Below are 288,358 nucleotides of genomic sequence, written 5' to 3' on the forward strand. Positions count from 1 at the left end.
TGCAAGAAGTGGAGGGTGAATGTCCAAAGATGTCAGCAGGAACTCATCCTAGAGTATAAAAAGTTTAGCATAGAATCATTCAGGCATATATCAGGTCCTCATAAATCATTTATTAGTCTTTACATGTGAAACTAAACAATTTGTTTCTTAAAACTTCTTGTCTACTCTTAGGATATTTTTTTTGCCTTTGTGTTTTGGGTGTCTAAAGAGAACCCCCTTTTGGCAAGACAAATGCACCTAGGAAACAGGGACTCTAACCAATAGGGTAACCATAGAGGTTTGCTTTCTATAATTTATCCAATCAGCTTTTTTCTGAAACTGCTTTTTTAATTACAGAGGTCTAGAGGTAATGTTTGTGGGGTCTAATGCAAGACAGGAATCAGTTCAAGAAGGGAAAGAAGTAAATCTGATATCACAAAACACACTTATATTGGTTCAATTTCGAGAATCTAAATTAATAAGATTTGGGGAAGCAGAGGAAATGGAGAAAACTCATATGAACAAAGGGATATTGATAAGATATTAATAGATGGTGCCTTTATCTCATTTTAGTTGGGAGAATTATTATGGTTAAAATACCATAAATATCTTGACACCACCAATTATGGATGGGAATGTCAGTTTTTTCATGTGGCTAGTAAGCTAGTGCCACAATTATAGGAGACTACACCATAGCTTTACAGAAGAATAGCACTTGAAATATACTAGTATAACAGCTCTTTACTATACTAGTAAAATACCAAGCAGTAACAAACACTTAAAAGAAAAAGAATTAAAAAAAACCCCAAATAGGTAGATTGAAAACCAGCATTATAACAACTTTTACAAGCATGAACAGAAACAGTGACATACTATAAAGTATCTAGATTGACCTTGCACATAAAAATTTCACTGCATTTCACTCTACAGTACATATGTCAACATTGACCCTATGAACTTTATTAACTTGTTTAGTGTTCTCAGTGCATGGGAAACTGCATCCCTCTACTAAGGTTTTACTTCATGCATACTAGCTGAGATATCAATTTCACATAACGTTGAAACACATACTTTCAGAAGCAGAGTTTAAAAATTAAAATTTAAATCATTTTAAAGAAATATTACAGTGCCACCCATTCTGAGCACAAATAAATGTCTTAACTTTAAACACCTCTGCCACCGATGTATCATTAAATCAGCTCAGTATATTCATATCTTGCAACATACATATAATCCATGACAGTGTAATGTTCTGTAATAAACTTCATTTTACTCTGTGGTAGGGGAATATATGAAAAAATCCATGCTGCTGTTCATTATTACACATGCCTTACAAAGCTGGACATGAGAGAAGCAGCTTGAATGTATGTGGATGTCTGTGTTTTATACATAATGCTTACAAATGGGATGCTGGCAGGAAACTGGTTCTGTCTAATTTTGAATGGGTAATTAATGGGTATTAAGGGAAATTGGGAGATGAATACCAACTCCTTTTACCAAGCCTGTTAAAACTGTTGCCACAGTCATGTTTTTGTGGAGGGTTTTAAATTGAAGTTGTGTCCCATTAAACAATTATGGAGGGCTTAAATTGAATAATAGGATTAGCATCACTCCAGTTTTCAGTGTAACCCACCACTCCCTCTCCAAATGGCTTTTATTTATTTCCTGCTCTGGGTTACATCTAAATGTGTCTGGTGAAAGGTTTTTTTTTCTGGCACTAAAAAAGGAAATGCTAATCAAGTGCTTGCCAGTTTGCTGTATGCATTTGTGAAAAATGAAGGACAACACATATGGTGAAGTAACATTTTAAGTTGTATTATTCTACAAATGCCACCTAAATTTAACAGATATGTATCCAACCATGTATGAGTGACATGGTCAAAATAGACCAACAGACACAACTTTATTTGAATTGATATATCTTCATCTTATTTCTAAATGTATAAATAGTATATTTTAAAAATCATTTCATAAATTGTTAATAATCTATATATTAAAAATATGAAAAGATGACAAACTGTAGAGAAAAGGCAGCAAATCAGTCATTTGTTTTTACATAATGAGTAACACTTACACTAGTTAAGGTACTGCAAAAATGCCTCTATTACTCTTTTACTTTTATGTAACATTATCTTATCAAAGGCTTCTTTTGGTATTAATTAAAACATCAGTAAAGTGGATATTCATCTCTGTGCAGCATGGCATATTAAAAGCCTGTGATACGCTGGTAAAATTACTAATGAAAATAAAGATTCACAGGTCTGATATTGAAGTATGCAATGTTGAGAGAACTGTCTCACGTAGGCCACTTGTGATTGTTCCAAAGTGACATTATTTTAGCAGGCCACATTGCACAGATGAATAAACACTTTGTTGATGCTTTGTTAGCGTGTTTATCACCAAAAATGCATTTATTTGTGTTTTGTTACATAACAAAATATGAGTAATAGATGCACTTTTGCACTACCTAAAGTGTTATATTACAATGTACACTTTAATCTATTATAATATGGTTGTCATATCTTCCATCGTGATAAAAAGATCAGAGTTTACATATTTGTACTTAATATATGATTAAATACTTTAAAGTGGACACTGGAATCCACATGGTTGGAGTATTCAGTAATGTGTGTTGCAGTTTTGGATCTGCCTCTTGTATTGTTATGAGGATCATTTCACTGCACAACAAAGTTTTTGCTTCTTGAACACTGTTGGGTGTTTCTTATAGATTTTTGGGTGCTGATCACAAATATCACATCAAAATTTACCCACCATTTTAGAGAAATCTTCAGTTTTGTCATGATTTTTTCTTATATTTGTATCCAAACATTTTCGCTCCCGTAAGTGACTTATCAACAACGGTTTGTGCCGCCTGGGTATATCCAGGCATGGAATCAGGCCAGGTTGGAAGCTGTTCTGTGGACGTTGACATCCTGGGCAGGTCTGAACGAGCTTGACGCTGTCTCAGCATGCTATAAAGGTGACTTGCATACACCAATCCTGCTCATTTGGTTAATATAGATAGATAGTCAGTGTGTATACATAGTATCAGTATAGTATCTGTAGGAATATAACAGTAAGTAAGCTTGATGCTATAGACATTTTGGTGTCGGGCGAGATGTCTCGTCAATGTCGTAACAGCTGCGACACATTCTGCTATATCTGTGGCGAATATAGACTTGCACCTCAGAGACGTTGGATGACTGCTCTTTTGAAGAAAGCTTATCATCTGTAGTTCGGCTGCCAAATTGGTGATCAAGACAAGGAATGGGCGCCTCACATTTGCTGTGCAACATGTGCTGTCAGTCTGAGAGCCTGGCTCAGAGGCACTCGAAAGACGATGTCGTTTGCTGTTCCGATGATATGATCAAAGAGGGCATTTTTGTTGGCCCCCAGATCAGACATGTTATGAGTGACAAGCGGTTTGAAGATCTATTAGTTGGGCCGGAAAAAATTGCCTAGAAAGCCTTCAAAGACGCTGTTGACAATTTTCTGGGCAATTACAGAGCCCCAAACTACATTCAGCTGGTAGACAAACTTCTCAAAGCATACAAGACAATGAAGTGCAACATGTCACTCAAAATTCATTTCCTCCACTCACACTTGGACTTCTTCCCCGCAAATCTCGGTGCTGTCAGTGACGAACACGGTGAAAGGTTTCACCAGGACATTGCTACGATGGAGAAACGATACCAGGGCAACTGGAATCCGTCAATGCTTGCTGACTACTGTTGGACACTGCAACGTGATGCACCAGACATTGAATACAAAAGAAAATCAGGAGCAAAACACTTTTAATTCTGTTGAATTTAATAGCTTATGCGAAACATAAACGTGACTAAATACGTTATTGTCAGTAAACATATAAATGTCTATTTCTCAGAGTTCCTACGTAATGCAGTAAAACAAAACTATATTTGTGCATACCCAGTAGGCACCTGTCACAATCAGCAAAAACTTTTCAGGAAGCAAGACTTCAAAAAAATTGTTGTGCAGTGATTGGACCGATTGTATGTATATTAACATGAACTGAATATTGGGTAACACTGCACAGAGATAACCACTTAATTTATGTTTTATAAGCATAATTAACACCAAAGAAGCCTTTGTTAAGGTATTATTACACAAGAGTAAAGGAGTAATAGATGCATTTTTGCACTACCTAAACTAAAGCGCTACCGAACATTCTGATGGATTTCAGCTTTGTTGTAATAGTGTAATGATTATACTTTCTTTAAATGATGCTGAAGAAGAATGCTCCAGATTGTTGTATTCTAGAAGGGCTTGGTTTAGTATCCACATGGAAACCCTTTACTTCCATTGATAGTACCATAATGTATTCATATCTTTGTTTAAGTTAAAATTGAGCCAGTAGAGTAGGGACCCAAATACAGAACACATTATATGTACTTTACTGGTGTGTAATGATAAAAACTTCTTCATGAATTCTTTCAGTACTCATCAAAGCCTTAAGAGGGATTACATTCATTCATATATAGGATTTACTGTAAGAGTGATTATATTGCACATTTTCTTTATTATTTGGTTACTATTCAAAAGAAACAGATTAGTTTGCTTCATTTCACTGAATATTCATGATTTTCAAGTTTGTTTTTAGCCTGTATATGATCTGGATATTATTATTATGATTTGGGTGACATGTGAACACAGTTGATGAAAAGTATAGAGGAGGAGTTTTCACAAGCAAACACAAATAGAGCTTTCCATAGCGTGGTTGACACAAAGTAGATTAAGCATTCAACACAAGCTGTACATTTACACTTCTAGATAAATAGAATGCTGGCTTGGTTGCCAAGAGTTGACGCAGTTTGGAACATTTCAGTTTTAGCATCTTTAATAACAAGTTGTTAAAAGAAATCATATTACATGTACATAGCTTGACTTTTAGCTGTAATACTTTGTGCCATTTACTGTCAATCAGCACACTTTAGTGAATACCACCAATGGGATGTTCATAATGCAAGCCAGAAGATAGCAATGTCTCAACAAAAAAGCATGATTGTCTGAAACCCTTTCATATGAAAAACACCTATAGCAGAAACAACAACATCCTTGGATTCTGATGTAATGAAAATAAACACATGCAATAATCATAAAGGATTAGGGCTTCATGTTAAAACAAAATCTGAGGCAGATGAGGAATATGTTATATATATATATATATATATATATATATATATATATATATATATATATATATATATATATATATATATATATAGTGGGGAACAGCCCGGACACAGACAGGCAGACATCGTTTAAATCACCACACACGTTTATTTATAATATTATTTACAACAAGGTAAACTGCACCAATCACCCTTTATTCCAGGCCTCTTTCCTCAATGCCTCTCCTTCTGACCGCCTCCACTCCACTCCTCTCCTCCAGGCTATGTCCTCTTCCACCCAACTCCAGCTCCTGAATGGAGGGAGGCGGCCCCTTTTATATCCACCCAGATGTGCTCCAGGTGTCTCCCAACGTGCTCCTGCCAGCACTCCCTGGTGTGGCGGAAGTGCCGGCTGTGCACCCAGAAGCACCCTGGGTGTCCCTGGTCTTCTTTCCCCAGGCACTTCCCGGTGTGGCAGAAGTACTGAGGGCCAGGGCTCCTCAGGCATCGGGGCGCTCCCTGGCAGTGACCACGGGCCCCTATAGGGTTGAGCTTCCATGCTCCTTTCCCGTGGACCCCATAGCCACCAGGGCGGTCACCCCCTCGTGGATTACACCTCCTCCGGTCTTTCCAGGTGTCCTAGCTGGGTACCGCCCCCAGCTGCTCGCCACAAAATATAAAAACACTAGTTTTATGGGTTATTATGTTGGCTGAACTGGAAAGGGGGATACTGGATGTGAGGTCACTCACCTTCTTCTGGGCTGGACTTTTGGTGCTGAAGGTGAAAAAGAAGGTGGTAAGACCACCCCCAGTGCACCAATAATATTATTCCCCCTTAGAAGCAGACTTGACCAATGCGATTGACACTGATTTTCAATTTGAATATTCTTGATCTTTTTAATGTTATTTAGGATTTTTTAACAACTCAACAACTTGAAAATCTATGCAGCGGTGCCAAACAAATTATTTCATAAAAATAAATGTACAAGTTTTATAATCTATCAGATTTTGTTTGGAACTAGTCATAAAAAATTATGCACACTCCATTTAACCAGCTTTAGTCACCAAAGAAGTTGCAGATACACATATCACTTGAACTTTTCACTTTTCTTTCTGTAAAATATGCAGCAGAATTGATTGCACAAATGTAGCGGTTCCAGTTTTACTTGTTTGTGTAATTAATTTACTGTTGAACTGATAAAGTAAGCATTTTATTATAACTAAAATTAGAAATAGACTAAAATCGGAATTTCGCTATTTTATTAAATAAATAGCATACTTACCAATGTTCAAACCCTTAAAAGATTTTATGTCAGTCACTTAATGAATAATTCCGGAATACCATGATTTTCCTAAATATAATTATAATATAATATAATTTAGCTATGACAAGAATTTTTTTTTTAGAATTCAGGGTCACTAAAGGCAATGTGGTGCATGTATAGATTTTTTATTACCAAGGTGTGTTCAACAAATATTTGCAACATTGTATTTGTGTATCTTACTATTATTCCTACTCATATTTCTGTTTTTTGTGAATTCACTTAGTACATTGTGTGTGGTTGGACCCTGACCAATACTGGGTAAGACACCAATCTATCATTGAGCACACATATGTACACCTTTACACAGCCATTTTACTGTAACTTTTAAACCACATCTCTATGGCTTTGGAATGTATGTCAGAGACAGAACATACAGATAATATTAATGTAGATATGGGGAGAACATACAGACGCAAGACAAATAGAGAGTCTTGTTTTAAAACGTCTGCTGTCTGTGGAGTTCACACACACTCCCCATAAGCTGTTTGTGCGCTCTCCACATTATTGATATTTTCTCATATTCCAAAAGACAGGTATGTTTGACCGATTTCTGGCATTGTATAAGTGAATGTGTCCAATTATGGACTGATACCACATGCAGGGTTAATTCCTGCATTGCACCTTATGCTGCAATGATACGGTCCAGCTTTTAGTAACCATGTGTATGGAAAATTGAATAAATGACTATACTCTTGAAGTACATTTGAAGATATTTAAATTCAACTATATTTTAGATGTCTTTAAAAATTCATTAGGATCCTTTATGATATAAAACAAATGTATTTTAAGAAATCTTCATTTACAACATCAATAAACACGAAATTAAAAGCTAGGCTGCCAATTTGTGTAAGCAAACTCTTAACTATCAGACTATTGGATTGTTCAGCCACTCCAGTATAGTTTTTAAAACCAAAACGAGTCTACTCTTAATACAAGTTCCACATCACAGCTGCTGAGTCCATTCCTGAATCTCATGCATTTGTTCAGCTATCTTTCATACATACAGACTACACCTTCACTGCTGATTGGTTGACCTGACATTGACTCACTCCTCCAAATAACATCCATGTACATATCTCATAAGTGAACAACAGACTGGTATACAAGTTAGTATTAGATGATACATACTAAAATGCAGGAAAATAAATACTTCTCCCAAGTAACTCCAACATAAAGCTAGCCGCCAAAAGCAGCCTAAAACTGGTTCCTATAATCTGACCCTAACAAGTAGTTCATTTCTGTAATAATATACTGTACTAATAATCTCTGTGAAAAGCTGGACTGCATATACATGTACTCAATAGACTTATTCACACTCCATGTGACTGCTCAGGAAAAAGTAATAAAAATACCTAGAATTCCCAAAGGTACAAAGGTTGAATTTTAATGTTAACCCATGCATTTAATCAGTTAACAATGTCAGCAGTTGGGTGGAATGCGATTACAAGCTGATAAAATGTAGGCAAACTCCTAATGGTTACTAATGTTTTATACCAATATAAATAACTATGGGTCAAGCTACCTATAAAGAGACTATTATTTCATTATTTATTAATTATTTCAAGACTTTGGTTTATACTTCTTTTAAAAAGTCATTCTTTTTATAAAATTTTCTATTTGCCAGATTAAATGGAACAGCTATAGAAAATCCAAGCCTCCAGGTAAAGTTTCTTTTTGACTTTTAAAAGTTGATTTTTAACATGTTATTGTCTCAAACAGATAAGACCTTGGTTCATTTCAAAATGGGAGTGCCGGCACAAGTTTTGACTTGTGAACTGCCTTCTCTGTCTTTGTTGTATATGGTCATTGAAGACTGAAACCTGTCAGAAGTTTTGCTGTGTGTCCAGCATTCCATCTAAGCCTGGTTCTGCTTTTTTTGGGCATTACGGTTACATTAGACTCCTGTTCCTCATTGGATAAGTAGGAATGAAAGTAATTGGATGATGTTTTATTGGATGGCTTCTTGTCCATATTACTAAACGAGAATGGTAAACCGGATATGGACGCAGGGACCTGCCCGTGGACGCAAAAGACATAGTGCGCAAGTGCCACACAAAGCCCCCCCCCCCCCCCCCCCCCACCAGAGCAAAACGGGACAGACTACGAACCGTCAGAGTAGGAAACAAAGTAAAACGTCATAAAGAGGTTAAAGAACAGGGACAAACACATGGAGAGCAGGTTACAGAACAAAGCCCCCCTGCCCAGAGTAAAACAAGAGAGACTACGAACCGTCTGACATGCCGCAAGCAGGATAAAGCGAGGTCAGAAATAAAACACAGAGTAGGAAACAAAGTAAAACTTTATAAAGGGATTAAAGAACGGGGATGAACACATTGAGAGCGGGTTACAGATGATGAAAACTGGAATGCAACAGCTTCAAAAAAACCTAGGCACAAAACACATGCACACCGAGATACAGAATATAAAGGCAGAAACAACGACAGTTAAACGTCCACATCACACAGCGGAGGTACACAGCATGGTAAAAACCGACATAATACGGAAAGCGCAGGCGTCGCCGCCATATTGTGAGTGGCACTAATGCGTGGTGAAAGCGCAGGAGGAGACATAGTAAAACAAGAGGAGTCAACGCCCCCTACGGAGTCCACAAAGGTTCATACATCAAACCCGAGATGGTACGGACACGCGTCTGAAACCGCGGAAACAAAACTGTCTCGGCTCCAAAACCAAACAGCTCAGCAAGTAACACAGCTTCAACACCGAGCCCGCGTGGACAGATCTAATGAACGTGGACGCCTACAACGCACGTCTCAAACTGCGTAGGCAAAGCAGGCACGGATTCAACACGACACAGCTCCAGTGACCAAGATACAAACACGCGCCTGCCTGGATATAATTAATGAACGCAGGCGCCTACAACGTGCGTCTGAAATGCCGCAGACCAGGCAGGCACTGCTCCAAAAAGAAAGAGCTCGACTAAACGAGATATGAAGTGAAACGGGAAACACTACAGAGTCCGCAATGCTCCACAATGCACCGCATAATAGTTCGGAAAGAGCTTCGTAGTAACAGTGGGGAGACCCAGAATGACACGGGTGAACGCTCCGTATTAAACATACGTCATCCTCACACATCTAACCTATACAGCATAGGTGAATCACATTACAGTGATGTATTATTAACAGTATGATAAACATCACAGTATCGCAAACAAATGAAAATTTTTACTCAAAAAAGGGAAATTATATTCACCATGGACCAGGTGTCATTGAAACAAAGGCAGAATAAAGCAAGATCAGAAATGAAAGACAGAGTAGAAAGCAAAGTAAGACGTCATAAACAGGTTAAACGAGGGGGCCAAACACATGGACAGCAGGTTACTGATAATGAAGACTGGAATTCAAAAGCTTCAAAAACCAAAGCTCGACTGACCGAGATACAAACTGAAATGGGAAACACTACGGGGTCCGCAGTACTCCATAATGCACCGCATAATAGTACGGACGGAGCTCCGTATTAACAGTGGGGGGCCCCAGAGTGACACGGGCGAACGCTCCGTATTAAACGTGCGTCATCCTCACACGTGGCTGCCCAGCGGGCACGGGTTCAAAACGCCGGGGGTAGGTGAGCGAAGCGAGCAGGGGGCGAAGCCCCCTTGTTTTAGTGATCTAAAAGACAGTGTCACACATGCGCGATTAGGAGACAACTAAAGGGCCTGAATAAAAGTAATTTGTATGCCTGACCAGGGGGCGGCTAAGTGCACTGATTCTCTCTCTCAATTCCTTACAGACCATTCTCGGGAAATCCCACCTAGTTCCGGGACATCTGATGACGTCACTACCAGTTCAGGCCCTGATGACATCACTTTCTCTACTTGTATTTAAAGGCTGCCAATTTAAGACAGCAAGTCAGTTCTGTTTTGAACTCATACCTGTGAACATGTCTGTTCAATTTAATCAATTTTGCAGTCAGGAAACATTATATGGGTGGCTGCCCCAAACCTTTTCAATGACTGTTTGTCATTCTTCTGACAACAGTAACTATAAGAAAAGACTAAGATGAACAAATCTTTATATATTTAAAAGCTACAGTAGAATATTGTACTTTGGTGACACAACAAGTGCAGATATGCTGTGTAGGAGGTAGGAAAAATCAGCTTCCCCATATACAATAACTAAACAGGTAGAAGGTTAACTGCTACTATTGATTACAAAGACTCCTTATATAATTTGACAGGCAAAAATGGATTGGTGCCATCAGTAAAGAGGCAACAAGCTGAGGCAAATATGCAATTGCAGAAGTGTTCCTTACACTTTATGACTTCTGCAACTATGTATAAGAAATGAATCCTAACTAAACAATGAGTTCACATTAAGTGCATGTAAGGTTTATATTAAGGCCAAAATTTCAGATTTAAAGAGACATATATTTTATATTTTCAGGCGTGGCTGGAAAACAATAAGCAGCACATTCAACAGCTTCTTTTAAAGTAGCAGACAAGCTACTACATGAACCCACTCACAATATACATAGCAAAGTCATATTAATTTTATTTGGTGTGGTGTTATTTATAGCAGTTGTCTCACACCAATACTACACAATTACAAAGGAGGAAGAAGAAGGAGAAAATGGTATACCAGCTAATACCACTAGAATGGCTACAACACATAGTGGAACATAGATTTAACATCAGAATGGAGCATTTCTTTTATTTGTTTTCCACCTTTGCCAGAGCTGAACATCATGCACAGAGCCATTGCTACAGTACCTAGATGCAGGATCTACATAGTAGATTCACATTACACTGTGTGTTACTAGCAAAATATCACAATAAATAAACACATTTTAAGAAAAGGTGTATTGCTTTCAATGTACATTCAAAAGTATTCATTATTTAAAAGTAAATTGAAAAAAGCCTATCTTAGTGAAAGAGATAATCTTTAATTTAAACTGCAATGTATAAAATAACAAAAAAGGGCCATTAAGAAAAATTAAAATTATTTTTCATTTTCAATATATTCAGTTATATAGGTGTTTTCACAGCTGTTTTAAGTTTTTGTTTTGAGGATGCCAGACATGACTTTATGGGTACAGACCACAACTGTAACAACTTATGTAAAATGAGCTGATAAAGGATGTGATTACCAGTTTCTCTAACAGTCTTATTTACCAACAATCTCAAATCATCTTCATTCATGTAAGGTACAGTACATTCCATACTTCTTAATTTAACATTACCTGAAATTAGGTCTGGTTGTTGCAATGCTGGAAACAATTAAAGCGACAATAAAGGTGAAAATGGGTTAGTCGCTCACTTAAAAAGTAACTTATAATAGACAATATGTATGTAAAAGAAAATAGTAAACAAAGGAAACTTTGAGAGATAATGTTAAGGAAATGGAAAATTTACTAACCTGACTTGAAAAGATTAAATTATAACTCCCAGGTACTGCTTCTTTAAATACTATTATATTACATTTTTCTTATGTCTATTTTTGGCTATTGTAAATGTTAGTTTTTGGACACATTTGATTACAAGACAGCTAAAATGGTTTTAAATTTAAGAACAGATTTGCTCAAATTTGCATTTCTCCCCATTGTCTAAACATGTTTGTACAAAGCCCTCAAGATACAATAAGTAATATAAGATAGCAAAGACTTCAGAAACTAGAAACACTCACGAAATGAAGGAAACTGCCTTAAAGGTGTGGTTTGCTTGGGATGAATTAGGGAGATCTGAATCATCTAAAATTAGCCCAAACCAAAACAAGGTGGTGTCTTATTAAACCTAAAATGGAACTCAGAAAGTAGAAGAGAAAAAAAACTAGCTATAAATTAGCTTCCCAAGTTTACCCTGCTAAAGTTAATCTAAACTGATTATTAGGTGTTCTAACGACGTTGCATATCTGCTTCACTAGTTGGTAATGACTAAACCCTATAGTCCATGAAGTAAAATACAGTATATTACATACACAAACATCTTTAGTGAGGTCTAGGTTGTGTAAAGAAAAACATAACCATAGACTCAAAATCATGTGGTGTTCTCCAGAAATACTGGAATATTTCTTTACTGATGTAATCTGAATTATAGTTACTTTTACCGTTAAGCTAAAGTTCCTTCCATTATCTTCCTCTTATATGCAGTGAGCTATTCATTTACACAATTAAAATGGAAAGATAATTCTTCTTAATAAAGATGCTGTTTTTCTGCTGACTCTGTCCCTATGAAAACCTGAAGGTTAAAGCAGAGAATTGTGAAAAATAAAACATTCACTCTGGTCATCTTATCAGTGCTATGAACATCACTTGTTCTTGTATTTGGATGCCCAGTTCTGAAATTTTTAAAAGTATGTTATAGTAGTTCCATAACCCTACCTCAGAATATGGCGTTTAACTGTTAAGATGAGATTAGTCTCCAGAACACCACAGCATTCAAATTCTGCTTATTTAGCTTAGTTTCTCCTAAGCCTACAAGCCATGCAGCCTCTCTTACCCAAGCCTTTCACTGTCAAAGGTATACTCTCTCTTTTCATCATTCTTGTGATTAATTTGATTCTTTAGAAGCACCATCCTATTCTTAACATCTAGAAGTGCTGCTCTTCAAGTGTGCATCCAGCAGGTTTAATGTAGCTTTCAGATTTCTATTGCCTCTTACTGAGTACACCATTTGCAACTGTTCTGGTACACAATAACGAAACACATATGGTACTAAAAGCAATTTTCATCTCCCCCTTTTTTATTATATTTTAAATGAATGGTAAATAAAAGAAAATAAAATGAGATACTGGCAATCTGAATAAGGTATTTAGAGGCTACCCAATGCTATTATAGCAGACATCTATTTAGAGGCTACTTTTTCTTCCTAGGTCTTAAAACGTTTGTCACATAGTTTGACCTATGCCCTTAGGACGAAACAATCATATAAATCTAGGTACAGGCAACAACATTTTGTTCAGTTTTCTTTTTACTTTCTTGTATACGAAGTATAGGGAAAGTATTGTAATCGTCCAATAATTCGACGTTGAAATTTTGACAAATCTCAACATTTTAGTCCAAAAATACCATTTTTGGAATTATGTTTCACTTGGGTCAACCAAATTTTGCATATAAGTATTAGGTACAAAACATAGATTTGTATCAACTTTTTGGCTATTTCTGCTAACCGGACGTGGTACTTTACCTTTTATTCATGCAGCTGCAAAGTCCGATTTATTCAACTTTTATTTTTATAATTTTATAATAACTGTTCAATATATTAATAATTTGATTTGATGTTGTTGGTTCTTTAATGTACATAATATAAAAATATAATCATTGTCTTGCAGTTTACTCCTCAAGTATTCATCCCCATATCTGAGTATACAAGAAAGTCTCGGGGAGACCACTCCTGATTTTTTTCATTTCTTTCTGTGGCTTTTACAAATTTTGCATCTATCCCTTTGCCAGAAACCTACACAGCCCACTAAGAATCACTTTAGTTCATTGGTAGGTCTGATGGCATTGATTTGAATGTGAAGGGAGACTGAATTACTGCATTATTTTGATTAGGATATATTTTTCTTGGTTTCCTGACTGCACAATATACACATGAGCCCCATTGCACATACAAGTATAGAATAGTATAGGAGTTGAAAGCTTTTTTATTAAAGGAATTCTCCATTTTTTGGTCTACACTGCAAGATGCTTGTGCTGTGAGCTAGCTGCCAAAAATTGACTTTCCACATAATCATGAAAGCGTTTCTCATATTACAATCAATGAGTTAGTACTGTGGCCTTGCACAAATACTTTTTTCACTCAGACACAAGAGTAAATGAAAAATGCTGTAGTTTTAAATGACAGGAATATGCAATGTATAACACTGATTTTGTTATATGGATCCTGTGGTATTTAAGCCAAAATTAAGCATGGTGCTTACTGCCTGAAGCAATGTGTGGTGTTGTTCTGCTTAGACAGAGCAGAATTGATTTTAATGAGGACTAGTGATAAGAGAACCACACAGAGTTCGCCATGAGCTTGTGAAATCACAGAAATGTTTGGGAACTTTGAATAACTCCACATAATGCTTGAAAGTCAAATGAGAAGGAGAAACTGAACTAGTTTTGAGTGGATTATAGTGGTGCAATGGGTTTCTAAGTGTTCCTGGGAACCAGAGAAGCATCTGCCAACTATGCTGGACCTATTATTGTGGCCAAAATTGTGACCTGAGCTATGAGGCAGCACTCCTAACCACTGTGTAACCATGCCTCATACAACAAGAGACGCACACTGGAAGGAATGCCACAAACTAGCAGTTAGTAAATAAAATACAGATCATTGTGTTGACAGAGTTCCAGACTTGGAGCACACTATAGCCCCAGCTATAGACAGCTAATGCCCCCTCAAATAAAAATATTGCCAAGTTTTTGTTTCTTCTTTTCTTAACTCATGCACAGTAGCCATGTGTGAAAGTTCTGCACATGGCTGCTACAACTCTGTGATTTCACACTGACCTTGCAAAACATCATAGGGCTCTGGGAAAAAAATGTAATCTAAGCTGTCCGCAAGGCGTATTTCCAAGAAACTTTTTGACAAACACAGCATATTCACTGTGAAAAATGCTTTGTTGATTTTCACTGATCAACAGCAGGAGCAGAAGAGGATACGTAACCTAACTGCCAGGCTAGTTTTTTATCAGAGGGTCAAGTCAATCCTTCGTCAAAACAAAAGCAAATCCTAATCCTGTCAATAATTAATTTACCAGAAAATAATTTATTTAAAAACACATTAAGACTCTCACAATAAATCCTATCTCGGCCAGGAAATGTTCAATACTAACCATCTTTCAAGTTGTATTTTGCAGCATGCATTTCTGGTCTGATTTATACACTGCACCATGAATTGGTGGCATCCATGACAACCAAAATGGCAATGGTAAAAGATATAAAAAATTTTAAATATTAGACATTGAAACCAAAACAAAAATAATTAGAAATTAATTCAGCAGCTCTCAAAACCATAACAACTGTATACATTTTATAAAAGGACCATTCAGAAAGCCAGTAAAAAATTTATAACAGAGCAAGATCATAACAGGTGTCACCTTTTAGGTTATGTTACCTTTTCTGAGTAACAGGAATTTTTCTTATGATTTTTCATTTTGTTGCTGCATGTCTACCAACACAACACCACAATGTAGCCAAAAAAAAAAAAAATCACTGTGCAGTACTTACGTACTAAATTTTATTTTTTTTATAAGACCTAAAGATCATTAAGTGGGGCCATTAACCCATTATAAACTGAAATAAACTGAATACCATAAAATTACAAATTATTAATTAACATTAGTGCAGTTAAGCGTGTGTTGGCACAAGGATTAACGAGGCTAATTCATTAGAACATTAAAACAACCTAGACGAGAACGGGCCATTCCGCCCAACAAAGCTCGCCAGTCCTATCCACTTAATTCTTCTAAAAAAAATTTCTAGTTTGGAAAGTCCTTAAAATCCTACTGTCTAACACCACTACTTGGTATCTTACTCCAAGTGTCTATGGTTCTCTGTATAAAGAAAAACGTCCTAATGTTTGTGTGTCCCCTTGTTCTTGATGGACTCATTTTCAAATAACAGTCTTGATTCACTGTATAATTCCCTTCATAATTTTAAACACTTCAATCACGTCACTGCTTAATCTTAATAACCTAACATTTTTACTCCTATGTGTAATACATTCCTATGTTTACATTTACTGACAGTAAACTTTATCTGCCACAAATCTGCCCAAGCCTGTATGCTGTCCAAGTCCCTCTGTAATCATTTAACCAATTCCAAATTAACTGCCAATCCACCTGTTTTGGTATCATTTGCAAACTTAACCAGCTTAGTCTTTGCATCCACACTCTTACAAAGCACTGAGAATTGTATTATATTATGGTCACTTGACCCTTGTGGTTCAATCACCTCTGCACCCTCAATTCTATTCTAATTATTAGAAAAAACAAAATCTAGACAGGCTTCACCCTGCGTTGGTGCTTTAACATACTGAGTTCAAAAACAGTCCCTGATTACTTCTAAAAACTCCTGCTCTTGTGCTCTATTTGCAAGGTTATCTCAGTTAATATTTGGAGTTAAAGTCCCCCACGAATACGATATCCTCCATTAAACTTGCCTTTTGAATATTGCTAAAAATGTGTGTTGAAATTACTGTCTGCATTGGGCGGTCTATAACACACTCCTAAAATAAGACCTCTTTCCCTAATGCTTTCCAGGTGAATCCACATGTCCTCACTAAGATGGGGCTCATCTTCCAAATGAAGAGGACTTTCATTTAAATTCTGTTTGGCATAAGCAGCAGCCCCACCTCTTTTTCTGTTCTGGCTACCCTTTCCTAAAAAATGTGTATCCCTCTATGTTATATTCATCCCCATGATTGTTATTTAGCCAAGTTTCTGTTATTGCTATAATATCATAATTATGTTCCACTACATACAACTTCAACTCACTTGTTTTATTTTTGATACTTCCAGCATTAAGGCAAGCTATTTTTAATGTGTTACTCCTTTTAATTTTACATTTAAATGTTGGGTTAGAATTTACATTATGCATTTTTATTTTAACAATATTGTTTGTTCCCCCATGTACAGTTCTAAACCTGGCCTGCCATAAACTCCCTGCCTCCCCCCATTCCCTAGTTTAAAACAATCCTTGACTAACCTACTCATACACCTCCCAAACACATTGTTGCCCCTACAGTTCAGATATTACCCTTCATGGTGGAACAGGTCTCATCCGTTCCAAAATGAGTCCCAATGCCCCATAAATCTATACTCTTCTATCCTGCACTAAAATTTGTGCCACATGTTAAGCCTTCTGATTTCCTCAGTCTTACCTGCACTGGCACGTGGCATAGGCAGAAGTTCAGAGAAGATTAACATGTCTGTTCTGTTCCTCAGCCTGGCACTTAACTTTTTAAATTTGGATCACAGAACTGACAGACTACCCTTATGTATGCCATTTGTTCCAACATGGACAATGACAACTGGAAACACCCCTGCTCTAGCCAAAAGCCTATCCACCCTTCCAGGGAGGTCTCCCACCTGTGCATCCGGAGGACAATAGACCATGTGAAACTCTTGAGCAAAACTGTGCTTCAATCCCCCTAACGACTGAGTCCGCAACAATCACTACCTCTCCCTTTCTGGGAACTGGTTTTGAGGCATCTTGTTGGGGCTCCTCATCCCTTCCTACCACCTCAGAATCTTCAGAGACACCATCCAGCTCCTCAAGGACCTGAAAACGGTTTGACACTTCCAATTATGAGGTTGATGGCCCCAGACAGTGTGCACCCTTTACCTTATGCCTTGTGACTACGACCCACCAATCTCTACCTGTTTGGTCTGGATTCTCACTCTGCGCCACCTTAAGGGGGCACACTCTCTCTCTAAAGGTTACCTGGGCCAAGTCAGCCAATTCTCTACTACAACACAGGCCAGCCAACTCCTCCTTCATTTCAGCAACCCTGAGCTTGAGGTCTGGATCACCAGGCATGTCCTGCAGATGTAGCCCTCAAAGAAGACTGGCTCCTCCAAGCCATCATCTAAAAAGTCCAGCATTCATCAGGCCTTGCATTGCACTGGCCTCATTGTTAAAATTTGATTTAGGATTACAAAAACTGCCTTTTTAAATTAAAATTAATTGATTTAATTTAAATGGTGAACCTAAAAGAATTTAAGACAAAGGAATTAGATTATAGAACTGCAATAGCTATTTTACACCTTCTGCCCCCCTAAGCTCCTGTAATCTTCTCCCTCTTGAATGCCTGCTGTTTGTTCTTCTGCGAGGTTACTTTATTATTCTGTCTGTTCTCCAAACTTAACATTCCTCTTATTCCTTACATAAAAGCTCTCCACTCACACCGTTTGTACTCCTTCGTATTAATCAATCGTTACGCTGCCGCCCTCCTTGACTGCTCTGACAGCTAAGAACTGTTCAATCTAAATAAAAAAAAACTTGCTTACTGAATATACAGGTAGAATCTCAGCTTGAATCCCAGCGGAGTTTCTACATTTTTCTCGTATCTGTAGAGTTTTCTTCAGAGTACTAAAGTTTTCTTTAACATCTCAAAAACATACATGTTCATTTATTTGCCCCAGTATAAATGCACATAAGTGTGTGTTCATTGAAATGTACCCATATGATCTTTTTCATGGTTGATTTCATCTCTCTGTGATTCTAAAATGGAAGAAGACGACATAAAAATTGGATGTAAAGACAAAATAGGTTTAAGATACTGCAAACATTTATGTGAATTTTGATAATTTTATACAAAGAAATTAAAATGTACACAATACTGTATTTTTAACAAGTTGTTGAAAGATGTATTACATATCCAATTATTAATTTATAGCCTTTGCATGGTGTGCCTTTGACCCAATACCAACAAATGTTTTCAAAGAAGTATCGGGCGTGCTTAGTGATAATGTTCTTGACATAGTAAACTCGTCATTAGATACGGGGGTCTTCCCAGACTGTCTTAAGACTGCGGTAGTTAAACCCCTACTCAAGAAAAATAATCTCGATCCCTCTGCTCTTGAAAATTATAGACCCATCTCTAACCTGCCTTTCTTAAGTAAAATTCTAGAGAAGGCAGTCATTATACAGTTAAATGAGCACCTCAATAAACATGCTATTCTTGATAAATTTCAGTCAGGTTTTAGAACAAATCACAGCACAGAAACTGCACTCGTTAAAGTAGTAAATGACTTGCGGGTAAATGCAGACAGAGGCCATTTATCTGTTCTCATCCTCTTAGATCTGAGTGCCGCATTTGACACCATTGATCATAATATTCTTAAGAATCGCCTTAGTCAATGGGTGGGCCTCTCTGGCAGTGTCTTAAATTGGTTTGAATCCTACCTGGCAGGGAGAAAATTCTTTGTTAGTTGTGGTAATTATAACTCAAAGACACATGATATTCTATATGGTGTTCCACAAGGCTCTATCCTGGGTCCACTGCTCTTCTCAATCTACATGCTTCCATTAGGTCAGATTATCTCAGGGCACAACGTGAGCTACCACAGCTATGCTGATGACACACAGCTGTATTTATCAATAGCACCTGATGACCCCAAATCTCTTGATTCGCTAACACAATGTCTAACTTGTATCTCAGAATGGATGAATAGTAACTTTCTCAAATTAAATAAAGAAAAAACCGAAATCTTAGTGATTGGCAATAATGGATACAATGAGGCTATTAGAAATAAACTGGATGCATTAGGATTAAAAGTCAAATCGGAGGTAAAAAGCTTAGGGGTAACCGTTGATTGTAATCTGAATTTTAAATCGCATATTAATCAGATCACTAGGACAGCATTTTTTCACCTAAGAAACATAGCAAAAGTTAGACCTCTTATATCATCGAAAGATGCAGAGAAATTAGTTCATGCGTTTGTTTTCAGTCGGCTAGATTACTGTAACGCACTCCTCTCAGGACTACCCAAAAAAGACATCAATCGTTTGCAACTAGTGCAGAATGCAGCTGCTAGAATCCTTACCAGGAAAAGAAAATACGAGCACATTTCTCCAGTTTTGATGTCACTACACTGGTTACCTGTGTCATTCAGAATTGACTTTAAAATTCTGCTTATGGTTTATAAAGCTTTAAATAATCTCGCCCCAGCTTATATATCGGAATGTCTGACACCTTATATTCCAAATCGTAACCTCAGATCCTCAACTGAGTGTCTCCAAGAGCAAAACTTAAAAGAAGTGGTGAGGCGGCCTTCTGCTGTTATGCACCTAAAATCTGGAATAGCCTGCCAGTAGGAATTCGCCAGGCTAATACAGTGGAGCACTTTAAAAAACTACTGAAAACACATTATTTTAATATGGCCTTCTCATAACTTCACTGTAATTTAATCCTGATACTCTGTATATCTAATTCATTATAATAACTATTCATTCAAAATCTGTACTAACCCCTACTCTCTCTTCTGTTTCCTTTTCCGGTGTCCTGTTGGTGGTGGCGTGTGCCACCACCATCTACCCAAAGCACCATGATGTTCCAACAATGATGGATGGATTAAAAGCCAGAAATCTGTATGACCATCAGCATCAAGTGACTCCGTGAAAAACCCGAACTACAAAGAGGACTATTTCATTTATGTTAGGTAGAATGCCCAAAGGGGACTGGGCGGTCTCGTGGCCTGGAACCCCTACAGATTTTATTTTTTTTTCTCCAGCCTTCTGGAGTTTTTTTTTTGTTTGTTTTTTCTGTCCACCCTGGCCATCGGACCTTACTCCTTTCTATGTTAATTAATGTTGTCTTATTTTAATTTCTTATTTTGTCTTTTATTTTTCTTCTCTCCATTATGTAAAGCACTTTGAGCTACTTTTTGTATGAAAATGTGCTATATAAATAAATGTTGTTGTTGTTGTTAGTCTTTTAGCATTGTTGTTTTTGCTACTGTTCTTATGTGTATGCTGTAATAATATAATGCTGTATAATAATATGCTGTAATAATGTAATCACTTATTTCTTATAAATATACAGTACTTATACAGCACACTATGTTTTCTTATTTATACATGTACATTAAATTTTTAGGTGGTCATTTTTAAACTGTATTGAACATTATCCTACCAAATTTAAATAAATGTCTGTACTCCCAACATTTTCTGTTCCTGACAGAAAATGAATTTTTAAATGAATAAACTGGTTTCCATTATATTTGCTTGCAACCTCACGACTGATGACCACCATGCACATCTGCACATGACAACTTTATTGTACAGTATGTATGTGTACTGTATATTAATGACTTGATAAATAGCTTTGCCAATAACAATGGTGTGTATATATGTGTGTATACTTGCATGTGTAAATCTGGTTGATGTATAGTTCTTTGTGTAAATCCTACACAAATAAAGCCTATCTCTCTCTCTCTCATGCTTTCACATACTCAAACACCCAAACACAGAAGCAATTTTAAATTGCCAATGAACCTAAAGAATGATTTTGAACTATGGAAAGAAGCCAGAGTTCTAGAAAAAAATAATTAATGCAAATTTGGAAAAACATGCAAGCTCTAGTCTGGAATCAAAGGTGGGCCCACACATGTTGTGAAACTTGTGAGGCAACAACACACCTGCAGTTTTGCTAGTACTGCACACTAAACTCAGCCAACAACAGTTTAAAGATTAGTTGTGTCAACAGAAACTAAGATGTCAGTCTTTAACAACAAACTCTTGCTGTATCCTAGCTATCAGTCCAGACCCTGTTAGTAGAATAGGTTTATCTGAATGAAAGGTTTAACATTTTCAAAAGGAAGATAGAAATATTCTTACAATTTATAACACAAAGTGTTCTTCAAATCCTTAACACGGAAAGAAAGATTAGAAACAGGATACTAATTTTAAAGGATGTCACGTCTGGCTGTAACATTATTTTAAAGCTTTTGTTATCATTGCCAGATGTAATGGAGAGGAAGCGGACTTATAGCATGAATAAAGCTTGACAGTTCTTCTTCTGGAAAAAGGGAAGTTCATTATCACATATGTGAAGAATCAACATTATCCCACCACCTGAGAAAGCAAGAGATTACAATAATCCAGAACATCAAGGACACAGTCACAAAAAAGCATAAGAAATAAAAAAAAATGAAGTTGGTGATCAAAACATACAGTAAATGAAAATAGCTGCATCCATCTACTTTCTGAACGTGCTTAATCAAAATTTTGGGGTTGAAGAGGGCCAAAACCTCCCCAGGCAGTATCAGGTGCCAATCCATTACAAAACAAGAAGTAGTGTTGGTTACAGAAAATTAATAGTTTAGAAAAACATGGAAAAAAACAGTTTGCTAACAAAAGTAGGGAACATATTTGACTCACTGATAGAATTTGTGTTTGTGGTTTCAAACATTTTTTTCTCAGCACTATTTCCCATACCAACACACTTCAGTTAAAAAGTAGGTATGTTTTTAGATAATCTATATGAGTGGTATGCAGTAACCCTATTTTGACTAAGGCACAACACAAAGCAGAACTCATCTGACAGTATGCTTGCATTAACAGAATCTGTGAGCCAAATGTGCTATAAAGAATCAGAGCAAACCATAAGAATTTATACATTAATACAAAACTAGCACTTGATTATTTTGCAAATGATGAATTTTCCTGATGTAGTATATTCCACTCATGTTTTCCCTTTTGACAATGTGCAGTATGCAGTTTAACCAATGTGTTGGCAGATATCATTGTATAAATATTCACAATGCCGAATTAATTTCAACAGCTTCTTTGTGGCAACAGAGTTCATAATTAGCAGGGTAGAGGTTTTTGCTCAGGGGAATGCATTCTGGATGATTGCGTACAGATATTACCAGATGTGTTTTACTGAAATTATTGTATAAAATCGTTTAGAAAACCATAGCCAGACACCATTGTTTTTAGAATCAGCCCTTTCTGCCCCCTCCCGAAAAAAATAAAAACAACTTGAGCATATATAACTGATGTGGATACATTTAGGCATGCAGATACATTTATGATGTCTTTATACAAGGATGTGTCCAGGTGGAATTATTAAATTAAAAAAGAGAATGACAGTCCTTTGATAAATGGTTAAACACATCTCCAGCAACCAATACACATTAATTCGGCTCAAAAACAACATGCCCAGGGCAATTTCAATAGCTGAAGGCAAGCAATGTACAGCTCAAACCATGGGTTTCTATGGTATATTTAGCTTAGGATAGCTTGCAAATGTGATGCCAGGGATAATAATTTACATGATTGTATTAATCTAAAATTTTGTAGAAAGGCCTGTGTAAAATCAACCTTGTCCTATTCAGCTGTGAAAGAGAACTGAATGGGAACAGATCAGCAAAGTATGACTGAAGAGCAAAGCAGAATTGCCAGTGTAAAATTTACATATGTGGATACTCTTTTTTTTAATATTTCACACTCACAGAACAAATCTTGTGACTTTGACTACTTATACTATAATTGCTTTGAGCCAGAAGATCTCATTTACATTTTAAACACTGAAGTTCCAAGTTCCTGTTTTTAAAATAATGTGAAAAGAAAAACTGACCAATGTGATTTAATAATTAAATACCACAATTAGATATTTAAGGATTTTTTGCACATTTTGGTACCTGGTCATATGTACCCAAATTTCTGGTCCCACTTTAATTTTTGAGGTAAAACAAGGGCATGTGAAGAATGTACATATTCAGAATGTTTTTCATATTTTAGTATTGAGCTTTAAAACAGTCTGAAAATTAAATCTGGAATAGTCTTCAACATTTGTTTCTAAAAGGTTAAACTCAGAGGAGTATCATATGTAGAATGAGAATGAAAAATTGAGACCACTACATCACACAATTTTCTTAAGCAATGTAAGTAAAAAATAAATGAGCGGCAGCCCGGTGGCGCAGTGGGTAGCGCTACTGCCTCGCAGTTGGGAGACCTGGGGACCTGGGTTCACTTCCCGGGTCCTCCCTGCGTGGAGTTTGCATGTTCTCCCCATGTCTGCGTGGGTTTCCTCCGGGCACTCCGGTTTCCTCCCACAGTCCAAAGACATGCTGGTTAGGTGGATTGGCGATTCTAAATTGGCCCTAGTGTGTGCTTGATGTGTGGGTGTGTTTGTGTGTGTCCTGCGGTTGGTTGGCACCCTGCTCAGGATTGTTTCCTGCCTTGTGCCCTGTGTTGGCTGGGATTGGCTCCAGCAGACCCTCGTGACCCTGTGTTCGGATTCAGCGGGTTGGAAAATGGATGGATGGATCTAACATATGTCACACAGACATGCCAAAGGACCACCTTCCGGGCACAGCTAAGGTATGTGGTACCACTCTGGGGATAATAGGGGGCGCTGTTGATAACAGTCTTGTCTATTTTTTAACTCACAGCCTCGAAAGCACCCCTTGAGGACAAGCAACTGGCTTGTCAATATATTGGCACAGAGTACATATTTTCATTAGAAGCTTTCTTTTTTTCATTTGAATGAAACTGGGCTTTGCCCAGTTGGCACCCCAATTGCTCTGGATTTCCAATGCCTCATCATTTGCCCTGCTACACATGATAGTGACAATCATGCAATTTCATTACAGAGAAACCATGTCTGGTTTGGTTATAAGTGAAGGATACCCAGATAACCATTAAGTTACAGCATTTTAAGGAAATTGTGGGAAAACTTATCAGCTGTAATGAAGTTTGTGAGACAGAATGACAAAGCAATGTCAATCACCAAGACAAAACAAAATTTCACTTAAGAGCTACTTTATGTCCATCAACTAATAATGAAATTGAGAAATATGGTAGATAAACTAAAAATTTCTATTGAAATTGTGCAAGAATCATGTGGATCAGAGATCAAAAGAATTACAAGAAAGTAATAGTGCAGTTTAAAAAGAACACAAGTAAAAGGGGGACACTATTACTTGTCAAGCTGAATATGAACCCAAAAGTCTACTTTATTTACTTATCAAAGTTTAAACTTTACAGACATAGTATGCAGTGGATATTTAAGCAGTCTAAGAAAAATGAAATCATGCAATGTACACTTTAGAAGATTATTAAGACATATTGTAGTTCTTTCAGTATCCAGCTTTTAATGTGAAAACACCATTCATTAAACAAAGGACTGATAACCAGAAATATATTTTTTTATACATAGATTTGTAACGCAACACAACAGAAAAATAAGCAAAAAAGTCACCTCATGTTCAAAGGGCAGTTAACCTCTAACTTAGTTATGTACTATATGTAATATATAAAGCTGAATGTATATGGTTGTCCAGTATGCAAATCTGCACCATTTAACCTATCTTCATCACACACAGCCGTACACCATTGTACAGCGTCACACACGTTGGATTAGGAGACAGCTAAAGAGCTTGAGTAATGATAATACCATATCAGACCAGAATGGTCTTTCTCAGTTCCTTGCAGATCATTCCAAGGAAATCCCACCAGGTTCTGGTGCATGGGATGATGTCACTTCCGGTTTCGAAGCTTTGGATGATGTCACTTCCGGTTCCGGCCATGATGACATCACTTCCTCTCTCACGTCCTTTAAAACTTCCATCTTACCTCCAATCTGGCAGTCCTGTTTTGGATTCAGTCTTGTGAACATATTTTTTCAATTATTTTCAAACTTTTGCAGCCAGGATATAATATATATGGGTGGCTGCCCCAAACCTTTATAATGTCTGGAGAGTATTTCTGCTCATAACAGATTCCCCCTTTGTACAAAGAAACAGCATAGGCTATGTTTAATTCGAAATGTAGTTAGTGCCCCCACCCTGGGCAGCAACAGCTAACCCTGATAGTTGTTTTTAATTTGCCTCAGACAGTATAAAATAGGTATCCAAGACTAGCAAGTTAATTGAAGGTAGAATATTGGGCCCTAACTATAAATAAAAATTAGAAACTTGATTTACTTAGGTTTTAGAATGTTTTGTCAACAATTATGTGTTCAATAAAATCAGGTTTAACATTGGTTTTAAATCAGATATAAAAGATTAATTGTTAAAACTATGCAAAACATGTGCAGCAATAGTAATGTAGGCACCTTAAATGTATTGTGTTAAGTTTTAAGAAAGGTAGTTATATGAGGGTTTAATAGTAAACATACTTAAATCCAAAATCTGTGTGCATTACATGCTGAATAAATTTACAGAACAATTCTGATTTGCAAGCTTTCTCACTATATTATATTTTGACACCACATAACATTTTTAGCCAAGCAAATCATGAAAATGAGCATAACGCAGGCATGCGCAACCTTTCCGCTATTGACGGCCGCACTACAGACTTTTTACTTTAATAACGGCCGCACTACAGACTTTTTACTTTAATAACGGCCGCCAGTAAGTCCAAGTAAACTTAATAATGTGTTATGATTTATGTAAAAATTTACAGATTACACATTAAAACAGAGTATGATATATCTGACAATATTCAATTTACTGGTCTACATATGTAAAAAAATGTCTACGAAACGTCATATAGGACAAAAAACCTTTACAGCAATTGTTTCAGGAAGTTTGGAAAACATCGCCATTAATGGCTTCCTTGCTCTTGCATGTTTGCAGACAGACTTGCAAAGTCAGGGGACTCGCTGGAGACCATTAGCCGTATTCCAGACTCTAGATTGCTGTCTACCAATCGGGTTCGGTACTTGTTTTTCAGATATTTCATTCTGGAAAACGCTGCTTCGCACAAATAAGTGCTTCCGAAAAGAACGAGAATGTTCCTGGCCAGTTCTCGTAGTTGTGGGTATTCTACTGCTGATTTCCACGTATCCAGCAGGTCGCTTTCTTCCGTAAACTTTTTCACAAGCTGCTCATTGTTCTTCAACTCTACTAGCTCCATTTGTAGATGTAACGGTGCACTCTCTGTCTCCACCAGATGAGGAGAAGCAACGAGTCTTATTGTTGCTGAAATCTTTTCGAAATCTTGAAAACGGTTAGCGAATTCCTGCAACAGCCCGTCTAAAGTGCCCGAAAAACGGACGGTAGGAATTTGGTCAGGCGGAGTAAGCTCGAGAGTCCCTAGGCCTCGATGAATATATAAAGGGCAACATTTTGGTCAACATACCGACCCGGCTAAGGAAGGTTCTGCGGTGTTTGAGATTCTACACTTGCAGGAGTCTAGAGACCCCAGAGTCCAAATCGGCTTTCGGCGTCACCATACCGACCCGGCCGACAAAGATTCCGCGGCGTTGAGACCCCTTACTCGCTGGAGTCCAGAGACCCTACACCTGCACGGCCGCCATTACGTACACTTTAATATACACGTCCACGGCCGCCAAAGTCCTTGCCCACGGCCGCAGGTTGCACACAGCTGGCATAACGGCTCACCTCCTTAGACTGCGACCTTGACATAGCAGTGGGGCTTGTGTACCTCAATGATCTGTTGTCTTCAGCCTTGCTCTCCTAGCAAAGCTACCCATGGCATACTGGTTGGTCTAAGGGAAGAAGCCATATGAATGCAAATATTTTACTATCACATTTCATCTAACCACAGCGATGCTGGGATCCATCCTAGAAGCCATACAGGCTCACCACCATGAGGTGAAGAATGGGGGTCAGACACAATGTTAGTCAGGTGACAGGAATGGCAGAACAGATCCAAATATAGCTCTTGGGAATTGGACTGTTAACTTTTGTTAAGGAAAGAAACCAAGCTCATGCAGAAGACTAACAATGCCAGATTAGCCCATATTAACTAGCCTCTAAGCAAAACACAAATTCTAAAGCTGGACTTCTCGATGTAGTATTGTCTCTTTCCTAGTCTGGATTTTTTCTATTGGGGATCCCATTACACTTCAACTCTGAAGGCAGGTTCAGAAAAATTAGTTGATGAATAAATCATTTACATTTATTTTACTGTTTAGCCCTGATTTCAAACTAACTTTGGATATCACAATCCAAGAATATTCCCTGCTGCAGTTACGAATTAAAGAGTATGATCATATTATCCACTGATAAATTTAAATTATGCTAACACTCTTGACTTCTCTTTCAATTCTGCTCCCTTTGACTAGAACCTTGTTACTTGCAACTGTATCTCCAGCTATGCAGTTTCAGAGCTCTGTGCATTTTTGTGCTGATGTGTTGGATGTCACCATGAAAGGATGGGTCTCCCAGCCAGGATGGTTGGTGTTTCCTTTCCAAGGCAGGAAGCTAGTATAATGGGAGACAGTGTTCCCCTAGTACTCAGGGTTTCAGTATCCCTCTGGCATGGCTCATGTTTATATAACTACAATTCTGGAGAGCAGGACTGTTGGGGTCCTTGGGTGCCACTGGAGGAAACTATAGAGAGGAAGCTTCCCTATCGGATGAAAGTTCCTCCTATCCCAAAAATGCATCCTAGTTACCGTGCCGACATGCCAGACGTACTCCTGGGTTTGGTTTAAAAAACAGCTCTGCGCCTCACTCTGGTGAGTTGGAGTCAGAAGTGGAGGAGGACAACGCTCGGCTGGAGAGATGAAGGAGAAATAAAAGGAAGGTTTGTATATTTGTCATTATTTTTAGTGCTATCACCTGTGTAAAAAAAAAAAAAAAATTAATACTATCAGATGTATAATGTGTCCATAGCACCCTGGCTTCAGTTATACATGTTATGAAATATTAAATTCTATTTTCTATAACTGTAATAATTACATGTGAAAAAAGCAAAGGTCACAATAAAAGGTTATAATATGGAATAATAATGAGTTACTACAGCAGATTATTATGTTGTTCTTAACTATGCACGATTTAACATTTAGATCCAACTTAACATTTACTTTATTGCACGTAATAACAACATTACATCTTTTTAGCTTCATGGAATGCTGACAGCATACTTAAAAAGGTTACTATACCTTCACTAGTACATCTAATACAGTGCCAATGAACAGACTACTATTTTTTGACTGTAGCACTGCAATAATCTTGTGAAGTGCACATTAGGAAGGGCAACATGCAGTACATTAAAATAATTCCACCCACCCATAGAATTTCCTGAAGCAGCATGTGCCAATTCAGAGTTTGAAGAGCTGGTCCTCATGTATAAAATTTTGCATAGATTCTACACTAAAATACTACTTACACTCCAAAGGCAAAAAAAGCGTATCCATACAAAAAAAAATGGATTTACAAAACCATGCAGATATCGTGTGCCACACCAAAATCCTTTATAAATCACTGCCAGTCAATAATCATATATAGGGTAAAAATTATTTTGAATATTCACAATCTGATCACCATATAAAATTTGCCCATGTTCCTAAGTGACCTCTTTACTACAAACCATAGAGGAACAGAGGGAAAATGGCAGAAAACGAAACTTAGGTGACTGTGAACTTCAGGCATCACTGAAAGAAGTGGAGAATTGCTAAAACATTATTTCTGCTGATCTCTCTGAGGAAATCGCATATAAAAGAAAAAAAGACTAGAAGCAGCTGTGTAGAAACAGCAATAGTAGAGCATGAATCGAGACAGGCAGAATGCACATAACAGTGAGATATTAAAAACTAGGTACAACATCCTAGGTACAACATCCAAATGTTCTTTAATTGTTATTGCGTTGATGTCCTGCACTACTGCACCAGCCATCACAATGCAGCAAACCTTTGTGGTGCTGTACCACTCAACAAGTCCAAATATCACCATCTACTGTTTAATAAACCAATGGTCCATTTAATTATGTGTGGATGGGCCTTTCATTTTACCTCCCTTGTGATGTACCTACTTACACTTGGAAGAAAAAAAAAGTATACAAGTTGTCTATAATATATATTAAACTTGGTGCAATACTGTCAATTACTGTAGGCTTGTTCATCAAGGACCCAAGCATCATGCAGAGAATGACCCTGAAGCTTGTTTCCCACATTGTTTGATAAACATAAAGCAACCATGGGATGAACCGTAAAATATTAGTCAGACACATTTGAGCATCATATATTAGTTGTTTATTAACTAAATAAAAGCACTTTCTGTTTACAAAAACAAATTTATTCTGTGATGATGTGGGAAGTAATTGGTGATTACTTTAGTAAAAAATCAGCAATTGCTGCAAATTACTTTTTGATCTCAGCTTGCTCACCTGAATGGTAAGGATATTGCATGTAAAGTATCTTAATAACATCTTAAATATTCTATCTCATACAAATGGCATGACGCAACTCTGTGCCCGAGAGATTTCTGATAGTCGAACTTAACGGTAAGCCATTTCACGCTGAATAGTGGCCATCAACAAATACCCTACAGTTGTTAAAACCTGTAGCAGAATTGAGATCACATGATTACTGTTTTTTGGTCTTTGTAATACAGGCAACTCTGAGAGAATGGCTCTAGGAAGTCTAAATCGGCCTATAAGCCAGACATCATCATGAGCCAAAAATTCATTGCGATTCCTGAAACTTGCTTTACACAGTCATTGGTGATATTCTCCAAAAGAGCCAGTGCTGACATTGCCACTTATACTGCAAAACACACACAGCACATCCTTTTTATATACAAAATAGACAGGCAACACACTAAAAGTAATTCACATTAACCATATGTATTAGGTAGTATTACCAACAATAAGGACAGCTGTATTGATAAAACATACCAGTTAACTACAGTATGATAGAATGAGTTCAACAACATTGGTTTGTGACTGATGAGTCACTGAAATATGCAAAGAAAAGAAATTTTCTGTTCACTTCATTGTCCTTCCACATGGAATTACTGAAATGCCAACACCAAAAGAGTATGTGTTAAAATTTACACATAACTTTAATCCAATTTCCATGCCAAGTTCATTTTTTTAAATCCCACCTTTTGCTAAGAAATGGCTTATGTACGTTTCTGAGCTCAAGCAGGTTTTATATACAAGGCCCCAGGACCTTATCTTGGTAGCATCAGGTATAAGACAGAACCCACTGTGGATGGGGCACCAGACCACTGCAGGACTCAATCATTGTTGGCCAAATTACATTAGATTAGATAGAACTTTATTTGTTCCCTGGGGGAAATTTAGCTTTTTACAGAAGTTCTTTAAATAAATAAATATATAAATAGATCAAAACATATGTATACACACACACACACGCACTATGATCTGAGCACACACAAGAATGACTAAAAGGGAATAAAATTGAAGAAGAAAGAAATACTCTGACTCTGTCACAGTGAGACATTATAAATGAGTATTGCTGTTGGTATAAAATAGCCATAGTAGCATTTCTTGACAAACCTCTGCTGAATAATTTGTTGCCTGAAAGTACTTGGTGTTAGTGTGTCTGAGAGTGTATGTAGAGCATTGTTCATAATGGCACTCAGTTTTGTTTTAATTCTCTCCTTTGCTATAACCTCCAGGGGGTCCAGAGTGTGTCCAATACTTGAGCCTGCCCTTTTAATTAGCTAGTTGATTTGGTGGGTCTCTTTTAAAGTGATGTTACCAGTCAAGAACACCACAGCACAGAAAACTGTATGGGCCATCTGAGTTGTGGAGGATGTGAAGAATGTCACTACCCACATTAAAGAAATACAGTCTTTGAAGGAAAAAGCACCTGCTCTGCCCTTTCTCACGTAGTTCCTCTGTGTTCTGAGACCAGTACAACCTGTCATTAATGCGGGCCCCCCCCCCCCCCGAGTACTTGTAGAAGCGTGCCATCTCAACATCCACTCCCTGAATAGTAACAGGGCATACAGACTTCTTTGGTGTGGGGAAAGTCAATAACCAGTTCCATGGTTTTACTGATGTTAACTTGCAGATTTCTTTGCACAAAGAAATAAAAGCCTCCACTTGACTCCTATACTCCGTCTCATCTTCTTTAAATTATACTCACAAACGTATATAACACAGTCTGTTTCAAAAAATGACCACTTTAGGAGGCCAGTTTTCATAATTACCTGTGAAGAGTTGCATTGTTATTTCTGTGCAATGGGACAAAACAATATCAATTAAATTTAGTGGCATACTTTAAAATAAACAGTGAGAGTATGTCCTGAACCAAAGAACCAATACAGAAGTGAGAGAGGGGGGCAGGACGGGGAAGGAGGAGGGAACAAACCTGAGAAATGAAAAGGATTTGAGTTTAGAATGAAGTGAATAGTGGCCCTTTGAAAAGATTAAAGTTATGACTGGAGAGTCATATTCAGTATAGCCTATTGGCGCTCCTTCTAAAACAACGCACATACATCTAATGTGTGATGATAAAATGTGCGGAAAGCCTCCAATAATTTACGGTGGCGTTTACCGATTATTATTATTACTATTTTAATTCTTGACAGCCCGTGTCAATACGTAAAGCTTCTAGGGGTCCGGCCTACTGACAGAACGCACATGTAAGTTGGTTCGCGGTTTGTAGCTGTCCTATTCTGTGGATAGTTATTCTTTCTTTATATCTGTTGGAATTAAAACTTCCAAGAGGTGACAAATGACTGGACGGGCGAATTGCTCAACGATTCCCGCATCCCTGCACTAAAGACACCTCCACGCGACATTCCCCGCGCTCGTGCGCAAACAGTGCAACGTGCTGCTCAGGCGGCAACTCTTCTCTAACTTTTGTCCATAACAAAGAAAAGTGCTTTTCTGTGAATCCCACCCCCTCCTTCTCCATTGTTGACGTCCTGCCCTCACATTCGCTGGGGGTTAAATTCTTGGTGGCTCTCGTTACGCTCTTTACGGGGATCGTATGTAAACAGCACGGCCAGGTCCCGCGATGCTCCTCCTCCTCTTCCCTCAATTCCCTCCACTCCCTCTCCCAAAGAGCCTGAATGATAAGCTCGGGGACAGAAAATGGCGGCGGCGGCGGGGAGCCGGACCTCGTCGTCGGGAGCAAAGGAGTTGAATAACAGTAATCATTCTTCTCAGTGCAATAGTAGCAGTAGCAGCAGCCTCGGGGTGACTCGAGGGGAATCATCCCAGTGGAGGCGGAAGGAGCTGCGCAAAGTCCGGAGTGTAGATCTGGAGAAACCCGAGCAGTTGCTGCTGCTGCTGCCGCTAACGAACGAGTGTGATCCCGGGACGAAAGTATCTTCGTCTGCTACTTCGCCTCGCGCCTTCCAACCCACCTCACCAAGGTCGATCCGACACGATGTGCTTCAGGGCAGTCCGCTAAGCAGCCCCCCTCTCAGTCCTGTCGGTGCTCAGGATCCGTTGCACTGTGGCAAAAGCAGCGTGGATATCAGTGCCGAGAATGGGGCAGCCGGACCTCTGCTGGAAGTGATCTCAGTTCAACACAGGTACGAGCTTCGGAGCACACAGCGCTCATTCGTGGATTCGTATATGTACATCATATATATATATATATATATATATATATATATATATATATGAGTGTGTGTGGTTGAGCCACAATCGTGAATTGTTTTGGAGCCACTTACTTGATCTTGAAATGTTTGTGTTATGCACGTTATTCCATCGCAACCGATCGCTTAAGGAAACACGTTTCTTTTTTGGTTATTGTACTTTGTTTTATGTCAGTCGTTGTGTGTAGACCTGCAATGATCATTGAAAATGTCTTGTTGTGTCAAATTCATATTTGACAGCGAGAAAATTAGTTTGTTTACTTGGGATCGCTACCAGACATAGACCGGATTGCTGGTGAGTTTCTGTGTCAAAAGCTGGGTGATCACTGATGTGGTTTCCGATGTACGGAAGTATTTTATGCCACTCGAGACCATTAAAAAGGAATCTTTGAAGACAGGTTTAGAAAAACAGTTTTTAGATTTCTCTAATCATGCTGGGCGAATGAAAACCTGCTGATCGAACTTTTTGTGGGTATGTGAATTGCTATATCCTTGCAAGAGACGGGTCAGGCTTCTACAAATAACTACATTTAAACCTTTTTTTTGGGTATAGGTTTAGTTTATTTGCCACTGCTATTGTGCATGTACTCTCGGTAAAACTACCAGAGTTTTTTTTTATTTAAACAGAATTTTTTTATATAATATCTATAACAAAGTAGTATCAAATTGCATTTAAAATGTTCTCTTATGCTCGTACAGAAAGTTAAACTGGCGACGGTCTTAAAGGGTCGGTCAATAGGACACTCTATACGTTAAGTCGTGTAAATGGTTTAACGGAAAAACAGTTCAGTTGTCCCGTGATGTCAGTTGTGCAGCGCTTGGATGGGTTTTGCGATCATTAACTTTAAAAGACTTGGAGTGAAGTACTGTGGATGTGATTTCATGTGCGCTCAGCGAAGCAGGAAACCTCTAAAACTTTTCATTATTAATAATAAACTATGGGAAACCCCGGCCCAAGAAATTTTGTGGACATGGTTGTCATGTGATTTTAGTTCTTTCCTGGCTGTTAAGTTACGTGACAAGACCATATGATTTGAGTTACGCTTATTAATAGGGGTACATTTGTCGGGATGACTGGAAAGACGTTAGCGGATCTTGTTCAATAATAACAATTTTATCTTTTTTTGGATCCGTGGAACAACCATAGTTTAAAGTTCAGACTCCAATTTATAGTCATCACCCCCGCCACTGCCCTCGCATCACTTTCTTGTTTAATTTTAAAAATATACATTTACGTGCAGCATATTTCATATTGTGTCCTAATGGGTGTACACGGTAGGGATCAGGAAGAGGATTTTTGCTAAGGCGGGTTGCGATCTGTAGAGTTAATCATTGGAAATCTGATCAGGGATCTCAACTGCTGTAAAGAAGGCTGAGATCCATTATGGTGTTATTTTATCTCCAACACGTATTAGTCACAAAAAGAAGAAGAGAGACAAGAGCCCCGGGGTGAGACGGATATGGTGGCGTAGTCTTGCCGGAGTGCTTAGTTTACCTTTCATTTTTTAGTTACATTAAGGAGCAACAAGACCATTAATAATGGGAAGAAGTGACGGACTTCAGTTAAGTAGACGGTATTGTAAGGTTCGCGCAAAAATGTATAGCAGCGGCACATATTGTATTTTAAGGATGAATACGGGATTTGCCAAACATCAGATTATGGTTTTGGGAGACAGCTACGTGACATGATATGTTTTGTGCGAGGGTGCATGAAAACTTACTCTGATACACTGTGAAATCCATTTAATTTGAAAAATGCCGGAGAAAAATAACCACAAGACGTTCTGCACGGAATTTATGCAATTGACTAAAACAAGACTGTTAGGATTAAAGCCTAATGCCTTAATATATTGGCTGGCTGTAAATTTTCTGATAGAATCAATTTTAAGGCAAACATGATTAATACACACATGCACGAACGTATATCCTGGGTACAGTTTTATGAATTTCCCTAGGATCAGAAACACTGTTGTTTACAATGGCTTTGTACAAGTGCAGTAAAATATGAAGAAGACAGTGGTGTGGTGTAGTTTGTAGTCTTTTAAAAAGAGGGACGAATAGTCAGTGCAGATATTTGTAAGTGCAGTTATTTTTCATGCGCCTATTATCATAACTGATTGACAGGATAAACTCCGGCTACATCTGACCTTTAAATTGGATTCATTCGGTTAAGAAAAAAACACGGATTAGGTCAGTAAATACATACCGTCCACTTATAGAAATATTTATGGACTTGCTACGCTTCACAAAAATTTGGAATAGTATATTTATAAATATTATTGCATTATTAGAAATATATCAAATGTAACGGAGGAAAAAAAAGTAATTTGGATTGGCGAACTAACCTCATGTTTTTTAAACAAGTGCGACAGTTTCTGGCTAGAAACAAATGGTTTGTTTTATGTGTTTAGAATGTTTTGTATCTCAACTGCGCATCCTTGGTGCTCAAAGAATACACGCAGTGGGCGTTTTAGAAAAATAATAAAAACACCGAAAGAAAGAAATGTTACCAAATGCGGCAGGACAGCTTTAGTGATCCTCTTTACTGCTTGTAATTGTCTTCATATGTGGCAAAACTCTCAAACAGTCCTCATTCGGTACCCCACATAGCCATTCTCCCAGGTAATTGCGGCTGTTATTTAAATAGCACTCCGGGGTCACTTCCAGGTCATGGGTCATGTCTGATTCACTATAACCATCAAGGACTATTGCCACCTAGTGGTACCTTGACACCCTAGCAAGTAGTTTACCACCTTCCTCAAAATTGTGCAGAGCACCAATATAGTCCACTCTAAGAATTGTCTGCCAGTGCCATGGAAGGTTTCAGGGACAATCAAGGCGTTTTTTCCCTCCTATAAACCATTCCAGCACCCCACTTTTACACTTTGTGGATGGTAGTTCTAATTTTATAGATTTGTGAAAGGTAGTTAGGCCTACGGGCGGTACGGTGGCGCAGTGGGTAGCGCTGCTGCCTCGCAGTTAGTAGACCTGGGGACCCGGGTTCGCTTCCCGGGTCCTCCCTGCGTGGAGTTTGCATGTTCTCCCCGTGTCTGCGTGGGTTTCCTCCGGGCGCTCCGGTTTCCTCCCACAGTCCAAAGACATGCAGGTTAGGTGGATTGGCGATTCTAAATTGGCCCTAGTGTGTGCTTGGTGTGTGGGTGTGTTTGTGTGTGTCCTGCGGTGGGTTGGCACCCTGCCCGGGATTGGTTCCTGCCTTGTGCCCTGTGTTGGCTGGGATTGGCTCCAGCAGACCCCCGTGACCCTGTGTTCGGATTCAGCGGGTTGGAAAATGGATGGATGGATAGTTAGGCCTACTGTTCTTTTGGTTTTTTGCTCTTCCTGCATACAGAAATCATTATTGTTATTTATATTATCTATCTTGGTGTTCTTTTATTGTTATTATTTTCCAATATTAATGTAAAGAATTACTGGTTGAGATTGTCCATGCTCTTTTATTGCAATTAGTATCTTGATAATTTATTAATGAATCTTGGGAATGTCTCAGTATTACTGTAGAAATTTCAAATGGTGAAACATCTTTAGCTTATCCATTTACTACTTTATATAATAAAACACTATTTTGTGTGTGTGTGTGTGAGAGAGTGAGAGACCGTACCCTCCAAGCAATAAGATTGATCAGTTTGGTTTTGGTTTGATTGGTTAGTTTAGATTTGATTGCTCATTCAAACACAATTGATAGAGGAAGCACTGAGCAAAAAGAGGATGAGACACACGAGGATAATGAGGAAAGTGTAGGATGAATGCTGAGAGGCTCCTTCAAAGACAGAAAGTATTTGCAAGAAGACAAATGATGTTTTAACAGCAGGTAATGGGGGCCTATAAATGAGATAGGATAGGATACAGAGGAAAGGCGTACAAGAAACGCCGAAGGCACACGTAGAAGAAGAGATATCAAATATTTTTTAATTTATTCTATTACCTGTCTTTGACAGGTAATGTACTGTAGCTAGTGGCAAGTAATATAGTATATATGTATATAATTTATATTAACGGGAACATATGACAGTGTCATATTCAGTCTAATTCCTATTTCTTTGAATCTTGCTTAACAACATTGACCTGTTAAAATAGAGGTTTTCTAGAAGTCCATAATAAATTTAGGAATTCTTTGAATACACTGAGAAAATATTTTGATTGTCTTAAAATACTCAAAGAATCAAAGAAGGAGGAAAATATGTAGTGTGTATTTATAGAAGTAGCTTTACAAAAGTCAAATAATTGAACATTCCTCAGACATCCCAGACACCGAGAGGCATAATTTTGTTAAAAAAAATAAGATGACCGGCATTTGTTCTCTGCTGTAAAATGATGAAAATGTGTTTAAGGCTAAATGTGTAGTCAGGATGTCTGGCCTTCTTCTTTCAATCACCACTGGTTGTTCTCCATTAACCAAACTTGCTTTTAGTTAATTCATTCTATTGAAAACTGTAAATTATTTGTGATAGACCAGCTAAATACCCAGCTCTTGGGCTCAAAAGTATGAATTCATTCTGATCAGCTCGGCTATCCACCTTATTTGTAACCTCTGACATTTCATGGAGAAGACTCTATGATTTTATGTTAGAATTTCCTGTGTCAAACAACACAACTTATGTGAGCACATTTCCAGTTATTAAGATTGGATGGAGTAGTGGTCTCAGTTCCACGGTGGCTGACAAACTTGGAGAATGATTTATGCAACTGGTCTCAAGGAAATAGATAGGTATATCTGTAATTGCTTTGTCACTCCATCAGCACTAAAGAATGAAACAACGAGAACAAGAGTACTGAGGCATATCAGTGCCTCCACAGTGGTAGAGTAGGTCAAATACTCCTCCACTGTATTAATATCATGTATATGGTGTTTCCGAAGGTGAAGGTATAGAATTGCCAGATAAATAAAAATGCACTATTCTGTATGGGTGCTTGTTCATTCATTAGGTTCTTTGAAAATAGCAGGATATTCCTAAATTGCTGGCAATTTGTGGATGTTAAAGCCATTTAGGTAATTTTGATACAACACTTCTATGTGTAAGGTGAGTGAGAGAACTAGTAGTTTCCAGAATATTGCGTAAATCTTTGTGGTTGTAACGTTAGTTTCAATAAGAAAATTGATTCCCCTGGGGGAGTGACCAATCTACTGTCCGCCTTCTGTATTGGCATTCACAATTGTGAAACTGTCAAGTTTTGAATAAAATCATTGTGATCTTTGTGGTACTGACATCAAAATACAATTCTAGACATTTAAATAACCTGTATTTTAACCTCATAGCTGCCCACTGCTTAGGACTAGGGGTTAGCTGTGAACTGCCTTAAGGAACACACAGAAGCACCATTGGTGTGTTTTTTCAGATATTACCACATTCAGCCGAACATGGTCCTCCGTGTTTCAGCAGTGAGTGAAGATTGTAAAAATGTTCTCCGTAGCCACATTCTGCATGGCATAAAGTCTTGTGATTGAAGCAGTTCTGGTACAAAGTGTTTCTTTATTTCAAATTATCATAACAACCTTTTACCGGGAATATAGGAAAAAAATGAGAATACAGTGGATAGAGAAGAATGAGCGACCATCTTGGGATTAATAAAGTATCTATCTATCTATCTATCTATCTATCTATCTATCTATCTATCTATCTATCTATCTATCTATCTATCTATCTATCTATCTATCTATCTATCTATCTATCTATCTATCTATCTATCTATCTATCTATCTATGTATCTATCTATCTATCTATCTATCTATCTGCTGAACTAATGGAAAATTCATGTGACCTACGAAGCTTCAGTAACACTTCTTTAGAGCTTTCATCCCTTAACTATGTGATACATTTTTAATACAGTACACTTGTTGAAGTGTTCAGGCCAAGGATGCCCAATAAACCGCCTAACAAGGGGGAATCCCCGATCCTGCAAGCAAGACAAAGCCTTTCCCATTTTGAATTTGGTGTGAAGTCAAGCTTAAAATTGTATTCAGTCATACACAGGTCAAGCAATTCTGCAGGTCAAGGCTGACTCTTCGCAAAACGCCTACTCTTTCACCACGGGGATGTGTTTTGCATTGTTTACAGTGTGGCACATTTTCTCAGTAGAGTATCACAGCAAGAAAAACACCAATCTCATTACTCCATTCTTCTCCCCTCTATGTAAATTACAGACCCACTATCACCAAGAAGATAAACATTTTTAATTTAGACTAATGTAGATGAAAAGTTTCTATATTTCATTTCATTTTGTCAAAAATGCAGCTTCTACTGAACAGTTGAGATACTGGACAAGAATTTGTGTCCATAGTCTCTCTAACTAGAGAACTGAATGCAGTTGTGCAATAAGAAAGCACATTTTTGAAGTGTTACCCTTGCCTTCTGTTTTATAATTTTGTAATCATTATTTTAAGTATGTGTGGAACTGATTTACCATTCACGTTTTGGTTGCTGCCAGGATAGACTCTGGCCACTGTGACCCTGAATTGGACAAAGCAAGTATGCTTGATAAATGAATGGATGTTGTCTGTTTTTGAGAAATAGGGAATGTTGTGCTCTGGGATGAATGGAAAATATATTTGTCAGAAAACAATCTAATTACCAAAGTTGCTAATTCTGTACCATTTTTGGGACTGCTTAGCTGTACGCTACATTCTTAACAGATACACATTCTCATGAATGTGGTGATTAATGTTGTTCTGCATGTTTTGATTGTTAAGATTCATGAGCCGATCCTAACTAACACATGTTACACTTTGTCCTTGCAACATGAATCTTTTGTATATTTGGGTGTTTGTGCTTAGGACTGCAGTCTGTACTTGTGCACTCATCACAAGACAAGAATTGGCCAATGAAAGAGTGCTAGTCCAAAAAGCAAAGCACACCAGCAGCGTAGAGTTACCAGTTAAACTAAAATGTAAGTTGTTGGATTGTAGGAAGAAACCCGAGTGCTGTTTTTTGAGGGTTGGGGTTGTGTGTGAGTTTGTGTTTGACTACAAAGCCACAGAATAATAAATACATTGAAGCTTGATAAATACATTGAATTTCATAATAAAACCATGACTGATCAATTTCACCACATTTTGTAAAAGTCTTTGTACAGGTTTCTGCCAAAGCTGTTTTATTAGAACTATGTGTGTATGGGAAATTGCAGGATTAAAGTATGTTAATGTTTGGATGTATGTGGAAGTTAGAACTTCATACTCTTGGGTTCTGTGAGCATCTTGATTCCTTTGTGAATCTCTTCTTTTTCTTCTTCTCTGGTAGATCCTTTTAAAAATTGAGTGGGCATTTTCACACTTTGTTGAGTAACAACCTAAGTTTTAAAATGTTTGCTGGTACCCATTGGATTGAAAGTGTCAAAAAGTCTAAAGATAAGATTAACAAACTGTATAAGAGCTGTTTTTTTGGCAGATTCAATCATAACTTAAAAATATAAAAGGTGCTTGACTAGCATAGCAGTTTGTGTTAGTATCAGTTTACTAAACCTGTTTTAATTTGTAGGGAGGCAGGGAGAAGTTATTCCCAGTAACGCAATACATATACCAAGAAGCAGCACTGAGCTGGGTGCCACCTGAATGCTGGGCACACAAACAAACACACTCACGCCCACTCATATTAAACCATCTTAGAGTTGCCAGTCAGCTTAACCTTAGTCATTTGAACGTAGGAGGATAAACTTAAGCACCCATAGAGCAACCTTCAAGATTACAGGAAAAATGTACAAGCTCACAGATAGTGATTAAGTGAAGATTCAAACCTAGGTCCTGAAGAAATTTCTCTAAAATGCGTTTCTTAGAGAAACAAAACACATTAACAAGATCCTTTGATGCTACAGGTTACGCCTGTGAAAAGCAAAAATGAATAAATTAGAAACACTGCAAATAAAGAGTTCTATCTACAATATGATTCTCAAAGATATCAAAGTTACAAGTCAGTGTTTAGGTAATTCAAGGTTTCTCTCTCACTATTAGTGGATTGGCAATCCAGTCATCTAGATCAGTGCTCCGCAACCGGTGTGCCACGGCACACTGGTGTGCCTTGAGCCGATACAGGTGTGACGCGGTCAAATGAGACAATTTTCTAACTAAATAATATTTCAACGGTCCTCCTTAGAAACACAATAACGAGAATACGTGCAATGAAATATTCGCGTAAATAGCCTTTTAAAGGTTTCATAATTTTATGTGTCATTTCTCTGAAATAATAAATCCCATCGCCTGGCGCCTAAGACGTAGGCCCTACGTAGTCGCAAGACAACTCCGTAGTACGCTTTGATAGGCAGAGCGCTCCGTACCCTCACATAGATTCAATTCAAGCCGACGTATTAGTCGTGCTACGTCGCATTCACTTATCTTGCGTCAGTAGTTATCATTCATTACTATTAGTTGTGTTGCTGAATTGTGTACGGTTAATGTTCTTCGTGTGATTCATATTTAGTTTTATACCCCTTTAAATATGGATACATTTTTACGTGGAAAAGATTCGTCTTCACGTACAGATGATGAAGAACCCAGCACAAGTGTTGCAAAAAAAAACAAAACAGAAAATTGTGAAAAGGAAGTACAACAAAGACTACATTCGATATGGATTCTCGTGGTGTGGTGACGAAACGGCTGCAAAGCCACAATGCATCATATGCGGCGATCAGCTATCAAACGAGGCAATGGCACCCAGTAAACTAAATCGCCATCTAAATTCAAACCATCCCAGTTACGCCAAAAAAGACAAACAACTCTTGTGTTAATTAAAAATGATAAGCGGTCATGCTTAAAAGATCTTGACCAAGAACTTCGGGTTGCGCTGTCAAATATTGAGCCGAATATAAAACTTTTGTATTCATTGAAACAAGCGCAGGTATCACATTAATCAGTCATTATGTTATAATTATTAAGATTGCATAAAAGTAAATATAGTATAGTTTTTATGTATGTATACTTATAATAAATGTATACATATAATAAAAAATGAAAAATTATTGTAAAATTCGTGTATTAAATTAATATCTATATATCAGTGGCGTAGCTGGAGTTCATGTTGTCCAGGGGGGTGAAAAATTTGACACCCCAACGCTGAAAGAAATTTTTTTTTACGCCTCCTCAAGTACCGTAGTTGGGACGCCCCTAAATAGCTGGAGCTCGGAGCGGATAACCCAGCCCCCCCCCCCCCCCCCCCCCCCCACGCCACTGATATATATTTTGGCTTTTGATGTGCCGTGGAATTCTAGGAAGAACTTTGGTGTGTCGTAGGTGAGAGAAGGTTGCGGAGCACTGATCTAGATCACTCTCCCAGTAATCCATAGGTGTCTACCACTGACTCCTGGGGCTCTTTAAAACACATTATGGTATCCAGTCTTGACGCAAATTGAGTTAATGCATTAAAAGTTGTGGACACTGCAACCAAATTCACTATGGTGTTTGTGTGGTTTCACATAGTACTCTTCCACTTATGCTGCTTTTCTTAATGTCAGTTGGCTGCCAGAATGATGTTCAATTTGCACAACACACAAGGCACAACATACAGCTTGGAATCGGTGTGAAAACACAGAAGAATCTTATACTTAGTCATGCATTACAGTTTACTTAAGGTGACCACTCCAGCAACTGAGGAGTGGTATAATTTTTAGCAACTGCAGTCCTTAAATGGATCTTTTGAAAATCACAAATTAGAAAGAAAATAACAACATGACAATGTTATGATTTGCAATACTCTTTATTTCTTCCTGGGTTTTTATTTATAATTAAAACTCAAAACTGTCTTGTGTTGGGTTTATTTTACGCATGGAATCTAATTGTGCTATTAGTTATTTGAATTTCTGCCTTATTCAAAGTTAATCATTTTAACATAATTTTTAATTCCATCCCATTCCATTAATGGGCGTCTCTATGTTTGAGGTTTTAGTTTGCTTCATTGTAACGGCAATTTCCCATGATCCTTTGGGAAGTGCATGATTGTTGACGTAATGTTGTGTGACGAGATAAAGAATTGCCTTTAGACTTATTCACTATCCAAGATTGCATAAAAACGTTCCATTTCATGTGATTTACTTTCTTACTTTGTTATTGACCCTTGTAGCCCTTTTTCGATTACTATTCCTTCTGTTGGCGTTTTGGCTTTAATCATGTTTTTTTGGTTCTTTTGGTATTGACTTTGCTTTGGTTTTCTGATTATGATTATATCCTTGTCATTTCATAAAAAATACACAAGCATGCTGCTAATAATCTGTGTATCTGTTTTAACTTTGATATTAGTAATACAGGGCTAATGGGGTTTTAGACACTATTGAAGTTGTGGGGCTAAATCATGGTCATTTAGAACATTTGAAATAAATTGAAAATGTTACTTAATTTTATTAAAGTTTGTTTTTATAATATTTGTTATCTGCATTATTATTTTTAGCCATTGGAGCAGTGATGCTTCAAGCTCATGGTAGAACTGTCAAAGTGCAGTGATTGCCAGAATTTATATTTGGATGTCTCAGTGATTGAAGGAATTTATGAAGAGTTCCAAAAGGTATCATATCAGAAAAAAAAATCTGTACTGATAAACAAAGAGAAGCTTAGAAATACAATGTTTTAGATACCAAGTCTTCATGAGGACTATATGCTGAATGCACATTTATGAAATTAATCTTCCTAAGATTAAAAAATGTTGTATAAGTTATGTATAATAATAACATACTTTTGTGAAATATGCTTGGTCCAGAGTTGTGAGAGCCTGGAGCCATTTAGTGCAATGAAAGAAATAGCCTGCTAGTCAATAAAAGGGCCCACTCATGCATATACCTAGAGCTAACTCCCACACTCACGCTGCGTTAATTTGGAATTATCAGTTCACTTAACCTGCATGCCTTTGAGAATGTGGGAGGAAAACCAGAGTAGCCAGACCTATACCCGTGAAGACACTGGGAAAGTATTCAGACTTCACACAGATAGTGTCAGAATTCCAACCCAGAATGCTAAATTCACAAGGTTCTAATGCTACCCACTGTACCATCATTAACAAAGTATATCAAATCAAAATCAAAAATCATGTTGCGCTGCTATTGTTATTGATATTAAACAAGTGTGCAACTGACTGATCTAGGGGTGATTTCTGCCTTGCACCCGGGTTAGTGTCCAATCCTCTGTTGCTGAATTGGATTAAGCAGATTTGAAAATGTTATATTATTATAAATTAGTGCAATGAATTTATTGGGTTAATAAGGAAGGAAATTCAAAAGGGTCAAATGAATGTCAATACAGTAGAGCTTGCCTTTATTTTTCTGCCGACTCCCTTGTCTGTCTCCGGCTCAGTGAGGTCACCATTTCCTCCAAGCCTTGTGCTTATAGAAACAGACTCAAATTTCATTTGAAATTGAAGTAATCTGTTCACGCCAGCATGAACATCCCCAGGATCTTTATCAGTGTTTACTTTGGTATAGGATGTTTTATGTGATGGAAAAGTTTCTATTAAGGATGTATTTACCCTTTAATTGGTGCTAATGAAAGAATGCAATAAAGTTTTGATGTGTCTGTTTTATTGGTCTTCTTAAATGTGACTGAATAGAAAATATGGTTTTCAGATAGCAGGTTTAAGATACAATAACGTGATAGGCTGTGATTGGATGCAATCTTCTTATGTATAATTCATGCTAAAGTATTCCAAGTGTTTTGTTATGATTATTTTGCACACTAATAAACAATGCATAAAGCTAGCCATCTTGTAGATGTCCCAAATCTACTGAACCATCTTCTGGAGGATCATAACTGACATCCCAAATTAACTGCAAGAGCCTCAGATTAGAATGGACTTTCTAATGCTGTAGTCACTGTTTTCGTATTTTCCCTTTCCCCAGTCCTGCTGCCACCCTTTGCACCTTCCCGGGTGTTAATGTATTGAACATTTGTTCAATAAACCTGAAAGTGTTTAACTATACAGGACAATGTCAGTTTAACTGGTATTCCACTCAAAGTTGTGTGGCAGCAAGGCAAACATTAAATTAAAGCTGAACTGAGAGTTAGTGGCACAGAGTGATAAATCAGCTGTCAGAAAGACTTAGAAAGAAATGATTTAAATAGGTTCAGCAGACTTTAAAATGGCAGAGGAAAAAGCATCACAGGAATGTGAAGTGCATGGGTTCATCATGCTTAAAATACCTTGTTATATTTATTTTTTCTTTCTTTTTTTTTAAATGTACAAATCACTGCTACCTCACCATACAGTGCACTGTAAATAGCCGCCTGTGACTTGCTGAAAACAGAACAAAAACTGGCACTGACATTAAAGCAGTTAATAATTCTTCAGTTTCGATGCTTCGTTGTTCAGATTATTTATGAAGTTATGCAATGTCGTCCACAATCTATGTAAGTTTATTTTAAGCCATTTGAAATCTCAGATAAAAAACAGAGTTGCAGTATTTGTACATGTTTGTATATAATTAAAATATCCTCCTTTTTTTAGTTATTAAACTAACACATTTTGATATTACATTTTAATAGACCAATTACACCTTCTTCTTTACAGTCTTCAAAGGAAAAATTAACCCAGCAGCACTGCACTCATTTCCATACATCAATTAATAGCTCAAAGAGACAATCAACAATCTCTTAGTTTACAATAAACAGAATTAAGAAAGTGTGATGTAACAATGAGCATGTATGATGAGAGTGGTGGTTCAGTCCCTGCTTTTGACTTTATTTATTGTATCAGTATGCTGCTGCTGAAGAATGTGAATTTCCCATTGGGATTAATAAAGTATCTATCTATCTATCTATCTATCTATCTATCTATCTATCTATCTATCTATCTATCTATCTATCTATCTATCTATCTATCTATCTATCTATCTATCTATCTATCTATCTATCTATCTATCTATCTATCTATCTATCTATCTATCTATCTATCTATCTATCTATCTATCTATCTATCTATCTATCTATCTATCTATCTATCTATCTATCTATCTATCTAATATACCCGTGACATTGCCTTTAAAATGAAGTAAATACATCCTGTATTTAAATGTAAACCTTTGGAAAGTATTTTGATTTTGTAAGTTGCGTTAGGTGATGTCAACTGTCACATATATAGTAGTAATAATACTAGTTGGTGTCAAACCATGAAAATTCTCCAACACACTGCACTATATTTTATATAGTTTTAAATAAAGTCTTTCCATACAGTATATTACTATTAGCCATAACATTAAAACCAGCTGCCTAATATTACATAGTTTCTCCATGCCATCAAAGCAGCTCAGACCCATCAAGGCATGGACTCCACAAGACCTCTGATGCTGCCACCAAGGCATTAGCAGCAGATACATTTAAGTCCTTTCAAACAAGTTTGATCCATGGAGGCCCCATCTTGCAACTTACAGGAAAGTTGCAAGATGGGGCCTCAATGGATCAAACTTGTTTCAACAATACATCCTATAGATGCTTGATCAGAATGAGATCTAGGGAATTTGGAGGCCAAGTTAACACCTTGAACTCTTTGTAATGTTCTCTCAAAGCATTTGAGAACAATTGTTGCAGTGTGGTAGGGCTCATTAGCCTGCTGAAAGTGATCACTGCCATCAGGGAATACTCTTGATCTGCAACAATCATTAGGTAGGTGGTACGTGTCAAAGTAACATTCACACGAAAGCCAGGAGGCATTCCCCAAGGTTTCCCAGCAGAACTTTATTCAGAGCATCCCACTGCCTCTGTCGGCTTGACTTTTTCCCATAGTGCATCCTGCTACCTTCACTTCGCCAGGTAAACATTGCACCCATACCCAGCTGTCCACATGATCTAAAAGAAAACATGATTCATCAGATCAGGACACCTTCTTCCAAGGCTCGTTGGTCCAGTTCTGATGCTCACATGCCCAATGTACCCTGATACCAGTTTGTGGCTATGCAACCTTGTATGCAGCAAGCTGCTGTGCACTGTGTGTTGTGACACCTTTCTTTTATGGCCAGCATTAAGTTTTTTAGCAGTCTTTGCTACAGTAGCATCTCTGTGAGACTGGACCAAACGGTCTGGACTTCGCTCCCCACACACATCAATCAGCCATGTGCACCCATGACCCTGTCGTTGGTTCACTGGTTGCCCTTCCATGTACTGCGTACCAGGAACACCCCACAAGACGTGCCATTTTGGAGATACTTTGACACACTTGTCTAGGCATTGCAATCTGCCCTTTGTCAAAAAGTCACACAGAACCTTGCGCTTGACCATTTTCCCTGATTCCAACTCATCACCTTCTAGAACTGACTGTTCACTTGCTGCCTAATATGTCCCACCCCATGACAGGTGCCATTGTAATGAGATTATTAATATTATTCACTTCACCTGTCTGTGGTTTTAATGCTATGTCTGATTGGTATATGGCAAACTAATGATGCGGCCAAGGAGTAACTACTTTGAAACATGTAAGCCAAGATTTGATCAATATTGGCAAACGATTAGGCTTTGGGTTGAAAATACACAGAGAATGTGTATAATAAAGTGATTTGTACAGTTCAAATTAGAACATTCGAAAAATTTTGATGAGAACACGCCATTCAGCCCAACAAAGCTTTCCAATCCTATTCTTTTAATTGCTCATAACAAGTCTAGTATTGACAGTCCCAAAAGTCCCATTGTCTGCCACACTACTAAAGCACTACCATATGTTTATGGTTCTCTATATGAAGAAAAACTTTTTCATGTTTATACAAAATTTACCCTTGACAAGTTTCCAGCTATGTCTCTGTATACTTGTTAAACTCATGTTAAAGTAACATTCTGTGTCCACTGTAACAATTCTTTTCATAAAATTGTTGTGTCAGCAAAATTATTCTGATCATCTGGTATGTCTCATTATGGGTTTTGCACCTCAAAGGATTTTTTGGATGATTATTTCATTCATATTGTGGTTCTAGAATTAATTTACTTTTATTTAACATTGTTTTATGTTTACTGGGTCACCTTCTTTTGTTTTCATGGGGCAACACCATCTTGTAGTTTGCCAATATTCTGTGGCCCGTGTTATGACTTGGTTACAATTTACATTTTTTTGGCTTTCCTGTTGTATTTTGATAGATGTTTTCATGTTCATGTCAGATTTTGAAATTCAGAGATTCTGTCTTCTATTTTTTTTTTCATTAAAAATGTATTTATTATCGTTAAATTATATTGGCCATTGTATGCTGTTTAGTTTATGGCACGTGCCCCCATCCTGTGTAGCAGTAGCTACTGAGTTTCTAAGAAAACGCACTAAGAGTGTTTGGTGAATGCTCATATTAGGTTTTGAAACACAAAGATTTTTGCTTGACTTATTTTTTTATTATTAAATGTATTATAGTTAAACAAAATTTTTTACATTTTTAATGCTATTCTGTTTATGGCACATACCACCATTTTGTGGAGCTGTTACTACTGAGTTTCAATGAAAATGTACCGGAAGTGCTTTCTGCACGGCATCACCATCAAGACGGTATAAAGGTCGCACTATCCATCCATCCTTCCATTTTCCAACCCGCTGAATCCGAACACAGGGTCACGGGGGTCTGCCGGAGCCAATCCCAGCCAACACAGGGCACAAGGCAGGGAACCAATCCTGGGCAGGGTGCCAACCCACCGCAGAGGTCGCACTATCCTCTTCCTAATTATCCAAGTTTATGGAAAAAACAAACTGCTTAGTGTACATTTCTTTACATAATGTTCCTGTAAAACTAATCTTGTGCTAATAAATTTTGGCTGCAAGTTTGAATTTTGATTTTTGTTTGACAATCGTGTTTTTTTGACTTCCTGGTTACAAATCTTTGCCTGCTCCCTGATTAATGTCTTATCTTCTGATCCATTCCAAAATCATTTCCTGCCTCACTCAGTCTGACAGAACAGACGGTTGTTAGGAAGCGCTAGCCACACTTGGGCTATAGCAGATGCAACACTGTGTTTGGATTTCTGTTTGTATCTGAGATTGAGGGCAAGTCCTTCAAAAAACCTTTGGGGAAGTTGCAAAGTGTCATTAGTGCTGAACTGTTAAAGCAGTAAGAGCTTCATTGTCGATGACAATTGAGGTTACATATAGGGGTTGGTTACTAGATGCATTTTTAGTTTTAGTTTCAACACCGACTTAGTTTTTGACAATTGTTCTTCTCATCCACCTGCTGATCCTGTCAAAATTATGTTTTCCTCACCCATGTCCGGCATAACACAAAATTTAGACATGTATCTGCAGTTTCACTTACATCCATCCTCTATCAAGCCCACTAAATTCAGTTCCTTTAGTTTTTAGCATTGCTACCATATAGCTTTAGAGATCTGGGCTTGAATCCTGTCATTATGTTGTTTGCTTAAAGAAGTGAAAGAAAGATGTTTAGGCCTTGTTTACATGTCTGTGTTTACCTGCGTTTCCTCAAAGGAATAAAGAATATTGGACGTGACATTCTTAATGAAATACAGTCAGTTTTTACCAAGTCATTTATCTTCTTTTAATTCAATATAACACAAAATTGTGTTGAAAGCTACTATTAGTCCCAGTGACCTTATATTAGATAAGAGGGTTCAGAAAATGGAAGGAAGATATTATTACAACTGCGGTGGGCTGGCGCCTTGCCCGGGGTTTGTTTCCTGCCTTGCGCCCTGTATTGGCTGGGATTGGTTCCAGCAGACCCCCATAACCCTGTAGTTAGGATATAGCAGGTTGGATAATGGATGGATGGATGGATATTATTACAATTCATAACCTGATGTAATATACAATATATTAATTCATGATTATGGATACTGCATGAGCCCAAGTAAAATTTGTTTTTAAGTATCTAATTATTATATTATTAGGATTTTTTTAATTAAAGGATTTTACAGTGGGCGGCACGGTGGCGCAGTGGGTAGCGCTGCTGCCTCGCAGTTGGGAGACCTGGGGACCTGGGTTCGCTTCCCGGGTCCTCCCTGCGTGGAGTTTGCATGTTCTCCCTGTGTCTGTGTGGGTTTCCTCCGGGCGCTCCGGTTTCCTCCCACAGTCCAAAGACATGCTGGTTAGGTGGATTGGCGATTCTAAATTGGCCCTAGTGTGTGCTTGGTGTGTGGGTGTGTTTGTGTGTGTCCTGCGGTGGATTGGCACCCTGCTCGGGATTGGTTCCTGCCTTGTGCCCTGTGTTGGCTGGGATTGGCTCCAGCAGACACCCGTGACCCTGTGTTCGGATTCAGCGGGTTGGAAAATGGATGGATGGTTGGATTTTACAGTGCTTAGTAATGCTGCCTTACAGCTTCTGAGTCCTAGGTTAAAATCCCAATTCCCAATTACTGGCCTTGTGGAATTTGCACTCTACCCATTTTCTTCTGTCACACCAGTTTCAGTCCAACATTCCAAAGACGTGCAGGTTAGGTTGTATGAGTTATGGGTCTGTTCATGTCTTTCTCCTTGTTTCCTGTCTTGTATCCTATGCTTTCCGGATAGGCTTCAGCCCAATGTGCAATTTCATTGCAATTAGAGATTAGTAATTGATTTTCGAAAATGTTTTGTTTGGATGCTGCTCAACACCTTTCACCAAATATACTTTCCATTTATTGGAATGTACAGTACTTTAAAATAGTTTAAATGTAAAGTAGCCTTGTTTGTTTGAGTGGTTCGTTTGATTTTTATGCTGTAAGCTTATAGCTAGAACATTGTGTAGTTTGATCTTGTAACACTACATGCATCAACTCATTTATTTTCATATCTTGCAGGCTTTTGTTTTATTAAGTGCAGCACTGGATTGTCTGAAAAGTTTTGAAATATGCCACTTTATATTCTACTTTCCCTTTTAGACTTCAAGGAGTTGTGGGACTATGGCAACAAGCATAGTATTACATGAAACTAATCTGTTAATGATACCATAGGCACATTTTTACTGAAGAATGAAACCTTTGTTTAATAAGATACCTCATTTTACCACTTCCTGCATTCAAAGAAATCACACCATTTTGGTTTTAGTTTTAACTGAATCTAATGCATACTTTTGTGTTCCTTATGAATAATAGTTGACTGATGCATTCACGATGAACAGCTCCAATTTTGAATTATAATATACCGTATGCCTTATGAGCAATCTTAGTCTTGAGAATCTTAAATGCCTGAGAGCATTACATACTTAATTTAATACATTTTGGAAAAGTGTCTGATGGATTGTTTTGGAAAGGTTAAGGCTAATTAAACATGGCGTTAATTAGCAAATATGTGTTAACTGCAGAAGATGTGACTGACTGTGATGGAAAATGTCAGCTGTAGCACTAAGGTTGCTTAGGCCTGTAAATATAACACATTTCTGCCACATAACTGTGACAAACTTTAGGAGGGCCGTACTTTATTAGTGGACTTTACATCAAAGTGGGAGATAAAACAAACAACCATAATAAGCCCCAGTCTTGCATGGCCCACTATTGCGTACACCTGTGTGCATTCATACCGAATAGCCAGTTAATGTAATCTGCTGATTTTCAAATATTGGGTTGAAGACTGGAGATCTCAGAGCAAAACCCACACAAACCTGTGAAGAATCTGCAAATCCTACACAAGGAGTTACCTTTGGCAACAATCAAATTCTGTTTTCTGGAGCTGTGAGGCAGTGGCACTAATATTAAATGTAAATTTAACTTTGAAACTTAAAAGCCACATAAGATTCATAGTGATCATTCTGTAGGCAACTGCCTATCCACATTTGCATTTGCAAAAAAAAATAGTGGGTTGCTGGCTAAACCGAAGAAAAAAATAAACACTCAAATGTGAGTAGCTGAAGCACAGTTTACTGTATATGGATGTTGCAGCTTTGCAGTTTTTTTCTATCTTTTTTTCTTGTTCTGTTGTATTCTGTTGCTCATTTGTTACATGTTTTTGTTGTATATTTTGGTATGTTTGTTATCTTCTATTATCTAAATACCAAATACATTCAACATGCCCATCAACTTAAGCCTTATGTCTTTGGACTCCCATTCGACCGTCTCTTTCTGTCTGCATGATGCATGTACACAGCCACAGACCAATCGGACTTTTCTATAAACTGAGCTAAACTAACAACATAGTTTATGTAATAATAATAATATGTAAGTGTGTGCAACTTGAGATTTTGTTTTTATGGACATTTTAAGGTTGTTTGTCATTGTTCAATGTTAGCCCCCAATTGAAGCCATCTGGATGTATATACAGTCGACCCTTGATATATGACCGGCCTGACATGCGAACAACTTGCTTTATGACCAAAATTTTTGTTTTGAATTACGACCAACATCTTGCGTTACGACCTGAATGCGGTCACGTGTATCCGCTTGTGCGACTGTAAACAAACAGCCGAGAGCGTTTGTAAGCATCAGTCGGAGCCCAGATACATGTGTTTGTGGACGTAATTTCGGTCAGTGCAGTGATTTATATAATTTATTTCGATAATTGCTAAGGAAGGAAGCAAAGGTAACGAAGGTAATGAAAGCGATCACAATCGAAACGAAGAAGGAAATTGTGTGGAAATATGAGAGTGGCGTTCGTGTGACCGATCTCGCTAATATGTACAGCATGTCGAAATCCACCATCTCGACAATTTTACAAAGAAAAGATTTGTATAAGGAGGCTCCTTCCAAACAATAACCACCTTCCATTTCATTCTCCTCCTCCTTCCTTCCTGCAAGCCAAAGATGTCAACCTAAATGGTGAGTACAGTATGAAATTGTTGTTTCTGGTAGGCTAGGCACTTTTTATAACTTTTTAGTTAGTACATTAGAAAAAGTATTGGTGTTTTTGGTAAATTATGCACATTATACAACCCTTTTCTATTAAAAAAAGTTAAGTAAGTGTTGATGTTGGCTGTTCGGAACGCAATATGGGCATTTCCATTATTTCTTATGGGAAAAATAGTCTTGACTTACAACCAACTTGAGTTACAGCCAGCCCTCGCGAACAAATTGAGTTTGTAAGTCAATGGTCCACTGTATTCATTTTCCATTAAAATGTGACATTCAGTTTTATTTTTCAGCTATCTCTACAAACAACACAAGTAACCGGTAAAAAAAAATGCCAATGTAGTATATTTTTTGGTGGAGTTTTCCTTTAATGTCTCAAGCAATTACAAAAGCTTATTGATTGTCTTTACCAGTGAAGCTACATATGCATGTTCCAAAAAACACATAACAATTAAATATATTCATGGTGTTATTGATATATAATTGAACAACAGATTTTAAAATTAACATTTGCCAGTGCTATTCACATAATTTTTGAGGGAGAATCCCCCAAGGTATTCCTAATATTTCCTGATCGATTTATTTGAAAATAGATGCTACAATAGATTGTAGATGTGTGCTGTTCAGTTTTGCTTTTTAGTCCCTTTTGTTGTGCAATTTGTGTATTTCCTTTCAAAATAAATAACTTGGCTTTTCTCTTGTTAGTCAGTTTGGGAAAATGGGCTGAACTATTACATTTCTTTAGGTTACAATATAACAATGTAGTAATAAGTGAACAAAATACTTTTGCACCCCTGAAGAGTGTAAATCAGATCCTATAGTATAGGATTTATAACATTTACTTGTGTTGACTACAATAGAGATTAAGGCTTAAAGGGGCCGATCACTAGTGATCAAGGGTGCTACTTGTATGGTCAAATGTATCCTCAGCTAAATCTGCACCACATATTATCTTTTTTTTATCAATCAGTCAGCAACAGCATGTTTTTTTTTTTTGCCAAGTTAGACGTTTTCGCACCTAACTTTTGCTGCAAAGTGTTATTTCCTCATGACTAACAGAAATAGCTACACATAAAAAATTACCAGCTCATTTCTCATTCATTGCTGAACCAAGCTAATCCAGTCTAGGATTTCAGTGGGCCTTACCTCGTCTTAGGAGTACATGACACATGAAAGGTGCCAGCCCTGGACAGGAGGCCAATCCTCACAAAGCATGCTTACTCTTAATGGGAATAATTCAGATTTGATAGACAGATAGTACTTTATTTGTCTCAAGGGAAAATGTATCTTTGTACAGAAGCTCACATAATAGTATAACTAACAAAAACAACAAAAACACCCCCTCTAAAATGCACACAAATATTATATCCAAAAAAGAAAAAAATGACTTTGTTAATGTTGAGAGTAGTCACTGTGAAAATGTATTGCTGTAGCTATAAAGGAGCCACAGTAGCGTTTCCTGACACACTTCTTTGGAATAATTGTTTGGCTAACAGTACTTACTGACAATGTGTCATAGAGAGATTATGCAGCTTTGTTCATAATGATCATCAGTTGTATCTTTAATATCTCCTCTGCTGCTACTTCTAGCAAGTTGACAATGTGTCCCATAGCTATAGCTGTCTTCTTAATTTAGTTTGTTGATACCATGGGCCTCACTGTAAACCTAACTTGTATGTCTATGGTGTGTTAAAGAGAAAGGTACAAACTTCACACACAGTTACTAGGTTTGAACCACTGTACTGCATTAGGCAGTGGTGTGGGAATGCAGATTTGCTAATAAGAGGAATGTCTTGTAAGTTTGCTGTGGCAACAATAGGAGAACCAGTAATTGAAAACAGAGTTCAACCAGGGTAGAAGTTTGTAATGTTCCTCCAGGGTGCTAATGGACAGAAAAACAGATTTTTCCTTCTGTCTCTACTTGGATGACTGGAGGCAAACTCTTCATTCAGGGGCAAGCTTGGGGAGGACTTGTAAGAGATCGGTATTCTTCTGATGACCTGCTAGGGGGCAGTAGGGCATTGTCTCTGTAGGGGAATGGATATTTGATGGGCTAATTCAGAGACCTGTCTCTTTGAGGGCAGCAAAAGTCTCAGGAATGCAAGGACACCAAGGGCTTCTTCACTGTGCTCTAGCCTGCTGTTTTTGGAGCAGACATAAGGCTGCCCCTCCATAGTGCAAGATAGGAACTGACACCAGATGGAGTGCTTGACAATCGCAGGTTACACTAGGCAGTAGAAGGTCTTGGCTGGGTTTCTCACTTTTCCATTGCTCCCTTTCTTACGCTTATTTTACTTGTGTTTACGAGAATGTATGCCTTGCAAAGCTGTGAAATAGGGTGTATGTAAGTGGAGAATACATATTTTTCTTTTCATGTCATAATGTGGTTGTATGGGATTGTAAATCTTCAAAAGGTTTGCATGCTTTTGTGGCTAACAAACATTCAGTTTTAAACTGGCTGCATGGTGATAAGCAATGTAGTTGCTCTTCCCCACAGAACTTCTGGAATTGCTGTGACTCTTGGTGAAAAAAGCTGCACAGAGCATTACAGATGTGGTATTGTTAACATAATATTTGGTCATTAGTCAACTTTCCTTGGTTTATAAATTCGAAGGCTCCAACTCTGGATTCATGCTTATTCTGGATTGTGTTGCTTCTGAAATTGGGGCTTGCTACTAGTAATGCTTGTAAAAGGTGAGAGGAATGAGATTCAACTTTAGTTTGTAACTTTATTATGTTTATGAGTTAATGAAAAATGTTTTCTGAGACTTTTTAGGCCAGAATAATATTTTTTCTTGCTAATGTACCTAATTAACTTGTTTCACTGGGAACGGTCTTTGTTTATGAGTGACATCAGGATGAGGTTATTGACCCAAGGGATTTCTCCATTGTGCATGCTCTCACTGGATATTCTAATGATGCACACCTCCATAGCAATTCAAGCAGTTGTTGATGACATATCACTTTAGGTCCTGGATAATACTACTTAGATTTATTCTATGCAACTGCAATAGTAGCTGAAAGTAAAATATCATATTGTGACTATACGTCCAAGAAGCATTTGATACAGTACCAAAGATTAATTGTGAAACAGGAGGCCAAGGTAACTTGCATACATTAACTGGATTTTCAATTGGTTAGTAGGCTGGAGGTAAATAACATGAGAATCCTCCCCATGGAGTGAGGTCAGCTGTGAAGTGCCTCTGTGCTTGGTCTGTTACTCTTTCTAATTTATATTAATGCCAATGATTCTAACATGGTTAGTAAACTTATGCAATTCTCAGATGACAAAAGAATTGGAGTGATAAATACTCTAGGCACAGTAAAAGCAAATTAAGAAGCACTGTCCGATCCTCAAAATGGTCAAACACTTGGAAAGTGTAGTTTAATGTAGAAAACTGTCAAGTGCCACACACAGAGAAAAATATAAAATTAATAATGCTAAATTACCTTAAAAAACCTTAGAAAATGATTAGGGGTTTATGCTAACACACCATTGCCACTGTGTAGGGATGATGCAGAAGAAAAGGAAAATGAAACACTAGATTATAATGTATAAACATTTGAATTTAAATCAAGTGATGTTGCATTCAAACTATGTAATGCAGTAATGACATTATATCTAGAGTACTGTATGCAGTTTGTCGCCACACTACAATAAAAACAGAAACACTAGGTGCTGTACCATGAACAAGCAAACAAAAGCATCCCAGGATTAAAGGGTATGTCCTATACTGACCAGTTCGGAGAATTTTTCCAAGTCTTCAGAATTCTCATAGGCAATCAAAAATGTTGATAAATTAGTTATCAAATTACATACTTACCAATGGCAAATTAGAAGAAGTGCATTTAAGACTGAAGCCAGTAAGCACTTTTCACAAGGTGTCTTGGGAAACTAATTCAAATAACTAGGTTGAAAATGAAGCTTTCACAACATTTAAAAACTTTGGATAATATAATGGGACAACATAGTTATTTCCTAATCAAAAGGGCCTGATGGACAGAGTGGTCTGTTCTCCCCAATAAAATTTCCTATGTTCATATGTCTGGTTTTAATTGGCTTTAAACATTACCTATGGGTAATATGGCAGCCTCTTCCACGCCAAAGCAGTACACTTCAATGTTTTCTGCTTTCCGTATTCCAAAAAGCACGGTGGATGGTATTACATGTGTACCATGCTCTCATACCTTAACCTCATCCAAGCCCTTCACCACTTCCATTACCACAACTACGACATGCTGTTTGTCCCTAGTCACAACTTTCTTACGATCCCCTTATGCTGTTGTTTTTGCTTGTTAACTATCTTTAACCCCCCCCCCCCCCATTTTATCTTGGTGCTCATTCATCACGTCTTTTATTTACTTGCTTCTGGGCTTCATCTTAGTTTTTGGATCTCTTGTGATTTTGACATTGAGCTGTGCTTTACATGTGTATTTTTGTCAGGGTTTTTCCAATGTAGATTTTCACTTGCTCCTATAATCTTAGGATCTGACTTGGTATTATAATTCTCGAGTATATGATGGAGTGCTCTTATTTGTAAATTGTTTTATAAAAATCATTATTTTGTAATTTTGTTATAATGTAACATTCTTAAGTCTACTTAATTCAGTTTAGTGTAAATGGGCCTATCCTGGTAACATTGGGCACAAGGCTGGAATCAGTCCTGGGCATGGCACCAGATCATCATGTGCACACCACACTTGGACTCACGCAGGTTTCAGTTTGGAGACAACAATTAACTTCACATACAATCTTTAATGATGTGAGAGTAAAAACAGAATAACTGAAGGAGAAACCCATGCAGACACAGCAAGAAAGTACAGACTCTTCATGGAAAATATCTGGGCATAGAATTTTAACCTAGAGCACTGAATCCATGAGGCAGCAGTGCTACTCACTGCATGAATCACATGGTGATTAAATCGTTGGAAACTGAACATCGTAAGTTATATAGGGTTTTGTAGTGTGGTTTTTCATCCTGCAATTATCAATTATATTGAAGTTGTCTGCATTTAAACTCTTGACCACATTACACGCTAATAAAGCTTCTGATATACCACATACTTTTAGCCATCTTTGAATGATTTACATCTGTTCACATCAACCCAGCTGTTGGTGGATTGGGAATGACAGAGTGCCTCATTTTCAGGATTGAATTAGTGGTTAGAAAAATGTCAGTGTTATTAGTAGAATTGCTGACTCTAGAGGTTTCTGTTCTGCATATTCAATGTAAGGGAGAACTTAAAATAAATATGTTTATCGTAATACATAAAAAATATATATACACACACACAACTATTACTTTTTGGGATGTTTCCTGTCAGTTGTTTTTGCGTCTCACAGAGTAGTGAAATTGCGCAACTTATTTGCAAGTTTTGTTTATTTGTTGTCATGGATGACATGGATCCTCCTGTTTTTAATAAAAACACAGTGTTGCTATTTTGCATACACTGTCTTAATCTTATTATCTGTATACACACCATGTCTTTATTATCATTTGTTTTTGTTTTGGGTGCAGCTGATGGTGACGGAGATCAATATTCTTACAGTTAAAAAGACATTTGAAAACAAACTAGGACTTTTTGCCTGCATTTATAAGCTTCAAATAATGTTATCAAACAGTTGTGCCCTTCAAGGTACTAGCATCCTATCCAGGGTTGCCCCCTACTTCACGTCTACAACTTTGAAGTGGATTAAGCAGGTCTGATAATTAATAAACCATTTTTTAAAGATATGCTTTGTCCCATAATCCTGAAATGGATAAAAGATGGATGGATGGTTTTTCACCTATAACCACAGCACCAAAAACTTTTTTTTTTTTTAATAAAAAAATGATTTATTGCATCCTATGAACAATTACATTCCAAATTTAACTTTCCAGCTACACATTTCTTTCACTATCTTCAAATTAGAAACTTTGTTAAACAGAACCTGCCCGGTTTTCCTTATCTTGCACCCTCCTCCATGCCGGAAAAAATATTGCTCAATTTCAAGGACTTAAACACCATCTCTGCAACATATTAAATTATTTTAGAGTCCCTCCCTTTTAAAGATCCAAGAGGACAATGGGAAAAAGATCTCTTAATCAATATATCAGAAAAGGAGTGTAAGGTAGCAATGCAGAGAATTCACTCGACCTCCATATGCGCAAAGCATACAATTATTCAACTCAATTATATATCGAGTGCATCTGTCTCATTTAAAATTGTCCAAAATGTTTCCAGGGTAAGATCCAACCTGTGAACGCTGCAATCAAGTCCCAGCCTCACTAGGCCACATGTTTTGGGCCTGCACCAAATTAACATAATTTTGGACCAAAATTTTTAAATGCCTCTCAGACAGCCTTGGTGTCCCAATCCCTCCTAACCCATTAACAGCTGTGTTTGGTGTTCTTCCAGATAGGTTTAAAGTGGAGAAAGACAAATAAACTGTGATTGCATTCATTACACTTTTGGCACACAGACTTATTTTGCTAAACTGGAGGAATCCTAACTCTCCTCTTTTAAGTCAGTGGGTAACTGATGTCTTATATTATTTGAAATTGGAAAAAAATCAAATTCTCAGTTAGAGGATCTGTACAGAACTTTTTCAAAACCTGGCAGGATCTAATCAATAATATATTAGAATAAACTCTTAAAGCACTGAGGAAGTAGATCCTCTCCCCATTTCTTTTTCTTCTCCATTTATCTGTATCCGCCTATTGAACTCTTCAATTTATTTATTTGTACTATTTTTAAGCTTGGGCGGCACGGTGGCGCAGTGGTAGCGCTGCTGCCTCGCAGTAAGGAGACCTGGGTTCACTTCCCAGGTCCTCCCTGTATGGAGTTTGCATGTTCTCCCAGTGTCTGCGTGGGTTTCCTCCAGGCGCTCCGGCCTCCCACAGTCCAAAGACATGCAGGTTAGGTGGATTGGCGATTCTAAATTGGTCCTAGTGTGTGCTTGGTGTGTGGGTGTGTTTGTGTGTGTCCTGCGGTGGGTTGGCACCCTGCCCGGGATTGGTTCCTGCCTTGTGCCCTGTGTTGGCTGGGATTGGCTCCAGCAGACCCCCGTGACCCTGTGTTCGGATTCAGCGGATTGGAAACTGGATGGATGGATTTTTAAGTTTTAGTCCGTTGGCCATGCTTTCTTTCTCAGGGGTGGGGGTCGATCAGTTTTCAATCCTATTTTTTGTAAAAACTGATCTATTTGTATGGAATGATTAAAGTTAATAAAATAGAAAAAAAAAAGATTTTAAACATCAAAAATTAAATCCTTTTTTGATTTGATATGAAACACACCATCAATGTATGTTACATTCTAATTTGCTTTAGGTAGTGTAACACATTTAAACAGATCTGGAACAACAGTTTTTGGATACAACTGTTATAAGTGTACAAGTGGTAGCCGTTTCCTTGTTAAGAGAGAGAGGTTCATGTAATACTTTGTGTTTCAATTAATTTTTATTTGCTATATTTAAACTGATCATAATAACTTTTATAAGAGGTGATAAAATAGCAGGGAAATCTAGAAGCACTTTTTTTTGCTGCTTTTTTTGGGTGCACTTTCCTTTCCCATGTAACCCTGCTTGATCTTTGACTATAGGCAATGCTGTTTTAAAGGTAGTAGGCAGAGGGAGACTGTAAAAGATTTAGGTGGCACTCAATGCAGAATGGTAACACTGGTCAACAAGCATTCTTTCACCTGTACTTTAACAAATTTCACTTGCTGACTCCAAATCTGAAAACCGTTTTCATCTACCACGTCCCATTTTTTAGTTATGATGTTTCAGGTCTTGGACAACTAGGGTGACTGGACAGTAAATGTGATGCATTTCAGCATTTAAGAAATATGTTTGGTCTCAAAGTGAAGCCAGATTTAAGGAAGGTGTTTTTGTTGGCCCTGAAATCCGTGAACTGATGCTTGACGATGAGTTCAAAAGGAAACTGAAGCCAACTGAATCAGCACCCTCATTCATGCAGGTTGTCCAGAATTTTCCTGACAGTCACAGAGAAGAGAATTATGCTGAGCTTGTAGAGAATATGCTGAAAGTATATTAGCTTACGGGAGCCAGAATGTCACTGAAGACGCATTTTTTACATTCTCATCTCGACTTTTTCCACCAAATCTAAGCGATGTCAGAGATGAGCATGGGGAAAGATTTCATCAAGATACAAAGGTGCTGGAAAACTGATATCAGGGAAAATTTACTCCAAGCATGATGGGTGACTACTGTTGGTCCATGCAAAGAGAGACGGATGTGCAGTACAAGCGCAAAAGCTATTGCCTCAGACAATTTTGAGCACACTGACCTCACTTTTATATTGAGGTAAACTGACATAAACATGTTTTAAAGTGTCTGTGGTATCATCTTATGGTTTGTTTTCAGAATAAACACATTCAGACAATTTTGGTGGAACAGACTTCAAACTCTAGATATTGTGTTGATATATTGATATTCAAAAGTATCAAAATGGCAATGATGTGTATCTCAAAAATCTGATGTGCTAGCTTAATTTTGATTTCATATATGAAATCAGTGTTAAAAATAGAGAGCTGGTCTGAAGTTCCCGATAGCAAACAAAAAATATTTTTTTGTAGACCAGTGTAATCGTCATTAAACGTGCCAACATTTATGCTGTAAATTGGGAACAGCAATGTCCAGAACTGGCCACCACCCAACAACCTCCTGCTAGTGGCTATCCCTTTGGTCAGAAACATATCATTAATAAAAAAGCATGCAAGAATGCAGTTGCAAATAAAATATCTCTTGCATTGGTAAGTCGTGGTTCCTGTTATTCATGCTGATAGGAAGACCTACAGTATATTCCATGAATCCATGGAGCCATCCTTTTGTCAGTCACAACTGTTAATTTTGCAGAGTTCTTTGGTAAGTAATTGTACTCTTTGTTCTTTAACATTCATTAAGTTCGGCAGATATACATTGCTCAGTCTAGCGCATAAAGCTTTTTAGTAAATTATAACAATGTATGTATTGTATGCTTGGCAGATAATGTTTTAACACCCCAAAATAACCCTTGTGAGCTTTATTAGATCAGGTAAGGACAGCTGTCAGCAGTGTTAGAGACTGTTTTGCCTGCAGCAGATTAACATTTTAATAAAAAATACACCTACTAGCAAAGTCTGTGCTCTCATATTATGAGGGTAAACACCAGGTCCTTTCAGTTACTGTATGTTCACATCAGAGCTCTGTGACATAATCAACCTAGTGTCTTGTAGAAAATAGTTGTCCATTGTGTCATGTTAATTGTCTTTTTAATCCTGGTGGTTTTAAGCTATACCTTGGCTGAGGGGTTTTGCATTGTGATTAGTTACTTTCACTTTTTCAGCTTAAGCCGATGTCACATTTTGTCGTGGGAATGTCAAATTTGACAGTTGCTGTTGCTGATCTTGTTGGTGCATCATGTCAAATTACACGACTGAAAATAACAGCCAATGTCACATTTGCTAGCTGAGCACCGATCTTCGACCGCAGTTGTATTTGTCCCTTTTTCCTGACAGCCCGTAGCATGTTGTCTGACGAAGCAGTGCTTTACAAAACATTCAGCAGTAATCTCTGCCCTTTTAATTCTTTTTTGTATTCTGTTATGATACATAAAATACGAGATACTAGACTGATGAGTTTCTCTTCTATTTGTGAGGTTCAAAATGTGCGTGTTCCTTATTCCTTGTCGCTACATTCTATGCATTGTACTTCCAGATGAACATTAATTTGTTCATTTGGTTGTCAGCTACCCTGTGTACACAGCCTGCCACTCCGACTAAGAAGAAAATCAGACCATTTGGCTTTTATCCTAGCAAGTTGCAGACTAGTTTGTGTCAGTCTTTGGGTATGTCACATTAGATGTTCAGTTACACCGGACTGTTAAACAATTAACCTTATATTTGGTGATGTGAGAGAAAACTAGAATAACTGGCTAATGTGGCATGGGTTTTTCCTCCAATCAGTTTAACTAGAGTGTGCTGTGAACTGCCTCCAGTTTGCTAAGATTATTAAATGAAGTCTACTACTGAAAACGTCTGGAAAAGTCATCTAATGTAGCATAGCATTAACAATACCAAACACCATCTCGAAGTGCTTTTACAGGAGTTAACCATATTGACACTGTCTGTGCCAAGTTATGTATTGTGCCCAATTTTAGTACAAATGTAGAACATAACAAACACTTCATTGAGTCTCAGGCTAACCATTATCAATGTGGGTTTGTTTTCTACATGTTTGCTTATTTGCATTGTTTGTTTGTACATTGATGTTTCATTTGATGTCTTTTAACTCTAGCTTTTAAGTGCAATATTTAAATGTACCCGTATTACATTTAATTAGAAATCTTTCCAGTTTTCACTATATACCACAAACTGATTCCATACAGGAAGAATTCTGTTAGTTTAAGAAGTGTCCTTCCTATTAATTAACAACATCATCTGAATGAATAGTCTAGGCTCCTTTTGTGGCAGTGCAATATATCTTATCCAATTTTATTAATAGTGCTTGTGTAATCCAAAAGGATTTTTTAAACTGTGGACAGATACTGTACTGGTACAGTATGTAGGGCGGGCTATTCTGGATGCGAGCAAAATTAGCCTGAAAGTGAGATGATCAGTACCGTTTACTTGTAAAGGCTATGGAATGTTAGCTCTCGCAAAATTTGACGAGCTGAATTAGAGAGCAGCAAAGTGATATTTGCTGAGGTCATTCACATTTATTTTAAAACAAGATTTAAAATGATCAACGCCAGTATTCGGTTAATGATGTGTTTTCAGTTTCTTGCACGTAAAATTTAGTGGTAACCTTTGTATTGTGATGACCTGCTTTAGGATTACTGTTATCTTAATCCAGGATCACTGTGTTATATTTGAAGACTAAGTATAGGAATAATCCTAAAACTTATGTAAAGCAATGCTTATGTATATGAGAAGAGCCCTTTTTGATTTCAGCAGGCAGATTTCAGCAGTGGTAATGTGTAATTATAATGGACATCAACTCAGCCAGACGTAATTTGTTTGCTTTTTCCTTACTACCTATTTTGTGGAACCATCTTGACAACAGATGCCAGTCCATCACAGTTTACACTAATAAACACAGTTTCACTCATACCACTTTTAGAGTCTCCAGCTTATTTTACTTTCACATTTTTTAAGGATGTGAGAGAGCAATTAAAAAAAAAGCTTCATTTAGGAAGTGATTCTACAATATTGGAGCTCTTATTGGGTCCCAGTTGGGTCAGAATAAGTTTTCCAGTGGTTGGGACTAGCCTGGTTTTTTCATTTATTTTTTTGGACTGATCTGTTTTTATTCTGTAGCTAATATCGTTTTTGATTAGTAAGTGTGTGAATATATGCGTGCGCGCGGCTTTCTTAGTGGAGGTGCACATTAAATTTTAGTCTAAGAATAACTTTTCAGATCCAATAGCATTTAATGCAGAGTGATTCAATCTAGGCACATCTTAGAGTAAATGCTTTCAGGGGAGCAGTTTTATCCCCCGAATCAACAGACCACACACAGCATGTATGAATTGGCAACATCACATCCTCCACACTTACTCTCAACACAGGCACTGCACGTTTTAGATAGATAGATAGATAGATGATAATAATAATAATAATAATAATAATAATTTATTACATTTATATGGTGCTTTTCTAGATAGATAGATACTTTATTAATCCCAAGGGGAAATTCACATACTCCAGCAGCAGCATACTAATAAAAAACAATATTAAATTAAAAAGTGATAACAATGCAGGTATACAGACAGACAATAACTTTGTATAATGTTAACATTTACTCCCCCGGGTGGAATTGAAGAGTCGCATAGTGTGGGGGAGGAACGATCTCCTCAGTCTGTCAGTGGAGCAGGAAAGTGACAGCAGTCTGTCGCTGAAGCTGCTTCTCTGTCTGGAGATGATACTGTTCATTGGATGCAGTGGATTCTCCATTATTGACATTATTAACATAACAACATTATTATTGTTTTAGTGTGCTGAGCCCCATTCCGTACTCCTTGTTCACCCTGGACTGTGTGGCCAGAAACGGCTCCAACTCCATCATTAAATTGCTGATGACAACGCCATCATAGGCCAGATTACCAACAGTGATGAGAAGGGACAGAGTCAAGGTTTACCTGCTGAATCAGTGTTGCCAGCACAGCAATCTCACTATTATTGTCAGAAAAACCAAGACACTGATGATAAATGAAAGAGTAACCAGCTTTAAATTTCTTGTAGTGACTAACACATTTTGCCTCTTGTCAAAAAGGCTCACCAGCACATTTATTTCCTCAGACGTCTGAAGACAGCTTGCATTTCTCCATCTGTTCTCACAGACCTCCACAGGTACACAGTAGATTCCATCCTTAGTGCCTGCGCCACATCCTAGTGTAGTATACCTTCTCTGCTCAAGATCATGAAAACAGTGCAGAGGGTGATGAAGGCGGCACAGAATATTACTGGCACTGTGCTGCCTTCTGTTCAGAACATATACAACACTTGTTGACTTACCTGTAGAAAGGTAAACAGTAAAATCAAAGCTAATCTGCTCAGTCTTACTTCTCCCTTCTTGAGAAAGGTACATGGCCAATGGGTCTTCCACCAGTAGATTCAGGGACAGTTTCAAACCCTCAAGCTGTAGGGTTGCTAAACCAGAAAAAGGAGGACTGACTTATGAATTAAGAGAAGTCAGTACTTCAAGCACCATTTGTAGATGACTTAACTTGGTGAAGTCTCCTATTGTTTATCCCTATCTGTACTCTTTATTTTTTAGTGCACATTTTTGGTATTCTTTGCTTTGTTCTGGGTTGGAGGATGCCTCAAGGGTTCATATAATGAGCATTCATTCAAAGTTTGTTGGAGTCACCATTTTGAAAAACCAAGCTAGCCACCGTCAATAAGTCTGCACTCAAACTGTCTTTTGAACTGTGCTAAAGCCAAGAATTATATCACAGTAATGCTCCATTGTATGGATGAAGACTGATAAATAAAATGAGTGGCACTATGGACATGCACTGTTCTGATGGCATTTGCCTTTCTGAGTAGGTTACTGCTGCCTTGTGGACATGATTACTCACAAAGTGGTTGCTTTTGTCCATGATAATGCACAATACTTTGTGAGTGCTAATTTACCCACTACTGTGAGCTAGGCTTTGGTATCATTTTCACTCATACTTTTTAGTTCATAGCCAGTGACTGGTTTAAAATTTAACTTGCTCTTAAGAATATCTTACTGTCAGAGTTGCTATTCTTAGCTGCTGGACTGACAGTTTACTGGGTGACACAACTAACTCCTGAGTATTTAAATAGGTTGGTATTTCTAAAGAAAAATAGAAAAATACTAAAAAGTTGTATAGAAGTCACATTTTCATTTAAAGCAAAGTCTTACATGCATGATGCTTCAGTAAATCATTTTCTAGGACATTTAACCTTGTATATTTTCCTGTATTATTAAGCAGGCAGGTTATAATTGGCTGCTATTTCATATCTCATACTTGTAGAATATTTTTCACCATTTAGTATCTGTATTCCCATAATTTTTTGTTTGTTTTTTTCATTACATTCTCTATCACTTGTGACAATAGGGGGCGCTGTCGCACCACCAAACCCGCAGATAACACGTCCAAACACCAGGTAAAATTCCCAATAATGAATTTATTTATAACAAAATGTGCACAAAGCACCTCCACACTATACAATAAACACTAATAAATCAGCAATAAACAATAATCAATACAATAATAAATCCTCCTCTCCACCCAGCAGCTCTGTTGCACTTCCTCCCAACTCCGGCTCGTCTGCTGGGTTTCCCACAGTCGTTTTTATAGTCCTCGACCCGAAAGTGCTTCTGTCCTTCAGTCCATGTGATTCCATAGCACTTCTGGGTCAGATGAAAACTCTTCTTTTTTTCTTCAGCCCGGAAGTACTTTATTTCTTCCGTCCTCGTGACTAGGGAATATTTCTGGGCTATAAAGAAAATATAAATCCGTGTGCCTCCCTGCAGCGGCCCCCATGGTATCCAGCAGGGCTGTGAAGGCAAACTCCATTGTCCATGATGCCCTGCGGGATTTCAGGGCACCTCCATGTTGCAGGGAGGACTCCATCTAGTGGCCTTGGAGTGTTGGCCGGGATAAACTGCCGGCCATCCCTCACATACTTTATAATTGTATGTTAAACACCTGCGGTGGGTTGGCACCCTGCCCGGGATTGGTTCCTGCCTTGTGCCCTGTGATGGCTGGGATTGGCTCCAGCAGACTCCCGTGACCCTGTGTTTGGATTCAGCGGGTTGGAAAATGGATGGATGGATGGATGTTAAACACAGAAACTCACTCAGGTTATCATAATATGTAAACAACAAGATAAAAAACTATATAAAGTTTTATTTATTTATTTATTTTACCCTGTGGGTTTTACACTCTTTTGCATCTAACAGGGGACCTGCATGTTTAAAAGTGCTGGTAAAAAAAGCCTGAGAAACAGGGACTACCTGTTCGACTGTTTGTTTTCTTTTTCTTTTTTTTTTATTTTATTTTATTGATTTTATTAAACTCAAATAACATTCCATACACAACTCAAGTTTTACAAAAAAATAAGGTTCTAAACAAATCAACCCACACCCCTGAGGAAGAGAGCCAGGCCAGCAGTGTAAAGGTTTATGCTAGTAAAGATAAGTGAATGGATACGTTAAAAAATGAATAAAGATAAATGGAGTAAAACAGGGGAGAGAACCTGCTTCCTCAATTTAAATTTTTATTCTAAAATGTTATTGATTAGATCCTGCCAGGATCTGATAAAGTTTTGGGCAGATCCTCTGGGGGCGAATTTGACTTTTTCCAGTTTCAAATAATATATAACATCAGTTACCCACTGACTTAAAAGAGGTGAGTTAGGATTCTTCCAGTTCGGCAAAATGAGTCTACATGCCAATAGTGAAGTAAAGGCAATCATAGTTTGTTTGTCCTTCTCCACTTTAAACCCGTCTGGAAGAACACCAAACACAGCTGTTAATGGGTTAGAAGGGATTGTGACATCCAAGGCTGTCTGAAAGGCATTTAAAGATTTTGGTCCAAAATGATGTTAATTTGGTGCAGGCCCAAAACATGTGGCCTAGTGAGGCTGGAGCTTGATTGCAGCGTTCACAGGTTGGATCTTGCCCTGGAAACATTTTGGACAAATTTAAACGAGACAGATGCACTCGATATAAAATTGAGTTGAATAATTGTATGCTTTGCACATATGGAGCTCAAGTGAATTCTGTGCATTGCTACTTTTTACTCCTTTTCTGAAATGTTGAGTAAGAGATCCTTTTCCCACCGTTCTCTTGGATCTTTGAAAGAGAGGGACTGTAAAATAGTTTTATATATTACGGAATTCCTATAATTTTTTGTTTATTTTTTATTACATTCTTTATCACTCTATAACCTGTGGTCTCTCTCAAAATATAAGCTAGTGTATATTAAACACAGAAACTCACTCAGGTTATCATAATATGTAAACAACAAGATAACAAAGTGTATAATGTTTATTTATTTATTTATTGACGATTATACCCTGTGGGTTTTACACTATTTTGCATCTAAAAGGGGACCTGCATGTTTAAAAGTGCTGGTAAAACAAAGCCTGAGAAACAGGGAATACCTGTTCAACTGTTTGTTTTATATCCTAGAGAAACTACAGTAGAATTCTGTTTTCGCTGCATGCAACAGCTGTACTACTGTTACTATTTTTATTGTATGTTTGGCTGACAGTGACATCTTCATTAAATCTGACATGCAAGATCAGGATACATTACAACTGCTTATCAGTTTTATACAGGTGAAGCATATGTAAGTTAACTGAGTTGTTCAAGGGTGACGCACTGAAGTGAGGGCATTAATTGAACTGACAACCCATAAAGTTCAGTGTCTTAAGCGAATCTCAACATTGCATGACTTCTCATAGAGTATGTCAGTCTTGCTGACTGCAGTTGGTGAATTTGTCACTGGACCATATCAGTTTACACATACCAAATCGCTGGTCAAGTTTAGTGAGTGTTGGATAACTTTCCTGCACATTCTTGCTCTCCCCTTTTTCTGACATAAAGTAGCATGCTTCTAGACAGAACTGGTGCTGTACGAAGTGTTAATGGATATGGCGAAGTCAGCCCCTTTTTTCTTTTCTCCACTGTATTGTGCTATGTAAAACACAAGACATCAGACAGATGAGTGTCTCTTCTGTTTTTGAGGTCCAAAACACCCACATTCTTACTTCATTATATGCATTGTACTTATACAGTAAATTCGCATTCGTTGGTTGTCATCTCTCGTGCACAAAAAGCCCACCTCCACTCACATTACGCGACTAACTTTACACAAGACTGCCACCCACTGCCACCGACTTTCTTAGATTATGTAAATGAAGGCTACGGCTGAAAAATCACTTCAAAAATACTCTAAGGTGGCATGACCTTTTGATGCGACAGCATACTGCCTGACTAAAACAGTTTGCCGTGGTGAATTAATAGAGAAACACCTGCTGAACATTACGCTCATAAAAAGTACAGGTCAAGTAATTGTAAACCTTGAATAACTTCTGTTATGACAAAAGAAAAATATTCAAGAACAAAACAGTCTGATTTGATGTTGAAAATAATCCAATGCACATTAGTAATGCTGAAGTTAAGAGAAGCTCTAAAATACTGCAAAGAATGGATTTGTTCTTCTTTTTAACATGTTATTTTTCTGTGGTATTACTGATATCCCTATTAATAAGGACTCTATGGGGCCGATCTATGCTGGTTTTCAGTATTATGGTTTATTCTGTATGGTACTATATATAAAGCTCCAAAATTAACTCTTCTTGTTGTGAGTCCCCTCTTTAATTATTAAAATAATTATAAAATTTTCCTTTTTTTTTTTAATTTATGAAAGCAGGCTTCAACATGCAGGTTGCAATTTGTAAGCTCAGTTTTAATCGACAGCAGTGATATAATGGAATTGCCAACGTTCAGAGATAGACCACTCAGTGCTGGCTTTCTAAATATACCGATGGTAAAACATAAGAAGAGTTGAAAATCAGCCTGCTGTTTTTAAGCACTGCCTGCTTTTTCTATTAGTGGATCACAGGGAACTAAAATAATCTGTTTTACACGCAACCAAACAAAGGAATTATGAAGCCTGTGAAGGATCAGCTATGACATTATAATTCAGATATCTTTTAATGAAAAAAAAAAACATTTTTTAATGCTGTTATGGTCATAAAGCAATAGTTCCCAACATTAAGTCCATATGTAAATAATTTTATGTTCCCCTTGCCTTTGAGTAGGGTTGTGCAGTATATTGGTACTAGAAAAGTACCAAAACACTCAAATTTTAAAATAGTACAGGATTTTTGGAGCTGGACATATCCTCTTTCCTTTCAATCTCCCCCAACCACAGCCCACCTCCTTTGACATACGCTATTGCATTTGTGGGAAAACAACATCTGTTTTGTAGACTTCTGACACACCTGTCCCCATTGCTTTGACATGATTAGAATTTCACAGTGATCACCCCACCACCTTTGCTTCCACGTGATCAGGACTCCACGGCTATCACGAGGGATGTGGTGTGGTGGCAGAGCACACCAGGGAGATGAGCAATTTTGCACCGCACCAAGAAGGCTGGATTGAGATGATGGGAGTTTGGAGTTATCTGTTATTTGTTTCTGAACTGTCTGGTATCGGTACTATGGTGCAAAAGCTGGTATCAATCCTGAAGTTAAGATTTTAGTACCTCTCCAAAACTACCAGTGAGACACCAATGTGATGTATGCACAGACATCTTTCTTATGGTATCATGGCAGACATAACCTGTAACACTGCTGATGTAATATTGCAGTTGATCAGTACTTCATGTCATGTCGTAGATCGAGATTGTCTTGTGCATCACATTATGCCCCTTATCAAAATAAATAAGGGTCTTGTTCATGTGAAAATAAAATGTTGAAATTTCTTACTGGAAAGGTTCTCCCAGTTTGTTATACAGTATATATACAATTATTAATATTGCTGTCTCATGTATTTAACATTCTAGATTTGAAAGTTATACCTGAGAAAAGCATGTCATCTTATGTGCATGTGAATCAAATTCACTTTATGACAAGAAATCCAAAAGTTCTGTAGGACCAGGCAGGCATTTATTAATGTTGTTCTCAATTAAGTTTCAGAACTTTTGAACACTTCATTATCAATATGACTAATGGCTTTAAATTAGGTCTTTCTTTTCTGAATGGGCAGATGATCTATTTTTTGAATAAGCTTTAGTATTACTATATTAGTATATACTACCTACAACCACACGCTCATTCAGGAAGTGGTCCTCTGAGGCAGAGCAGGCTCTGAGGGACTGCTTTGGAACTACGGACTGGGATATCCTGCAGGGATCATATAGTGAGAACATTGAGGAGGTTGTTGACTGCACTACTGACTACATCAACTTCTGTGTGGACATTGTAGTTCCAGTAAGAACAGTATGCTGCTATGCTAACAACAAGCCATGGATTACAAGTGACATCAAGGGCCTTTTGAACCAGAAGAAAAGGGCTTTTAAAGGCGGTGATCAGCATGAGCTCAAGCGTGTGCAGAAGGAACTCCAGCTTAGGGCAGCGAAGGAGCAGTACAGGAGAAAGCTGGAGCAGAAGTTGCAGAATAACAGCATGAAGGAAGTGTGGGATGGGATGAAGATCATCACTGGCTGCAGCTCGAAGCGGGGTGCCACCATCGAGAGAGACATGAAGAGAGCAAACCAAATGAACAACTTCTTTAACAGGTTTGACCACCCTAACCCACTCTCACCTCTGAGTACTGCACCCTCCACCCATCCTTCTGCTGATACCAGCATAGGAAAGACATCCCCACCCACAATTACAGCAGCGCAGGTGAGCAGAGAGCTGAGGAGACTTTGTGCCAGCAAAGCAGCGGGTCCAGATGGAGTATCGCCACGACTGCTGAAGGTCTGTGCACTGGAGCTGGGGAGTTCTGTACAGCGCATCTTCAACCTGAGCCTGGAACAGGGGAGAGTCCCGAGGCTTTGGAAAACATCTTGTATCACCCAAGTCCCAAAGATATCACGGCCTAGTGAGCTGAACGACTCCCGGCCTGTCGCTCTGACGTCACATGTGATGAAGACCATTGAGCGGCTGCTGCTTTACCACCTGAGGCCATAGGTATGCCACGCCCTCGGCCCTCTGCAGTTCGCATACCAGGAGAAGGTGGCAGCAGAGGATGCCATCATCTATATGCTACACCGATCACTCTCCCACTTGGACAGAGGCAGTGGTGCTGTAAGAATTATGTTTCTGGACTTCTCTAGCACCTTCAACACCATCCAACCTCTGCTCCTTAGGAACAAGCTGACAGAGATGGTAGTGGATTCATACCTAGTGGCATGGATCATGGACTATCTTACAAACAGACCTCAGTATATGCGTCTCGGGAACTGCAGGTCTGACATTGTGGTCAGCAACACAGGAGCATCGCAGGGGACTGTACTTTCTCTGGTCCTGTTCAGCCTATATACATCAGACTTCCAATACAACTTGCAGTCCTGCCACGTGCAAAAGTTCGCTGATGACACTGCTATTGTGGGCTGCATCAGGAGTGGGCAGGAGGAGGAGTATAGGAACCTCATCAAGGACTTTGTTAAATGGTGCGACTCAAACCACCTACACCTGAACACCAGCAAAACCAAGGAGCTGGTGGTGGATTTTAGGAGGCTCAGGCCCCTCCTGGACCCCGTGATTATCAGAGGTGACTGTGTGCAGAGGGTACAGACCTATAAATACCTGGGAGTGCAGCTGGATGATAAATTGGACTGGACTGCCAATAGTGTTTCTCTGTGCAAGAGAGGACAGAGCCGGCTATACTTCCTTAGAAGACTGGCGTCCTTCAACATCTGCAACAAGATGCTGCAGATGTTCTATCAGACGGTTGTGGCGAGCACCCTCTTCTACGCGGTGGTGTGCTGGGGAGGCAGCATTAAGAATAAGGACGCCTCACGCCTGGACAAACTGGTGAGGAAAGCAGGCTCTATTGTAGGCATGGAGCTGAACAGTTTGACATCCGTGGCAGAGCGACGGGCGCTGAGCAGGCTCCTGTCAATTATGGAGAATCCACTGCATCCACTAAACAGTATCATCTCCAGACAGAGGAGCAGCATCAGCGACAGACTGCTGTCACTGTCCTACTCCACTGACAGACTGAGGAGATCATTCCTCCCCCAAACTATGCAACTCTTCAATTCCATCCGGGGGGGTAAACGTTAACATTATTCAAAGTTATTGTCTGTTTTTACCTGCATTTTTATTACTCTTTAATTTAATATTGTTTTTTGTATTAGTATGCTGCTGCTGGAGTATGTGAATTTCCCCTTGGGATTAATAAAGTATCTATCTATCTATCTATCTATCTATCTATCTATCTATCTATCTATCTATCTATCTATCTATCTATCTATCTATCTATCTATCTATCTATCTATCTATCTATCTATCTATCTATCTATCTATCTATCTATCTATCTATCTATCTATCTATCTATCTATCTATCTATCTATCTATTGCTTAGATTACTGACATGACATTTGGCCTTTGCGATGCAATCCTTAAAATGAATGAGTATTAAAAAAATATCGCCCTGCCTGTGAGGCCTTTCCAGCTTTTCCCTGTTTCTGTATTGATGATTTTTTTTTTCTCTTATTAACTCCCTCATCCAAAAAATGTGTTTGTTAAGCAAGTTTGCAATTCTAAATTTACCCTTGTGTACTGCAGTGAGTACTGGGATGTACTAGTGCACCATCCAGGGTTGGTTCCTGCTTTGTGATCGTTGCTTTATTCTGATCTCTGTATTCCCCCACCATACATTTTACTGTTTAACTTTTGAGTAATAATAGTGCTTTACAGTCTTGGAATTCCTTGCCATTTTTAGCCCACATGATTTACTAGCACATTATCAAGATACTAACAAGATTCATCATTTATTTTAATGGTTGCTGTTGGCTTAGCTCAGATTTAAAGGTCAAGATTAGCACCGAGTATAGTGAAAGCTGAAAAGGTGTGATGATCTCTCAGACTGATACTGGATGTGACAAAAGGTTTAATAATGAAGTCAGACATGTGCCAGTACTTCGACAAAGCAGCATATTTTTAGATTGTAATATCCCTTTTCACTGCTGTTGGAAAAGCTATTTTATTTCAACATAAATAAAGTAGTTACTGAAATGTTATGCACTCTGAAGGTCTGGCATCTTATCCCAGGCTATTTTTTGTCAGGAAAGGCTTTCTGCAACAAAGTGGATATGTGGGTCATAAAATAGGTGGCAAAATTAATATGAATTGCTATATATGTGCAGGCCACGTTACACCCTGTCATGGCCAGAGTATTCCGTGAATGCAGTTGCCTCTTTCAGCAGGATACTGCACCCTACCACACTGCAAAAATTATTCAGGAATGGTTTTGAGGAACATGACAAAGAGTGCAGGGTGTTGACTTTGCCTCCAAATTCTCCAGATCTCAATCTGGTCGAGCATCTTCGGGATGTGCTGGAAAAACAAATCTGATCCATGGAGGCCCCACCTCACAATTTACAGGATTGCTGCTAATATTTTGGTTCCAGATACCATAAGACAACTTCAGAGTTCATGTTGAGTTCATGACAAGACGGATCAGAGCTCCTTCATGGCATACAATACAATACAGAATACAATACAGTTTATTTTTGTATAGCCCAAAATCACACAGGAAGTGCTGCAATGGGCTTTAACTGGCCCTGCCTCTTGACAGCCCCCCAGCCTTGACTCTCTAAGAAGACAAGGAAAACTCCCAAAAAAAAAACCTTGTAGGAAAAAATGGAAGAAACCTTGGGAAAGGCAGTTCAAAGAGAGACCCCTTTCCAGGTAGGTTGGGTGTGCAGTGGGTGTCAAAAGAAGGGGGTTAATATAATACAATACACAGAACAGAACAAATCCTCAATACAGTATAAAATAAAAAGTTTTTTTTTTTTTTTTGAAGTAACAAAAAAATAAAAATTTTAGAAGTACGGAGCAGAATTTAACAGTAGATGATATCACATAATAAGATTTGGATATTTTTAGAGTCCTGGAGACCTCATCCATCAAGCTGCCTCCTCCATTTGGCATATAAACATTGTGAGGGACAGTCGGCATTTTTATGTGTTGGGGTGCCAGAAGGATCACACCTATTAATCTATATATATATAAAAGCGAAATACCACTGACTCACTCATCACGAAATCTCCTGAGCCATGAGGACTTAGGACTTGGGACTTGAAATTTGAAATGTAGGTTACCTTTGGCCCATAGGTGCTCGCTAAGAAATGGTTTTAAAAATTTCATGGTCCAAGCCTGAAATTTCTTATAGTTTTTTAGACCCGTTTGTATGTTTGTCTGCTTTTTTACAAGAGAACTACTTAACGGATTTTTTTTCTATAATTTGCTTGAACATTCCATTGATTTTGCGACTTTCTCATTGCACTAAGTATCATAGTTCTCTTTCAGTGCCGATTTATTAGCGCAAATCTAAGACAGACTCATCAGGCTGTGGGGAGGGGGGCAGGGCCCTCCTCACTCACACATCTGCCTCGGGGTGTAACCTTAACTCCGCTTAGTTAGCGAATGAGAGAACTACTTAACGGATTTAGATCTTTTTTTCTATAATTGGTTTGAACATTCCGGTGATTTTGCTACTTCTCTCATTGCGCTATTCACGCTAATCCAAGACAGAGGCTACAGGCCAAGGGGAGAGGGAAGAGTAACATCTGGAGTAGAGAGCTGGGCAAGGCCCTACTCACTGTCGTGTTTCACTAATATGTGGGCGAAGCCACGGGGATGGCTGGTTCCAAATAAATTCAGAACAAAACTAGGTACAAGAGAGCACAAAACAGAAACAAGATTAGTGCTGCCTTCATTGCTTTATTTAAGGATGTTCGCTCTTAAGGGTGGGTCGTTCACAGGGAGCTCCATTCTTTGAGAAGTATGGCTCCTAATGAAACGCTGACATCTGGAGGCATCAGACTTTTATAGTCTGCTGGCTGAAAGGGGTGGGGTCAGTTGTCCTCAAGGGGCATCTTCTCGCTGCTGCAGAGACGAAAAAACATGAAACTGTTAGTGACAGCACCCCCTCTTGCCATGGTGGGGGTATTGCATGCCCATAAGCCCGGAAGGTGTTCCTCCAACCTGCATGTGTGACAATATATATTGAATGTAGTAACCGGTAGGCGGCACTTGGCATACAAAATTATTGGAAACTTTTTTTTTCTCTCTCTCTCTAGCTTCCTCCAACTGTGCAATGAAAATCTTTTCCTGAAAATCCCTTTACAAAGTGCCTGCATAACATGAACATATAATTACCAGTAATTTAAATGGAAAACAATTTTAGGCATGTCCTGGTCTCGAAAATTGCTCCCATTTTAGCTGAAACGACACAGAAATACATAAAAAATGAAAAAATATTTAATAATAACATGAGTCATCAAAACAAACACTAAAAAGATATCATCCCTTATTTATATACACTTTATCACTGAAAGTTTCATATTGAAAGTAATGGCCTTTCGATCTTTCTTGGGATTTTTTCCTACTTTCTCACGATCATTTCTGGAGCCGTAATGCTCAAAATAATGCAGAAGGACACACGAGAATTACATGTAATAAGTCGATTGAATCAAAACATGTGAACACAGTATCATCTGAAAAAATGACTGAGAGATAGCTTGTTACCAAAATCTGTCACCACCCCATTACGAAAACCTTAGTAAGGTGTTCTTAGAGTGATTGTAAAAATTATTTGTTGTTACTTTTACTTAAAAATTGCCCCAGAATGGTATTTGTAACTTTGAAAATTCAGCTTCATTGTGGTTCATAAGATGAATTTCTTTGTTTTCCCAAATTTTTTTCAGGTGGTTATTCATAATTTGGTGAAAGCCTATACCTTAATCAGTTATTTAATTATTATCCATCAAGCAATTAATGGTCAATCATTTGCAACATTTCTCCACTTGGAGCACCTAGATCACCCTCTTGGGCAGTGTTATTACACTTTTGGGGTCTTACAGTAACTATCTATCCACCTTCCTATTCCTCTTTACAAAGCCATGACCAGCAAGGACAGTCTCTCTTAGACCCTCTTACCATCTGTTCGACTTTAGGAGGCATTGGTGACATACTTCTAGCTTTGATCCTTGATGTCACAAGAGCAGGGTCTGAACCATGTTGACCTGTTTTACCCTTGTGTTTTCCTAGGTTATCAGAGAACTATAAATTGCATATAAATAATCTTCAGCATGCCTGGTAGAGGGGGTTAGGAAGCCCAGAATGACATCTGTATGTACAGTATGACACAAATGATACTCCTAGACGCAGTTGATCTGATTAAGAAAATCTTGGATTATAAGAGCATATGGATTGCTTGTATTTCTGTGTTGAATCTTTCCGTATTTACACAAATCATGGTTCACTTTGATTGGTTAGGAAGGTGGATTGATGACACTAGGTTTCCATCTCTTTGAATCATAAATATACATTTTACCAGCAACTTATTTTATATTATGGGGAATCTGATGGCACAGAGGTCCGGCTATTTCCATTTTAATGTATTTTTTACAAATATAAATTATAAAGGTTTGCTAAGTCTGAAGTAGTTTACTACTTGGAATTGGTGAACCTTATAATAGAGATTCAGTTTCAGGGATTGTTTTATGCAATACTTCATGTTAGAGATATAACAAGCTTTTGTTTTGTTTAAATAATTTCATTTTGTTGTGCATTATGATTGCTTTTTTTTTTTGCAAAATAGTAGGATACCTCTCAAATATATGTGGCAAGAAGGTTTTTATTCTTGCTTGACTTTGGTTGGATATAGATCAGTAACATTCAATAAGGCTATGATCAAATCTGCTTCAATCCTGAGCTCGCCACAGAGACTTTGCATCTACTCATTTGCATATAAAGCCTAGGTTTACAAACTCTAGCTCAGTTGTCCCAGTCTGTCATTTAGATATTTCTTAAAGGCTGTCAAGGTTTCTGCTTCAGCTATATGTCTCAGTAGTTTGTTCCAGATTTCCACAACTCTTTCAATAATGAAGTGCTTCCTGGCTTCAGTCCTAAATCCTCTTAGCCTTAATTTCCACCGTTGCCCTTGAGTATGGGATTTGCCATTTAGTTGAAAGAATTCTGCTTAATCTACATTATCAATGCCTTTGAGAATCTGAGACCTGTGATGCACTTGGTTGCTCTCCTCTGAACAGCTTGAAGTGTTGCTAAGGCTTTCTTATAGGGTGGTGATCAGATCTACACACAGGACTGCAGATGCAGTCTTATTAGTGCATTATATAGTCTTAGCATAACGGTGCCAGGATACACCCCCGAGGGACTCCACTGACATCCTCACTCCATTTGGAGCATTCTCCTGTTATCTGAACTCTGAACTTTGTCTGCTGCCTGCTAACTATCTTAAGATCCAGTTTTGCCGATTGCCTCTCATGCCTCCAGCCTCTAGTTTCACTTTACATAAAGCAAAGCTAAGTCTCCTGGGTTAGCTGCAGCTAGTGAAGAATTAAGTACATCTGTAGCCAATAGATTGTGCAATTCAGTTCACAGATGTTAGTACAGTTGATACTTAATAATGTGGTTTCTCGTCTAAGGCACAACTAGCATGACTATTGATCTGCAGGAGCTCTGGGAGTTTATAGGTTATGTTGTAGTGTGATTCTTTAAGGCCTTTAACTACCATATTAAGGCTAAACAAATGTCTTGGCTTCAAGCAGGTCATGATTTGCCCATCTTTTGTAAAAGAAACATTTAATCCAGATTTTGAACATTTACAATATAACCTATAGCATAAAATTGAGGCAGAATTCGCAGTATAAGCTAAATGTTGTGTGTGATTATTGTTGTAAACTTGTTATGCACTGTGTAACCACATCAGAGCAGCATAATGTTAGAAACTTCATATTTGTAGTTGGTGAAATTGGTTGTGTGTTTCAGACTAAGTTGGAATCTATTAATGTGCGTCGTATATTTTGTCTAGTTTCATTTTATGTCTGATAAAAGTTGGTTGATATCACTATCAGAAGATCTTGACATGTATACATTAACTTGTTTATGTAATGCTAATTATCAGACTGCTTCTACAGCAATTCACAGTTAGTCTGTGGACAGTCAACATGCCGTGAGCAATGTTCCATTGCTATACAGCACACTTGACAACACAGAGGAACAGCAAACAAAGTAAGTCCTAGTACTGCAAACAAAAAACTTGAAGTTTATATTTAGTGTATATAGCAACATCTACCGCACATGATGGAAATGTAAACTTTCTATAGTTAAAAAAACATGGGAGGCTGCAAGAGTTAAAATAAAGCTAGCAGTGCAGAAAAGGGGCATCTACAAATGTCAGTTGATTTGTCTGTATTGACAGAATTATAGATAGGAGAAAAGCAGATAAACAAATATACAAAAGCATATTGTAGATACGTGAATGAATGAATAAAGTGTAAAATACGAGATCCAACACTTTTTTAGTGCATAGCTTCCTAAAAATATCTAGTAATGTGACTGGTCATCTCACAGTGTACTGTGGATAGAATTTCCTTTAGCATGTTTTTACTCTTCTAAACACATTAACATCCATCAGTTGTATGACCGGCTTATACATTGAGTGTCCTTTTTGTTCTTTTAAAGAGATATTGAAGTAAACAGGGAAGGCTGAGTTGGCGCTCCAACATTTATTTTGTGAAGTTGGCATTCCTCCGGTGTCCACAGAATCCATAATTTTAAACCTATCCCTAATGTTGATACTGAACAACACTTGATATGTAATTCCATTTTTCACCTGCCTATTTTCGAAACTTTTACTGGATTACAGGGAGACAAGCATTTGGCAAAAGGCAGGGATGCCAGTCCATCACAGTGCAAACTCACGTTATCTCATATTAACTCACATTGTACCTCATTTAATATAACCTAAGTGTCTTAGGGATAAGGGTGGAAATCAGAGTACTTGAAGGAAACCCACATAGCCTCATACGCCAATGGCTAGGTCCCTAGAGCTGAAAGGCAGCATCTGTAAACACTGAGCTGCCATGCCTCCTTGATGGTTACTCTAGTTTAAGCTAATTAGGATTTATATCAGGGCTGTGGTGTTCCTCATCTAAATCATTTGACAACTGATTTGAATATATGCTTAACCAACCAACCAAAATAATTTACTCTTGTGTTTGAACTCCTTATCAGAACATGAGTGTTGCACACTGTTTTTCAAAACTGACTTTTAATATAAACTCTGAGCAGTGGGAACTAAAGTACATAATTATACCAAGGAAGAGGATGGTGCAACTCACTCTCAGTGTTTAAATGTTTACTCATGTGCTTTCTGGTGTGACGAGCAAGATCAACACTCAAGACCAGGAAGTAGCTTAGTTAAATAGTAATATTTTAAACAAGGAGGCCAGGAAAGATTATTTATTTTTGACTGTCACTCTCCACTTCAATCGGTTACTGTTACATTGAAATGTGTACTGTTACTCCATGATTGAGAAGCCCATGAGATTGCCAGATCTTACATTTATTTAAAAAAAAGAAAATCAAGATTAATGTGTTATTTCCTGTGGTTCAGATTCTTTGCCTATGTTTATCTTTTCTAACTATTGGTAGACTACAGTCATTCACTCAGAAGCGTTTCTTTAAATGTACAGTTTGACAGCCATGGCAGTCATAAAACTGGACTCTGTCCTAAGCATTTTGATATTTAATATTCAAACATGAGATATTTAACATTTTCAAAAACTAATCTTTGCTTTCTTTTAAAAGATGCTGGAGACAGTGTAACTGAGACGTATTCTTATATATTTCCTATGATCACCCAGAGTCAACCTTACACAACTGCTTTTTTGATTTATAAATTGAATGATGTTGATTGTTGTTTCATATAAACTTTTCTTTCTTCATCTTGTAAAGCACTTTGAACTGCACCATTTGCATGAAAATGTCCAATATAAATGTTGTTGTTGTTGATACATTTGGGGATGATTTGAATATCATTTAAAATTAGATGAGTACCTACAAAGCATTCTAATTATTTGCACATTCAGTTTCATTCTTCTATATATTTAATAAAGGGCAAGTTGCTAACTGGGCCTTGAGCCTTTTTAAGAATGTTTTGTTGCTAAGCACTCATCAGCGGGAGAAAAAAATGTGTTCATATTGAATTCTTCTTACACAGGTCAAAAGTCAACTTCTTTGTCACTTGGTTCTTCCTATTTAACTAATGAAAAGCCAAAGACTGTAGAGACATTTGGGCTGTAACAGGGCAGCTATTTGTGACTGAAAGCTTTCATTCTTGCTAAAAACACGCTGTATGTTTGTACATTTGAACTGTAATGGCAGGACACTTGCAAACTCCCTGTGAAAAATGACTAAGCCAAAAAAAAGCTTAGTGTTCTTTTTCTTCCTTTTGTGTTTGTGTGCAGGGAAAGGCTTACTTTTCAAATCACAGAAATGTTTGTGTGTGTGTGTATATATATATATATATATATATATATACAGTGGTGTGAAAAACTATTTGCCCCCTTCCTGATTTCTTATTCTTTTGCATGTTTGTCACACAAAATGTTTCTGATCATCAAACACATTTAACCATTAGTCAAATATAACACAAGTAAACACAGAATGCAGTTTGTAAATGGTGGTTTTTATTATTTAGGGAGAAAAAAAAATCCAAACCTACATGGCCCTGTGTGAAAAAGTAATTGCCCCCTGAACCTAATAACTGGTTGGGCCACCCTTAGCAGCAATAACTGCAATCAAGCGTTTGCGATAACTTGCAATGAGTCTTTTACAGCGCTCTGGAGGAATTTTGGCCCACTCATTTTTGCAAAATTGTTGTAATTCAGCTTTATTTGAGGGTTTTCTAGCATGAACCGCCTTTTTAAGGTCATGCCATAGCATCTCAATTGGATTCAGGTCAGGACTTTGACTAGGCCACTCCAAAGTCTTCATTTTGTTTTTCTTCAGCCATTCAGAGGTGGATTTGCTGGTGTGTTTTGGGTCATTGTCCTGTTGCAGCACCCAAGATCGCTTCAGCTTGAGTTGACGAACAGATGGCCGGACATTCTCCTTCAGGATTTTTCGGTAGACAGTAGAATTCATGGTTCCATCTATCACAGCAAGCCTTCCAGGTCCTGAAGCAGCAAAACAACCCCAGACCATCACACTACCACCACCATATTTTACTGTTGGTATGATGTTCTTTTTCTGAAATGCTGTGTTCCTTTTACGCCAGATGTAACGGGACATTTGCCTTCCAAAAAGTTCAACTTTTGACTCATCAGTCCACAAGGTATTTTCCCAAAAGTCTTGGCAATCATTGAGATGTTTCTTAGCAAAATTGAGACGAGCTCTAATGTTCTTTTTGCTTAACAGTGGTTTGCGTCTTGGAAATCTGCCATGCAGGCCGTTTTTGCCCAGTCTCTTTCTTATGGTGGAGTCGTGAACACTGACCTTAATTGAGGCAAGTGAGGCCTGCAGTTCTTTAGACGTTGTCCTGGGGTCTTTTGTGACCTCTCGGATGAGTCGTCTCTGCGCTCTTGGGGTAATTTTGAACGGCTGGCCACTTCTGGGAAGGTTCACCACTGTTCCATGTTTTTGCCATTTGTGGATAATGGCTCTCACTGTGGTTCGCTGGAGTCCCAAAGCTTTAGAAATGGCTTTATAACCTTTACCAGACTGATAGATCTCAATTACTTCTGTTCTCATTTGTTCCTGAATTTCTTTGGATCTTGGCATGATGTCTAGCTTTTGAGGTGCTTTTGGTCTACTTCTCTGTGTCAGGCAGCTCCTATTTAAGTGATTTCTTGATTGAAACAGGTGTGGCAGTAATCAGGCCTGGGGGTGGCTACGGAAATTGAACTCAGGTGTGATACACCACAGTTAGGTTATTTTTTAACAAGGGGGCAATTACTTTTTCACACAGGGCCATGTAGGTTTGGATTTTTTTTCTCCCTAAATAATAAAAACCATCATTTAAAAACTGCATTTTGTGTTTACTTGTGTTATATTTGACTAATGGTTAAATGTGTTTGATGATCAGAAACATTTTGTGTGACAAACATGCAAAAGAATAAGAAATCAGGAAGGGGGCAAATAGTTTTTCACACCACTGTATATATATATATATATATATATATATATATATACTGTATAATTGAAATAGCATTTTCATAATGATTTAGATATACATCTCTGTGTTATAAAAAAAAATCTTGGAAATAGACGAGACATGATTTTCTCAGAAAGACATTTTCACGTCCCGCAAGACTAAATTTAGTACCAAGAGATTTAACCACGCCCGGAGCCGAAAAAAGACAAAAGAGTAGATGACAAAGTAGAACGTCGTAAAGAATTCAAAAACGTTGGCTCGATACACATGCAGAGCAGGTTAGAGATAATGGAAGTAGGAAACTTCGAAAGTCACAAAAAATAATAGTAAAGATCGCATTAGTGCAAACAAACGGAAAATATTACTCGGTGAAATAACAGAACAGTGAAAAGAGATCGAATAGTGTTTGAGGATGTCTGGGGGGGGGGGGGGGGGCAGAGAGACAAGGCAGTGAGTCAAAAGGACAGCTGCTGTACAGGCTTTTAAACGTTCGAAGTGCCGCACAAGATGCCGATCATGTGGCACGGCAACAAGCCAGCAGCTGATTGAGCAAAGAGGAGGTAAAAAAAAAAACTGCATTTGTTTCCCATTGTATCACCATTTAAGAGGGGTTTCTGAGGAGCGACCGCATCTCCTTGGGGTGTGTTGAGCCCCACTCTTCAAAATGGTGCATAGTGCAGGTTTGGGGAAGATTGGGGGGTTGGGTTGGTGAGCAGGGTGCAAAGCCCCCTAGTATTTTACTATTTTTTTCTTTTTTGTGTTCAAGTAACATTAATTGGAAACATTTTAATTGTGATGATACCAATCCCAAACAATGACTGAAATATTAGTTTTAATAGAGCTCTGAGCCCTGTTGTAGTTCTGATAGGTTGGCTTAGAGATGAAAGCCTTATTTGGGTTGGAAACAGAGCTGTTGAGTCAGAGTTGGAAGCAGATATTGGGTTACTGGATTCAGGGTCAGTAAAAGTGTACCAAATGTGTTAAAATTTCCTTCCAATTTCACATATACTGATTTGATTAAACTATTTTTTCTTTTAGACTTTTGATAAAATATAGCTTCTTTTTTTAATTCTATAGGTTCTATAATTCTATAAGTGTTTAATGTTACTCAGTGTTTGTAAGCCACAACAACATTGCTATGGCCTTTAAACCTGAATTTTAACAGATTAGAATGCTAAAAAAGTAGCCTGATGGTTCTTGCTGGCAGTGATTAAATGCCTTGTATCTTGTATGTTCAGTGTTTTCAATCAGCATAGTAAGTATATTATTCTAATTACAAATAGAGAAGTTGGAGTTGGAGTCAAAGGCATGTACCAACTCCATAGCCATGCTAGGAGGATGGGTAAAGTACTGTAGTTATTACCGGAGGACATTTGTAAATTTAGTCCCATCCGAATTGCTCACATCAGTAACAAACTGTGTGTTCATGTCTCAGTAAAGCTTACCAAACCTATTAAAAGTCTTTAAAAAAAAAAAATTGCAGCTCAGGCTTTGTGAGAATAGGTGTGCGGGAAGTAAGCCATATAGCCGCGGAGTGCTTAATGGGTGAATTGGCTTATTGCTTGTTCATATGCAAGAGAGCAGTAAGCATAGCCATCCCTCACTGGGACTTTGCGAATCATTTAATGCACCTACACTCACAAAGAATAACAGGTCTGAGTTGGTCACAAGTAAGGAGGAAAAGACAGAAAAGGCCAAAGATAAAACTGAGGAGCCAAAATAAGATGGAAGACATTTTATTTCATAATAATTAGGTGGCTTTGTTTATTTCATAATTTAATACTCTACTTTTTCATGTGATTATTAGTTTCATAAGTGCCATTTTGTTTCATTTTGGCCTAATAGTGTTTCCATACTTCTAAGGAATTATGAAGTAAAAATGTAATTTTCAATCTTATGAATTTCTTTGTTTGCTAAGAAAATAATACGGCAGTGGTAGCAGAAGGCAGTATCTTACCACCCCAATTAGTCTTTGAAATAGATGGTCATCATGGGAAAATGATGGCATAATTGTAGGCATTTAATAGCTAGAATGATGTTCTTTTATTATTCAGTTCAGCTATGTTAACTTGCACATCCTATGCATTCATTTATATTTTACTAGAAGGAAAAAGGAAACCCAGAACAATGTTCTGTTGTAGTTTAAGATTAATTCTTAATAGATAACTTTGAACATACTGACTGTATAATTCTGGTTTAATAGTATGTCTTGTTGCTAGGTAATGGCTATCTATCTCAAAGTTAACTTTGGTTTAAAATGAAGTATTGACGTAGCAGTCTTTCCTACCTTGAGCCTGAACAGTTCACTTTGTGACGATAAAATGTCACCACTTTGATTCCTTTACTTTCTATTTAGAATAGAAGTATATGTTTGATTGCTTTCCCGTTACTGTCTTACCTTTGTTTAACTGTGTTAGTGCTCAGAGCAAGACAGCTTGTCACTTTGATGCAGTGCATTTCGATATAGTAGAGTCTTGTAGTTTGACATTGTGTTAAGAAAATCTAGAGGGTTTTGTAAGTATGAGAGGCTCAAAAAAGTGCACATTATTTTTACTGTAGGAAGATACTAATGCTGCAAGTAATGATTATTTTGTTAATCATTTAGTTAGTCAGTTATTACTTTGATTAGTCAATTCATCTGGAGTTTTAAAAATGTCTATAAGTCCAGTATTTCGTTTCAAAAATGAAATGTTTTATTCTGCATGTAAAGTTCTCTTTCAAAACAATAGCACAAGTGTGTGGTCTTTGCCAAAAAGTGCATATCTGCATGTCTTGTTACTAATTGTAAGATTTAGCTAAATACTTTCAAGATTATTGTCGACAAAAGTCAACGTCAAGGGAAGGCTGAAACCATTGTTAAGTGGCGACAGACATTGCCTAGAGTTCAACTTTATTGGCAAGAGGCCAGTAAGGATTGTAAGAGTCTCACATAATTCATGCCTTCTTTTTCCCTTTTAGTGTGGCATCATCAAAAGACATAACTGTGCAGAAGATGTTGTACATATTGACATTCACTTACATTCTTCCAGTTTCAGAATTAAGAGTTCTACTGGATTATCCCCAAGTGTGAGTGAGCGACAGAGATCTCCATTACTCCAATGTTTTTTTCTTTTCAGGAGCGCTCACATCACAATTGTGCTGTCATGCCAAGTGAGCTCATTTTCAAAGATCTTGTAAGATGTGGATTTCTTACCAGATGTGTACCTTAAATGATTCCACAACTTTGGGTTCTTTGTTCTTGGAGACCCCCCAACTTATTTATGTCCTCCATCCCTCTCATAATGTGATTAACATTACTCCTGGTAAATGTAGCATGAAAAATAATGTTTAAAAAGGCAACTAATTAATAACCGAATTCAATGGCAATTTTTTTTTATAATCAACGATTATTATCGTTGACATTATCTGCACATTGCACGTATACATTTTGAAATTGCAAACCAAAAAAACGATAATGGAAACGAGTGAGTTTCGAAAAAACTCTCAAAAATCACAAAAAAGCTTATATGTTCGGTTCAGGTGGTTTTTCAGTGATTCGACAAAGCAGTAACTCTCAGAACTGCAATGGAAACACTTTTTTCGAATTTAGGTCACATGAGTCTTGGCAAGAACTCTGTATTCCGCACAGGTAGCCAGTTTATAAAGTGCGATGGCTATGGGCTTTTCGGTCGGGACAAGCTCGCTCGTGTATGTTACGGCAGGGAACACAAGAGGGCCTACTGCACTGCATAATTCCATGAACATTGAGCTGCTCATCCTAAAGATTTGTATCAACAGCTCCTCAGTAAAATCACTGTGGGCAATTTCAAAGAAATTCCTAAAATGTGGCCTCTGCCAGGTATGGGGAGTTCACCTTCCCTTTATTGCATTCACTCGCTCTCATCTTCTCTGATTAAAAACGAATATGGTGATTGTAGACACAATTGAAATACTGTAACAAAACCAACACCCATCACCCATCATCTTCATCATTACCCATATCATTAGCTATTTTTAATTTCATGTGATAAAACAAGCTTAATTTGCTTGAAATCGCTCAATGGAAACACAGACAGTTTACGTTTGTGTTTTGTCATCTTTTCAGAAGTGTTGTTTCTATTTTACACAAAACTACAATGGAAACGCAGCTATTGATTAGTTACAGGTGTGGTCATCCAAGGGAATGACAGATTGTAAAAGAATAAATGTTGGTGTGCCAACCCGGCCATCCCCGTTTACTTCTAAATAAGAAACAAATAAACAAGCGCACGATGCTAACAAAATAAGAACAAAAGATTGCCTCCTGAGAATGTTATGTTATGTAATTCTCTCAGGTAATATAGGAGATCCTTCTTGCCAGCTTCTCAGTCATGAAGTGACACCTGCTTCTGGGTGGTCATGCTTTTTATGGCCCAGGGACCAGAAGGGGTGGAATCAGTTGCTCTCACTGTGCGGTTTCTATGTACTGTGGGAGAAAAGGAAGACCACATAGCAAAATGTGCCAAATGTGGAACTACATACCTGGGAGAAACTCTGAAGGAGGTCCTCTGATGCACATGTATGACACAGCCCTAAACACATCGTCATGTTTTTTGATACTTGGAGGTTGTTTTTTACTTGAGTATGCTGTTCTGCAATTAAAATAAATTTGTGACATGCCATCTTCATGCAAATGGAGCAAACAAAGAAATGTTGTAAGTCACTCTTTCCAAGTTTTTTTTGCCATGCAGAGGCACATTTTGGTTCTTTTATGGAGTACAAACAGATTGAAAAAAGTGATTGTTAGATTCCTTCCTGAAGTTAAACAGGAAACAGTAATTAGCGGGATAATGTTCAGCTATGTCTGACTATTTTGTTTGGTTTTCTTTTTTTTCATTTTGATAAAAGTTAGAAATCACAATAATATAAAAAACAGCTGTCAGATATAGATCCACAGCATATAGTTTTCTCAGGTTCAGTTGTTCATGACAGGTAAGTCCACTTTTCCCATGCAGCGACACCCATTCCTTCCATTCTGTTTAACATGATTAAGAGTACCGTCAATAGTGTTTCAAAGATTGTTTGCTTCTTGCAGCCTGGACACTATAGTTTTATTTGCTTTTGGGCCATTTGGACTAAACATTAAGAGTTCGATTTCCTGCTCAATTTTATTTTTATCTAGTTTGTACCCAGTGTATTTGTTTCTCTTGTTTGGTTTTGTTTTTCCTGAAACATCTGGGTGAGTCACATGTTTTTCCATGTTGTTCAACATTCCTTAAGGACAGTTTTCTTTGTTTTCTTTTTTCTGGATTTTTATGAACTGATTTTTTTAAGTAGACATTCAAGGATTTCTCCTCTGATGCAATGTGGCTTTCTGACAATGGCTCAACCTTCCTCTGCATTAGAAGACATTTCCGTTTTTAGCACATGATATTCTTGCAGGGACTTTGTTTTAGCTTGGAAGTGGAAAGCTTTCAGTGCACTGAGGCATAACTTGCTTTGTCAGCGTACAGTGCTGTGCTGTTTTGCCTTCTAGCTGTTGGGACAGAAATAAAACTGGTAATAAAAGCACTTCAGTGTGAATTGTAGACTTTACAGCAAATGCGTCTGATATAAACTGTAACAAGCCTGTAGCCCAGCTCCATTTCTGAAGGATGGCATTATGAGTAGTATTTTCGAAGACCTCAACTTTCCTCAAGCTTCTGACAGCGTCTTTTGAAAAAAGTGTCTTGGGTGCAAATTTCAGTCTTTAAGGTAATTTGTATACTTGTGTCTGTGTTTGTTTGTGCATATGCATATAGTTATGTTTGTATGGAATACATACTTGCAGGAAAGGTAAATAATAATTCAGTAATGGCCATCTTTATCAGGACCCTGTCATTAACCTTATTAACATTTTTTATATATCACTGGCTGATATTTTAACATCTTGAAGAACAGATGTTAAAGATAAGGTTTATAACAAATGGAATGTTAAATTGCACGTGTGACTGATAACTTATTCCTTGTTCTAGCTGGAAATTTGAATTGGCCTATAAGAATTTCTCCTGTTCCATGGCACAGTGGTGCATTTATGCAGTGCTACATCACAATGTCTGATTCCTGGGTCTGGTTCCCAGCCCAATCACTGTCTGTGTGTGGCTTTACATTCTAGCCATGTTTTGTAGGTTTTCACCTACATGTTAAAGATGTGTGCATGTTAGGGTAATTAATTACACCTAACTGGACTTGATTGTGTGCAAATTAGTGACAACTCTGAAATTTTTCCAGTATTGCATTATTTGCCCCTAGTACTGTACAGCCTTGAGATCTCATTAATTGAAAAAAAGTGAGAAAACAGATAGAAGTATTATTTTTATTACACCGATTTGTGATAGATGAGTAGCATTACCTTTGTTTCCAATACATGACATGCTCACTGTTTTGTGTCAAGCTGTTAATTTTTAGTATTTAGAATAAAGCAACTTTTTGCAGTTTTAGCAAAAAAAAAATTCCTATGTTAAGCATTATTGATGTTACCAATAAAGATTCTCTCTAAACATTACAAATGGTCTGCATGAAATAAAATCATAAAAATAAGAAGCTTTGAATAATAATCACAACTGACTTAACTGTTGGAGCTCAGAGTTAAATAACTATTTATGCTACAATTAATACCTAACTTGTTCTATTATGTCTGATTATTTTTATGTAATGTCTTGATAAAAGTGAACCCATAAATATGAAAGACATGAATTTATGTTAGCAATAATTATGAGAACAGCTGAAAGCTTGTATACATATATTTTTTATCATGTTTAATGTAATCTTTTAAATGATTCTGTTGGGCAGCACGGTGGCGCAGTGGTAGCACTGCTGCCTCGCAGTTAGGAGACCTGGGTTCACTTCCCGGGTCCTCCCTGTGTGGAGTTTGCATGTTCTCCCCATGTCTGCATGGGTTTCCTCCGGGCGCTCCGGTTTCCTCCCACAGTCCAAAGACATGCCGGTTAGGTGGATTGGCGACTCTAAATTGGCCCTAGTGTTTCTTGGCGTGTGGGTGTGTTTGTGTGTGTCCTGCGGTGGGTTGGCACCCTGCCCGGGATTGGTTCCTGCCTTGTGCCCCGTGTTGGCTGGGATTGGCTCCAGCAGACCCCCGTGACCCTGTGTTCAGATTCAGCAGTTTGGAAAATGGATGGATGATTCTGTAAATTGGCCTTACATAAGCAAGCCTATCTATAAGTCTATGTATTTTTGGAATCTACTTCCATACAGAGATTTGTATCCACATCAGTAATGTATGATACTTCTAGATTGCTTCTTTTAAATATCTTCATCTGAAATGCTTTTTCTCTTGTTTTACTGTTGTATGAATAAGTAGGACCTCTGCAGCTGCTTTTTTTGTTTGAATGAAATTTTCAACCCCAACAAATGTGTGAACTCCGTTCATATACTGTACGTTGGGTAAATATACTTCTTTCTTGCTCCATTCATGTGTTTTTAAGCTTTAGCTATGCTAATTGTTTGTTGTTGTGTTGTGTCTGTGTGTAATGTCTAAAATACATTTTTTTGAACACTCAAACTGTTTTGCCATTAGCACAGAGCAGTCTAGTAATTATTTTTCTTCATTTTGAACCTTCTGTGTTTAAGGTATGCATATCTTTGTTTCTAATTGCTTCTAACTGTAAAGCTGAGGAGACTAATATGTAATACCATCTTGACAGTAAATAAGTGCAGACAATTATATATAATTGTGCCTTAGAAACACAGCTGGCTGTTTGTAAATTATAGATTTAGCATATAAACAATGAAACAACATGGTTAATTATACATATTGTTTAATTATGTGAAGTAATTCAAGTCTAAAGTGGGACAGTGACAAAGACCAGTAGGTGCAGGGACCTAACATTATATACGTGAGGTGAAAGCTATTAGTCTTGATGTCATATTGAAAGCAGCTTTTTATTGTCGCCATAAAATCTTTTTCTGAAGGTGACTTATACAATAAGGATGCATAAAATATATTGAACTACTTGATGAGAGCATTCAGTGTGTATTGTCAACTGAGGGTAACTGTTTTGGTAAAGAACTAAGGGTATTGCACTGCTGTCAGTCCACATTCAGATTGTAGAGGAGGAACCTAAAAACAGCAGCACAATAAATTGAGGAATGGTGCTGAGATGATAGAAAGTTTAAGTGGTCCCAAATCATGTTCTGAAGATGGGGATCTTTCAAAGGTGTCTCAAATATGTTACAGTTCTAATGTTGAGACAAAGTTCATTCTACTGACTGGAAGCAAAATTATGTGATTCTTTTTAGCTGTTTTAAAGAGTAGACAGGATGATACAGAATGGATCATTTGGGATGAATATACTGAGAAGCAACTCTAAAAAAGGAGAAGAGTTTTAGTCTGGATCATAGGAGCATTGAGAAGCTAATGTAGGTAGATACTGGTGGTAGTGGTTAAATAGGCTTGGAGTAGTGCAGCTTGTAGAAATTAAATAAGATAGGCATAGTTGCAGGTTTTTCTTTTTTTCTTTTAAGGTGATTATCATTCATCCATTTGGGCATGGTCAAGAGACAGACGGATGTCTGAGAAAAGACCTGGGGATTAAATGAGGACAAATGAAACAAAGATATAGGCATCATCCTCAGTACTTTTGTAATGATAGGAGAAGCCATTAGAGAATGTGAATGTACTTGGGCAAACGGATATAAAGAGAGAATTTATTTGTGAAATTGTGAACCAGTCTTGGCGAGGGAGGTAGTCCATCCCAAGTTATACTCTTACAAACACACACACACAGTCAGTCACTCGTACCGATTCAGTTTAGTGTTCCCAATTAACCTAATAAGCACAGAAAGAGAAAATAAACACAAACAAAAGGAGGCAGCACTTTCAGTGTGTGGTCAGGGAATAATGAGTTGCACAGAGTCTACCAAACAAGCAGGCTTTCTGTTCCCTGGGCCTGAGAATTATAACCAGTGGAGTCAACACAGTTGCAGTTTAAAGAAGGCAAATTAATAAAAATTTAAAAGAAAAAACATTACAATAGCAAGAGAAGTGTAGTACTGTACTTGCAATATATTATGAGTTCAGAACATGTCTGCTGCTTGGTAAGATTATGACAGCCGATGAAAGAAATGTACCTTTTAGTCTGACCTGTCTAGCTCTGTCTTTCTCTTTCATTATTATACACATTGAACACGCGGTGTATGTACAATGTGCTGAAAGCCTCAAAGCAATCATCATTATCTCAGCAAGCAGTGCACCGAACATTTGAAAGAAAAAATTGGAGAACACTACAAATCATTCACTGGGGAATGTTTAATATTCGGGATTGCTTAAAGCAAGTCTGTCGTATGGATCTCCCCTTTAAGTATTTTTGTTTGCAGTTACTAATAACATGCACACTACAGAAGAAGATATCCTTATGCATTCTACAACAATTTAAGTATGGGGAGTTGCTAAGTAAGTTCAATAATTTCAGAGTAAGTATTGGATTTAAGGGCTGGGCTGGATGGACCAGAGAGCCATGCAAGGCTGAACACCCATAGATCATCCAGCTGTGATTGAAGAATTTAATGTGAGTGAAAAGCAGCTGCTCTCCGCTAATGGAGCTCTGACATTCGTGGTGTTTTTCCCAAACTGCAGTGAAAACTATATATACAGTTTTACATCTTAAAGTGCATTTATGTTTGTAATCTGTCTTTTATCCTTTGGGTTTTCACTGTAATGGAATTCATTTCACTAAATGACCAGCTCCCTTTAGTTGCAACCAGAACTGTGCATTTTAGTTAAACACAAGGATGAAGCAACATACTGTACTAATTAGACATGCCACCCCTGCTTTCCTACTGTGCCTAAAAGTCTTAAGAGGTGACGCTGGCAAATGGAGCGTGTCCTAAAATCAGCAAGCCAATCAAAATGGCAGATCTGCATATATTAAGAGAATTAAATGGAATTACCAATAAAAATTCCAATCTGTGCACTTATAGTAATAAATTAGTTAGTCATTGGATGATGTCATCTTAGTAATTGCTCTTTAATTTTACTTTTTAATTACAGCTTTAACTTCAATGCAAATTATTCTCCTTTTACTGGTTTTGAAACCATTGATCTGAGACTGAGAATCTATTTTCAATACAATTCTGGATTTCAAGAAGGTCAGATTGATGATAAAGATATGTAAGAAAAACCTGCTCGTATTTCTAGCAACAAAGCCCCAGGCTTTGTTCACTTTTTGCCCATGACTGTACAGCCTTAAATATAGTAACACTCCCATTATGATCACAGTAATTGGGCTGATCATTAACCACAGAGAAAACCAGTGCAAAAATGAATAGACCGTTCTGACAAAGTAATGCTTTGATAACAGTCTGGCTGCATATGTTACAAAGACAAAAGAACCCATTGTGGACTAAAGGAGATGCACAAGATGAAAAGGACATTCACGCAGTTGTAAATTTTATGTAGCAAATCATTCTCAAACCTGCTTAATCCAATTCAGAGAAACAGGGGACTAGAGTTTTTATCTGCAACATAGGGTGCAAAACCAGAATCTACCATGGAGAGGCTTTCAAGGACTTACTCTTGCACATATCCATACTTGGCACTCAACACAAATCAATTTTAAGTCATCATTTAACCTAATCAGCACGTCTTTGGGGGAAGGCTGGAGGGAAATCCTCCAAGACAAAGAAAGAACATGCAGAATTTATACTGACAGTGACCACTCATAAGAGTGCAATATTACAGTATGTGCAATATGCTCTATCAGTTCTTTGACCACAATTCCGGTTACATGTCCTGATCTTTTTTTATTTAAATTTAGTATTCCCAGTTACAAATCCAGCTTGAGTTCCGACCTGTTCTGTGTCCTATCCTGATTGCATTCTTGTCTCAAAATGGCTGTTGCCCTCTGCAAGCAGTACAAGTTTGAGCACCTATTGTGGCTTTCCAAAATATGTCAGGAACAAGAAATGAACTGAACAATGTCATCAAGTGTCAGATTATTCTGATATAAAACTCTTTGTTCCTTGTCGGACAGTTTTGGGTTCACAATTCCTCAAGTTCCTTTAACAGCATTAATCAGAGTAATCATTCTGTTGAAAAATAACTCTGTGCTGTCATACACTGTGTTGGTCACTCATTCTTTTATTTCATTCATTTAGAAAATCCTAAAGCCTGGTTTATACATCCAGTGTGAAGCCTGCTTGTAGTCCGCACTGCAAAGCATGCATGCAGATAGCAACCAAAACACATTTACTGTATACTTGTTGTAGCCCATTCGATCGACATGTTGATGGACTCCTAGTCAGTAAGTGAAAGTGTTTGGTCAGTGTCACAGAGTTAACAATGTCACAACAGAGGATGTGAGATTCTGCTGATGGAAGAAGTGTCATGCCTGCTATTACTGACTTTAGGAGGAAGAAAAGGAGAAGGTGGAGTGTCAGACCTATTGACCAAAAGCGGTGAAGGAAGGGCTAGTTTAATACTGTCGTGAGAGGGGGACCTATATGATGAGCAGATGAATTTCAAATATTTTTTTCATGGCTTCTTTGCGTTTTAATATCCTGCTGCCTCTTATTCAGCCCTTCGTTCATCATTCTGGTGCCCACATAACCAGCCTCTCCTTGAAATTCACCATTTGTGGATATATAGCTGGTACGTCTGCCGCACTGCATGGTTATGAAAACTTCCATGTGCAGCACACAGCAAAAAAAACATGTGTTGGGGGTCTTCTCTAAATCTGACATCATTTTAGCTGTGCAGCCATCGCACCCAGCGTGGATTCATCAGGTCTAAACTAGGCTTAATCCACAATCCTTAACTCAGTTGGTTAAGTATGTATTATTATATTTAAATTCAAAAAAGTCAACTTTTCATCATGTGTAGCATTTGTTCAGAATTTAGTAAGAATTTTTTAATAATGTTCTAAAATAAGTAATTTAGATTTTCAACATTTTTGAGGGACTACTTCAAAATGGAATTTCTAATCACATACTGCTCAGAGTTGAACAGGGGACAGCAACTGAGGTGGAATAAAGTATTGAATGTATTGCTAAACTGTGACAGTGGTTAGAGCCTGTCCGGACAGCTTTGGGGTCATCTCGCCTCTTGTGCACACATACTCAGCAGGACCAAATAGTGAAACATGCATGCCTTTAGAATAAATAAATATGCACAGACATTCTCAAACCTGATTACAGTACTTTCTTTGAAGGTTGCAGGGGGAGGCACCAGGGCCCAAGAGTCATCCCTCGATAAGTGGAAAAGATGAAGAAAATTAAAGTAGATATAAATAGATTGAGAGACCAGCTAACCTTCTGCTGTAATTGAATGAATGATGTCTGTTTCAATGTGCAAGTGATTTAATGTTGCTAGGAGAGGCTACAGTGTCCGCTCCCTGTGGCCATATAACTAGATTAAGTATTTTCACAAAACTGAAGCATGTACAGACAAATTACATTAATATTGCAAAAGGTTTTTTAATTATTTTATTTTCTCTTTATTTGGTCAGAAAATGGTTCTTTGCGCGGTACTTGGTCATTTTCTTCCCACATGTAGGGCTGGCTGACGTTTTTGCAAGATTCTAAAGTTTGCCATGTGATCAGAGAAATAAGCTGACATTTTGCTTTGAATTGATTTATGCACCACGTGTGCAGTGACTTAGAAGGCACAAGGCATCCTGTGAGTTCTGTGTCCGCCTGTGGTGACTAAGAAGCAAAACCACTAGAGGAGAGAATACAGAAGATACATGTCTGAGGGGCTGAGAGAACACCTGATTAAGAGAAAGGCAGGAGGGAATGATTGTTGTTTCTGAAGTGCTGACAGCATGTGCCGCTTTACTGTAAGAGCCCAGTTCATTTTCAGTACTCTGAGACACCGTCTAAAAGATGATGTGGCTTTTTATGCATTAGATGGGGTTGCTGAGTAGAGGGACTTTCCTTTTGTAAGTGTGCATCAATGCCACCAGTCTTTGATCTGTAGAGTGGAAAAAATAAATTAACATGTACCCTACAGCAAATGCAGCAACACCTCTAGGTTATTTTTCTAGTAAAGCTAATCCCTATGACTCATTCAGTATGCTGACTACAGAAGAGGCTTGTGGGGTATTTTTTTGATTTTTGTTTTACATTTTTTTAATTGGTATCTGGCATAGGGGTTGTCGTGGCTGCTTCACAGTTCCAGGTATGCTGGGATCAAATCCCTTCCCTGTCACCGTGTCTACTGAATTGGCTCCCTCTCCCCTTATATGAGTGGATTTTAATCAGGATACCCACCTTACAAAGATCTGTAGGTTAGCTTAAATGGTGGTGAGTGAGTTTTACTGGGGGTGTGCCCAGTGCTACTATTATCAGGGCCAGATCTACCATCACGGCATTCCGGGTGTGCCCAGGGGCCCGTGACGGCAAGGGGTCTTTTCACTAATCCGCCCCCATCACAATGATACAATTTAGTCTGCTAGGGAAAGATGGAAAAACCAATGTTGTTTGCTATTTCTAATTTCAATCTAAAAACTCATCTGCAATTTTATAATCAGAGGCATGCAAGATTCTATTGAGTGTTTTTTTTTTGGTTGTTTTTCTATATGAATGGCCTATTAAGTGGAAGTACACCGCATGCATTTTAAAACATCACTACAAATGATCAACCCCCTACAACTGAACAGCTTGAGATTGTTATGTTACTAATAGCATATGCTTTAAATTTATTTTTCTTTGCATTCCCTTTAAAACCACTTACTTAAAACTTAACAAGTGTTAAATTTGCAGGGTAAATAGTTAAGTATTTATTTTACGGTGAAGAAGACAAAATTGCTTTTTTTTTTTTTCAATTTTCTGCCTTTTACAGTGATTTTTTTTTCATGGCAGTGACAATCCTGAATAGGGTACAACAGAATCATATGGCACATGCGACCACTTTCTTGTTTTTTTTTAAGCCACAGGTTTGGATTTCGGCTATACTCGAACAGTCATATCTGAGCTCAGTTTCTTCTTGGCTGTCTTTCTTTTGTGGCATGAGTATTATGATCTGTTAGTAAGAAGCTCTGCCTGCTAGTTATGACTGGAAGTGGTGACTCCCCAGAGATTAGTGCACAATGGATGATTTTCTGTTTCATTCTACTACATAATATGCCATTTTCCATAAGAAGATTAGTTGACCACCAAGTCCTTCATTCAAGCTTGTTCCTTGACTATACTCGCCAATATCAATTAAGAGAATGGTCACCTGAGATGAGCCTGAGTGTAATTAGGTTTCTTTATTATAATAACAAGCTCCTTACATTTATTTGTAACACTGTATAAAATTTGGGAGTGGTCTTCCCTAGACTTTCTCGTATACTTGGATATGGGGATGGATATTTGAGGAGTAAACCGCAAGATATTGATTATATTTTTATATTATGTACTTTAAAGAACCATCAACAACGACTCAAATTAAATAATATATTGAACAATTGTTATAAAAGTAAAGTTGAATTAATCAGACTCTGTAGCTGCATGAATAAAAGGTAAAGTACCACTTCCGGTTAACAGAAATAGCCCAAAAGTTGATAGAAATCTGATTTGCACCTAATACTTGTATGCAAAATGTGTTTGACCCAAGTGAAATCGTACTCAAGTTATTGTGTTTACATACACACACACACAGACACAATTCCAAAATTGGTATTTTCTGACTCAGGGAGGTCTAAAATGTTGAGATTCATCAAAATCTTGAAATGGAATTTTTTGGTGGATTCCAATACTTTCCCTACACTTTGTATACAAAGAAGTCAGGGAGGTCTAAAACATTGTGATTCATGAAAATCGCAACATCGAATCTCTGGATGAGTATACTTTGTCTATACTTCGTATATGAGAAAGTAAAAACGAGAAGCAACAAAGTGAAAGAATGTACAATAATGCAACATGCAATAGTTTGTAGAGATGTCTTTCCAGACATGAATTCAAAACAGAACTGAGAACAAGATATCTTGTTCCCGGGATATAATGTCATACAGCAGGTAGGGGCAGGTCCAGGAGGGCAGACATCAAATGTGATGTCAGCGATGGAGTGGCTGTCAGTTCTCCATTCTACATAGGGAGGAAATGAGAAGGCATTAGAACACAGTGCCAAGCCCTGGTTCTGTGTGTAATTACCATCACCAAGGCCCTTAAGCTGTCTCCCATGTGCACATTGGTTATAGCTGTTACTCTGTCACAACTCTGCTTCTTGTTTTTTGTGCAGTTTTTTTGTGCTTTTTGTATTGTTCTCAAAGAATGTTATAATGATCACATTGACCAGGAAGGACAGAAGTAGTCCTTTTCATCAACGTGGATCTCATGTATAGACAGAGTCTTTGTTCTGCCAGCACTGCTTATAGCCTGTTCTCTTCTTTGGTTCACGTAATAAATATATCATGAGATTTTCTTTGCATATTACCTTTGCCTTACAGCATCATGAATTCTCGAAGCAGTGTAATAAGTTGGATTCTTGTCGCACTTAAGTCTGGAGAGTTAGAAATACTCAATAGGGCAAGTTTTATTCTCTAGAAAATAAAGTCAATAAGTGGTTCTCTTAAACATGTTTGCACATATTTTAAAATGGATACTTGAAAACCACAAGCTGTTCTCCATGGAGACACAATATTGTTTGCATCCGTGTCTGTTTATAAGTATTGAGTTGATTTAAAAATTCTCAGGAAAAAAACAAAACCAAAACATTAGGTTAGTTTAATCTGTATAAAAATCCTTAGCATTACTCACTGTTGCTGAAATGTGCATTAACACACATTTTGTACTGTATATTGTTACACTTTTGAAAGCAGGCCAGAAATATACCACCTGTTGTTCCCTGGTTAAGAAATTGGTTTGAGTGAAAAACAGCCGCTACCATTTGTCCCTCTAGACTAGTTTCAGAATTTTCTTGGCCTTTTTCTTTATAACTTATTAAGTTGCCCGTCTTTCACTGTTGGCATACTGCACAAAAAAACGGTGTATTAATGACATTTTAAAATTTTGTAAATGATTTTTAGCCAGATGTAAAACAATCTGCGCCATTGAGTGAATCATCGCTACAGAATTGTACTCCTTCAGAAAAAATAGTTCTAAGCTAGATATAATAATTTATGAATACTGATGTCTTAATGGTTTGCTTAAACTCACTTATAAAAACTTTACTGACCAGCTGTCACATTTTTGTGCTGTTACAATGGTTTACATCATTTTTAAAATCTGTCTGCATTTTCACAAAGTGATGCGAGTGGTATCAGAATACCGGGAGTTGTTTTTGCTTAGTGTCGTCACAGTGGTTAGCCCTTGTAAGAAGAACAACCATAAGACATTGCGAAGGGTTGGGGCAGCCACCCGTATAATTTTTCCTGGCTGGAAAACTGATGCCAAAGCACAGGCATGTTCATACAACAGAGTCCAAAACAGAACTGATTCATTCTACACAAGATGGCAGCTTTAAAGGCCCATAGAGGAAGTGATGTCATCCGGACCGGAACCAGAAGTGACGTCATTGACTGCCCCCGAGCCAGGCGGGATTTCCCTAGAATGGCCTGCAAAAGATCGAGAGGGAGAATTAGTGCACCTTGCCATCCCCTGATTTGGCGTGGAATTATATGTACTCAAGCCCTTTAGTTGTCTCCTAAATACGCTTGTGTGACACCCTGTTCTTCACCATTCTGGAGTCCTGGGTTCAAAACCCAGCCAAGTCGCAAACTGTATGAACATTCGATGTTCTTTCCATGTCTCTACGGCTTTTCTTCAGGTGCTATCCTTTTTTTTTTTTTTCTTTCCCCTCTCACATCCCAAAGATACGCATGTTAGGTTAGTTGACGACTTTACACTGGCCAAGTGTAACTGAGGGTTACTGAGGGTTATACTGGCCAGATGCAGCCACTGTAAGGGTATTTCTGTAAGAAGGAAACACATGGCTTTTTGTAAATAAAAATGCAAAGTCAAAGTATAACATAGAATTTAGGTTGTGCATTTTATAATTCCTCAGTGAATAAAACATATTGGTCCTGTATAACTTAGGGTTTGAACAAGCAATGGAAAAGTTTCATTCGCAAACCTTGTTAATGACGCTTTTTTGTCAATTCTGCTCCATTTCTTGTACAGACAAAAATATAGGAAGGCCCATAGTGCATTCTAATGTTAGGTCCTACCTTATTCTCTGGGGCCTCCACATCCCAGAAGTGGATTAAGCAGGATTGGTATCTGATCAGTTGAGACCTTTCCCTTTGAAGGGAATTCTTCCCATTTTTAAAATCTTTTAATCTCTAGTATTTTGTAAATCGAGTTCAAGACAACCTAAAATGCATTACAGTGTTCATTGTTTTTTTTTAAAGATGTGATCTGTGTAAAAACCAAAAATAAAGATCTATTTCTTGCATCTTTTAATGCCTTAAATATAATATGCTTATATATTAGGTCACACACTAATATGTTGTGATTTCCTGTATTTCGGAATTTTAAAGAATTGAAAATTATGTTTAAGTGTTTGTTAATTCCACTAAGTGTGTTAGATGGATGTTTCTAGTTATGTATGAGGAGGATAAAGGTGTTCCCAATTCTCTATTTACAAAAACGTTTGTTAACACAGAGAGGAACAGGTTGCATTTATAATATATGTAAAGTCATTTATGGGAGAGATTGTATGGTGGGGTGCATCTTAAGATTATTGTAGAACAAGCAAAAAAAAACCTTTTAGGGCGCTAACAGACTTTGTTAAGTGTTGTAGTTAACATTTACTGATTAGTAGGTGCTGACCTATGGCAGTATAAAACCTTTCATCCAAATACTCCCATTACTTGAAAATATGAACCTGACCATTTAGTAAGTGATATTTTGTATTGCACCTTTTTTGAGTCCTCGGTTTTAAACATGTACTGTATGCTGAACATGTATTGTTAGGTATACAGTACTGCACTTGGTTTTAATAGCATGATTAGGACAGAGCAGTACACATTTAGCATCCTTAAACATGAAAAGGGCAAAACACCAAAATGTGCCAATTGAGCCTTTTTTTCATAGCTTTCTGCATGCGTTTGCAGCTTTAGAGCTAGGTTGACAGTTCAGTCTCCAATGGTCTCACTTTGTGGCCCTGGGTGAATTGCTAAACCTTACTATACTATATTCCACTTAAAAACACAGGTAAATGGTTGTACCCTAGCTGTTTATTTGAAAGGTGCCCAGGGATAGTGTTTGGTGTTCAGAAGTTGCTATAGGAAATAGCCAGTGCTTCTTTAAATAGGCAAATATAACTGCAAACACCAAGGGGTGCTCCAGCTCCCCAAACAACGATGATGCGAGGTAGGCAGTTCCTTTTTATTTTAGCTGCCCGGTTCTTTTGCACATGTTGTTTATAAGCACTTCTGGGTGAGGCACAAATCCCATGATGTACAAACTCCCCAGTCCTGCAGCTCCCCCTGATGGCCTCTATGGAACCCAACAGGGCTATCCCCCAGAACTACAATACCCGAAATGCCGTGTAGGCACTCATGTGGGTATCCGAGCCTGGGCTCACTGCCATCCAGCGTCCTAGGGGAGAAAAGCCCTGTGTAAGCAATCCTAACGTCATCCTGACCAGGTAAGGATGCCAGCCGTCCTTCACACAACATGCTTCTCTTATGGAACATCGGTGGCATTATGGGATGCTTAGCTATTGAGTTTGCTCAACATATTAAATTCACATAACACAAGCATTTGTTCATTGTCTGGAATTTCTTATTTAAATACAGGGTCACCGGCCGGATTTTAAGGAAATAGACATTCTCAGTGCTCATCTATTAAACATCTACAGTGTTACCATAGTCAGATTGTTTAAATCATAAATTTAATTTCCCATCTATAATTTGCAATGCATGGTGGATTATGGAGCATTGCATCAGTGCCAGATTGTCTGAGATCTTTCCAGGAAAAGGATGGGGAAATGCAGCTGAGGTTTACTTTGTTCTCTGTCACAGTGACCCTTATGCACGTAAAGCAATACAGTGGATCGTTGCTGCAGCATTTGAAATGGCCCTGGCAGCTGACAGAGACAGCGGTCAATGGTTCACCCTGCTGTGTATATACACAGAGTAACTGGTGTAGTTTATTTTTAGGTTGAATACTGGCTTTCTCAGTTTGTTTTTAAATCTCAAATTTGACTTGTCTGGTAGAATCACAAGAATAAACAGATTAATGAGCTGCAGTGGCCTAAAAGATCTGTCCTTTTCATTAATTTACTTCCACTTAAATGAACATGGACAGTTTAATAAGCAGCGTTATGTGAAATAAAATGGAACTGCTCAGAGAATACTAAAGCTGAGCCCCTGATAATGAAGGTATAAATTCAAATGGTTATACACTGTATGGGACAGTAGCTGATTACAAATGTTTTTTTGCGAGTAAATGAAGAAATGCACTAGACTGAATTTCAAAGGAATATACAAATATGACAATGGTTGTGAAGACGAAACACAAAATCTTACATTCAAATACATGATTTACATATAGTTGTTTTAGCTCTTCAAGCATCTATACAACCAGTCTCCTTCAGATGACCATGAAAACCATATGCACTTAATAAAACTGGATAATTAAAGGATTAGATTACACTGAAAGAAGGCAGTCAGCTTTAAGAACTGCAGAAAAATGTAAATACTTAAGACCTTGCTGTGTTGTGAGCAATGAATTGCTGCCAGCTATATCTCAATTTCTACTAAGCAGAATATTAAAATACAGCAACTTAGAAGTCAGACTCATTTTGATTGATGATAATAGCGGTTGTAGAGTGGTCCTGGATATTGTGCTTAGATCATAGTTGAACAATTGAACTTTGCATGATTCAATAGACCAATACTTTCCAGTGCTGATATAATCTTACTAAACAGGCTTTGATGTTTTCTAATGTCTTCATATATATTTTTCTTTATACGAAACCCTTTTTTCAACTTGTGATGAGTTTTGAATCATTTGTACCCTCTAGATCGTTGAATCATCAGAGAGGTGAGAGCAAGTTAGCTTGTGTCTTCAGGATTTTCTTGTTTGTATGATGTATTCTGTGCTGCTTATTACTGTATATAAACATACCCACTTATTCAGGGGAGAAGAAATGAAAATACTGGTGCCTCTTTTGGTTTTCCTTTTTTTCTCTTGCTGTTTTTTTTCAGTTTTCTGTCATATTTTAAGCAAATTTGGATGTAATGGTTTAACTAATTCTGGATTAAAGAAAACCTGCAGGACACTGCCTGTTATATTTTTCATCTTTCAAACTATATCTTTCAGTAGTCACCTTTAGCATCTGATTGGTGGCCTGTTGTAATCTCACCATATGTAGTTCGTCATTTTACTGCATGCTGTTAGAGACATCTGTGTATATCACAAACACTTAACAGCTCTGTCAACAATAAGAGGCTAGACTGTGATGTATATACAGTACGTGTTGCCGTGCTGTCTGTCTTTGGTCATAGAAAGCATAATTAACTCCTTTTCCAAGCATTTTAGAGAAAATCATGCATGTGTTGTCATACCTCAGTCATATTACCATGCTGTGTTGAATGGGCAAAAAGACTACTGTCATATTTGCACATGAACATATACCAATTAAAGAAAGCTTTGTTAAATGTATTTGTAATGCTGCTATCAGTAATGCCTGACCTATAGTTACCTTCAGAGCCTGGGATCTGGCTCCATGGACAAGCTTTGTGTGTCACCTGTGTGCATAATGTGTATGTTGTATGGGGCAATTTAATGACTTGCTTTGTTAGCTGCTGAAGCATATAGGCCTCTTGACCACACGATGCCTAATCACTGTAAGTTGGATGCATCAAAAAGATGTATGCTATTCAATTACAGCTGTTATTTAAAATGTCAGTTCTATTGGTAGTACTTAACCCAGTATTTACATGCTAGATTTAAATTTACTTGCTTAAATTTAATAGCATATTTTATATTTCAAAAAAATAATACCTCGTCTTAAAGAGTCACTTGATAAAGAGTCTACAAAGGGTTGTGTCAAACTCAGATCATCGATGGCCACAACGGCTGCTGTTTTCATTCCAGTAAGTTCTGTTATTAGTAGCTAATCACTGCTGTTAATGGAACACACTCTTTTTGTCTTACTTTTAAATGACTTGCATTTTATGGTGCAGAATTGTTTGTAGTTTACTTTTCCTTAACCAGCAGCCAAACAGAAATGATATTCTAAGAGAGACAATAATTGCTGTTTATGTATTAAGACACTACACTAAAGGAATTAAACTGACACGAGTTATATAAATATATGAGTACTTCAGTCCACACACCTTCTTATTAACTTAATTGAGAATGCTATTCTGCAAGTTTAGGGAAACCATCATGCTCATTTTGGCAATGTGAAAAGAATGATGCATTAAATGCATAATGTTATTAATATTTTTATTTCTTAGTCAATAAAAATGTTCCAATTTATGGTTTACACATGTTTATCCAAGAAGACATTTTTTACTAATTATATTAATATTGCCACAAAAGCGGTGTCATACCAACTGACTTCATTTTTTGTTCCACCTCTCTGCCTTACAATATCTAAAAATCTCCTTCATCTTCCTCCTTGAAGTGTGCAAATTATTACATTGTTAATGCATGTTTGCATATTTTTCTAGTGGTGGGACAGTGGTTTTCACTCTTGCCTCACAGATCCATTGTACTGAGTTTGAATGCCATGGCCTGTCATAGTTGCATGGAGCTGACACATTCTTAACAGTGTCTGCGTGGGTTTACTTCCTACTTCCCCAAAGACTTGCAAGTTTGTCAGTCTAAATTGACTCTGTGTGTGTGTGTGTGTGTGTGTGAGTGAGCCCACCTAGGGTATGATTACGCCTCTCTTGACTGTGAACTGGGTTAAATAAATTTGTGAAGATTATGTTATGTTACATTTTCAGGTCTAGAGGTTAAAGTCTGTGAGGTGTCATTTCTGATTTGTTATTTAGTAGATGATCATTTTTTTCCCCACAGACCCAAGATATTCTATTATGCTGATTGTGAGTCAAGTTGGTTGTTTGAGTGAGTGTACAGTACTCTATAATGGACTGAGAATTCTCCAGCCCTGTATTGTACTCATTTCTGCCAGGGTAGGTTCCATTTCCTTAACTAGCTTGGGTCTGAAGAAAGCAAGCATTGCAAAGATACTGTATGCGTAAAAATGAAGTAAGAAGGTTTCCATAGGTCTGCAGTGGGTTGGCACCCTGCCCGGGATTGGTTCTTGCCTTGTTCCCTGTGTTGGCTGGGATTGGCTCCAGCAGACCTCTGTGACCCTGTGTTCGGATTCAGCGGGTTGGGAAATGGATGGATGGATGGGTTTCCATAGGTAGAATTTGAAAAAAAAAAGTTTTATTTTTTGAAAATGGGGGAGTTATTATTTTTAAATATTTATTATTGCATATTTTAAACATAATTGTATTTGTTTCAAAGGTCTGGTTTCCCATCTAGGCTTGTTTTTTTCCCCTTGTAATCAATGCAACTGGAACAGACTTGAGCTGTGACTGTTATGGATAAAACTATTTTGAAAAATGGTGTAGGTTTGAATATTTAAATTAAAACTATAAGAATCATATATACGCAAACTATTTTGGTAAGTTTTACTTGGTGCATTTTATAAAATACAGTCTATTTGTATAGAATTAAGAATAGTGAATAAACAGAAAACTGCAATTTTAGTGATCATTTTCACTTCATTTAATATGTGAGAAAATAATGTGCAACTTATAGCATGTGAATGCACCATAAGTCAAAATAGCTAAATAATAACAGAACACTTGTATCCTCAGACTTTGGGGAGACATGTATAAAGCAGAATAACAGAATATTCTGCTAACACCATTATTCAATTCAGAGTCCCAGGAAACCTGAGCCCTTCCAGACAGTGTTGTCCCCAGAGCAGAAATTAGTCTGGGGAATGGCGTCAGTTTATGTTAAGTAAAACATTGAAACAGTGTTTAGCCAGTGCTGAAAGTTAATAATGTGTGAACCTAAGACTTATCACAGTGAGTATTATTTTGGAACAGGCATAGTTTATGGGTTGATACTTACCAAGTATGTCCAGAATAATGGTATTGAACCTTGGGGATCCCTTAGGGTGTCATTTCTAATCAAGCTGTAAAGCACTTACTTCCATCTAGTTACAAATCTTCCTGTAAAAGGAGTTATGATTGGTCATAATAAAAAAAAAAACTGCATTCCCTTTTAATGACTTACGATTTTGGACACATTTTATTAAAACTTGATAATGCATTGTATGAACTAGAGGAAGTATTGGTATTCTTTGGTATCCTCTGTGATTTTCGGTGCACTTCATATCTGATTTGACTTTATTTCCTAGAGACTGTCTGGGGGATTTCTCTTTAACAAATGCATCTCCTTTCTTGAGCGGATTGACGTATCCAAGTATATAAACCGTCTTCCTGAAGGCTGTCATGTGACAGGCACAGTCGGCCCTTCCTTCCTTTTATTTCAATGTTAATGATACCACCCCTTTTCTCTGCCTTTATGTTTTGTCATAATTGCAGAAGATGAACTAGACGACTGAAAGCAGGGAAGAAACAAAAAAGCCGTTGTTGAACTGCAGCTTGTCATTATGACCAAGCTGTCTTCTGGGGCTGAGCAACTCTCCACAGCCACAGAAAACCAAAAAAAAAGCTGGTATTGCTTTTTATTTTGAAGTTTAAGAAATAGACACATTACACCTGCTCGCTTATTTGTCTCCGGTTAACAGGAAACCGTTGCTTCCTTTTAGTTTGTTGCTTCCGTGAGCACATGACAAAAAGTGCACAAATGTCACTCAAATCAATTAGAAAATACTGAATATTTGGCACTGTGGTTGCAAAAAATGTTTTCTTCATCAGCAACTTTACAATTCTATGATGGGACCGTATTTGTGGATAATGCATGTCATCCTTTTGTGTCATTTGCTGCCGAAGAGTGCTTTTGGTAAGAGATTTCTGCTTTTCTGACTCGATTTCAACATTGTGTCATCAAGCATTTTCCTTTCTTATGATGCTGTTGTGGATTTCTTTTTTTATTCTTGATAGTTGTATAATTGTCCACTGCTGCCCACTTTTAAATGTGGCTTGGTTTATTTTTTACAGAATCAACTGTGATTGGAATTATTAAGCTTCTTTTAGTGTATTGTCTTGTTGCTAACTTTGTCAAACTTATTGTAATCAAAAGTTGCGGGTAGCAGAGCCTGTCCTGATAGCAATGGACATTGCCAGTAGGTAGAAGCCAACCCTGGACAGGTTTCTAGTGCACTGCTAGACCTACTCATGCAAACATCCACACCAACTTTCAGGCCAATGTCAAGTTGCCACTTAACCTAAAGTGTATACCTTATGGGATTGTGGGCATCAAACGCACAGGAAAATGTTCAAACTCCACAAAGACAAAGATCTGGTAAGAGATTCAAACCCAGAATGATTAGTCATGAAGCAGCAATACTAAACACTGTGCTATCCTGGTACCCATTGTTGCAAATGGGTATCGACAAAACAATTTTTAATGTACAACTGAGTTTATAGTCATTATGAAAAATGTTGCCAATCACGCTAGTGCAGGAATACACAGAAAGCACATAGTTATGTACAATACTTAAGAGTGAGAATAATTTAACAGTAAAATGACCTCTCTGGTGATGCCTACTTACATTGTCACAGGTCAGATTGGCCAAAATGATTGTGTCAAGATGGACTGTCACAGTGCATGCTTTAAATGTTGCCCAATGAAAAGTTATAAAATGGAATAGCAAAATGGTGCAGCGATGCTGCCTCACAGCTTCTGCATGCTGTTTCACACCTGATCGCTGTCTGTGTGGAGCCTTCATGTTTTCTCCATTTCTGCATGATTTGTTTTTTCTCTGTTTACTCTGGTTGTCCTTCCACTTCCCAAAGACTTGCTGGATGTGATATTTGGCGATTCTAAAGTGGTCAAGTGTTTGTGACTGGAAATTCTGATAGACTGCCGATCCCTTTCAGGATTGGTTCCTTTCTAGGCTGCCTCATTTTTGAATTGTAGTAATGAGATTGTTTTATTATGTTAAGTTGTAAAAATAAATGCCGATCAGCTATGCCTCCTTCATTCATACCCTAATACTGTTCATATAAATCTTTACTAAGCATTTTATCACTGGCATTTTTTAAACAAGCATACAAACATTTCTTATTTTATTTAAAGCCTTTCTATAGTTGACAGCATCCTGAAAACATAGTAATGTTTATTTTACATTTGTAGGACAGCCTGTTTTATATTTATTTGTTTGTTTGGTTGTTTGTTTTTGACTTGTTAAAGGAGAAGCAGGAACTGAACTGGAAGCCAAAATGTATAAAAATCACTGTCTCAGGTCTTAATGATTGTAATGTTGGATTAGTTAAAAACTTTAGAAGTTTTAATTGCTACACAGTATAGTGGGGTTACGTCTTTATCAAGAAACCAGGCTATGCAGATACATTTTATGCTACTACATACAGTACATAATATTGTGAAGGGCATTTCCATTTATGGCCTTGAAGGTTGTTTTGTTGTGATTTTGATGGCCGATTCTTCACACTCATTTCATATTCAGCCTGATTTTTTTTTTTTTTTGTTTCTGAGCAGTCTTTATATTCCTGTTTTAACTCCTGTGGTACGGACAGATGAAGGGCATTCTTATTTTAATGTGAGAATCCAGACAAATATTCAAGTATGGCAGAGTTGAGGAAAGTTCAACTTGGGAAGCAGAGAGTTAACATCTGCTGGTGGGTGGAAAGAGAGCTGTGAAGAATAAATTACAGTATAACTGCAAAAATTATAATGTATCACACCACAGTCAGCTGAGACATTTCTGTTGGCTGGTATATTGCTAGGATTGCAGCACAGCACTTGTTGTGATTGAGATACACAGCTTGGTGATGGATCATTTTTACACTGCTGCGGCAGCATCTCAATTTGACTGTTTGCATCTGGAATTAGGCGTGTCTTTACAATAAATAATTTAACATAACTACAACTGCATGCTGTTTGGTTTCACAGTAAGGGTTAGAAATAAGCAAGTGTCTTAGACTGGGGGCTTTCCTTTTCCATGTTATGGATTGGTACTATAAATTGAAGATTAGTTTATGAAGATTCTTATTAAGAAAAAAAAGGAAGCAGCATCAAAAATGTCACTACAGACCTTATGTATTTCTCTTGCGAAAGAACTGAAAATATGTATAGAGCTCTTTTAAGATTTAACATAGTTACATGAATGAGCAAAAAAAAAAAAAAGTTACCTTTCTAACAGATGGGTCCAAATTGCAAAAAGTAGAACAATTATATTGTGTATTCCACTGTGATAGGCAGGCACCCCATCTAAAGTTGATTCCTGCCTTGCACCCAGTGCTGCTAGGATAGCCATCACCCCCCGTGTAACAATAAATTGGCGTTATTAGATCTGAGAATGTATCAATAGATAGACTTATGAAGTAAATAAAATGGAAATCCGCTATGAAGTCAAGGAATTTAGCAGCTGAATGCAGAATTGTACAGTCTAATGTTAGATCCCTCTTTAGAATTAAGCAGAATGCTTCACACAATCATTAAATTGCATAAATTTTTATTTAGGCCAACAACAAACTGGCAAATATTAACATAGTTTTTCTGTTAGATACGCTACATAAAATTAATCCTGGATTGTTAAATCATTGAGCAGTTAAGGACAATATCCAAGCAAGCAATTTTTTTGATTATGCACAAATTACTGTAATTAAAGCCTGTGATGTTATTTTCTAACTCACATAGTCCAGACCAGGGTCACAGAGAGGTAGGGGCTTGGAGCCTAACGTTGAGATAGGCTCCAGCTCCTGGTCCCTTTGGGCTATTCAGTCCAGCTGAGACATGAACCCTAGTCGCCTTACTGCAAGGCAGCAGTGCTACTACTTTGCCACCCTAATAAAGAGATTCTGCTGTTCACCCGGTTAATGCCAACAAATAGCTATCATTTATCACCTCGTCCCTTTTCTTAAAAGTAAATTAAGTAAGAACATGTGCCATCCATGCAGCAGAAGAAAAGTGTTTTACTCCAGAACATACACTTCTGTCACTCCGACCACACCACACTAGAATGCCACTGAATAGCACAAGATTATCAGACATAGTGTGCTGGAAGGCTCAAAAGTAAATGATTGTAGCTAAAAATGCTTTAGTCTATTAACTATGGAATATTTCTGAAAAAAAAAACCAAATAAATAAAAGTACTGCAAAATGTGACTAATTAAATAATAACAACATAAAATGTGAGAATAAGTAATTAAATGCATCATTAAATATATTTTTATTGCTTTTTTCTTTAAGTATTTCATTAATTATTCATTAATATATTTCAGTGACATGTAACATGAAGTAAGCCCTGAAATAAAAACTGCCACTATCACTCGACAAAGTTCACAGGAAGGGCTCTAACAAGTACTGTTTTTTGATTGGTGAATAGTCAGTAAAACCGCAAACCTTCAGCCATTAAGTGTGGCGTTTGCAGCAGACACTTCAGATGCAAACTCCTAATGATGAATTTGAAGTTTCTTGAATTGAAGTCAACTGTTTCTTGCACTCCAATCCGACATACACAGTCACAACTTGGAGCATGCACTGTGGAGCCACAGGATTCCCAAGTCACTCTTGTGGATGGTTTGCCAATCAAAAAAACAGTACTTGCTAAAGCTCCTCCCCATTGCCTTCCCCCAACCCTTCCCCAAAGAACTTTTATTAGTGATAGTGAGAGTTTTCATTTCTGGGCTTATTTCATGTCGTGAGCACGTCACTGAAATAGCTAGATGAAGAAAAAATTAAATAATACATAATGAAATAAGCAACGAAAACATTCAATTATTTAAACTCACATTTCATGTTGTTAATATTGATTTTTTGTCACATTTGACAGTACTTTTATTTATGTATGTATTTATTTTTGTAGTAAGTATTCCTTAGTAAGTAACAAATGACACAGGTGCCAGATCAGTTTCATTAACTATCATACATTTAGATCAGTTTGCATTCAGGAAGTAAAATCAATACAACTCTTACTTGGACCTGAAAACGACTGCCAGACCACTAGAGGGTGCTAATGGGACATATCATTGTTTTGGAAAAGCCAGATTTGAAGTCTTGTGATCGTCCTGATCTCTGTTAACAGAAATCTTCCAGTTTCATCATCCAGTATTAGGTCAGTTGTACATATCGGTTTCCCTAAGTAGAAATTTTGTAAGCATAAAAAAATTTATTGCCTGAATTTGTATTTGGGGGGGCTTTTTCCTTGCTCTTTTTTTTATACTTCTTGAGGCTAATGTCTCAGGTGATATAATATAAAGTAAGACTGAACAACAAATGCAATTCCATACCTGTATTTATTTACATTTATTTATTTTGTTGGCACCTGTATCCAAAGTGACTTACAATATTTTAGATACAATTGATCACATTTATTTTTCTAATTGGAACACAGGTGGGTGAAGTGACTTGCTCAGGGTCACACAGAGTCAGTAGCAGGATTTGAACCCACAACCTCAGGGTTTGAACTCCAAAGCCTTTTACCACTGTGCCACACTGCCTGCCTATATGATAATAAAATCAGTTTGTTTTTTAATACAGTTGCTTAATAAAATCCTATGTTCATTATTATGTTTTGTCCAGGTATTCTGATTTCCATGAACATTTTGAAAGATATTCATGTTAGTGTGTGTAAATATCTGAGAAAGAGTATATCTTCCAGTCAAGATGCGGGTCCGGTCTTGCACTTTGAAGGACCCAGTGATGGAGGCTGTGATTTTAAAAAATTGAATGCAAAGCTTTACAGCTCTTATGTTGATATCTGAAATGTAATACCAGTAATGTTTTCATGATAGTCATTATAATTAAACATTTTAATCATCACCCTCCTAAAGAAGTGCCTTTTTTTTTTTTATTGGCCACTCCAGATTGGCCTTGTGTGAGTGTGATTGTGGTGTATGCCGTGGGCCATATGATGGATTGGCACTCTGTCAAGGGATAGTTACAAACCTGCATTCACAGCTTTCAACATATGCTCAAGCCCCCAAGATTTTAAACATGATTAAAGAAGTGAGAGAATAATATGTTCTTTTACAACCATGGTAATTCTCTCTTAATTTACCTACACATGGACTTCATGTTGCTACATTGCAGCATCTAGTGGTAACTTTTGAAATTGCACTATTTTTCTAAAATGCTTTAATAAAGAATCTGTGATGGATTACTACCTAGGGCTGATAGCTGCTTTGCATCAGATGCCAGGCTAGGGGCTTTTTACCTTGACCCAACAGCTGGATTAACAGGGCTCGTGAAAGTTAGTTAGATGGGTGAATACAGTAAAAGAAAAGGGAAGATTGCAGTTTATACGGCATGTTATAAAGCAGCTATAGATCACTGGTAGCTATGTGGTGCCGAATGTTGTATTAATGCAGATTTTCATTTTTATTTTACCATTTATAAGGAAAACATACTTAACCTGAAAATTTAACATATATAAGAAACAGTGTGAACATTTGTGTGTGTGGAAGTAGGCAGGCCACATGGCGTAGTGGTTAAGGCTTTGGAATTTGGACTTCAAATCCTGAGGTTGTGGGATGTAATCCTGCTACTGACACTGTGTAACAATAAGCAAGTCACTTCACCTGCCTGTGCTCCAACTGGAAAAACAATTGGTGGCATTTCTTATGTATCTTAAATGTTTTAAGTGTGTCGGCCAAGTAATCTCAGATGTTGTATATTGCTTTGGATAAAGTAGCCAAGTAATAAGTATTATATTTTAGAGAAGAATTTTTGCTTAGGCATTTGTGGCTGAAATTGCACTTGCATGTTAGTTTATATCTCAAAAATCTGTACTAACATTATAAACGTGCTGCATTGTACAGTTTAAAGGCTTATCTAAGCTTTAAATAATATTAGGCATTACTCTTGCTCATGATGCATTATAATTATTTGTTGATTTATCCATGTGTACTGAGTACACTGTACTGCTTCAGAGAAAAATGGTATGGCACAAATTATTTCTCATTACCAACAAACTAGATGAATAACTTGCTGCCTCTTTATGTTGAAGTAATGAAAGTTATTTTTCACTCAGGGGGAAAAAGTTAAAATATTTGGTTTTATTGCAGTTGAGTCTGCTCTGCTAGTAGGGCAGGTGATGCTGTATTTAAAACATCTGCAAGCTTGCGCATAGTCTGTTGTATGTTCTTAGGTGGTGGCTTCTGATCTAGTGAAAATTCTGTTGTCTATAGTATTAGATCATGAAATTGCTTTGAAGAGAAACCAGTGTTGTACGACAGAAAACAAATCAATAAGTCAGAAGTTCACTGTGTTCTGTATGTTCAAGTTAAAGTTGAGGTTAAATAAATATGAAGATGCAGCCAAGGCATGCAGAATATTTTATTCACTTCCTGGGTCCTCCCTGTTTGGAAACACTTTTGAGTAGTGAGAAAAGTGCTATATAAATGTAAAAGAATTTGTTGACCTAAGGCTAGCATTTTCTATTTGGGCATTTATCTGACTGTGATCTCTGGTGTGTACTGAAGCATTTTGCAGGGGAGTGTGAAGTGGTGTGGATGAAAATCAAATTTCCAAATATAAGGTCACAGTCCCCTTTCAGTAAAGTAGTCTTCATTAGTTCATTAGTAGGGTTTTAGGGGACTGACTACCAGATGAGTGCATTAGCAATAATACTTCAGAGATGTTAGTGAAGGCTCTGCTCTATCTGCATGTGGGTCTTGACCAGTTGTTGTTAGCTTTTAGGTACATCCCAGCTCAGACTGTGGTATTGACCACAGACACAAGCCCATATCATACTATTTTTTCCTCTCAGGAAACCTTGATTAATCTTTAAAACTATTCTTAATGCTGAGTTAAATTGTTGTGTTTATATTTAAAAAAAGATACAATTATAATCAGATTACCAGATTCAGATAGTATGAACCTGTTTGATTATAAATTGTCACTCCAACAGATTTTATTTAATCTGAAGTCAAATCAGGTGGAATCCATTTGCTTGCCTTTTCTTTTTGCTAAACAATAAAAAGGTTTCACCCCTCATGAATGCGGTGTATAAAATTAAATATGATTAATTCTTGATTTCATTTTTGTAATGGTCTATTGAATCACAGTGAATCTGTTCATTTTCAGTTTGGTCTGCTGTCGTATGAGTCCAACAGATTTCCATCTATCCATCTCCAGTAGATCTAATGTTTTTGATACATTAAATCTGTAAACATATAAATGATACCTCCCAGAGTCTTTGTTTATGTATGTGTAATGTGTTATTTATGTGGAAAATAAAGTTAATATTCAGATGCCCATTCAGACATAATCTTAAATTAATAGATTCCCAAGAAACAGTATGCCTCAAGCACACTAATAACATATAAATAACAAAAAGGAATTTGAAATAAGTTTATAAATTAATTTTTCTGAAGTATAGTTCTTCTCTGTCTGTTGTTTTTTAAAACTCTGGAGATTATGTAAGTTCTGTCTGCCAAGGTAAAGTGTGCAGTCCAAATTTAATCAGGAGTTTCATAGCTGCCAACTCACACTATAATCTTTACCACTGTCCTTTCTTGGCTCATCACAGTGCTTCATATACTCTTAACGTTTTCCTTATTTCTTTTTGAATTGCATACAACTACAAGCAGTGCAGCTTATGTAATGTGCATTTGTATGAATTTCTAGTTCAAAGTAGTATTAAAATGAGCTGCAGTCCTAGAACATAGTTTACTTCAAAAATACTTTCACTCGGTTTTGTGGTTAATTACTACAGTTTTTTGTGGCTCACTTCTATTAACGATGAGTATCTTTACAGGCAGTTGAGAAGAGAGCAGCTTACTTCATTACATACTTTGTCCTTGTTAAATGTAATTAAGTCACATTTCTGATGTTTCTTTTGTTTTTATCTTTACAGCCGGGACATGGAAAATAAAGAAACACTCCGGGGTTTGCCAAAAATGGATGATCGCCCAGAGGAGCGCATGATCAGGGAAAAACTCAAAGCAACATGTATGCCAGCCTGGAAGCATGAATGGCTAGAGAGGCGAAACCGGAGAGGACCAGTGGTAAGTCCTGACTCACATGTGTATGCATTTCAGTTTGATATAACCCATTTTCTGTTTTTTTAAACATCTTCAAGCACCCAAAGTCCTAATGACACTCTAAATGAATTAGGTTTTCTGAAATGTGGAATTGTCATACCACATTATCATTGTTATTTTTGGATATAACTATAGCTTGTTGATACTTTACTGAATAGGTTGTGAAACCAATTCCTGTGAAGGCTGAGGGTCCTGAAATAAACAAGCAGGACACAGAATGTCAAGGCGATGCTCAGTCAGCAGCCTCCTTTCAGAACCGTGGTCGACGCAGTCCTTCCCCCAACAGTTCTAGTTCATCTATTATTACATCTTCATCATCATCATCAAAAACTTCTGCAAAGTCTGAATCTCCTGGTGTTAGAAGAAAGAGGGCATCTCCAGTGCCAGTAAGTTTTAACATTGATTATATGAATGTTTCTTTTTTTTCTTGTTTTTTTCAATTACCGTAGATACTCGTGTTTAAGTTCTCCCGCGGATAAGTTGGGGCTTGATTTTACTGTATAATTTCCAGTATTTTATAATGTCGGTCACATAAGTCGAACGTGGAAAACTCACGCTGTTGGTCCAAGAGATTATGATATACTAACGCCCACCTGAGAGAGTAACCATGGAGCACACTGCCTTTTTTTTCTATGTATTGTGCCTATGTGACCACATGGTAATACCTAACTATTCTGAAGCAACGTTTGTACTGATTTGTGTTTTTTGTATCTCACACCCTCATACACCTTTATCGTAAGAGCATCCCTTATCTATGATGGAGCGTTCTATCAGAAGAAAATATGAAGCTGGTTTTAAATTAAAAGTCATTGAAGTGGCGAAACAAATTGATAACTGCACTGCTGCAACAAAATTCGATGTGTCTGAGAAACTGGTGCGAGATTGGAGGAAGCAAGAAGATGTAAAAAAAAATAATAATAAGTGTCGCATTTTTGAATGGGGGTATAAGTTGGGGTCTGATTTTATGATTGCTTTTTGAGGTTTCAACTTATATGTGAGTATATACGGTACATAGAAATGTGTTCTTATTGCAGGCTGTTATAGAGGGAACTGATTTGTAGTGTGTACCCAACTCTATAAAGTTCCATTTTGCATTAAGCATCAGTCAGCTTCATATTAGTATAATACTAATTACAGAATAGTGTCAATCACATTTTACTTAAAACATATATTATTATGAAGAGTGAAAAAATTGAATTAACATTAATAAATTATTGATATTATATTAATTTCATTTGAGCTGATTATTTTCACATAAACAAGATCAATCTTTATGCCCCATCTATCAGCTTACAATTCTGATTAATCCATTTTAGGGTCAAAAGGCTTAAGTAACATCAGGGAACAACCTTATGCGAGACAACAGGCCATCATATCAGGCCAAATTAGAGTCGTCGTCACTTTGCATTATGAGCAGAGATGAAAATAACAGACTCCAGGAGACAGTGTCTGAGCTTGGGTTCTTACCCCTGTTGTAAGACAGTAGACTTAAAGGAATACTTCACTCAAAAATGGTATTTTTTTTATGTTCACTTAGCTCCTGTATTTTGTAGTGATGGCCAAAAAATTTTTAATCTCATGTTTTTTTTATGCAGAATGAAGAGAAAAAAATGTTTGTTATAGTAGAACCCAATGGTGACTAATGCTGTACAACACCAAATAATGTTAAAAAACATCCATAGAAGGAAAAGGAAAAAAAAATCTCACATTATTCTGGTTGCATAATTCACATGTCTGTTATGTGTTTGTGTGCTCAAAACATGCAAAACACAAATATTTCTTTCTTCCAGAGTTATGAGTGCACATCATAAACAAGAAAAAGCATGCCCATAATACTGTGCTTTTGAATTTTTGAAGATCTGCCTCTCCTCCTCCCCCTCGTTCACTGGCCAAGAGTCCTGTCTTCAGTTCAAAAGCATAGTATCATGGGAATGTGCTTTCCTGCTTATAATGTACACTGATCATTTTGAAAGTCTCTATTCATCTTAAAAAAAGTCTGTAGTATTAGGGTGCTGTACCGTGTTAGCCATTATGAATATAGAGAAAAGCCAAGCAAAATGACACCTTTTATTGGCTAACTAAAAAGATTACAATATGCAAGCTTTCGAGGCAACTCAGGCCCCTTCTTCATGATTACATCTTGCCTGAAGAAGGGGCCTGAGTTGCCTCGAAAAGCCTCGAAAGCTTGTATATTGTAATCTTTTTAGTTAGCCAATAAAAGGTGTCATTTTGCTTGGCTTTTCTCTACCTTAAAAAAAGGATATTCGTCTATGTATCTGTCCAATCCAGTTGCTATATCTCTGTCACTCCAACCAATGGCACATCACAAAAATTTGTTGTAATAAAATGCATTGAATTTGTCATTCCAACTGATGCTGCATCACAAACAAAGTGTTTGTGATGTGCCATCTGTTAGAGTGACGAATGCAACACATTTTATTAATACTTGCATTACAGAATACATTGCAATAAATAAACTACAGATATTAACACTAAAGTCTACATTGATTACATAGATTTCATCCCATCTTAGACAGGTAGCACAACTAGTTTGACAATATTTTAGCAAAAATATTGTTTGTTTTTTTTTTCCTTTTTTCCATGGACATTTTTCACTCATTCATCATTTGTAAGTATTGGTCACTATTGGGTTGTATTATATCATAAATGTTTTTCTCTTCGTTCCACATGAAAACATAATGTTAAAATTTTCTTTCAGCCATACCTACAAATTATATAGAATATGTAACGTATAAAAAATACAATTTGTGGGTGGAATACTCCTTTAAGCACTCTACCTCTGTCCCACATAGATAAATACAAACACTTACATCTAAAACAGTTAATTTTTGACCAATAAACTAAATAATTGATAATCATTATACTTAAGGATTAGCTTTTTTTGTAGTGCTGGTTTTTCTTCATAGTCATCATAATTAAGCATTAGCCTTTCCTATAATAGTAATTTTCATTGTTTATTTTTATAATGAATATTTAATACTTAATATATTAACATAATAAATACATATCAGGGAAGCTGAGTCCTTTGACTCTATGCCACATAATTTACATCTTGAAACAAGACTTGAAAATGTTTGCATTTTTTGCATTATCAAAGTAAGGAACATCTGGAACTACATAGATGGTAGAGGGTGTGAGTGTTTTCTTTTTTGTGTTAAAAATGTCATTTTTCAAAATTAATGAGCAGCCCAATTACCCGTGTGAAAGGTTATGTGAATCTTATCAATAGAGGTTACTTACTCAGTGGGTCATTCAGACAGAGTGGGCAAATGTGATCTGATAAACTGTTTGCTGTATAGCACTGGCCATTCACAACAGACTGTGTATACTTGCAGCCTGTAGTCTTAATCAGCAGTTCCTCATTTTAGGGCAAGCTGCTCATCCACAATGAAAACACCCCTTTCTGAGTACATGTCAAAATTGCAGTACTGTTGTGATAACCATTCATTGTGCTGAATATACTGAGCCCCTGAAAAGGATTAAGCTTTTCAGAAAGTGGATGAGTGAGAAGAATGTTCCTGTGGTTGTTTAGATAAAAATGTGGTTATACATTATTAATCTGAATGACAATTTTGTCATATGGTTCAATAAAAATAATGAATATCAGCCTGTATTTCAGTTAGCTGAGTTAAACAGTGTATGAAGTGTGTTTATTTAACTAAATAAATGAAGGGGTGAGTGAACTAGAATGTAACTGATAAGCCCTTTCCTGGAATACCCTATCTAAGCCTTCAAGTATTGTTATGATGTTAACATTTACAGTTACCATGTGAACATATATGGTGGGTGTGTGTAAGTGCGTGCATGCGTGTGTGTGTGTATATATATATATATATATATATATATATATATATATATATATATATATATATATATACAGTAGTATTATACAGTATATATATATATATATATATATATATATATATATATATATATATATATTACATGTATGAGTGAGCACTGCATATACAGTATTTTATAAAAATGTAACTTTTAAAAGTTTTGTTAGTACTATGTGTGGTTCTGCTACTTGCTGGACAAAGCATTTAAAGAAGGTATTTTGCAATTGAAAGCATTTTTATTTTTTCAACTACAACCTCTTATTAAAATTTGAAAAAGCATGTATAAAAAAAATGCAGTGGTAATAGAGCACCTTTTTTGTTTTAATATAGTTTCAAAGTGGACGTATAACTCCACCACGAAGAGCACCCTCTCCAGATGGCTTCTCTCCTTATAGCCCAGAAGAAACAAACCGAAGAGTCAACAAAGTGATGAGAGCAAGACTGTATTTGTTGCAGCAAATTGGACCCAACTCCTTTCTTATAGGGGGCGACAGTCCAGATAACAAATACCGGGTATTCATTGGTCCACAGGTAATCATACTTTAAGATCTGCTGAAATTCCTCCATAATTTTGACAGATTTTTACCATCCAGTTAAAAGCAGGAAATCCTAAGTGTCACAAAACCTTATTTACGAGTGTGCAAGAAGCCCTAGCTATGTGGTCCAGTTAAATGCATACCTTTTTGTTTTAATTTCTTGTTAATTTAGATATTTGTCTGGTTTTCAATTCCTTGAATTCAAGCTGGGCATTAATGTTTGAAGTCAAATCAGTTTGTGCTTTGTGTAGCTTGCTGGTATTTTCCAATTGTTTTCCAGAATGTCTTTGTAAAAATGTGAAATTTTCCACGAATAACAATTATTCTGAAAACAGCAATATTTACCTCAGATGTTTCAAGCAGCTTTGACTAGGCAATGCAATTTATTGAAATGTGAAAGCTTTTGCCTGTACTAGAAAAATATTACAATTTGCATGATAACAAATCATAAGTAAACATATTCAATAAGTAATGAATTATTATTATTATTATTAAGAAGTTTTTTTCCATGGTATTTTCTTTAAAAATATTGTTTTTAATATATGATGTATGCATAATCTTCATTTTGTATTAATTTGTTGTTAGGTTATTTATAGATAACATAACTGATAAACTTGCCTAATTCAATTTATTGTTGTGGGGATGCAGAGCCAACCCTTACAGCATCAGATGCAGTGGAGGAACCGACCCTTAACAGGGCATCAGTGAGCTACATGACAAACTCACACATATATTTAAGCCTGCATGTTTTTGGAATGTGGAAGAGAAATGCATGCAGATATAGGGAAAGTTCTATTTCCACACAGACAGCAAACAGGGATCAGATTCAAACATAGAATGCTGTATTTGGAAAGCAGCAGTACAAACCGCTGCACTACTGTACTGGTCAAAATTATTGTACATGTATTTTACTTTTAGATCTTATGAAAAAATGGACTTATGTTATTACAGTTATTACAAAGCTGACCCTTACTTACTAGTCGAGCTGTCCACTTAAAACAAAGTTTTAAAATAAAACTGAGTATAAACATCTTTCAAACTTAATTATACAGTATATAGTATTATTCCCACCTTCAGAAGGCAATTTATAAAGCACACAAGAATACAACTGAAAACAGTAAAATACTGTTGACAGGTATGGTGGTTTTGAAAATCTGCATGATTGTGTATAAAGCAAATATATTGTGGCACTGTGGGAAATGAAAAAATGAGCAATACTAATAAGCTCATCACAAAAAAAATTATACACATACCTAACCACTGTCCTAAACTTTGATTATGTTTGACAATATTATGTTATGTTACCATTTTAAACACAAAATGTATACATAATTTTAAATACATGTATATTATAAAAGTAAAACAAGTAAGATCTGCTACATTTTTTTTAAATACCAGGGCCAATGGTTACAAAAGTGGGACAGCATGTGCATGGCATGCACTCTGTGTTATATATAAAGTTAATATATATGACTTCTTATTAAGGTACTGGCCACACTACCTGTCAAAGACGGGAAATGGAATAAATTAAAAACTATTTGATATCTCTTGTCTTACATGTACCTTCAGTGCCTTTCCTCTGTATTCTCGTGTGTCTGAACCTCTCTTTGACCACACTCCCTTTCTTAAGCATGTTCTCATGAAGCCTGCTTCTCTGACTCCTTGCTTGCCTCCTGCCCGCTTTTATGCTTTTCATCTTTGAATGTGAGCATACCGTCTACACCTTTATTCCACTTTGTGTCTCATTCTCGCACTTACTCTTTTGATCGCGTCACCCAAGCCAAATTGACCAACCAGATTGCTTGGAGGAACTAAACACACACACACCTTAGCTTTATTATATAGTAGATGTATTGCTTTATTAATGCGAGGTTACAGAACATTGTACTTGCTTTCATAATGCACGGTAAAACAAAATTGTTTGCAATAGTAGGAAAGTTTGCATTGTATATTGTTGTCTTAATGTCCTCAGTAATGTATTGCTATAATTCTGTCAATAACTACATTGAATTTCTTAGGAGGCACTGAATCTCTTTATTGCTGATGTGGACATGGGAGAGCAAATTCACATTATCTCAAATCTATCATTAGACATGCATATATTTTTGGTAGAGAGAAAATATATTGTCCTCTAGCAGAAAGCGCTAAAATTGCAAATTGCTTATTTTGAACATTAGATTTTTATTCTAACACAAGAAATTAAATGAATACTGAATGCTTTCAAATATGAAAAAATTACAAAAACAGTCAACACACAACGTAAATTTTTATTTTCAACCAAATTTCAGACTTCAGTGTCATTTCTTGTTGACAGTGGCAATTTAGTTAGTAAAAAAAAAAAAGTCTAAAGCTATAGGAACCAATATCCTTTACTGCAGTGCCAATCCCCAATAAAACAAAAATTAAACTAAAAAATGAACTGGAAGATATGGCATTTAGTCTAGTGGATTCAAACTCCTGAAAACTCAGGCACAATAGCTTTTTCTGAAATACAAACTGTGCTGTACGTTATTCTATTAATTTTCTAAACCCACAATTTTCATTGGGTGCAACACTGAAAGTTGTTCTGAGTAAAATGCCAATTTATTACACTCACACATCCAGACTCGCTTGTACTATGCCAGTTAACCTAGCATGCACATCTTTGGGATAGGAGAAAAAACGTTCCTGAATGTACGGAGAACATAAAAAAATGCACACAAACAACGCTTCAGTCGGGTCCATGGGAGCTCTGTGCTTTTTCACTGCACCACCTTGCCACCCTGCACATTCGAACTTTCAGTGCAAGTTTGCATGAATATGTTGCTTGCACAAGCAAGAAGCAGACTTAGGCAACCAACAAGCATTAACTTCTGATTGGAAGAAAAACTCCTGCCTTCAGGTCTGCACAGCACTCAACCCTGCCAGTAATGGTTTGGTAATTAATTATTTCATTTCTTATTACAGACTTGCAGTTGTGCTCGAGGAACCTTCTGCATCCATGTTCTCTTCGTGATGTTAAGGGTTTTCCAACTGGAACCATCAGACCCAATGCTTTGGAGAAAAACTCTAAAAAACTTTGAGGTATAAAATAACCCTGCATTTAAAGATTGCCATTACAATCTGTGCACAATCTTGCAGTTCAATAAATGTCCCAAATTGTTTTTGATCAATTTTGAGCTTGATTCATGTCAATTCACAGTTGAAGTACAAATTAGAAGTTGCCAAATCTTGTCGATCAACTGATGTAGGTTGTTTCTCTGTTACATTTCATCATATGTTGAATTAGTGATATTTGCCACATTTTCCCCACTCATCCATCTGTCTTCTAATCTATGTAATCCTATTTCTTTGTCACGGAGAATAAATCCAGAACTACTTCTACCAACAAAGAGCAGAAAGTGAAGTGTAATTCTTTTTTAACCAATAGTGGTGAGCTTAGTCTGTTTGTCACAAAGTGATAATATAAATGTTAACCAGATTGGCTAGAAAGTAGAAAAGAAGAAATGAAATTTATATGCAGTGAATAGAAAATTACGTGTTTGCTGTTGTTATCATTATCTAATTATTTAACAGAGATACCTCCCTGACTCAGTCACACATTTCTTTGTAAAAATAAATATATATTGATTTGGGCGGGATGTTTCAGCATGCAGAATTAAATTGTAAAATATACAGAAAATAATCCACATCTTATTCTCAAAGCAGTGACAATTTGTTCTAATTGGACAGGTCGAGAGTCTGTTTCAAAAGTATCATAATCGACGAAGTTCACGGATCAAAGCTCCCTCTCGCAATACAATCCAGAAGTTTGTGTCTCGCATGTCAAATTCCCACACGTCATCTTCATCCAGCACTTCCACATCCAGCAATGAGAACAGGTACATTTTTTTACTGATATCGGGGTGAATTAGCCAATCTCTAATTGCATTTCTATTCTCATACACTTTAAACTGAAAATAACTAATGAATGGAAGAATTAGGTTTTACCTATCATTTTAAATGTGAAACCCCATACTTGATACCACCAATCTTATGTTTTTGTTTTTTGATGGTGTCTGTCAATCCTCACCACTTCTCCATTACTTTATAAAATTAATGTGTCCATCCTTTAATCCACAATGTTTATTTGTCATATTATTAGTTTTTGTCACCTAGATTTGTTCTTACTGACTTAACTGATTTTACCAGTAGACAGTTCAACCTTGTGATCTGATAATATCATCTAATGAGTTTATAAATAAAAACACCAGTACTGAGTTACACTTTTGCACATATACTTTATTATAATTCATATTTTTATAATGTTTCTAATATTTCTCTCTAATTTTCAGCTTGAAGGATGAAGAGGAACAAATGTGTCCAATTTGTTTGCTAGACATGCTTGATGAGGAAAGCCTGACTGTGTGTGAAGAAGGATGCAGGAACAAATTACATCACCACTGCATGTCTATTTGTATGTTGTTTGTAATTCTTTTGTCTTAGGGTTAGATAAAGTAAATTGTTTTAATCTCAAAAATCTTTAATGGATGCTTAAAACCATGCATGAGAAAGGATTGCTTCCCTTCTCAGAGTGTAGCATTCTCTTTCACATTGAACCGTACTAAATTAAAATAGATGCTGAAACAGAACAAATACGTGTTCTGAACCACATAGCAAGATATACTTATAATTTAATGTTGCTTTTAGGGGCAGAAGAATGTAGAAGGAACCGTGAACCACTCATTTGTCCTCTTTGCAGAGCAAAGTGGAAATCTCATGATTTTTACAGGTAGGCTAATTTTTACACTTGGAAAATGCTTATATGTCATTATATTACCTTTACTTTGTGAATTTAGTAAATATAAAATATGATTTCCAAGAATATTGAAAGACTTGTGTAATTTTCCTGTTCCCGGGTGCTGTTTTTTTCATTTAATTACTAACTTTCTAAATTGCATGTTGCATGTTTCTCAACAGATTTCTTTAAAATTGATATTGCTTTTGTCTTACTGCTGAGATTAAGTTAATTAGATGCCAGTTTCTGTCTTGTTCCCTGTTCTTTAAGCCAGAGACTGAACATCAGACAATAAAGTTAATTACAGGACACCAGCTGTGTTAGTTTAAGCTTTTCCTTTATTCAATTCGCAAATATTAGATGCTATGGCACCCTGTTTACCCCCTTAAGATTAGAATGGCATAGACTCAGGAAAATTTATGGTTGACAGTGCATGTTAAAGAAAGCCGTAAAATCAAACTTCTGAAGATAAAAGCTTTTCCCAGGGAGGTGCAGAATGCAGACCATTTAAAAGTATATTTAAAGCATGAAAGTATGATATGGAGAATCCGTGCAGCCCCAGAAACAACATAGATGAAGCATAAACTCTAATCACTATCCCATGCATTGCTTGAACAACTGAACAAATAAATAAAATCCAACTAAGCATAACAATGAGCAGCTCCAAGGTCTAAGGGCACCATCTGTAAAAGCTTTCATCTACCCAGTGACCCTGATCTTTTTCTAACAACTGCAAATTGTGTGTAAATAACAAAAATGTTTTGGGGTTAAAGATTACAGCAGGAACTGCCTTAATGATGCTGAAAAATCTGAATGTACATGAGAAATTAATGTGCACCCAGAAGTAATAATAAGGAACTATACCACATTTTGAACAATTTCAAAGGCCAGCACTTGTACTCATAATCTCTAGGCCACTCATGTTAAGTTGCTTATACATACTATATAAAGGATTCATCATTTACACAAATAAGTTTTATTTTACGTAGCAGATATTAATGATTACCATCGTTCACACTTTTCAAGTATTGAGCTATTTTAAAATTGTTTCCATATTTTCTTGATAGTTTGAACACAAGCAATTTAAATAATTCATGCAGCATCTTGCAGAGTTGAGGGTGGGGTTAAGTAAATGGCCATAGCCACTAAGCCACATGTAAGTACTATATATGTTAATGTAAATACTAAAAAGGTAAAAATCAGAAAAAAGCTCATTTTAGTCCATCATAATTTTCACGTTAAACAGTTAAAAAGTAAACGGCTACAGAGAGCTGAAGGGAGAGCTGAAAGGAGTCATCAAAGTATACTTATCATATGATGCTCAATAATGTATAAGCTCTGTCCATCTTCATTATCAAACATATTTCCGAAGATATCTATTTCCTTTCATTTCTTGCAGCAGATGGCTTGAAGGCATCACTGGGGTTTATCAAAGTTATAACACCTGAATGGCCATTTTATATTTACTATACAAATTAAATAATTCCTTAATATTCACAATGCTGGCAAGTTCAATACTAATTGTTTATATGGAAAATTTGCATTGTTGGCATCAATCATGCTACTCTATATTACAAGCAGTAATAGTATGTTAATTGTTAAAATAATATAATGTAGGGCCAGAAGAGCAACAAATGCAACATCCGTATGATGTGTCATAAAGTCAACAATTATAAGGTGCCCTCAGATGTCATATGAAATTCTCCTGAAGCACAAAGAACCTCCTTAGAAATCCCTTCAAAGAGTGACCTGACTTTTAGTCGTTTTATTGTGATGATCATAGAAAATGTGCCCATCACTACTACCTTTTAACTGCATGGTGCCAATAAATTTCAGAAATTTTCTCTGTGTAATGCTGCAACTGCCAGAATTTTCCTGTTGGACTCTGGACCAGCAGGAAATTTTGTTTTACAGTACATGCTCATTTATCAAGAAAAGGATTCAATTTATTGAAGACACACACTATATATTGTGTGGGGGCTTTTGAAGGCTGTTTCACTACATCTGTCCGCCTTCTTATAGTTGGGAGTTATGCAGAAGTGTCTAGCCATTTGGAAGTAAATCTTTTCACTGTGCTTGCCACATAATGAAAATGATAATACCTTTGCTTTCTTTTCTTATTGTTGTCTTGTCTGTGGTTGAAGCAGACAAAATTCAGTGGGAGTTTGTGTAGCGCACCACTTACAAAAGTTGTTAAGCAATGACAGAAATATCCAAAGAAATTGCTTTATTGGGAAAGATGCAGCATACAGAAAAAATAGGTTTATTTACAGCTACAATGAAATGCATTTTTATCAGCTCTGAAAATGGCCCCCAATTCCTTATTCTGCCTGTGGGATGTCCATCCATCTTGTATAAAATGTGTCCCAGGGCCACTTGCAGAAATGCATGGTAGAAGGACCTTTCATCTTTTATATGCACCAGAATTCCTACACTACAATTGTGATCTTCAAAATAGCTCTTTATATCAGATTAGCAGTCAATGTACAGTACAAAAATTGCTTCTCATACGTGCACAGATGCAAAAGTCTTGTCTTGTACAATGGCAGGTATTGATGAAGGACTTTTTAAAGAGATTTTCATATTTCAAATGCCTGACTTATATAGTATGTATGGTTTCAAAATGCTTCAAATGCTTGCTATATACTGTAGCTTTTGTAACCTGGCCTTTCTTTTTTTTTCTACCCATTTTAGCTTTGAAAGTCTAACTAAAGTGTTCATAATGTTAATAAGATTTTCTTGCAAAATTTGCAGCAGCCATGAAATCCCTATAGATGCCTCTCCAGGTCGAGCTCAACCACAGCTGAATCAGCCACCTCAGATGGATGTACAGAGGCGACAACAGGACAGCGATTTCAACTTGCCACATTATGGTGTGCAGCAAATTCCAGTCACGTATAAAGAGCTAGCAGAGCCTTGGATTAAGGTAAACAGCTTCTATTTGTGTGTCATGTATACGATAAAGAAAGTTTAGGGGGGACATTGGGGCCCAGATTACAATAAAAAAAGAGTTAATGGACTTTAAAATAAAGAGATGTATTTTAAGAAAACACAAGGAAGAAATAAACCTGAACAACTCAAAGTGTTGGACAACCAAACAGCAAAATAAAGTGTGGCCCTTTTGGTTCAAAGGGATCAAACCGAACAGCAAGTATGCCATATACAGTATAAAACCTCTAGCATTGCCCTCTGCCTTTATCCTCTGGCTTAAAGGAAACGTTGACTCTCCTGTCCTGTTTAAACAGGAAACAGATACCAGCTGTCCTAAGTGAGAGTTTTTTGTTTGCCAACTGTCAGGGGAAGCAGTCCTGTTTGGGAATTTTCTTCCAAGGTACTGTTTTCATTTTCAGGATACACTGTGTCTGGCCAACCACCACCTACCTCAATAGCTTGTAGAGGACCTTTTCAATTATTCAATTGGATGTTTCATTTTTCAGTAAATGGTTTCTCCATTGCCAACTTAATGCCATTCTACCTCTACTTATGTAATTGCTGAAACCCAGAGGTGAAAGTATCCTCACAGTGAGGCCATTGTATTGATGGGTCATGCAGTTCCTGCTTTGGGAGGACACCTTATGAGCTGAGACAGTAAAAACACCATTTTTGTGCCACTCTTAAGTTTGTGCCACTCTTATTAGCGCATCTGTAGGAGACAATAGATTTCCTTCCCTTGTTTAGCGCCACTTATTTCCTTTCTTTTATTTTTATCTCCATCAGATATCTTTTACATTTATGTGACTGAGAAAGTGAATTATTAATAATAATAATCTGCACACAAACCTGGGCCGTTAAAATGATAGCAAAGACGCTTTTTTCATCTTTGAGACAGGGCCTCCAAGTCTTCTATGAAATTATTAAAAATAATTTCCCTTCCAATTTCCCTCTGAATAGTTCCTTATAAATTATCCTATCTATCTATCTATCTATCTATCTATCTATCTATCTATCTATCTATCTATCTATCTATCTATCTATCTATCTATCTATCTATCTATCTATCTATCTATCTATCTATCTATCTATCTATCTATCTATCTATCTATCTACTCGCTAACCTAAATAGCTATTGGGGTGCTGCAGATTAGTATACATTATACAAGGTGACACACAAAAATAACCAGACTGGGCTTGGGGCTTTCCTGGAAAACCGCACATGAATCATAGAACTATATCCCCTCCTTCACACCCTCTAAAACCTCCAACCGGCTAGGTGCACAACAATTGCTACATGAGTTGCCACGATAATATCAGGTGAAAAAATCAAACAGAGAATCAACATCAAATTTCTCGCAAATTTTCTCTTTTTCTGTAAAGCAGTATTTGACTGACAAAAACATTCCTGTCCTCAATCATCCTCCCTATTCACCTGATTTAGCTCCCTGTGATTTTTACTTGTTCCCAAAAATCAAAAGTGACCTGAAGAGAACACATTTTTTTCAATGGATGACGTGAAGGCAAAAGTGGCAAGCCTGTTGAAGAGCCTCCAGCAAGAAGACTTCCAGCACTGTTTCAATTAATGGAAGATATGTATGGAGCAGTGTAGAGATCGGGAGGGGGAGTATATAAAAGGTGACAATGTTTAGAATGCTGTAATTCATCAATACATTTTTTTTTTTTTTTTACCAATCCGGTTATTTTTGTGTTTCGCCTCGTATATGTCTTGCAGAAGTGGTTAAAAAGTCTAATTGTAATTCACTTAAACATTCGAATGAACATGCTGTACAAGATATAAGTGACTTTGACAGTGTTGTGATTATTGGTGCTAGATTTGCTGGTTCAAGCATCTCAGAAACAGATGCCCATCTCAGATTTTCATGCACTTCAGTGTCTAGACTTTGCAGTCAAATGTGTGATAAACAAAAACATCCAATTAGCAGTGGTTCTGTGGGCCAAGTGCTGTGTTAATGAGAGAGGACAGAAGATAATAGCTAAACTTATTTAAACTAGCAGAAAGCAACAGCGATGTGTACAAGGGCATCTCTGAGAATACCATGTGTCAGTTCATGAAGGCAGAAGATAGACAGGCAGGTAGATAGGCATGCCTAAAAAATGGCCAATGAGTGCATATGAAATCTGTATATATAATAATATATGTCTATATTTGTGTAAATTATTTTTTCTTAATTTTGTTAAGGTTTTCGGAATGGAGCTTGTTGGTTGCCTCTTTTCCCGGAACTGGAATATTCGAGAGATGGCTCTACGGCGCCTTTCACATGATGTCAGTGGTGCCTTACTGTTAGCAAATGGTGAACGGACTGGAAACTCATCCTTTAATAATGGAAGCTCATTTGTTGCTGGAGCATTTGCAGGAGCTAGCGGGTCATCTCAGCCTGAAATCTCGGGAGACGTGGTAGTAGAATCCTGCTGCAGTGTGCTGTCAATGGTGTGTGCTGACCCAGTGTACAAAGTGTATGTTGCTGCACTGGTAAGTTTATCTTACATGAGGTTATCATTTTTTTTCTGACTGAAATGTTCAATCGTCACTTTTAATAATGCTAAATTTATTACTTTTTCTGGTTTTGACTCAAAGTAGAATTGACTATAGTAAACTTTCATAGCTGTTGGGCACAAGTGTGTGCCAATATGTAGCCTTGGCATACAATATGTTAGCCACACAATGTCTACATGATTGTAACCCTAACACATTGAATGCAGATTGCGTTATAATTATTAATTACATCTTATACCTTGAAAAGGTTTACACGGCGATAATAATGCTCAATGAATTATAAAAAGAGTTTATGTTGCTTTGATTGAACTGCTACCAAAAATGAATTTGTTATGTATGTGCAATGAGTCCTAGGTCATACTGAACAAGCAAAATGCAGTTTTAGAAATGTAAAATAAAACTAGTCATTTTAAACTTTTTAACTTGGTCCCCATTGCCTTAATACACCTCTGATACAATGTGGTGTAGAAGAAAAAACACCCCCCTTACGATTATGTGGTTTAACATATTTAGATACATTTGAACCTCACTAAGTCCTAACTATATATAACAGCAACCTAATCAGCAACAGACAATCTAATTGTCATTAGTTTGTTATGATCCAATATTTGTGTGTGAATTGATTTCCTTAAAGAAGGTGAGGCATACATTATATGATTTTCTTATGTGTTACATCATTGGATGCCTTCTTACAATTAATGAATCATTTGCATTACTATCTGAGCAGAAATACACATTTTACAGACGCAGAAATATGAGCAATTGCATGGCAAGGCCATTGGTTGAGACATTAAGGTACCTACACAATTAGACACTATGAAAAATGATCTATTAATTTGCTATATATCTGTTTTTATACAAAATCATGAGAAAGATGTTGAAGGTCATAAAGATGCTGCTCAAAAGAAATATATAGTTGATGACTTTCATGCCACAGCTCAACCAGTCTGTCCTCCTTCTTGTGTGTCCACAAATGTTTTGTAGCCATGATTACAAAAAATATAAATATTCAGCCACTTCCTGATTTTATGCAGAGTTGCCTTGCATATTATTCTCTCACACCTGACAAATTCAACATACAGTAACATACAGAACATACAGTATATTTTGTGAGTATTTTACAATATTTATGACTTTCTCACATTTTGTGCTGATATGAAAAACCAATCAGAAGCAGAAAATTCAGGCTAAAATTGTATAGTATATGTCAGCCTTTAATTGGTCTCTAATGAGACCTAAGTAGAACTGTAGGCCTTTCTTCCTTACAGAACTATTTGAACTATTTAATATTTGACAACTTTATTGAATGCAGTCCTGCTCTCTCTAGTTCTTACATCAACACTTCTGTAGCTGCAAAAAATATAAGGTGTCATCAGGCACGGGTAAGACGCATGTCAAAAGAATTCACAGAGTCCAAGAGTTTGTTTTAAAGGTTTTTTAGTGAAAGTTAAAAGCGAATGATCCAAACAAGAATAAAAGAAAAAATATTTACACACGTAGAATAAAAGGCAAAAAAAGGGAAAAATGAATCTTCTATAAACTTAGCTTTTCTTGAAAGACTTTAGTATTTTTATACTTAAAGGTTCTTAATTTCTTCTTTCCTTAATTTCTTCTTTCCTACTTAAAGGTTCTTAATTTCTTCTGTCCTACTTAAAGGTTCTTAATTTCTTCTGTCCTACTTAAAGGTTCTTAATTTCTTCTTTCCTACTTAAAGGTTCTTCTTCTGTACGCTTTACGTACGGCACAACACATAAATTAAGTGCTGTTAAGTGCATATTTACTTCACGCACTCTAAAGGCTCGTAAGCCAGTTGGCACATAGGCAAGTGCCCAGGCACAGTGACGTGCAATCAAGGTTAAAAACCGTATGCCTCTACACCTTATACAAGGCAAGGCTGACACTAACTCACTGTCGAATAATGTTTACTCCAAGCTATTAGAAATGGCAAGAACATACCAAAACGATTCTATTCACGGGGGTTATAGGAACCTTCCATAGTTTATGCATTGTCATCTAATAAACATTCATGAATCTTATAGAACAAGGAAAATGGCTCTTACAACTCCTAATTATGTATGGATTTATACGTGGTTATTCCAAAATCACATACTTTTATCTTTTTTTTTTCTTTTTCAGTCTTCCCCTTTCAGATTTGTATTATCCATTTTTAATTCAGATTTAGCTGTAGGAGACATGGTCTCAAAGTTTCTCTAGAATTATTTAAAATGGTTTGGAAATTGTAAAATCCTCCATGTCCAGGTCCTGAGGAAGTACAGCAGGCCCAGTCTAACACGATCCCCCAACATGAGTGTGTTTGATTGATGTGAAAGGATTATTCTAGAAGTTTCATTTTCATTCAGGTGCTCCCTTACAATCTTAAACTGTATATCTGTGTTGTTCTTAAAGAGATGAAGAACTTCATGTTGCTTGGAAATTGCTTTAATACCTTTCCAGAACAAGAGCAGTAACAATGATTATGTTTTCCTTTAGCTTCGAACATTTTGTTTTGAATTTCACATGATCGGTTATCAAAACCCGATTGCTTTAGACTAAAACTCAAAGTTTCTTAGAGGTGTTCTTTTCCTTGGTTTTATCACTTCTATTTTTAATGGCTTTCATGCATGAAATATTAACAGGTTACAAACACCGCTGACATAGTTATGGGCCAAACCAAACTTTGTGTTCAGATTTCTCCACGTTTGGGTTACCTTCGCTGGCTTCCTCTCAGATAAAAAATAATTTTTAAAACCACACTAATTTGTAATTCTGTTTCTGCCCATGCCCTATATAACATCAGTCTAGTACAGATATTCTAATGGCCACCTTTTTTCTGTTATAAAACCTAATTACACAATTATCAGCAGATGCTAAGTACGATTTGTTGCTTTTCTTCTGGATATATCTTTCAATACCTGTTTGTAAGTTAGGTACAGGTTGGGAGCATGCACTAATAGCATGTTGCCGCACCCACCACACAACGAACCACCTGAATTGGGACCTGAGTACAACAGGTGACACCTCAGCACCATACTAGAGTAGTGTGAGGTTTTTTCCGGTGGCTGGAGTACCAATCCTGCCACCAACCCTCACGTTTTCCCTGTAAGTTAGAGGACCTGCTTGCCAGGCCTGGATGCAGATTAATTTCATACCCAGGATGAAGCAATTGCAGGTTAAGGGCCTTGCTCAAGGGCCCAATGGAGTAGAGTCACTTCTGGCGTTTACAGGATTCGAACTGGTAACCTTCCAATCGCCGGCGTGGATCCCTAGCCTTAGAGCCACCACTACCCCCCTGTTTGTAAGTCCAGGCCCATTTATTCTCTCTAACCTTTTAATTTCAGTGTACCTTAAATAAAATGTTTTAATTATCTCTGCATATCTCTGTGTCATCAACACATTGTATATTATATTATAGTACTTCATTTGCTGGCCATCAAAATTCTGTTCATAATTATCAAATGATCTTGTTCTGTACCAAGCAGGGGTGGCCACAGTAATTAGTGCTTAAGCCTCCGGGTCCCAGCATCGGAGGTTTACTAACTGTGTGAAGTTTGGACATTCTTTCTGTATCTATGTGAATTTTCCTGCAGTTACTGCAGTTTCCAAACACATCCTAAAGATTTCTTTGTTAGATTGTAATTTTGAAGTTGGACCCATGTTAGTAGGCCCTGCAATCATCTCTCATCTTGTCTAGCTTTGGTTCCTGCCTTTGATTTGATTCTGCAAGGCCCCCACAACCTTGAATTACATTTGTCAGTTTTGTGAATATAATAGCACATTATGATTATTTTCATACACATGGAATCATTTACTCATTTGAACCCAACTTCAAATTATGTCTTTAATTGTGATGATACAATTAGGGTGTATTTAATTTTTCACAGAAGAATGCAGAACGTTAGCCAGTTTTCTTGTTGAATACATAACAAAGAATAGTTGCTGAGTGTTATTGGCCAAATAAGGTCATGGTAAGGACTAAGCAAAATATAATCCAGATATATCCAACAATGTAAACCTGTAAAATCTTAAATGGGATTGTCTTTTGTACCATATGTTTAACCAAATGATAAAGACAGATGCACACAGAAACCCATCTCAAGTAGATCATTTCACATAATATTACTGAATTGGACTTATATAAATACCAATGTACAACAAGTTTCTCCGAAATGTTTTTAACAAAAGGAGGCCCTTGAGATATGACTGGTGCATTCTTGATGTCCAAAGATAAACTAAAGCTATGGTCACTATGCTTTAAAGAAATAACATCCAAGCAGAGAAAGCAGAATAGGTTTTTTCAAGTAATTATTTCTCAGTAAAGAAAATTGTACTGGGCTTTTGAATTCATTCCATTAGAAAATTGACATTTGCCTTTGGCATTTTGTTTAGAGAGGTTTGCATTTATTAAGGACAAAAAATGCATTGTCCGTTTTGCTTTTAAGGCATGTGTAATACAGAGGGTTTTATGTTGGCTTATTGTTCCGCTTTGATAAAGAAGCAAGATATTTTCATTCTATAAATATCCTGCTAGGATTGTTGTTAGAGAGCAAATAACTTTTTGAACTTGAATAGCTTGAAAGGGACATTTTAAAAAATTCAGATTTCAAAAGAACAAGCTATTGTAAGTTTTAAAAGAAGAATAAATTGGTTAAATACAAAACATATTTTGAATATTTTCCTTTTCAAACCTTTTAATGTGCAAGTGTAGTAGTGATCTAGAAGTAGGAATACTTGACATTTAACATTTGTGTAACAAGATTCTTAGCAAAGTATTTTAACATTTAGCTCTCTTGATTACATCTCCCAACTTGACATTTCCTGACAACAGTAATTATTTTGTTGCCACATGTGGCCCACTTAAGTTTGAGTCCTACTAATAAGACCCTTGATTTTTGGCAAGGAAGTGTTTGTTGTCTTTTTCTTCTTATTTCTTAAGTCTTGTGCAATTTTTATTAAATTCCTTTTCACATGATGAATTAGGATGCAAGCAGTACCAGAAAATCCCAAGGAACAATCCTGTCTCCATTTCTCTTCAATCTGTGCACATCAGACTATAAATGTAACACGAGTTCATGCCACTTGAATAAATGCGGTGTATTGATAAGAAGGATGATACAGAGTATAGGAGTTAAGTGGAGAACATTGTTCTGTGGTGCAAAAATAATCGTCTGCAACATAACATCAACAAAATCATGGGACTGTTTATTGACTTTCACCGCACCAAAGAGCCACTATGTCCAGTCACTATTCAAGGAGTGGATGTAGTTGTGGTGCACTTCTACAAGTACTTGAGGGTCCACGTCAATGACTGGTTGGGCTGGTCTCAGAACACAGAGGAACTATATAAAAAAGGCACAGCAGGTTCTTTTTTCTTAGGAGAGTGTTTTCCTTTAATGTAGAAGATGTGAAGGGTATGTCTACCCACAACTCTGTAACAGTCAATGTGAATTTCTATGCTGTTGTGTGCTGGGCTGTTAAACATCACTTCAGGAGAGGACAATTGAATCAACAAGCCAATTAAAAGTGCATATTCAGTTATGGGATGCATTCTGGACACCCTCGTGGTAGTAGCAAAGCAGGCATTTAAAACAAAACTGAGTGCCATAATCAACAAAGTTGCACATCTTCTCCTTGACACACTAATACTGAGGATTTTAGCCTACAAATTATTTAGCAGAAGTGTGTTAGGAAACATTACTGGGCCTCCTGTATACCAACACCAATAATCCTGCATAATGCCTCACTGTCACTGTGAGTGCCATGACAGACGTTTTTATTTTTTTTTAGTCATTCTGGTGTGTGTTCAGACAACAGTATGTGTGTATCTGTCTGTCTGTTCATTGTTTTGTATCATTAGTAACTGCTTTAATCTAAATTTGTGTTTTGACCCGTTTTTCTGCAGAGGACAATTCTTCCTCAACCAGTTTAAATTCTGGTACATGTGGTTAGCAAGGTATATAATCTTTTTCATCACATTTAAATGGTCCTGGTTTAAATAACAATATTGTTTTTTTTTTTTTTTTTTTGCTTGTATTTCTAGAAAACATTAAGAGCCATGCTGGTTTACTCTCCCTGCCATTCTCTCTTGGAGAGGACAAGGTTGCAACAACTTCTCAGGCCTGTGGTAGAAACTATATTGGTGAAGTGTGCAGATGCAAACAGGTATTAACATACAAATTAGGAAACATAATTACATCTGTACAACAGTGCAAAACCAAATAAATCACATTTCTGCCTTGTATTTGTCTTAAATCCTTGAAGGTTTAATTTTGTTATAGAGTGGCAAAAATATATACATTTATTTAATTTCTATTTGATGTCCATAAATAACTTTCTATTTTCCTCTTTTTCTACCAACTAAATGTTAGTAACCTTTTTTCCTTTTAGTCGTACAAGTCAGCTTTCTGTTTCGACTCTGTTGGAATTGTGCAAAGGTCAGACTGGAGAGCTGGCAGTAGGCAGAGAAATCCTTAAAGCAGGTAAGATTTAAAGCAGTTAGACGATCTTTGTTACAGTATATGTGTTGACCATTTAAACTGTGTATTAAAATAAAATTAGCCTTCTTAAGATTCAAGTTCCATTACATTTAATTTATATTTTTTCCTAAACACATTTCCATAGCTGCATTCTTTCATATTCACAAGAAGTGTAAGGAAGGTTTGGAATTCCAGGTAGGAAACTGGAAACAGCAGACTCGTGTGCAACTCGACACGTTTGTCACACCCACATTTTAAATTTTAAACTGATATTTTATTACTTCCTAAATTTCAAAATAAAAACAAAAAAGTGATTTAATTTTTAATGGCTGAAATAAATTAAGAGAATATAACTTTCTCACTCTGCAGTTTGCCTAAACTATTACAGCCATGGAAAGAGACAGAGTGTGTTTATACAATACAGTATGTGAGATTTGATTTTGATTGACTTTTTTTGAGAGGGAGTAGTTAGCTAAAACTATTAAACATTTTTACAGGCAGTGGGCATAAAAAGTATAAGTTATCTATGCTGGTTGTGGTACTTGTTTTAAGGGGCCTATACAGTATATTAAAATTTGTGAATTTCTACATTAAAGTTGTCCACACACTCCATAACAAGTTATTTTACATTCAGTTCTTTCTCACAGTATCAATTCATTCTGATGGACACATTTTACTAACAGTAGGCTGCTGGGATAGTCTCCAGCTTCCCTTAATTGGGTTTGGAAGATGGATGGATGAAGTTTTTTTCTTAATAAATCAAAAAAGTCTCTAAATTATCTTGTTCTGGTAGTTTTGCTGGATGTACTAATTTGCTAAATATCTTACAATACCCAGTTGGCCTTTCCAATAATTCTTTTGAAGATTAAACAGGTTTTATAATGGTTCTTTTAACCATAGTAATTTATAAAGCCTTCTCTATGCTTATTAAGCACAAGTATTCCCCAAGCTTCTCATATTGCTTGACAATGAGACGGTCTTTGGCAGTTTTGAATGGTAATGCCTGTGTTTAACTCACAAAAAACAGGTTTTGGCATTAGTTTAATATCACTGGTAGATACTATAAGTTCTGCACTGAGTCAGTTAATGCCAGTGTTATCTGATCTGGTTACTAAAAGTTGTCCCCCTTCATTCCTCTGTTTTACTTTAGTCATTTTCATTTATATTGATCTGTTTTTTTCAGCATGGTTTTAGGTTAGTTTGCAGCTACTTTAAATAATACCATCAATGTTTATTGCAGCACAGACATTGTTTTTGTTTTCCTTTCTTCACTTTTAAATACTAAAATTTAATTTAAATTTAAAATTTAAATACTACTTTTAAATACACTTTTAAATCCAAAGTTTCTGATTATACACTTGATGTAGAGAAAAAATATATTTCCACAATTTACTTTACATTAATATAATTAAATAAATAAAGTTGGGCTTCAGTCACCCTCAGTTTCCATTACTTGTTTAAATTACTTTTTCATCCAAACTTTCATACATTCTTCCATTTTCTGACCCCTATTACCCGTTATAGTGTTCTAGGTCTTTGAAAGCATGAGGTGCAAGACAGGAACCATTCACAATAAGACACCACTCATCACAGGGTATATCTATGTTCATGTAGCCATATACAATCAGACTTGGCCAGTTTACTCTTAATTGGTTAAAAGAATCTAAAGTGTCTGTAGAAAACTCATGCAGATGTGGATAATATACATTTTTCACACATAGAATGACAAGGCCAACCCAGATATCTAGAGGGCAGCAGCACTAACCATAGGATTGAAAATAATTTTATATTAAAACATGTAGTAACCACTTTTGATAGAAAAAACAGCCACCTGGCTTTAAAGGGGTTAACCTAGGTAGGAAACTTTGAGGGCAGATTGCTGAAAGGGTGGCTCTGTTTTAATTTTTTCGTTAAGTACTGATACACACTACTCCCCCAGCCACCCACCAGTTGTAAGCTCTGATAGAATGACTAATAGTTGTAATTGGCGAAATTTGGCAAAGTGTTTTTTGCAGCGAACATGTTGTGTTTGACAAATAATTTCCTGGCTTAGGCAAACAATTTTTTCGAAGTGCTCCATGATGTTTTTACGAGGCCAGTGTGACATCACATAGCTGGAGCAACCACACGTAGAACTTTCACAAATGCTTACTGTAAGATCATTGCTTGATGGCAAGCACATGTGGGGGGGTTTGGAAGCAATATCAGGCTTGACAGTACAGCAAGATATTCTCCCCAGACTCTTAACTGCACGTATTTCACTAAAGAGAAACCCCGTTCTTCCATTTGAGATTGTTTCAGCTCCAAACCTGGCTCTTCAATTGCTGTATGTGGATTGTCAGCGAACTTTTAAAGGTAATAAAGAATCCAAAAGCCTTAAAGGGTGATAAGCACTGCTGGAGTTTCATCCCAAATATGTTTAAAAAAAGTAACTAAAACACTTGCAGTATATTCATTTGAAGGGTACATTAGCTGACCATAATGAAAATATTAGGAGTACTGTCACCAGATATGTAAGGCTGATCTCTTTGCAGCACTACATGGCTAATTATGCATGCCTAGCTATAAAACAAGCTTTAAAGCAATAACAAACACAGGGCACACTGTGAAAGAATAAAAACATCTTGATGATGAAAGTATCTACACAGATAAATAAGAAACAAAACAGATGTTCTAGCTGCTCCTGGAGCTGCATCAAACAGCAGAAGTAGTCAGTCTTAACACTGCCGCTTTGTGGCTTGGCCACTTTGTGTGTTTGTGGTATTCCTTCTGTCTGCGTCTTTTGTTGTTTTGAGGCACAGTGGTTAGCACTGCTGCCTTACAACTCAGATCACATATTTGGCCACCATAATTGGTCCAGCATATTTGGCAGACTTTTCACTAACCCTCAGAGACACTTACAAGACAATTGCACCATTATAATTTATTTAAAACTAGTTCAGTTCCTCCTTCCTGATTGACTTCATTGCATTTCCATGATTTTGCCAAACTCATGGTGAAGCAACCTCTGTGGGCTTCACTTATCACTAATGATTAATGAATATTAAGGGACCCTTAAATGTATATAGAATAGTGAAGAAACTAACTATCCTATAGATATTTCTTTTTGTTTTATGTTTTATGATGTAAGGTTTCTGCCAGAAGCATCAGTCTTTATTATTTGATGCAGCATTATGTTTAATTTAAGATGGTCTATGTGCTAGAGAAATCCTCCAAGATAAAACAACATATTGAAATGTATTCACTGTTCATTTACTCAAAGCATTCATTTTTAACCCAAAATACTAATGTGCTGAAACATTTATCAAACCGAGTAAAACACTTTGGTCTTTTCAACAGAAGTTAGACGTTTACAGCAAGGTATTTATTAATTTATTTTTGCATTTTGAAGTTGTTGTAAAATTTGGTGTGATAGACTCTTATCAATAGTAGTACCTGAAATAGAGTGGAGTGCTAATGTGAGACTTTGAAGAAGATCACATCTGCTCTAAAAAGCATTATTTTATATGTAAAACATGTATTTTTGTTTCATTCCCTGTTCTTATCAGGGTCCATTGGTATTGGAGGAGTGGACTATGTCTTAAATTGCATTCTCGGCACTGAAACAGAAGCCAACAACTGGCAGGCTTTGTTGGGTCGCCTTTGCCTTATTGATAGACTTTTGCTTGAATTTCCTGCTGAATTCTATCCCCATATTGTTTCAAATGGAGAATGCCATCAACCAGAACCTGTAGCAGAAAGGTACTCTACTGATTTTTAATGATCCTTATATTCTTGTACTCTATTACCTTAACGTAAAATGTATGAGTTAATACAGAACATATTTGTTTCAATTCTCAAGAAAGTTTCCTGTTCACAGCATATATCAAAAAATGTATCAAATGTAAGTTGTGCAAAGGGTTGAAAAAAAATAACAGAAACATTATATGAAAAAGGAGTTAAAATTTGACATAACTAAATCAAAAAGGTGAATCATATGAACTTGACTGCATTTTCACAGTTTGTTTGAGCTATAAAAGTGGTCTGACAATTAGCACACTGATATGAGTTTTCAAAGCAACATGAGGCAACTAACAGATCTCTAAAGAGGCCATAGAGGCAGAGTAGTGGCTCTGAGGCTAGGCAGTCAGAAGATAGCTGGTTCAAATCCTGTAAATGCCAGAAGTGATTCCACTTTGTTGGACCCTTGAGCAAGGCAATAACCTGCAATTGCTCCGTCCTGGGTATGATGTTAACCTGTATCCATCCCTGTAAGCAGGTACTCCAACTTGCAGGGAAAACTTGGGTATTGGTGGCAGGATTGGCACTCCAGCCGATGTAATAAACAACATATTGCTCTATTCCATTTGAACTAGTGTGGTGCTGAGGCATCACCCATTGTACGGCTGCACTTAGGTCATAAATTGGGATCCAGAAGTGGTTTGTCGTGTGGTGGGTGCGGCAATGCGCTATATCAGTGCAGGCTCCAAACCTCTCCTCCATATACAGTAGTCAGTCCCTAAGTTATAGGTGGATTGGTCACAAAATCTGCAGATTTTTTTTATGCATCAAGAGGTTCAGTCGTAAAAGTAGCAATAACTTATGGCAACTATGGACAAACTTCATTAAAAAAAGAACAGTGGCTACAAGCGAAACCTCACTGACAAGAATAGAGTCACACTTCACAGTATGGTTTGTTCAATGCCACAACAGCACAGCTTCAAAAATTGCCATGGAGTTGAATCCACATCTCTGAAAGACAGTCTGAATAAAAACTATACATCATGAAATTCACAAAACTGGCATTAATAGCAGGGCTGCCATTTGGAAACTGTTTGTTCCCGTGGCAGTGTGTAAACACACATAATCTGGTGTAAGGCACACAAAATTTGGACCCTTGAGAAACAGAAAAAAGTAATATAGTTTAGTGTGTTATGTCTGACCTTTTTTCAAACATCTGTATGGATCTACATTTGGAGAAGGCTAATAATGTCAACTCGTAATGTCTGCCCCTAATGGTTAAGATTGGCAGGGGCTCTGTAATGATATGAGCAGCCATCCTGTGGAAGTCCTTAGGTCTGAGACTTGCCCTTCATAGGTCATATAATAGAAAATTTGAGGCTATTTTACAAGACCAGTTACACCCTGTGGTGCAAATACTGTTTCCTCATGATGTTCTCTTATTCCAGGATATATACATTATTTCTATTCTAATTCATGATTGGTTTCCTGAACACCAGGATGAAAATAATTATCTGCTGAGTTTAGCCTGTCACCAGATCTAAACATCTGTTGTAAACACTGTGATAACAGGTTCTGGAGCGTAGAATGCAAAGTAGAGTTCTACCTCATTCATCTGTCAAAGAACTGTAAGCTTTTCTTCTTGAAGAATGATCCAATATCCCACTACAAACAGTTCAGAACTTGTACAACAGCATTCCAAAAAGGACTGAAGCTGTTTTGAAGGAAGTGCCTGGCCGTAGTCCTTAATAGGTCATTGATATTAAAATATTGTTAGGCGTTTCTGCTACTTTGTTCACCTTCAGTATAGCATGAAAATATTTTTGTAAACAATCCATTGAATCTGTTTTTTGTGTATTACTAACAATTACAATCTAAAGAATGTATTTTTAATGTATGTACATGATGGTAATTTTGTAATTTAAGTGTAATTATGTGATTTGTATTCATCGTACTAGTTAAATAATGTAATATTTCAAACGTTCTATCACGATTCAAAATGTGCTAAAGAATATTTTCATCATAAAGTTTAGAAGCAGGGTACTGAAGGTTTTTTTTTTCTATGGAAGGTACTAGGGTGTTGTACCGTGTTAGCCATTATGAATGTAGAGAAAAGCCAAGCAAAATTACACCTTTTATTGGCTAACTAAAAAGATTACAATATGCAAGCTTTCGAGGCAACTCAGGCCCCTTCTTCAGGCAAGATACATCCTGAAGAAGGGGCCTGAGTTGTCTTGAAAGCTTGCATATTGTAATCTTTTTAGTTAGCCAATAAAAGGTGTCATTTTGCTTGGCTTTACTCTATGGAAGGTGAAAATTACTGACTTCTTCCTGTTTTCTTTTTTAACAGGTATCAAAAGCTGTTATCACTTTTGAGATTTGCACTTCATTCAATTGACAACTCTCATTCAATGGTTGGCAAGCTCTCAAGGAGGGTGTTCCTAAGTGCTGCCAGGATGGTCGCAAGAGTGCCATCTGTGTTCGTTAAACTTTTGGACATGTTGAGCGCAACAAGTTCTACACATTATGTACGCATGCGCCGGCGTCTGATGACAATAGCAGAAGAAATGGACATTATAGATGCCATCCAATTAGGAATGGCAGACGTGCATGCTGGAGATGGAAGAGAAAATGATTTTGTTGAGCCCTCAGCCCCACACAATTCACCAAATGTCACTGTAAGCAATACACCGGTCCACACTGTACAATTACCAGGGAGAGTAACTAGAGGACTTAATGGTATTACAGCAAGTGTCAATCCAGAGGACATTGCAGAAAAACTAGCGAGTATTTCTGTTGGACTCCCTTCACAAAGCAGTAATGCTGAACAGCCAAAGGTGCCCATTCAGATAAGGAACAGACCATTAAGTCAGTGCCTGAACTCTCCATCATCAAATCATTCCCCAACACCATTCCCAACAATACTTTCTCCTACTTCTTCTAACCCTCTTAATTTACCTGTAACTGAAAACGCAAAAGTTAGACCTCAGGGTTTTGGACCTGGAAAGTTACCCTCCTCCTCTTCCTCCCCCAGCACCCAGCGTAAATTTTCTGTTCAGAGTCAAAAGTGTCCCCTAGGAAGCAAAGAACCTGAAAAGTTGTCTCCTGTTTTCACCCAAGCAAGACCCCTGCCTTCCAACCAGATACAGAGACCAAAGCCTTCTCGACCGTCAAATGACAAAGGAAGGCCACTGTGTGAAACTACTAAAAACAATTTAAAGCTTGACTTGAAAGAGCTATTAGGATGTGAAAATAGCTGTAGTGGTACCACCATCCAGATTCCCAGTGAAGATTCGGTGTTTACACCTGTGGAAGAGAAGTACCTTCGACTAGACACCTCAGCTGAGCTGAACTCAAGCATGGAAGATTTGCTAGAGGCTTCCATTGCACCTTGTGACAGCACAGTAACATTTAAGTCAGAGGTGGCAGTTCTTTCTCCAGAAAAAACTGAAAGTGATAACACATACAATGACGATATGAACCAGAACCAGAAGTGTAAGGAAAAGATGGAAGCTGAAGAGGAGGAAGCCTTAGCAATTGTTATGGCAATGTCTGCCTCCCAGGATGCACTACCATCAATCCCTCAGCTTCAAGTCGATAAAGGAGAGGATGTGATTATCATTCAATGTGATGTAAGTTTTCTTTTCTATTCTTTTTAATTGTGAGATTTGTAACCACTTTCTTTTGTTACTTTTCTATTAATTAATGTATCAAAGCTTTTTTATAGCCACAAAAGTTGCAAAATTATATCTTCATATACGTGAAATTAAGGATTTATTTTCATACAGTTTTGTTTTCAGTAACAGCATGGACCTTCCTAGTGTGTTTGTATTATCATTTTCAGATTTGCATGTGTTGATAGATAATTTATAACATAGTAGTCTTCTAATCATTTAATTTAATTCAGGGTAGCAGAGGGTTGAAGTGTATCGAGTGTAGTACAGAAACCAACCCTGAAGGGGGTACCAGTCCATCGCAGGGCACCATCAGACTCACATAGACACACACATGGGGCCAATTTAGAATTGCCATTAAAAAACCCATATTTGGGATGTAAGAAAAAAATAAAAGTACCTGAATGAAAACCTACATAAATATGTAAAACACACAAACTATGTACAGACAGTGACTGAGTGCAGAAAACAAATCCAGAATATTGGCTGCATTATATTATTATGTTTAATGAAATTTACCCAAAGTATGATTATTTCTATTTGAAACTTATGATCATAGTTTCTGTAAATTTCTTCTTTTGTCCCTGTCATGTTATGTCATTTTCTAACCTGATTAATCCAAACCAGAGTTGCATGGTGGCTGGAACCTATCCCAGCTGGCATAGGGCACAAGGCAGGAACAATCCCTGCATATGACACCAGTCCTTGCAGGGAGAACACACACATACACACTAAATACAAACACTAGGGCCAATTTAGTGTTGCCAATACACCTAGCGTGCAAGTGCTTGGACAGTGCATGGAAACCCCCACAGGCATGGGAAGAACATGCAAATTCCATACAGGGAGTACTCGGGATGCAAACCATGGTCTCTTTACTATGAGGTAGCAGTGCTACCACTGTGCCATCCCTTTAGTCCCTGTATAATGTAATAATTGCTTAATTATTTTTCTTTTTTTGTTTTTACACAGTAGTTCTTTAACTTGAAATTGAATTGAGTAGCGTTACCTAAATTTAACATAGACATTTTCAAAGCTTAGTTTGGGAAAAATGTGTTAGCTTTCACACATGGAGAAAAGCTGTGTGTTATTCTGACTAAACAGACATTTTCCTCCATTCTCTTTGATCCATTACTTTTATCTTTTTCTAAAACTAATATGAAAAAAAATGGAACCATGGAGATTAAAATGGGCCAGTGACCTAAAAGGGAATACCCTGTGTAATGAGGTTACAGGCATTGGAGTTATTCATTGTAATACCACACTGTGAATGTTGCTTACAACACTAAATAATAATGTGGGCTTCAGAGCGGTCTACAGACAATATGAGGGTGTGTCTGCAGTCATGGAGCCCTTGTGGGTGTGGATGAGGATGAAGAGATGAGCGAAGTCAGACTCAAGTAGGCAACTTTGTAGCCATATACAAAGTAGACAAACATGTGACGTACCTGGTTTCTCCTGTGAACCCTTTACATTAGCCCCTGTAGGTATAGCCAGAGGGGGTTAACTACTGCAGAAAAAACAAACTTGTGCAACACATTTAAACAAATTATCCAAGCACTTCTTCTACTTCTTTTGGCTGCTCCCATTAGGGGTTGCCACAGCGTATCATCTTCTTCCATATCTTTCTGTCCTGTGCATCTTGTTCTGTTACACCCATCACCTTTGCTTAGGCCTTCCTCTTTTTCTCTTGCCTGGCAGATTTATCCTTCGAATCCTTCTCCCAATATACCCAGTATGTCTCCTCTGTACATGTCCAAACCAACGCAATCTCACCCCTCTAACATTGTCTCCCAACCATCCAACTAGATCTGACCCTCTAATGTATTAATTTCTAATCCTATCTATCCTCGTCACACCCAGTGCAAATCTTAGCATCTTTAACTCTGCTACCTCCAGCTCTGTCTCATGCTTTCTGGTCAGTGCCACCATCTCCAACCCATATAACATAGCTGGTCTCACTACCATCCTGTAGACCTTCCCTTTCACTCTTGCTGATACCCGTCTGTCACAAATTACTCCTGACACTCTTCTCCACCCATTCCACCCTGCCTGCACTGTCTTTTTCACCTCTCTTCCACAATCTCCATTACCCATTATTTAAAGCCATTCACCTTCGCCAACTCTACTCCCTGCATCCTCACTATTCCACTGACCTCCCTCTCATTTACACACATGTATTCTGTCTTGTTCCTACTGACCTTCATTCCTCTCCTCTCTAGAGCATATCTCCACCTCTCCAGGGTCTCCTCAACCTGCTCCCTACTATCACTACAGATCACAGTGTCATCAGCAAACATCATAGTCCATGGGGACTCCTGTCTAATCTTGTCTGTCAACCTGTCCATCACCATTGCAAATAAGAAAGGGCTCAGAGCCGATCCCTGATGTAATCCCACCTCCACCTTGAATGCATCAGTCACTCCTATGGCAGACCTCACCACAGTCACACTTCCCTCGTACATATCCTATACAACTCTTACGTACTTTTCTCCCACTCCCAACTTTCTCATACAATACCACAGCTCCTCTTGAGGCACCCTGTCATATGCTTTCTCCAGGTCCACAAAGACGCAATGCAACTCCTTCTGGCCTTCTCTAAACCTCTCCATCAACATCCTCAGAGCAAACATTGCATCTGTGGTGCTCTTTCTTGGCATGAAACCATACTGCTGCTCACTAATCATCACCTCACTTCATAACCTAGCTTCCACTACTCTTTCCCATAACTTCATGCTGTGGCTCATCAATTTTATTCCCCTGTAGTTACTGCAGTCCTGCACATCCCCCTTATTCTTATGTATCGGTACCAGTACACTTCTTCTCCACTCCTTAGGCATCCTCTCACTTTCCAAGATTCCATTAAACAATCTGCTTAAAAACTCACTGCCATCTCTCCTAAACACCTCCATGCTTCCATAGGTACGTCATCTGGACCAACAGCCTTTTCATTTTTCATCCTTTTCATAGCTGTCCTTCCTCCTTGCTAATCCGTTGCACTTCCTGATTCACTATCTCCACATCATCCAACCTCTTCTCTCTTGTTCTCTTCATTCATCAGCCTCTCAAAGTACTCTTTCCATCTGCTCAACACCCTCTCCTTGCTTTTGAGTATGTTTCCATCTTTATCCTTTATCACCCTAACCTGCTGCACATCTTTCCCAGATCGGTCCCTCTGTCTAGCCAATCGGTACAGATCCTTTTCTCCCTCCTTCGTGTCCAACCTCTCATACAACTCATCATACGCCTTTTCTTTAGTCTTCGCCACCTCTCTCTTCACCTTGCGCCTTATCTCCTTGTACTCTTGTCTACTTTCTGCATCTCTCTGACTATCCCACTTCTTCTTTGCCATCCTCTTCCTCTGTATACTCTTCTGTATTTCCTCATTCCACCACCATGTTTCCTTTTCCTCCCTCCTCTTTCGAGATGTCATGCCAAGCACCCTTCTTGCTGTCACCCTTACTACATCTGCTGTAGTTTCCCAGCTGTCTGGTAACTCTTCACTGCCACCCAGTGCCTATCTCACCTCCTCCCTAAACTCAACCTTGCAGTCTTCCTTTTTCAACTTCCACCATTTGATCCTTGGCTCTGCCCTCACTCTCTTCCTCTTCTTGATCTCCAATGTCATCCTACAGACCACCATCCTATGCTGCTTAACTACACTTTCCCCTGCTACCACTTTGCAGTCTTCAATCTCCTTAAGATTGGCTCTTCTGCATAGGATGTAATCCACCTGTGTGCATCTTCCTCAACTCTTGTATGTAACCCTATGTTCCTCCCTCTTCTTAAAATACGTATTCACCACAGCCATGTCCATCCTTTTGGCAAAATCCTCTATCCTCTAACCTTCTTCATTCCTCTCCTTGACACCATACCTACCCATCACCTCCTCTTCTCCACTGTTCCCTTCACCAACATGTCCATTGAAATCCACTCCAACCACCACTTTCTGTCCCTTGGGTACACTGTTCATCACTTCATCCAATTCACTCCAAAAATCTTTCTCACCCATTGCACACCCAACTTGCGGTGTATATGCACTAACAACATTCATCATCACACCTCCAATTTCCAGCTTCATAATCATTAGTCTGCTGACACTATTTCCACCTGTTCCTGCAGAATAACTCCTACCCCATTTCCCCTGAAATCCACACCATGATAGAACAATTTGAATCCACCTCCGATCCACCTGGCCTTACTCCCTTCCATTTAGTCTCTTTCACGCACAATATATCAACCTTCCTTTTCTCCATCATATCTGCTAACTCTCTCCCCTTACCAGCCATACTGCCAACATTCAAAGTTCCTACCCTCAGTTCCACTCTCTTTACTTTCCTCCTCTCCTCCTGCCTCCGGACACGTCTCCCCCCTCTTCTTCTCCTTCTTCTTCTTTGGCCAGCAGTAGCCCAATTTCCACCAACACCCTGTTGGCTAACAGTACTGGTGGCGGTCGTTGTTAACCCGGGGCTCGACCGATCTGGTACGGAAATTTGTATTGTTGTCTGCATATTGATTTGGCAAAATTTTACACCGGATGCCCTTCCTGACGTAACCCTTCCCATTTATCTGGGCTTGGGACCAGCACGAAGAAACACACTGGTTTGTGCATCCCCTGTGGCACTACTAAATAATAATGTCTTCCTTTCTTTAGACTCCAGAGACTTTGCCTGGCCATACCAAAGCGAAATACCCTTACAAAGAGGGTACCGAATGGCTCAAAGGTCAACAGATTGGCCTTGGAGCATTTTCATCTTGCTACCAGGCGCAAGATGTAGGAACTGGGACGTTAATGGCTGTTAAGCAGGTATGTTAGGATTGTCCAGTTTATATTTTTTGTTCTTTCTTTTTTAGATTTTTCACACTTATTGATTGTGTTGATTACTTAAAAAAAGTACTGCCCAACCTGGCATTCTTTTGAGTGTCTGAACAATTTCTTGCCTTATGCTGGATGTCTTCAGGATGTCATGCAATTTCCCACTTTAGTAATATCCTCCAAGAGATGATTTTAATTAGTTTCTGGCCCCACTGCAACAGATTCTGGTGAAACATTATGTGTGTTTTATTCTCTTTTTTAACAAATTGTATACTCTTGGATTCAAGAATGTCAAGAAACACTCTCACCAGTTTACATGTGGGGTGGTAATGTGAATGTATTGTCAGCTAGACACAGGTTTCCTTTTCCCGTTTTATTTTGCTGTCTTAATTTAATTTTAATGAGTCTGTCTTTACTTTTAGGGGACAGATTTTTAGGGCAGGTGGATCTTTTTGTTCTATTTGGGTGGCCTTTTCAGGATGATCGAAATGAAAATCTCTTTTTTCTTGTTTTCCTGTTATTTATTTATTTTATGGCTTTTTTAATATGAATGTATTAGGCTGCACCTATTTGTGGTTGACATTCATGTTTGGTACTTGTATTTTTGTTTTTTTTTAAAAAGGATAATTAAAGTGTGCCCTCTTTTCACCCACTTTCTTTTGTTTTTGACAGTAGGCACTGAGCTGCAAACACTAGTTGCTTGGAATACCTTGGAGGGTTATAAAAAGATGATGCCACTAACAGCTAGATTGCTTAACTTAAAGGAATGTTTGCATGTTCACACCATAAGTTTTTTGCTCCAGTTCTCCTTCCATACCCCAAAGTTTGGTGTTACTGGTAAATTAAACCAGCATCAGGAAATAAGGTTGCGTGCGGATCGAGCATCCAATATCTACTAAAGCATACTCCATTTCCCACAACCTAGAAGTGGATTGAGTTTGTTAATCGAAAAAACAATGAACTTTCAGAAATTAATCTTTAATTTTGTTAGAAATGCTTTTCATTTTTGGAGGAGACAGCACAAAAAGCCAATAAACAATCCACGGTTAAAACTAAGGGTCAGAACAATCTGTTGTAAAAGCCAAAGCATTTATTAAAAATTAAAAATCAGGGACAAGAGCAAAGATTTGTTACCTGAGAATTCAAAATAGAAGGCTTTCAGAATCGCAAATGAAAGGTATTATCCACAAACTTGGATACCATCAAAATGTCCAAGCCGACCTTTACATTGCTTCTTGTTGCGTTACTTACTCCACGGAATTATGGGTAATATTACCATGGATACAAATGATTCAGATTGTCTAAAATGGCCATGCTTTAAAATGTAAATAAACTACCAACAGTGGCAAAATGCATTAGAAATGTAAATTAATCTCAAATTCAGTACCCTCAAGTCTCCAAAGCAAATAAAGGTAAATACCACTGATCATAACACAAATTGATTCAGCTGAAAAAGACAGATTACATGTTTTCTATTGCTGTTTTTCTTTTTTTTTTCTTATATTCTTAGGGATTTAATGCTTAGGCGCTATCAAAAAAAGGGTCTGTTAAAACGTATTGAAGCATTCTTTGTGTGAATTTGGGCTATGGGCTATATGAGAAATTAATTGTTGTTGTCAAAACTTTAAACTTTGCCTTTTACATTTTTTGGGGAAGTGTCATACAGCACTTGTTCAGTTTCTTCTTCTTTATTTATTCAGGTAACATATGTTAGAAACACATCTTCAGAGCAGGAAGAGGTTGTTGAAGCTTTAAGAGAAGAGATCCGGATGATGGGCCATCTGAATCATCCTAACATAATCCGTATGCTTGGGGCTACCTGTGAGAAGGGCAATTATAATCTCTTTGTAGAATGGATGGCAGGTAAAAATACAAACAGCATTGCAAATGTGGATTTTTTTTATAAGTTATATATATTATGTAGTATTTGAATTTTGTGGTGAAATCATTAACTTAAAAAGCAGAAACACAGAAATTAAAATTTGATTGTTCTTTCGTCGATTACATTTTCTAAACTGCTGTTTATTTAGCAAAACTGACAGTAAATGACTGCTTGTAACACATATAGAGGACAATAAATTTAAAAACTGCTTGTTTTTGGCATTCAGAGAACAAAGCAGAGCTGTTAATAACGTCTGTAGCATCTTCAAATATTGCCATAAATAGGCTGAATGATTTGAAATTGTTTTTTAAGGCAATGTTTGTAATAAGCATATATTCAAAACTTCATATTTGACTAATTGAATTACTGATACAGTATATTTAAATGGAATTCAGGACAGATTCCTCATCTGTGTACTTCAGTGAAAAGCAGTCTTTAACTGGAAGCATGCAAAGAAAATAGATGATATATATTTATCGTCTAGCAATATTAATCATCTTCATTTTAAGGTCCTTAGTGGAGCAGAGCAACTATCTCTCCGTTCCCAATGCTTACTCAGTCCACATCATCATTGTGGAGGGGCCAGAATAGGATTGGACACAAAATTGGAGCCAATCATCAGGCAGCACACATTCATGCACACTACCAAGCTAACATATATGGAGTGTTATTTGAAAATGTAATTGTATAATTCTAAAGGCATGAAAGTGTCAATATATTTACAGTTACATGTAATAATTTAAAAAAGTTCTTGACTTAATTTATCAAACATGAATCCTTTTCTTGTATTGTGATTGTTGAGATATTTATAATCCATAGTCTCCTTGGATAGATTGGGAGTACTCAGATATGGTGCATGAAACACCAATCAGTTTGTTTAGCTCTGGGTGAGATCATGTGAGATTAGCCCATATGTTTATAATAGGGTGATTAACCGCAACCTGAAATGAGAATACATCATGTTTAATGTTACTGTTTAAGCTTCCTCAAGCTATGTAAATGTATGATAGTATAATATACATGAACACCATTTATGCTATTATCAAACTAAAAAAAGTTCAGTTCTAAAAACTAATGGTGTAAAATCTGATCAAAAGTTAACATAATTCATGCATTCATGCAACATTTTCTATCACAGGATTAAATTTTTCTAGGAAAAAGCACTTTATTGCTCATAACCAAATGGGCCTCAGCTGTTGTGGGTAATCATTCAATAACTTATTTAAATAACATTTTTTAAATTGGTAATAAAACCCTAGTAAAGAATTTCAGTTATATGATCAGTTATCTACTTTTTTAGTAGTAATATGTCTCAATGCTTTAATTTTGTGAACCTGTTTAATCCAAGTTAGGGTCCACATTAGACACAAGGTAGAAACCAACTCTGGACAGGGTGCCCTTAGTATATCACAAGGTACATTCAATCAAACATCTATACTCACTTATGGAGTTCAAATTTAAAGATGCCAAATAACCAAATCTGTACATGTTTATGATAGTACAGAAAAACAGAAACATTGGAAGAATATACATATTTAACACAAACATTGATTAGACTGAATCTGAATGAGTGTCAGTGTTGAATAATAGCATAAAAATTAAGAATATGTCTATAGAATGTGCATCCTTAATCCATTTGCCCAAGTATATTCTACAGAATTTTAATGCAGTTGTATTAGATAACTGTTGCTTCCTTGGGTGCAGGATCTAGACTAAAGGGCCAAGGTATTTTACTAAACAAGGAATTCATTTGGGCATATGCTTATGATGCATCATCTGGTAGTAAAAAGGAAAACATGGATGTAAATTTTGCTGCTCCACCACAGTAATCATTAATCATTCCATCAGGAGGTCATACAGTATATACAGTACCTCTTTATGAACCCTGTCAGGACAGTAATTGGTAGAGAAGAGATATTGAGGCAAACGTAAAGCAAGAAAATAATCAAGAAACTACTATATAAGAATTATTATCTTATATATTTTCTATATAAGAAAAATTAAAAGAATGCAGTTTGTTATCATCATTGACATGCACTAAAATAGTCGAGCTAGAATTTCCTTGATAAAGCTGGGCCAGATGTCATACTGTAAGCCTGCTCCATTTGTGCAGCTGTGTTTTTTTGTGTGTTGAGCTTAATGGCTTGAATTTCCGACCCTGGTATGCAGTTTTATGGTTTTAGAATAAGGGGCTAGCCATGGCTTATGAATAAACCTCAGTAAACTAATGACAGCAGTGAAATTATAATCAATTTTAAATTGAAGTATCAAAGATAGAATTTTGATTGTTTATTTTTTAATTTGTGTCTTTGTTTTCAGGTGGGTCAGTTTCTCATTTGTTAAACAAGTATGGAGCCTTCAAGGAAACGGTTATCATAAACTATACAGAGCAGCTGCTGCGTGGCCTTTCTTATCTCCATGAGAACCAGATTATCCACAGAGACATCAAAGGTAAGAACGGTTTGAGATGGTGCCAACGTGCTATGAAGTTCAAAAGGCAAACCGATGAAGCAGGAGTGTTTCCTACTGAGAATAGAGGTTCATTGTATGGCTGTCAGAGCAGAGAGTGAGGTCCTGATCCCCAGTGACCTTTTAGCCTAATGCCTTCAACTGAATATAAAGCATATCTAGTGACATGCTTGCAGTATTTTAGGAGTTGTCGGAGGACCTTTTTGGAATGTAAGCTTTTTGGTGTTTTGATCTCAAAGGCTGTAACTAGGTGCATGCATTCCTTTTTTACAAGACTGTAGTAAAATTTACAGTATTATGTTTCATTTTAGGTGCCAATCTGCTAATTGACAGTACAGGACAAAGACTGCGAATAGCAGATTTTGGAGCTGCTGCAAGGTTAGCATCAAAAGGAACGGGAGCGGGTGAATTTCAGGGGCAGCTTTTGGGAACTATTGCATTTATGGCACCTGAGGTAAGACTTATTATATTTTTGCTTTTATTGATGTACAACTTTGTTCCATCATCCTGATGTCATTGTTTTGTGTCACTTATCTTATATTTTACAAATTCAATTTCAGTACAGAATAATGATCAGCTTTGAGAGGAATTAATTTAAGCAAAGCCTATAGAAATCGGTTTAAACCTGATACAACAGAAGTATATTGTTCATGCAGAGACTGTAACATGGGTGTGAAATACCACTATATTTCAAGTCAACTTCATCTGGTAAATTAAAAAGAATTGCAGAAGACATCTGATTCAACATGAGCCTGCAAGCAATCACTAAAGAAACAGGTTGAAGTGGCTTTTCAGTTCTCGGTTAACTCTGAATAAAGGGCAATCTAAATCCCTTTGAGAAAACCACAATGAATGGCCCCCTAATCTCTTGTTATTATTGTGTGCAGAAACATGTTTAATAGGCAGATAGAAAAGGCCGTGATCTTTTTTTTCTTGTATGCTTTATTTCAAAAAGACCTGTGAAAATTGTGAAGAGGATGTTTTTTATATAAAATATTCTAAATATACTTGCAAATTAAATTTTATTTATTGAGACAGTCTAAGTATTCTTGAGGTTCTGCTAGTGCATCTCATATTTTCCTCTGTAAAGGAAATATTACTGACCCTTTTGTAGGGAGCATTTATGCACACCCACACACACAGTGATATTTTATAGCTGCCATTCAACCTGATATGCATGTCTTTTGAATGTGGGAGGAACATCCACACAGTCCTGCGGTGATTGGATAAGGATGCAAACGTAGCTTTCAGGAGCTCTGAGGCATCAACGTTAATTACTGCTCCTCTCTATTGCTATTTCACAAATATTAATTATTAACAATATGGTAAATCAATAAGATGAATAGAGGGAGGGAGAGAGAGTGAGTGAGAGAGAAATTATCATTCAATCACTTTGTCCCCAAAAGGGAAATTAGTACTTTACAGAAGCTTGAGGAAAATATAAATAATATAACAAACAAAAACTTCTGGCTTAGAAAATACAATAAGTGCCACCATCTGATAAAAGGCTTGTAGGTAGGAGTAAAATGTTGTCAGATCTTCCCAGTTGTGCTGAAGGTTTACATTGAAAGGCATTGATATTTGAATAACGTATGTCCTGCTTGATGTGTCCACAAGTATAACATGCTGATAGATAGTTTGTTCCTTCCAAAGTACCCTAAAGCCACCCATAGCATTGAACTGATGTTGTTTGTATTTTAGGTTCTCAGAGGTCAGCAATATGGCAGAAGTTGTGATGTCTGGAGTGTCGGCTGTGCCATTATAGAAATGTCATGTGCAAAGCCCCCTTGGAATGCTGAAAAACACTCCAATCATCTAGCTTTAATATTTAAGGTAAATATTGTTGTTTTAAACAATAAAAAAAATTTTTTAGAAAATTGAAATAGTTATACGTATTATTAATTAACATCACCTTGATTTTTGGGAGTGATGTTATTGTCAGTATTACAGTGTGATCAATTTGTACTCAAATAATTAACTTTGAAATAATTTCAAGTAGAATACAGTCTCTCTAAAATAAGCTGTTCGTTATTTCCTTTGGGAGAACAAAAGGTTACAGCACGTTTATTATACAAGCAATTGACTTGTACTATAATATAATATACTATGTAACAGCAATTTGTAATACTTTAGACAATTTATAATAAGTAATGTGCAAAGAAGTTAATATTGTTCAGCATCCCTAATCTGAAAGACCTTTGATCAGAAGTATTTGGGATTTTGAATATTTGCATCTTCCTAAAATGCCAGCCCTCAATTCTCCTAGTTAATGCACTTTAGACCACTGGGGTATCAGGGAGAGAGAGCAAACACTTAAGGTTGTGAAAAAATAAAAAGCTAAAATAGCTGTTAATACATTCAGGATCTTAGTAGCACAGGAAAACTGAAGCTTGTGATTCATTTGTACATTGTAGTGAGCATGGTGATGGACACATGTAGACCACTGCAGCCATTTGGCGCCACGTGTTTGAAAAGTTATTCTGTCTGCTTCGATATGCTTCTGTCATTTTGACTATTGCATCACTATATGGTACAACAACAGCAAACAGTTTAGAAAAGCATTGTGGTATATGTATATACTATATGTTAAAACTTGGCTATATTTTGGCATGGCATGTTTTCATTTCTAATTAGACACTAATATTAACACCCTTTAGTTATTCGTTTAGGCATACATTTAGAAGGTAAATACTGCACAGCCATGTCCATCTTTTTACAGTTGTTGTTGGACACATATACTGATTTGGGTGTTACGAGCACGGAAATTTCCCATCTTCTGTAGCTCTTTGTTATCAGTAGTCCTTTTCACCACTTTTTCATAGGATATGACACATTGTTTACTTCAAATGCATATTTTACAATTGATATTTTTGCAAACATAACTTTCAACTTTAAATCGACTTCTACACTATCGGTGCAACTGAGCAACAATTTTGGATTTTGGAGTTTCAGATTAGGGCTGCTCAAACTGAACCATGCTATATTTACCAGAGGTTGGTTGCAGTTTGCATAGATTCCATCCAGAGCAATCAATATTGCCATTTAAAAAAGTTGTATATCTTCTTATATAATATGGTACCATGGCTGTCCGTTTGTCTGTCCAGGATTTTAAATCACCTGTAGCTTGCAAATCATTTGAACTATTGACCTGAAATTTGGTACACATATACTACGTGACGTCTACTGTCCGCTTTCAGCGTGATGATAGACCTACAAGGTTATTCCTGTTTTTATTTTTATTTTATTATAGAATCAACTCTCGGCAGCGGCCGTGCGGTGCATACGTACGGGCGCTGTTCTCATCCCTACCACCTTTGCTGTCACTTCCCCTGCCTCTTCATATCTTAAATCATTCTTGTGGCAAACTGAAGACTTAAGTGCCAGCTTAAGTGAAAAATTAAAGAAAACATACTAAGTAATTGCAACACAAGCACTGACTTAATCAGTTGTAACACGAAAAGATGCCAACGAAAGAAGAGAAGAAGCAGGCCGCTAGGGTAGAGAAAAGAAGAGCTACTCATGAAGCAGCAAGTGCATCAACCTCTGAGCAAACGAATGCTAAACATACCGAGAAACACAGTATGAAAACTATGAATGCTCAAGTGATGTGTATTCACTGCACGTTATTGGTCTAAAATATTCCCTGTATAGATCAATTTTGAGCTTTAATTGAAATAGACTCTTAAATGATTAAAGCACTCCTGTGTTCTACATGCCAGACTTGATACATTTGTTATGTATAGAAGGTTTTCAAACAATCTACTTAGTCGAATGTGGTGTTAAAGCGTGGCTGTCACAAAAGGGTTAATGCTTACTAAAATGTAAGCTCTTCAGTCTTCAGTTGTCGTTTGGATCTCTTTCCTTTGACAGAGGTGCACAACTGTGATACATTTTTGTTCTCTTAGATATTTTCATGCTGGGTAGTCTGATAATTCTGTGATGTTCTTGGGTTATAGATGACAATACAGTGTTTTCTTAGTTTGTATATATGCATTTTTTACATAATTATATCTATAAAATGTTTTGCTTTATTTTAAATCTTTATAAGTTGGTTGTCTTGGAATCTGGTACAAAGCAAACAGATAAAGTAACCCAGCTATACTGGTAATAGGACGTATTATTGGGGAAAAAAATGTTAAGTAATAAAACTTGAAGCATCGTGTTCCTGCTACATATAGTTAATTTACCATTTGTTTCTCATTTCAGATTGCTAGTGCAACAAGTGCCCCTACAATACCTCCTCACTTATCACCCGGTCTTAAGGATGTAACTCTGAGATGCCTGGAACTTCAACCCACAGACAGGCCGCCTTCACGAGAGTTGCTCAAGCACCCAGTCTTCCGAATGGCATGGTAGAAGCAGTTATGTGACAAAATACTACTGAAATTAAGTTAACCTAAAATGCTGAATTCTGTACCAGGCTTTACCCAAATATATTTTCCCCTCAACCTAATACATGGCTTTCTTCCTATGGTACAGAATCAGCACATTTAGCTATATTTTAGCACTGTATGCAAAGAGGTCATGAACATTTTGCTTCTGAATTTGAATGCTCAGAAGAGAGATCTGCTTTTGGTTGCTGGAATATAGAATAAATTGAAAAAAAAATCAATCTGCATAGGCTTTCAGCAGTTCAATGATAAACATTTCTCAGAGCACTTTTCTCCTGCAGTATTAGCTCTTAGGGACACTCAAGCTGCCCAGTTTTAACTTACATATGAATCATACATTTGTATTCATTTCAGAATGTGTCACTTAGATTATATTTCTGCATAGAACATTTACTTGTAACTTTTTTTTAAAGAGTAAACCAATGTTTATCATTGCAATACTTCTATTGCATATGTGGAATTTTTATGTTAATTTTGTGTTAACTACTTTTTTTAGGCTGTAAATTTTAGCAGCCAATTTGTGCATTTTACTGTTTTTACAGTCAGTCTGAATTTATAATGGGATAGCTACTATTTCCACTCTTTTCAGGGACAATTTTTGTTCTTAAATAAACTTTAAGAATGAATACAGGTCAAATCTCCTTACTTCAAAGAGTTTTATAGATGTCATATCTGCCTTTGTATTTCATTGCATCGACTATCAACCAAAATATGTTCAGTACAAATGTTCTTAAATTATGTATGCGTTATAATTGATAGACCAGGAATATAGTAATTCTTTTTTAATTTCTTTGAAACTAAATGTTTTTTCACTCACAGTTATTGTCTGCTGTCCAGTGCCCCACTATAATAAAGCACAAGAATCTAACTTTACTGTACATTACCTTGTAGCACATTTGAAAAGTAATGTTTTTGTCAGATTTTTTCAAAAACAGTAATTTAAGAGAATATATTCATTTTTTATTTAAAAAATGCTTCCAAAACAAAACTAAGTAAGTGAAAGATAATTCCGACTGAATCTGACCGAGCATGGGAGGATTGAAAATAAACAAAATACGTTGCTTATTTCTTCCCCTTTTGCAGATCCATGTTGATTGAATAGTTTCACACAACTTGCAAATATTGCTGTATAATTTCACAAATATATAGTCTTTACAGTTGAGTTAAACGTATCCAGTAGTCCATCCATTCATTAAAAAGCCTAATGTTTAAATTGAAGACGAATTTTTTCAATATCACTTCCACCAGTTATTGTTACACGGCCATAATTTGTATATCTTTCTGTAGTTTTTCTTTTCCTTTTGAAAGTAAGTAAGAACTTCAGTGTGCCCTGCACATGTGACAGTCATGACCCTATACGTTATGATTATCAAAACGCGAAAGATGATGCCATTTGGAAATAATTTTGAAAAGCACTCTGACATAACAGATTATCGTTGCAACCAATATGCTTTTTACTGTGGGATCATTTTCCTGTCAGAAATTAACAATTTCTGTTCAGTGTTTCATTTATCTGTTGTTGTTTTGAGCAGTAAAGTATGCCATTCTCTTTTTGTACTGATTGGCGTCTGATGTCTGCAGAAATAGGAAGCTACCTTACTTTGTTGTAGTTAATCCTAGTTGATAAAAGCTATAAACTATTGATAAAAGGGAAGGATTGGCAGTTGCTCATTAATTTCAAATTCAATGTTTTATGTTCCATCTGTAAAAAGTGTATTGAGATTTTTATTTGTGCCTGTCATATAATAATAGATACAAAAGGGAATTAAATTAGTGACAAGCAATTTTCGAATGATTCGTTCATTTTGAACGACACTTTTCCGTGAATCATATGAAAATGAGTGGAGTTCACTGGGAGTGTTAAAGTGTGTGTGTGTGTCTGTGTGTGTGTGGCCTTCCTGTGTGAAGCCATCGGCATCTTTCGTTTCACTAATAGATGTTTAAAGCACATGCACATGAACCATCTGAATCATGAGTCTTTACTCCTTTGATTTATGAACGAATCACTACCCAAGAATCAGTCTTAACAATTCCTGCTCATTTCTTTCATGAAGAAGTCACTACCCAAGAACCAGTCTAAAGATTCTCTTTCATTTGATTTGTGAATGAGTCACTACCTGAGAATCAATCTAATGATTCTTGTTCATTTTATTTGAGAAGAAGTCACTGCCTGAGAAGCAGTCTTATGACTCTCGTTTATTTGAATCATGAATGAATCATTATGAGTTGCACAATTCTCATTCACTTGTGATTCTGTAAGGAAACATCTTATTTTAATTGTAAATATTAAATGTGTTATCATTTGTGTATTGGCATATACATTATCATGTCACATATAGAACTAATTATAAATATGCAGTGTGTATATGTATGTATGTATATATATATATATATATATATATATATATATATATATATATATATATATATATATATATATATAATGTATATATATATACATATATTTATATAAAATATATATATAATATCAAAGAAATCAATTAATAAATAACTATATTTTATATACATTCAAACATATACTGTATATAAAAATATGAACAAAATATTAAATTAAATATTTGTGATGCGATTAAGGAGTACCAAACACCTGTATAAGCCAAACTGTAAATGAATCAAATGAGTCAGGACAACTTAAACAGGTAGTCTGAAAGAATCAATCAGTAAAGTTAATTGAAATGCCCATCACTAAATTAAATAACATTCAATAAAAGATATAAAAAACTAACAATAATCCATTCACATAATGTTAAATATACCATAAAAGATGTAAAGCGTAAAAAAGTGCTATTTGTGGATTTTCAAAAATGTATTGTTCAGCATTGGTTCAGATAATATTCAGTCAATCAATGTGTTTTATTACTATTTCAGAAGGAATGTCTGCAAGCAACAACTTTTGGGATATGGTGCTGTATGTAAATCAGTCAAACACTGAGCGTTTTTCCATCAAAAAGTAGTTATCCATACACTTTTAAGAACATCTTTGTGAAATATTTCAAATTTTGTTGATCATGTTAATTAAAATTCCCTACATGCAATTCAATAAACTAATTTGTGTGTGTTTGCCCCATTAAAGTAAACACTAGCGAATGAGACTAAAGAGGAGATCTCTTGTCACTTCACCTTTCAATTGTCAGGAAATTTTCCAAAAATAGCCCAGAATAGGATCCTATTGCATGTATTCTTGATTTTGTATCATTTATATGGCGAGGCTTTATAGGAAAATAAGATTGCAGAGATTAATCTTTTAACCTGGCTTCCAGGGAGAACTGTGACATATACACATAAAAAGCACTGGAGAAAGTGACATTCTACTGAGTTTTACAAAGCAAGAAATTTATTTACAGGATTTTTTTTACTGTACTTTTATTGTGGACCATGATGTCTGTTAATCTTAAACAGAATTTGTTGTAACGAGATTTCACCTGTAGTCACAATTTATTGCTGAATGTGAAAGGTTGTAAAAATAATCAAAGATTTGATGAACGTTGATTTTTTTAGTCTACTATTTTTGTACTTTACCAGTTAGACTTTTGAGTGCTGGTCTTATAGTCTCTATTTTTAAAGCTAGCCTGGAATTTGCAATCTTTTTTTAATGATGATGCCTAGTTCTAGGCGGCAGGATAAAGCCAAGGCAATAAACAAAAACAGAATGCTGTCAAATTTGAACCTTGTCTTGTTATCATATTTTATTAAATTAGGTATCATTACAATTTTCACTCTTCTAAAAAAGATTGTTGTGTATATTGTTAAAAAATGCTACCTTCTGGTTGTTGTTCTCCTTTCATCTTTTTCTGATATTTCCTTTCGCATTTTTACTGCACACAACTAAAAAAAAAAATCACAATGTTTTTATTTTAGATTTAAAGAACAGTAGTGTGCAAAAAGGCAATGAATATCGCTGGATAGCATGATTTTTCTCTCTACCTGTGTTATACCCTTTGGTACTAAATTTAATACAGGTCATTAATTATACATTATTTGCTTCATTAAAAAAAAAGTTAATAAAATTTTGATTGGAACTCTTATTGCGATAAAGGAAAATCAGAGCCCTTTCTACATTTAAATTTTTTCATTGTTCTGTAGCCGGTTGTTAGAGTATAGAGCATGTAGTTTGAATGTTTTAATCATTTGAACTTTAACTCTTCAAGTATTGTTATTCTAATTGTAATCAAATTAGGAAAAACAAACTCTTAAAACGGTGCTTGAACTGTGCTTAAGTGTTCAGAGATGGAACCGTATCATTGGCTTTGTGTTTAGCATTTATTTTTGCTAAAAAAAAAAAGAAAGAGAGAGAGAAAGCAATAATATGTAATTTATGGTTTTAAAATGAAGTTTATGAATTTTTATAAACACTTAAATTTTTATGCAATTTTTTATTATTTCTTTATGCAGAATGCAAGCTGACAAAGCTTGAGGAGTTAAAATGTAAATAAATGTGAAGTTTGGTAGCTAAATTTATTGTACTTGATCCTCACACTTTTTGTACTGCTTTTCAAGATTTTTGAATTTTGTGTGTTTTATTTTATCTGTTTTGTATGAGCTTTAAATAATGCACTCTTGCCATTTTATGTACTGGAAAAAATATGCTGGCAGATTCTTTAAACTGATGAACCTCAACTGATCAGTATTACTGTATCAAATACTTTGTTTCAAGTTCAGAATTTCCTTTGGGTTTTCCACGTTTCTGGAGCTGATCAGCTTTCTTTCTCAGCTTGCTGGTAATTATTTTGTTTTTAAATTTATTTTAAAAGCAGATTTGATGTAATTCTTATTTTCTTTGGATCAAAGCTGGATTGAAAATGTGTAATTATTATTGAGTTATTCTTATATTATTTGGTACTTCTTTTATTTGTAAATAATGTCTACTGCTGTTTATTCCAGTTTCTACTACCTCAGGTGTCCTATAGATTCTCTTCTACCAAAGTTTTCTTTCACAATATATGTATGCTTTGTTACTGTAATTTCTAAGACTTCCAGGGCTTAAGGGCTAACATCTCTTAGCACCTTACTGTGTAAGCAAATATTCAGAAATCTCTGGGTGAAAAAAAATTGGCTTAAATGTATCCTTTGTAATTTTAAATATATCAACATATTTTAATTATTGTAACTTTTTACCCCTTGAAGCATTTTATAGCATAATTTGGATTTATTTTGGTGTTTGTCTTTATAGTAAATGAAAAAAAAAAATTGTATTTGTCATTCTTTCACAATAAACGCTGCACACATTTTAAACGCATGTCATTTGATCTTCCATGGGACTCTCTGTTACACAGAGCACAGATGCAACTCAGCAGTGTCCTCATTCACAGAGGGAAACTCCACTGGAAGAAACGTCCAGGCTAATGAAGTACGGGGCTAGGGGACAAGTTTGTGACAAACACTCAGTTGGTATGAGGAAGAGAAGCCGGTGTTTGGACAGTGAGGGAGGGATGGAGGAGGAGAAAGGTGACAGAGAGTCTTTTAAGGTGGTAGTTTGTGGTAGACAGGTAGGCAAGTCACCTCACCTGACAGGTAGACGCCTCTTTGGTTTTATTCTGGGCTCAGTCATATTATCCTTCATAGGAGTCATTGTCTAATATTTTCCTAAATGACATGTGTACAGAAGGTGTTACCTAACTTCTGTTGTGACTAAGGTAGAAAGAATTGAAAATCCATTAATACTCTTTGTTTTTAGGAAATTTGACAAAGAGAAAACTGTGGGCCGCAACTTAGTTTGGGTTGAGCGGAGTCATGAATCAGAATAGTGTTCAATGGGAAAGGCTTGCATGAGGTTTGCAGGAGCGTCCTGCGATGGGTCATTCCAGGCTGTTTAAGCAAACACTATTACTCCGTAATGGCTCGCATCTGCGCTTCTCCAAGTTGGCACCTCCTGAAAACACCTTGTTGACAATTAGTGGCGATTGTGGGTGTCATACACACAAAAGAGTCAAATTTGGGTTGCACAAAAAAAAAAGTTTAAGAACCACTGGTTTAAAGGGCTCCGCAGTCTACAAACTGTAGCCATTATTCAAAAGAGGTCAAAAGCATGGTTGGGTGTCGTTTCAGTTTTATCGATAATTATGTGAGTGAAATTAGTACATTAAAAATCTGAATTAGTAGGAATTAATACATCTGTGCAAAATATCTACAAGTCTGCACCAAATTTCAAGCCCTCATGTAATGTTATTTAAAATATATGCCACCTTGTCCTGTTGTATAACTTATGACTGTGCGAGTTGGCTCCAGGCTGCCGATTCATTCTGCAAGCCTTTTGAACCTGCCAGTGTCGATAACGTTGCTGAGATAAGCCACACAAATGAGGACACATACATAGCAAGGGGTAAGTGTAAAAGTGATACAGTGCTTTTATTAAAACAAAGTCAAGCCTACAGTGTCCAAAAGTGCAGTGCTCAAACGTTCAATAAATAAATAAATAATCCATTAAAACAGTAACAGTCCATGAGTTTAAAATCCAGAATTTAAAACAAGAATGAAACCAACACAGTCATGGGGTCAATGTTCTATCTGACATGCCCAGCACATCTCCCACTTCATCTCCCTGGCTCACCCATTGCACGCTCAGCTGATGGAGACACCAGCAGCCACAGTCTTCACCAACCTTGGCTGCCTGAAGCAGTGTTGGCCAGACCATTCAGGGTCGGTTGTCCTCTCATCATCCTCCTCGTTCCCCTGTTGTGCCTCGGATCCTTGGAGAGGACTCTGCTCAATAACACCCACTCCTCAAGCAATATTCAGTGGGCACTATCTGTCCCTCTTTATGATATTTCTTTTCTTTTTCTGTCTCCCCCTCTCCGCCATGCAGGCTCCTCATATACTGTCTCTCTAATTGGGCACAAGTGAGATGAGCTGCCTCTTCTGCCGCTCTATTGACACAACTGAATGACCCGCCCACCTCTACACGTGTGGGTGGCGCGATCAGCCAGCATCTCAGCTAACTGTGGGGAAAAATGCACTCGCACATACCCATATCCAATTGGAAAGTTTTTGGGGAGTGATTATTTAAAATTTGCACAGCACCACAGACCACTTATCACATAACTGTAATCCAATGTATGTGTTTACGTGAATGTTTTAAATGAAGTTTAACTATTGGTCACTTCGTAGCGCTGGACTTAAACATGGCCTGTTTTAAGAGTTGTACTAGTGACTTGAATGAACAAAATGTACTGGATGGATTGCCTTGCGCAATAAACCATACGGACACATGGGTAACATATACGTGAATTTCCCATCGGGATTAATAAAGTATCTATCTATCTATCTATCTATCTATCTATCTATCTATCTATCTATCTATCTATCTATCTATCTATCTATCAGGACAGTGCATATGCAGAAAAGGCTCCTTAATCTTTACTGCGATGTGAAGGTGCTGTGAAAGAGCTCTGAAATAGTGTCACTGCCTTCTGCCATAGTTAAATCATCTTTATATACAGGTGCTGGTCATAAAATTAGAATATCATGACAAAGTTTTGATTTATTTCAGTAATTCCATTCAAAAAGTGAAACTTGTATATTAGATTCATTCATTACACACAGACTGATGTTTAATCAAATGTTTATTTCTTTTAATGTTGATGATTATAACTGACAACTAATGAAAGTCCCAAATTCAGTATCTCGGAAAATTAGAATATTGTGAAAAGGTTCAATATTGAAGACACCTGGTGCCACACTCTAATCAGCTAATTAACTCAAAACACCTGCAAAAGCCTTTAAATGGTCTCTCAGTCTAGTTCTGTAGGCTACACAATCATGTGGAAGACTGCTGACTTGACAGTTGTCCAAAAGATGACCATTGACACCTTGCACAAGGAGGGCAAGACACAAAAGGTCATTGCTAAAGAGGCTGGCTGTTCACAGAGCTCTGTGTCCAAGCACATTAATAGAGAGGCGAAGGGAAGGACAAGATGTGGTAGAAAAAAGTGTACAAGCAATAGAGATAACCGCACCCTGGAGAGGATTGTGAAACAAAACCCATTCAAAAATGTGGGGGAGATTCACAAAGAGTGGACTGCAGCTGGAGTCAGTGCTTCAAGAACCACCACGCACAGACGTTTGCAAGACATGGGTTCCAACTGTCGCATTCCTTGTGTCAAGCCACTCTTGAACAAGAGACAGCGTCAGAAGCATCTCTCCTGGGCTAAAGACAAAAAGGACTGGACTGCTGCTGAGTGGTCCAAAGTTATGTTCTCTGATGAAAGTAAATTTTGCATTTCCTTTGGAAATCAAGGTCCCAGAGTCTGGAGGAAGAGAGGAGAGGCACAGAATCCACGTTGCGTGAGGTCCAGTGTAAAGTTTCCACAGTCAGTGATGGTTTGGGGTGCCATGTCATCTGCTGGTGTTGGCTTAGACCTCAGAAAACACAATGGACCGTCTACCAGGAAATTTTAGAGCACTTCATGCTTCCTGCTGCTGACGAACTTTATGGAGATGCAGATTTCATTTTCCAACAGGACCTGGCACCTGCACACAGTGCCAAAGCTACCTGTACCTGGTTTAAGGACCATGGTATCCCTGTTCTTGATTGACCAGCGAAGTCGCCTGACCTTAACCCCATAGAAAATCTATGGGGTATTGTGAAGAGGAAGATGCACTACGCCAGACCCAACAATTCAGAAGAGCTGAAGGCCACTATCAGAGCAACATGGGCTCTCATAACACCTGAGCAGTGCCACAGACTGATCGACTCCATGCCACGCCGCATTGCTGCAGTAATCCATGCCAAAGGAGCCCCAACTAAATATTGAGTGCTGTACATGCTCATACTTTTCATGTTCATACCTTTCAGTTGGCCAACATTTCTAAAAATCCTTTTTTTGCATTGGTCTTAATTGATATTCTAATTTTCCGAGATACTGAATTTGGGACTTTCATTAGTTGTCAGTTATAATCATCAACATTAAAAGAAATAAACATTTGAAATACATCAGTCTGTGTGTAATGAATGAATCTAATATACAAGTTTCACTTTTTGAATGGAATTCCTGAAATAAATCAACTTTGTCATGATATTCTAATTTTATGACCAGCACCTGTATAATACGCTACCGTGCCTGTTCGTTTGTCTGTCCAGGATTTTAAATCACCTGTAGCTCGCAAACCGTTTGACCTATTGACCTGAAAATTGGTACACATATACAATGTGATGTCTACTATACGCTTTCGGGGTGATGGTTGACCTCCAAGGTTACTTCTCTTTTTATTGTTATTTTATTTTATTGTAGAATCAACTCTCGGCAGCGATCTTCATTTCTTAAATCATTCTTGAGGCAGATTGAAGACTTAAGTGTCAGCTTAAGTGAACAATTAAAGAAAACGTACTAAGTAATTGCAACACAAACATTGACTTAATCAGTTTTAATGTGAAAAGATGCTGACAAAAGAAGAGAAGAAGGCCGCTGGGGTGGAGAAAAGAAGAGCTGCTCAGGAAGCAGCAAGCGCATCAACCTCTAAGCAAATAAAATGCTAAATGCACAGAGAAAGATTATGAAAACTATGAATGCTCAAGTCAAGTGTATTCCATGCAGTGCACCGTTACTGGTAATAATTATAATATGAAACTGGGTAACAACCATTGGGAATTTCACCATGGTTAATTGTAAAAACCGGTAACCATCTCATCCCTAGCAGTTACCTTATATAATGTTACCTGTGTGTGATGTACCAGCACATGCTGAGGCAATTGAGCTGGGAGACTGCAAGACACTGAAGATGGTTCTTTTAAATGAATGCCGTGCTGTAGTATATGTTTCGATCTGTACAAGAAATTGTTTCACCACAATTGCTGCTTTTCATGTTATCACTATTTTCTCTAATAAAATGTAGCCACACTTTTGAGCATTTGCTGCAGCCCACAGTTCACAGTCGACTCTCCATTCATGCATGACATAGGCTACATCGTTTTCACAGCATAGGTCCAAGACAAGATCTGTGGGTCTGCATCAATGATGTTTATTAGATACATAGAGTTGATTGAAAATACATATGTAGAAATTGGTAAGTGGAACCTTAATTCAAATGTCTTTATGATTTCCCTTTTCTTAGAAACCGGACCTCGATATCTAACTGTAGTCAAAGGGTAGCAAAGACTAAAGTGATGTTGTCACACAAAGGCTCAACAATGGATGCAGGCCTCAAAAAAACCAAAAGCCAGACCAGCCCTTCACCCAGGTCTGGCTCCCCAGAGTAGGCCTCACCACAGGCAGACTAACTGTGATTCCCCTGTGAAATGGAACTCCAGTATGGCCAATGCACTGGGCATCATGTAGTCATAACCAACCAGACCAGTGAGTGAGAGATAGAAACACTGACACACAAGATGTTGTATAAACAGAATTTCTGTTTTACTCTAATGAGTGCTAGCAACTCACAGGTGAGCATTGTACTAATATTAAAGCACAGTTCAATGCTATGATACAATGAAAAGGGCAAAAATCAAAAGTAATTGACTATTTACAGTGAAGATAAATAAAAACAAATGGTCTAATACCTCCTTAAATCTACACAGTTCAGGAAGGTCCCCTTCCAGTAAAAGGAAAGAAAAGCAATCAAAAAGTGAAAACTGGAACAAAAATGGTGCACACCACCACAACCCAGACACCTCCACAAACTACAATTACTTGGACATTCCTCTATATAGAAAAAGCACAACACTCTTCACTGTTCCGTAAATCACTCAGCAGATCAGATTACATGCCACACTGTCCAAAGATGGTAAACTAATTCTTCTATGAAAATTCAATTTGTTTTGAGGTATCTCAAATACAATGTGTTTTATACAATTTTGAAATCTGTAAAACTCTCCGGATTGCAGGAGTTACTGAAATGCTAGCAGAGTTGTGTGCACTGCACTGTGCTGTGCTAGAGAAGGAATGGCCCCCTCAAAATTTCTGTGGTTAGACTGGGAATTGAAACTACAATTAAGCCGTGTGGCAAATGGCTACATGGAACACCAAAGAAGAGCTGGCTCGACCGAATCAAGGAGGACATCCATCAAGTTGACATCACCTCTGAAGATGCTCTACTTCAAAACAAATGGTGACTAACCTGTTCAACAGCTGACTCAAACATGTGGGATAAAAACCAGGAGGAAGAAGAAGGAGACTGAGAGATGAAAGCAAACCTTGTTCACTGATTTTTTTCAAAGACAGCACTTTGCATTCATACAGTACCTTCAGTGACGTACAAAGTGATTCAAGAGGGCAACTTAGTTGGCCTTGTCTTCCTCTGTATTCTGTGAGTCACACACTGCAGAGAATGAAATCTTTGGATCAGCAGCCGCATGTGGCCTTGTGGCTAAGAGACTGGACTTTCAACCATCATTCCAGTCTCTTACTCCCTGTATAAATCTAAACTTGCACTCCAAGTTCCAAATAAATGATGACACCATAGCTCTGTATCTGTAGGGCACCCTGGGATGCGCCATATAAAATGGAAGGTTTCTTTGTAATAGGCTGAAACATCTGATCAGCAAGCTGGATGGGGCACCAGTCCCTCACAAGGGTCACCAAAGCACACACTCACATCCTGGACTCCAGTCCTGTGAAGGAACAGCACTAACCACTGTACCAACAGGCTACCTGTCTTCCATACCTTAATTCTAAGTTGCTGTGGGTCACATCCACTCCCATCTGCAGAGGGTCATTTATCCAGGATAAGCCCTCCCTCCAATATCATGTCAAACCCTCCAACTACACTGTCAGGTTTATTGTTACTTGTTAGATTTTTGGGACTTTATCACATCATGTCTCCTCCTTAGTATTTCAGGTGCACCCTTACCAATTGTCTGGAGCCAGGGTCGATTACATTCATCCAGATTAGTGCAGCGCTAGGAGTGCAAAAACCAGGACCCTCATAAGCAAATGGTTGTGCTTTTGAATATGACAGACACACATACATTTGCAATCTTAATGCATGACACATTTTACATTATTTCTTTGTATAACATTGTGATAGTGTGCCCTGTGAAAGGGGCTCTTCTTCTTTAACATACTGTACTTTACTAATTTATAATATACACTATTAGTCAAGAGTTTTATAACGCCTCCATTTTTAAAGTTTTTCTTCAAATTTAATCAGTTGAAATGCAAAATGGTGAAAAGGTAAGCAATAAACAGCCAGAGGTTTAAATTTACAGTTTAGATTAGTTAAAACTGAAAAAAGAAAATAACAGAATATTCATTGCATTTCAACTGATTCAATTTTAAGAAAAACTAGAAAAACTGAAATATTTTAAAAGTTTTGACCACATGTGTATAATCCAAAACAATTCCTTTCACAAATACACATATCAGACAATACAACCATTTGGCACTTTTAAAATTCTGATGTATGATACTGTATTAGGATGAGTGAGACTCGCAAATTCATTACTGGATTGGTCTACGCTCAAACCTTAAGCTTAACAATAACAATAACAACACTTATTTATATAGCATATTTTCATACAAATGATGTAGCTCAAAGTGTTTTACAAGATGAAGAAAGAAAAGTTTATAAAAATAAGATTAGGCAATACTAAGTAACAAAAAATAAAGTAAGGTCATGGTCAGGAGGACAGAAAAAACAAACAAAAAAAAAACTCCAGAGGGCTGGACAAAAAAAAAAAAATCTAAATCTGCAGGGGTTACGAGGCCACAAGACCACCCAGTCCCCACTGGGCATTCTACCTAACATAAATGATCTCAATCAGTCCTCATTGTTTTCAGGCTTCATGTGGAAGAATTAGATGATGATGGTCATGTGGACATTTGGCCTTCAATCCATCAATGTAGGGACTGCATGGTGTCCTGATCAGGTGGTGGTGATGTATACAGATGCTAACCACATAAGGATATATGGGTGATGCATGCACTGCCAGTCACTATCTAGTACTCCACATAGGGACTCATCTTCGGCACAATCAGTATTTGTGTGTCCCTGAGTAACCCCGACCTAAACTCTAATTTGTTCTCAGGGAATATCCTAAACCCAGTGAAGGCTGATGTATGCTTTAGCTATAGGCCACTTACCAACAAACAATGTCCTACTTCTACCGCACCATTCCTGTTCACTCTGATCACCTTGCAGGTCAGCTTTATTACTTCAATCACTCTAGATCCTAGGTTCTTGAGCTATGGGTTATGATCCAATTTGGGTTGCATGTTGTCTGATTTAGAAACATTTATGTTAGGTAGAATGTCCAGTGTGGGCTGGCAGACTTTTGCCTTTTGAACCCCTGCAGATTTTGTTGTTTTTTTTTTCTCTCTGGCCTAACTTGAGTTTTTTGTTTTGTTTTTTCTGTCTACATGAAGTCTACATGACCATCATCATCAAGTCCTTCCATGAGAACCCTAAATACAAACAGGACTGTTCATTTATGTTAGGTAGAATGCCCAGAGGGGACTAGGCAGTCTCATGGTCTGGAACCCCTGCAGATTTTGTTTTCTCCAGCCATCTGGAGTTTTTTTGTTTTTTCTGTCCTCCCTGGCCATCGGACCTTACTCTTATTCTGTGTTAATTAGTGTTGTCTTATTTTAATTCTTACTTTGTCATTTTTTCTCTTTTCTTCATCATGTAAAGCACTTTGAGCTACATTATTTGTATGAAAATGTGCTATATAAATAAATGTTGTTTGAATTTGGGTCACACAGAGTCATGATACACAATACTACTTAATGGGAAACATTCACGTTTGGTTTGTGGAGTGTCTTACGATTGGTTGCCATGGGCAGTTAAGCAAATACCATTGCTTCGCTACAACCTGTGGCAGAGATTCTTCAGGGGAATCCCCACCCTCCCCTTGGGATGACTGCTGGCAGCGATTCTTGGTCTTGAAGATGGAAAAAAGGCAAAACTGGGTCACAGTGAAAAAAAAGTTTAAGGGCCATTGCTGTAGATATAAAGTATAGAAATTCCAAAGCAATGTGGTGGTGTTACTATTATTATTATTTATGAAAGCATAAAAATAATACCAGTAAGAGAAAGTATAATAGAAAAAATAAATAGATAACAAAGTCTCTACAGTATATATGTGGTCTTAGAACACTTACTGAAAATCAGCAATGTCAAAGGTCGATGTTGTCCTTGCAGGCTTTTTGATGTAACAATCAGCGTGATGCATGAGTTACATTCTTGGACATCCAGATGAAGTGGTCTGTCTCTGTCTTTGATGTCGCTTCCTGTGTCATCACTCTCTGGCCCCACGGAAGGGCCGTTGTTTATGTTAAAAATACACAAAGGGTTCCAGACCATGTGATATTACACACTTATCTGTATGCTTGGCTAGGTATCTTGGTAATGGGTGGCTCTGCCCAAAAGCTCTGATGCTCATACATATCTGCGTAATTTCTTGTTGTCTCATATTCTTTTATTATTAAACTAAAAGTACAATAAATTACTTAGATAACAAGACACATTAGATAGAGAGAGAGAGAGAGAGAGTGAGAGAGACAGACCGACTGACCGAATGAACAAACTTAATTTGTTCCCAGGGGGAAATTTGGCTTTTTACAGAAGCTCTTTAAATAATTAAAGTTACAAACTATTGGTAAATTAGTGATCACAAGAAGATAGGCTGAAAAATTATTGATCAAAAGGAATAAAAAAATGCAAACACAGTTAGATATAATGCTTTCAAGTGTCCTGTAAATTGCTTTTTTGTACATTAGTTAGGCAAGTTGCCTGTAAGGGTCCTATAAATTCCTTTGTAAATTAGTTAGATCCTTTATAGTTCACCATAATTGGTTTGAGCAAAATAAAACTTATAATAAAAACAGTCTGCAGTTACAACAAAAAGTACAAATGCTTAAATTAAATTAATCTGTTTTGATTTTTATTTAAAGAAATTAGGATTTTTCATACTGGTAAATGTGCAGATTAAATCAGTTAAATTAATTATTAATTAAATTACGTTGCTTTAGTCAAATTTAAAATGTATAAATTCAGGATCCTAAGTGGCGCATGAACGCAGCAAACGGTACTACAGTATTAAATAAAAATACAAACCTCTTCGGCTTCGGTTTCACACATTTGCCGCTAGAGGACAGCAGCAGAGACAACTTGTGACGTACTGGACGCGAGTTGCAGGGGGATGATCAAGGAAGCATTGCAGTTATTAGCCAAGAAATGGAATTCTTATAAGTATCGATTCGTTCCATGGGTAGCCCTCAACCTCCGCAAAAATGAGAGGTACTATCCAAGCTGTTATTTTTGTTGTTTGTTTCCCTGTTGCTTTCAAAACCTCTGCCTGTTTGAGTCGGACTCAAAAGTATGTATCAACAGCACTACACGTACTGTACAGCGACGGATATTTCTGCTTGTACTGGGGTTGACCGTCTGTCTTAAGATATGTTAACGTGTAATTCGGCTTTGCTAAATAACTAGAAAAAATCTTAAGGATTTCCCTGTGTTGTATTGAGTTGCCACATGAGACGGAAACCCCGGAACCTTTCTCCATGCTGCTTTCAATAGATGGGAAGTGCGGAAGCCAATCGGGGAGCACTGCGTAGCATGCTATTTTGACGACGCAAATCAAACTACGGAAAGTGGGCGTGGGTCAAAAAAACGTGCAGAGTTAATTGGAGTCTGGGTTTTTGTAAAAGTGATAACACGTATAGCAGGCTTCCACGAATTTTGTAAGCTGTGTATAATTTGCACGTCGCTGTGCAGCATTGTTTGCTTGTTTGTTTGAAAGAGGACGCTAGAGGGCGATGATGGCTAACTTTTTTTGTAGGAAGTTGAAGGAGCCAGTTTTAAATGGTGGACCTGAGTTGCCTCTGCCTTTTAATTCACATTTTTTATTGACAACCAGATGTCACTTTATCTGCTTTTAATCTCCGTAATTAGATAAAAGCCGAGTGAGTTTCTCACAAGAGCCACACCACTGACACCGAGAGTAGCACGTAGGCAAACTGTAAGACGTTACAAGCTAGTGTGCAGCACTTTGGACTTTAAAATCCCGAATGGCTGGTATTTTTACAGAGTAGGTGAGTAGCGGATGAGGCGTTGTCTGTTCTCCCCAGAATTGCTCTTATGAAGCATTTCAAAGTGCACTTGTTTCTGTTACAGAGTATTGCCAACAAGGCTGTCAGAGATGTTCTGTTAGTTTACTCCGTTCAAATTTGTGTACATTATTTGCCCAAAGTTTTCTGAGGAAGTTGTTTTTTTAAAAGAATCTTTTAAAACTGTGGCTTAATGATCACGCATGTGGCGTCTTAAGGAGCTTGGCAAACAAGAACAGTCTTATTTAAACTAGTGATGTGCAAAGCAATTCTTTTTAGTGATTCGGTTCATTTAGTTTAGTTCACCAAAATGATTCAAATCTTTGAATCACACTGATTTTTTAATTTCAAAAACAAAAACAAGCTATATTCTAGTGGAAAATCTAGAAGTGTAACAGTTGTAACCACCAAACAATATAAAAAGCACGCAACAATGTAAGTAATTTATGCATAATAATAATAATGATGATGATTATCATTTATTGAATTCTCAGAATAAATAAAATTTCAGAAATAAATAGAAAAAAAAATCATATCACACAATAATAATAATGATCCTCTATAGAATTCTGACAATAAAATTTTAACAATAAATAGAAAAAAAATTATACCATCACACATAATAATATAATAATAATGATCCTCTAGGCGGCACGGTGGCGCAGTGGGTAGCGCTGCTGCCTCGCAGTTGGGAGACCCGGGGACCTGGGTTCGCCTCCTGGGTCCTCCCTGCATGGAGTTTGCATGTTCTTCCCATGTTTGTGTGGGTTTCCTCCGGGTGCTCCGGTTTCCTCCCACAGTCCAAATTGGAGATTCTAAATTGTCCCTTGTGTGTGCTTGGTGTGTAGGTGTGTGCCCTGCGGTGGGCTGGCGCCCTGCCCGGGGTTTGTTTCCTGCCTTGCGCCCTGTGTTGGCTGGGATTGGCTCCAGCAGACCCCCGTGACCCTGTAGTTAGGATATATCGGGTTGGATAATGGATGGATGGATGATCCTCTATTTAATTCTAAAAATAAATAAAATTTCATCAATAAATAGAAAAAAAAAAAGAAATTAGAACCTTAGAATAGTGCATACATCTGAGACTATTAACATCTACAGGACAGTGGTCACTCTTTCAGTGATGAAAATGTGCACATCCTGTACAGGGAGGAACGCTGGTTTGAGCGAGGAGTCAAGGAGGCCATTTACATTAAGCAGGAACTACCATCTCTGAACCGAGGAGGGGGCCTAAGGGTACATCTTTCATCATCTTACAATGCTGTGATTGCAGCCATTCCCCAGCTCTCTGTGAATGGTACTCATGGACAATTTGCATACCATTGATCACACAGCCCATCGTTAGTCAATGGTGCTAGTTTCGGTCATTATGCAAAGGTACTGTTTATAAGGTTGGAGAAACCTGCAGTCAACTGAGACTGAGGAAGTCACTTGGATGAGTGATGTAATGTATCTCTCTGGAAAAGAACTATGTCCAGATGAACAGAATCAACTTTCTAGAATTAATCAGTTTTAGAGTTGTGGGAGCATCAGAGTCTATCCTCATAATGCTAGTTGCAATTTGGATTTGCCAGACAGACTAACATCCTTGGGAAAGTGAGAGGAAAATCAGGGTACCCAGAACAAAAATTATGCAGAAAGACAAGCAGGAATGGGATTCAAGCCCAGGGTGCTGGTGGAACTATCGGATTCTCCACCACACCACTCTACTGTTTATGAGCAAAGGCTTTGTTAAAGCTGTATGTTTCACTTATTATTGCAGTAAAAGTGAGATGGTGCTGTGCAAAAAGGAAAGAATAGTCAGAAAGATTATAATAGGAAATCTTCAATTCTGCAATACTCTACCAACTTCAAAGATACAACTTACTTTACCTAAGTATCAGGGTCAATAAAAATAAATAGGATGGGCTTATTATCTATCATTTTGAAGTCCAAAACTTACAAAGTGAGAGCAATGTGCCAGTTGAAATGAACAAGTAAAACCGAAGAAAAATGTCTTTTTCCAAATGCTCCAAAATATTGGCACTTTGGTGGACATGTTTTGGTAGTCACACACACAAGAAGATCTTCAGCTGCCCAGCAAAGGTATCCCTCACAAGTGATTAAAAAAACACAAAACTGTTCACATCCACATCACAAAATTATTCAAATGAAAAATGGAAGAAATCATCTAACCATAGCCAAGGATTCTGTAAGTCAGTCAGAGACATGTAGCTTTATATATATAATATAGATTTCTTAAACACTATAGAGCATCAGTCCATTTTCTCACATGCTTATTCAACCTTTAATTGTCAAAGAAGGTTCAATATGCCAGTGAAGGCTTGGGTGAGATTTGGATATGAGCACCCAAAAGCAGCTCCACTCCTCTCAATGGCAGTTAGCTTTTCAAGAGAAGCTAAAGAAGCCGACTATACTTCCTTAGAAGGCTGGCGTCCTTCAACATCTGCAATAAGATGCTGCAGATGTTCTATCAGACGGTTGTGGCGAGCGCCCTCTTCTACGCAGTGGTATGCTGGGGAAGCAGTATAAAGAAGAGGGACGCCTCATGCCTGGACAAACTGGTGAGGAAGGCAGGCTCTATTGTAGGCATGGAGCTGGACAGTTTGACATCCGTGGCAGAGCGACGGGCACTGAGCAGGCTCCTGTCAATAATGGAGAATCCACTGCATCCACTAAACAGTATCATCTCCAGACAGAGGAGCAGCTTCAGCGACAGACTGCTGTCAATGTCCTGTTCCACTGACAGACTGAGGAGATCATTCCTCCCCCACACTATGCAACTCTTCAATTCCACCCAGGGGGGTAAACGTTAAAATTATACAAAGTTATTGTCTGTCTGTATACCTGCATTGTTATCACTCTTTAATTTAATATTGTTCTTTATCAGTATGCTGCTGCTAGAGTATGTGAATTTCCCCTTGTGATTAATAAAGTATCTTATCTATCTATCTATCTATCTATCTATCTATCTATCTATCTATCTATCTATCTATCTATCTATCTATCTATCTAAATTACAAGTGCTATTTAAGTGACTGTGAGTGCTTAGAAAAGTAAAGAATGGACAGCCTTGAACACTTCACTTTTTAGGAGGAGGTAAAAGCATCAATAAGAAGCTGAGTTAGCAGCAATGCTGAGTGCAAGACAGGAACCAAAACCAGACAGAACACCAGGCTTTCCCAGAACCTGACATCAAGCCAGTGACTTCACAAATGTGTAACTCCTGACTAGCAAAATTAAATTAAAGAATGATGCAGGTCATTTATTAAAAAAATATGCCGATTGATAATCATTTTTAATATGTTACTACTCCTATAGTATGTACTGGTGGCCGAAAAAGTTTTCTAATTTCATGTTTTCATGCAGAATGGGGAGAAAAAAGTATGATATACTGTAATAATAATGATTAATGCTGTATAATGGCAAAAATGCCCATGGAAAAGCCAAAAAGAACAACAAAATCTCATGTTACTAGGGTCACATAAGTCACATGTGAGTTATACTGTAATAGCTCAAAATTTGCAAAACATGCGTATTTGCTAAAGTAATGCTAAATACATACAGTACATCCAAAATAAACATTGTACATCATATACAGGAAACTAAAAGCATCAAAGGAGAGACTCTTGAATTGAAGACTGGACTCTTCACCAATGAAGGAGAAGGGGTGGGGGGGAGACACACCATGCTTCCGCATGCACGTGGGGAAAGTTGTACAGTCAATCAAAAGAAAAAAATCACAAAAATGCAGATAATTATTGGCTTGCCGTCAAATAATGAATGCAGTATAGTCATTTGCCGATTTATGGCTGACCGGTTTGAAGCGATTCGTTCTTGCAGCCGAGGGTCTTAGGAAGACAACAGAGTATTAATGCTCTAAAAATTGCCAAATCTAATAGAGTAATAAATCTTTCATTAATATTGTTATTATTTCACACGATCTCATATGTTTTTTGACTCTTGGGGGTACTTTAAGGTTTTGTTTTGATTGGTGCTGTTCCACATAATTCTTAATCATTTGGGTAATTCTTATGCATTTGGCCAGTACTGCCTTCCTTACACCAGTTTTTCGCAAGCTTTATGATCCTGTAACCCAGTTTTGCCTTTTTTTTTTGCATTGATGACCCAATAGCAACAATTGCCAGCCTCCTCCTTGGTGAAACGAATGCAATCAGGGGCCTACATAGTGAAACAAACTCACTTGAATTCTTTATACTGTGAGGCATGGAATTCCTTTTAATATTTCCTGAAACATTGCTTCCTTATCTCCACATCTGAATTCTATCCAATATTTATGGGATCAAATTGAGTTTTTAGTAGACATCCATCACCAGTTTGTTTGTAAAAGTTTATTCTGTATTTCTGAGTCCTGGCCGAGCCTGTGCCCCAATAAATACAAGCTTTTTTGAGAGGAAACAGGATATCAGCTCTTTATAAGGTTGGTGACTTGAAAAGTATGGTTACTTAGTGTACAGTATATACTTAATATTTCAAGACATAGAAAATATTTTAAAAAAACTTTATAATTTGAGGCCGAAAGATTAAGCCTTGTTAGTGTGCTTTGCAAATACAGAAAAGGAGCTCTCCCGGCATTGCCTAAGTATTTTGGTGACACCCAAAACATGGCACAACTTTAAGGCACTTACCTACACCTCTTGAAGTTATAAAATCATTTGAATCTAAAGAACGTTTAGCACATGTAAACATGTTAAAGGTCAATTTGATATTTTTAAGTCATGCTAAAAAGGTATGAGAAGAGATGGATCTTGAGCCTTGGTTTAGTTGTTATAAAAGGAGTCTGATAGACTGACTGGTGTTAGAGTGTCACAGCGTATTCGCTACAAAACTAAAAGAAATCCTACCAATGAACAACATGTTTGGGATTATAAATTGACAGTATTGCGCCTTGCTCATTTATTCTATTTGAGCCCAGTCTGATCTTTTCCTTTAGGTTGTAAGAGGGATTAATAATGGTAGTGATGAATTGAAGACTGACTTTTTCATCATTTCTTTTAGGACACTACGGCAGGTTGAGGAGCATTCCCGGGACAAGCTCATCTCTGACAAGGATGTCTCTGTTCACCTGTTGAAACTTTTCCAAGTTCTCTTTCAGAACAGTCTTACTACTCAGGTGGAGGCTTTTCATTTGTTACCACCACATGTACAATCAGCCTACCAAAAAAAGGCAGTTGACCTAGGGACCTCAAAGAGGACTGACTGCTGCAGGAACCGAACAAGCATCTCTTCCAGTGAAGTCATGTTGAATACCCTGGGCTTTTGTATTGACCGAGCTCCCAGCTCACTCCCCACTGCAGGAACAGGTGTTTTTGTTACTAAAGGAAGTGTGCCAAAGGGGGCTATGGTGTCTATGTATCCTGGTATTGTATCTGACACAATCTGTCTTCTTTGACCCATTGTTTTCTTAAGTAACACTATCATAAAGAGCTTTGACATTGTAGAATGTTTTCATCTGTGTATGTGTAGAAGGACTCAAGGAACTTCAAGTTAACATAATATTCTCAAACCCTCTTAAACCAGTTCAGGGTGGTAGGGACTGTCCTGGTAGTTTAGTGTAATTGCTAGAATCAAATTTTCCAACCTTAATGATGAGGACGACTGCGTAGACTTTAAAGTGACCTTAATTTGTTTAGCTATGACACACATGCCAGGCGTGTGCTGTCCATTTTATTTAACATTATGGTAGCCCTAGCGTAATTAATAATAGTAAAAATATATTCTCTCATACTTGGAGACCCTCTTTCTGACTCGTGGAATTCAATTAAATCCAGGCAGGCCTCTCTTGTTCTCTGTTGTTTGTGGTAGAGGGTCTTACTCAGACATTTTAGGAATTGATGGATGATTTTAATACATAAATAGAAAGTCAATTTACTCACTACTTCCTTCCATATTGAATCATTCCCTCTTTCTGTAATAGGCATCTTTGTTCCATTTGCTAAACCTTAGTCTTCGGTGTGCCTGGTTTACCGTGCCTTATTTCTGAGTCCCTACTTGATTCTTGCCTTATGCTAATTATGACTAGGTTTCCTGTGCTTCTTGGTTCATCCTCTATGTTCACTTACAGTTGCCTCTTATGAAGATCATACCACACACCTTTGTGCACAAAGACCCTAATTAGGACCGTGTGGCATTTCAGCCAATTAAAATCAAGCACAGTTACTAAAAGCAAGCTGTTGCTTCCTCAGAAACATTCAGGTTGTCAGTCAGTATATTCTTATCGACCATTTGCCTAGGGTACTGTCACAATAGCAGTTTTATTTATTTAGTTTTTTAAGAACCTTTACAAAAAAGACAATGTTATTCTATCATATGAAAAGAGTTTACCACCCAAAAATATTTTTTTATGTTACTGCATATACTTTGTGGTGATGAACTGAAGACAGAAATTTTGACGAATAAGGCAGATCTTCATTTCAAAAAGGCCATGAGGCTTTAGTTTCTTGTTTACAAAATTTTTCCAAAAGTTTACATCTACTATTAATGAAATGCTACTATCTGCGTGTCCAGTCCCTCCAAGCAATCTGCTTGTTGAGTTTGCCATTGGTGTGATTGGTCAGATTTGCTTTTAGTGGTTCAGTCAGATGCAATGCAGGCAGGAAGAGCCAGGTGGGCACACACAAGAATATCGAGAAAAGGTGTAAAGTTCAATTCCAGATTGTGACAATTTTTTTTTCTTTTATAAAAAAAAAAAAAGGTGTTAAAAAGGAGGATTCCAACAACAACAAAGCAAATAATGTTCAGAAAGATGTTGGGTTGCTAAATACAATGAGGTACAGCCCAAGTCGCCATTCAAAGATGGGAAGTATAAACGGTCTGAAGCAACCAAGGCTACTCAGAATGACAGTCTGAGAATTAGGGAACACGATTGAGAGAGAAAGTACAGGCCAGGACAGGTTGAGACACACAAGGATACTGAACATACATGAGGACGAACCCTGACAGTACGTGTAAGGCAAGAGATTTCAAATGTTTTTATCATTTTTTTGTGACCATTTATCAGATATTTTTAGCTTTAACTTAACTTTTATTCAATATCCTGTCGTTGACAGCTAGTTTAACAGTATTATAACAAAAAAGGATATATTTTGCAAGTTTTGATCATATGACTGGATAACTGACACGTGGATTATGTGATACAAGTAATGTGAATTTTTTTCCCTTTTTTCTCAGATATTTTTCATATCATGTGCTTTTATACAGCATTGGTCACCATTGGGTTCTGTTATATCATAAACTTTATCTCTGCATTATGCATGAAAGCGTAAGATTAAAAATGTTTCTCAGCTATCACTACAAATAACATGGTAACAAGTAACATATAAAAAATCATTTTGGGTGGAGTATTCCTTTAAGAATGTTGGTGGTAAAAGATTTAAATCTACTGAATGAAGAAAGTTAAGGATAATATCCTCGTAACTAAAGAGACCAATTCAGCATCCCAGACACACGGTCAGTATGTTTCTAGGTGATGATCTGACTACACTGCTAGTCTTCCATTAAAAATGTTAAGTGTTTGTCCACTAAACTCCTATTGAACATAGTCTACAATTCACATACTTTGTTAGTTAGTATTTGGTCATGTGCTGTTTATAAGCTGTGCGCAGATCTATGAAGGTGTCATTTTATCTATTTATTGGTTTATTAGAATATTTTTTGCCTTTTTAACAATGAAGTATCAAAGAGAATAAAATGAAAGAAAAATCAAAAATTTTAATCATATTATTTATCTTATACATTTTACTGGTGAAATAAATGCATACACTTTCCTTACTAAAAAAAAAAGTTTTTTTTTTCATTTTGTTGTTATATGGAGTCTTAATTTGTATTCTCCATGTCTTTAATTTGAATAGATTATAAAAAACAAAAAGAAAACACAGTAGCACAGTGGCCACTTTTTTTTTTCTTTTCTTTTTTTTAACAAGTTTTGTCATTTCTGGAGGGTTTCGTTAAATTACTTTCTTGCTTTTGCTTTGTATTTTGACAGATGAAGCATAAATTAGTAGTTTCAGTCGTGAAATGAAATATCTTGATTATCTTATTATTAATATATTAAATAAATGTCAAACAATTAATCAAGTTTATTATTAGTGTTTAACATATTTTTAAGTTGATCATAATGAACCTGTTTATGGTTGCTGTTCTCATATTTCCCAAAATGCAATACTTGTATAAGCAGAGGCTCTGGAGTCATAGGCATCTAAAGTTTTTAACTTTATGTTTCTAAGTGTGTTATCAAGAATGTGTATTGTCAGTGCTTTATATACTAACGAGGTTATGCATTTTTATTTTATATGTTCTATTTTTTTTTTAGTTCAATTGTCTGTTAAGATTTTGTGCATTCCATTTTTAATAACAAATTACTCTTTACCATAAACTATTGCTTTTTATGGAAAGGTACTAGAGCCAACACAGTGACTTGATTTTGTGATTAAAATCAAAATGTTGACTATAATCTTGAAATTTCAAGTTTAATCTCAGTTAATTTCGTGATTAAAGTTGAAATATATAAACAAAAAAAACAAGTGTTTTTAACAAGCAATAGACTTTTTATGTTTGTTTTTATACTTTTGAAATACTTTATTAGGTATGTCTGACTCTGCCAACTTAAAAGAAAGGCATTCAAATTATTTTGGGATTTGCATAAATATTTAAATTGGTCACTAGTCATGTGAGCCTCCTATAAAACCAAAAAAGATGAATGGCAACATTAGATGCTAGTTGTTATGGCATGTAAACAATTATTACTAGAAAAATACATAAAACAGTAATCATCTAAAAGAATAAATAATGTTTCACTCTTTTAATCCCAACAGGTACTGTCTATCAACCATATGAACCAGTCTTCTTTCAGTCATTATATAATCCATTTATTTTTCGGTGTATTGATGGTATACTTATAGATGGTAATGACAAAGGAATTTCAAAGACTATATTTAGGTAAGTATAAATCATTTACTACCCATACATTTTATATTTAATGTGAAATGGTCCTAGATAACATCACTTCTTTGAACCACTGCTTTCATCTTGTATAGTGACTATGAAAAGTAACACTATCATAAAGAGCTGTGGCACGTGCACAGTTGGTTTCTGCGTATCTGTTCTGTGTTCACATTAGGGCAGGTCCTCAGTCAGGGTTTGGACTGAGAAGGTAGCTCTTAAGATCCCAAATACAAAGAGGGAAAGAGAAGATGGGATGGGTGACGCTTTATTATTTCAGTACAGATGGGTTGGTGAATCCGACAATCACCATGAGCGCCTCTTAGCTTTGATCCCCCGTGACTTTCCCTCTTCTTTATCATTTCACTGAGGCTTGGCATTTTCAAACCTGTTTAATCCAACTGAGCATCACTGGGGACTGGACTATATCCCACCATAAATAATATAAACTCGTGTTTGTACGGTTATATGATTCAGTTCCCATTGGTATACTTTACACAATTTTTAGGGGTATGAGTGTGTCTTTTTAATGGAGTTGTATTATTGTCAACTGACATGCTAGTAAGAATTTAATTGTATACATGTGAATAAATATAAATTAGAGCTTACTTGCCTTACCAGTTGTGTTCTTACTTGTTCTGTTATCACAAAAGACCACAGTGACACCGTTTACCCTTGTCTTTTAGATCATACTAGTTTCTTTCTGTTGTCTTTTTCATCATTAATTCTTCCAATTTGTATATTCCCTTTATGCATGTTCAGTAACTGTCCTGTATATTTTTCTTTGCTAGATCTAAACCTTTTACTGTCCTTGTAGTTCAAGTTCATTCAATATTTTGATAATTGTTATTACTGGGTATTTAGTTGACACATTTATCTGAAGTGAAAACAGAAATTAAACCAGAGACATTGTGGCTCTGGAATTCATTATTTTAGCCACATCATGTTTTATAAATTTGTTGTTCTCCTCTTATTAAAACAAATACACTTGTATTTTGAAAACTGATGTAGAAACACATGTGGTTATTGGCCCAGCAAACTTGCGTAGGGTTTCTTCAATGGACCTTACAGATTTTCCAAAAATTACTGGTCTTCTATTCTGTCTGTAGCTTACCATCCACTAGGGGTAGAATGCAGCATGATGGACTGCTAACCAGTTTGCAATTTTAAAATGCTTTGAATGAAGATGCTTCATCACAAGCCATTATTTATGCAAAGAGTTATCTGAGTAAAGTGTAAAAATGGCACACTTTTTTATTTATTTATTTATTTTTTTATAGAAGCTGAAAGCTTGTTAAGACAATCACCCCAAATGCAGCACTCTCTGTATTTATCAAAGACATCCTTTTAATGACATATTTTTCTCAGTTATAGTAAAGTTAAAGTGGAGTTTTAAAAGGATTCTGGTTATTTGAGAGGTTTACTACACCAACTTTAAAGGAATAATTATCCCAAAAAATTTTATATATTTATATGTTATTTACTCCATGTAGTTTGTAGTGATGGCTGAGAAAATTTTTGAATCTCATATTTACATTCAGAACAGAGATAACAAAGTTTCAGATAGATAGATAGATAGATAGATAGATAGATAGATAGATAGATAGATAGATAGATAGATAGATAGATAGATAGATAGATAGATAGATAGATAGATAGATAGATAGATACTTTATTAATCCCAAGGGGAAATTCACATACTCCAGCAGCACCTTACTGATACAAAAAACAATATTAAATTAAATTAAATTAATTGAACAGGTGTCAAAAACAAACGACGTCCATGAAAAAAGATCATATTAGTTACGTCACATAATCCATATGTCAAATCATCTGATCATATGCTCACAACGTCCCAAACACATGTACTTTTACTAAAATATTATTTAAGCCCTCCTTAGAAAACACTTTCAGAAACTGAAATGAACGCACCCAGCCACAACCAATGTATACTGGAGCCATTTAGAATTCTTAATAATTTTAGCGTGTATGCCTTTTGGATGTGCGTGAAACCCACCTGGGGATTCAAAAATTTCCTGTCATTCATATAAAATGTAAAATGTAGCTGTTTTGTCTTGGTAGAGTAATATTTTACTCCACTTTCCCCATTTGTATTATTAATATGTAGCCTTTGTCAGAATGCCTCAGATCTCACAGACTTACCACTGTTTATAATGTATTGTAGCATATAACTTCTCACCACCTTCCCTTCTACATCTATAACCTCAGGCAATTAGGTGTAGTAAAAGACAAGCAGGAGTTAAGCTACAATTTAAATAATGTATTATTGATAATATTCATAAATAATAATATGCACATGAATATTGGCAACCATACAACCTGATAAATGGTGATGTGTAGTTTCAGGCTGCACACAGACTTGTTAGTTACTTAGAAATGTCTCTAGTTACGTCCTAATTTGTGGTCAGCTTTCTTCAGAACAGGCTGCATGCCTGTCTCAATATGGCTGCAGAGCTGTGCTCTTCATTGTGTTGTCCTTTTCAGTTCATGATATGTGAGATGGTCTTTCATCAGTTTGGTAAGAGAAAGAGAGTGAGGGAGTGAGCAAATTTATAGGTTTTCTGTCCAACCCCTAAAGCCAATAGGATGTCATGGTACTTAAAGGCTTCTGATACAAGCCAGTTGCAAACAGCCATACTTCAGACCAATGGGGGGATAGAAAACATCTTCACACCTGCCACCCCCCAAACCATAGGTTAAGGTAAAGCTTGGCAGTTAGGCAGTCTGACTTTATGTGGGGGTTGAGAGAGAGACTTTAGCAGTGAAACACTTCCCCCCCAACCCTATCGTAAAATTCCTAAAAGTGTGGTGGGGGGGGGGGGGGGGGGTAAACATGAATGCTTCTCACTAATGTAACACTAATATTACATTGCTTTGCCTAAGTTACAAATAAAGAGATACAAAATATTTATCAAGTATGCAAAGTTTCACATCACAACAGTACCAGATGATAAATGGAAAAGAATATGATACTGTATGATACATTAATTGGGTAGTTCTACTCAAACATGTAGATATAAATGCAGAAGTAAATATATTCATATTTTAAAATTATATATTTCTGTTCTAAAACATGAAACTGTAAGTGAATAAAAATAGCCAACATTGTATACTCTCGCCCTGTACTGATCTTTGAATCTTGGATATGAACTACTTCAGTGTACATAAAAAAACAGAAATTCTGAATTAACTGTGTCTCTCTGTGTTGCCTGGGACCATAAAAGTATTTGGAATGTATAAAACATTTCATCTTTGCTTCAGATCTTGCCTTAGAAGGGACAGGCTGGGTCCATTCCTATTTGGTGATGAAACATGGCTTACAGAGCAACTAAAAAACCCACTTGCTGTGGGTCAGTATGTCAACAACTGCACAAATGGCAAGTCAATCTTCTTAATTTGTTTTATTTAAGAGTGTACTGGTAAGCAATCCAGTTGGTCTAGAGATTTCCTGTTTTAAAAGCTTTGATGAAGATTGATTTTAATTATCTTTCAGTCGATCTTCATTTTATATAGCACCGTTTGCACCTTTATAGTTAACTTTTTAGTGGTATTAGAGTTGGTTTCGCATAATGTTAAGATCTTATTTAACATTTTTTTAAATAATGCATTCCGATAAATGTAACACATTAGGTACAATTTTCTGTTTACCTAATATCTTTTCCTCAGAAAAAGCTGCCAATGTTTGCTATCAAGAATTTGATGTTCCTGCAGACTTTCCAGTTGAACTTCGTCAGTACATGCCCAATGTAAATTATTCTGTTGATTCACTCAGGTATGTTCAGAAATAAAAAAGAACAAATAGTAGAAATGTTATGACAATTTAAATGTAGATTTTAAACAGACAAGATTTGTATAGAGTTGTTATTCCTGTTAACTTGATACAACTTCAGTGTTAACAGATGAGTGTCCAATCCTCTGGTCTTTGCACACTGCTAACCAAGCATGTGTTATATATTAAATAAATGATGACACCAAACATTGTCAACCCTGCTTAGTCCAGTTTTGGGTTGTCACCCTTGGCAGCACTGGGCACCATTCCATCACATACAGTACACTCACACTGGATCAGTTTAGAATCACCAGTTTAGATTTACTGGAACAGTTTAGGTCAGGGGTGTCCAACTCTTCTGGATTCTGGAGGGCTGTAGTGGCGGCAAGTTTTCCTTCCTTTCTTAATCAGTGACCAATTTCTGCTTTTAACTACCTTCTTTTCCCTTCAGTTTTTAAGACTCAGTCCTCTGAATCGCTTCTATTTTTCTTTAAAAGCAAGCCTAATAGTTTCCCTTGAGGATTAATGAAGTATATCAAATCAAAATCAAAAATCAAACAAAAATGAGAAGTGACATGAGCCAACAGATTATCCAACTCAGTTGTGGCCTCAAATGCTAAATGATTTCAGGCCAACAAATTTCTCAATCTGAAGCTAATATTTGTTATTAATTGAATCTGTTATTTAATTCTCTGGCTTGTTGGTGCTGCCATTTTGTCACAGCAGACATTTCCAAAACTGTTGATTTTCGTTTCCTTCCAACACCATCAAAATGTTTTGGACCTGAGCAGATCAGCATTATTGAGATTTTCAAATATTGTATAAAGGACACATGTTAGCTGGTCATGTGATGACTCGTTTTGTATCTCATTCTTGAGATATGTCGGATAATTAACAGAAAAAAAAACAAATAAGGAGTCGGAGTCGTGAATAGCAAGTCATTTAAAATTAAGGCAACAGAAGTTAAACAGCAGCAAAAACTTTGTCACTAACTGAGAAAATAGAATGAAAACCTGCAGCCACTGCAGCCCTCGAGGATCAGAGTTGGACACCCCTGGGTTAGGGTCACCAGTTTACCAGCGTTGTTATTGAAACCCCCACGTAGACATATGAGAATTTGCAAACTCTACACAGGAAGTGACAGAACTGAGATTTCAACCCAGCATGCTAGATCCATGAGACAGTAGCGCTAGCCACTCTGCAAGATCATTGCAAAAATATCAAAAATCCCCTGAACATTGGCTGAACAAGGGTTACTGTAATATTTTCAGCATGCAAATACGTCTGTAGTTTAAAATACAAAACAATTGTGAACCGATTCAGACCCCATCACTTTCACCACACTTTATTGTGTTGGAGATTTGTGTGATGTATTGCATGATTTTTGCCCATAAATCTACACTCAAATAACCATAATGACAGAGTGAAAACAGGTTTTCAGAAAGTTTTACAAGTTTCATAAAAAAATCAAAAACAAATCTTTCATGTAAGTATTCACACCCTTAATTCGGAACTTTGTAAAAGTCAATTAAAGCTTTAATACCTTCTTGTGTAAGTCCCTACAAATTTTAAACACCTGGATTTTGGATTTTGGCAGTTTATCCCATCCTTCCTGGCAGATCCTCTCATGCTCTCTTAGGTTGGATGGGAAACATCTGTAAAGTTTCTTCTTTAGGTCCCTCCACAGATGTTCTATGGGGTTTAAGTCTTTACTGAGCCACTCAAGGATAGTAAGACACAAAGCCACTCCAGTGTTGTCTTGGCTTCATGTTATTGTTATGCTGAAAGGTGGACTATCTTCCCAGTCTTAGGTCATGCGTACTGTGGAGCAGGTTTTCTTCAAGTACCATTCTGTATTAGACTCCATTCATTCTTCCCTCCATTTTGACCAGTGTCCCTGTCCATGGAGTACCCCCATAGCATGATGCTGTCACGACATAGAGCTTGGAGTTTTGCCCAGAGAGTTCAATTTTTGTCTCATTAGACCAGAGAATCGGTTTCCTCATGTTGTCACAAGCCTGTTACTCAGAAGTGGCTTCCATCCTGTCATAAACACCTGATTGATGGAGTGCTGGCGAGACGGTTGGCCCTCAGACATGTTTTCCCAGCTCAGCAGAGAATTTCAGAGACTCATTTAGAGTGTCCATTGGGTTCTTGATCACCCCTCTGACAAAGGTCCTTCTTGCCTGGTTGCTTAGTTTGGCTGGCTACTCTAGTAAGAGTTCCGGTGGTTTCAAACTTTTTTGATGTCACAATTATGGAGGCTACTGTGCTCCTGGGAACACTCATAGCTTTAGAAATGGTTTCATCCCCTTTCCCCAATCTATGCCTCACCATAATTTGGTCACAGAAGTCTACAGAGAGTTCCTATGACTTCATGGCTTGTTTTTTTGTCCTGACATGCAGTGTGAATTGTGGGACCAGATGTGTGCCTTTCTAAATTATGTCTGATCAATTTTCTTTGCAACTGGTGGACTCAAGTTCTAGACACATCTCAAGAAGAAGTAAAGAGTCAAGTCATATATGCATGATGTATGAATGAGAGATCTATGTTTTTCATTGGTAAATTTGCAAAGCTTTCTGAAAACATGTTTTCACTTTGTCATTATGGGATATTGAGTGTAGATTGATTGGCAAAAATGACCACTTTGTCCATTCAAAATTAAACCTGCAACACAATAAAGTGTGCAAAAAGTGAATCAACTTCAGGTTATTTCGAAGGCCACTCCTGCTCCAAGAAGAAGGTTAGAGAAAAGGCAGACATGACAGAGCAGCAGTCCTGTAGTGCCAGAGCACGGGCAGACCACTGCTTCACAAAAATCAAAGTAGCCAAGTAAGATCTACACACAAGAGGGACAAAGCGGTGGCAAGAAGAGCACACGTCCCACTCCTCCTTTACGCCATGGCATTTAGGATAGAGTTGGGAGTAGAGGAGCTGAGTGTCTCCCACAGTGGGTGGTGGTGTTTTGATTAACACTGAGCTGTTGCAACTAAGTGAAGCTTTACTTTCACTTTTAGTCCCAATAAACAGTGAAGCAGCAACAAGTAGGCACTATGCAAGTGTGTCATTACAAAGAAATTCGGATTTTTATTTCATAACGGCCTCAAAAAAAAAAGTGATGTGCTGATATTTTTTGACATCTTCCAACAAACACCTGCCTTAACAAATTCAAAGATGCCCAGGAAGTATGTATTAAAAGAAGTGTTAACACAAGATAAATACACTATATGTGGAATATCCACAGCTATTGCAATAAGGAAGCTCAATTCACGTGTTAAACAAACAGTGCAGACTCAAAACAAAAATAACCAATAAACAGCCAAACGACGATGAGGTGCACGGTGAGCCAAAAGACAACCTGCTGACTTTTGAGGGTCTCAAACTCAGTTCCTGGAAGTACCTTTTTTTTTAAGAATTTTTTAAACGTTGTTTGATCTCCTCCGGATTTCTTTTCCCTTCCATTTTGGTGTCTGTGTAAATTTCACTGGAGGATTTTGAATACCGTATACAGTGGAACCTCGGTTCACGAACGTCTCGGTACACATACAAATCGGTTTACGACCAAAAAGTTTGCCAAACTTTTGCCTCGGTTCACGACGACACACTCAGTATACAAACAAGCCAGTTTCCCTTTCGGTTTGTACATGTTCAGTCTCTCCCTGTGCATTTCCTGTGCAGCGAGCGAGCAAGAGAGAGAAAGAGCGTGACACACACACACAGGCACGTGCGAGAGAGGCACACACACACAGGCACGTGCGAGAGAGGCGCACACACACAGGCACGTGCGAGAGAGGCGCACACACACAGGCACGTGCGAGAGAGGTGCACACACACAGGAGCGCACAAGAGAGAGGCGCGCGTGCACACACACACAGGAGCGCGCGCAAGGGAGGTGCGCACACACACAGGAGCGCCACAGACACACTGGCGCTCCAGGAGAGACAGCAAGCGAACGAGAGAGGGAGCACTGGACGCATAAGGTAGAGAAGGCTTGTTTTTGTTTTCAGTTCTGTTTACAGCGATCAGTTCATAGCGTGCATTGTTGCAATGTTACTTTTCTTGGTGGTTTATTAAATTACGGATTTTTCAAATGTTGATTTTTTTTCCCTGTGCTTAAAACTTTTTTTTTAGCGAGCGGTTCCTAGCACTATAGCGCAAACTATTGCAGTGTTAGTTTTCTCTGTTGTTCAAGGTTTTCTCAGTGTTATTCAATGTTTTTACATTTAGTTTACTATTGCACTGTGCATTCTATGGTATAATTAACTATATTTGTGCTTAAAAACTAAAAAAATATATATTTACATACAGTTTGTATGGTCTGGAACGGATTAATTGTATTTACATACAATCCTATGGGGGAAATTGCTTCAGTTCATGACCAAATCGGTTTACGACCAGAGTTTTGGAACGAATTATGGTCGTGAACCGAGGTTCCACTGTATACTCACATATAAGTCGGGTCTTGAAACCTGAAAAATCGATCATAAAATCAGACCCCGACTTAAACACCCATTCAAAAATGCAACACTTACATTTTTTTTTTTTTTTTTTTTTTACATCTTCTTGCCTCCTCCAATTTTGCATCAGTTTCTCAGACGCATCGAATTTTGTTACAACAGCGCAGTTACCAATTTCTTTCACTACTTCAATGACGTTTAATTTAAAACCAGCTTCATAATTTCTTCTGATCGAACGCTGCATCGTAGATAAGGGATGCTCTTACAATAAATGTATATGAGGGTATGAGATACAAAAAACACAAATCAGTGCAAACGTTGTTTAGGAATAGCTCGGGTATTACCGTGTGGTCACATAGGCATAATACATAGGAAAAAAAAAAAAAGGCAGTGTGCTCCATGGTTACTCTCTCAGGTGGGTGTTAGCATATCATAATCCCTTGTACCACTAGTGTGAGTTTTCCACATTCAACTTATACGAGTGACATTGTAAATTACCAGAAATTATACGGTAAAATCAAGCCTCAACTTATCCATGGGAGAACTTATCCGCAAGTATATACGGTATTTGACTTTTTGGCATTCATTGGGTGTTCGCCTTGCCTGGATGCGTTTTTGCTGACACACTTCTACATTCTGCAGTTATTTTACACACCTCAGAAATCCTTTTCTCATTGACTTTTACATGGCATTTAGCAGACTTCATTTCATCTGGTGCAGTATACTGGCACACTGGTTGGCACTGCTTTTCACTGCCTCTTGGCCTCCCACATCCTAAAGGCCATGGCACATTATGTGACTTTTCCAGCGATTTTTAGTTGTAACCTTCATTTACATAATCTATGCGAATCGGAGGCAGTGGGCAGCGTGCTCCTATTGAGGTGGTCGCATAATTATGACATACCCAATGACTCGCTGTGCCTGCTGTATGACTCATTCCGATACAATCAAAAGGGTTTGATTGTTGTTTTCTTTAGTCATGAAGATGGAGTGTGTATGCATGAGAGCAGACCACCACTGAATGCTCATCCTCAAGTACAATGCATAGAATGCAGCAACAATGAATAAGGAACACGAGTGTTTTAGAGCACACGAACAGAAGAGGAGCTCGGCTGCCTTACATCTTGTGTTTTACATACTACAACAGAATGGAAAAAAAACAAAAATATTGTCTTCGTACAGCACAGTGCACGATATAGGTAGTCACTAAAAGAGGTGAGCACAACCGTGCTGGAAATCTGCAATCAGGTGGTAAATGGGATAGGAACTTCCAGTCATTAAGATTGACATGCAGCATCCTCCCAACCAAGACTGACATGGTGTGGCGATGAGATTACGGCAGTCAGCAAATCCAACGCACTCCACACCCAGACGTCACGTGATTAGTGTTACCTGATGACTGTTAAATCGGCCGTGTATGAGTGAGAGTGCCCTCTAGTGGCTTTATGGACACCGCGTTCCTGAACTGGAAGAATTGATAACTTTGTGTTTACTAACTTTAGCTTATCTCGTGAGTGTGGTGCTGCTTTTGCTAACTCTTTGTGGTTCTTGCAGGACCCTGCGGTGTGTGGTACTTGTGGCTTTAAGGGACATCACTCAAGGAGAAGAACTGTTTTCAAATTATTACACGGTTGTCCATTCAAAATGACACAAGACTGTTAACTGTCACCGTTGCGTGGAGCTTCAACACAAGTATGACTCTCTATTGTGCTATGAAACCATTTCAACTTTTTGGAATAAATACAAATATCTTTTTAGTTGTATTTTGTAATAAAAAACTTAGTGATGATTTACTGTGTGTCATTCTCTTTATTAATCAGGCAAAAATTAAGATTGGTCTTCTCCATGAATTCAAGTCCAGGACTAAGCGGGTGGAAACAATGACCTGACCTGACATGACATGAATTCAAGTCAGGAATGGGGGGAAAAAACAAGAGAATTGAAAAGTTTACATAAACCTACCTTAATATTCATGTTCGGAATTTGCTTAATCTAGTTTTAGGATTGGAGAACAGTACTGGGTGTTCATCACAAGGGGGCAGATTTCAGGTCATCTGTCTGCATAAGCTGCATTTCATTAAGATATGAAGGGGACTGGGAAAAGTCCATCCAAACAGGGGAAGAACAAGAAACCTCCACGCTGGAATTCAAACCCAAGCCCCTGGAGCTGTGAAGCAGGCCAGGAACTGCCTCCCACCACAGTGAGAGTCTTGTGTATAAAATGTGCTAATGCTTGGAAATGTGGGTAAGCAAAAGTCGGGATTTATAAAGCACAAACTTGGTGAGAAAACTGGCTTAGCGTTATGGCAAATTTCCACCATCCTTGAGTATCTCATAACTAGGGATCCCTAATACTTTATTTTTTATATACATGATACTTTCACATACATGTCACATACTATTTAATAACTATGATATATAGTACACTACTGCTAAAAGTTTTAGAACACCTCGGTTTTTCCAGTTTTTCTTCAAATTTAATCAGTTGAAACGTAATGAATGACCTAAACTTGTGAAAAGGTCAGCAAGTAAACCACCAGAGGTTTAAATTTAAAGTTTGTTAGCAAAAACTGGGGGAAAAAAAGGAAATATCAGAATATTACAAATGGACCTTCTGCAGATAATAACTAATGGGCTACAACCTTCAGATGGTCTGCAGCAAATAAAGTAAATTAAGCCTTGCAAGTTGCAGCAAACAATTTGCTCAGGTGTCCCAACTTCTGTTGATTACTTAAAACCCCTTAAAGCAGAGTTGGAACAGACTGTGTTACTACACCATTGCATTTCAGCTCATTAAATCTGGAGTGTTCTAAAACTCTTCACCTTTAGTGTACTCTCATGGACGAGATCTCCCCCATTTATTTTTTTTTTTTACAGCTGCCGTACTAGTCTTTTTTCGGTTGTTGGCATTTTAGGACAATGAACTGAACTTATTTTAATTTTGCTCTTGAATTAACAGGTTGTCTCAGTACAGCCATCTTCAATGTTGGTAATGACGCCTAATGCATACGCTTGACGTCATTTCTCTTAGTGTGTCTATAAAAAGGGTGTGCTGTGTGTTGGACGACATAACTGGTAATTGCCAGCATTACCAAGAAGCCAAATGTCACACACAGCATGACCCAGAAGTCTCCTTCCTATGCTACAATAAAGGAATGGTGGGTTGAGCTGGACCACCTCACGACAATGTTAGACACATTTAAGCATCACATATCAGTTGTATATTAATTAAAATAAAGTGCATTCTGTGTACAAAAACAAGTTCATCCTAGGATTGTGTGTTAATCTCAACATGGGTGCAGCCAATTGCACAAATTACATTAGGAAAATCAGCAATTGCTGCAGATTACCTTTTGATCTTAACCTGCTCTCACTGACCATAAGAAAATTGGATATATCTGGGTAGCATCTTAATTATGCCATTCCATACAGATGACAGGACAGCAAGTTCATGCTGAAAAGCACACGTCGCCAAATCCCCTACAGTTAACACCACCTGGAACAAGGATCACAGGATTTCAGCTTGATGGTCTCTGTAATGAAGGCTCCAGTTCAGTACACGACTCCAAGAGGCGCTAGTTTAATGAAAGAGCCTGCTCTTGTTATCGTTTTAAAGCAAAGTGTTTCCAGCTAACTTAAGGATCTTCTGAGATGTGCACAGAATAGCAAAGTGTTAAGGAGGGGAATCCTGTGCTTCTCACTTGCACACGGGTCCTAATCTGAGATCCTGAGTTGGTTTGCCATGTGGTGGATGCGGCGATGCGCTGTATCAGCACTTGCTCCTAACCTCTCTTCCATCCCAATCCATTCTTTTCCTACTTTGGTAATCGGCAGTCCGAGTCCATGTGTTCCCACAGTCAGTAAGTGATACAGCTAAGACAGGAGAAGTAGCCAAAACATGGAAGGCTACTGCCAGAATGTCACAAACGACATCTGGTAGCAGCACTGAGACTACGTCCCATCCTGATGTGTACAAATTGAATGTCATCTCGCTTAATCTTGTCAAACCAAAAAAGACATTAGAACAGCGTTTCCCAAACTCGGTCCTGGGGACCCAATGTGGCTGCAGGTTTCTGTTGCAACCAGATTCACAATCAGTGCCATAATAATCGATAACAACTGATCTCATTTCACTAGCTGGTCTTTTTTACTCTTCTTTTATTCTGCATTCAGAAAAACACAACAGTATGTTTTTTTTAACATTTATAAGACATTTAGAAATATCTTTTTTTCTAAAGCTATAAATGCTTAACTCTCTTTTGTTGTTTTCCTATTATTGTCCCCTTTACCTATTAAGTTCCCTTCTTTTATCCCTAATAGTGACAATTAACAAGTATAGCAGACACCCAGGATGATGAAAGCTGCAACGACTTCAGTGTCAGACCTGCTAATTAGTAAATAATCAATTCAATAACCAGAACACCTGGAAAAGCAGAATGAAATTTAGGTTGAGGGCGGCACGGTGGCGCAGTGGGTAGCGCTGCTGCCTCGCAGTTGGGAGATCTGGGGACCTGGGTTCGCTTCCCGGGTCCTCCCTGCGTGGAGTTTGCATGTTCTCCCCGTGTCTGCGTGGGTTTCCTCCGGGCGCTCCGGTTTCCTCCCACAGTCCAAAGACATGCAGGTTAGGTGGATTGGCGATTCTAAATTGGCCCTAGTGTGTGCTTGGTGTGTGGGTGTGTTTGTGTGTGTCCTGCGGTGGGTTGGCACCCTGCCCAGGATTGGTTCCCTGCCTTGTGCCCTGTGTTGGCTGGGATTGGCTCCAGCAGACCCCCGTGACCCTGTGCTCGGATTCAGCGGGTTGGTAAATGGATGGATGGATGGAATTTAGGTTGAAATACTGTTAACGACTTAAAAAAAAAAAAATATTCTCCACATAACTGCTCATTACATTTTAATAAAAATCTACCACACTTAGTTTTAGTAATTTCTACATTGACTCCAAAACACAGAAACTGGGAGATAAAGACTCACTTAATTAGCCCAGGAGTCCAATGAAAAACAGAAGTTGGTTGGAACAAAAACCTGCAGCCACAGTGGGTCCCAAAGACTGAGTTTGGGAACCACTGCATTAGAATGATAGCTGTAGTAACCAACCCTACCCCAGTTTACTTGTGCACACTCTGCAAATGTCTCCATTCTCAATCCAGGCTCTGCCCCTGTGAAATGGAAAATTGCTTGTGCAGTGTGGAAGACGGTTAACCCGCCTATCGTTTGCAGGTTCCCAAGTGTCGATGGACACACAATGCTCACAGAACCTACACATTATTCAGTAGTGTTGAGCGGCAAAATTCATCAAAGCGTTTTTCACGATGAATATGCTGTGTTCACTTGTTTGTGGAATATTTTTCTGGAAATTCAGCATGGTGCTAGTTTAAAGATTTTTTCCAGGTTTTTCAAGGCCAGCACGACTTCACAGAACTTTCACACATGCCTAGTTGTCTAACTTTTCCCCGAGCCCTCGGAGGCACTTAAAACTCAAAATTAGTTCAGTTCCTCCTTCCTCTTTGACTTCAGTGCAGGTTGCAGAGTTCAGAAAATTTCCCAAACATTTGTGATTTTGTAAAGTGAATTCAACGGAGTTCGTTCAACACTATTACTCAGTTTTAGTTGAATACATTGTAAAATGGAGAGCCCACTCAGGTGCAGATAAAAAGGCAGCATTAGTAACGCAGGTCAGAGTGCTGGTGTGACTGACAAACACTAAACATCGGAAGACAAATTTTTGGCAGCACACATTTGGCTTTGTGAACAATGAAAATAACTTCATACCGCAAGAATACAAAAAAAGAAAACTGGTGGCCAGTTGGGACTTTTACTTGAAATATCTGACCCCAAGGGGTATGTGAAAACTAACAACAAAATGTCAGTCATTTTCCAACCCGCTATATCCTAACACAGGGTCATGGGAACAAATCCCAGGCAGAGCACACACAGAAGGGACAATTTAAGATCACCAATACACCTAACCTGCATGTCTCTGGACTGTGGGAGGAAACCTTCGCAGATATGAGGAGAACATGCAAACTCCACGCAGGGAGGATCCGGGAAGCGAACCCAGGTCTCCTAACTGCGAGGCAGCAGCGCTGCCATTGTGCCACCCTACTTGAAAAGTAGGCTCCTCAATTGTTGCAATTTTTTTTAGTTGTGGTATTTATTGCCATTGCTCACGGAAAGTCTACTTATACGACTGCACATTTGTGTTATCAAACACGTTAAACGAATCTCCCCGGGCACCGCTCTTCAGATTCTTCCTTTTACAGCAAAGTGTCTTTATATTATTGTTTACTACTGAAGGCCATTTTGGTTTTAATAAATAGGTTTCCCTTTTGACCTTGCCTAATATTTGGGTGCTGCGTGTATTCAAACCGAATGGTTTTGTACACAATGGACAGCGAGTTGGCTTCACTCAGTTACTTTACAACTTCAGAAACAACTACACTGTAGAGTGGGCCACATTCAAACTACTCAGGGATATGAATTCAAATTTACCTTTTTGTATTACGGTTATTTTTGCTCTGCAATTAATATACTGGACATTAATTTTCACTCATTTACTTAAAAGTCCCATAACAATATAATACTTGTTTTTGTTTGTGTTTGAGATAAACAAATAAACTGTAGTAAGAGGCTTCACAAATTTAAGCTCAATAAAAATTGTTTGCAATTGTGGAGTACAGTAGTGGCTACCACTTTGAACTCCAAGCCTCGAGATTGTGGATTTAAATCCTGCTACTGACACTGTGGGACCATAAGCAGGTCACTTCATGTGCCTGAACGGTTAAAGGTGTCAGCCAAATAAGTACATGTTATCAAAATACCTGGGACTGAAATGAAGACAACTGAAGTTTATGGAAACCCACTTACCAAAAAGCACTAGTAGTTCTTCATCAAAAACAAAAGTGCAGTTTTGTGTTTCCAACTAAACATAACTTAAGAAATGACCAATGGGGAAAAAAATAATTCACCCACCCCTTAACGTGAGAACATATACAGTGGCAAGAAAACATATGCAAACCTATTAGAACTGTATAGATTTGTCATAAAATACTGGTCTGGTTTTCATCTAAGTTACACTACTGAACAAACTCAGGCTGGTTTAACTGTCCTTCTACATTCAGAACACATAATTTAGAGTGTAGTTTGGATAAAGAATGAACCTCAGGGCTGACAGCTTCAAGAAAAGCTAACTGGAGTCAGGAGTTGACAAACCTGGAGTCCAACCAATCACACGAGATGGGAGGTGTGGTTTAGACCTACTCTGACCAATAAATAAGACTTGGAACATTTTGAGTTTGCTATGCACAATAAGCACCTGCTGATGTGAAGCATGCGTTTCAGAAAAAAGAAAAAAAAAATCCACAATCACAAATTGTTATTTTGCATAAAGCTGTTACAAAGTCATTTCAAAGAGTTTAGATATTCTTCTGTCCACGGTTAGACAAACTGTGGCTGCTCTCCCAAGAAGTGCACACCCAGCCCAGAAGCCCTTGAGCAAGACCCTTAACCTGTAATTGCTCCGGGGCGCTGTACAATGGCTGACCCTGCACTCTGACCCCAAGGGGTATGCGAAAACTAACAAATTCCTAATACAAGAAATTGTATAAGGCGAAATAAAGAGCAAAAAAAAACAAAACATGCAAAACATTGCACAGCATGACGTCCATGGAAGGATAGCAAGGAGGAAGCTGCTACTCACCTGAAATTTGCTAAAGACCACCACCACACATCACAGGGCTTTTGGGAAAATATTTGGTGGACTGATGAACCTAAGGCACAATTGTCTGGGAAAAATACACAACGATATGTACGGTGTCTAAAGGGCCCATCATCCCAATGGTAAAGTGAGGTGGAGGGAGCATCAGGATTTCGGGCTACTTTGCTGACCTGGGGCCTGGACTACTTTTGGAGTGGTCCAGTCAGAGCCTACACTTTAGCCTAACAGAGATGCTGTGGAATGACCTCAGGAAAGCGGTTTACACCTGACATTCTGTTCTGTACAGAAAAATAGTTGAAACGTTTTCATGAAAACTGTGCAGGTCTGATCTGCAGCTACCAGAAGTGCTTATGTGAGATTATTGCCACCAAAAGTCTGCCCAGTTATTAAGTCCAAGGGTTCACTTACTTTTTCCATGGCACACTATGAGTGTTGGGTGGGTGTATTCAATGAACACGATTATAATTTTGTATTATTAGCATAAGCATGTTGTGTTTGTCTAGACTTGGGACTTACAAGAGGACCATTTAAGCCTAGGGTTAGTACACTTTATCTTGCCACTGTATTCGTTATTAATAAAACAAACTACTTTGATGATCATGCCTGAACTTCTGTGTAACAACTTTTTTTAAGGCATCTTTAAAATAAATAACCCCCCCCAAAAGAAAAGAAAATAGAAGTACTCGCAATAAAAGGGTGGGGGGGCAATCTAAGATTTCCAGAGCTTTATTTCTGGATCTGTACACCAAGTATTAAAGTACAACAGAAAGTACAAAATAATAGTCAAAAAAAAAAATTCAGTGTTTATGTACAAATATTAAAAACAATAAAGATTTCCTCTTGAACATCGGTTGCTAAAATGCTGTCTTTTGATTGTCTATAAGTCAAGCTATTAATTAAAATAATTTTCATAAGCACAATAAATGAACTTTTTTTTTTTTTTTTTTTTTTACAACTTACTGTTACTTAGGAGCTCCTCATTCTTGATCTTAAAGAAATAAGCCATACAAATCATTACACTGCTTACGAAACATTTTTATAATAAAGATTTCTTTAAAATATCATCATTTTTATAACAGATTTAAGGGGAGAACTTTAAAATATACACATACATCCCAATAAGATGATTTTGATTAGTTTACATTCCGATTTCTTCTATACTGTCCTGTAAAGGCTTTGGATAAATAAATAAGTACTGTGTTGCTAGCATTCACTAAAGCTGTGACTTTAGAAACTTATGGACCACAGCAAACACAAGAGGAAATAATTGCACAAACTGACCCAGTTGTACCCCACTTTAGTATTTATCAACCAACATTATTATACATCCTTCAACAAATGATGGGAAAATGTAATTAGGATAGTGTATAAAAAAAATAAAGCGGTCTGTGTCAAGAATTAATGGTATTGCTGTATAAAAAGCACCAAACGTCGACTTGTTCTGCCAATAGGTTTCCTGTATGTAACTAAAGATTAAAAATGGTGCAGTCCTGTCACTAAGAGTGTCACGTGAAGCATTTAAGAGATTCATAGTTATTTACTAAGGGATGTTAAGGTTCCCCATATTTTTCTTTCTTCATTTTATCCGTTCCTCTTAGTGTTTAAAAGTAGCCTTCTAAGAAGTTATTTAGAAAAAGCGGATTTACTTCAAACATTTTGCAAAACAAAATATTGCAGAGATATGACACATTTTTGCAGTCAAACTTTTAAAAACCTCCTAAAGTTCATTGCTTGACAAATTAAATACAAATAAAGCAAATGATCCATATACCAAAAACAGTGTTGTCGATTCAGAGACAATGTAAAAAGTGTTGGATTTTTGAACACATTTAAAAGAATGCCTGTAACTAAGATTTTGTGGGGGAATCTAACAGCATTGCCAATGGACTAGAATGCTAACCTAACAGAAGTCACACTTGCACATAAACCGATGCATCAGACATTAGTTGCCAAATATTTCACTTCGTACTGAACTGTTCAAAATTAAATTCTATATCATTAAGTTCTTTACAGGAAAAATATATATAAATCTTTAAAGCCAATGCCAACATTATAAGAGCTAAATACATATGTAAAGCCATTTTAGTGGTACACTTTGTGAAATTTACAGCTTGCATGCACAGAAATGCTGCTCGTATACAACAGCAGATGGTCAAACAATAGACAAGAGAAAATATGATTAACTTAAGAAGGTAAATACCTATACATATTTACAAATTATTGCCTTAATATAACAAGAAATTAAAATGAAATCTTTGTCTTTAACACAAATTCACAAGTTTAAGAGGTCAAACAAGATCGACTTTTAAAGACTACTCCAACATTTAGAAATTCAGTAACCTTCTAATCTCTGCATCAGGCCTGACAAAAAGTTTTACAATGTCCCTTGAAGCAATGCCTTTTCAGAGGATTTAGCAAGTTGACATTCAAAATCAGTAGCCCTGAAATAATTTTTTCTAACATACTTCAGATTTATTCTAATGCATAGATAAAATTAAGTAAACACTAGTACTGCATTAACACCTGACGATGGGAATGGTCACATGAGCTTTAGGTAAAGGCATTCTCAGTCATGAGTAAATGAGACAGAACAGCAACCAATAAACTGAAAATTAATTACTAATGTGCATGTCATTTTCCTGATGCAAATGAATTCACCAAATAGTTGTAATTTAGGAATTTCACACAAGGCAAAACTTGCACAAAACACTGCAACAATGAGCCAGCAATGAAGGAAATGACATAATACTGGCGAAGCCATGGCTACCCGTTAAGTGTTCTTGCGCATTTATGTCCTTTTTGACATTAAAAACATTTTAACAATATTTATTCACCATGACAAGCCTACTGAACCCAATGTGTACATGCACACCGCTTAACATACAAACAGTACTCAAGTCAGTCAAAATAGATTTTCCTCATACTTATCAAATTAAAAATTAAATGTGCCTATTAGCAAATAAAGTTCATTTTTACATTACTGAAAAAGCGTTAAAAAAATACATAGAATAATAAAGGTCAACATGTGATGAAATCTGTACAGTTCATGTTGTTATTTCAAATAAATACCCACCCTAGATAATCACTATAGACACATTCAGATATACAGAATTGTAATCACTGCATTACTCAAAGAAAGAATGCTTACTTCAACAGATGAGGTTCACTTACAGCCTCAGATAATTCACTTTGTTTAAATTGTGCCAGACAATTTGAACTAAGTTCTGTAATAGGGGTTAACTGTGCCAAAATGGACAAAATTTTACCTTAAATACTCGTAATTCCACCCTTTTAAACAATATGAACTGCAGTTTCACCAAGTGTGATATAAAAAAAATAAAAATTGTAAGAAGTGTCAATCTTTTTTTTTCTTCTTCTTCTGTTTCAACTATCCTCTGCTTCAAAAATCTCCATCAGGGACACAAGACTATATTACAGTCGATCATGTTGCTGGATCTGGATTTTTTTTTTTTTTTAACAAAAAGAATACAGTGACACTATTCAATTTCTGGCCAATTATCCAAGGTGTTAAAAAAACAAAACAAAAAAAAAAAACAAAACAGCAGCAAAGTTCCACTTTTGGTGTACAGCAGCCACAACACCTAGCTGCAAGGACAGATGATTTTTCCACTTTTCAGCTGCAGTTCAGACGCCTGCTACCACAATCAAATGACTCCTCCGTAAACTGAAGTGCTCCTTTTAATGTACAGAAGGCGCCTTTAAAGGAAAGTCTTAGCACTAATGTGCATGTGTTCAAATAGGAAAGACCGGACCCCCATTTATAGAAAATGCTACATTAGCCAGGGTCTGGTCGTGGTACCTGTAAACACTGATATTCCAAAGTACCCATATAAAATGAACAAGCTGTTATGGCAGCTATGGTAAATGGTTCAAAACCTTATCATTGGTTTAGCAATGTGGCCATACGTCATTGCAAGGCTCAAACAACACTCCCCCCCAACCCCCCAAACAAAAAAAAAAAAAAAGCAGAGCTCACACCACAATATTCAGTTTAAATTCATACTTCAGTATATGATCAATGTATGACACTTCCACATTTAAGACTGAAAAATAAATGGCTATATTAATTCTTGAGAAATCAAGATTTAGTTCTGTATGATAAAAGACATCACTGATGTCATAGTAAAAAAGGTTCAAACTTCCAGTGAATGAGTGTGTGTGTGTATATATTATATATATATATATATATATAATTATATATAATATATATTATATTATATATTATATATATATACACACACACACATATACACACTTGACAGTTTTCCATCAAGTTTAATGGTAATGTGCCACTGCTAGTCACTCTGACTGAAGAGCTGCATGTTGATGTAGTGTATGAGAGTTCATGAATCCATTCGAATCATTTGACGACAAGCTTGCAAAGTCTGCCACTGATACTGCCATCTTGGCACTTGTTATATGATGTGTATGGTTTTCAAAATCCACACCAATGTTATTTACAGAGACGTCATTTATGAATGGTTCAGAAATGCCAATTTTTAATCTCTTTGCAGGCCTTTCACAGTCTTCACTGCACATATTAATTTGGTTCAAATCTGAATGGTAGAATCCAGCATCAAGTAAATTCAAGCAGTCTGCATCTCCATTGGTAGTATAATTAAGAGGCTCCTCATTTACAATAGGCACGTGATTCAGTTGTCCTCTGTGTAAGCTGTCCAGCGCTGGAAAATTGTAGGTATCCAGATCTGCTGAATTACAAACAGTTGCTACACTGTTGGTGAGAGCTGCAATACCAGAGGGAAAAAACAAATAAAAAAGGGAACATGTTAAAAAATAGCATATTTTTGTAAGAAATACATTTACAATATAAATTGCTCCAATCTACAGTACATCACCAATGATATTAAATACAAAAGAAGGACATTTCAGCTATGCAGCAAACTAAGATTCAACTGGTTAAAGTATTTATACAAATTAATAATTAAGCCATGTGTATGACTAACGTCTTTTCTGCTTTAACAAATGAACTAGCTATTAAACTTACACTTCAAGTCTAAACTGGTAATTATTCTAAAATTTGGAAACTGAATTAGGAGCTTATTTCAAAGATGTCAGTTCTCCTCTTTATTACAAGTTTGCAATTACATTAACAAAGACATTCCTTTTCAAAAAGCTGAAAGTATACACCGAAAAAATACAAAACATACATCAGACCAGACCCACGTTTTCAAACAGATTTACTCTCCAAGGGAGTCTAAATGTAAATGCCAACAAAATTAGTTATAGCAATAGAAATTTGAAAGAAAATCTGTGGAGAAATTATAAATGGATGCAGTTGTAATGTATGCAACTTAAAGATTCCAGACTGGGAACATTCCTGTTTTCTGCTCAGACTGCTCTTGCTTAGCACATACAAGAGACCACTAAAAATCACTAATATGCATAAACAACCTGAACATTCTATTGATACACTAAAAACTAACATTATTTATAATACAAAACTTGTACTGTACAACAAAAAGTGTAAGAGTGTTAAAATCAAATGTTTTTCCTTTTAATCTACAACTTTGAACACTGTGTAAAGGGGATGCTGAAAATGAAGTTTAAATTGCATTTACCTGTTAGATCACTCGCAGTTATTGAATTTAGAATGCTGAGTTGTTGTTCAGGAATAGGCTCTATTCTTCCACTACTTGAGCACACAGAAGATGAACCATCTACCCCTAAACCCTCAGCTTCATCAACAAGGCGATCCATAAGATCCCTGTAAAAGAAATTCAATTATTAATCAAAGATTCGTTAAATCATTTCATGAAGTGTGGCAACAAACCTTAAAGACTGGTGATTTTTACTTAACATGAACAATATGCTATTTTGTTGTACAACATGATATACAATAGTGCTTAATATATATGGCACTGAATAAAAAAATAATCCTGTTTTAATTATCAATTGCACAAACTGAAAATACTCTAAGTTTTACCTATAAAATATATAAAACCTTTCCAATTGTAAACATTAAGTGCATTTTTGGAACATTTGCAACACATCTGACGGATTACAGTAAAAGCACCATTGCATGCTATTTGTCACATTTAATGGTTTTTTGGTTTGTTACAAAATTCTAAATGTCATCTGCAATCCATTGTGCTAATGTGAACTAAAAGACTACACTTTCATTAATCCTTTTCCCAAACCCAGGAAATGCACACTATCATATTTAGCTGCACTACAATTGAGCATTGCCATAACAATGGATAAAAAACATAAAACTAATTCAACTACGGCCTACTTACGTCACACCAGGGTAGCTGCTGTACTTTTTCTTTCCAAATCTATTTTGTTGGACAAAGTAGTCAAATCGCTCTGATTTTTTCCACACATAATAAAATGCCACACATTCTGCAACAGTCCTTGTCTTGACCTAAAAATAATCAAATTTATAAAGAACAATTTTTGTCCTGCGGGTTTATGATCTGAAGTTAATTTTCAAAACAAAACTATCTAAAAAAAAATTATTCCTTTCTTAGCTGATGCAAACTATTAGTACACATCACTTTTGTCTTTAAAGTATAATTGCAGTGCCAGAAATAGTTGCCTCTTTTAGTGTTGTTTACCCTGGAAAAATGAGCCAAAAATGTTGAAGTTTTTCAACAAAACAAAGTTCTTACATGTAACAGAAACCTGTTAATACCAAAATGTCAATAAATACAGTAGGAGAGGTATATCTAGTGTTCAGTGCTGTACATGCACAGCCCAACGTCACAATCATGAAAGTACAAGCGTCTTTCTTTGCAACCTTTTCTTAAAATATTTCTTCCGTTTCTTGCACGCGAGGGTAGAATGCCAGTGCCTGATCAGCACGATAGACATGCCCATTGTGTTACTGTTGACTACTACATCACATGGCTCAGTGACTTCCACATTTCTCTGGACATGAATATTGACAGTTTCTGTATTATGGAAAGTGCTTAGTGAGTTAACAACTTTCTCATCCTTACACTTGATCACAATCACTTGGCGCTCCTATGGCGCAAATATTAAGTTACATACAGACAGTCAAATATTGAATCATAGACATGGTTTTCTAGCAGATGCCTACAGAAGCAAAGAAAGTCGACTATTCTTGCATTTGTATAAATCATGATGTATGCTGACTGTGCATTGTAATATAATACACCTTAGAATACAAAGTACACAGCTAGTGTCAATTTGAAGCATGTTATGAACTTCCGCACTGTGCTACGTACAGGTAGCTTGTTCCATCCACAAAGTTTCCTCACGTCAAACTGATGCCAGCAGTGTACCTCGTATACGGACAGTTTTGCATCCCTCAGACACTTTGATGCTAACAACATACATTGTACTCCAAGTTGTGTGAAAACATATTCAAGGTGGCACATTGTGGAGTTTTATTTAAAAGATTTGGGCACCACTAAAAGACAGGTTTTTTTAATTATTAGGCATTATTTATTACGTGGTAAATTAGTTTTCCGATTTGTTTAACTGCAGTTTAAGTCACTGTTAAAGATATAATACATTTTTCTTGATCTCAAGTTTTAAAAAAAGTCTCCAGAAATCGCTTTGGTATAAATTAAGTCAAAAGAACTTAACTTTAGACATTTTTAGATTTTTATGGTATACTGCTACCATTCAAAAGTTTGTAAATATAATGATACTGTATATTATTTTACTTCTATTGCTCATTTCTACACTACAGAAGACCCTCCAAATCAACCACAACCCTAGCCTCTATGTTCTCAAAATATTCAGTTAGTGTGATATTGGTAGAGATTTTTTCCAATCCTTTACTATACAGCAATTGTTTTATTTTTGCTTTTTCTAAAATTACAGAACCAATGCAAAGTATATCAATGAAGTGTATAATGTTTGCTTTGTTAGCAAATGTAAGTATGCACTGTGTACAAGAGTAGCTACAAACAAGTTTAACAGGAGCCAGGGAACACATGTACTACTGAGACATAAATGAAAGCCTCTTTAAGAGTATGTTTTCATAACTACCATTAACTAATGCTATGATTGTGATTATTTTTAATGGAATTTAGTGTTACGGAAGGAAAAAGGGTGTCAATCTTAGGACTTAGAAAAGAGTATGTTGTTTTCCTTTTATTAAATTAATAGTGAAAATGTTTTTGAATTGCATGGGTTTGGCTTACGAGGGAGTTTCAAGAATGCATTTTGCTCATGAAGGGAGGAATAATTTTATTAAAATTTATATGAACATGGAATCGTCAATATTATCGGAAAAAAATCACAGTCCATCCCTACTATGATGCCAAGCTTATGAAAATAAGATTAGATTTAAATGGTTGTATGCTCCAACATTAAATGTAGTATTTATCTACATACTATCTACATACATACTCAACATTCAAGTTAAGCTGAATCACACAAGAATTAGACTTCAAAGATGGTTGCAAACATGAAAGTTCAATTCGAGTTAGCCAAGACTGAAAGTTAAAAAGACCCTGTAAATTGCATGGTAGCAAAACAGTCTCTTTACTCCAAACTTGGAAAACATTTTTGTATCTATTAACATTTTAATCATAGGATTTCAACTGCAAAAGGCTCTTTAGATGCCAATTATTTCCATAATTAAAACTTCTGTAAGATAGAGACTTGCTCAAGGATTGTATGAGTGAGGGGTGAAGTTTATGATTTATAGTCTAATTCCTCCGTCACAATTTCATGCTAATTTTCTCTTTTGGTCTCACCTTATGTTTTTGGATGAGGTGAAAATTTTTATCATATATCTGAAGTGCATGTTCAAAGTTTCTGCATTCTTCTTCTGTCCAAGGGACCATTTCATCTGTCCGAAAGGAGGGCAAAAATAAAAAGGGCCACATACATTAATATATGTTCTTTGATTAAATGTAGCAACTATTTTAAAATTTAGAGATCTGTAAACTACTCACCTTTCATTGATCTACCATTGCTATGGTACCTTTCAAGTGCTTCATGAACATTGTAGTTACTCTTCATTAACTCATATAAAGCCTAAAATACAAAAAAAAATAATGATTACATTTTTAAAAGGCAAGTCTGATCTCGCAAACCGATCATAAGGTGTTTTTACTTTAAAAATTTCCAAAATAGACATAATGCAGACAATATAAATGAGAAACAATCAAAAAAATGCAAGTTTCATTATTAATTTCACAGCTCCTGGAAACTTGGTGCACATCCCAAGCTATCTATGTGAAACTTACACTTTGTTCATGTTCACAGTTTTTTAAGGGTACTCAAGTTTGCCTCACACATCACAGAGATAAACATGTAAATGGCAAATCTAAATTGGCCCAGTGTGAATGTGAACTGTACAAGAATTTTTTAAGCATTAGATTTTCAAAATGTGTCCCAGTACTGTACAAACACTTCTAAATACTTCTACTTCAAGTCCAAGGTTCAAACAAGCAATCATAACCTCCTTTGTCTTCCTTTCTGCCTTTTAAAATACAGCTTTCTCCTTATATCATCCTTTTATATTTCAAGTTACTTGCTTTTACTTTATCTGCGCTTGGGAAAGCAGATCATAACCTAGTTCTGCTTCAGCCTCACTACAAACCAAGAGTGAGGGAGCTACCTACAACCACACGCTCATTCAGGAAGTGGTCCCCTGAGGCAGAGCAGGCTCTGAGAGACTGCTTTGGAACTACGGACTGGGATATCCTGCAGGGATCTTATAGTGAGAACATTGAGGAGGTTGTTGACTGCACTACTGACTACATCAACTTCTGTATGGACATTGTAGTTCCAGTAAGAACGGTACACTGCTATGCTAACAACAAGCCATGAATTACAAGTGAAATTAAGGGCCTTTTGAACCAGAAGAAAAGGGTTTTTAAAGGTGGTGATCAGCATGAGCTTAAGCGCGTGCAGAAGGAACTCCGAGTACAGCTCAGGGCGGCGAAGGAGCAGTACAGGAGAAAGCTGGAGCAGAAGTTGCAGAATAACAGCATGAAGTGTGGGATGGGATGAAGATCATCACTGGTTGCAGCTCAAAGTGGGGTGCCACCATCGAGAGAGATGTGGAGAGAGCAAACCAGATGAACTTTTTTTTTTTTTTTTTTTTAACAGGTTTGACCACCCTAACCCACTCTCACCTCGGAGTACTGCACCCTCCACCCATACTCCTACTGATACCAGCATAGGAGAGAGTTTACCCCAATCCACAATTACAGCAGCCCAGGTAAGCAAAGAGCTGAGGAGACTTTGTGCCAGCAAAGCAGTGGGTCCAGATGGAGTATCGCCACGACTGCTGAAGGCCTGTGCGTTGGAGCTGGGGAGTCCTCTACAGTGCATCTTCAACCTGAGCCTGCAACAGGGGAGAGTCCCGAGGTTTTGGAAAACATCTTGCATCACCCCAGTCCCAAAGGTATCACGTCCTACTGAGCTGAATGACTTCCGGCCTGTCACTGACGTCACATGTGATGAAGACCATGGAGTGGATGCTGCTTCACCACCAGAGGCCACGGGTCTGCCACGCCCTTGACCCTCTTCAGTTCGCATACCAGGAGAAGGTGGGAGCGGAGGATGCAATCATCTATATGCTACACCAATCCCTCTCCCACCTGGACAGAGGCAGTGGTGCTGTAAGAATTATGTTTCTGGACTTCTCTAGCGCCTTCAACACCATCCAACCTCTGCTCCTTAGGGACAAGCTGACTGAGATGGGAGTAGATTCATACCTGGTGGCATGGATCATGGACTATCTTAAAGACAGACCTCAGTTTGTGCGTCTCAGGAACTGCAGGTCTGACATTGTGGTCAGCAACACAAGAGCGCCGCAGGGGACTGTACTCCTCTGGTCCTGTTCAGCCTATATACATCGGACTTTCAATACAACTCTGAGTCCTGCCACGTGCAAAAGTTCGCTGACGACACTGCTATCATGGGCTGCATCTGGAGTGGGCAGGAGGAGGAGTATAGGAACCTAATCAAGGACTTTATTAAATGGTGCAACTCAAACCACCTACACCTGAACACCAGCAAAACCAAGGAGCTGGTGGTGGATTTTAGGAGGACCAGGCCCTTCATGGACCCCGTGATCATCAGAGGTGACTGTGTGCAGAGGGTGCAGACCTATAAATACCTGGGAGTGCAGATGGATGATAAATTGGACTGGACTGCCAATACTGATGCTCTGTGTAAGAAAGGACAGAGCCAACTATACTTCCTTAGAAGGCCGGTGTCCTTCAACATCTGCAAAACAGATGTTCTATTAGATGGTTGTGGCGAACGCCCTCTTCTATGCGGTGGTGTGCTGGGGAGGCAGCATAAAGAAGAGGGATTCCTCACGCCTGGACAAACTGGTGAGGAAGGCAGGCTCTATTGTAGGCATGGAGCTGGACATCTGTGGCAGAGCGACGGGCGTTGAGCAGGCTCCTGTCAATCATGGAGAATCCACTGCATCCACTAAACAGTATCATCTCCAGACAGAGGAGAAGCTTCGGCGACAGACTGCTGTCACTTTCCTGCTCCACTGATAAGACTGAGGAGATTGTTGCTCCCCCACACAATGCGACACTTCAATACCACCCGGGGGGGGGTAAACGTTAACATTATTCAAAGTTATTGTGTGTCTGTATACCTGCATTGTTATCACTCTTTAATTTAATATTTTGTTTATCAGTATGCTGCTGCTGGAGTATGTGAATTTCCCCTCGGGATTAATAAAGTATCTATCTATCTATTCTCCTCATGACTGATTGCTGATATATTATCCCTGGCCTCTGGCTTGAGAGAAATACATCCACTCTCCACAACTCAATAAAACCAATTATGCTTCAGATATAATTGTTAATGCCCGGCAGACCATAATTAATACCATCTGAGAGACTCACTTTTACGTGATGTATAAACTCTTATTACCTTTTCCTCATACACAATATCTTTTTTTTTTATTTACTCTGTTTTAATAGTTTTTATTTCAGAAAATATATGGGTTTGGGGGTAGGGGCTTACTCAGTTTAAGACTTTAGCATTGTACATAAATGTGATATTGTTTTGATTTAAAAAAAAAAAAAAAAAAAATTAACTGTAGAATTCCTGAAGCCAACAAAAAAACTCGTAATCCCGGGCCACCTTAAAAGATGCTAATGGAGAGGTGCAAAGGAATTTGTTTAGACAGCAGCCTGCTATCCCATCCCCACCTGACGGAGCTCAACCCAGGCAAAAAATTCCCCCAGCTGAAGTGTGTTTATCTGCGTGTGAGGTGCCTGGAATTGTATAGGGTAAATAATGTTCTCCTTAAGCAGAGAAGCATCTCTGCACCCAGTTGTTACAGTTAGTATGTTTTTAAAAGGGGATTGTACTGCATTCCTAATAATCATGTGCATGTTCAATGTTTCAATGAATATATTTTTTCAATATAGATAAAATCAAAAGGAGAAATCTTCACAGGGAATATAATGTTTTTCACTACTGACATAGCAAAGCTTCCATGTTTACTTTTTGGTTAGTCTGCTAAATTTTAACAAAAGGATCTAGCTGCAAGCAGGCTCTGAACTTGGTACATCAGATGGAGTGAGTTGTACGGATTTGGTTAGGTATAGGTTTTTTTTTTTTGGTTTTTTTTTAAAAACAAGATATATTAGTTAACCTAACTTTGTCTCCTTTCCTACTTTATACTAGTTTCAGCTAGAAATAGTTCAGAATTGTTTGTAAATCATGCAGCTCTCTCTTCTCATCTGATCTTTGGGTAGCATTCACACACACTAAATGAAAAACCTTTTCGTCCCAATGTCCTCTGTGTCTTATCCTTTAATTTTGGAGGATTTTGAAGTGTATTTCAGTTATACAATATATTTATAATGAGGTTTTTACAAAATTAAAGGTTCTTGAGTCATATATCATTTTGTTAAGAGTTTTTCTATATATTTTCCCGTACAGTTACACACTTAACACTAGAAGCCTATGAAAAAACTTGTAATACCGGGCCTACTTAAATTCCTTTGCACTTCTCCATTAGCGTCTTTTGTTTTGCAAATGTCAATCAGCACAAGTAGCAAGCAGCCAGCTATCCCATACCCCCCACCACCGCTGAAAGGGCAAAAAGTTCTCCCAGCTCAAGTCTTGTATTCACTGAAACATCTAACATGCACATGATTACAGTGATCCCTCGCTATATCGCGCTTCGCCTTTCGCGGCTTCACTCCATCGCGGATTTTATATGTAAGCATATTTAAATATATATCGCGGATTTTTCGCTGCTTCGCGGGTTTCTGCAGACAATGGGTCTTTTAATTTCTGGTACATGCTTCCTCAGTTGGTTTGCCCAGTTGATTTCATACAAGGGACGCTATTGGCAGATGGCTGAGAAGCTACCCAACTTACTTTCTCTCTCTCTCTCTTGCGCTGACGTAGGGGGGTGTGAGCAGGGGGGCTGTGTGCAGCTGCTTCCTGAAGGACATGCTGCACGGTGCTTCGCATACTTAAAAGCTCAAAGGCCACGTATTGATTTTTGACTTTGTTTTTCTGTGGCTCTCTCTCTCTCTCTCTCTTCCTGCTCCTGACAGAGGGGGTGTGAGCTGCCGCCTTCAACAGCTTTGTACCGGCGGTGCTTCGCATACTTAAAAGCCAAAAAGCCCTATTGATTTTTTTTTTTTTGACTGCTTGGTTTGCACTCCTTTGAAAAGGAAGATATGTTTGCATTCTTTTAATTGTGAGACAGAACTGTCATCTCTGTCTTGTCATGGAGCACAGTTTAAACTTTTGAAAAAGAGACAAATGTTTGTTTGCAGTGTTTGAATAATGTTCCTGTCTCTCTACAACCTCCTGTGTTTCTGCGCAAATCTGTGACCCAAGCATGACAATATAAAAATAACCATATAAACATATGGTTTCTACTTCGCGGATTTTCCTATTTCGCGGGTGGCTGTGGAACGCAACCCCCGCGATGGAGGAGGGATTACTGTATTAGGAATGCAGTACAAATCGCCCTTTTAAAAACATACCAACTGTAACAACTCAGTGCAGCGGTGCTTTTCTGCATAAAGAGAACATCTAGCCGGTCTTCTACAATTTTTGATTTTATTATTTATTTTTCTTGTTATAAAGGAGTTTTATTAAATTCTTTTAGGGCGGATGTTGACTTTTGTCGACAGGAGGGGTTGAGGGTGCATGTTGACAAAAGTCGACATCCAGGGGTAGAGGGTGACAATCAGCTGTTAATGTCAACAAAGCTCACTGTCACATCACAGGCTTTCCCTCTCTGCTTGGAGGAATGTTAGACTCATCGACTCAGCATCTAATCGTTACATGTGCATGAGTTACGAAATGTAAACAAAGGCAAGATGGCATCGACATCTCACGAGGGAGCGAAGCATAAAAGAAAATACTAGGCTGGATTATTGTAATGCACTCCTCATCGGGATCCCCAGCAAGAGCCTTCAAAAGCTCCAACAAATTCAAAATAATGCTGCAAGAATCCTGATGAGGGTGCGGAAATATGAACACATTTCACCAATCCTTCGGTCACTTCATTGGCTCCCTATCCATCTCCGCATCGAATACAAACTGTTTGTTTACTCACTAGTGTATGCATGGAAATGCTCCACAATATCTTAAGTAACTCCTTATAATTCAATCCACAGCAAGAAACCTCCATTTTGCAAATACCTACCGCCTTCGACCCCACTGTGACCAAACTTTGAACAATGGGTGACTGAGCCTTTGCAGCCGCTGCTCCACGGCTCTGGAATGCCCTACCAGAGAGCCTAAGAACACAGCAGACTGTGGGCTGTTTTAAAAAACAGCTAAAGACTTTTCTATTTAGGAAAGCTTATTAACAAGAATGCTATAATTACTGTTGTTTTATCTCTGTTTTTATCTCGTTTTGCCTTTGTTTAAACTTTTTAGGTAGCACTTTGAGATTTACTGCTAATGTAAAGTGCCCTATAAATAAAATGCATTATTATTATAGATGGGACTAGACTGGCGATGTAACTTCAGGGAGCATTGGTCAAAACATGCTTTGTCTCCTGGTGGCTTTGGGCATATTATGCCGCGTGACAGGTTCGTGTTCCTGCAAAGTTTTATTTACTTCTGTGATAACCAGAAGCAAATCCCATGGGGTGAGCCAGGCTATAACCCCATGTATGAAGTTCAGCCCCTGCTTGACATTGTGGAACCAACATATAAACAACTTTATTAGCCTGGCCGTGATTTGTCTATGGATGAATCTATGATAAAATACAAGGGATGCCTTTTTTTCTGCCAATACATGCCATATACATGCCAATACATGTGAATTTCCCATTGGGATTAATAAAGTATCTATCTATCTATCTATCTATCTAGACAAGCCCACAAAGTATGGCATAAAGGATTTTGTACTGGCAGAAGGAAACACTGGTTTCTGCTTGAAAGTAATTACATATACTGGAAAGTATTCCTTTCAAAGAGAGAACTGTCCCTTGACAAGTCAGGTTGTGCTGGAGTTGCTTCAGGGCTATGAACATTTGGGTCATGTTGTGTACATGGACAATTTTTATACATCACCAGAATTGTTCATGGAGCTACAGAGCAGGGGAATTGAATTGGAGCTTGTGGCACAGTGAGGGTGAACAGGAGACACATGCCTTCACAGTTGAAGCCAGACAGGCTGAAGATGAAAAGAGGTGACAATCCGGTTTTCATGCGGGCGGATAAATTGGTGGCATTGGCATGGCACGATGTCAAAAGGGTGACTTGTCTCTCTACAGTACACACTAACAATATATGTGAGAAAGGGAAACCCGGAAGGTATGAAGCTGGACAAGCCAGTTGCACTTCAGGAGTATAACTGTAATATGGCTGGAGTTGATCGACTGGATCAGATATTGGGGTCATACGCTTACCGCCATAAGTCCACCAAGTGGTACCATACTGTGTACCATTGCATGCGTGAGATTGCACTTACAAATGGCTATATAATTGTTCAAGCAGGCAAACAGTGACAGCACCATGACTGCAGCAGATTTCCGCAAGAAGAATGGTTGACAGCTTGCTGGCAGAGTATGTTGCAGTGCCTTTGGCAAAGCGAGGAAGGCCATCACAAAGAGCAGTGCCAGTCAGGCTGACTGAGCGCCACTTTCCTGCAACATATGAGGACAAAAAATACAAACCTGACTGTGTGTGCAGCAACAGACAATTGAAAAGGATGCACCAGTGCAACACATATTGTAAGCAGTGCAATGTGGCAATGCATGCAATTGGCTGCTTTGAGCGATATACTTTGCAGGACTTTGCTGTATAACATGTACAGTATGCAGGCTCATACAACATGCAAGACAGTAACATTTGTCAAAAATAAATACTTTTTTGTTGATTTGATATGTTAAACCACTGCTTTGTGTTCTTTTTTAAAAAAAGTTAGTTTTTGGAAAAAATATTCAGCCCTGGGAGAAAAGAAACAAAAAAAAAATTAGCCCTAAAAGAGTTAGTAATATGGTTTGGTATTAGATAGGTATATCAAGCTGAAAGAAAACAGAAAAGGAAAAATGTCCAGTTTTACAATTATATGCTCAAGTCGCTTGCAATGAAACAAACTTAGAATTGTCACAAATTACCAGATAATGTAAGGGAACTGACCTTTGTTTTTGTTATTTGTAAAGCTATAAAAAAATGGTAGAAATCCATGGTGCATCACAAATGATTTTCTTTTGATGCGACACTTCAAAAAAGTAATAATACATTAGAACATTGTTTACTCTCACGTGCTACTGTAAAGAATTAATCAGAAAGTAATGCGTATGTCACCGTTTTTGAATTCTTTGGGACATGTGAGTGAGAGGCACTATTACTTTTTGTTATGCAAGGTATTAGACTCTTAAATTAATATGGGATTCACAAAGAAGCAACAATGAAACAGGCAGCAGGCACCATATCTATTGAAAAGCTGAAATTTTCTTGAGTAAGAAGATAGCATCAGTTCTGCACAGATCACTCTTGCACACTACTTGAACACAACTACACTTACTTGCTCATTGTCTCGTACATGCACTCCACCCGGCAAGCACCCTGTCTTCCCATCACCTATTCTTAATGAGGATTCAAGCAGAAATGCTTTAACCTCAGTTTCCGACAAAACATCAGGGCTCCAAAGTAGCTGGTCTTCCCCTTCATAACCTAAAACAACAAATAAAAAAGATTTAAAAAAAAAAAAACTCAAACATTTCTGCTAAAATAAATGAACACACATTACAAAAACAATGTCAAGGATATCATCATAACATTCATCAAACTGTTAAAGATGAAAACTTACCCTTGTATTCGGCAGCATAGTTGGACATGCGAAATGGAATTTCAGCTTGGTACAGTGACCCTACCATTATTTCCTTATGGGGGAAAAACAGATTTACATTAGAAAATTGCACTTTTAGATTAATACATATGCATTAATACAATAATCACTGTAGCCTATATAGCAATTTTTTCATACTTTTTTCACTTAATCTTAAAAATATTTTTTAAATGATTTTAAAGTATCCATATATAAATATATCATTAGCTAAAGCAGATAGCTATGAATTTAACAAGTTATGAGATAGCAGATTCTTGAATAGGATCAGGAATTTCTAAGTGCCTATCTCAGTTTTAAAAGAATTTGCTGTATGCCAAGTGCAAGACTGGTCTTTATATAGAGGAGACTTGGGAAAAGAAAAATTCACATAACTGGTAAATATATCCATGCTATTAAAACCTTAGTTCTTTTTATGCTCTTATTTGCAAGAAATGCACCACACAAAACTTTTGTTTAATTGTATATTAAAAAAAAAAACTACCAATATTCTTCCCGAGTTTTCACGATTATAATAAATGTGGGAACACTACTTCTTATGATTACTTAAATGTTAAATATTAAACATAATTCACACCAGTGTTGGAGTTTGACTGGCTTACCCTTCCTATTTTTTATCAATTTATCACTAAACATTACCTCTTTTTACATCCTTTATTTTTCTTGGAACATAAATTAAGAAAATAAATTCAATAAAAAATGTTGCAGTCACTATATGAAATTTATTAATTTAGCAAATCAAGAATATAAATAAAGCAAACAGTCAGCTCTGACAAGCTGCTCTCATGTATATGAACAGGAGAGCGAATTAAACAAGCGACATCCAGCGATTATGGAGCATCATCTATATTACTCACTGATGGGGTAAAACAACTGATATGGACAAAAATAAGCTGATTTGAGTACTAACTCATGACAGCAAGTCAAAGGCACAGAAAGGCAAGGGGACCTTCAAGACAGAAGAGCAATTTGGGTTGCATTGGCCGTTTGCTTCTCAATTTTAAGCACACATGATGAGGTTGTGCTTTATATGCATATACTAACATAGGAAAGTGGTTGTCAACCTATTCCCATTTTTTCAAAGAGTATGTACAGGTGATCTACTAAAGTGAATGGTCCAAAGTAAGCAGTTATTAGTGCTTTGATAAAGTTTCACATTAGTATTTCTTTTCTGTGATATTGGATTACCAGTATACAGCAGGCACATATGCTGCTATAGAACCAAAAATATTATTCTCAAACTGAGGAAGGTGATATACTATGGCCCCAAAAATTGACTCAAGGGAAAGAACTAGTTTATAAATCCTGCTGGAAGCAGCTGCAGAAAAAACACTGCCAAAAAAAAATAAATAAATTTTATTTATATAAAGTCTTTCCCATGCTCAAAGCGTTAAGTGTACAAACACTTGGCAATTTTACTAATTGTTTTAAAATGTTTTTAATTAAAATAAAGCACTGTTTGAAATTAGTTATAAAAGTCACTAATCTAAAATAACAATTGCAAAGACCAATGCAATAAAACTGAGAAGCAAATGTTTACAATATAAACTTAGGAGTATAAGGAACAGTTTACTGTAATGTGTGAGGCTGGACTCAAAAACATTAAGTTAATCATTTGAGAAAATAAACACGCATACACACACAAACAATGTGACACAGCGGAATATAGAAACCTAAACTCAATGAAGAAAGATTCCAATGAAGAAGCAGCAGCAACTGAGTGCGGTTTAATTTAGCCAGTTACCCAATATATAGAGATCCAAAAGTATTAATTAATCAACCTGAGAGTCACAAGAGTTTGCCTTTAATGATTTAAAAATTCTGCAAGCTTAATATTTAAATTGTGGGACAAAAAAAAGCTGAAGGTTAATGAAAAAACCAGGGGCCTCATGTATAAGGCCGTGCGTAGAACTTACACTATAACATGGCGTAAGCACAAAAGCAGGAATTTGCGTACGCACAGAAAAATCCAGATGCATAAATCTGTGCATTCGCCAACTTCCACGTTCTTCCGCTACATAAATCTCGATCAGCGTGAAAAGTAACGCATGTGCACGCGCCTCTTTCAATATGCAAATCAATGTAAATAGCCCTTAAGCTCAGAGTTCTGTGAAAAGACAAAGGGAAAAGCACAGGGGAAAATAGAAGAATTTCAGCGAATACCAAGTGGAGGCAAGGAAAAACTTAGTATTCGCTGGTTTAAACAGTGATATAATCAACAAAAGGAAGTTGATCGAGTGACATATAGTGTTGGAGAAACTCGAAAGCTCAAGTTCACAAAGTCGCACAGTGCTCAAAATAAAAAAAAGTTGTCACATATCAAAGTCGCCATGAAAAGGCGTGTCGTAGCCCACCGTCTGAGTGTCATATGAAAGCTTATTAGGGTACAGAGAAAAAAAAATAGGCACACAGAGGGGAAAAAAGCTCGAAATTTCCATTTTAATCACGTAGTTTATTTTGTCATTAAAGTAGAACATCATAAACTTCATCTTAAAATTATTTCATTTAGTAGTTTCTCAAATCCCATCATAACTAAAGTAACACATTAAATCCTTTGTTTTGTATTTGATCTTCTATGTGCTCTGTGTGTGTGAATCACTACATGCTTCTGGGCTTTCTCTTCCTCCGACAGAACACAGAATCCATTATATTCGTAATATTACAGCTCTGTGAATAATTAAAATACCGAGATGTATACGTGAGATCTTTTTCATGATGATAGGAATGAAAGCATGTTATTAAACATGGGAACACGGTGGCGCAGTGATTGTTCATGTCTCACACAAGATGCTTGGTGCGCCATGCGCGACCTTCGATGAAATAATTTATTGCAGCAGTACTGCCTCTTTCAAACGTACTAACCTCCAATTCCTGTCCTTACTTTTCTTTCTCCAAATACCCAATCGCCACACAATCAGCTCTGTAATAGACATTAAGCCATCTGTAAGCTTAGAACGACAATTCTTCAAAATGTTTAAGGAACATTGAAATATTTTCGTAGTACATGTTTAATTATTCTATCCATCTATCTTTCCAGTGTCGCGCCAGCCCAGCAAGAATACAGCACGAGGTAGGAACAATCCGTGAACTAGCTAGCGCTGCGGCACCGTGTCCTCACGTTTAATTATTAACAATATAGATTATTTAAATGAAGTTAAAGTTTTATCTGTATAATATAATCAAAATATTTTGCTGCATTTCATCTTAAAAATGATATCGTCATCATATGTAAATACGCGCTTTATAAAGTGGCGCAGGTTGTGCAATATTATAACTGTAGTGCAAGTTTACAGTGAGGTGATTGTACTTATAAGTACAGACAGTTCTACAAGGAGCACTTGATGGACTGATTGAGTGCATTTAAAATTCATGGGATGAAACGGTTTCTGAACCGCGAGGTCCGTTCAGGAAAGGCTCTGAAGCATTTTGCTGTGGCTGAGGCAGTGTGTGCTTGATGCTGTATACCGATAGTTCTCTTTCCGATCAGCTGCTCTTGCGATTCCAAACTCAGATACAGTGATATAAATACTTCGAGTGGTGCAGCGAGAGTAATATGGAAAAAGATGATCTGCTGTGGCAACCCTTAACAAGAGCATCTGAAAGAAGAAAAAGTCATCTTGTGCAGTGAGAGTTACAATGCTAAAGTAGTTATGGTATTTGGACTACTATGGCTATTCCCTGGACCATTATATTGTTACAGGTTAATTACAATCAGATGCATTACACTAATAAACAATATGCAGTTAGTTTCAGTGTATTTATAAAGCCATGTCAAGTTAGCCGCGTCAAGGGTAACCACACAGGAACAGTAGCACTGCTTTGACGCTGGGTGCCGCCAGTCTGCAAAACCAAGCAGTGAACTTGCGTAGGCCAGAGTATGAGGGTGCGTGGCTTTACGCCAAGTTTAGGTTTTATACATTGCGATTTGAGCATGGAAACGTTTGTACGCAACATTTCTGTGCATACGCACCGTTTATACATGAGCCCCCAGAAGCTGCACGTAGCAATAAAATGGCAAGTTTACAAAAGGTCTGGTTGGAGTTTCAACAAAAAGAAGAACTATGAACAATGTCATGCAATGCATGATTCTGTCATCCCAAGTCAATCAATTAATAAATCACACGGTCAAAGCCAAGAATCAAAGGATTGTAGTATTGTGAATCCATTACTTTGTTAATATTAGCAGAAATTAAAAAAAATTAAATATAATATGAATGCGAGCGCTGATAAAGGTTCACCAAGAAAGTTACAGAACCTCAGAGGAAAGGAGCAATGAAGTCAAATGAGTGGTAGATGGGAACTGAGTCATTAGTCTTTAGAAAGCATTCATTAAAAGATCTCAGTTGTCTCTAAGGGTTGCATGCAGTCAATTCCATATAAAAAGCAGTCCTGACAAAAAAAGAAAATTGCAAACGCTGGTGTCAATTCTTTGTGCTATGTGATGATGTATAAGAATTTACACAAAAAAGCACTACTGTACAATATCATGATTTTGCTCTGACTCGATGCTCCAAAAATCTAGGCTAATTTTTAATAGAAATTTTGTCCTTGCATGCTGCTCCATGTATCACTACAATTGTAATCTATGTGGTATTGCTGCAAGGCACATCTTCTTAAATCTTTCAAAGCATAAAGTTATATTGTATCTGGACAAAGTAAAATTATAACTTATTTTCCCCTTTTCATTGAGTAAACAAAAATATTAATTTGGAATTAAAAATGCATCTGTCACGGATATACTCTATTTTGATATAATACCAGCTACTTATCCATACGTATATTCGGAAACCTGATTAATAAAATTCAAAGCCAATCGGAACACAGCATATACTGTAGCAACAGTTATACATTAGTTCATAAAGGCAATTAAAATTCATCATGAAATTCAGGGGTCATCACAGTAACCACTCTGAAATTCATTATAAATTAATATGCAATATATTATTACAGTAGTTTTGTATTTAACACATTAATCCCATGTAAGCACATCACCAAGCTCAGTGATGGCATCTGCGCACTTCATTGTGCAAGTGCATTTTTGACAGACAGACCCCAAGTGGCTCAACAACCCTTACTCTCAACACAGGCATATCACAGGGCTGTGTTCTGAGCCTTCTGCTGTACTTCCTCTAAACATTATGACTGCATGGCTCCACGTGACTCAAACACCATTAACAAGTTTGCTGATGACACAGCTGTGGCAAGCCTGATATTTAACAATAATGAGCATGCTTACCTGGAATTAAGTAAAGCGTGTTTCAAAATGGTTTCAGAACAACAGTCTTCTCCAGAATGTCAGAAAGACAAAGGAGCTGATTGTGGATATTGGTGGGGTGGGGGGGGAAATCAGCAGAGACACAACCACTCCCTCAATATTAACAGTACTCAGGCAGAGAAAGTGGACTGTTTCAGAAACCCAAGTGTCCACAGAGGACCTAACCTGGTCCAAACACTCCGACAGCTTGATATGGTCAAATGAACACATCACATAGTGGGCACTCTTAAATTTCTAGGACATCTTTACCAAGTGAAGTCAGACTGGAGCAAAATGAAATAAATAATTTTTGACACCAGCTATCCCAGCAACGGACTGTATTCATATGCTGTGATCAGGCAAACAGTATTGCTCCTTAAAGTGCAGTTCAGAGAGACTGAAAAGAAGCATTTACCCCCCCCCACAGTCCATCTACATCCTTAATAAGGAAATTGTCTAAAAACACATAATGCCCTATTGTTAACCTCTTTTACATTAAACTATTAGATTATTTATCATTTGTTAATCATATTTATAAGTCCATTAATGATTTTTGATATTATAAAGATGTATATTGTTATTGTCCTCTTATACTCTTCTTAAAGGCAGAGTCACTGGAGTTGAAAAACTAAGTATTACACTACATGTCACACTATACGCATTAATTTGTACAAGACAAATAAAATTTGGTTTGATTTGATTTAATCTAAGATAAAGTAGCAGGAAGTCAGAGTACAGCTTTCTAAAAGTAAAAGCAATAAGCAGGACATTCTTACAGAACACCTACTTAGAAAAGTTTGTTGTTAACCATTAAATATTCAACTTATTGAACTAAAATATTTTGTTAATTTATGTTTTGAGGGTGAGCAGTGATGTTTTCAATGTATATACCAGAATTTACTATTTCACAAAGCAAGGACAGAAAAAATAAAAATGCAACAATTTAATTGACACATTTTCATAAATATTAACCTTTCTTGAATCTTCAGAGGGATTGACTCCATCCTCCTCTCCCTCGGATTCTTTATCCCCATCATATATAGTGTTTGCTGAAGAGAAAGCAAAATTCATGAACAGTCAAATAAAAGTCCTGCATGTATTAAAAAGTCACTTAAATTTTTTTTTTTAGTATTTTATAGTTCCAAAGTAGATCGTTATTTAAGTGTTTCCCTGTTTTTTAAAACATCTACCTTAGTTTCACACTTACAAAATAATGCTAATATTTCAGTGTTTTTTTCGCTTTAATTAATTCAAACAGTGAGACAATCAGAGATAAAGGTGTGAGGTATATACAGGTAAAAATTTTCCTATACCATTTTTATCACAGTTGAGAACATCTGGAAACCATCTTTGTTACTTGTTGCAAAAGAGTGTGCGTCACTTTCCTATCACCCATTGCAACTCTCCTAGTCTTCAAAACGGTTTATGATCTCATTTTCACACTTTGAAAAGGACCCCAGATTTTGTTGTTCTCTCCTTTTGCTCTCCTAAATTATTTTTTTAAATTTGATTGTCTCCTCAGATTTTGACAAGGCAATTGCTGAAGAAGCCAGCTTATGGTTGGTGGTTCTACTTCAAACAATGATGAAAATAATGATAAAGATAACAAGGTAGCCCTGGATTAATCCTTACAAAAAATAAGCACCTGCTTAGAGAACTATGGGAAACACACCACCACAGAAAAAAGGTAGGAGAAAACTAAGTATAAACATAATTATAGATCCATAACTATAAACATTTTTGCTTCTTTTCATCCCTGTATTTGAAATGTTGTATATCTTAAAAAGCAATGAAAAGGGAGATAATTATTTTTATGAAACGAAACAAGTTTCTTTATTAGAATATCTTTTTAAAATGGTCTGCCAGCATTGATTTCTGTCATAAAAGGATTTTTAAAATCAGCCTTGTGACAAATGTGAAAGCTTTCTTTAAGAGGATGTATATATTGTGGGGCTCCATTTGATAGCTTTTTTTAAGTCAGGATTCTAAATTTTCTTTGGTTTGTATTTATATAATTTTTATTCAAGATCATTAAGATGTTTTGAAAGGCAATATTAAGGTCTAGTTATGCTTCCTTGTTTCCCCACCCCCCAATGAAGAATCAAAAGAATTGAAAAGAAGTCTATACTGCATGCATCTTCAATGATTCTGTCTTTTTAATATGATGTTTAATATTTTTATTTCTTGTTCAGTTACTTGTGACGCGCGACCAGGTCCCACGCCCGGCTGGAATGCCCCTTCTACTTATGTTCTGGGGGAGCAGCCATGAGCTCCTCAATACCTCTCCCGGGACGCTTGGTGGCAGCCTCCCTGGCTGACGATGGTGCCTCAGTTTCTCGCCGGGTTCCATGGCAGATGGAGTCCTCCACAGCCCTGTGGGGATCTGGGGTGGCCGCCAGGGGGTGCTGCATGGATCCCAGAGCCAGCCTGGACAACCCTACTACCCCGCCCGGAAGTGCAATCAGGAACAGGTGATCAAGCATGTGGTATAGCGGGTCCGCAGCTTCCACAAAAAAAGGCCGGGTTTTTTAAATCCGTATAGCCGTGCCATTCTCCGTCGGCGTGATTGCACAACCGCGGGGAGTTGGCAAGGTAATTGGAGTGCATCGCACCTGCATGTGTGGGTGCGGTCGATCTTGATTGCCTCATTTGCTTCCTGCAGTGTTTGATTAAGGCGCTGTGCCCACAGAGGCGCGCGGGGATGTGTGTGAGTATATATATATATATATGGACTGACACCAGAGAAGGGGATAGATAAATCGTAGGGAGAGAAATGGAAGGATGGAGGAAAAGAGAAAGCATGAGGTTAAAGGATGGAAAAAGCAGGCATGAAGTTATGATCTGGCCACCTGGAAAGTGGAGACACCACGAGCTGGGGTCCCGCGAAGGAGCGTTAGGCTGATGTGCTCTGGGGGCTAGTTCACCCCACTGAATGTATGAGTGAGTGGGGTGAGCAAGGCAGGTGTCCTCCCGTGAGATCTGAAGAGCGACTGCGAGTGCACAAAGGATCAAGGGAGGAGAGCTGACCTCGACAGTCTGGCAGTGATGTCCGGAAGGGGGCCAAGACAGAGGTTAGCTGAAGGAGCTCGTGGCTGTTGGTCTCCACTGGCTGCAAGCAATGGGTGAGCCGGGGACAGAGTGACGGAGGTGGGTCGGAGAATAACGACAGAGAGAGACTGCTTTTTAACTTCTGTATTTTAACCTCAAGTTTTAAAGGATTTATTTATTGGATGGTTTTTATCCCCACTGGGCACTTGTTTTAAGGATTTATTTATTGAAACTTTGGACACTGCACTTTTGCATTTTTTGTTTTGATTATCGTTTAAAATTAAATCACTATCACTTTTTTAATATATCCCCTGGCTTCATGTGAGATTTGTTCCCATTTGTCAGCTCATCTCAGTGACATTACTGACGGTGTTTGGTTCAGGGCTCCCATAAGGACGTTGGGAGCGTGAAGAGAACCCTCATCGTCACAAAGCACCTGGAGCACTTCCGGGTGGGTTATAAAAGAGGCCAGCGACCACCACTCAGTGGCCAGAGTCGGGTGGAAGGAGGACAAAGCTGTGGAGGAGAAGTGCCCTCCAGCTGAAGAAAGAAATAAAAGTCTTTTTGTTGAGTTTTACACGTGACTCAGTGTCAATTCTGTGTCGGGTGCTATATGGCGTCAATTTCACATACTCTTATTTAATTTTGCATAATAAAGATATTCTAAACATAAGTTTATTAGATCAGCTGACAATTCTTTTTAAAAAAAAAAAAAAAATTTAAAGCTCATTGGTTCAGGAAGGCATTTAACTTATCTGAATATTCTGAACATTTATTTCAGTATACCTCTTTATTCATGTGTATTCAGGATGATTTGCATTGGTATCACAAATTCTGTTACTTGTTCTGGGCTTCCTTTTAGTATTTATATTTTTGTATTTTGTGGCATATTGTTTGTTAAATTTTCATAGTCGAACTTAAAGCTTTGTGTTTCCTATATTTACTTTTAGCGTTTTATGGTGATATTGTGTTGTGTATGTTATTTTTTCTATGCTTTGACCTGTTGTTCATTCTAAAATTCTGTAAAATGCTTTGAGCATAGAAAAGGAAATATATAAATAAAATGCAATATTATTTCTTTAGTTGATTAAAATGGTCCTTATGAAAAGAAACATCATAGTGGGACTTCCCACTGTTAATAAAATGCATTATTATTATTATTATTACTGTTAACCTAGAAAATTAGGCCAACAGAAGCACCTAAACTGGATTTAGTGTGAATGTATATGCACAATATTACACTGCAATATAAACCGTAAATGTGATCATTTAATTATATTGTAATATATATATTTTTGGTCATATCTCCATACCCTAAAACAGTAAACTAAATACACTACATACACAGATGGAGGTTGCACATAGAAAATATCCATCCACCCTACAACCTTTTTATGTCAGATAATTATGTGAATGCAAATATTATACAATTTGACAAATTCTTTAAGGCCTGTAATATGTTATGTACTCAATAATTGATCCGTATAATTATGAATGCCACTGCAATGCTACAGTGATATTTATAAAACATAACTAAATAATTCAAGTTAATGTTACTAAACAGTCTATGAACTAATTACACAGAATGTTCTAATGCATAGTCTTAAGACTTTCATAACTGCCCCAAACCAAAGTTATGTTTTGAGACCTGCCTCTATATAATGGTGACACGAAAAAGAATAAGTGACAAATAGAAGGACTTGTGACCAACACTTCAATGGAGATGTGCTCCCACACACACAATGCAAATCCTAGTTCACACCACAATCAGTTTAAAACAAACAAGAGTACTGATAGAATATATCAGTCGCATAATTAAAATAATTTCTGAATTGCAATGCTCCTACTCCCAAACACAAAATACACTTCATACTCTAAATAAAACCACGTGATTCAATCTGAAGCTAAATGTAAATCTTCAAAAAGCTTAGAAAATTCAAACAATCCCAAGACTTAGTTTTTGATGAGCTCTTTATCAGGAACAATAGATTCACCTGCAAGTGAGAATTTTCACAACTGAGGAGAAAAAAAAACAAAAAAAAACTTACACTGTGCTATAGAAGAGGTGTATTTAGCCAAAATATAAATATAATATTTAATATCAACTACATAACTCACAAAAGAAAAATGCATTTCAAACTTACACCTCAGAGTTCGAGGAAAAAAATCTGTAGTTTCATGCGATGTGACTGATGGCGTCAGGTCATCAGCTGAAGACTGAGTTTCTTCATCATCACCAGATAAGAGATCCTTAGCAATTTCTTCCTATTTAACACAAGCAAAAAAAAAAAAAAAAAAACAATCTTAACAGCAGTGTAGGAAAGGGCAGTTTTTTCTTTTGCCAACTGAAACCCATAGGCATGTTATAAATGATCGTGAGAATTAAGCAAAATGTACAAAACATTTTCTTGCTGTGTGCACCAGTAAATACTAATTTTCATCAATATATTAATAATTGTCCACCAACCACTCAGAATATGAAACCAATGAAAGATGCATTTTAAAGCAGATAAGCTTTTATCTGTTGTTCCTCTACAAGATAGTCACCTTCTTTCACCTCTCAAGCCTACAGTGTTTAATCACTGGAAGAAATCCAGGATTAAAACACTTAAGAGAACTGTATATAGATAATGTTTTGTATCTTATGAATAATTATGTTTCAAGTTGAACTTAGAAATTTTGCTAAAATGAACATACAAAATTTTCCACAACTTCCACCCATTTTTATTCCAGATGAAATAACTGATCAGACTTAAGCACTGAGACAGCAACTCAACAATATATAAAAAAAATCTCAAAGAACATTCCCTTCAAATCTCAGAAAAGCAGTGGAAGACAGGCATTTTAATACATAGTTCTCCTGCCTCCTCACTCACTCACGTTCGTCCGAAGCCGAATGCGCAGTCGCCTTCTGCGCAGCTGCCCGAAAAACCTTACGAGACCAACATCCAACCCCAACATCGCGGCAGGCGGCAGATTTACAGCCGCAAACATTCAATGAGAAAGGCGACTTCGATTAAAGCTCTAAAGGCCTGAAAGGCGATTTCGACTACAGCGCGAGGCCTAATTACGCATTCATTCAATACACCTATATCAGGTTTGTGGTGCTTATACTTATTACTATTCCATATTGTACTGGAACATTCATCATTCAATATTATACTATAGGCCTAGAAAATTCATCAACTAACAGTACAAGCCTGTACAGTAATGAGTAAAGCGGACTACAATCATTGCAAAACAACTTCGTTACTTATCATTTGTTCTTCATACACTGCTGACACAAACTCGTGCCTGTTTCATTTTACGTTGTCGAAACGTGGCTCTTTGTCCAGTGCATAGAATACTAAAGCTCTACATGCGCAAAAGCATTCAATAATTTAAATTAAAATCTTTCTTCAATCAAAAAGGAAAAAAAAAAAGCTTGAAACCGCCAGCCTGTTAAACTAGGACAAACTAGCTTCATTTGTATCAGCACACTTTATAACACAAAATGAGATCATATATAAAATTTTACTTTGTGTTTTGTTCTGTGATAACAGTTTACAAACAAGAAGTCTTATTCTGTAAATCAAATGTTTAGAAAAGACTTAATGATTAACTATTTTGGGACCTTTGGTTGTTATTTAATAGGAGAGGTGCATTGCTAGAATGTACCATTTATCTAAGTGCTCATTGGTGTGTCTTAAATATTTACTGGCTACTATATGTAAATGAACCTAACTGATAACAGAAGCTGTTCTCTTAAGAACAGCCAGACTTGCTGCCCACATAGATTCTACAGTTAGTGTAAATAAAGGACATGCTTGACTTTCATTTATAGTGATTTTTTTTTTTATTTACTAAGTATTTTCTGCAACAATCTTGTTTAAAATTGTCCAAAATGTATCCAGGGCAAGGTCCAACCTGTGAGCATTGCAATCTAGCTCACAGGTCTAGGGCCACATGTTTTGGGAGTGCACCAAATTAATATAATTTTGGACAAATATCTCAGTGCTCATCAAACAGCCTTGGTCTCACAATCACTTACAGCTGTTTTGGGCGTACTCCCTGATGGGCTTGAAGTGGATAAGAACAAATTGATTATCATAGTCTATACCACACTACTAGCATGTCAATGTATCTTGCTTAACTGGAAGAATCTCAACTGACCTTTTACAAGTAAAGGCACAGATGATGTTCTATACTTATGGAATTTCGAAAATGTCACATTCTCAGTTAGATGAGTTCAAAACTATTACATAACAGCAAGATTTAATTAATAAAATTTTAGAATAAGCATTCCTATTGGGGAAAACGAGGTTCTCTCTTATAAACTATTTTTGGCCCATGCTCTTGGCCGTCCTCTCCTGGGGGGAGGGTTAAAATCTTTTGATTCCCCCCCCCACCCCACAAAATATGAGTTTATACTCAATTATTTTGTAAGTTCGGGTTGATTATATGCATTGTCTTTTCCTGAAATTAATAAAATAAATGAAAAAAAAAAACATTTACCTAATCATGGGGATGAGAGTGATTTAGTCCCATTAACAGCAGAAAAAAAAATTAAAAATTAACCAGAAATGTATACGTCAATTTCTCTTTACTACATAAGAATTTTTTTTTAAATTAAAATCAATAGGTAATATATTAATTGAATTCCAAAATTAGAAAAAAGGCTTCATGTAAGTCAGTAGTACTTGAAATATTTCAGACTGAGGAAAAATGTACTAAAGTCAAAGATACAGCAGATGATCTATGGTCAACTGTCACTTGTTGCCACTATTCCATGTTAAAATTGCCAATTATTTTATTATAGCTAGTTATTTGGAAAAAAAATTTTGAATTCTAACTCTGTCATAGAAATTCCTTTTAATGTGCTGGATTTCAGCCATAATCCATAACAACTCCTTGTCGGCAAAGATTGTATAGCAGGAGGCAGACTGAGCGGTGAGAAGTGACCCGTGTCACTGTCCGCAGGGAATTAAAGGATTATAGTTCCCACAGGTGGGATATCCAGGCAAAAGAATATAAAACAGCTTCATGCACAGAGACTGCAAGATCAATCTGGAGAGGGACCAAGTTTGAAGTGATGAACAAGAAAAAGTGGGGGCACAATCACAACCAGTAAAGTGGACAAGAGCAGGAAGGAACAACACTGAAACAAAAGTACAAAAATACAGGGGTACTCCAGTCTGGTCCTCGAGGTCTGCTTGTTTTTTGTTCCAACCCAATTGCTTAATTAGAAGCCAATCCTAGCCATTAACAGAAATTACTTTATGGCTTTCTAGTGCTTTCATTCTTCTGCATCATATCATTTCTATACTGGATATTTAAATCATTTGGATGGGATCATCAAAAACAATATTCTGCATTCTGAAACAGACATTATTGTGAGATATAAATTTATAACAAATTTAGATATCTTTTAACTTTTTCCACGGTGCTACAGTGGCATTGAAAAGTCTGAGCACCCTTACTTAAAATGTCTAACTTAGAATAGCTAAGATGGCAGAAGATAAACTGATCACCAAAAAGGTATAAAGATGACACATCTCTCTAATATTTTAAACAAGATTACATTTTTATTTTCATCAGTTACAGGTACAAAATACCAAAAAAAAAATGAAAGGACCTGAAGCAAAGGTTTTGGAACCTGACATGGTCAGTACTTAGTAACAACCAATTCGGCAAGTATCACAGCTTCTAAATGCTTTTTGTAGCCAGCTAAGAGTCCCTCAGTTCTTACTTTTAGGGTATTTTCTCCCATTTGTCCTTGCAAAAGATTTCTAATTCTGCAAGATTCTTGGGCTGTCTTACATGCAGTGCTCCTTTGAGATCTATCCACTGATTTTCAATGATGTTTAGGGGAGGGGACTGCAAGGGCCAAGGCAAAACCGTCAGCTAGCACCTTGAGGCATTCCATTGTAGATTTCAAGGTGTGTTTCAATCATTACCTTGTTGTAGGATTAATTTTCATTTTAAATTCAGCTTTTTTACTTTGATGGATGGTATGATATTTGCTTCCAGAATTTGCTGGTATTCATTTGAATCCATTTTTCCCTCTCCCAAACACGTTCCCTGTGCCATTGGCTGCAACACATGCCCAAAGCATGATTGATCTACGCCTATGCTTAATAGATGGAGAGGTGGTCTTTACCTGGAATTCTGCACCCTCTTTTCTCGAAACATACTTAAGAACGTTTTTGCCACAATGTGCAATTTTGAATTTATCAATCCACTGGACTTGCTTCCAAAATGTACCAGACTTGTTTAAATGTTCATTTGCAAACTTCAGGTGCTGAATTTTGTGGTTAGGAAGTAGGAAAGGTTTTCTTCTGCTGACTCTAGCATGAAAGCCATATTTGTCCAAGTGTCACTGCACAGCAGAACAAGGCACCACAATTGCAGAGTCCCCTAAATCTTAAGAGGCTAATGTAGGTCTTTTCCAGTCAGAAAGGGTTTTATTTGCCTTCCTAGCAATCCAATGAGCAGTTCTTTCATAAAGCTTGACCTGAACTTGACCTCCACCATTCCTGTTAACTGCCATATCTTAATAACATTACAAACTGAGGAAACAGCTACCTGAAAACGCTTTGCTATCTCCCTGAAGCCTTCTCCTGCTTTATGAGAATCAATTATTTTATTTTTCATAGTGCTAGGCAGCTGCTTAGAGGAGCCCATGACTGCTGATTATTGGGACAAAGTTTGTGAGGTCAGAGAATTTATACAACTTTGTAATTTGCATCACCTGTGGTTTCCTAACATTGACTGAATAAGCCATAATCCAAACAAACTAATTAAGGTCTGAGACTAAGTTATCCAATACCTCAATTCTCTTGGGGTGCCCAAACTTTTGCATGGTGCTCCTTTCCTTTTTTTATTATATAATTGCAAAAAACAAAAACAAACTAATCTTGCATTAAACACTGAAAAGAAATGTGTCATTTTTAATGTGTTCATCTTCTACTCAATTATTCACAGTAAGACACATTTTAAGCAACGTCTCCAAACTGTACTTGCTTAACTATTTGTGTCATTTCCCGGTGTGTGGGGGATTTGGTTGTGTGACACAGTCTCTTAATTTTCTTTACAGCCCTCAGAAACAAACCAGCCAATACAGAAAAGCTGTAGCCCCACCACTAACCAATGCACATTATCAATCAACTGCATTGTAAAACTCCATGCCGTGTGATTGATTGATGTGCAGGAAAACACACAAGTGTTGGCCCTACACTGTAGCAAACTACTTTTGTATTTTTCTCCATTTTTCAAGCCAAAGCATCAGCTGTTAAATAGGGTTACCTTTGGTAGCCCAATTCTCTTACATGGCTTATCGTTTCTTTCAATAGCAATAATTAAGTGCAGGTCCTAGAAGAGAATACGGTCATGGGCATTCTCATTCATTTCCACTCTCTAGATACAGTTAGAAGTCACATACAAATTCCAGCACAAATTAAAGTTTGAAGATATGGAAGGACATTGAAGGACTTAAGGTCATGTCATACTCTGAAAGACTGAGAATCCATCCTATTTAGCCCTGAGCAGGGGAAACTGCATGGGGACCTCATCCAGTTTTTCAAAATTCTCACAGGCATTGATAAAGTAAAATTAAGTAGCATGAGGTTAAGAAAAAGAGTAGTGGAAGCTAGGTTAAGAAGGGAGGTGATAAATAATGAGCAGCAGTATGGTTTCATGTTGAGAAAGAGCACTACAGATATAATGTTTGCTCTGAGGGTGTTGATGGAGAAGTTTAGAGAAGGCCAGAAGGAACTGCATTGTGCCTTTCTGGATCTAGTGAAAGCATATGACAGTGTGCCTAGAAAGAAGTTGTGGTATTGTATGAGGAAGTCAGGAGTGGCAGAGAAGTATGTAAGAGTGGAAAAGGATATGTACTAATGACAGTGGTGAGGTCTGCAGTAGGAGTGATGAATGCATTTAAGGTGGAGGTGGGATTACATCAGGGATCAGCTCTGAGCCCTTTCTTACTGCAATGGACAGGTTGAGAGAAGAGATCTGACAGGAGTCCCCGTGGACTATGATGTTTGTGGATGACATTGTGATTCATAACAAGAGTAGGCAGCAGGTTGAGGAGACCCTGGAGATATGCTCTAGAGAGGAGAGAAATGAAGGGTCAGTAGGATCAAGACAGAATACATGTGAATGACAGGGATGCCAGAGGAATGGGTGAGGAGACAGGGAGTAGAGTTTGCAAAAGTGGATGAGTTTAAATACTCGGGGTCAAAAGTACAGAGTAATGGGGAGAGAGGTGAAGAAGAGAGTGCAGGAAGGGTGGAGAAGAGTGTCAGGAGTGATCTGCGACAGATGGATAGCAGCAAGAGTGAAAGGCAAGATCTACAAGACGGTAGTGAGGCCAGCTATGTTATATGGGTTGTAGATGGTGGCACTGACAAAAAGACAGGAGACAGAGCTGGAAGTGGCTTGATTAAATATGTTAAGATTTGTGTGTGACAAGGATGAACAGGATAAGGAACAAGTACACTAAAGGGTGAGATCAGGTTGAATGGTTCGTAGATCGCCATAAACAGCAAACATGTGTTCATGGCTCTCTTTTGGCTTTTTCCCTTCTTTTGTGAGAAATTTTCTTACTGAACACTGCTCCAAATCTAGCATTTTCTTACTTAATTCACACAAGGACTCTCCGGACATCCTATCTCTTAGAATGTTAGACTCGCACTGAGCCACAACTGTGCATGAGTAACACTGAGACTTGTCACAACAAGGATAAAAAGGCAAGGAAGCAATTGTGGAGATTTAAAAGAACTTCATACTGTATAATGCACAATAATTTTAATAGTAATTATCTCTTCACCTTTTTGGGGGCTGGCTCTGCCAATATACCACAGTGCCTCAATGTTTTTTCTTGTGTTCATATGTCAACCATGTGCACAGCCTGTTAATTGTCCTAAAACTAATGAACCAGGTATACTCAAATAGAGACTTGCCACAGTTAACATGCAGGTGAAATATGACATTGACTGAATTGTAGTGTTCAAGCAAAACAAGCCCAGAGGCAGGTGAATCAGTGTCTGAATTCACTTCTTGGAAAGCTGTCAACTGTTTGGGTGGAAACTGTATGTCGGTAGTGCAAATGATATCTAAGTTTTGGATTTATGTAGTAATATATTACTCTGATGCCCCTCTCACTTGTAAGCACAATCCAAAATTAGTTTTAAGTGTGACTTTTGATTACATTCATGTACTAATGTACAAATTTACATTATGTGAAAATAAACTCCGGCTCTGCTGTGCTGTGCTGCTTCTCCACTGCTATCAGATAAGTATTACTCACTATCATGCTAAAATACTCTCATGACAAACTCCTTCTTATTAAACAGTTTGTCCAGAGCAAATTATCTGACTGGAACATCCTAAAAGACCCTGAGGTTTTGCGGCGCCCGAAATATGTACATCGTGGGTCAGGTCGCCGCCACCGCCGGGTTGCGAATGAAAAGACCACTGGCAGCATTTGCTCAGGAATACTCCATCCTTCTCATGGCCCTGGAAATAGAAGTGTCAGTGTGCCAAATTTACATTATGTGAAAATAAACTCTGATCACGGCTCTGTGCAAAAAGAAGCCTCATTAACTAATATTGCACTGTTTAATTCGAGATCTCTTAATGGCAAAGCATTGGTGCTGTCAGAATTCATCACTGGACACCAAACTTGATATACTGTGTCTAACGGAGACTTGGCAAAAACCGAATGAATTTATGTCTCTCACGGAGGCGACTCCACCTGGATTCACAAGACAAGGAGGTGGACTTGCAGTAATTGTAAGAGCAGACTTAAACATCAAACATCATTGAGTGCCTGGCCCTTAAACCAATAACGGAACCAGGTCCCGTCTCACTCATTGTTCTTTATCGTCCTCCAAAATACAATGCATCCTTCTTATCCGATCTGGTTGAACTTTTAACCCACCTAAGCTCTTACTCTCAGAGAATTATCCGTCTCGGTGATTTCAACATCCATATTGACATTACTATATCTAAACTGAGAAATGTATTCCTATCCTTATTGGACTGTTTGGATTGACTTGACACAACATGTTGATTTTCCTACCCACTCTGGTGGTCATATATTGGATCTAATCTGTACTTCTGGACTATCTGTTGCCAACATTTACAGCACTGATTTGGGACTCTCTGACCATAAAGCAGTACTTTTCTGTCTCATTATCTCTCCCTCTTATCTGTAAACGACAAATTTCTTACAGAAACCTTAAAAATATCTGTCCCCCTATCCTTTCTGGATCCATTTCTGATCTTTTACTGTCTGCACCTATTCCGTCAACACTAGATAGTCTTGTTGACCACTATAACACAGCCCTTCATTCAGCATTAGATAAAACAGCTACTTAAAGGAAACCTCCTTATGTTTTAAAGCGTTCAGCTCCTTGGTATAATTCATAATTGTGATCTATGAAAGCAGCTGGCTGATGCCTTGAGAGAATGTCACGTAAGACTGGCCTCACTGTTCAAATTCAGACTTTCTCTGACCACCAAAGAGCTTACAGAGAAGCACTAACTGCTGCCAAGAACACCCATTATGGCAGAATAATAGAAAGTGGCCACAATAAGCCAAGGGTTTTGTTTTCTGTAGTTAATAAACTAATCGAACCCGCATCTGGCCCAAGTACCTCTTCTACTGAAGTCTGTGAGGAATTCCTCCACTTTTTGTGTAACAAAATTAAAGATCTAAATAATTCAACTAACATAAATACACCATCTGTTTATATCTCTTCCTGTTTTCCCACTCCATCCAGCTCCTTCTCTAAGTTCTCACCAGTCACATCTGCATTTGTTAATAACCTGCTTTGTAAGATGAGACCAACTACTTGTGTACTGGACCCCATCCCCAGCACACTACTTAAATCCTGCTTTCATGCCATAATCCCGACTGTTACAACAATAATAAACTCATCCCTTGACACAGGCTCTGTGCCGATCACTTTTAAAATTGCTTCTGTAAACCCAATGTTAAAAAAGTCTGGTCTTGATGCTGACAATCTTAACAACTTTCTGCCTATTTCTCACTTACCTTTTCTGTCAAAAGCTCTTCAGCGTGTTGTAGCCTCCCAACTCACCAATTACCTAATCTCTAATAATATGATGGAACCCTTTCAGTCTGGTTTCAGGGTGCAGCACAGCTGTGAAACTGCTCTGCTACGGGTAACCAATGATTTGCTTATGGCAGCAGATTCTGGACAAACCAGCATATTAATTCTATTAGACCTCAGTGCAGCGTTGACACTGTGAGACATAACATTCTTCTGTCAAGAATGGAGAACATGCTGGGTATCTCTGGCACTGCCCTCCAGTGGTTCAAGTCCTATCTGACTAATAGGCAAGAGTTTGTTAGTCTTGGCAACAGCAGATCCAGCTCAGCGCCAGTCACACAAGGAGTTCCTCGGGGCTCTGTCCTCAGCCCTCTTCTGTATTTATATGCTTCTCCTTGGCCATATTATTCATAGCTATGGACTGGGTTACCATTTTTATGCAGACGATACTCAACATTATTTCAATGTTAAAAGTGGAATTTCAGAGCTTTCTCAGCTCACAACCTGCCTCAGTGAAATTAATGCCTGGATGGAGTAGAACTCTTTAAAACTAAATTGCAACAAAACTGACCTCCTGCAAATTGGGACTAAAGTGCAACTTAATAAAATGAGCTCCTTCCCAGTCCATCTTCTTGGGGATCTCATCAGACCTGCCTCTCCTGCAAAGAATCTTGGTGTCATTTTTGATTCCTCCCTTTCATATTCCACCCACATAAACCACATTAAGAAACTTTCTTACTTTCACCTCCGTAACATATCCCATGTTCGCTCCATCCTCTCCTTTTCTAATGCTGAGAAACTTGTCCATGTTTTTATCACATCCCGCATCAATTATTGTAACTCGCTGCTGGCAGGTGCCCCTTCTAATTTTATATCACAGCTCCAGCTTATTCAAAACTCGGCTGCAAGAGTCCTTACACGAACCAGCAGCAGCAAGCGCATCACACCCATCCTGCTCTGCCTTCACTGGCTCCCTGTGTCTTACAGAATCGAATATAAAATCCTACTAATAACTTACAAAGCCTTAAATGACCTTGCACCAAACTATATCAGTGACCTTCTCCATCACTATGTGCCTGTCCACCTACTAAGGTCCTCCGATTCTGGCAATCTTACTGTGCCCAACACTAATTTACACTCCATGGGTGACAGGACCTTCAGCTGTATAGCGCCCAGACGCTGGAATGACTTACCAAAATTAATCAGGTCAGCTGACTCCATGAATTCTTTTAAAAAACAACTCAAAACTCATCTATTCAGGAAGGCATTTAACCCTACTTGACTTTATTACCCTTCTCTCAGTTTACCTTTATGTCAAGATGCTCATGTAACCTGTGCGTGATGGTGCTAGACCATCAATTAATTAATCCTCTTTATTTATTTATCTGGTTTGTACAATGCTATATACTGTATACCCTGCCGTTCCATCTTAAACTCTGAAGTGCCTTGAGCATGGGAAAGGTGCTATATAAATAAAATGTATTATTATTACTACATAACAAATGAGTAAAGCAGGCTTTCTAATGGGAACATTCTCTTGAACAAGCTTAGAAGAATTTTTTTTAATTAGCTTGGTTTCAGATACGTGCATTACAGAAAAAATTAAACAATAAGATATCTTGTAATTATGAACAGCATTTTATCTTCTTTAATGCCATATGTATCATGCATAAATATATTTTCTACATATTCAAATAGTTATAAAAAGTCTGGTTATACAGGAAACAAGTTTTTTTTTAACCTGGCTGATCCAGTAATAGGATATCTGTGGTTGTATTGGCCATAAAAACCTCATTGGAGCATCACTATTCTAAACTGTGCACCCTGCCACTCTGGGAAAAACGCCATTGTTAATCAAGGAGCATCACGGATATATTGAAACAAAGGAGTATACTGACTAATAAAACCATCATTTGTAAAGTACTACACTGCAAAAAAAAAAAAGAACTTTTGATACAGAATGTTTAAAAAAAAAAAACTCACATAATACACGGTTTTAAATCTACAAAGCAGTATACCTCAATGACATGTAGCAAAAATATTGCCATTATGTGTCCTCTAATTCAATAGGTTACTCTGTGAATAATAATACATTTTATTCATAGGCACCTTTCTAAACACTCAAGGACACTGAACAATAGATAAAGCACACATTATAAACAAAAGACAGAGCAACTGTAATTAAAGAGAAAAAGCGGTCTTAAACAAATGAGTTTTAAGTTCAGATTTGAAAAGTGAAAATAATTCAATATTTCTAAGCTCAGATTGTAGTGAGTTTCTGTATATTGTCTAAAATAATATAACTATACTATAATCATCTTATCAAACATTTAAAACAATTCATTGATAAATACAGAGATTACAGAAATAGCATAAAACAATCTATAGGATTAAGTTGTCATGTTAAACTATCATACAATGCAGCTCTGGGAGAGGGGAAAAAAAAAAAAAGTGTTCCAGAAAATAGATTATTAGCATGCATGTACATATTGAAACTCAGTAATCCATTTAAGTAACTGTTAAGTGAGAAAGCAATATGGAACAGTACTTTTAACTCTATATTGATAATCTTTGATGGGTACACTTAGTTACTGCACAATGAACTGCACTGTCAGGATAAATACCTCATCATTTCGTGGAGAACTCTGATAGGTACAAGAGTAAGGCATGCATTTACTTGTTTGACTATTTTTGAAAGCGACAATAAAAGTCTGCTAGGTGGTGTGGTCAGTCTGTATTCCTGAACTTGGCTTGTTCGGTTGAACATTTCATCTTTTCTCCATAGCTTCTTTATGAAAGCATAACTCATTTTGTGGCACCCAGTTAATATGTGATACATATGGACTAGTGTTACTACTCTTTACTTTACATAAAGAGAAGATAACAATCTTGTGAAAATGAAAATAAATTTGGTGGGCCAGGAGACGCACAAGAGTTAGCAAAATCATTACAGATGACACTAGTCAGAAATTCAGACTTTAGCAGATGCAGCAGATAAAGAGTAATACAAGTCAACTCGGGGTGTATGCACTGGTACAGTGCTTTGCCGCACCCACTACATGACGAAACAACTTGGGATCCTGGTTGGCAACCCTCCCAGGCAGACCCACGGTCCAGTCCTACCTTCTGGAAATGACCCTCTATCTGCCACAGCCAGGTGATACGTGGGTCCTGCCACACGGGTCCCCAACAATGAGGATCTTACAAGCTTTATCACCCTCACGAAACCGCCACATGGCCATAATGCTGTAACTGACGCTCCCTCACAATGCAGGCAATGTGCCTCATTCGGGACTCCAACAGCAAACCGCTCATTCGACACAAAGCCAAACCAACAGTACCCAAGTATTTTCCGAAGAGAGACAGTACCAAAGGAGTCCAGTCTTCGCCTCAGGTCACTGGATAGCGTCCATGTCTCGCAATCATATAGCATGACAGGAACCACCAGTGGCCTCATGTATAAACAGTGCATACGCACAAAAATGTTGCGTTAAAAACGTTTCAACGTTCAAATCACGATGTATAAAACCTAAACTTGGCATAAAGCCACGCACATTTCCACGGTAGCTCATACCCTGGCATATGCAAGTTCTGCGCTCGGTTTTGCAGACTGGCGGCACCTAGCGTCAAAGCAGTGCTACTCTTCCTGTGTGGTTACCCTTTCTTTTTTAGATCCACATCCCTGACGCGGCTTTATAAATACACTGAAATTAACCGCATATTGTTTATTAGTTTAATGCATCTGATTGTAATTAACCTGTAACAATATAATAGTCCACAGAATGGTCAAACTATTCTAAATATAACAGCTGCTTTAGCGTCGTTACTCTCACTGTACCTTCTTTCAGCTGCTCCTGTTAGGGGTTGCCACAGCGGTTCATCTTTTTCCATATTTCTCTCACTGCACCATTCAGAGTATTTATATCACTGTATCTGAGTGGGGAATCACAGCTGTACAGCAGCTGATCAGAAAGAATTATCGGTATACAGCATCTACCACATGCTGCCTCAGCCATGCTGTCTGTTGAACTGCTCTCATACGGCAAACGCTTCAGAGCCTTTCCTGTACTGACCTCGCGGTTCAGAAACAGTTGCATCCCAAGAACTATAAATGCACTCAATCAGTCCATCAAGTGCTCCTTGTAGAACTGTTTGTACCTATAAGTACAATTACCTCACTGTAAACTTATGATACAGTTACAATATTGCACAACCCAAGCCACTTTATAAAGTGCGTATTTACATATGATGACGATATCATTTTTAAGATGAAATGCAGCAAAATATGTTGATTATATTACTGCCAACACCCGCCGTAGCATACGGCAGTGTAAGAATAGGAACAGAAAATAGTGAGAAAGGAATTCAGAAATCAAGAAGAAATAAATACTTCTTGAAAGACGCAGTGTGCATGTAGAATTTTCAGCCAAGCAGGATTACATGTGAAAGTGATAGATAAATCAGGCTTTACGAATTTACGTACTATGGCCATGGCATCCTGATAGTTTTATTGCATGTATCTTGGACTTCCTGGAAATGTGGACGGTAATTTGATCATTTTGCCTACACATACGTTATTTTCAGCGTTTGCTTGCAGTGTGTCCGATAGTTCCACGCGCAGATCTTGTTGATGTAATCCGAGATAGTTGAGACGCGCGCCCTCTGTTTTAACATACGCATCTACGACATACTGTTGGAATAGTTTGGCGCTGGAGTGCAAAATACTAAATGTATTCCTCACTGCTAATCTGTACACGTAAAATTGGTATTGAGTAAGCCTTATTCACTTGGCGGTTCTTTTAACGTTAACATGTTGTAAATCTTTGCCCCAGCCAATGTCTCCGTAAGGGAATAAAAGTGGGTAAACCATAGGATCCCAATTCATATTGAGCGTGGAAATCTGTTTACAGGAGTTGCATATGGGATAGATGCAAATGTCCCTTTCGGCAGGCGTTTTGCCATCTTCTCCGACGAAAATTGCTGCAACATCGGTGTTACATTTCTGGGAATTGTATCGTCGTAAATCCTGCCTAGGGTTTTCCTTGAAAACTATTCGTACAGATGCTGTTGGATTGGACTGAGCGATTACATGCATGGGTTTGTATGATTTAGCGAAGGGGTTGATGGTTCTGAGCATGGAATCTAGCTGGAGAAGTACATTTTCGCCGCATGCAGAGTTTGCTTTATTTTGCAAGCGTACTTCAGTAGCTTGCGCTGTGTCAAAAACATACAACTGTCCATATCCTGGAGAGGTAGACGTGTTAGTGTATAGTGCAGAGATTGTGATAAATTTGCCCGTGTATTTTTAAAACAGTATGGTACGTGGCCAAGAGGTTGAGTTATCTGTGCACCCATGGAAGCAAACGCTAGAGAAGAGTTGTATTCTCGAATGTGTTCACAATAATTTTCAGCTTCTGATTTTTGCTGAGTAAGAAGCTGTTGTAAAGACACAGGTGGCTCCAGCAAAGATGGTAAAGCTACTTTACCGTTGTGGCAGCACTGCGAGTATTTGTTGGATGTATTACGCTCAGCAGGCCAGTATAGTGCATGACATGGAAGACGACGAATAGGAATCGAGAAATGCCATGTCGGCTGCGTGAGTGCGGGACCGGTTTTGATGAGGAGCCGCAGGTAGCGTGGGGAAGGGTTTGGAAGAGGACAAATAGGAATCGAGAAATGCCGTGTCGGCTGCATGTGGGTGGGACTGGTTTTGAAGTGGAAGCAGGACGAACCACAAGAGAAATATATATAAGAAATATAGATAACAATATAGATTAATTACTAAAACTAACTTCATTTAAATAAACGTGAGGACGGTGCCGCGGCGCTGGCGCTCCGTTCACGGGTTGTTCCTGCCCTGCGCTGTATTCTTACTGGTGCTGGAAGGATAGATGGACAGAATAAACAAACACGTACTACGAAGATATTTTAATGTTCCTTAAAAGTTTTGAAGAATCGGCGTTCTAAGCTTACAGATGGCTATTACAGAGCCGATTGTGTGGCGATTGGGTATTTGAAGTAAAGAAAGTAAGGACAGGAATTGGGGGTTAGTAAGTTTGAAAGAGACAGTACTGCTACAATAAAGTACAGTGATACCTTGAGATACGAGTTTAATTCGTTCCGTGACCGAGCTCGTAAGTTAAAATGCTCGTATCTCAAATTAATTTTCCCCACTGAAATTAATTGAAATGAGATTAAATCGTGCCAGCCCCCAAAAAACCACCCCAATTTTTTGTTAAATGTTTAACATAAAAAAAATTTATAATGAACAAATATTGTATACAAATACATAAAAGAGAATCTAAAGAAATAAACAGATGTTGGCAAAGCCGATTAGCGTATTGTAATGTTTTTTTCTTTCACTTCACTTTTGCTTAACTTAATTTTCTTCTTGACTAGTTTTTTTCTTTTTTGCCACGCTTTCGTCACTTTCATTCGCAGGGCGTTTCAATAGAAACCTGTCCAAGGAGCTTTGTTTAGTCCTCCCCTTTAGAATGTTTCTGAAATTAGTTAGGCAAGTGTCATTAAATAGCGCGGCTGCACGTTGTTTCTTTTCAATAAAGTCAGGCGTTAGGCAAGTGTCATTAAATAGCGCGGCTGCAAGTTCAGTTTCTTTTCAATAAAGTCAAGCTTTAGGTAAATGTCATTAAATAACGCGGCTGCACATTAAGTTTCTTTTCAGTAAAGTCAGGCATTAGGCAAGTGTCATTAAATAGCGCCACTGTATGATCAGTTGTAATTTTTTCAGGGCGTTTCTTTTCTTTAAAGTTCGAAACTTTTTCCCACATTGCAAACACTTCCTTTATCTCACTTTAAGAGATAACCTCCTCCGTTATACCGATCTCCTGCAGAACCTCCGTATGTTGCTGCATGTAGTTCCGTCAACTCCTCTGTCATCAGTTCCTCGGAATGTGCGGGGACAAGCTCTTTGATGGCTCGTATTTCGAATTTTGGCTCGTAACTCAAGACAAAAAAATCGACCTAGTGACGGCTTGTATCACAAAAAACTCGTACGTTGGGGCACTCGTATCTCAAGGTATTACTGTACTTCATCGAAGTTCGCGCATGGCGCAGCAAGCATCTTGCATGAGACATAAACAATCACTGCGCCACCATGTTCCCATGTTTAAAAACATGCTTTAACTCCTATCATCATGAAAATATCACGTATACATCTCAGTATTTAAATTATTCTGAGAGCTGTAATATTACGAATGTAATGGATTCTGTGTCCTGTCAGAGGAAGAGAAAGCCCGGAAGCACGTACTGATTCACACACAGAGCACATAGAAGATCAAATACAAAACAAAGTATTTAACGTGCAACTTTAGTTACGATGGGATTTGAGAAACCAAACATTAAACAACTTTAAGATGAAGTTTATGAAGTTGACATTTCGTGTTTTGTTCCCCACTGTGTGCCTATTTTTTTTTCTGTACCCTAATAAGCTTTCATATGACACTCAGACGGTGGGCTACGACTCGCCTTTTCACAGCGACTTTGATATGTGACAACTTCTTTTTTATTTCAGGCACCGTGCGACTTTGAGAACTTGAGCTTTCGAGTTTCTCCAACACGCAATGTCACTCTATCAACTTCCTTTTGTTGTTTATACCGTTTAAACCAACAAATAGTACATTTTTCCTTGCCTCCACTTGGTATTCGCTGAAATCCTTCTATTTTCCCTCGTGCTTTTGCCATTGTCTTTTCACAGAAGGTTAATCTTAAGGGCTATTTATATTGATTTCCATATTCAAACAGGCGTAATTCTGGGAGGAGTTGGGGCAGGACAGCAGGCGCATGCACGTGCATTACTTTCACGCTGACCGGGATTTATGGAGCGGAAGAACATGGAAGCTGGCATTCACACAGATTTATGCATCTGGATTTTTCTGTGCGTAAGCACATTTCCACTTTTGTGCTTAAGTCATGTTATAGTGCGAATTCTATGCACGGCGTTATGCATGAGGCCCCATGACTCTAAAGACTTGGACCTTCGTCCCTTTGCATAAATATCGGAATCCCCACACACCCCTTTCCAGCAACCTCATGACCCTCCATGCTCTCTCAAACCGTCTATTGAGTTAATAGGAATTTTCACTAGACATCAGGAATGTAACTGCCAAGGTAAGTAAACCTCTTGACAAGGTCGACACTCTCTCAACAAAACAGACACACTGCTGATGGCTGTGCCCAAGAGGTCATTAAAGGCCTGGATCTTGGTTTTTATCCAAGACACTCGCAAACCCAGACACTCAAACTCCTAACTCAGTCTCTCGAGCACCCCGATCAGAGCCTCGTCAGCCAAGTCAAGATCCGTGAATCTTTCTTCACCAACAGATGCCCCACAGAAGCTGGACCTCACGACCTTGCAGTAATATATAAATATTTTTACATAGACTTAAAAATTACACAATATGAAGTCTGAATACTCTGTGCACTTTTGGTCTCCACATAAAAAAGACAAAAAGTAAATCACTTAATGAGAGATAATTCAGAAAAAAAAAAATACTTGATTTATCTCAGAAATGCAGATTATGAGCTATGAATAAAGATTCAAGTTTTATTTTAAACAGAGATATTAAGTTGTGACAAAAGTATTTAAAACTATAAAGTAAGTTAGTGGGGTAGAACCTATCTGTTAATTTAAAATGATTTTTTAATTTGTTCACTGAAACCCAGAAGGAATTATTTTAGACTAAAATTCTGACAAACTTTACAAGGTATTTCTTACCACTTAGAGGCACAGAGAGACAGAATAAGTTACCAAGTATGATGGTACAAATTTTAACCTGATAATCTGCAAGAATTTTGACAGTAGTTTAATTGGACAAAATGTCTTTTCACATCAAAACTCCTCTTAATGACTACATAATAAAATGCTACTGTCTGTGTCTCCCTTGGAGCAATCTAATTGGTAAGTTTCCCATTGGTTGCAAAGTTAAATGCATCAAACAAGTAGCAGTGGGCAAGACAGGATGAAACAGAAGGAAATTAAGAAGGTGTAAGGTTCAACCCCTGATTGGGACTTTTTTTTAACAAAAGAACCAGCTGAAATTGAGCATTTCCACAACAATGGTCACTAAATACTAATGAAGCACAACCCGAGTCCCCTTCAAAAGACTAAGTATTTGCAAGATATGGATGATGTTTTCACAGCATTTAATGGGAGTGGTAGTCAAAAAAGCAGAAAGGATGCAAGTATGGCACCTCGAAATGCACTCTGAGAAGCAGAATTTGCATGAACGTGATCAAGACATGCCGAGACACAAAAGGATACCAAGGGAAGGCATAGAAGCAATGGTGACGGGACCCATATGGCAAAAGATATAAAATATTTAAACATTTATTCTACTGTCGGTAGACGACAGGTAATGTAACTAGTTAACTATAATTTTCCTGGCAAGTTGAAGGTCATTATTTTATTTGCAAAATACAGGGTGAGCCAAAATGAAGTACCACGTTTCTCATCGTCATTGCGTAAGGTAAAGGCAGCTGAGTGGCTTGGGGTGGGGGTTTCTTTGACAGGCGATCCCTTGTAGTTTTCAGTCTGCAACATGCCTTGATCCGGTGCGCACCATGATTTCACTGTTGATGGATTTGTTGTTTTTGAAGAATGTATCATCACTATGCAACGCACTTTCCAAAAGCACTTCAGCATTCTTCCTAAAAGTGATGCCCCAAATCGAAAAACAATTCTTCAGTGGGTGGCTAAATTTAGACAGACGGGAACAACATTGAACAGAAAATCTCCAGGCCATCCTTGGACTGTGCAAAAGCCTGAAAACATCCAAGCTGTAAGGGCATCAATTTTGCAGTCTCCTAGACCTTCAGTGTGCAAACATGCTTCTTCCTTAGGCATGTCCAACATGTCTTTGAGGAGGATTTTGCACAAGGACCTTAACTTCCATCCATACAAAATGATGGTAGTGCAGGAAGTCATTGAGACAGACTGGGAGAACCGTAGGGAGTTGTGCATGAACATTCTGCAAACCGTTCAAGAAGGTTCATTTCCTTTTAAATGGTTGCGTAAATAAGCAAACCTTTTGCTATTGTGCTAAAACCAACCCTCGTGAACTTCATCAGACATTCCTGCTCAGTAAGCGTGTTACAGTTTGGTGCACCATTGCAGAATTTGGCATTGTAGGCCCTTTCTTTTTTGAGGAGGGGGGAGCAACAGTCACCGTCACTTCAGAACGTTACATTGAAATGCTAGAGAACTTTTTGCGGCCCTAACTGGAAGAAATGGAAGTTTTGTGGGAGATGTTTCTGGGGAAGCTGATCTCCCTGTGCAGCGATGTCAGTTGGCTTACACGTTTGCCTGATCTTGCTCTGTGCGATTTCTTCTTGTGGGGCTATCTAAAGTCGAAGGTATACACCCATCAACCTCAGACACTATTCGCCACGAAATCACCGCTATTCCCCTTGAAATGACCGAATGAGTCATGCAAGTGTTCAGAAATCATCTAGAAAAGTGTATTGTTAATGATAGCCAGCACCTTGAAGACATTTTTAAAACACAGTGAAAAAAATCTATTTTGTATACCCTTTCTTGTGTCAATTAAATTTATCTTGTAGAAGAAAAAAAAAAGTAAGGCCCTAAGCACCCCTATGTTTTCCAAGAAAAGGTAAGAAATAAAAGTAAAACATCCATTCACAAAGATAATTAGAGGGAGAGGAGAAAAAAAACATAACTGGGGGGCATTAGCAAGTATACCGATTTTAACAGAAAACAGGTGCAAGTCACCCATTAAAAAAAAAAAGTCAATCACACTCTGCTGCAATATGCGGAGCAAGCTGACATAATGTAGACTTTTTTGGAAACATTTTTGAATAGACAACAGTTAATATCTAAATTTTAAATATTACTTATTGCAACATAAATAGCACCTTTAAAGCTACTGAAAATGTTTAAAATCTATAAACATACTCACCTTATCTAGCGTCATATCAGGTAACTCATCAGCAAGTTCTTCAGGTGAGCTACCAACACTTGAACCAGCAACTGGGTTCATTGAGGCTTCATAACGATAAATGGCTAGTAACTCTTCTAAAGGCATGTTACCTTCCTGTTTATTAAAAAGAAAAAAAAAATTAAAACCTTTACCCAGAACCACAAACATACCATGAAAACAGAATGTTTAATCAACATTTTCAATTTAAATTAAATATTTTTAAATGTTATACACTATGGCAGTGGTCCCCAACCTTTTTGACAGCAAGGACCACTTTATTAGATGCAAATTTTTCCACGGACCGGTCGGGGGGGGGGGGGGGGGGGGGGTGTGGGGGGGCAATTTTATACACAATTTACATAACATTTCTTTTATTATTAAGTTATTAAGCAGTTCGCATACGCATGCAACCTGAGATTTTTCTTCTTTTTTTGCATATAACAAAGACATATGCTTTGCATTTGCCATTCCAACAGATTGCACATCGCAAACATTAACACTGTTATCGTTTTTTTCGTGTCTGCCGTTTCTATAGGAGGGTGACAATGAATTAAATTCCAATGGATGTTTTTCAAATGTTGACAAGCAATAAGCAGAAGGTATCACTGAAAACCACAAAAAACAAAAACAGCAAAAAAAAAAAAAAAAAAAAACAGTATGAGGAAAGTTCGAAGATAGAATTTTTTTTACAATGTTTCTGTTTGGGGATCGTTGTGCAAACGTGCACATCTGAGCTGCGACCACAGATCTAACTGCTCTGTGGATGATTCATTCAGGCATTTCAAGGTCACTTCGTTGCAATGAAACTATCTGCTGAATGTACTTCGTAGTAACGCAATTTCTATAGACTCATGTCATATGGGGAAACTGTCGGGACCTAACAATACTTTGTTGTAATACTCTCTCACCTCGGTCTCTCTCCTCTCTCTGCGCCGCTGCAAAGCCCCGCCCGCCAAGCGTTCTGAAAAGTCTGAGTGAGTCTCCATTGCCGGCAGTTCTCTCGCGGCCCGGCTGTCAGACGGCTGCGGCCCGGTAGTGGGTCGCGGACCGGTGGTTGGGGACCCCTGCACTAAGGAACTACTGTGCTCCAGAATCTTTAGCTCTACCTGTGAAATTAACAGATTTGTCTCAAGGCTATTTAGATTTTTCTACATTTACTCTAGTTTTCCTTCTACATCCCAAAAATGCTCAGGTGAGACTCACTGAAGAAAGTAAACTGTCAGAATGTCAACATAGTTGAGGGCACATGTGCGACTGTACCCAAAGATTGACAGATAGCCCCTATGTAAGTTTGTTGTTTGTTCTAAATACTGCCTGGACAAGCAAAAGAAATTCAGAATTAACCTAAACATGTTTGTGAGATTCCAGAAGTGCTTTGAGTACTTAAAAGAATACTCCACCCACAAGCAATGTATTTTTTTTAAATGTTCCTTACACCACGTAATTTGTAGTGGTGGCCGAGAAAAAAAATGCAATCATGTTTTTGTGGAGAAATTACATATTGAATATTCACATTCGAAGGGGGCCCTGCAGTGACCAATACAGGATAATGGCAAACGATGTGAAAAATATCTTTGAAATTAAGAAAAAAGATTAGCACCCACTTATTTTTGCTAAAATGTTAAAACCAGTTACTTCCTGAAAACTCTGCACTGAATGTAAACAAGAAAGATGTTATTCCCACAATGCTATGCAGCTGACTTGAAGATCTGCCTCTCCCGCTCATTCATTCCCATCTTCAGTTTCTGTGTTTTATGGTCAATGTAGAAATAAAAAAAATGTTTGATTACTTTTATTAAAAAAATATTAAGAAGTTACATGGGGATAATGTACATTTTCCTTTTTTAAAATATTTTCATCCTGATTTTCAATCTGCTTTTCCAGGTGTTTTGGTTATTTAATCCATTATTTACTATTTAGTGGGTCTGACATAGTTGCAGCCATTCGTTATTCTGTGTTTGCCCAGGTGTCTGCTCTGCCTGTTTTTAATTATCATTAGCATACAATGAAGGGAAAAAATTAAACATAGGGCAAAATAGGAAAACAACAAAAGATAGTCGAGAATTTAAAGATTCAGAATAAGAGAGGACAAAAGACCAGCTAATTAAATGAGACCAATTTCCATCAATTATCATCACATTGTGAATCTGGTTAGAACAAAAACATGCATACACAACGAATGCCCAGGACAGTGTTTAGGAACCACTTTGCTAAAGCAATATATGAAAATTTCCTTTAGCCATGTTTTTGTGTGTTGAAGTGCAAGGTTGCTACTTCAGTTGATATTAAAACCATTAAAAAAAAAATTTTAAAGTTAATTACAGTGAAGCTTAAATAACAGACATTCACATGAAATTTACAATTCTGTAATTCAACAGCTTTGATATTTTAACTGAAATAGAGCGCTTTGAGTAGTGAGAAAAGCGCTATATAAATGCAAAGAATTATTATTAATTATTATTAAATAAAAATCAAGTACAGTGGAACCTCGGTTCACAAACATCTCAGTACACGTACAAATCGGTTTACGACCAAAAAGTTTGCAAAACTTTTGCCTCGGTTCACGACCACACACTCAGTATACGAACAAGCCGGGTTCCCTTTCGGTTTGTACATGTTCAGTCTCTCCCTGTGCAGCGAGCAAGAGAGAGAGCGCGCAACACACACACACACACACACACACAGAGGTAGCACACACACAGGCAGCGAGAGAGACACGCACACACACACACAGGCAGCGCCAGAGAGAGACACAGGCAGCGCCAGAGAGAGACAGACACGCACACACACAGGAGCGCGAGAGAGAAACACACACACAGGCGCTCCAGGCTCGCAAAAGAGAGAGAGAGACAGAGAGAGAGAGAGAGCAAGGGAGGGACACATAAGGTAGAGAAAGCTAGTTTTTGTTTTCAGTTCTGTTTACAGTGATCGGTTCGTAGCCTGCATTGTTGCAATGTTACTTTTCTTGGTGGTTTATTAAATTACGGATTTTTCAAATGTTCATTTTTTCCCCTGTGCTTAAAACTCATTAAAAAAAAGTGTTTTTAGCGAGCGGTTCCTAGCACTATAGCGTGAACTATTGCAGTGTTAGTTTTCTCTGTTGTTCAAGGTTTTCTCAGTGTTATTCAATGTTTTTACATTTAGTTTACTATTACGCTGTGCATTCTATGGTTTATTTAACTATATTTGTGCTTAAAAATTAAAAAAAAATATATATTTACATACAGTTCGTACGTTCTGGAACGGATTAATTCTATTTACATACAATCCTATGGGGGAAATTGCTTCGGTTCATGACCAAATCGATTTACGACCAGAGTTTTGGAATGAATTATGGTTGTGAACCGAGGTTCCACTGTATAATCTAAATTTTGGGCCCTGGCACATCACTTTACAGCTCTTACTTTATTAATAACCCAACAATTGTTCCTATTGTCTGTACAGTGTTTTTGCAAATGATGCCATACAACTTTCATAATGGGTCCTTAGACTTGTTTTCCAATTTAAACTTTAAAATGCTATTACACTATGAACATTTTAAGGCAGGTCCAATTTAGTTCAACAGTTTACTAATTGTTTTACTCAGTCTTTTTCAAATGACAGCTGGGGGGTGCATCATATTTGCCAGCTCTAATCTAGACACTACAATTTTCCATCTTTTGAGTCACACTGAACTGGAAATAGCAAAACTGGCAATATACTGGCATTGTATTAACAATTATTCCATCCTTTCCTCCATTGCCAAGACAGATTCTGGTTTACAGGTGTACTTGATAAGATGAAACCCAAAAAATATATTTATTGCTTTTATATTATGAATTAAAACATGAATTTGTACATGGAACTCATTTATCTGCTAATTTTAACCCTTTCTTTGCATGGGGAAATGCCACCAGATTATAGCCTCATTAGTGTCTTTTTTTGTAGCAGGAAAAGTAAATCACCAAAATACTTATATATACTGTATTTATATTGGCATGCAAATTTTGGGTTTTTAAAAAAAAATTTCAGTGTAGCAATATTTAGAGCAAAGGAAATTGCCTTTCTGAATTGAAGACTTGACTAATGAATAAGGGTGAGAGACCGATCTTCAGTTCGAAAAGGCAATCCCATATGGCTTGTGTTTCCAGTTTACAATGTGCACTGACATTTTGCATGTTTTCAGCATAAAACTGAATAACTGGCATGTGGGTAATACAACGCAAGTATCATGAAACTTTTTTTCCCAGAGACCTTTTTCTGATTGTTTGCCATTGCACAGCATTGGTCACAAATGGCTTGTATTATATCATAATCTCTTGTTTTCATAATGAATCAAGTTTAATTGTTTTCAGCCATAAACAAACTGCATGAGGTAGGTAACACAGAAAACTATTTACCCCATATTTATCATCAGATTATATACTTGTTAGATATATATTAAAAAATTAAAGGAAACAGTAATGACAGGAAACAGGTTACATTAATCACAGTTCTAGAATTCCATGCCGAAATCAGCATGTTCATAACCAACTTAATATGGTGGAAAGGTCCATTTTAAAGTATTTGGATTGACAGTTTCATACAGTATCTGGATAAACTGAACGACTGTAGCATGTTCTGACACAACAGCATCATAAAATGTAAAACATTACATTTTAATTTATTTTCATATTGCAGTATAATATTACAATATAAAGCAAGCCTTCTTTACATTTCCAAGGGACAATGTTGAGAATGAAAGTATTAGAAAAGGGTGAGAGAATCACCAAATCTAACCTAAATATTCTTCAAACCGATTACTTTCATTTGAATAAAGCGGATAAATCTAGTCTCTTTACAACAGGGTCTAAATAATTTTAAAACTAAAATTTTTTCAAAGCAATAACTGAAAATAATTGAATATTAACAAAATTTAAAAGAAAATCCTGTTTAGTATCTACGTGAAAGAATGAGGTCATCCTAGAGTTAAAGATACTATTTTGCACCATTGTCATACTACCCAAAACAAAAAAAAAAAATCCCTAAAAACTAACCATAGCATAAAGATGAACAGCTGCAGGTCTGCCTATAACCAATAGTTCATGACTGTTTCATGGGCTTACAGTTACATAGCTACAGCAATTTTATACCACTTTGCAATTCTTATTCTCCCTTAATATGCCTGCAGTCACTCATACCTGCAAATGTGATATTAAACACATGGCCCAAGTTTGGTCTTCTGAGTGCCCAAGAATATAGATAATACAGAAGAATAAATATTTCTAAGCCTTTACACTAGTAGATATCCTTATTAAACTAGAAGACAAGTTACCTATGAAGAAACTGAAGACTAGCATTATATATATAAGAAGCCTTTCTAGCTACTTCAAAAACAGGGTAGAAAATCCAAAGCCCTGATGCAAAGAAGAAATGGTAGGCAAATGGAGGGGAAAGTAGATCTTGTTTGTAAGTAACCTCATACTTAGATTGTTTGGTTTTAGGAGCTAAGATATAGAACAAAGTGAGGCAATATGTATACTGTGCTGAAAACTGCTACAAAAATCTTGGAGCATGACTAATCTATTTCATTACTTCAGACAGTACCCAGTGTAATATGTGAAACGCCTTAAACTTCGTAAACCTTTTTGTTACCAAACTGCTGTGAGCACCATCCCTCTGCCCACACAGGGATTTTTTCTCTCAAGGACAGCAGTATATCAAAATAGGTGCAGATATGGTTCCCATTAGCACTGTTTTCAGTACAAATGGCAGCTCACGATCATACACTCTGGGTAAATCTTACCAAGTAGTAAATTCTTTTCCAAGAAAGATCACCGAACACTACATCTTCAGGCTCAAAATCAATTTTCAGTCAAGGCCAAGAAAGGTGGCCTTTTTGCCATTAGTCTTTAACCCTTGTAACTTCAGTACTAGGGTGTTGTACCGTGTTAGCCATTATGAATGTAGAGAAAAGCCCAGCAAAATGACATCTTTTATTGGCTCGAAAGCTTGCATATTGTAATCTTTTTAGTTAACCAATAAAAGGTGTCATTTTGCTGGGCTTTTCTCTACCCTTATAACTTGTAACTCTAAAACAGAAAGTAATCCACCAAGAGCCATCCACATATATTTCATCCAGTGAACAGCAGCTGGTGAAGGATGGTTTTCATAAAGCATTTGCGGTGACAGAGCAAGCTGAATATGGGCGTGTAAAGTATGTGAGATAGAAAGCAATTTACTGTGCACCTTTCTTTGTGCTTGTTGTATATCAAGATTTAATTCAAATGCCTAAAATCAGAATGTGGTGGTCAACAAAATCTTTATACTGTATTGACAAAAAAAAAAAAAAATCATGAGTGTGTAATGTTTCAGTTTATTTCTCAGGTGCCTGCTGTCAACAATAATTTACCTGGCACTTCACACAGGAAAAATCCTTTTTGTAAATAAAACGGCACTGACCGCGAGACTGACTAGGTCATCATACAAGATCAGCATATTGTTACTGACCAATCACTTTTGCTTTAAAAAAAAAAAAAAAAAAGTTAACAACAAAGTGATACAAATCTTGTAAAATTCCTGAGTTGGCAACATCTCTACTGAACTATAGGTAAGTAGGCGAAGAGAGTCTGCCAACTGGTAAAAAAACTAAACATACTAACGTGTTTTTGCATTCTATATTTAAAAATGTATCTTTTCTTAGTTTATATTCAAATTTCAAAATACCTGATATTGTGAAAATAATCCAGTAGCAAAATTGTCTTAAAATATTTGTCCCCCTTTTTTCAACTTTTCTCTCTCAAAATATATCTGAGATATCATATTCTTTTTGTTCTTAACGTCAGCTATATCATACATATTGCATACAGGGGATTTTTCCTGCTTTGCATCCAAACCTGATGGGGTAGGCTCCAGGTTTCCTGCAATTCTGCTCTGGATAAACAGGTTTAGATATGTATATATTATTCCTAATCTTAGATGCTGTCTCTGTCATTTTGTGCCCATCCATTGACCTATTACTTATTCTTGCTCTGCTCATTAAGGGTTTACTGTTCTTATGCATGGGTTATTCAAGTCTCACTGCCCCCTAACCTTGATACTAATTTGCTTGTTTTTCTTTGTTTCCCTTAATACAGCTAGGTGGGGTCTGCACACTGATTCAAGCCTAAGAGCCGTGTTCTTCCTAAGCCCCCATGATTTTCATGATCACACCTGTCAAAACACAGTAAAATCTATTTTCTAATTTTTTTAATATCTTTTCAGGCCTGCAGGTGGCAAAATTCTGTCTATAAACTGTATGTGCCTGAGATGGAATCAGAGATCAATATCGCTGGTAGAAAACAAAGCCCAGTATGGGAGATATTTCAATGCAATATTGAAGGTATTCATTATAGGCACATTGTCTTGGAGCGGGATATGTTGTGTGCTGTAGACACTTAGAGTAAAAAAAAAAAAAAAAAAACCCTCAAACCTTAAAAATTCACCTAACTTTCATTACAAATTGGTCCATTCAGGGCAACAAAAGGAAAAGATAAAAAGTGCCAACAGTCCATGCACATTTGTTCAGCACAAATGACATAAAAAGTATTTTAAAAACGATAAAATCTTATAAAATTTTTCATATTCAGTATCTATTGATATTGCTTGTTTGTATCAGACAAAAACAGATAGTAAACCATGTATTGTAGTAAGCTTCCAGTAATATTAAACTCATTATATCTAAATCCTACAAAACTAAACTCCATAGTAACTCTTTAACCATACCATAAATTACTAAAACTGAAACTAATAGATAGAAATGGCTTTGTGAAATAAAAACTAAATTAAAACTAAAAATAAATGAAGGAAAATTAAAACTAAACTGAATTTCAAAGTAAGGTCAGAAAAAAATATAGAAATAAAACCTAATATAAAAAGGCAAAACTATAGTAACCGTGGAATGGAGTTTTTTCATTGATTTTCCACGATAGGCTTAACTTGAAATATATTGGCTTAACTTGAATATACAAAAAACTTGGTGGTGGTACATTTCCAGTACAATTTTATTGAATAAGTATAAAAAAAAAAAAAAAACCATAAGTGCAAAATCTCTTTGCAATGTGATAAACTGTATAAATACAATTAATACAATTAATGCTGGCAGGTCACTGAACCTTTGTTAGCAATCATTTTTGAAAAATGTATGTTTGCCTCAAGAAGAGATTGGTATATTCTATTTAGTTGAGAAAATTGGCTTGTATACTCGGATTGCCAAAACTGCTCAATTGCTCATATATCTTAGAATTGTCTCTGGTACTGTAAAATATGTTATCTTACACTACTGTGTGTTGCATTCATATTTGGGATATAATGTACCCCATGATGATAAGTAAAATAAAAATTGAGATAGTTTTAAGTTTCTACTTGGGAGTCCGATGTGTATCCGAATCTATACTTGTATGCAAAATGCTGGACGGAACTAATAAAATCCAGAATCAGGTTTAGATTTTATCAATCCATTTCTTGGATTCTTTAAAATGATTTAATGCCTTTATTTAAAAAGAGTGAACATCCTAAAATTCATCTATACAATTACAACATTTTTATACAGTAGTTTAATCCAGTGTATTAACAATGAGATTAAGTAAGCACAGGTAACATTAAGCGCATAAAGTTGCTCAAGTAGCCCCATCCTTTCACAGCTTTATTTCATACATTAATCAATCAAGAACTCTGAACTTCAAGAAATGTTATATTCTTCCCTCACACCAATCACAAAAAAATATAATTCAAGTTTGATATAACACTGAACAATACAAACTGACTTGAAATTGCACTCTGCTTTACAAGCCTTCTCTCCCTTACAATGTGATCACAGCAACAAAAACAAAAAACATTGCCTTTAAAATTCACCAACCCAGAATAAGCAGCCCTTATTGTCATGGCATTCTGCTGCTCTTATGACTTCTATTTCAGGAGAAATATTCAAAAATGTTATCCTGTTAAGTAAAATTATCAACTCCATGTTTAAGTTTGACAATGATTAGTAAAACCACCTTGATTCAAGATATTTATACCTTTTCCAGATCTGCAATTTCTGCACTGAAATTCTTCTCTCCCTCCAGTTGTTCTTCCTCTTCAAGCGTTCTCTCATCATCGTATTCATGCACTAACATTTCAGGTGTGGGGTCAAAATCATGATCCTCAGAAGACAGTGAGCCAACTAAGATTAAATACATAAAAAAAAGGTTTCACTTTTCACATCTGTACGTTTTCTTAAACTGCTTATTCTGCATTATCTTCACAGTAGTTTTAAAAGCTATGCCAGCAGCACTAACCACAGCTCACCAACCTAACCCAAATGGCACTGTAGTGTATAAGAAAGCAAACTTGCCTAGAGAATAATAACGATCTTAACATGCTCTTTCTTCCTTGAGAAAGGCAATAAGGAGACCAAAAAAAAAAAATCTCCACACAGACAGCAACATGACTGGTAATCAAACCAGAACCTACAACGCAGTTGCACTAATGTAATCACTGAACGTCTGAGCATAATTAAAGTAAAAATACTGCTGATCTAATTTTAAAATTTTAATATGAAATTACCTACCCTTAAAAGTGAATGACTTAATACTAATAAAGATTGCAAGCGCCAGTCTTGGCGTTTTATCGCTCAGGTAAACTGAAGATACTTTATTCACTGTGACTAAAATCAAAACTTGACACAAACTGTGAAGCGCGGCTGACATGGCGCGACAATACCGGTTAAAAACATTAAAATAACACATATCCAACAACAGTGCACCAGCGCTAAAAAAAGTGGTATCAAATGTCAATATCTCATAAAATGTCACCGTATACTCAAGTCCCCACCCAGCATTGATAGGAGACTGGCAAAGAAACTAAGTAGGGTAGGAATAAGTAGGTGCATATATCCGTTACGGTTATTATTTAGCAATCTAAAAGAAAGTGAATTAAATGAATTATAGACACTAAACACACGCATTTTTGTCGATTTAATGCGTACCGACATTTAAGAATTACAACTGTAAAACACAATTGCTGTACTTACCTGGGCTCGAACTTCCAAAGGAAGCCTGAAAGTCAGGAAAAAAGGACAATTTTAGACACTACTCGAATAAAAGTCACTGTGGCAATACAAATACATAAAGCTTTCCAACACACCGATCCGCTAGGTGTGTTGAGCACATCCCAGGAACACGAACGCACTCTGTGCCCTGCGCTCTAACAATATTCCGTTAAGCGCTCCACAACCAAGGTTTCACTATAAACCTTAAGTGCAGCGGCAACAATTTCCCACTTTGCCAGTTTCCCAAAAAACGTATGAGTAGCTTCCGACTACTGGACTTGTCAATCTATATCACAGGGCTGAACAATTAGTCTAGCTGGGCAGAGCCACAGAAAAACACAACAAACAGAAACAATGTTTTCGATAAACTCGATCAATCAATTCCCAACAAGTCTGACGCCCAACGTAATCACTTATGAATGCACTGTTATACAATGTTCTTTCATTACGGAGATTGTTTCTGTTTTACCTATTTTTATAAAAAAAAAAAATCAAGATTATTTTCTTTCGCCATTGGAGCTTATGCACGAAACATTCTTGCAGTCACTGTTTAGAAACCGAGACGCCGCGGCCTACTCCCGTAGGATCCCGCTTGATAATCAGATCGTTTTAATACGTTACGAAAGCAGCCTTCACTCTTCCCAAGCAAAGGACAACAACATTAACGATTAATAACATCATACAGTTGCACTCGACTGCATATTATGTGCTACAAAAAATAAACTTTGCGCTTAAAATCTGATGCTTCTTCCCTATTTTCCTCCTTACCTCCGCCATATTGGTACCTTTAGGCTAATAAGCTGCTTCAGCGCCAGGTACCCGGATGGAGCAGACTAACCAATCAAAAAAGAGCATTTCAGTTGGCCAGTTCTGCTGCTGAGCTCAAATTATACAAAATAATTTCCGAAAAGTATTTTTAAAGTTGTAATTATGATATAAAATGAACATTGGATCTTAGACATTGCACCTTTTAAAGGCCATTTGCAAAAAATATTAATATACCGTTGATTTCGAGACATCAAAAACTACAATAATTAATGTTACTATTCTACTTTCCAGTCATTTTACAAGAAGTATTATGTATCACATTGCATCCTAAAGTTAACGTATTTTTTTAACATTTTTACAATATGGAGGAAAACAAATACAAGTGAATGATTATGGTATCTACAAGGAAAATGTCAAATAATATGTAATAGTTTTTTCTTCATAAGAGTCAAAACATAATATCAAAATAAAACCCAATCAAATAAAAATAACACACCATTTACAATAGTATGCTCCAAAAACATTAATTTATTTATAAAACAAATAAGGTGTATGAAGAAACTAGTCCATCACAAGATATGCTCCTGCATACTCCCACAATGTGCCAGTTTAGGAATACATGCAACCTGACAGCCAGCAGTTTAATTGTTTGCACAAATCCTTTTAAATATACAGTATATTCCAAATAAAAGCAATGTTTTATCACTGCGCTCTGTCATTTCACTTACATTTTCTAGTGCCACGTCTTCCTGACAGGCTATCAGGCAACCCATAGCAGAAACAAGTTCTTTTGTATTTATTATAATCCTAAACTGTGTCTTCATGAGTAAACAAGCTTGATGCTCAGAGTACTGGTGTTAAAAATGCTTAAAGACTTTTGTAAAGTTCTGTATATACTGACTAAAATATTAGGAAGTTGTGAATGGATGCCTGAATAAAAAGAGATTGCTAAGGGCAATAGTAGCACAAAGATGGAAAATGGCTGCAGGACATCCTACAGAAAATCTCCAAAAAAAAGAAATAAGAAACACATTGGCATTATGCTAGTACATTTGAAAGTACCTTTAAGAATTTTTTTAAAAGTAAAAAAGAAGACATTTCTAAAAGGAAATCTTGAAGACTTGTAAAAAAAAAGCAGACCAGGATCAGAGCACATAAATGAGAAGAACTTCTTTCTAGCAGAACCTCACAAGCTCCATTAGATTGGATGGAAAGCAACTATAAACTTCCATCTTTGGGTCTCTCTATGAATGTTCTATTGGGTGTAAGTCTGGGGTGTGGTCACTCAAGAACAGTCATAGATTTGTCCCAAAGTCACTCCATCTACAGGTGCTGGTCATAAAATTAGAATATCATGACAAAGTTGATTTATTTCAGTAATTCCATTCAAAAAGTGAAACTTGTATATTAGATTCATTCATTACACACAGACTGATGTATTTCAAATGTTTATTTCTTTTAATGTTGATGATTATAACTGACAACTAATGAAAGTCCCAAATTCAGTATCTCGGAAAATTAGAATATCAATTAAGACCAATGCAAAAAAAGGATTTTTAGAAATGTTGGCCAACTGAAAGGTATGAACATGAAAAGTATGAGCATGTACAGCACTCCTTTGGCCTGGATTACTACAGCAATGCGGCGTGGCATTGAGTCGATCAGTCTGTGGCACTGCTCAGGTGTTATGAGAGCCCATGTTACTCTGATAGTGACCTTCAGCTCTTCTGAATTGTTGGGTCTGGCGTATTGCATCTTCCTCTTCACAATACCCCATAGATTTTCTATGGGGTTAAGGTCAGGCGAGTTTGCTGGCCAATCAAGAACAGGGATACCATGGTCCTTAAACCAGGTACTGGTAGCTTTGGCACTGTGTGCAGGTGCCAGGTCCTGTTGGAAAATGAAATCTGCATCTCCATAAAGTTCGTCAGCAGCAGGAAGCATGAAGTGCTCTAAAACTTCCTGGTAGACGGCTGCATTGACATGGCACCCCAAACCATCACTGACTGTGGAAACTTTACACTGGACCTCACGCAACATGGATTCTGTGCCTCTCCTCTCTTCCTCCAGACTCTGGGACCTTGATTTCCAAAGGAAATGCAAAATTTACTTTCATCAGAGAACATAACTTTGGACCACTCAGCAGCAGTCCAGTCCTTTTTGTCTTTAGCCCAGGCGAGACGCTTCTGACGCTGTCTCTTGTTCAAGAGTGGCTTAACACAAGGAATGCGACAGCTGAAACCCATGTCTTGCATACGTCTGTGCGTGGTGGTTCTTGAAGCACTGACTCCAGCTGCAGTCCACTCTTTGTGAATCTCCCCCACATTTTTGAATGGGTTTTGTTTCACAATCCTCTCCAGGGTGCGGTTATCCCTATTACTTGTACACTTTTTTCTACCACATCTTGTCCTTCCCTTCGCCTCTCTATTAATGTGCTTGGACACAGAGCTGTGTGAACAGCCAGCCTCTTTAGCAATGACCTTTTGTGTCTTGCCCTCCTTGTGCAAGGTGTCAATGGTCGTCTTTTGGACAACTGTCAAGTCAGCAGTCTTACCCATGATTGTGTAGCCTACAGAACTAGACTGAGAGACCATTTAAAGGCTTTTGCAGGTGTTTTGAGTTAATTAGCTGATTAGAGTGTGGCACCAGGTGTCTTCAATATTGAACCTTTTCACAATATTTTAATTTTCCGAGATACTGAATTTGGAACTTTCATTAGTTGTCAGTTATAATCATCAACATTAAAAGAAATAAACATTTGAAATACATCAGTCTGTGTGTAATGAATGAATCTAATATACAAGTTTCACTTTTTGAATGGAATTACTGCAATAAATCAACTTTGTCATGATATTCTAATTTTATGACCAGCACCTGTATGTCTTTGGTGTATGCTTGAGGTCATTGGCATGCTGAAAGGTGAACTGTTACCCCAGTCTGAGGTTGCATGCACTGAAGATTTTCTTCAAGGACCTCTCTGTATTTGGTTGCATTCATCTTCCCACAGTTCTGACCAGTCTATCTGTTCCTGCCACTGAAAAACACACCCAGACTATGATACTACCACCAACATGGTATTAGGCAGGTGATGAGCAGTGTCAGGTCATGGCCAGACATAGTGTTTCTTGTTCTGCCCAAAGAGTTACATTTTTATCTCATCAGACCACAGTCCTTTAAATGCCATTTGGCAAACTTCAAGCTGGCTATCCTATGCCTGCTACTCAAGAGTGGCTACATCTAGCTACTCTACCAAATGTGTCTGATTGATGGAGTACTCTTGAGATAGTCATCCTTTCAAGAGGTTCTCCCACCTCAGCAGTGGACTACTGAAGCTCTTTTAGAGTGACTGTTGGGTTTTTGTTCACATCCCTGGCTTCATACCCAGGTCCTGATCTATGCATCATCACAATTCAATCACAGACATTTACAGAGAGTTGCTTGGACTTTATGATTTGTTTTTTGTCCTGCCATGCAGTGTGAATTGTGGGACTGTATATACATACAGTATACAGTATGTGCCTCTAAACAATGTTCAATCAATTCAGTTGGCAACAAATGGAATCCAGTCTGGCTCTAGACATACAGTAACACAAGGATAATTAAAGCAAACTGGATGCATCTTAGCATACATTGTAGCATAGCAAAAGGTCTGAATACTTATAGAAGAGAGAGATTTCAGTTTTTGATTTGTAATACATTTGAAAAACATTTCTGAAAACATGTTGACACTTTGTTCTTTTGGGTTATACGGTGTAGACTGATTAGAAAATATTTAAAATTAAATATAGAGCACAATAAAATGTGCAGAAAGATAAGGTTCCAAATACTTTTTAAATCCACTGTAAATAACAGATAAACTATGTCCTCTTTTGTAAACAATTTCATATTTCTGTTCTTGTATGTTTGTTTTATTTTTGATTCATCACACAGTGTGAGGAATATACTGTGCACATCCTTTACACCAACACATTGACATCTAAATTAATGAAATATAATATGAACAAGACAGTGTCATGAGACTATACTAACAGTTTAAACACTCTATATCTGTCAACATTTTAATTTATATAGAAATGAGACAAAGCTCTATATGCTTATTAAATTAACCTTAGCAAGAAATTACAGCTTAAAAAGAATTTCCTAAGGCATTCATTGAGGTCAAAATAGATAAAATTGATGTTAAAAATCTACAGAACAATAACGCATAAATAACACAACTAGAACGCATATACTGTATATCAAATAAAAACAACCCTCTGTCTATACGAAGATTCACTGTTCATCAAAAAACCAGAAAACCCAGGGAAGAAATGCAAACTTCACACAGACAGTGGCCAGGTCCTGAATCAAATCTTAGGTATAGCTGTGAAGCAGCAGTACGACTCACTGCTAATGTAATTTTTTGAACTCAATAAGCAGGCAGTTGGTAAAGACACTTGTGAACACAGATTATATTATGTTTTGCTACATGATATTATTGCTGAGACATATTATTATTTTATGCAGTACACAGGAAGAGAGAAGATAATAAAATGGTGATGGTGACTGAGCTAACTTAGAATGGAATTTCTCCAGGTTATGGGTATCGCCAATGCAAAGCATGATGTAATCTTGGGGTTGGACTGAATGTATAGTGGAGGTGAGTAATTCAAAGAAGAATTGGTCCTCTAAATCATATGCTGTTTTCCTAGCAAGCACAGAGGCCTGACACATGCTGTGCATGGATAGCAGCAATGTTTTATTCCAAGGACACAGCTATATAACATTACGTTATAGAGCTACATGGACTGGGGGTTCACATAAACAACAAACTGGACTGAATGGACTACAATGCCTGAACAAGCTTATCAGGAAAGCCTGCTCCATCACATGACAAATCCTGGATACACTGGAAGCTGTTGTAGAAAAGAGGCAGGTGTCAAAATTGATGCCATCATGAAAAATCACTTCCATTACCTATAGGAACCCTTCTCTTGGAGTATTTTGAACCAAAGACTCATTCCACCATGGTGTGCTAAGAAGCACATCTGGGGGTGTTTTCAGCCAACTGCTATCAGGAAATTCAATGCTTCACCCTGGTACACTCGTTAAATTCAGTTTGAAATACCATTTTGGAAAGTCTGCTATTTATTTATTTATTTATTGATTGATTGATAGAGTGGCTATATTACATATCCTTGTTTTTTATGTTTCTGCTGTTGTATGCATTTGAATTTCCTCATGGGATTAACAAAATTAATCTAATCCAATCTAATCTAATCTAATCTAACCTAATATTGTAAAGTGCACACACTTTACATGGGCACCTTCTAATAACAAAATTATAACATTTATTCATGCCACAATCATCATTTACCTTTTCTAACATTACTCTGGCTCAGGAATGACAAAATAACTATAGGACAACATGCACAGAATACTGTTGTTTAGTCCAAGAATTCAACACTTTGTATTTAACAAATAAACCTCTCTCTGTTGATAGCTAAAGACTTCCTATATTAAGTAGTTGAAACATCATCACCTTTGGTTCATATGATTATCTGAAACTGAATTTCAGGCTTGACTTGTTATTGGAAATGGACAACTAATTGAAAAAAATCCTGGAAACAGCAACAGGTTTATTAAAATAATAAATAAAGGTAATAAGTCAGAGTGCATGTCAAAAAGAGGTTGTGCTTGCACCACAACAGATTTTAAAAAAATAATTTTCAGTAATGAACAACACCAGTTATTTAGTGATCATCCACCCTGATTTTGAAGAGATTTCTGCTGTATGTATGACACTGCAGCAAATGAATAAACAATTCCACTTAATCTTTAAGGTCTGTGGCTATCTCTGAGTTGCAGCTATTCCGTACACTCAGTCCGGAGCCTGTTTAGTTCAAGAGAGAATATCAGACAATTTTTGATTGTAAAAAGTAAAAAAATAAACTATTTTCTCCTGAGGTATCCACACAATATTCTTAAAGGCAAGAAAGGAAGTATAATAAAACAAAGTCTATAAAAGTGTGAAAATTAAATACCCTACCCTACCTGTCCAGTATTGAATGTCAGCAATATGGTTTTAAGTTTCCTCATATTGCCCACATTCTTTCTCAGATATTCCAAGTACACTTCACCCTGACATGATAGCATATTGACTCATTTCTTCCCGAACAATCCCTTATAATCAAGGTCAGGTAACATGGCAGCAAATTGATGTGTCTTGATTTATTCTTCTTTTGCCAATGTTGACTATGTATTGGGCATATATATGGAAACCACTACAAACATAGACTAAAATAGCAAACTGTTTAAGGTGAAATTACACAGGGCCTCTAAACACGACGTTATAGGTGAATATGATAAGATATTCAAAAATGACAAATAAAACAAAGTGAAAGGATACAGATCTCTAACCTTATTCCATCACTCCCATCTGTTCATCAATATAAGCCTTACCATCCATGATGCTCTAAGGCTGTACGCTCCCTCACACACTTTACAGAAGCACAAATCTCCTTCTGTGGATACTAATGTTGTCACCTGCACAAGACAAAAATATATGGTTGCCTCAGCCAAGAACATTCCAAAAGACACTGATCCTTGTCTGCACACCTTTAGGATAATACCTTTCTACTATACATTAGCTGTTCTCAAACTCATACCTACTGTTGAGTACAGTTGTGGCTACTGTTTTACACAAAATAACTTATTCAATTGTGACTATGTCTACCTTGTTATTTTATTTAAAAATAGATGTTAGCCCCCCTCCTTTAACCGCCACCTTATCGTGGTGGAGGGGTTTGCGTGTCCCAATGATCCTAGGAGCTCTGTTGTCCGGGGCTTTATGCCCCTGGTAGGGCCACCCAAGGCAAACTGGTCCTAGGTGAGGGATGAGACAAAGAGCGGTTAAACAAAACCTCCTATGATGAAAAACAATTTTGGACGGCGTTTTCCCTTGCCCGGACGCGGGTCACCGGGGCCCCACTCTGGAGCCAGGCCTGGAGGTGGGGCTCGATGGCGAGCACCTGGTGGCCGGGCCTGCACCCATGGGGCTCGGCCGGGCACAGCCCGAAGAGGCAACGTGGGTCCCCCTTCCCATGGGCTCACCACCTATGGGAGGGGCCAAGGAGGTCGGGTGCAGTGTGAGTTGGGTGGTGGCCGAAGGCGGGGACCTTGGCGGTCCGATCCTCGGCTACAGAAGCTGGCTGTTGGGACATGGAATGTCACCTCTCTGAAGGGGAAGGAGCCTGAGCTTGTGCGTGAGGTTGAGAGGTTCCGGCTAGATATAGTCGGACTCACCTCGACGCACAGCTTGGACTCTGGAACCAATCTCCTTGAGAGGGGCTGGACTCTCTACCACTCTGGAGTTGCCCCCGGTGAGAGGCGCCGAGCGGGTGTGGGTATACTTATTGCCCCCCGACTTGGAGCCTGTACATTGGGGTTTACCCCAGTAGACGAGAGGGTAGCCTCCCTTCGCCTTCAGGTGGGGGGACGGGTCCTAACTGTTGTTTGTGCGTATGCACCAAACAGCAGTTCGGAGTACCCACCCTTTTTGGAGTCCCTGGAGGGGGTGCTAGAGGGCATACCTTCTGGGGACTCCCTCGTTCTGCTGGGAGACTTCAATGCTCACGTGGGCAATGACAGTGAGACCTGGAAGGGCGTGATTGGGAGGAATGGCCCTCCCGATCTGAACCCGAGCGGTGTTTTGTTATTGGACTTCTGTGCTCGTCACGGATTGTCCATAACGAACACCATGTTCAAGCATAGGGGTGTTCATATGTGCACTTGGCACCAGGACACCCTAGGCCTCAGTTCGATGATCGACTTTGTGGTCATGTCGTCGGACTTGCAGCCACATGTCTTGGACACTCGGGTGAAGAGAGGGGCGGAGCTGTCAACTGATCATCACCTGGTGGTGAGTTGGCTTCGATGGTGGGGGAGGATGCCGGTCAGGCGTGGTAGGCCCAAACGTGTTGTGAGGGTCTGCTGGGAACGTCTGGCAGAGCCCCCTGTCAGAAGTAGCTTCAACTCCCACCTCCGGCAGAACTTCGACCACATCCCGAGGGAGGTGGGGGACATTGAGTCCGAATGGGCCATGTTCCGTGCCTCTATTGTTGAGGCAGCTGACCGGAGCTGTGGCCGTAAGGTGGTCGGTGCCTGTCGTGGCGGCAATCCCCGAACCCGTTGGTGGACACCGGCGGTGAAGGATGCCGTCAAGCTGAAGAAGGAGTCCTACAGGACCCTTTTGTCCTGTGGAACCCTGGAGGCAGCTGATAGGTACCGGCAGGCCAAGCGGAATGCGGCTTTGGTGGTTGCTGAGGCAAAAACTCGGGCGTGGGAGGAGTTTGGGGAGGCCATGGAGAACGACTTTCGGACGGCTTCGAGGAGATTCTGGTCCACCATCCGGCGTCTCAGGAAGGGGAAGCAGTGCAGTGTCAACACTGTATATGGTGGGGATGGTGCGCTGCTGACCTCGACTCGGGACGTTGTGGGTCGGTGGGGGGAGTACTTCGAAGACCTCCTCAATCCCATTAACATGCCTTCCAATGAGGAAGCAGAGCCTGGGGACTCAGAGGTGGGCTCCCCCATCTCTGGGACTGAGGTCACCGAGGTGGTCAAAAAACTCCTTGGTGGCAGGGCCCCGGGGGTGGATGAGATACGCCCGGAGTTCCTCAAGGCTCTGGATGTTGTAGGACTGTCTTGGTTGACACGTCTCTGCAACATCGCATGGACATCAGGGACAGTGCCTCTGGATTGGCAGACCGGGGTGGTGGTCCCCCTCTTTAAGAAGGGGGATCGGAGGGTGTGTTCCAACTACAGAGGGATCACACTCCTCAGCCTCCCTGGAAAAGTCTATTCAGGGGTCCTGGAGAGGAGGGTCCGTCGGATAGTCGAGCCTCGGATTCAGAAGGAACAGTGTGGTTTTCGTCCTGGTCGCGGAACAGTGGACCATCTCTACACCCTTAGCAGGGTCCTGGAGGGTGCATGGGAGTTTGCCCAACCAGTCTACATGTGTTTTGTGGACTTGAAAAAGGCATTTGACCGTGTCCCTCAGGGAATCCTGTGGGGGGTACTCCGAGAGTATGGGGTACTGGCCCCCCTGATAAGGGCTGTTCGGTCCCTGTACGATCGGTGCCAGAGCTTGGTCCGCATTGCCGGCAGTAAGTCGAACCCGTTTCCAGTGAGAGTTGGACTCTGCCAGGGCTGCCCTTTGTCACCGATTCTGTTCATAACTTTTATGGACAGAATTTCTAGGCGCAGCCAGGTCGTTGAGGGGGTCCGGTTTGGTGTGCTCAGGATTGGGTCACTGCTTTTTGCAGATGATGTTGTCCTGTTTGCTTCATCAGGCCGTGATCTTCAGCTCTCTCTGGATCGGTTCACAGCCGAGTGTGAAGCGGCTGGAATGAGAATCAGCACCTCCAAATCCGAGACCATGGTCCTCAGCCGGAAAAGGGTGGAGTGCCCTCTCAGGGTTGGGAGCGAGATCCTGCCCCAAGTGGAGGAGTTCAAGTATCTTGGGGTCTTGTTCACGAGTGAGGGAAGAATGGAGCGTGAGATCGACAGACGGATCGGTGCGGCATCCGCAGTAATGCGGGCGCTGCATCGGTCAGTCGTGGTGAAAAAGGAGCTGAGCCGCAAGGCGAAGCTCTCAATTTACCAGTCGATCTATGTTCCTACCCTCACCTATGGTCATGAACTATGGGCAGTGACCGAAAGAACGAGATCGCGAATACAAGCGGCTGAAATGAGTTTCCTCCTCAGGGTGTCTGGGCTTTCCCTTAAAGATAGGGTGAGAAGCTCAGTCATCCGGGAGGGGCTCAGAGTAGAGCCACTGCTCCTCCGCATTGAGAGGAGTCAGATGAGGTGGCTCGGGCATCTGATCAGGATGCCTCCTGGACGCCTCCCTGGTGAGGTGTTCTGGGCACGTCTAACCGGGAGGAGGCCCCGAGGAAGACCCAGGACACGTTGGAGGGACTATGTCTCTCGACTAGCCTGGGAACGCCTTGGGATTCTCCCGGAAGAGCTAGAAGAAGTGGCCGGGGAGAGGGAAGTCTGGGCATCTCTGCTCAAGCTGCTGCCCCCGCGACCCGACCTCGGATAAGCGGGAGACAATGGATGGATGGATGGATGGATGTTAACATGGAATGGGGAGAAACCAACTGATTTTGAACATACAGTGTGTGTACTGTATGCAATTAAAAAAATCAGAGAATAGCTACTTCAAGAAACCTCAGGTGTTAAATTTTTTTTAGACAAGTGAACATGTTCAGCAACATGTATGAATGTTTAACAAAGATGTAAATATGATAGTGTGGCTATCTTATCAAAAACGTCAAAGAGAAAAGTGTTTGCTAAAACTAAAAAGCATGATTAAAGCAACAATTTAAAACTTAAATAATGTGAATAACAAGATCAGTAATGACAATTTCCAAGTACAAAGCAAAACTCACTTTACCAAACTATGTTTTTTCAAAGGACTACTAAAAGTTGTACAAAATGTCACTGCTGTTAAAAATACTGATGTAGTCTGAACATTTTTGAAGGCATATTATATGACAAATTCCAACAAAAACATGTACCCGAAGCAATGGAAAAAGTGAATTACAAAAGTGGATAGTACCGTTTCAAATAAATGACACAATAATTTTCTGAAATTGGACAATGGAATGAAAGAGAATCTAATATGCATACGTGTTCAAGAAAGTAATGAAGGAAAATACATTAATACAAAACAAAAGCGTATTTCTAGACATGTCCTGACTAACTGAAGTAAAGGTTGTGTATACTGGGAATGATTCATTTCATGATAACATTTTTTACCAAACTTGTCTTCAAAATTGTTATGTCTCAAGATGTCTTACACTATGGATACCAAGTATGAAGAGACCTTGACACCACTTTAACCACAGAACCAGTGCTGACTCCATCAAAGCAAACAAAAATATCAAAGATACACCTAAAGATTGTTTAAGATCCATAGTTATTCAAACTAAATTGCAAATTGGACACCAGCACCATATATTTCAAGAACTATGCTACCATCTGAATGCAGTTAAGAACAAATTGAAAAAGAATGACTAGGTTAATACAATAGATGTAAGAAATTTCATAACTATATGTCTGAGTTGTTGGCATTCATTGTGGAGACAAATCACTAACCACTAATAGCTATCATTATAAAGAATTTCAATGAAACATCTCCCAGGATTTAGTTTCTAATGATGAATTTAAAAGGAATCACCTAGTAAGTATTTTGTTTTAGTGGATACACTATCGCTAGCACTTAGCTTAAATATATTGCACTATGTGAGTTACAAATAGGGGACATTAAATTACATGTACAGTAAGCATAAGAAACAACAAAAAATTAAGCTCTCAGCATGGTTCTCATCCATCTTTAATTTTAAAATGTAAAAACAATAAGAATTTAAAGAAAATGTCACAGGAGCTAGAATAAGGCATGCAAGACCACTGTTGTAACTCCAGTGATAACTGTAGGGCTTATGAGAGCATGGGAACAACTGTTGAAAAAGATATTAAGATTTTCATAAGTTTTCACATGTAAAAAAGGCCATAATCCAGTGGTCATAGAGACTATGAAGAAAGTACATAGAGATATTTGGAAACTGTAGAGAGAGAAGTGCTGTTTGGATTAAAACAAAACAATTGTTGAGAGCTTAAGGAGGTTAGTGAGTACATACTTTATATAAATTTTGAACACGTATTTTTCAGAAGTCAATGCACACTGGATAACTTTCTAAAGTTTAGAAACTAACAAATGTTATCTCATTATATAAAAAAGGAATTCAAACTGAACAAAGTATTTATAGGCCATTAAGTGTAACATACATCATGTTGTAAAGTAATGGAAGCAATTATTATGGAAATGACTGAGCATCCCAACACATGGCAAGAACAGCTTTATTAGTGAGCAGTTAGCTTGCATTTAGATAGGAGAAACTGTGTTTCACTAATATGCTGGAACTCTAAAACATTCAATCACAGAGTTACATGTTATAATAATCTTTATTTTCAGATTGCTTTTGATAAAATCCCATATGAGAACTCACGAAGAAGTTAACTCCGCAGGGTTCGCTTATCACTACTCAGCACCCAGCCAATAAATGTAAAATGGTCAGTGATTTTAAATCATGTAAAACAGTGGTTAGCAAATTAACATACCCCAAACCATGACTAGAGGTTGGGTAATGTTATATTGGCTTAAGTTGTGTCTATCCACATATATAAGTTCATTTTTAAGTGTCTGGTTTAAAATAGTGTTATTAAAAATAAGAGAAAACATTTATTGACAAAAAAATAAATGGTTTCCTACATTAATCTGAAAAGTTAAAAAGCTCTCTGATAAGTAATTTACAGAATTACATATTAAATAAACACATAACTGAAACAATAATGAAAATTTAAGATCTATGGTGAATAAAAGGGAAGAATTAACTGTGCTGTTGAGATTGCAGATAGAATATTGTAAGTGTAGCTTTATGCGCATTACTGAGACATGGCTGCACAAGCATGTTCTGGATATGCATTTTGACTTTAAGCATGCTACGAGCAGACTGAATGCATCAAAGTGCAGTAATAGTAAAGGTGGAGGGCTTTATATGTGCTTGTAAACAACATATGGTGTATTCCTGGACATATTAAAGAGAGAATGTGCAGTTAGAACATTGAGCTGCTTGCAATCAGTATATGCCCATATTATCTGCTGTTAGAGTTTTCCCACAACATTCTAGTTGCAGTTTACATTTTCCCTACTAGTTCCAGATGTATTGTATGACATCATACACAACACCGTTGCTAAATTTCAGACACAGCACCTCAGTGCTTTCATTGTAATCTCTGGAGACTTTAATCAGGCATCTCTCTCAGCAGCCTTATCCACTTTTGATTAGTTTGTCTAATGCAGTACACAAGATAACAGAACACTCCACCATTTGTATGTAAATGTCAAGGACAAATACAGCTCTACAGCTCTTCCCCCACCTGGGAGTCTAGATCACAACATGGTTCACCTTAAGTCCAAGTGTAAGCCTTTTGTTCTGCAGCCTCCTGTTATCACCAGGACAGTGAGGAAGTGTTCAGCTGAGGCAATGGACAACCTGAAGAACTGCTTCAAAGTTGCAGACTTAAGAGGAGTTCTATGAGAAGCATGGTGAGGATATTGATGAACTTAATGACTTCATTACTCAGTACATTAGTTTTTGTGTGGATACAGATACACTTATTCCACCAAGGACTGTTTGATGGTTTCCCAACAGTGAACCAAAGGCTTTTTTTAACCAAAAAAGACAGTGTTTTAGGGATGGTTGGATGAAGAGGGTGCAGAGAGAGCTCAAGGTAATGATTAAGGAGGCTAAAGAGGACTACACAAGGGAAATAGAGGCCAAGCTGAAGCAACATATGGAGTAATGTAAACAGTTCAAATGCAAATCAAATATGAGAAGTACAGAGAGGGATCATGAGTTAAACCAATTGTTTAGCAGATTTGACTTTGGTCTTCCTGTTCAGAGGTTACCCACCCAGTTCCCTGGGCAATCTGTGGGTTTCAGCTCCCCTTGAGAACTCCACCCTCCACTCTAGTCAGTATTATTCAGAAAGACCATGTAACATTGATTGCTCTTTTAAAATGTACACATTTTATTTTATATGGCTTGTCTATTTTTAACCTGTAATTTTTTTTAAATTATTTTTTTAGCTTTATTGGATCTAGGCTGAGTGACTTGTTTTTCTCGGCATACACATTTCATTGTATGTTGACCCTGTGTTAACCTATATATGACAAATAAACATAAACCTGAACCTAAACCTAAACCTAAACCTAACCATTGTCCACACACCTTCCCTACCCCTCTGCATACCAAATACCGGTGTCTCTGTCTTCATGTACCAGCTACAGTACATCAATTTGCACTCATCATTATGCCATCTTCCCAGCTACCTAGGACAAAAATTCACAGGGGACCAGGAGAAAAAAGTGCTATGGAAACTCAGGCACTGCAAAGCTGCTGGACCTGATGGTGTTAATCCTAAGGTACTGAAAGAGGGCAGCTGTGTGTAGTTTTCCGGTGTTATCTTCAATCTGAGTCTGATCCTAAAAAGGGTTCCTGTTGTACAGGAACTATTACATTCTATGGTTGTTATTTCATATCAAGTGGCATCGTAGTGAAAAGAACACATATAAGTTTAATTCTACAAATAGTAAATCTGAACTGAATAGATTACACTGCATTGCATTTTAGTAAAAAGCCTTACATTTTTGAAAGAACCAAGTCGCCTGCACATCACACTTTTTGTGGCATGTTGTGTGCACACATGATTAGAAAAAATACTCAGAAAATTATAATAGCGTATGTGATAGAGCAGATAGAAGTGCCACAAACCAATTACAGAATTTTTAATGCATGAGGATATGGTAATAAAAAACTGTTTTTGAGTGACTAAACTCACTGATTGTATACATGGGGAGAACATGCACACTCCTTGTAGAACCTTGTGCTGTGAGGCAGCAATGATAGCTCTGTGCTACTACTCTGTCTATGCTAAAACAGTTGTACTCTGAGCTTCAACCTGATTAAATTTACATTAGCATTGCTAAATTGTCCTAGTATGTGTGTGTGTGTGTGTTTGCTTTGCAATGGACTGTCCAGGGATTGTTCCTGTCTTGTGTCCCGTCCTTGTTGGGATAGGTTCCAGTTGCCCCATGACCTGCCCTGGATTAGCGGGTTAAGAAAATGAATGGGTGGATGGATGCCTATAATTTCTGTTCAGTTCTTGCCACTTGTTTACATGTTATGCTCATACTCAACATACTCTTTCACCAGCAGCAAGCAATATCTTTGTGAAATAATAAAATAAGCTTCCATATAGTGAAAGAATTTAAGCAATCATATGTGTGATTTTTTCATTTATTATTGTCTAGTTGCCTACAGTACACACAGAAGTGTCAAGAATACTTTCATAACGGTTCGGTGGCAACTGGGCGACAGTCAACTTGGCGAAAAGACAAGTCGGCAAAAGACAATTTGTCAAAGAAACAACTTGGCGAAACACAACTCAGCGACATCCTTTACCAGATAGGTAATAGTTAGGTTCAAAGAGAATTTTTAATTATATTTAAATGACAACGTGATTTAAAATGTTGAAAATAAATTTATATAATTGACGAACAAACTTTATTCTGCAAATGGAACAAACTTCATCTTACATTATCTTTTACAACCCAAATTGCTAATCCTTTATATAAATTGTATTGATTATAATCGTATGATAATGATATTTAGAATAGAAAAGGTGACCTGTGAGTACAGCTTAAGGAATATCTTTACTCTCAACGTATTGGGACTCTCATAAAGCAGGTGATTTTGTGGATTTTCTGGTGCCCTATGTTGTCATTTAAATATCATTAAAAAATCTCTTTGAACCTAACTATTACCTAACTGGTAAAGGATGTCGTCGAGTTGTCTTTTCGCCGAGTTGTCTGTCGCCCAGTTGCCCCTGAACATTTCAGGACATACCATTCTTCAAATACGGTTATTCCAAGTCAAACATGCGGGGGCCAGAGTCTTGGTAGCGATGAGCAAAACGCAAGCAACAGTTTTCGACATATCATAAGTTAATTGCATGGTGAGTAAATCTGGAATGAGTTATTTAGAGGAGAGAATCACTGCCATCTAGTTTATAATCACTGCAGAATGCATAGGAGTTGTTATACACTTGTATCCCTATTCATGGCATGACAAATTCAAGAGAATACAAAGAGAGGAGCAAGTTGCTTTTTGAAATGTATGCCTGATATAGGGTACAGTATACATGAGAGGAGGTTGTTTCAATTCCAAATTAATTAGTGCAATGTGATTGTTACTTGAATGGCCACCACAGATCAATTTGTTGGAAAGAGTAAAAGTGTACTGAATTAGGCAAACTTCAAAAGATGCCAATAATCACTGCCAGTTATTATGGTTGCAGAGAAGCCTACAAAAACTCAAAGGAGCTTTAAAGAAAGCTCAGTGAAATGGGTATCTTGCTTATCTAAGGACGGTACTGTAGATCATACTTTCTTGTTGTTTAAAGCTTGATTTGCACTTTAAACTATACTTTCAGACTTTACACTTTAACTAATTTTGTCCTTACGCTCAAGATAGTTGAGCCCTGATTTCAGAAAGTAGATATGATGTCGTACAACACTGTATAATTTACTGTTTAAACAAGTTTACTGTTTTCTAACTTACAAAAACTGAATTATTTGTATTTTCAATATTCATAAACATGCTTAATCCAGTTCATTGTGATATGGGTTAAGCCAATTCTGGCAACACTGTGCATAAGGAATGAAATAACCCTGGCCAGTGTGCATATTGATAGCATTACCCACTTTTGAACACAACTTCATTTTCACTGGGTCCAAAATCAAGTCACCAATTAACCTAGCACATGTCTTTCTGGAAAACTAGAGTATCCAAAGAATAATCTAGGAATACACAGGTAGAACATATACAGTACATTTCACATTGACAACAATTGGGCAAACCGCTGTGCTACCATGTCACTGCATTAGTATTTATACAACAACAAAATTAACAAAAAAGTCTATAGTACTTGCTGTTTTCACTGTACCCTTCAAGTATACAGTCAAATAATAATTAAGAAAGTATATATATTTCTATAGTTTTCACTCTACTATGAAATATGTACAGTCTTCTTTAAAATACTGTGACACAGTTGGTGCTTCCTTTACATATTCTCTCCAATCTGAATTTTAAAAATTATTTGCCTTTTTTAAAATGGGAGCAATAGCAGGTGAGATGACTTACTCACAGTCACAACGTGAGTGTGTGGAAGTGACTTATCTAACAACCTAGTGATTTATAGTCCAATACTTTTTCACTAGACCACAAGCACAGGTATACTAAGCAAAATATCTTTCATATGCCAATGTACAGTATATCATTTCCTATTTTATCTTGTGCCTGCAGCGTTTACTGTCCGAGGACATAAAATCTGTTATTCTGCTCTCTTTCAGTGTCATTTGTTATTTTAATTATTGCAATAGCTAAGCAAGCCTTATAGCTCTCAAACTACAATTTTCCACAGAATGTTTAAAACATTTAAAACAATAATGGATGAAGGTAATTCTGCTTTATTGCAAGATAAAAAAAGAATGTGACGGAACATTACAAATTCACCTCAGTCTCACCTCAGGTGAAAACTGCAATGGAAGTCTCTTTTCAATGATGAGACTGTGGTCCTTCCATTCACTGGTCTTTGACTTAATCAGTTATTTAGGGATGTAGGGGGATAACATTTTTAGAATAATATAGAGCAGTGGTTCCCAAACTCAGTCCTTGGGACCCACTGTGGCTGCAGGTTTTTGTTCCAACCAACTTCTGTTTTTCATTGGACTCCTGGGCTAACTAAGTGAGTCATTATCAATGTAGAAATTACTAAAACTAAGTTTGGTAGATTTTTATTAAAATGTACTAAGCAGTTATATGGAGAATATATATATGAATGGAAGAGAAGGTCTGTGATACGGTTTGCATATTTGCAGCTGGAGATCCACAAAGGGAGAAAAAATGAATCACGTAGCTTTCAACCCCTTTTACACTTTCAACTTTTACACAATTGTAATTGTAATTGTTACAAGTGGGGCGTCAGAATAGCACACAAACCCACGAACAATCTGCGCACAGTCCTTTTTAATGCCAAAAACAAGAAATCGACAGCAGAAACACGAAACGCAGTTTATAGTATCCCATGCAATTCTTGCTCAGCGGTATACATAGGACAAACTTCAAAAAGAATCTCAACACGTGTACAGGAACATCGCAACGCCGTCAGAAGAAAGGACTCATTGTCATTGATCTATACACATACTAAATCAACAGGACATACATTCAACTGGGACAATGTAAAAGTAAAATTTAAGGCCAGTACTAAAACTGCCAGAGAGTTGGCCGAGTCTTGGCTATCAAATGAAAACGCCATCAACAGACACTTGGACACAAATCCAGGATATGCTAACTTAAGAAGAACATGTACATGATAAATAAACTATACAACCCCCCCCCCCCCCTTGATCATACTGACTTTGTCAGCCCCCCCAACTTAATGTGTTACTATATATTGCCTTTAATTCTTGTAAGTCTAAGCATTATCCTCTGATGAAGACCCCTGGTAGGGGTTGAAAGCTCAGGAATGAAAACTACTTTATGGTACGTGATTCATTTTTTCTCCCTTTGTGGATCTCCAGCTGCAAATATATATATATATATATATATATATATATATATATATATATATATATATATATATATATATATATATATATATATATATATACATATATATATATATATTTTAAGTTGTTAACAGTATTTCAACCTAATTTTCATTCTGCTTTTCCAGGTGTTGTTGATTATTTACTAATTAGCGGGTCTGACACTGAAGTCATTGCAGCTTTCATCATCCTGGGTGTCTGCTATACTTGTCAATTGTTACTATTAGGGATAAAAGAAGGGAACTTCATAGGAAAAGGGGACAATAATATGAAAACAAGAAAAGAGAGTTAAGCAGTTATAGCTTTAGAAATAAATAGAAATATTTCTAAATGTCTTATAAATGTAAAAAACATACTGTTGTGTTTTTCTGAATGCAGAATAAAAGAAGAGTAAAAAAGACCAGCTAATTAAATGAGATCAGTTGTTATCGATTATTATGGCACTGATTGTGAATCTGGTTGGAACAAAAACCTGCAGTCATATTGGGTCCCGTGGACCGAGTTCGGGAAACACTGATATAGAGGAAAAAAACTTTTGCTACTACTATGATTTAGGGGATATTCTTTAATAAGTTATTGTTTTTGGTGCAATTTATAATGTTATCAGTCCGTTATTTTTTTTCCATTTGTGTGTGGGCATTATAATTTTGTACCATGTGGTCGTTGGCATTATCAAACCACGTACTTAAGATGACAGCATGCTATTTTTAGTGTCCATATTTTTTGGTTTGTTCTAAAACCTTGGTGCATTTACCTAGTTAAAAAAATGGTAACAGGAGCTAGGACTTTCATTTTTTGCACCTTGAGGTTGGCTTCTTACTTTTCTTTAATCCTACCAGATTAAGAACTTCTCTTTGTCTCTGACTCTGATTTATAGCTTCTTCCCCTGGTCCCGGTGAAACTTTTGTCACTTCTAAAATATTAATTTATTTTTATGTAATTTAATTTACAGCATAAAATAAATTTTACTTGGTATTACATTAGAAATAATTAAATTTCAAAAGAATCAGAAGTAATTAAAGGCAAAGGGCAAAAATCTCCCAAATTAAACAATTTTCCCTATAAAATACAAGGATGGGAGAAAGAATACAGTGATCCCTCGCTATATCGCGCTTCGCCTTTCGCGGCTTCACTCCATCGCGGATTTTATATGTAAGCATATTTAAATATATATCGCGGATTTTTCGCTGCTTCGCGGGTTTCTGCGGACAATAGGTCTTTTAATTTCTGGTACATGCTTCCTCAGTTGGTTTGCCCAGTTGATTTCATTGGCAGATGGCTGAGAAGCTATCCAGCTTACTTTCTCTCTTCCTCTCTCTCTCTCTCTCTCTTGCGCTGACGTAGGGGGGTGTGAGCAGGGGGGGCTGTGTGCAGCTGCTTCCTGAAAGGACATGCTGCACGGAGCTTCGCATACTTAAAAGCTCAAAGGGCACGTATTGATTTTTTTTATCTGTCTCTCTATCTCTCTCTCTCTCTCTCTCTCTCTCTCTCTTCCTCTCTCTTCCTGCTCCTGACAGAGGGGGTGCGAGCTGCCGCCTTCAACAGCTTTGTACCGGCGGTGCTTCGCATACTTAAAAGCCAAAAAGCCCTATTGATTTTTTTTTTGACTGCTTGCTTTGCACTCCTTTGAAAAGGAAGATATGTTTGCATTCTTTTAATTGTGAGACAGAACTGTCATCTCTGTCTTGTCATGGAGCACAGTTTAAACTTTTGAAAAAGAGACAAATGTTTGTTTGCAGTGTTTGAATAACGTTCCTGTCTCTCTACAACCTCCTGTGTTTCTGCGCAAATCTGTGACCCAAGCATGACATTCTAAAAATAACCATATAAACATATGGTTTCTACTTCGCGGATTTTCCTATTTCGCGGGTGGCTCTGGAACGCAACCCCCGCGATGGAGGAGGGATTACTGTACTTGCAAAATTATGTGTAATATTAATAGTAATTTCACTTATATTATTTTCACTATTAGACTAAAACTAGTGTTTGAAACTCCCATTCCATCTAATGTTAAACCTTTCTTTTCCCTCACCCATCACTGAAGCATGGAAGTTACTTTGGGTTAGAAATGCATGCTAATAAATTACTATGAATGTATCACAAAGCTTGCTGAATCCCCTTTATAGTAGTACCAGTGTTGTTGGTGATTTTGTGAAGGTCATTGAAAACATAAACAAAATATATGCCTTTCCATCACCAACTCACCAAGCAGCACATGTCTGTGTACATGGAGTGATCACTAGTCTCTCTGATGGTTTAAAAATAGGTTAATTTAGGTAACTAATAGGCTGACTAATGTTAACTATTTCCAGATGGAGTATCGCCACAACTGCTGAAGGCCTGTGCGTTGGAGCTGGGGAGTCCTCTACAGCGCATCTTCAACCTGAGCCTTGAACAGGGGAGAGCCCCGAGGCTTTGGAAAACATCTTGCATCACCCCAGTCCCAAAGGTATCACGTCCTACTGAGTTGAATGACTTCCGGCCTGTCATTCTGACGTCACATGTGATGAAGACCATGGAGCGGCTGCTGCTTCACCACCTGAGGCCACAGGTCTGCCACGCCCTCGACCCTCTTCAGTTCGCATATCAGGAGAAGGTGGGAGCAGAGGATGCCATCATCTATATGCTACACCAATCCCTCTCCCACTTGGACAGAGGCAGTGGTGCTGTAAGAATTATGTTTCTGGACTTCTCTAGTGCCTTCAACACCATCCAATTTCTCCTCCTTAGGGACAAGCTGGCAGAGATGGGAGTAGATTCATACCTGGTGGCATGGATCGTGGACTGTCTTACAGACAGACCTTAATATGTGCATCTCGGGAACTGCTGTTCTGACATTGTGGTCAGCAATACAGGAGCGCCACAGGGGACTGTACTTTCTCCGGTCCTGTTCAGCCTATATACATCGGACTTCCAATGCAACTCGGAGTCCTGCCACGTGCAAAAGTTTGCTGACGACACTGCTATCGTGGGCTGCATCAGGAGTGGGCAGGAGGAGTATAGAAATCTAATCCAGGACTTTGTTAAATGGTGCAACTCAAACCACCTACAACTGAACACCAGCAAAACCAAGGAGCTGGTGCTGGATTTCAGGAGGACCAGGCCCCTCACGGACCCCGTGATTATCCGAGGTGAGTGTGTGCAGAGGGTGCAGACCTATACTGTAAATAACTGGGAGTACAGCTGGATGATAAATTGGACTGGACTGCCAATACTGATGCTCTGTGCAAGAGAGGACAGAGCCAACTGTACTTCCTTAGAAGACTGGCATCTTTCAACATCTACAATAAGATGCTGCAGATGTTCTATCGGACGGTTGTGGCGAGTGCCCTCTTCTACGTGGTGGTGTGCTGGGGAGGCAGCATAAAGATAGGGGGATGCCTCACGCCTGGACAAACTGGTGAGGAAGGCAGGCTCTATTGTAGGCACGGAGTTGGACAGTTTGACATCCATGGCAGAGCGACGGGCGCTGAGCAGGCTCCTGTAAATCATGGAGAATCCACTGCATCCACTGAACAGTATCATCTCCAGACAGAGGAGCAGCTTCAGTGACAGACTGCTGTCACTGTATTGCTCCACTGACAGACTGAAAAGATCGTTCCTCCCCCAAACTATGCAACTCTTCGATTCCACTTGGGGGGTAAACGTTAACATTATACAAAGTTATTGTCTGTTATACCTGTATTTTTTATCACTCTTTAATTTAATATTGTTTTTTATCAATATGCTGTGGCTGGAGTATGTGAATTTCCCCTTGGGATTAATAAAGTATCTATCTATCTATCTATCTATCTATCTATCTATCTATCTATCTATCTATCTATCTATCTATCTATCTATCTATCTATCTATCTATCTATCTATCTATCTATCTATCTATCTATCTATCTATCTATCTATCTATCTATCATGTTACATTAGCAAATCCAATAGGAAACTTATATCAGTGGCTGTCAAAATGTGGTCAGCATGCCAGACATCATATCATAGCATAGTGAGTTCTAAATTGCATAGATACAGTATATCATTCCATTATATAGGTGCTGTATTTATTTATTACAACTGGTCTGCTGCTTAACACTTGTACTATGAACTTAACTTATGTCCATGAGGAAGAAGTCTAACACTACCACCATAAAGCATACCATTTCACTTACTTGTCAATGGTAATTGTAGTTATTTTTTAAAAATTGCCATGTTTGGACATGCAGAAAAAATGTATAATGATCCAACAGGATTAATGAATAAGAAAACTATAGATGTTTATTGATGAACAAAATTAAGAGTATATATACTGTCACACACATGCGATTGGGAGGCAGCTAAAGGGCCTGAATAATAGTAGTACCACGGCAGACCAGGGGGTGGCACGCTGCACTGACTTTTTCTCTCAATCCTCTGCAGACCATCCACGAGAAATCCTGCTAGGTTCTGCCATTGATGACATCACTTTCAGTACCAGTGCCATTGAAGATGTCACTTCCAGTTCCGACGACATCACTTCCAGTTCGAGTCCCAATGACGTCACTTCCTGTCCAGGCCTTTAAAGCTGCCATATTCTTACTCTCAAATCAGTTCTGTTTTGGACTCAAACCAGTGAATAACTCAAACCAAATTACCCATTTGCAGCCGGTCCATAATGCACAGGTGGCTGCCCCAAACCTTTTTAATGATAATAATAACAATAATACATTTTATTTATATAGCGCCTTTCCCATGCTCAAGGCACTTCACAGAGTTTAAGATAGAACGGCAGGGTATACAGTATATAGCATTGTACAAACCAGATAAATAAATAAAGATGATTAAGACAGTAAATTCAGAGAAAAAAAGCCTAACAGACAGCATAATTGATGGTCTAGCACAGGGGTGGGCAGATTCAGTCCTGGAGGGCCGCAGTGGTTGCAAGTTTTTGTTCCAACCCAGTTGCTTAATTAAAAACCAATCCTTGTCAATTATTTAATTGCATGGCTTGCTAGTGCTTTAACTCTGCCATGTCAGGTCATTCTCATATCCTAGATTTATTTTCCTTTCTAAGGATATCATCCAAATGATTTGAAGTCTAAAACAGATGAGTAATTCTCAGTGCTTCACTTTTTTCTCTTCACTTTCCTTCCAAGTATTTAATTAAACCAAATAGTGTGTGATAAATACACACAGGTGTAAATGAACACAAGCTAAATGGAGAAATGCTGGTCTCTTTTGTCATTTGCATGGTATTGCTAATTAGGAGCAATTAAAAAACAAGAATACAGCTGTTTAAGACTAAAATAAGCAATAAGGGTTCAAAATCTCAACGAACGAGACAACTAAAGTGAAGCTGAAGTGTTACTTTAGCAATAAGGGCTTCTTATTAAGCAACTGGGTTGGAGCAAAAAGCTGTAGCCACTGCGGCCCTCCAGGACTGAATCTGCCCACCCCTGGTCTAGCACACACACATAGGTTACATGAGCATCTTGACATAAAGGTAAACTGAGAGAAGGGTAATAAAGTCAGGTAGAGCTAAAAGCCTTCCTGAACAGATGAGTTTTGAGTTGTTTTTTAAAAGAATTCATGGAGTCAGCTGACCTCATTAATTTCGGTAGGTCATTCCAGAGTCTGGGTGCTATACAGCTGAAGGCCCTGTAACCCATGGAGTGTAGATTAGTGTGCAGCACAACAAGATTGCCAGAGTCAGAGGACCTTAGTGGGTGGACAGGCACATAGTGATGGAGAAGGTCACTGATGTAGTTTGGAGCAAGGTCGTTTAAGGCTTTGTACATTATTAATAGGATTTTATATTCAATTCTGTAAGACACAGGGAGCCAGTGAAGGCGGAGCAGGATGGGTGTGATGTGCTCACTGTTGCTGGTTTGAGTAAGGACTCTTGCAGCCGAGTTTTGAATAAGCTGGAGGTGTGATATAAGATTAGAAGGGGCACCTGTCAGCAGCGAGTTACAATAATCGATGTGTTAAAAACATGGACAAGTTTCTCAGCATTAGAAAAGGAGAGGAAGGAGTGAACATGGGATATGTTATGGGGGTGAAAGTAAGAAAGTTTCTTAATGTGGTTTATGTGGGCGGAATAAGAAAGGGAGGAATCAAAAATGACACCAAGATTCTTTGCAGTAGAGGCAGGTCTGATGAAATCACCGCCAAGATGGACTGGGAAGGAGCTCATTTTATTAAGTTGCACTTTAGTCCCAATTTGCAGGAGGTCAGTTTTGTTGCAATTTAATTTTAAAGAGTTCTGCTCCATCCAGGTATTAATTTCACTGAGGCAGGTTGTGAGCTGAGAAAGCTCTGATGAAGTTCTACTTTTAACATTGAAATAAAGTTGAGTATCGCCTGCATAAAAATGATAACCCAGTCCATAGCTATGAATAATATGGCCAAGGAGAAGCATATAAATACAGAAGAGAAGAGGGCCGAGGACAGAGACCTGAGGAACTCCTTGTGTGACTGGCGCTGAGCTGGATCTGCTGTTGCCAAGACTAACAAACTCTTGCCTATCAGTCAGATAGGACTTGAACCACTGGAGGGCAGTGCCAGAGATACCCAGCATGTTCTCCATTCTGGACAGTACAATGTCATGTCTCACAGTGTCAAATGCTGCACTGAGGTCTAATAGAATTAATATGCTGGTTTGTCCAGAGTCTGCTGCCATAAGCAAATCATTGGTTACCCGTAGCAGAGCAGTTTCACAGCTGTACTGCACCCTGAAACCAGACTGAAAGGGTTCCATCAAATTATTAGAGGTTAGGTAATTGGTGAGTTGGGAGGCTACAACACGCTCAAGAACTTTTGACAGAAAAGGTAAGTGGGAAATAGGCAGAAAGTTGTTAAGATTGTCAGCATCAAGATCAGACTTTTTTAACATTGGGGTTACAGAAGCGATTTTAAAAGTGATTGACACAGAGCCTGTGTCAAGGGATGAGTTTATTATTGTTGTAGCAGTCGGGATTATGGCATGAAAGCAGGATTTAAGTAGTGTGCTGGGGATGTAATCAGTGCTGTAAATTTTGGCAACAGATAGTCCAGAAGTACAGATTAGATCCAATATATGACCACCAGAGTGGGTAGGAAAATCAGCATGTTGTGTCAAGTCAAAACAGTCCAATAAGGATAGGAATTCATTTCTCAGTTTAGATGTAGTAATGTCAATACGGATGTTGAAATCACCGAGAAGGATAATTCTCTGAGAGTAAGAGCTTAGGTGGGTTAAAAGTTCAATCAGATCGGATAAGAAGGATGCATTTTATTTTGGAGGATGATAAAGAACAATGAGTGAGACGGGACTTGGTTCCGTTATTAGTTTAAGAGCCAGGCACTCAAAAGACAATCAACTGGGATTCGTTTGATGTTTAAGTCTACTCTGACAATTACTGCAAGTCCACCTCCTTGTCTTGAGCTGCGGGGCTCTGTGTGGAAAGTGAATCCAGGTGGAGTCGCCTCCGTAAGAGACATTAATTCGTTCGGTTTTTGCCAAGTCTCCGTTAGACACAGTATATGAAGTTTGGTGTCAGTGATGAATTCTGACAGCACCAATGCTTTGCCATTAAGAGATCTCGAATTAAACAGTGCAATATTAGTTATTGAGGCTTCTTTTTGCACAGAGCCGTGATCAGTTTATTTTCACATAATGTAAATTCGGCACACTGACACTTCTATTTCCAGGGCCATGAGAAGGACGGAGTATTCCTGAGCAAATGCCGGCAGTGGTCTTTCCATTTGCAACCCGGCGGTGGCGGCGACCTGACCCACGATGTACATATTTCGGGCGCCGCAAAACCTCGGGGTCTTTTAGGATGTTCCAGTCAGATAATTTGCTCTGGACAAACTGTTTAATAAGAAGGAGTTTGTCATGAGAGTATTTTAGCATGATAGTGAGTAATACTTATCTGATAGCAGTGGAGAAGCAGCACAGCACAGCAGAGCCGGTAGGACAGGCGGGTGTAGTAGCGTAGGCGAGCGGCAATAGCAAAGCAGCAGAAAGCATAGCAGGAGGAGGTAGCAGGATTTGGAAGTTCCAGCATACAGCCATAAACAATAACACTGGGTATTACAGACGTGATCACCCCGGAGCCACCAGCCAGGTGGGTATGAACATCAGATCTGTTCTTAGTCGAACAGTACTGTAAAATGAATCAGAAGCACACCAGAATAGCAAATATAATCAAGGAGACAAATTATCCCGAGGTCCTAGATCGCCAGGTACAAAGAAATGTTCATAGGTCTAGTCCCGTGATCCACAGGTTCAGTTATTCCCAGTCAAAGTAGAGTCCATAAAATCTTCAAATATTAACCAAATCTATACAATTCGAATCAGCTGCATCTATGAACTATACGTACAATAAAGGAAATAAAACAAGAGTAAGAAAGTGTAGAATTAAAGCGAGTTATGCAAAAAGTGTTGTTAGCAGGGAGGAGTGGCAACAGTATGTGTGCGCCAGCGTCCCCTCCCATCACTACCTTTTTTTGATGTTTTGTGACTGTTTTTGTGACAGTGGTGTAGTTGGCAGGATGCAAGAAGCTCAGAAGGAACAAGGTGGGAGAGCACCAGGGCCGAATTTCCGAGTGGGGGGTTTGTCCCATGGTCTGGAAAGACCCGGTGCAGGCTCCGCTCCCAATATACTTATCTGGGCTATCAAAGAAACAAGGGGAGAGTATGGGAGAGACACACAGGAGTGGGCTGGTCCCTGTGGGGGAAGCGAAGGAGGCTTATTATGCGCTCTCAGTGGAGAGAGCTGTGCCCCCCACTAGGGTCAAGACCCTAGCTAAATGTGGGACATCCCCAGACCAGCAGGTGGAGAAAATAAAAAACTGGATATTCGACCCACAGCGGCCGACCCAGGAGCAACCCTTTGCTCTCTGGAGGAAGGTGGTGCTATGGCTAAGGCCATTTGAAGCCAGCACAATCCAGATAGTACAGCAGATAGCCTGCTTTCCGTTAATACAGACCCTTCCTGAACACTTCACTCAGCCGGTCTGGGGAAAGTTAAAAACATTGATGAGCTCATCAAGCTCATTGAAACATCTAGGATGGCCTCGCAATCTGGGCGAGCAGAAAGGTCCTTTAGCGGACACTATGGGGATTAGTCAGTCAGTCATTATCCAACCCGCTATATCCTAATACAGGGTCATGGGGGTTTGCTGGAGCCAATACGTCCCTCAAAATCTGCCTCTTCCTTACAAGCCGGAGCCTGTTCCGAAGTCCCGAGACCCGTGGGCACACAACTTATTTGGGAATGAGGAGGAATGCATGGGAAGAGAGAAGGGAGGGTTATGTGCACTTACAAACCACCTGACGATATCACATATGGGAGTAGTGATTGTTAATGGATTTAAAGTTGAAGCACTCTTTGATTCTGGCAGCAACATTTCCATTGTTGATTGCCGATATGTATTACCGTGACAATGGGTGAAAGTATAGACCAGTTTAACTTGTATACATGGAGAAATCTGACAATAAAAAACTGCCCTATGTTTCATCAGCCATGGAGGATCGCTAAAACAATTCCCCATAGCGGTCCTCCCAAATCTACCTTTCTCGGTGACTCTGGGGCGGGACTGGTCTATCAATAAATGCAGTATAGTACTGACTACTCCCAAACATTATTTAGGCCTAATTATAGACAGGAATGACCCATCTCAAGTTGTCTCCACGCTGTGTAATCAGCCGGCGGAGACAGATACGGAAGATCAAGAGGTGGATGGGGAGGTTCCTGGACCTTCGCAGACAGAAACGTCATCACCCCATGCCTCGACAACCTGGGAAGAAACCTCGCCCCTTGAGGTCAGACCGGACCCTCTCTCTAAGATTCAATTTCAATTTAAAGAAACACCAGCTTCTTTCAAAAGGGTGCAGTGGAACGACAACTCCCTGAAATTTTCTAAAAATGCAGTCGTACTAGTCAATGACCAACGCACTCATCAGCTCATGCCACAGGGTCCTCACATTGTGATAGAAAATGACCTATTGTAACGGGCAGCAGAGCATGAAGGGGAAGTGCGGAAGCTGTTGTTGATCCCACGAACCTATTGGCGGCAGCTCTGTGAATTGGTGCACGCCCACCTCCTAGGAGGCCATTTGAGCACCGAAAAAATGTTAGAGCATGTTAAGCTCCGATTCTGTTGGCCGGGAATTAATGAGGAGGTTCGCTGTCTTTGTATCTCTTGTCCAGAGTGTCAATTGTGGCAAATTCCTAAGAGGGACCAAGCTCCTCTCGTTCCCCATCCCTTGATTGATGTCCCCTTTGAAAGGATTTGGGTTGATATAGTAGGACCCCCTAGAGCCCCCAGCCCAAGGACATAAATATACAGTATATTAGTTCTCATGGACTATGCTACCTGATATCCAGAGGCTGTTCCTTTGTACTCAGCCACGTCTAAGGCTATTGCACGGGAACTTGTAGGGGTCTTTGCGTCAGTCTAATCCTTAAGGAAGTCCTTACGGATCAAGAGACGCCTTTTACCTCGGACATGTTCAAGGAGACGGCCAAGTTACTTAAAATAAAGCACTTAAAGCGGTGTATCATCCTCAAACCAATGGAGTAGTCGAGAAGTTTAATCAGACTCTCAAGCAAATGCTTTGCAAGGTGGACAGCGGCAACAGGAGGAACTGGGATCAGTTCCTCCCCCTTATTCTCTTTGCCTATTGGGAAGTCCCACAAGTCTTTACAGGGTTCTCACCTTTTGAATTATTATATGGACTACAACCTCAGGGAATTTTGGATATTTTGAAAGAAGGATGGGAAGGAGAGGATCTTCCCTGTACAAATATATTGGAATATATCGTGCAGTTATGTGACAGATTTGGAAAAATTCGACCCATATTAAAAAGTCACATGGAAGAGGTGCCAGCAGCACAGGCCCGTAATAATGACCATGGTATGACTCTACGAGAGTTGCATCCAGGGATTGCATCACGGTTTTAGTTCCTACCTCCCATTCTAAATTGCTAGCCCATTGGCAATGCCCCTATCAAGTTAAGGAGAAGAACGGACTCGTCAATTATTTGGTGAAACAACCCAATCATTGGCTGAGCGAGCGAGTATATCATGTAAACTTGCTGAAGCCATGGAAGGAAAGGGATCCCAATCCCTCCTCCATTCAGTCCCGCTCATTCTTTGCTCAGAAAAATATCCTTAACTTTGGTTCTGAATTAAATTCTAGACAGAGACGGGAGCTTGAAGCAGTTGTGATGTCCATCCCGGAGGTAGTAAGCGAGAAACCAGGAAGGACCTCTCTGATTGCACACGGCATTGTGACAGAGACCGGGGTTATAGTTCAAGAGTGCCCCTATTGTCTTCCTGAGGCAAAGAAAGCAGAGGTGGAGCTTGAAATTAAGCACATGCTGGAACTAGGAGTTATAGAGGAAAGTCATAGTCCCTGGTCCAGTCCGATAGTCTTGGTTAGTAAGCCTGATGGAAGTTGGAAGTTTTGCAATGACTTACGTCGGCTTAATCAAGTCTCCCAAATCGATGCTTATCCAATGCCTCGAGTGGACGACCTCCTGGAGAGGCTTGGACAGGCAAATTATTTGACCACGCTTGACATGACAAAGGGGTTCTGGCAGGTTCTCTTAATGGACTATGCTAAGGTTAAGACCTTGCTTAGCACTCCTGTGTGGACACTGGAAGTATTGTGTCCTTCCATTTGGGTTACATGGGGCTCCTGCAACTTTCCAGCGTCTGGTGGATAAAGTGCTCCACCCTGATAATGCGTATAATGCTGCCTACTTGGATGACGTAGTCATTTATTCCAGCACATGGAAGGAACACATACGGCAGGTCCGAGAGGTATTGCGGACGTTGGGTGAAGTCAGGCTTCGGATCAATCCAAAAAAATTTTTTTTGGGGTGAAGAAAGCTAAATATTTAGGCTACCTGGTGGGTCGGGGTACCATAAAGCCACAGTGTTTGAAGGTAGATGCCATATTGAAATGGCCCCATCCGCAAACCATCGGCAAGTCCAAGCATTTCTCGGTTTAGCTGGGTATTACCGCCGGTTTGTACCTCAGTTTTCGGAGAGAGTGGCACCCTTGAGTGATTTAACAAAGAAGAGGGCCCCTAACAACGCTTTATGGACTGATAAGACAGACACTGCATTGGGTGACTTAAAACAGGCCCTTACGTCAGCACCATTATTGAAAGCACCTAACTTTCATTCCTTTCCTTCCTTTCATTCTTCAGATGGACGCTTCAGACACAGGCCTGGGAGCCGTGCTGAGTGTCAATGGTGTTGAACACCCCATTGTACACCTGAGCCGGAAACTGTTGGATTGGGAGACCAGGTATGTGGCGGTGGAAAGGGAAGCCCTTGCGATTAAATGGGCGAATATGCAGTTGAGGTACTACTTCTTGGGCCATGAATTCACTCTTGTTACGGATTATGCACCCCTACAGTGGATGGCCCTACACAAGGAGTTGAATCTGCGGGTCACCAGGTGGTTTCTTGACCTTCAACTGTAGAAGTTTTTGCTTATTCATCGTATGAGTTATATCCATGCCAACGTCGATGTACTTTCTCGAGTTCACGACCTCTCGGTCAGAGCCGCCTGACCTGATGGGTCTGCGCTGGGGGGGGGGCCTTGTCACACACGTGCAATTGGGAGGCAGCTAAAGGATCTGAATAATAGTAGTACCATGCCAGACCAGGGGGTGGTAAGCTGCACTGACTTTCTCTCTGAATCCTCTGCAGACCATACATGGGAAATCCCACTAGGTTCTGGTGCCATTGATGACATTACTTCCGGCACTGGTGCTATCGATGACGTCACTTCTGGTACCTGGTGGAGCATTGAGGATGTCATTTTTGGCATCGACGACGTCATTTCCAGTTCCAGCGCTATTGATGGTGTCACTCCTGGTCACGATGACTTCTGCTTCCGGTCCAGACGATGTCACTTCCTGTCCTGGCCTTTAAAGCCGCCATATTCTCACCATCAAATCAGTTCTGCTTTGGACTTAAACCTGTGAAGAACTCAAACCAAATTACCCATTTGCAGCCAGGGCTGCTGATGTCTTGTGACTGTTTTTATGACAGTACTTCCTTTATAGCTTTTTACACACAGGTACCTGTTCTCATTCCCAACACCATTCTGCTTTACCATAATTTTTTTAGCAAGCTCTACACTGCTGTATTACTGGTTGTATTTATACATGTATTTGTGTAGTATTAAGATTCCCACCACCTGTTTTAATTGCTTCCAACTGACTAGCTGCAAATCAACAAGCAGTTCAATATTTAACTGAATGGTTCTGAAGTTCAGTCCTGGGGTCCCCCTATTGTTGCAGCTTTTTGTCCCAACCAACATCTTCTTTTAATTGAACTCCTACCTCCATTCATTATCCAACCCGCTATATCCTAACACAGGGTCACGGGGGTCTGCTGGAGCTAATCCCAGCCAACACAGGGTGCAAGGCAGGAATAAATCCTAGGCAGGGCGCCAGCCCACAGCAGAGCACACACACACACACACACACACACACACACACACACACACACCCACACACACACGTGCACACACCAAACACACAATAGGGACAATTTAGGATCACCAATGCACCTAACCTGCATGTCTTTGGACTGTGGGAGGAAACCGGAGCACCCGGAGGAAACCCACACAGACACGGGGAGAACATGCAAACTCCATGCAGGGAGTACCAGGGAAGCGAACCCAGGTCTCCTTAATGTGAGGCAGCAGGGTTA

The 288,358-nt window shown here is 37.8% G+C and overlaps 3 protein-coding genes across 4 annotated transcripts; 2 read left to right on the forward strand and 1 right to left on the reverse strand.

The window, feature by feature from the left end:
* The first annotated feature begins 32,195 nt into the window (after window positions 1-32,195).
* Window positions 32,196-159,392, forward strand: map3k1 (mitogen-activated protein kinase kinase kinase 1, E3 ubiquitin protein ligase). 2 transcript variants are annotated; one of them, XM_028805417.2, is made up of 20 exons: window positions 32,196-33,096; window positions 114,849-114,999; window positions 115,194-115,421; window positions 119,229-119,429; window positions 122,381-122,497; window positions 123,146-123,294; window positions 123,748-123,869; window positions 124,103-124,184; window positions 126,945-127,116; window positions 129,325-129,615; window positions 135,677-135,798; window positions 136,024-136,115; window positions 139,661-139,853; window positions 142,183-143,464; window positions 148,161-148,313; window positions 150,023-150,185; window positions 152,524-152,655; window positions 152,985-153,127; window positions 154,375-154,506; window positions 156,880-159,392. In XM_028805417.2, exons 1-20 carry the CDS (start codon window positions 32,651-32,653, stop codon window positions 157,027-157,029), a joined length of 4,521 nt encoding a protein of 1,506 aa, XP_028661250.2. In that variant the 5' UTR covers window positions 32,196-32,650; the 3' UTR covers window positions 157,030-159,392. The 2 variants fall into 2 exon arrangements, with proteins under 2 accessions (XP_028661250.2, XP_028661251.2); XM_028805418.2 differs by lacking the exon at window positions 32,196-33,096 and adding an exon at window positions 106,444-106,867.
* Window positions 159,393-172,084: 12,692 nt separating this feature from the next.
* On the forward strand, window positions 172,085-192,063 carry setd9 (SET domain containing 9). Its single transcript, XM_028805419.2, has 6 exons — window positions 172,085-172,256; window positions 178,085-178,446; window positions 181,900-182,023; window positions 185,309-185,424; window positions 185,714-185,819; window positions 191,829-192,063. The coding sequence occupies exons 1-6, from the start codon at window positions 172,159-172,161 to the stop codon at window positions 191,920-191,922; spliced, it is 900 nt and encodes a 299-aa protein (XP_028661252.2). The 5' UTR covers window positions 172,085-172,158; the 3' UTR covers window positions 191,923-192,063.
* A 6,635-nt stretch (window positions 192,064-198,698) lies between these two features.
* mier3a (mesoderm induction early response 1, family member 3 a) lies at window positions 198,699-256,448 on the reverse strand. The gene is made up of 13 exons (XM_028805421.2): window positions 256,388-256,448; window positions 255,602-255,626; window positions 254,607-254,752; window positions 245,572-245,706; window positions 225,719-225,839; window positions 221,499-221,575; window positions 215,237-215,309; window positions 214,952-215,100; window positions 206,907-206,988; window positions 206,706-206,800; window positions 204,267-204,394; window positions 203,589-203,734; window positions 198,699-202,754 (listed from the first exon to the last, which is right to left on the reverse strand). Exons 1-13 carry the CDS (start codon window positions 256,394-256,396, stop codon window positions 202,309-202,311), a joined length of 1,632 nt encoding a protein of 543 aa, XP_028661254.1. The 5' UTR covers window positions 256,397-256,448; the 3' UTR covers window positions 198,699-202,308.
* Window positions 256,449-288,358: the final 31,910 nt, after the last annotated feature.

This window comes from Erpetoichthys calabaricus, chromosome 7, assembly GCF_900747795.2.
Source record: "Erpetoichthys calabaricus chromosome 7, fErpCal1.3, whole genome shotgun sequence".
In the NCBI taxonomy this organism is placed as follows: domain Eukaryota; kingdom Metazoa; phylum Chordata; class Cladistia; order Polypteriformes; family Polypteridae; genus Erpetoichthys; species Erpetoichthys calabaricus.

Bases quoted from the DNA above. Each gene is read 5' to 3' on its own strand.
- map3k1 (XM_028805417.2), top strand. From the start codon at position 32,651: ATGGCGGCGGCGGCGGGGAGCCGGACCTCGTCGTCGGGAGCAAAGGAG. The intron at 123,870-124,102 runs GTATGTTGTTTG...TGTTGCTTTTAG, and splicing joins TCACCACTGCATGTCTATTT to GGGCAGAAGAATGTAGAAGG. The intron at 150,186-152,523 runs GTAAAAATACAA...CTTTGTTTTCAG, and splicing joins CTTTGTAGAATGGATGGCAG to GTGGGTCAGTTTCTCATTTG.
- setd9 (XM_028805419.2), top strand. From the start codon at position 172,159: ATGATCAAGGAAGCATTGCAGTTATTAGCCAAGAAATGGAATTCTTAT. The intron at 182,024-185,308 runs GTAAGTATAAAT...TCTTTGCTTCAG, and splicing joins ATTTCAAAGACTATATTTAG to ATCTTGCCTTAGAAGGGACA. The intron at 185,820-191,828 runs GTATGTTCAGAA...TGGTTCTTGCAG, and splicing joins TATTCTGTTGATTCACTCAG to GACCCTGCGGTGTGTGGTAC.
- mier3a (XM_028805421.2), bottom strand. The intron at 215,310-221,498 runs GTTAATATTTAT...TTCCCCCATAAG, and splicing joins CCTCTGAAGATTCAAGAAAG to GAAATAATGGTAGGGTCACT. The intron at 215,101-215,236 runs GTAAGTTTTCAT...TTGTTGTTTTAG, and splicing joins CTATGCTGCCGAATACAAGG to GTTATGAAGGGGAAGACCAG.